The sequence below is a fragment of the Oncorhynchus mykiss genome, chromosome 1, assembly GCF_057628025.1.
Source record: "Oncorhynchus mykiss isolate SJ-2025 chromosome 1, ASM5762802v1, whole genome shotgun sequence".
In the NCBI taxonomy this organism is placed as follows: Eukaryota; Metazoa; Chordata; class Actinopteri; order Salmoniformes; family Salmonidae; genus Oncorhynchus; species Oncorhynchus mykiss.
In genome coordinates this window covers 77,486,738-77,775,095 of record NC_143022.1, presented here as the reverse complement: position 1 = coordinate 77,775,095, position 288,358 = coordinate 77,486,738, and the positions used below count along the sequence as shown (strand labels likewise).

The 288,358-nt window shown below is 41.7% G+C and overlaps 4 protein-coding genes and 2 long non-coding RNA genes across 16 annotated transcripts; 5 read left to right on the top strand and 1 right to left on the bottom strand.

Annotated features, from left to right (window-relative positions):
* Positions 1-6,108: 6,108 nt before the first annotated feature.
* LOC110529277 (receptor-type tyrosine-protein phosphatase epsilon) lies at positions 6,109-58,743 on the top strand. 3 transcript variants are annotated; one of them, XM_021611396.3, is made up of 21 exons: positions 6,109-6,587; positions 31,727-32,021; positions 40,090-40,161; positions 40,345-40,438; positions 40,917-40,981; positions 41,619-41,755; positions 43,539-43,629; positions 44,126-44,202; positions 44,330-44,366; positions 44,541-44,638; positions 45,175-45,294; positions 45,432-45,595; positions 46,229-46,364; positions 46,457-46,606; positions 46,729-46,822; positions 47,049-47,125; positions 47,225-47,359; positions 54,684-54,809; positions 55,040-55,191; positions 56,256-56,391; positions 56,597-58,743. In XM_021611396.3, exons 3-21 carry the CDS (start codon positions 40,095-40,097, stop codon positions 56,669-56,671), a joined length of 2,031 nt encoding a protein of 676 aa, XP_021467071.3. In that variant the 5' UTR covers positions 6,109-6,587; positions 31,727-32,021; positions 40,090-40,094; the 3' UTR covers positions 56,672-58,743. The 3 variants fall into 3 exon arrangements, with proteins under 3 accessions (XP_021467071.3, XP_021467079.3, XP_021467087.2); XM_021611404.3 differs by lacking the exon at positions 31,727-32,021 and having other exon boundaries at positions 6,340-6,587; XM_021611412.3 differs by lacking the exons at positions 6,109-6,587; positions 31,727-32,021; positions 40,090-40,161; positions 40,345-40,438 and adding an exon at positions 40,696-40,800.
* A 1,657-nt stretch (positions 58,744-60,400) lies between these two features.
* Positions 60,401-61,644, top strand: gnrh3 (gonadotropin-releasing hormone 3). Its single transcript, NM_001124280.2, is given in 4 exon segments — positions 60,401-60,428; positions 60,618-60,760; positions 61,037-61,117; positions 61,419-61,644. Coding segments are annotated over 3 exon segments (249 nt in total). The 5' UTR covers positions 60,401-60,428; positions 60,618-60,622; the 3' UTR covers positions 61,449-61,644.
* A 99,446-nt stretch (positions 61,645-161,090) lies between these two features.
* On the top strand, positions 161,091-189,763 carry mgmt (O-6-methylguanine-DNA methyltransferase). 2 transcript variants are annotated; one of them, XM_021611387.3, is made up of 6 exons: positions 161,091-161,204; positions 162,802-162,941; positions 170,518-170,684; positions 175,793-175,932; positions 178,255-178,402; positions 188,759-189,763. In XM_021611387.3, exons 1-5 carry the CDS (start codon positions 161,196-161,198, stop codon positions 178,381-178,383), a joined length of 585 nt encoding a protein of 194 aa, XP_021467062.1. In that variant the 5' UTR covers positions 161,091-161,195; the 3' UTR covers positions 178,384-178,402; positions 188,759-189,763. The 2 variants fall into 2 exon arrangements, with proteins under 2 accessions (XP_021467062.1, XP_021467054.1); XM_021611379.3 differs by lacking the exon at positions 188,759-189,763 and having other exon boundaries at positions 161,092-161,204; positions 178,255-180,445.
* A 6,239-nt stretch (positions 189,764-196,002) lies between these two features.
* ebf3a (EBF transcription factor 3a) lies at positions 196,003-269,359 on the bottom strand. 8 transcript variants are annotated; one of them, XM_021611351.3, is made up of 16 exons: positions 268,478-269,359; positions 268,065-268,221; positions 267,726-267,789; positions 267,397-267,452; positions 265,677-265,750; positions 263,943-264,011; positions 225,792-225,873; positions 223,782-223,899; positions 219,012-219,142; positions 218,683-218,809; positions 205,156-205,244; positions 200,243-200,308; positions 199,961-200,132; positions 199,657-199,842; positions 199,245-199,412; positions 196,003-197,749 (listed from the first exon to the last, which is right to left on the bottom strand). In XM_021611351.3, exons 1-16 carry the CDS (start codon positions 268,606-268,608, stop codon positions 197,718-197,720), a joined length of 1,722 nt encoding a protein of 573 aa, XP_021467026.1. In that variant the 5' UTR covers positions 268,609-269,359; the 3' UTR covers positions 196,003-197,717. The 8 variants fall into 8 exon arrangements, with proteins under 8 accessions (XP_021467026.1, XP_021467046.1, XP_021467022.1 ...); XM_021611371.3 differs by having other exon boundaries at positions 199,323-199,412; XM_021611347.3 differs by having other exon boundaries at positions 219,012-219,145; positions 268,478-269,357.
* On the top strand, positions 247,045-249,471 carry LOC149985649 (uncharacterized). The gene is made up of 2 exons (XR_016497195.1): positions 247,045-247,511; positions 248,508-249,471. It is a non-coding gene; the product is annotated as an uncharacterized LOC149985649 (long non-coding RNA).
* Positions 269,176-280,226, top strand: LOC149985648 (uncharacterized). The gene is made up of 2 exons (XR_016497199.1): positions 269,176-269,360; positions 279,676-280,226. It is a non-coding gene; the product is annotated as an uncharacterized LOC149985648 (long non-coding RNA).
* The last annotated feature ends 8,132 nt before the right edge of the window (positions 280,227-288,358 follow it).

Here is a 288,358-nt window from a genome sequence, read left to right as displayed (position 1 = left end):
AACTGTCCATGAATGGCTACAAAAATACATTTCTGATGGCAAAATTGTGAAGAAGTGGAATAATAAAATAAGTGTGGGGAATAACAGGAATGTTCTTGCTGACAAGCACGCTAATTACCATATATTTTAGCCCATTGTTAAGAATAAAATTGTTCCTCTGATCAGACTAAATAAAGTAAATAAATATTAAAATCTCCTGATGACAAGATGACAATCTGCATCTCACCCTAACCAAATAATTGTTCTATTTATTGTCACCCCTCTAGAAACGTATACTTTTGGGTTAGAAAAAATTATGTTCATTGTTACAAATCAGGTCACCCTACCAAACTTCCCTGCTAATACATACAGTAGGTCTCTGTCTGCTGCCTTTTTTGTTGTCTCAGCCTAAATACCAATCACCAAACGAGGGGACAAATGTACACGTTTTTAAAATGCATTTAACCTTCCTTGAACTAGACAAGTCAGTTAAGAGCAAATTCTTATTTACCTCGGCCAAACCCGGACAACTGTGCGCCGCTCAATGGGACTCCCAATTACAGCCGGATGTAATGCAGCCTGGATTCAAACCAGGTACTACACCTCTTGCACTAGTGTCTTAGACCACTGCGCCACTCGGGAGCCCCTAAATGCATGTGTGAATTAAATCGACTTTAGTACATGCTGTCAAAAGGCTGCATTCTGCAATAGGGACGGGAGTAACAGCAACCTAATTTTGTTGACAACGTTGTACATAAAACTACGGAAGTCCAGAGAGGTCATATGAATAAACAATTATTCCCTTGTTATGTCGCGATCACAATTGAATTATCTCATGATCACGACAAAACAAAGTTATTTTGTCTAGTTGTTTAACAAGATTACCTAGCTAGCTAGTTCGCTTATAAGACTAGCCAAGTTAGCTATGTTTGCTTGCATGTGATTGACTGTGGTCTTGGGGGTGCCTGGGAGACAGCCTGGGAGACAGTGCTGCATGTCAGGCATGTTCACTGCTTAAATGCCCCATGAGGGCTTAGTTCCCCCATGAGCTCTTAGCTCAAGGTAAGGGACATTTAGCTTGCTAACATTCTAACGTACAATATAAACGGATAATGAGCTCCAAACACAAATGAAAGCATGATGTTAGCATGAAATGTACCATCGCTAAGTGTGGCAAGCAATAAAAACGTATGCACTGATCGACCGTGGCCTCTGCTGCCTCAGCCATACTGTCAATCTATCATCAATACGCCCACTCCTATTTATAGTTTATCTCGTGATCTCGACAAAATAACTTTTGTTATGTCTTGATCACGAGAAAATTATCTTGTGATCTTGACAAAACAACTTTTGTTATGTTGTGATCATGAGAAATAATTTGATCTCGACATAACGAGGGAATGTTTCACGGCCAATGCGGGAGAGTTGGCAGCTCTGCTACTTAGCCTACCTGATGCAACATGTTTACAGAATGGGGATAGTAGGCCTACAGAGTACCACAGTATAAGTCATAATATCCATAAAACTGAAAGGTCAAACAGGGAAATGGTTCCAAAAACATTTCTCCAATAAGGGATTTTAGAAACAATTAAAATAAAGGTTGTGTTTCGTGTAGGCTTACCCTGGAGTGATGTTTTGATAACCTTGTAAATCTCTCTTGGATATCCTTGATATCAATTAGCATTTTCGATTCTAAGAGTAAATGGAGCTGAATATATTGATAAAAGTAACCTTATCCGAGAGGGATTTACATGGTTATCAGAACGTCACGCCAGGGTAAGTCTACACGAAACACAGCCCTTATTTTAAGTGTTTCTAAAATATCCTATGGGATAAAGGAATGGTGGAAAAATGATTGGAACCATTTCCCTGTTTGACCACAAGGTGTTATGGGTATTATGACACCCGCAATGTAGGGCCTATGTCAAGTTAGGCCAATTTATTTTGCTCCTTTTTTTCTTGCTTTCTCCTTGGTCTTGAGCACATAATGCAGTTGCCAATGATAGCTCCCTAAACCTTAGTTCAATAAATTCGGCACCTATTGGAAATACTCTTACATCCTGTTCTACCAACCTATCCTTTGGTCCTGAGACACAGAGAGATTGGGAGAATCTCAATTGTATACTCCTCACATCCTCTCTCCTCACCACCTTCTCAAAACCAATTTAATGAGTAAACTAGTCCCTCCCCTCTGACCTTCTCCCCCAATGGGTCTTGAGAAGGAGAAGAGGAGAGGGGATGTATGCAATTGAGATTCTCCCACAGTAGGCCTATTGTGTGTGTGTGAGTCAAATCAAATATAATTGTATTGGTCACTTAGGCTTACACATACTGTATTTTGCTGATGCTATCACAGGTAGCTCCAATAGTGCAGTATTACCTAACAATACACAGACATAAATAAATATCAGTACGAGCAAGGTCCAAGTCCGGAATAAAATGAGAAAAAGAATACAAATACAGTGCCTTGTGAAAGTATTCGGCCCCCTTGAACTTTGCGACCTTTTGCCACATTTCAGGCTTCAAACATAAAGATATAAAACTGTATTTTTTTGTGAAGAATCAACAACAAGTGGGACACAATCATGAAGTGGAACGACATTTATTGGATATTTAAAAAAAATTTAACAAATCAAAAACTGAAAAATTGGCCGTGCAAAATTATTCAGCCCCCTTAAGTTAATACTTTGTAGCGCCACCTTTTGCTGCGATTACAGCTGTAAGTCGCTTGGGGTATGTCTCTATCAGTTTTGCACATCGAGAGACTGACATTTTTTCCCATTCCTCCTTGCAAAACAGCTAGAGCTCAGTGAGGTTGGATGGAGAGCATTTGTGAACAGCAGTTTTCAGTTCTTTCCACAGATTCTCGATTGGATTCAGGTCTGGACTTTGACTTGGCCATTCTAACACCTGGATATGTTTATTATTGAACCATTCCATTGTAGATTTTGCTTTATGTTTTGGATCATTGTCTTGTTGGAAGACAAATCTCCGTCCCTGTCTCAGGTCTTTTGCAGAATGGTCCTGTATTTGGCTCCATCCATCTTCCCATCAATTTTAACCATCTTCCCTGTCCCTGCTGAAGAAAAGCAGGCCCAAACCATGATGCTGCCACCACCATGTTTGACAGTGGGGATGGTGATGGGCTGTGTTGCTTTTACGCCAAACATAACGTTTTGCATTGTTGCCAAAAAGTTCAATTTTGGTTTCATCTAACCAGAGCACCTTCTTCCACATGTTTGGTGTGTCTCCCAGGTGGCTTGTGGCAAACTTTAAACAACACTTTTTATGGATATCTTTAAGAAATGGCTTTCTTCTCGCCACTCTTCCATAAAGGCCAGATTTGTGCAATATACAACTGATTGTTGTCCTATGGACATAGTCTCCCACCTCAGCTGTATATCTCTGCAGTTCATCCAGAGTGATCATGGGCCTCTTGGCTGCATCTCTGATCAGTCTTCTCCTTGTATGAGCTGAAAGTTTAGAGGGACGGCCAGGTCTTGGTAGATTTGCAGTGGTCTGATACTCCTTCCATTTCAATATTATCGCTTGCACAGTGCTCCTTGGGATGTTTAAAGCTTGGGAAATCTTTTTGTATCCAAATACGGCTTTAAACTTCTTCACAACAGTATCTCGGACCTGCCTGGTGTGTTCCTTGTTCTTCATGATGCTCTCTGCGCTTTTAACGGACCTCTGAGACTATCACAGTGCAGGTGCATTTATACGGAGACTTGATTACACACAGGTGGATTGTATTTATCATCATTAGTCATTTAGGTCAACATTGGATCATTCAGAGATCCTCACTGAACTTCTGGAGAGAGTTTGCTGCACTGAAAGTAAAGGGGCTGAATAATTTTGCACGCCCAATTTTTCAGTTTTTGATTTGTTAAAAAAGTTTGAAATATCCAATAAATGTCGTTCCACTTCATGATTGTGTCCCACTTGTTGTTGATTCTTCACAAAAAAATACAGTTTTATATCTTTATGTTTGAAGCCTGAAATGTGGCAAAAGGTCACAAAGTTCAAGGGGGCCGAATACTTTCGCAAGGCACTGTATATATATATACAGTACCAGTCAAAGGTTTGGACACACATACTCATTCAAGGGTTTTTCTTTATTTATATACAGTATATATATTCGGGACTCGGACGTTGCTCATTCTAATATTTATTTTTAAAAATGTGTATTGTTAGGTATTAATGCACTTTTGGAGCTAGAAAAATTATAATTTCACTGAACCTGTGATAGCATAGGCAAAATACACTACATGACCAAAAGTATGTGGACACCTGCTCGTCTAACATCTCATTCCAAAATCATGGGAATGAATATTGAGTTGGTTCCCCTTTTGCTGCTATAACAGCCTCCACTTTACTGGGAAGGATTTCCACTAGATGTTGGAACATTGCTGCGGGGGACCAACTGCTGCTTGCTTCCATTCAGCCTCAAGCATCAGTGAGGTCGGGCACTAATGTTGGGCCATTAGGCTTGGCTCGCAGTAGGCATTCCAATTCACCCCAAAGGGGTTCGATGGGGTTGAGGTCAGGGCTTTGTGAAGGCCATTCAAGTTCTTCCACACCAATCTTGACAAACCATTTCTATATGGACCTCGCTTTGTTTACGGGGGCATTGTCATGCTGAAACTGGAGAAGGACTTACCCAAAATGTTTCCACAAAGTTGGAAGCACAGAATCTAGAATGTCATTGTATGCTGAAGCGTTAAGATTTCCCTTCACTGGAACTTAAGGGCCCACAGTAGCCCAAACCATGAAAAACAGTCCCAGACCAGTATTACTCCTCCACCAAACTTTACAGTTGGCATTATGTATTCGGGCAGGTAGCGTTCTCCTGTCATCCGCCAAACCCAGATTTGTCTGTTGGACTGCCAGATGGGGGAGCGTGACTCATCAGTCCAGAGAACGTGTTTCCACTGCTCCAGAGTCCGATGCATGCTTTACACCACTCCAGCCGACGCTTGGCATTGCGCATGAGGATCTTAGGCTTGTGTGCGGCTGCGGAAACCCATTTCATGAAGCTCCTGACTAACAGCTCTTGTGCTGACTTTGCTGTTTGGAACTTGGGAGTGTTGCAACTGAGGACAGACAATTTTACTCTCTACATGCTTCAGCACTCGACGTTCCCCTTCTGTGAGCTTGTGTGGCCTACCACTTTGCAGCTGAGCTGTTGTTGCTCCTAGACATTTCCACTTCACAATAACAGCACTTACAGTTGCCCCCGGCAGCTCTAGCAGGGCAGAAATTTGACAAACTGACTTGCTGGAAAGGTGGCATTCTATGACAGTGCCATTTTGAAAGTCATTGAGCTCTTCAGTAAGGCCATTCTACTGCCAATGTTTGTCTATGGAGATTGCATGGTTATTTGCTCGATTTTATACACCTGTCAGCAATGGGTGTGGCTGAAATAGCTAAATCCACTCATTTGAAGGGGTGACCACATACTCTTGTATATATTTTTCTTATTTTATTTAACCTGGACAACCCTGGGCCAATTGGGACTCCAAATCACAGCCGGTTGGGATACAGCCTGGAATCGAACCAGGGTCTGGTTCTGAGATGCAGTGTCTTAGACCGATGTGCCTTAGACCGATGCGCCACTCGGGAGCCCCATATATAGTGTATGTGTAAGCCTATGTGACCAATAAAATGTGATTTGACCCACGCACACTGTAGGCCTACTGTGGCAGAATCACAATTGCATTCTCCTCGCATCCTCTCTCCTCACTGCTCAAACTCCATTGTAGGAGAAGATCAGAAGGGAGGGACTGGCTTCCTCATCCAATCGGTTTTGAGAAGGAGGCTTTTGGATGATGGTGTGTACACCATATGGACAGCATATGAATAGAAAGTGTGTGTGTGTGTGTGTACGTGTGTTTTATAGTTGCTCTCGATTTAAGTAGGCCTAATCCTACCAGCAGATGGCTCTGTTGATACTGTAGTATAGGTTTTGTATGAGAACTGGATGACAACATTAATTATCCTTGAATAAACTTGATTTAGGCTAATAATTAAGTGTGTAGCCTTAATTACTTATTAATATACAACATTTTAGATAGGCCTTTACATAAAACAAAAACGACACATTTAGGCTACCAAAATAATAATATCATTTTAATTTTCTTCACTTTCGGCTAGTGTGCCTTGTGCCTGCTTATAATATTTTTATTACACTTATGCCGGTACTCGTGCGATATCACTTCAATGCGTAAGGCAAGGTGGTTACAGCAAAAATACTTAATCATAGAGAAATTATTATCATAGAACGTCCAAGATCCTATCAACATCAGGAATGTGGATGATGCGAATGCTCTGCTGCGGTGCTCACTTACAGATTAATGTATGCACCCCGGGGAGGGACTAGTTCGCTCGTATTTCTAATGCAGGGACTGTCATAAGGCTTCTCTATCCGCCGAATAGCAAGAGAAATCCTCTCCTAAGAGGTTTACGTCATGGAAGATAGGCTACATTTCCATATGCACTTCTCATAAATACCAGTGAATTAAAACATTAACGGAGCTTTTTTTTCCTCAAACACGAAACCATATCATTCCTCAAGACGCCGCGAGATCACATTTCTGACATCTACGGTAAGAATGCCTCTTCTTTGATGATGCCTCTGTTATTCATATGCCAGCCTGAGCCTCGTTAGCATAAAACCAATTGAAATCGTATTATTGAGATATTACTCTAATGTAGGCTAACCATAGCCCACCCAATCATGTTTGACAATTAAATCCGCGTCAACGAGCTCTGTAAATAGGCCTACCGCATTAAGGCTAACGTTATATGGCAGATGTCAAAACATTTATTATCAGATTGTCCATGTAGCCTAGGTATATTGTGTGCTGTCTTCGAATGCAACATGAATCAATCGATATTTTGCATACCGCTGTTCCTTACATTGGCATGAGACAGAGGTTACCCCATGTAGGCAACGCCTACACACAGCCATACAGTAGCAGCCTACGCTACAGTAAATGTGGGTTAGTGGAGCAAGCCCGCGCCTCTTGCTCCCACCAATAAAATTCACAAATGCATTCATTGATAACGTTTGATAACTGTGAATCTAACAAATTTTAGATGGCACATTTCTGAGCCTTCAGTATTCACCAGCAGTAGACTTTCACAAACAGGGCCGGCTCCAGGCAGAAGCGGTCTCTTTGGGCCCCGAAACTCAGTTGGGGTCTCAATTTACAGTTTAGAGTTAGAATAGGAGAGTACACAAAGTTCAAGTTCAGAATTTGGTTGTGCATCAGAAGTTGTACTCTTGTTTTGTCAGCTACTGACAGTCGCTCAATTAGCCATGTCAGCTACCCATTATTAGATTGGTTAGTTAGTCAAGTCAATTATCTACACATCTAGTAAACATGCCCCAATACGGACCGGGCACACAGGGCACATGCCCAGGAGCCCTGACATCCGTGGGGTCCCCATTTTGATTTTGTGAGTTATCTCACTCAGACATCATTAATATGGCATAAGTCGTGGCAAAATGTGTAGAATTGCAGGAAATTTGCTTTAAAACTGCAAAAATGTCTCTCCACCCGATGGCAAAATATGTACAATTGCAGGAAATTAACTTTAAATTGTACATTTTTCTCTCCGCCGTCAAGAGGGGGACCACAAAAATATTTGCCCGCTTGGTGGGAGGGCCTCTCAAACAAATATTGCTTAGGGCCCCCAAAAGGCTAGAGCCAGCCCTGCTCACACCTTCAGTGAAGGTTTAGTACACCTGGTCTAGACAGAGTTGTGAAGGGGTGAGGAGCAGAGAACACATTCATGTATATTTACAGTGCCTTGCGAAAGTATTCGGCCCCCTTGAACTTTGCGACCTTTTGCCACATTTCAGGCTTCAAACATAAAGATATAAAACTGTATTTTTTTGTGAAGAATCAACAACAAGTGGGACACAATCATGAAGTGGAACGACATTTATTGGATATTTCAAACTTTTTTAACAAATCAAAAACTGAAAAATTGGGCGTGCAAAATTATTCAGCCCCTTTACTTTCAGTGCAGCAAACTCTCTCCTGAAGTTCAGTGAGGATCTCTGAATGATCCAATGTTGACCTAAATGACTAATGATGATAAATACAATCCACCTGTGTGTAATCAAGTCTCCGTATAAATGCACCTGCACTGTGATAGTCTCAGAGGTCCGTTAAAAGCGCAGAGAGCATCATGAAGAACAAGGAACACACCAGGCAGGTCCGAGATACTGTTGTGAAGAAGTTTAAAGCCGGATTTGGATACAAAAAGATTTCTCAAGCTTTAAACATCCCAAGGAGCACTGTGCAAGCGATAATATTGAAATGGAAGGAGTATCAGACCACTGCAAATCTACCAAGACCTGGCCGTCCCTCTAAACTTTCAGCTCATACAAGGAGAAGACTGATCAGAGATGCAGCCAAGAGGCCCATGATCACTCTGGATGAACTGCAGAGATCTACAGCTGAGGTGGGAGACTCTGTCCATAGGACAACAATCAGTTGTATATTGCACAAATCTGGCCTTTATGGAAGAGTGGCAAGAAGAAAGCCATTTCTTAAAGATATCCATAAAAAGTGTCGTTTAAAGTTTGCCACAAGCCACCTGGGAGACACACCAAACATGTGGAAGAAGGTGCTCTGGTCAGATGAAACCAAAATTGAACTTTTTGGCAACAATGCAAAACGTTATGTTTGGCGTAAAAGCAACACAGCTCATCACCCTGAACACACCATCCCCACTGTCAAACATGGTGGTGGCAGCATCATGGTTTGGGCCTGCTTTTCTTCAGCAGGGACAGGGAAGATGGTTAAAATTGATGGGAAGATGGATGGAGCCAAATACAGGACCATTCTGGAAGAAAACCTGATGGAGTCTGCAAAAGACCTGAGACTGGGACGGAGATTTGTTTTCCAACAAGACAATGATCCAAAACATAAAGCAAAATCTACAATGGAATGGTTCAAAAATAAACATATCCAGGTGTTAGAATGGCCAAGTCAAAGTCCAGACCTGAATCCAATCGAGAATCTGTGGAAAGAACTGAAAACTGCTGTTCACAAATGCTCTCCATCCAACCTCACTGAGCTCGAGCTGTTTTGCAAGGAGGAATGGGAAAAAATGTCAGTCTCTCGATGTGCAAAACTGATAGAGACATACCACAAGCGACTTACAGCTGTAATCGCAGCAAAAGGTGGCGCTACAAAGTATTAACTTAAGGGGGCTGAATAATTTTGCACACCCAATTTTTCAGTTTTTGATTTGTTAAAAAAGTTTGAAATATCCAATAAATGTCGTTCCACTTCATGATTGTGTCCCACTTGTTGTTGATTCTTCACAAAAAAATACAGTTTTATATCTTTATGTTTGAAGCCTGAAATGTGGCAAAAGGTCGCAAAGTTCAAGTGGGCCGAATACTTTCGCAAGGCACTGTATTAGTAGGCTACCCAATACCGCAGGTTGCCTAATGTCTAGCTGTGCGTCAAAAATTGTGCTTGATACTGTAATTGTTAGGGGTGCAGTAGATATGTTATTTGTCAAATAAGTATTATACAAATGATTTCTCTTCATTTTTATTGTCAGTTAAGAACAAATTCTTATTTAGAATGATGGCCTACACCGGCCAAACCCGGACAACGCTGGCTGGGACAATTGTTTGCCGCCCTATGGGACTCTCAATCACGCCGAATGTAATACAGCCAGGATTCGAACCAGGGTGTCTGTAGTGACACCTCTAGCACTGAGATGCAGTGCCTTTGACCACTGCGACACTCGAGAGCCCCGAGTACATAAGGACATGGAATTGTGTAAATACTTCAGCAATAACTTGTGCTCAACTCTGCATATGTTTATGTGCTCATCAGTGAGGTAATGTTGACTTTTCCATCTTGTGCATAACAGGAGCCTGTATTTAGCCTATCAGACAGCTTTCGGGGGGATTGTTTGATTGAATGAGTGAGTGAGTGGATTTGTTTGCATACCTTTCTAAAATCCGATCCTCTCAACAAAGGCACATAATTGAAAGGATATACCATATGCAATGAGTAATTGCTCTGTGTAATGTAAGGAAAACTCTATTAGCCTGTAAATAGACTATGCTAACAGTAAATAGACTATGCGGCCCCATTTGGCAGTAATTGGTCCATTATTTGACGTAGGCCTAGCATTCAAATGAATCAATGTTCTCATGCATGAATTATAGATGTTGTTCAATCACAGTATCAGTGTAATGTCCTTCAGCACTATCCCTGATCAAATGACCCAATAAAGCTAGATCATTTTAGACTGATATACAGACGCTTTATCCAGAAGTCTATGACTAATTTATTGGCTGTGACATTCTTTCTCAACCTGGAGATATGTGGGATGGGATTAGATACAATGTGTTGCTCAAATGTAGATTATTCATTTCATGATTACTTTTTTTCCCCATGTCAAGAATTCACAGTCCGGGGGTTGGTAATCACTTCAATAGCAGTGTCTTGCAGGTTTGTCTTTTGCTCAATTGCAATCCAGTTAGGCTGCGTTTAGACAGGCATCCCAAATCGGATAGTTTGTTTTTGCTAATTGATCTTTTGACAAAAATATCCTGGGGTTGCTTACCAAGACAACATTGAATGTTCCTGAGTGGCCGAGTTACAGTTTAGACTTAAATCGTCTTGAAAATCCATGGCAAGACTTAAAAATGTCTGCCTAGTAAAGATCAACAACAAACGTAACAGAGTTTGAAGAATAAAACAAATAATAATCTGAAAATATTGTACAATCCAGGTGTGCAAATTTCTTAGACTTACCCCGAAACACTCACAGCTGTAATAGCTGCCAAAGGTGATTCTAACATGTATTTACTCACGGCTGTGAATACTTACAGTTGAAGTCGGGAAGTTTACATACACTCAGGTTAGAAGCATTAAGCATTATTTTTCAACAACTCCACAAATTCCTTGTTAACAAACTATAGTTTTGGCAAGTCGGTTAGGACATCTACTTTGTGCATGACACAAGTAATTGTTTACAGACAGATTATTTCACTTATAATTCACTGTATCACAATTCTAGTGGGTCTGAAGTTTACATACACTAAATTGACTGTGCCTTTAAACAGCTTGGAAAATTCCAGAAAATTATGTCATGGCTTTAGAAGCTTCTGATAGGCTAATTGACATCATTTGAGTCAATTGGAGGTGTACCTGTGGATGTATTTCAAGGCCTACCTTCAAACTCGGTGCCTCTTTGCTTGACATCATGGTAAAATCCAAAGAAATCAGCCAAGACCTCAGAAAAAACATTGTAGACCTCCACAAGTCTGGTTCATCCTTGGGCGCAATTTCCAAATGTCTGAAGGTACCACGTTCATCATACAAACAATAGTACGCAAGGATAAACACCATGGGACCATGCAGCCATCATACCACTCAGGAAGGAGGCACATTCTGTTTCCTAGAGATTAACGTACTTTGGGGTGAAAAGTGCAAATTAATCCCAGATCAACAGCAAAGGACCCTGTGAAGATGCTGGAGGAAATAGGTACAAAAGTATCTATATTCCCAGTAAAACGAGTCCTATATCAATATAACCTGAAAGGACGCTCAGCAAGGAAGAAGCCACTGCTCCAAAACTGTCATAAAAAAGTCAGCCTACGGTTTGTAACTGCACATGGGGACAAAAGATCATACTTTTTGGAGAAATGTCTTCTGGTCTGATGAAACAAAAATAGAACTGTTTGGCCATAATGACGATCGTTATGTTTAGAGGATAAAGGGGGAGGCTTGCAAGCCGCAGAACACCATCTCAACCAACAGTGAAGCACGGGGATGGCAGCATCATGTTGTGTTTTTTTTTTTGCTGTAGGAGGGACTGGTGCACTTCACAATATAGATGGCGTCATGAGGACGGAAAATTATGTGGTTATATTGAAGCAACATCTCAAGACATCAGTCAGGAAGTTAAAGCTTGGTTGCAAATGGGTCTTCCAAATGGACAATGACCCCAAGCATACTTCCAAAGTTGTGGCAAAATGGCTTAAGGACAACAAAGTCAAGGTATTGGAGTGGCCATCACAAAGCCCTGACCTCAATCCTATAGAAAATGTGTCGGCAGAACTGATAAAGTGTGTGGGAGCAAGGAGGCCTACAAACCTGATTCAGTTACACCAGCTCTGTCAGGAGGAATGGGCCAAAATTCACCAAACTTATTGTGGGAAGCTTGTGGAAGGCTACCCAAAATATTTGACCCAAGTGAAACACTTTAAAGGCAATGCTACCAAATACTAATTGAGTGTATGTAAACTTCTGAACCACTGGAAATGTGATGAAAGAAATAAAAGCTGAAATAAATCACTCTGCTATTATTCTGACATTTCACATTCTTAAAATAAAGTGATGATCCTAACTGACCTAAGACAGGGAATTTTTACTAGGATTAAATGTCAGCAATTGTGAAAAACTGAGTTTAAATGTATTTGGCTACGGTGTATATAAACTTCCGACTTCAACTGTATGTAAATTGTATATTTCTGGGGGTGGGGTGCTTTGGATAACTACTGGCTGTATGCGACCGAGTGATGCGCGTTTGGACCAATACTGGCTGTATCCGAGGCTCAGCCAATCATTCACATATAAATCGAATGCTGCATGCGACTGAAGAGAGAAAAAACAATCAATTTGCTAGTTACAGCATCAGCACCCGTTCTGGAAAGTGGAGAGTGGAAAGGCAGTTTGCCAGTATAAACCTGTTTGGGTGCATTGAACCGCTAGCGGGACACCTACGACAACATCCGGTGAAATTGCAGAGCGTGAAATTCCAAATACAAAAATCGTAATATTAAACATTCATGAAAATACAAATAAATCATTTCAAAGCTTAACTTCTTGTTAATCCAACCACGTTGTCAGATTTCAAAAATTCTTTACAGCGAAAGCATACCATACGATTATCTGAGGACAGAGCCCCACATCAAAATACTTTTTCAACCAGCACAGGCGTCACAAAATCACGAATAGCGATTAAATAAATCCGTTAGCTAGCCAGAGAAATGTTGAGCAACATTAACCAACGTTACAACATCGGATGAGCTAATGCTAGTAACCTAATACTTTAATTCGCTATAGTTTTAACTGGTATAGGACTGCTTGCTGTTCCACAAGTTATAACGCGTTAGTTGCTTACTGGACCCTGGCAATCTGTGTGAAAAGTTAACTAGCTAATGAACTATCTGTGAACTAATGTTTTCCCTCTACAGTATGTGGTTAATTTTCAGAATGAAAGAATTAGGTGAAAATGGAGCGTGCTTTGTTAAACAAGTAGATTCAGAGATCAAGCGGAGCTGGAGCTGTTGACTTTGGGCTTTGGCTTAAGCTGGATGTCACTATAGAGTTGAAACACCACACACTTTCCCTCTTTCTCACCTTTTCAATACAGTGGATGAAAAGGTGTATACTCTCTGCCTGAAAGAGATAAATTATGCCAACAAAGGTTATAATTCTCTGCTGGCACATTGTAGAACAGATGTCCACAGGCAGAAAGTGTAGAATGTAATAATGTGCAGTGTAGCCCAAATATATACAGTGCCTTGCGAAAGTATTCGGCCCCCTTGAACTTTGCGACCTTTTGCCACATTTCAGGCTTCAAACATAAAGATATAAAACTGTATTTTTTTGTGAAGAATCAACAACAAGTGGGACACAATCATGAAGTGGAACGACATTTATTGGATATTTCAAACTTTTTGAACAAATCAAAAACTGAAAAATTGGGCGTGCAAAATTATTCAGCCCCTTTACTTTCAGTGCAGCAAACTCTCTCCAGAAGTTCAGTGAGGATCTCTGAATGATCCAATGTTGACCTAAATGACTAATGATGATAAATACAATCCACCTGTGTGTAATCAAGTCTCCGTATAAATGCACCTGCACTGTGATAGTCTCAGAGGTCCGTTAAAAGCGCAGAGAGCATCATGAAGAACAAGGAACACACCAGGCAGGTCCGAGATACTGTTGTGAAGAAGTTTAAAGCCGTATTTGGATACAAAAAGATTTCCCAAGCTTTAAACATCCCAATGAGCACTGTGCAAGCGATAATATTGAAATTGAAGGAGTATCAGACCACTGCAAATCTACCAAGACCTGGCCGTCCCTCTAAACTTTCAGCTCATACAAGGAGAAGACTGATCAGAGATGCAGCCAAGAGGCCCATGATCACTCTGGATGAACTGCAGAGATCTACAGCTGAGGTGGGAGACTCTGTCCATAGGACAACAATCAGTCGTATATTGCACAAATCTGGCCTTTATGGAAGAGTGGCAAGAAGAAAGCCATTTCTTAAAGATATCCATAAAAAGTGTCGTTTAAAGTTTGCCACAAGCCACCTGGGAGACACACCAAACATGTGGAAGAAGGTGCTCTGGTCAGATGAAACCAAAATTGAACTTTTTGGCAACAATGCAAAACGTTATGTTTGGCGTAAAAGCAACACAGCTCATCAACCTGAACACACCATCCCCACTGTCAAACATGGTGGTGGCAGCATCATGGTTTGGGCCTGCTTTTCTTCAGCAGGGACAGGGAAGATGGTTAAAATTGATGGGAAGATGGATGGAGCCAAATACAGGACCATTCTGGAAGAAAACCTCATGGAGTCTGCAAAAGACCTGAGACTGGGACGGAGATTTGTCTTCCAACAAGACAATGATCCAAAACATAAAGCAAAATCTACAATGGAATGGTTCAAAAATAAACATATCCAGGTGTTAGAATGGCCAAGTCAAAGTCCAGACCTGAATCCAATCGAGAATCTGTGGAAAGAACTGAAAACTGCTGTTCACAAATGCTCTCCATCCAACCTCACTGAGCTCGAGCTGTTTTGCAAGGAGGAATGGGAAAAAAATTCAGTCTCTCGATGTGCAAAACTGATAGAGACATACCCCAAGCGACTTACAGCTGTAATCGCAGCAAAAGGTGGCGCTACAAAGTATTAACTTAAGGGGGCTGAATAATTTTGCACGCCCAATTTTTCAGTTTTTGATTTGTCAAAAAAGTTTGAAATATCCAATAAATGTCGTTCCACTTCATGATTGTGTCCCACTTGTTGTTGATTCTTCACAAAAAAAATAGTTTTATATCTTTATGTTTGAAGCCTGAAATGTGGCAAAAGGTCGCAAAGTTCAAGGGGGCCGAATACTTTCGCAAGGCACTGTATATTTTTGTGTTCAACTTGACAGTAACTTGTGTTATTGAGGGGGGACTATTACATTTTTTTACACGGTGAACGTTATTTATTTTTTTGTAACACAACAAAATGTGCCGTAAATCAATATTAATAATGTCTGAAGGCACTGTATACACTTCCTCTTTTTGACTCAACTAACCAGTGACCACATTAAGGCTGAGCCATCAGTTACAACTATGCATGAGTATGTCAAATGTTTTAAAAGGGGGCTTCCTGTCTTCATCTCATTTTCTTTATCGGCACCAATTTGACAACACAGAATTTGTTAAATACATATGTAGTTGAATGAATCCCTTGTTGCTCTTATCGTGAGATACTCGTTGTTTACTACAGTTTGTTCATACACCGAAACACATACAGAACACGCCCATGGTTGCACAGAGTTGTTATATGAATTTCAAGATCCACTTCCATGCTCTGACATTCCTGAAAAAATTCAGATTGCAGTCTGTCTGAGAAATAATTCAATGGTTGCCAAAGATGTGCAATTATATTACTGCTATAAAATCTCTTCCTGCTACCTTTACAGTCCCATCAGGCATGAGGCTGGACAATAGAGCATTAGGGTTGGATGGATGACAAAGGTATGGTAGGGGAGGATGACAGGGAGAGATTAGATGAGAGGAAGTGGATATCGATAAATTGGCCATCTCTAAGTAGAATGAGTCCAGAGAGAGGTCAAACAAGCCATTTTCCATGCTAATCTGAAATGTGAATTGGCTGTAAACTCAATCAATCAATCTAATGTATTTATAAAGCCCTTTTTACATCAGCCGATGTCACAAAGTGGTATACTGTTTAACATTCCATGATATGTTGTCAGTGTTATCAGATTTACAGACAATAACACTAGGGAGGACACTGAGAACCATGTTGACATCACTGTGTTTGCAAATGGCAGAAAATAAACAGAGGCTACCTCATCCATCTGTCATTATTCATATTTTAGAGTATGCAGAAGGGTTTTGTGTTTCAGTCATTCAAATCTTTGCAAAGATTGAGTTGCATAGTATTGGCAGGAAGTGTTAAGATGGCTCGTGTCATGTCTTTGGCTATGCCGGATTAAGTGATATGACATGCTATTCTATAAAATCCTTTCTCTGTAAATAATATTACCTGATTGAGCTAATCGTGTCAAATGTAATTAACTAGAGAGTCGGGGCACCACTAAATAATATTTATAGAGCTGTTATCTTCCGAATAAACTCTTAAAGACCTAGTAATATATAGCAGTCAATATTAATCATCACCTTAATTCAGTCACATCTGAAAGTTGTAAATTCTTGGTATCTCCACGAACCCTGGCTAACAAGATGAATCAGCAATACAAAATGTATTTACTAAATAGCTAACTAATCACACAGAATTACATATACAAAGAATGAAAAACATCCCTAGCGGATGGAACAGATATGACAGCTGGTTACACAAAAGAAAAGGGGCTGGGTTTGAGTGAAAGAGCGGAAAGACTGAGGGACAAAGGGAGAAGCTGTGCTATTGTAAATACAGTATCTTATGCATTCTAAATTATTGCCCATTTGGAAAAGGAAAATGCAATAAATATTTACTCTGAGCTGCGCCTCGGTAGGTTGGTGGTAGATGGAAGGCCGTGTTGCCAAACCGAGTCCTTTGTCCTTTGAAGAATGTCTCTGGTGGTCAATTGGATACGTTGTAGTAACATCATTGTGTGGTAGACAGAATACTCTGTCTGTTCTTTCCTAGCCCGCGTTTGCAGCTGCTGTGGCTAACTCAACGGCTAGGAGGAATCACTTCTGTAGTGAATAAGAGTTCAAAGTTCATACCATTCACAACAAAAGCTCACACTGAGGTTGGCTTAGTTCTGTAGTTGACATGTTAGTCCTTTTAACGCAGAGGCTGCAGACCTCACGTACTTGGAACAGGAGGTTACATTTTCGTCAAAACTTTATATAGTGGAGCGAGAAGGGTGTGTCTGAAAAGTTTTATAACCCATGTCTCTTCACTGATTGAGCAGTGAAAACCCAAACCTTATGAAAACCCAAATCTCTCATTTGGAAGCTAAAATTACATTTCATATCCTCACCAATAATGTTATATTCAAACATTTAAATTGAACAATAATTCCATGTGACTCCGATAACTACAATGTGCAGACATTCCACTGTAGAGTTTATGTCATACTGTCATTGATGAGACTGTCTCAGAGAACAACCGAACTGACATCATATTCATTAAGTTCCACCGCATATGTTCAATTGGTCTGATTACCAGAATATAGTTCATTTCCCCACCCCCACCTTCTGATGTTCCCAGAATCTCTATGTTAACAAAGGGGTTTTCAAATGTAACCTCAGTAGGGTAGAGCGAGGAAAAAGGGGGGAGAGGTATTTATGACTGTCATAAACCTAACCCCAGGCCAACGTCATGACACTCGCTTATATCAAAATTGATTAATTCTCAAAGAAAATTGAACTTTTTTATTTTTAACTGCCCTGTATACCCAAAGGTGCTGATACAATCCACACTGTTTATTTTTCAACCCCTGGTAGTAAGCGATTTGGCAAATATTGCAGACCAATCATATTGAGTGACGCTTGCAAACCACCCTGGTATGTGTTCTACTAAAGCTGACATAGGGGGTGTATCTGAGCTTATTGCTACTTTAAATCTGGTTTTGAGCGGCTGGTAATTGCAATTGGGAGGATAAAGTTAAGAGGCTCTAGAATGTTATGCATTTGATTTAGTCTGCCTTGCGTCATTGAAATAAGATGCTCCTGTCAATAGGAGGCCTGTTGGCGTGAGAGAAAAGAAGAGGGAGAGAAACCTTGTATACACTTGTATGCATGTGCATAGGCTACATCTGTTTATGGGGGAGTGAAAACATGACACGTTGAAGTATCAACCTCAATGTGCATTTTACAATGCATTAGTCACCCTGGAGCAAACCAAGATGATGAGGTACGCCTGGCCTTGCACTGTCCCTGTAGTATAAGCCGTGGGAGGAGGTTGACTTGCCAAAGGATCACACAACAAAGTTTCCTTGTTGTCATAATGATGCATTGTGTGGGAATGGATTTGCCTATGTTCCTTATATGGCTTGTGGGACTGGGATGTGTTGGTGATACCAACCCTATATCCTCTGGTATAATAAATGGACCTTGCCATAGCATTACTGTAATAAACAGTTAGTAGCAGCATCACAGTGAGGGGCAAGGTCATCAACAGGATGACCACCGTCAAGTTGTGATTTCATGTGTGTTTTACATCAGATATCGTTCAACAACTTGATGTGTGCTGATCTGACTCAGTGGAGAGGATGTTCATTAATAGGGGATGCCAGTGGTTTCAGTGAGTAAATGACGGGGTGAGAGAAGAAAATGTTTATTCACTTTAATGAGCCCGTCTGCATCATAACACAAAGAGCTGTTTAGCAGTCATGAAACCCAACTGTGAGAAGCTAACTTGGAACATTAGAGACTGAAACTGTAAAGTGTGTTTTATGATTATGACACTAGTTACCATGCATTTCTGTTAAAGTTGGAACCCACATTGTAGGATGATTTGTTCAGTTGTTATGCTAATGATCATGTTTTCCGGTTCCTGGTCCCGCCTTGGCTGTGGCCTAGAAGTGTCATTTTTGGTCCGCTGAAACTCGAGGGTGGGATCTCTGGAGTCAGTGGTTGAGGTTTGCTCTTCCATCCACACTCTAACTCAATCACATTCATTCATGACATGATGTGCAATATCTGTGATGATAAATATGTATCCTGTTAGCATTTCAAATGCACACATCCACTTTGCAAAAACTCCACAAACTTCTCCACACATCCGTGTTCAGTATCTTTCTCGAAACGGCAGACCACAACTACAGATGTTAGTAGCTTATGTTATGATTAGGAATGTTAGACACCAGTCATTTACTGGAAAATACAGGTTCAGATTCTCCTCATACATGTACTGGGATGAGGAGAATCTGAACCTGTATTTTATAGTAAATTACTGTGTAACTTGTTTATTTGCATGTCACAAATTCTGCTTGGTAACTGCTATGCCATTTTTGCTGTCAATCTTCACTATCATTTAACAGGATGCAATTATATACACGCATCAATCAATATCACAGTTCTTATCTTGTCATTGAGGTTTGGACCATGAGTAAAATAGCAAATCAAATCAAATTGTATTTGTCACATGCGCTGAATACAACAGGTGTAGTAGACCTTACAGTGAAATGCTTACTTACAAGCCCTTAACCAACATTGCAGTTTTCAGAAAAATGGCTACAAAAAAAATTGAAAGAAAAGTTACAACTAATTAAAGAGCAGCAGTAAAATAACAATGGCGAGGAAATATACAGGGTAGAGATCGACTGATACTGATATTGATTATTGGACGGCCAAAAAAAGCCGATACTGATTAATTGGACGACTGTTTGAATATATATTTGTAATAATGACAATTACAACAATACTGAATGAACACTTTTATTTTAACTTAATATAATACATAAATAAAATAAATGTAGTCTAAACTAAATAATGAAACATGTTCAATTTGGTTTAAATAATGCAAAAACACAGTGTTGGAGAAGAAAGTAAAAGTTCAATATGTGCCAAGGAAAAAAGCTAACTTTTAAGTTCCTTGCTCAGAACATGAGAACATATGAAAGCTGGTGGTTTCTTTTAACATGAGTCTTCAATATTCCCAGTTTTAGGTTGTCATTATTATAGGAATTTATAAAGGAATTATGATGCGTTGACTATTTCTCTCTATACCATTTCTATTTCATAAACCTTTGACTATTGGATGTTCTTATAGGCACTTTAGTATTGACAGCCTAATCTCGGGAGTTGATAGGCTTGAAGTCATAAACAGAGCTGTGCTTCAAGCATTGCTAAGAGCTGCTGGCAAACACAGTAAAGTGCTGTTTCAATGAATGCTTACGAGCCTGCTGCTGCCTACCACCGCTCAGTCAGTCTGCTCTATCAAATATCAAATCATAGACTTAATTATAATATAAGAAACACACAGAAATACGAGCCTTTGGTCATTAATATGGTCAAATCCGGAAACTATCATTTCGAAAACGAAATGTTTATTCTTTCAGTGAAATACAGAACCGTCCCGTATTTTAACGAATGGGTGGCAACCCTAAGTCTAAATATTGCTGTTACATTGCACAACATTGTAATTACAGTGCCTTGCGAAAGTATTCGGCCCCCTTGAACTTTGCGACCTTTTGCCACATTTCAGGCTTCAAACATAAAGATATAAAACTGTATTTTTTTGTGAAGAATCAACAACAAGTGGGACACAATCATGAAGTGGAACGACATTTATTGGATATTTCAAACTTTTTTAACAAATCAAAAACTGAAAAATTGGGCGTGCAAAATTATTCAGCCCCCTTAAGTTAATACTTTGTAGCGCCACCTTTTGCTGCGATTACAGCTGTAAGTCGCTTGGGGTATGTCTCTATCAGTTTTGCACATCGAGAGACTGAATTTTTTTCCCATTCCTCCTTGCAAAACAGCTCGAGCTCAGTGAGGTTGGATGGAGAGCATTTGTGAACAGCAGTTTTCAGTTCTTTCCACAGATTCTCGATTGGATTCAGGTCTGGACTTTGACTTGGCCATTCTAACACCTGGATATGTTTATTTTTGAACCATTCCATTGTAGATTTTGCTTTATGTTTTGGATCATTGTCTTGTTGGAAGACAAATCTCCGTCCCAGTCTCAGGTCTTTTGCATTCTTCCAGAATGGTCCTGTATTTGGCTCCATCCATCTTCCCATCAATTTTAACCATCTTCCCTGTCCCTGCTGAAGAAAAGCAGGCCCAAACCATGATGCTGCCACCACCATGTTTGACAGTGGGGATGGTGTGTTCAGCTGTGTTGCTTTTACGCCAAACATAACGTTTTGCATTGTTGCCAAAAAGTTCAATTTTGGTTTCATCTGACCAGAGCACCTTCTTCCACATGTTTGGTGTGTCTCCCAGGTGGCTTGTGGCAAACTTTAAACAACACTTTTTATGGATATCTTTAAGAAATGGCTTTCTTCTTGCCACTCTTCCATAAAGGCCAGATTTGTGCAATATACGACTGATTGTTGTCCTATGGACAGAGTCTCCCACCTCAGCTGTAGATCTCTGCAGTTCATCCAGAGTGATCATGGGCCTCTTGGCTGCATCTCTGATCAGTCTTCTCCTTGTATGAGCTGAAAGTTTAGAGGGACGGCCAGGTCTTGGTAGATTTGCAGTGGTCTGATACTCCTGATACTCCTTGATACTCCTTCTTGGGATGTTTAAAGCTTGGGAAATATTTTTGTATCCAAATCCGACTTTAAACTTCTTCACAACAGTATCTCGGACCTGCCTGGTGTGTTCCTTGTTCTTCATGATGCTCTCTGCGCTTTTAACGGACCTCTGAGACTATCACAGTGCAGGTGCATTTATACGGAGACTTGATTACACACAGGTGGATTGTATTTATCATCATTAGTCATTTAGGTCAACATTGGATCATTCAAAGATCCTCACTGAACTTCTGGAGAGAGTTTGCTGCACTGAAAGTAAAGGGGCTGAATAATTTTGCACGCCCAATTTTTCAGTTTTTGATTTGTTAAAAAAGTTTGAAATATCCAATAAATGTCGTTCCACTTCATGATTGTGTCCCACTTGTTGTTGATTCTTCACAAAAAAATACAGTTTTATATCTTTATGTTTGAAGCCTGAAATGTGGCAAAAGGTCGCAAAGTTCAAGGGGGCCGAATACTTTCGCAAGGCACTGTATAATATACACTACTCAAACAAATAAAGGAAACACTTAAACAACACAATGTAACTCCAAGTCAAAAACACTGTGAAATCAAAATGTCCACTTAGGAAGCAACACTGATTGACAATAAATTGCACATGTTGTTGTGCAAATGGAATAGACAACAGGTGGAAATTATAGGCAATTAGCAAGACACCCCCAATAAAGGAGTGGTTCTGCAGGTGGTGACCACAGACCACTTCTCAGTTCCTATGCTTCCTGGCTGATGTTTTGGTCACTTTCACTCTAGTGGTAGCATGAGACGGAGTCTACAACCCACACAAGTGGCTCAGGTAGTGCAGCTCATCCAGGATGGCACATCAATGCGAGCTGTGGCAAGAAGGTTTGCTGTGTCTGTCAGCGTAGTTTCCAGAGCATGGAGGCGCTACCAGGAGACAGGCCAGTACATCAGGAGACGTGGAGGAGGCCGTAGGAGGGCAACAACCCAGTAGCAGGACCGCTACCTCCGCCTTTGTGCAAGGAGGAGCAGGAGGAGCACTGCCAGAGCCCTGCAAAATGACCTCCAGCAGGCCACAAATGTGCATGGGTCTGCTCAAACGGTCAGAAACAGACTCCATGAGGGTGGTATGAGGGACCGACGTCCACAGGTGGGGGTTGTGCTTACTACAGCCCAACACCGTGCAGGATGTTTGGCATTTGCCAGAGAACACCAAGATTGGCAAATTCGCCACTGGCGCCCTGTGCTCTTCACAGATGAAAGCAGGTTCACACTGAGCACATGTGACAGACGTGACAGAGTCTGGAGATGCCGTGAAGAACGTTCTGCTGCCTGCAACATCCTCCAATATGACCGGTTTGGCAGTGGGTCAGTCATGGTGTGGGGTGGCATTTCTTTGGGGGGCCGCACAGCCCTCCATGTGCTCACCAGAGGTAGCCTGACTGCCATTAGGTACCGAGATGAGATCCTCAGACGCGTTGTGAGACCATATGCTGGTGCGGTTGGCCCTGGGTTCCTCCTAATGCAAGACAATGCTAGACCTCATGTGGCTGGAGTGTGTCAGCAGTTCCTGCAAGAGAAAGGCATTGATGCTATGGACTGGCCCGCCCGTTCCCCAGACCTGAATCCAATTGAGCACATCTGGGACATCATGTGTCGCTCCATCCACCAACGCCACGTTGCACCACAGACTGTCCAGGAGTTGGCGGATGCTTTAGTCCAGGTCTGGGAGGAGATCCCTCAGGAGACCATCCGCCACCTCATCAGGAGCATGCCCAGGCATTGTAGGGAGGTCATAAAGGCACGTGGAGGCCACACACACTACTGAGCCTCATTTTGACTTGTTTTAAGGACGTTACGTCAAAGTTGGATCAGCCTGTAGTGTGGTTTTCCACGTTCATTTTGAGTGTGACTCCAAATCCAGACCTCCATGGGTTGACAAATTTAATTTCCATTGATAATTTTTGTGTGATTTTGTTGTCATTACATTCAACTAGGTAAAGAAAAAAGTATTTAATAAGAATATTTCATTCATTCAGATCTAGGATGTGTTATTTTAGTGTTCCCTTTATTTTTTTGAGCAGTGTAATATTAACCTAATTGACAGAGTGAAAAGAAGGAAGCCTGTACAGTATACAAATATTGCAAAACATGCATCCTGTTAGAAGCAAGGCCCTAAAGTAATACTGCAAAAAATGTGGCAAAGCAATTCACTTTTTGTCCTATATGCTGTGTCCAATGCAACACATTACTGAGTACCACTCTCCATATCAAGCATAGTGGTGGCTACATCATGGTATGCATATGCTTGTAAACGTTAAGGACATGGGGAGTTTTTCAGGATAAAAAAAAAACAAACGGAATTGAGCTAAGGACAGGCACAATCCTAGAGGAAGACCTGGTTCAGTCTGCTTTCCACCAGACACTTGGGATATTAATTCACCTTTCAGCAGGACAATACTGCCCTACCAAGCAAAACTGCAGTAACTGTTGGTCAAAAACTAATAACAAAGGAGTTGAAAACTCATTGACTCAAGACATTTCAGCTTTTCATTTTTAATCAATTTGTAAATATTTAGAAGAACAGAATTCCACTTTGACATTATGTGTTATTGTGTGTAGGCCAGTGACAAAAAAAAAATCTAAATTTAATCCATTTTAAATTCAGGCTGTAACAACAAAATGTTGAAAAAGTCAAGAGGTGTGAATACTTTCTGAAGGCACTGTGTATACACATGAATATTTGGTCTTTAATATCACTTGCACTTCTAGAGGCCTTAACAAACGCTTCCAAAGTTGCCGTGACTACAGGGCAAAACAGACTAAGGACATGGCAAAACGATGTGCACGCTTCAATGGGGCAGAAGGCCGTGTGTTGTGATTTTTGAATGGCAAGATCGGGCCAGATAGCTAGCAACAATGACAATAAGCTGCCATGTGAGGAATCGTAGATGGTTTGTTTCGGCTAGTTTTAATCTTGTTCATGATACCATGTCTTGTTTTCAGGTGTTTTGACTGATGTCATGTCTATGCTAATATAGCTAACATTCGCTATCTCAGGGGTCTTCAACGTTTTCCTGCCCAGGGACTCCCTCCCTTGCAAACCGGCGACCTAGGGACCCCCATCATACATTAGCAAAACATATTTTTTCACATGTCTTGTCATCAGGTGATTGATAATTTCAAGGAGTAATGAACATTTTAAAATGAATTGATTTGGTAGATAGTTTTTCATTATTTTGAACTCACCACATTATAATTGGAAGAGGAAGTGTAACTCTAACATAGCCTATTAGCTAGACTGTTAACCCCAAACACATTTTCACTTAGAGCAGCTGTTTAGCTGGTTAATCATAATCAGCCATGTGTTGGCAAAAATGTATGTTCAAGTCAAGAAAGCTCGCCAGCAGCTAGCCTCTTAGCTACGGGAGACATGTATAACGTTACACATATATCTGTAGAGATCTCTCGGAGCAAAGAGGTTAACCAACAATCAGTGGCACTTGCCGCACTCAATTATTTTAGAGGTGGCACGAAGTACGTGAAGATGGAGGGAGGGTGTTTGGAGATTTTTTAATTTTCAAACACCTGAAACAGCATTTTCCTGCAATCTAGAGCCACAATCATTATGCCTAATTCTATGTAAAAAAAATACATATTTATATTTTTCTGCATAGGTTATCTAAGCATACCTCTTTTCCTGTTCAATTGTGATTTTAATGAGGGTGTCATTCGGATTGTTATAAATCACACAGTATTAATCTGCAGGTAAAGTTAACCAACCAGCTAGCTAACAGTAGGCTTTAAATAGCAATGCAAATTAATTTCTGACAAAATGAAATACGATTTTTAACATTAGCTGGTGTTGGATACCAAGCAACTAACATTAGCTAGCTTGCTAACAGTAGGCTTTAACTAGCAATGCAAATAACATTGTAACAAAATTAGATACAAATAATATCTGTACACGAAGCTAATGTTAGCTGAATACTTGGATGAATTCTTCCCCAGCAGACTGGAACTCCTTTGATTAAGTAAAATGACCTCTGTCTGCTCAGCTTTTATTGTGTTTTTCCTTGCTTGTTATTGTTCATCTACAATTTAGTTTTTCACAGTCTTGTATGGAGTGTGTCAGTAATTCCTATATTTGTGACTTTCAGTGCTGTTGTACTTGTTTGGAAAACTCACTTATTTGTCATGGGGCAATCCTTTTTATGTAATTATGTTGCCATTACAAAACCTCAACTCACAGAAAGTAAAATCACACCCATCTTTTTCTGTGGGGGGTCCAGGGAGATTATGTATGCTTTGGCTATCCAGAGTATTTCATTAATTGTTGGAAACATCCTTTGTCATGGTATAGAAACAGACATGCACAATAGACACAATGTGGTAATGTGTATATTTAAATCCTTAGAACATAAACTAGGACCTCATTGTGATTTTTAGTAATGTTGCTTTATTTCAGACATGTATGTTGTAGTCTCAGCAGTAAACTGGTCAGATTAAGATATGGACTTAATCCACACTGCTTCAATTAGAAAATGTATACTTCAGCACAAAAAATGATTAGTAGATGTATTAGTTTATATATTTTTGTTCTGCGATTAGTCAGTGTACAAAGATTCATTCAGAAACATTCAGCCAGGGTCAATCCACTTAAAACCATTTTAAGAATCTAAAGTATGTTTTTATACACTGAAGAATGTAAACAGCTGTCTTATGTTGTGTAGCTAAATATAGTGAAATCGGAAAGTATTCAGACCCCTTGACTTTTTCCACATTTTGTTACGTTACAGCATTATTCTAAAATGGATTAAATACATTCAAATCTTCAGCAATCTACACACAATACCCCATAATGACAAAGCAAAAACACATTTTCAAAAATGTTTGCACATTTTTCAAAATAAAAACTGAAATACCTTATTTACATAAGTATTCAGACCCTTTGCTATGAGACTCGAAATTGAGCTCAGGTGCATCCTGTTTCCATTGATCATCCTTGAGATGTTTTTACAACTTGATTGGAGTCTACCTGTGGTAAATTCAATTGATTGGACATGAGTTGGAAAGGCACACACCTGTCTATATAAGGTTCCACATTTGACAGTGCATGTCAGAAAAAAAAAGCAAGCCATGAGGTCGAAGGAATTGTCCGTAGAACTGTTAGACAGGATTCTGCCAAGGCACAGATCTGGGGAAGGGTACTAAAAAAATGTCTGCAACATTGAAGGTCCCCAAGAACATTGTGGCCTCCATCATTCTTAAATATAAATTTGGAACCACCAAGACTCTTCCTAGAGCTTGGGAGATGACCAAGAACCTGATGGTCAGTCTGACAGTGCTCTAGAGTTCTTCTGTGGAGACAGGATAACCTTCCAGAAGGACAACCATCTCTGCAGCACTCCATCAATCAGTCCTTTATGGTAGAGTGGCCAGACGGAAGCCACTCCTCAGTAAAAGGCTTATGAAAGCCCACTTAGAGTTTGCCAACATGCACCTAAAGACTCTCAGACCATGAGAAACAAGATTCTCTGGTCTGATGAAACCAAGCGTCACATCTGGAGGAAACCTGGCACTATCCCTACGTTGAAGCATGGTGGTGGCATGCTATGGGGGTGGTTTTCAGTGGCAGGGACTGGGACACTAGTCAGGATCAAGGCAGAGATGAACGGAGAAAAGTACAGAGATCCTTGTACAATTGATTAGCTGTTCAGCAGTCTTATAGCTTGGGGGTAGAAACTGTTACGAAGCCTTTTGGACCTAGACTTGGCGCTCCGGTACCACTTGTTGTGCAGTAGCAGAAAGAACCGTCTATGACTAGGGTGGCTGGAGTCTTTGTCAATTTTTAAGGCCTTCCTCTGACACCGCCTACTATAGAGGTCCTGGATGGCAGGAAGCTTGGCCCCAAAGATGTACTGGGCTGTATGCACTACCCTCTTTAGCGCCTTGCGGTCAGATGCCGAGAGCAGTTGCCAAACCAGTGGTGCCCTCGATGGTGCAACTGTAGAACGTTTTGAGGATCTGAGGACCCATGCCAAATCTTTTCAGTCTCCTGAGGGGGAATAGGCATTGTCATGCCCTCTTCATGACTGTCTTGGTGTGTTTGGACCATGATAATTTGTTGGTGATGTGGACATCAAGGAACTTGAAGCTCTCAACCTGCTCCACTACAGCCCCGTCGATGAGAATGGGGGCATGCTCGGCCCTCCGTTTACTGTAGTCCGCGATGATCTCCTTTGTCTTGATCACTTTGAGGGAGAGGTTGTTGTCCTGGTACCACACTGCCAGGTCTCTGACCTCACTATAAGCGGTCTCATCATTGTCGGTGATCAGGCCTACCACTGTTGTGTCGTCGGCAAACTTAGTGATGGTGTTGTAGTCGTGCTTGGCCATGCAGTCTTGGGTTCAACCGGGAGTACAGGAGGGGACTAAGCACGCACCCCTGAGGTGCCCCTGTGTTGAGGATCAGCGTGGCAGATGAGTTGTTGTCTACCCTCACTATCTGGAGGTGGCCCGTCAGGAAGTCCAGGATCCAGTTGCAGAGGGTCCCAGGGTCCTTAGCTTAGTGATAAGCTTTGTGGGCAATATGGTGTTGAATGATGAGCTGTAGTCAATAAACACCATTCTGAACACCAGTGGTTAAGAACACGGAAGCCCTTTTATGTTGGAGGCATTTAAAATAAGTTAATGAAGATGGAGGGTATCAGTTAATGTGCAATTACTGATACAAAAATGATACAAAGTTGCAGTTTCATTTGAACAACTGTAAAAAGGGCCCAGGAAGCTTTAAAGAGAAGTCACTACAACCCTCTACTTAACCTTCAACTCTCAGCACAGCATCAACTTCTGAGTCAGCAGCAACTACCCATGGTTTGGATAGGGCTCCCGAGTGGCACAGCGGTCTTAGGCACTGTATCTCAGTGATTGAGACGTCACTACAGACACCGTTGTTCGAATCCAGGCTGTATCACAACCGGGCGTGATTTGGAGTCCCATGGGTTGGCGCACAATTGCTGCAGTGTTGTCCGTGTTTGGCCGATGTAGGGCGACATTGTAAATAAGAATTTGTTCTTAACTGACTTGCCTAGTTAAATAAAGGTTAAATATAAAAATAAAAAAACAAGCAGAAAGCAGATGAATGCCTGGCTTGAGCCGTCTATGCCACATGCTCCCTTCTCATGCTTACAGTCAACGTTCACTGGAAAAGATTATTGAACATTCTAAGTCCTGCATACTCCCCTCCAACCAGGCATGCTTTGTCAACCAACTTGTTGCAGTCAGAACATGTCAGTGCAAGAAAAGGTCACTATTGACAAGGCCGAATGTGTTGCTGTGATAGATGCTCCAATGTATGTGGGGAAGGTATTATCGATGACATTTTCTGCACTCCCCAGCCAGTGTTTTACAAAAGCATTGGCACAAAAATCAACAAACACATAAGCAAATTCATTGCAGATGAGCTGATAAGTATGTTTTGCCGTAGTTACAGACAATGTGGTAAATATGAAAGCAGCTTGGAGACAAGTCGAAGAAGCCTTCCCTCACGTCACTCCAATTTGCTGTGCAACACATGGTCTCAATCTTCTCCTGGGAGACATCATGGGCCTGGAAACCATGCAGACCCTGTACAATAAAGCCTACAAGGTAGTGGAATATGTCAAAGGGAAATGGATGGCCTCAGCAATGTTTAGAGAAAAACAGTGTGAAAACCAGAAAAACACCTTTCTCAAACTGCCCTGCAAAACCAGATGGGGCTCCTCTGTAATAATGTGCACAAGCCTTTTAGTAGGGAAAGTGTTCCTGCAAGATATGGCCATCTCAGAGTCCATAGAAATGAATTCTACCATCAAGAAGACATTCCTTGAATATGTGTTTTGGGAGCACATTGACAACAACCTGACCATACTCACCCCAATTGCGTCTGCCATTAACCAGCTGGAGGGAGATGGGGCAGTCTTATCAGATGTTTAATGGCTCTTCACAGATCTGCGTGAGCAGATTGGTGCTGCACTGACAATGTCTTTGCTGGATGAAGCAGAAGAAGAGGCAGTTTTGGAAATGATTAACAAAAGGCAAGACTTCTGCACCAAGCTCATCCATGCAGCTGCTTTTTTGCTGAATACAAAAAGCCTCCAATCCTATCTGCGGAGCAGATAATGTCAGCATATGACATGACTTCAGCCATGGCACACCACCTTCAGCTGGATGAGGGAAAGGTTCTGGGGAGTTTGGCCATATTCAGGACGTAAGATGGCTTGTGGAAAGATGATGGGTTTTGGAATTCCGCTGAACACATCTCTGCGTCAAGCTGGTGGAATGTACTCTGCAGCTTTGAAGCCTTGTCCTCTATTGCCTCAATTATACTGCAGATGTAGTATAGACCAGATGTAGTATCTGCTGCATCAGAGCGCAATTGGTCACTCTTTGGGATTGCTCACACCAAGGGAATTTTAGTTTTTATAATGAATTAATGATGTGCTGGTTTTATTGTCACTGTATTTGTGTATTTATTGGTGTTCTATGTATTGTACGCATCTTTTCTTGGTGTCCAATAGGCTGACCAACGAAAGGGTCCAGCAAATGGTGGCATTTCGTTCCAATCTGAAACTGTTTGAGCCAATAACAGATGTCACAACACAAGATGAATGTGACTCAAAAGAATATACGTACACTTGAAAGGGACAAAAGATACACTTGAAAGTGACTCGGAAGGAAATAAGGATGACGGAGGCCAATCCCCCGAGTACTAATGTCTGGAAAGGAGAATGCAATAAAAAATTAAAGCCCTGAATATATTTGATTTAATTTAAGATTATTTTCAACAAGAAAAGCCACATTTCCATATATCAGAAATACCTGTACACTGTATTTCTAAAAGCTATTTTTATTTTACTATGTTAATATATCTTTGTTGCAAATGTTTTGTGGCTGCACTGGTGGCAGTAGTTACAATTCATGATGTTCTCTATGATCTACCTATTCATGGACAAGATGGACACAGATGTAAATAATGTGACCAAAATATGAATAAATATATTTTTTAAAGGATTCAAATATAAATTACAAAAGATTGCCATCAAGTCCATGTGAATTATCAAAGTTACTGAATATTCCGGTAGCTTTGGTAAACAACCGGGAGCTTTGCAACCCCAGTCCCACCCTTGTTCCTAGAGGCCCCATTCACCCATCATGGCTCTGTATGAGTGGGCTTCTCCAACTGGGATCACTGGTTCACCTTTGCTCTGACTCAGTGGCCGGTCACTAAACAATCTGGTTTTGTGTCTCCACCTGTGGGTAGAGGAACCCTGTGTTGGGAGAGAGGGAGTATGTGGGCACTCAGAGCCATGTTCTCTCCTTCATACATGGCTAGAGCCATAGAGTAACGTCACAGTCAAGGCTTTGCTTTTGGCACTCAGATTCCAAAATGCTACAATGTGTAGCAATACTTAGCTCTTTAGACCACATTGGAATGAAACACTGCCAATTCCAAATATGTATAGAATTGGATATGTTTTGTCTATGCCATGCCAATCACAGTATTGTAAAGGTGTTAGTCTTGGCTATTGTGTATATTTTTTGTGAGTATTTATTGTCTCTATTTTTGAGAGTTAACATAACGGATTGTATATTCCTCACACTTTTCCTCTGAATTTCTGTCCGTGGGTGGGATTAGATTGGTATGCTTAACAATTAATAGCTCTTGAAATTGACATGTATTGCTTTGCCATGCTGTGGGGGCTAGATTAAAGTGGTTTGTCACAGTCCAGACAAAGAAACAGAATAACACACACACAGAAACACACACAGAAACATACAAACACACGTGTGAACACTACACCACTTCTCGCTTTCTCTCGCTTTATACCACCCTCCCTTCTCTCTTACCCACAAAGTCTAGAATAGTACAATCTCTCTCTCTCTACGGTACAGTTCACTCAAGTAGACAGACTCCCACTCCTTCTGTACACAGGAAGTAGCTTCATTAGTTTGTTAATCCCTTAGACTTTTCCTCTGTCAGGCCCAAACAATGAACTGGAGAAAAATCCCTATGACTAACAAGTAAACAGAGTGGAGTCCAGGTCATGACTTTATTAATTTAATTTCCTGGTCTTTTGAAAGCTACTTTGAATGTACTATTTCTGGGGGTGTCACCATGGTGAGGAAGTTATAGAGCTTTCTTATAGAGCTTTCTATAGCAGCAACCATGGTATTAACTGGGATCTAACCGTTTTTTCTTGTCTTGTCTTTCTTCAGGTGGTATGCATTTATGTAGGTCACTGAACTCGAGCCTACTTTACTCTGTGGCATGACCTAAAACCCTGAAGTCCCCTGAAACCCAGCTACTGGACCTTAGCTTACAGGGATAGTGTGTCCTGATCACATCGACTACTCTCCCACCAGACCCTGTACCTCCCGAGACAATGTGAATGTGGACTGGGTTGTGGGTACTGAATCCCAAGGGGCCAGTCAGGAAGAGAACCAGACCTTCTGGCTGCTATGGACTATTGGATTAACTCCTACTGAATCCGGTCAGCTCTGCTTTTAAACTGTGAGTAACCCCTGAGTCGATTTCATTTCAACTCAGGCCATTTAGGACATCAATCTAAATTCATTATTTTAATGTAAAGGGACCCTTGTTTTCAATTAGGATTTCAATTCAATTCCTGAATTGACTTTGTTGACCCTGACCATGCTCCCGACATAATGATTAGTGATGTATAGGAGATTACCAAAATAAGATTGTCACAGCTTCAATATTAATGCATATTATGCTGTGATGACTTGTATGTAAGGATGCTTAGCGCATTTTGGCTGAAAACAAAGCCCATAACCGAGAGGCTCAATACAGTATCATGCTTCTGAACAGACAAATATTCAACCTTCCTTCATACCACAACAACAGAAATAGAACCGTTCTTACGACAATGGATTTCATCCAGTTATGATCTGGTGATCCAGATTTTTATCAGTAGCATGGCCTGCTACTTGCCAGTGAAGCCTCCCTTCGCTTTAGTACTGTTGCTGTTTGTCTAATAGGGAAGTTTCTCATTATAGCTGCTAATACATAGCTTCTGAAGCCTCTCATCTCTCCTCTCATCCTCCCCTCTTCTTTTTACTCGCTCCACTGACATGTATTTGTTCTCCAGGTCCAGTGTCTGCTCTAGCAGACAGCCATGCTTCTGTGGTTGCTCTCCACTGTCTTTGTTCTCTCTCTCCTTGTAAAAAAAAAACTAACATTTTGTGTGTCATCTATCTTTAATCCCTGAAGCAAAGATGCTGCTTTTAGGTTTTATTGATTCATGAAGAAACCTGAACTTCAATGGATGTGGGTTGGAATGTCACATAAAGATGAATGTTTTCTCTTTGTTTCCTAAGACAAAGGGTACACTAGTCTAGCCTGTCTGATGGAATCTCTTTGAAATTGGAGATAAGGAAAGATTTCAAGGGCAGTAAATGGATTGCTATATTTTGGGTGCCTTTTTTATGCTTGGATCAAATGTTGCAATCCCTGTATGCTTGTATCACCATGTCCATTGGTAAAGAACATACACAGAACATATTTATATGCCTGTGAGTACAGTATCCATTGTCCTCTGACATTGGAACCTGTAAAAATATGTTTTAATAATTTCAAAATCATGATGTTTTTAATCTAAGGTTCACTCATCACTATGTGCTCTTCAGCTGGGTTCATTTGGATTCATGTCAGGCCGTAAACCATATTATACCTATAGCCACTTCATGTCAGGGTGGATATTGTGGTCACAGTAATGTGCAATTCAGAATTCAATGCATCCTGTTTGTCAGATGAATGCGCCGTTCAGTTATCCATGCAATCCTGTGTGTGTGTGTGTGTGTGTGTGTGTGTGTGTGTGTGTGTGTGTGTGTGTGTGTGTGTGTGTGTGTGTGTGTGTGTGTGTGTGTGTGTGTGTGTGTGTGTGTGCAGATGTGCAATAGCTTTTCAGGGCTTCCTGGAGTAAAGTAATGATGAAAAGTAGGATTTTCCACTCAGGGTTATGGCTGGGATTAATATTTACCCACCTATAACCGTCAGTATTTCTGAAGGTCAAAATAGATTAGAGTGGATTCATCACATTTAAACAGTTACTTTCACATCATTTGAAGCACATACTGTACATTTGGCCACAGTACAAATTTACATAAACAATTTTTGCACAGCTTAGTGGTGAATCAAGTGAAATAAGCCAGTCATTGTCCGTCCAGAACGAATGAGATGAAATGTGACTAAAATAGGAACAAAAGTTCTGGGCGATTCCATGTCAGGAAGGCCCGAAAATATTTTTGGGTATCTCAGATTGTTCTGGAAATGATCACTTAGAAACATGAGAGGAAGCATGTTTGATATGCTTTTATATTTGTATCGCAAACCATTTTTGAGAAAATCATGATGAAAGTGGCCATTTTAAACCTATACACACGCCTCCTGTAAGACCCTATGATCTTTGAACCGTACATGATACAGACAACATCATTGTGTCATTATACTCCATATAGTGTGCGCTAAAATATGGAGTATGTCTGGATTCTGAAATACAATTTTTCACGTTAATTTATTCAACATCAAAACAATACACACTACAAGTACATCACATTTCCAGAGTGGATGCACTGCTAATTTTGCAGTTATGATACATTTTATGAGCACCACCAACACAGTGAATGGGAAAAATGTATTCAAAGGGTCTTTACACCCTCTGCTGGTGATTTGCTGAATGTGATTGGTTAATGACCTAATGTACATTTCTATGTAGAAAATGTTGAAAATAAGCCAAATCTAAAAAATATATATATTAAAGAATAAGGCACAAGAGGTAGTGCTAAGTAATGAATAGAGTCACAGGTAAATGGTGTTGTTTGCATCAGGCCAGTCAATCCATTTACCCTACTGTATTAATTATATATCACTGACTTGCATGCCTTGTTGCTTTTATAAAACTGTTTACCAACATATTAAAATAACAATGATTTGCATATTTTCAGTAGAACCGTTATTTGGATGAGTTAATTCATACAATTTCATTCTTCTACCCGAAGTAGTCGGGACAAAAATCTGGTTGTCAGTTTTTTTTGGTTATGTTGCAATGCAAATCGAATCAAATCAAATAAGTGTATTGGTCGCGTACACAGTTTAGCAGGTGTCATAGCGGTGCAGCGAACTGCTTATGTTACTAGCTCCTAACAATGCAGTCAAATGGTAAACAGCTCAAATGTAAACAGAAGTACAAAAAAGGAAGGCAATAAAGCAAGAAAGGCAGGACAAATCCAAAGAACAACCCAAATAACACTGTAGCAGTATCAAAAAATGCAATCTATTCATATATATACTGGGGAAATGTACACAAGATAAACTATGTACAGCAGTAGATATATTAGAGTGAGCTATGTCAATAATCCCTTATATAAATAATTATGCGGTGCTTAAACAGTGTAAATACAATACAATGTACTGTAGTAGAAATATCAGAATAAGTTATGTTCCTCAGATTTCCTCAGAATAAGTGTTTTTCTCAGATGTCCTTTATTAAAGTCCCCAGCTACAATAAATGCAGCCTCGGAATATGTGGTTTCAAGTTTGCAGATAGTCCAGTTCCGTGAGAGCCGTTGCGTGTCTGCTTGGGAGGGTATGCAGGCTGACTATTCAGGCTGACTAACGTTCTTGTCATTTTCAAGCTAGCCAACTTCAGCTAGCACAGTCATGTCAAACATTGCACCTAGAATGACAGTAAACTAGCCGTATTTACTTGGACATATCCATAATAATGACATTGATGCGTGATTTCGCCAGGCTCAGAAAAAGTTAAGTACAGGAGAGATTGCATTTAAAAAGTGAAACATTGTTTCTGAGGTCGAACAGGCAGACAGCAAGGCTTATTTTAACCCCCGTTTATACAAACCAAATGGTAGCCTAGAAGCAAAGGGAATTAAAGATGCACTATGCAGAAATCGCTCCACCATTTCCTGGCTGCTAAAATTGCTAAAATTTCAGTTTGTGACAAAACAAGCAAGTATAGTGTAGATAATCTTTGTACCATCTAAACTGATGTGAAATATATTTTCCATAACCAAAAATATAGTATTTTCAGCTGTTTGAAGCTGGTGTACAAAACCCAAAGTAAAAGAGGCAAAAACAAAACTTAAGAACGGGAAGTATAGAAATAGCGCACATCTATGTGAATTTGGTCATCATCCAAAAAGTGACATATTGCAGCTTTAATGTGCAAGTTGAGAGGTTATTCCAACAGCAACATGAACTAGATTATATTGTTATGGAGGTGCAGTGATAATTCAGATGGAACTGTTAGCAGGACTGTGTTGCAAATACTGCTTGGCTTGGAATGCTGCTCGTCCAATCAGCATCCAGGATCCAAATAATATCGAATAATATGTCAAATAAATGTATTTTGGAAAAGTTGTATTATTACATTTCCTTTAAAAACGGCTCATATATATTTTTGCGCATCATTTTATACACCTAAAAACTGAATAAAAGCATAAAACACAGCATTTGAATATTACATTTAAGTTTCTTAAAAAAGTACATGTTAAAGACAATAGAAACAACCATGAATAAAAGTACTTTTCTTTGTAAAAACCTCAAATCTATGAAAGCCATTTGAAATGTGTACAAACTATTTAACAAAAGTAAAGCATTTTTAAGACATGAAAACATGTTTAAAAAAAGTCACACTGTTAAAAAGCTGTCCTCTACAGGAGCGGGGGTGGGGTGGTGGTTATCAAACTCGCCTCCTCATGCTCTTCCGAATCAATTACCATCCTGTCCTTCAGGGCCCAGAGGAGATCTCTCCCCTAGGCGTAACGCCCTAGGTGCCGCAGCGCTGTCAGCAGCGCTGTGGGTGTTGTGGAGGACCCTTTGCTTGGGGTCGAGGCCCCCTTTCTTCTGTAGCTCCCCAGGGCTTCCGTGGCTACCATGGACACTGCCTGGGGGGTGGTCTCTACTCATTTCGCTACGAGCAGGTTGCGGGAGGACCACAGTGCTTCCTTCAGACACGTGAGGGTGGGCCAGAGCTTTGTGAAGGCCTTTTATGGAATAGGCCTTCGGCCCACCCCATACAGCATGAGCTGGGACGTTAGGTCCTCCCCTGCTGGCAGACACGGGGAGATCAGGGGGCCTGCTTTCTTCCACAACTCCCTGGCGGCTCTGCACTCCCAGAGCAAGTGCCTCACTGACTCCTCTTGGCCTCAGCCTGGTCGGGGGCACGCGGATATCCTCGCCATGCTCCTGGAGTGCATAACGGCCCTGACTGGGAGGATCTCGTTGGCGACCATATATTATATATATATGTATATGTGTTTTATACCTTTTCTACATAGAAATTAACATTATAGGTCATTAACCAATCACAAGCAGAGGGAGTAAGTACCCTTTGAATCTATTTTCCCATTCGCTGTCTTGGTGGTGCTCTATAACTCTTATCATAACTGCAAAATTAGCAGTGTAACCACTCTGGAAATGTAATGTCCTTGTAGAGTATATTGTTTAAAACTATGTCTATAAAATGTTTTATTTTGAATAAATTAATGTAACAAAATTGTATTTCAGAATCCAGACATACTCCATATTGTAGAGCACAGTATACAGAGTATAATGACGCAATGATGTTGTCTGTATCATGTACGGTTAACAGATCAGGAGGCATGTGTATAGGTTTAAAAAGGGCCTAAAATGGCCACTTTCATCATGATTTTCTCTGAATTGGTTTGTGATACAAATGTAAAAAGCATGTCAAGCATCATTCCTCCCAATGCAGTTTCTATATGAGAATTGTGTCATTGTAATTTCCTGTATTACTAAACATTGAGAGAGCAAACCACACACAAGTCAGAGTATATTATAAAGTCCATCTTTAATTATATATGAGCTTCACCATAGCCCTGTGACTCTCAGATCAAGTCAGTGTCTATAAATTAATTCTCTGAGAGTGCTCACAAAACAGTTCTTAGTATCATTTATAACCAAGACACACCCATCTCAACTCACATGACGAAACACAGATCTCAGGAACAGTTCACAAATAACAAATAACCTCTTACTTGAAAGAGGAGTATCCCATAGCCAGATAGCATTAGCTATAAATTATCGTTCAGTTTGGTCTCCTAAAATAAGTTATTGGTACAACATAGTACCAAACCATTACCTCATCCAATGGCATATATCAATTGTCAATTCTAGATACTCCCATCTCAAATACACCCACTCCTGGACAAGATCATAAAAGACAGTGAGCCTCTTAGGCCAGAGGGGACATACAACCTCAGAGGGGACATGCAATGGTTACAGACACATTCCCATAAGAAGACAAGCCTCCATTCTGTCCGCCTCCCCTTCTGATATTCTTCATAGCATCACATGGTTTAACAGATACATTGACATATGAAAACAATCCTGACCTCTCCCCTCTCTGGGCCCCAAGTGACTAAGCCCTAGCAGAGAAGGGATAACTGCAAACTGCCAACAGTATTATCCAAAATAAGACATCCTAATGACAAATATCTCACGTAAGCATTATTATGTAAATAAAACATCTGTTTCTGATTCTGCTACCACAATTGCCAGAACAATCTGAGATCACCCAAAACAATGTGGGTCTTCCTGGCGTGGAATCACCCTTCTTGTTCATGGGCTCTAATGGACATGAAGGAAAAAGCTCTCTAATCTGAAAGCTCCTGTACAATACGTATCCAGTTGGAATGGAATGCATACTTTTAACTGCACATCTCTGCTTCAATTAATAATACAACATCAATTAAAAGGTTACAAGTCTTCTGTAGGGAAGGATACATTTGTATGAGCATGCTATTTTTCTCAGGGTCCGCCATGCTCAGGTTTGCGTGTAAGAGTTGAGGTGAGACCGAGTTGGTCCTTTTTTGCATGCGCCTTTCATCCATTTTTCACATCCTGCGTCTTTCTTATAAATACCACTCATTTATTGAGTTACTTTATGATATTGAGTTTTGCAACTTTCCCCTTTTGTTTTTGATGCATTGTTGTGGATATATACATCTAATAATATTTAATGAATTACATTATGTAACATTACATTACCTGCATGGAGAAATCCTTGTTTAGGTAAATGCATTTTTGATTATGGTAATAACATATCATGCAATGCTTGAGAATTGCTACTGCAGCATGCTAAATACCATTGAGGCAGTCTCGTTGAGTTTGGGAGCTTTTATAATCAGCAATAATAATTACATTGTAGTTCTGGGTCCAACTCTTAACATACTTTTGATAGCACTGAGAAGGACTGCTGAGTTGAAGGATTTAAATGATGTAGCTTTGCCCTCCTTCTTTCCCAGTTATCCTGCCATAGCCCAAACCTGTTTCATTACAGGGCAGAATTCAATCAAACATGCACTCTGGCACACAAAGACTGCAGTGCGGGAAGGAAGCCTAAATGTGCCTAAACCGTGTGCTAGTGCCTAGGCTGTAGTGTTAGGCTGTATAGGAATGGCAGAATCATTGATGCCTTCATGGTTAATGTTGTGTGTAGCCCAGTATGGTGGAATGCCAACGCTGTGAGTGAATGTGTTTTTGCCCAGTGGAGTTCTGCAGGGAGCAGGTGTTGACACTGTCAGCTTGTTAACACTGGGGAGAGATTGGGCACCTTCAGCACAGAGTGGCACATATGCAGTATATGCCCCTTGGCTTTGAACATATGTGTGTGTGTGTGGGGAGGGGGGGGTGAGATTGAGAGAGACATATGTGTTTCCAAAAAGTCATGAATAAGGCCTTTCAGGATGATCCACTTCTAGTGAAGCTACTAGATTTGAAGTATGAATGATGATGTCTATGCCAAACAGCTTTTTCTAAGGCTAAGGAGACATGTAATATAAAGTGATGCTCTCAAGTCTGCGCATGGATAAAACACTGGGCAATAACTGTTCTCGTATATAATACATTGCATTATTATATATACATTTGCCCAGGAGTGAGGGAATTATAGACAGACTGCCAGCAAGAAAAAGCCTACAGAGAGGTAGAAATGCATAGTTTGTGATAGAGATGCAATGCAGGTAATAGTGATGAAATAGAGAATTGCTTCACGCTACATAGTGCTACTCAATGGGACCAGGAGTTTCCTCATTCCTCTTCCTTCAGATGGATCGTTCTGGAAATGTTCCACTGTTTCTCACTCCCCCTATCCAAGCACTTCTCATTGCTATTTCTCTGTGTGTGAGACTGCAGTGTGAGATTCACATCCCTTGAGCTTGTTTAGCTCTTCTCCAGTCTGTCTAGGACTACAAGGGATCTGATTTCTGCCGTCTATGAGATAGTGCTTCCTGTTACCATGATATGTGTATTTTAGGGTTGTGAGATCTGAGGTGATGCACCATACTGCTAAGTGCATATGGACAGGACAGGACAAGAAATGGATAGGATACAAGGAGTTACACAATCATACGGTCAGAGGGCCTGACATCATCCCCTTATTTTCGCAGACAGCACTGTCATCACCAGGCCAGGATTTGCTTGTATTGTGGACGCCCTCTAGCGGAATTAATGAAGCATCACAGCTTCTGCATTTTCTTACAGTGTTATGTATTCACTCATGTTCTGTTTATCTCCACAGTCACAATGGTGTTGTTTCTGATTGCAACTACAATAACCTTGAATAACTCCTCTCAAGTGAACCAGACTTCAGGTAACTAACTCCCGCACGAATAGTGAATTAAACAGAACGATCAGCATTAATTAACTTGATCATAACTTTAAACAACTGGTAGACCAATAGCTCAATTATCTATTAAAATGGTTACATGTGAATATTGGCAACACTTGTTGTATATGTAGTATACAAAATAATGTGTGTATCTTTGTTTCCCAGAAAACCCCACCTCCCAGGGTGCCCATGTCCTTCCCCCTACGCTGATCTCTCTTCTTCTCATCATCATCATTCTCCTGATTGTATACTTCCTAAGGTAACAAACAACACTGGATGGCTTCACCCCACCCCCACCGTGCTCTTATCAGCCCAGCCTACCCCCACTCTCTGTGTGTGTGTTAGTGTGTGTGGGTGTGTGTGTGTGTGTTAGTGTGTGTGTGTGTGTGTGTGTGTGTGTGTGTGTGTGTGTGTGTGTGTGTGTGTGTGTGTGTGTGTGTGTGTGTGTGTGTGTGTGTGTGTGTGCTCCAACAGCTGCTCTACCAGTTAAATAGACAACAAATGGCTAGCTGGGTCATATCAGACCATGCTCTCACCCATTCCCTCACTCTGTATCCTCACCACTGAGAGAGGAGTTAACAATCTGCTTCTCATGAGAAAGAACAGCTTTCAGTTCAGATGGTGGGTTTCTATTTCTACTGACTTGTTGAGCTGAAATATTCTTTTTCTGGGGTTATGGTCAGATAACGTTTTTGTTTCGTTTCCTTTTTCTGTTCTCTCTCTCACCCTCTGGTTAGGTTTAGAAACCACAGGAAGGCTCTTATCTCTCAGAAGACTCCAAATGGCTTCTTGGAAGATCAAGGTATGTCTCGACTTCATTATGATGCACATTGCCACGTACATCTTACGTATACAATATTGCATTTGAACCATTGAGTATGTGTTGTGGAATGTGATGCAAGTCTTAGGTTGTGTGTGTACAGTAGTCCTTTTTGAAATTCCATACGGATTGAATCTGTGCTCTAGATAAGTCATCACAATCCAAACAGAAAGTCAAGTCTATTCTGTAGAGATATCCTACTGTTGGCGTATGCTGGTATTGAGAGCTGTCAAGACATGAACCAGACAAGTCTAAATAATAATAAGATTCACAGTCTACATTGCCACAGTTGAAGGAAAATACCTTGTAATTAATGTAACTTTCACATGTAATGTACAATGTTGAGTAAGTGAAGTGTGAGTGAAGAATTGAAGGCCCAGACAGTTGTTGATATACATCTCTTGTATGAGGTCACCCTCCTTATGGTCACCTCGTAATGTTTTACATTTTAGTCATTTAGCAGATGCTCTTATACAGGGCGACTTGCAGTAGTCACCTGTGTGTAATGAGGTGATCTGGTTCTGTCTCTAAAAAGAGAGGCAGAACTTTATTTATTTCTTTCATAATTCTTGTACTGAATGTAAAAACATTGACGTTCCAATGTTTTTGTTTCACACAGGAGAGCAGACAGTGGTCCTCCTCCCACGATCGCCCTCTCCATCCAAGAGGTACTTCCCCATCCCCCTGGACTCGCTGGAGGACGAGTTCCGAATACGCTCGGCAGACGACTGCAAGCTTTTTAGAGAGGAGTTCAATGTGGGTTGCTTTTCAAACAACACATAGTGCTTACAGTAGTAATGTGATACCTTCATAGTGTGACACCTAATAATGTCAGGAGGAGTTCATACTTCTTTATGCTGTTACATACAGTGCCTTGCAAAAGTATTCGGCCCCCTTGAACTTTGCGACCTTTTGCCACATTTCAGGCTTCAAACATAAAGATATAAAACTGTATTTTTTTGTGAAGAATCAACAACAAGTGGGACACAATCATGAAGTGGAACGACATTTATTGGATATTTCAAACTTTTTTAACAAATCAAAAACTGAACAATTGGGCATGCAAAATTATTCAGCCCCCTTAAGTTAATACTTTGTAGCGCCACCTTTTGCTGCGATTACAGCTGTAAGTCGCTTGGGGTATGTCTCTATCAGTTTTGCACATCGAGAGACTGAATTTTTTTCCCATTCCTCCTTGCAAAACAGCTCGAGCTCAGTGAGGTTGGATGGAGAGCATTTGTGAACAGCAGTTTTCAGTTCTTTCCACAGATTCTCGATTGGATTCAGGTCTGGACTTTGACTTGGCCATTCTAACACCTGGATATGTTTATTTTTGAACCATTCCATTGTAGATTTTGCTTTATGTTTTGGATCATTGTCTTGTTGGAAGACAAATCTCCGTCCCAGTCTCAGGTCTTTTGCAGACTCCATCAGGTTTTCTTCCAGAATGGTCCTGTATTTGGCTCCATCCATCTTCCCATCAATTTTAACCATCTTCCCTGTCCCTGCTGAAGAAAAGCAGGCCCAAACCATGATGCTGCCACCACCATGTTTGACAGTGGGGATGGTGTGTTCAGCTGTGTTGCTTTTACGCCAAACATAACGTTTTGCATTGTTGCCAAAAAGTTCAATTTTGGTTTCATCTGACCAGAGCACCTTCTTCCACATGTTTGGTGTGTCTCCCAGGTGGCTTGTGGCAAACTTTAAACAACACTTTTTATGGATATCTTTAAGAAATGGCTTTCTTCTTGCCACTCTTCCATAAAGGCCAGATTTGTGCAATATACGACTGATTGTTGTCCTATGGACAGAGTCTCCCACCTCAGCTGTAGATCTCTGCAGTTCATCCAGAGTGATCATGGGCCTCTTGGCTGCATCTCTGATCAGTCTTCTCCTTGTATGAGCTGAAAGTTTAGAGGGATGGCCAGGTTTTGGTAGATTTGCAGTGGTCTGATACTCCTTCCATTTCAATATTATCGCTTGCACAGTGCTCCTTGGGATGTTTAAAGCTTGGGAAATCTTTTTGTATCCAAATCCGGCTTTAAACTTCTTCACAACAGTATCTCGGACCTGCCTGGTGTGTTCCTTGTTCTTCATGATGCTCTCTGCGCTTTTAACGGACCTCTGAGACTATCACAGTGCAGGTGCATTTATACGGAGACTTGATTACACACAGGTCAACATTAGGTCAACATTGGATCATTCAGAGATCCTCACTGAACTTCTGGAGAGTTTGCTGCACTGAAAGTAAAGGGGCTGAATCATTTTGCACGCCCAATTTTTCAGTTTTTGATTTGTTAAAAAAGTTTGAAATATCCAATAAATGTTGTTCCACTTCATGATTGTGTCCCACTTGTTGTTGATTCTTCACAAAAAAATACAGTTTTATATCTTTATGTTTGAAGCCTGAAATGTGGCTAAAGGTCGCAAAGTTCAAGGGGGCCGAATACTTTCGCAAGGCACTGTATAGTGCTGCATGTCTGAAGGCTTCATGACTGGCTTAGTTTGAACCCCTGTGTTTGTGTTTGTGTCTGTATAGTCACTGACCTGTGGCTACCACCATGGCTCCTTTGAGGAGGCTAGCAGGGAGATCAACAGGGACAAGAACAGATATCCAAACATCCTACCATGTGAGTGATGGAATTGTTATGGGAATACGTTTTGTAACCATTACACCCACTTAAAGGGCAATTGCGCTACTTTTCAACTTCCTATTCATTGTCTCAAAAACATACATGAACACGGCGCGTTTCTATGGTATTTCTGGTTTAAAAAGATGATAAGAAAGTTCCTAAAAAATGCTTGTCTGTGACATCACGTGGTAGGATTAAAAGTAAGAACAGGGATTTTTCAAAACCTGCAATGCATTTCTAGCCAGCGGGAGGGTATTTTCTTGCTGATGTCATAACTTCATACTTTTTTCTACAAAGCTTCGAAATGCGCCATTTTCAAATATGTAGACACTGTTATCGTGCTAGAGATAATGAAAATCACGTGGAAAATTGTGGAATTGGCCTTTAAGAGTAGCTTGAACTTTTTTGAGATAAAGCAGTTTGATAGCATAATGAAGATTTTAAATAGGCATTTTCCTAGTACAATTTTGTCTCTTTCTTACATTTTCAACAGATGACCATTCCAGAGTATTGTTAACGCAAATAGATGGGCATTCTTGTACGGACTACATAAATGCCTCATACATAGATGTGAGTTGTTGATATTTACTATGTATTTCGTTCTGTCCCATTACAGATAACTTAAATGCGTCCAGTATAACTTCCTTTCTCACTATGGTCTAATAAACTCAGCAAAACACATTTTCTTTTTAACCAGGGTTATAAAGAGAAGAACAAATTAATTGCAGCTCAAGGTGAATATAACTTTGTACAACCATTTTGTGCAAAATACTGTACTACTAGAGGATTACGGAATGGAAATCAATTGTATGCTTACATGAAATACGTTTTTCTAGCACCATAGGCCTATTGTATAACTAGTATGTCCACTTACATCTATGTAGTAAGTGTCACTCTCTTTTCCATAGGCCCAATGCACAACACAGTGGCTGACTTCTGGCGGATGATTTGGGAACAGAAGACTGCTACTATAGTGATGCTCACTAACCTGAAAGAGAGAAAAGAGGTGAGTTTCTCTTCTCTCACTTTGGCTGCTCCATTATCTGCTAATACAACCAGTAAAGAATCTTCAGATTTGCTCATGGGCTCTCATGTTAGATGTTCTTAAGGGGTCCTTTGCTAGGCTCTTTCTTGTCTTCTCACACCTCAAGGTCATGAGTATAATTGATTTGACCCTTTCCTAACTTTCCCAATCCATACAATGTGTCACCCCAAATGACTTGGCATCACATTTTATTGAACCTCAAGGGGCTGATCAATAAAGAACAAAACAGGGGGTTTAGCTCCACCAAACAGAGATGGGGGATCGATAACTAAATCATTGTTGATAAAGTTGTCCAAGGCTTGATTATAATTAGTCTGAGACTCTCATTAACAGTCTAGAAGATCAGAGTGATGAACTTATTGACTGACAGACAATCACCTATAAATAGAGTTACTAGTCAGTGATATGGATTCCCATAAAAGTCTCTGCCATTCATATTGGTGAACTATAGTTTGTATTTTTTTGCTTTGCTGAATGTCCATTTTTCCTCTCTTCAGGACAAGTGTTACCAGTACTGGCCAGACCAGGGCTGTTGGATGTATGGGAGTGTGAGGGTGGCAGTGGAGGACTTTACTGTACTGGTGGACTATACCATCCGCAAGTTCTGTGTACAATATGTAAGTATCATTGTATGTGCCTACATGACAACCCTGCACAGGATCCCTCACTTTGAAATACACGATGTGAGAAACCCTGTGACATTTACAGTATATTTTTCTAAACGATTGATGTGTTTTCCTGTTGTTGTAAACAGCAGGGGAATGATGGCCCAAGGGCCCCCCGCTTAGTCACCCAGCTCCACTTCACCAGCTGGCCAGACTTTGGGGTGCCCTTCTCCCCTATCGGCATGCTCAAGTTCCTCAAGAAGGTGAAGACAGTCAACCCGTCCTATGCAGGACCCATCGTAGTGCACTGCAGGTACTGAACCAGGGGAGGAGACAAGGGATTCTAACTGGGAAATCTCGTCTACATGCTGTACTCAATGAAGGCTATAGTAGTTCATTTAGTTCCTTATGACATGTATAACTTAACACAATCATAGTGTCAAATTGACCTATCGCGGTGTCTAAAAAAGTATGCCAACCCGCTTCCCTTTATTTTGTATTGGTATGGCTGGAATTTCAAAGCACATGTCGTGTAATATGAAACCACCACACCACTGAAGTCAGAGACGTGCAGGAACAACTGTTGAAACAGGTGTTGGTATTGGGGCTTTGCTTTCTGAATGGGCCTCATTGATTGGTCTCCAACACCCTAAGCTGGCATCCCTGACTGCTGTCTGTGTCACTGGTCCTTAAATCACTATGGATCTTGTTGGCTTGTAGACATGTAGCAATTTAGAATATTGCTGGTAGACGTAGCAATTTAGAATATCGCTTGTGGACATGTTTCAATGTAGCATTTTTATGCCATACCACAATCAACATTCCTGTGGAAAACTCAGCCACAGAAGTACAGTGCATTTGCTTTGAATTGAATGATCAAACTTTCCTCGGAGGTCTATGACAATGTAAGGGTCACTCTTCTCTCCTGTCCGTTGTCTTTCCCTAGTGCTGGGGTAGGTAGGACTGGGACGTTCATCGTCATAGACGGCATGATTGACATGATGCATGTAGAGAAGAGGCTGGATGTCTTTGGGTTTGTGACCAGAATACGGGAGCAGCGCTCTCAGCTCGTCCAGACCGATGTAAGTGTTCCCTGACAGTTCAATGTGTTAATGCAGCACAAACCAGCAAAGATGCCTCATTTACCCTATCTCTCTCTCTGTCTCCCGTTCAGATGCAGTACTCGTTCATCTACCACGCTCTGCTGGAGTATTATATGTATGGGGACACAGAGCTGGATGTGTCCTCTCTGGAAGGCCACCTGCAGAAACTCCACAACACCAGAACACCCCTTGACAAGCTGGGCCTAGAGGAAGAGTTCAGGGTAAGTCCCAGTCACACAATTTTCTCACCTTTTTTAAGTTGTCTCCCAGTTCTAGTCACATTTAAATGACGGAAGCCATCTCTCTCAAGTAGTCCTAATTTCACCCCATATCCTCTCCTCAGAAACTGACCAATGTACGCATAATGAAGGAGAACATGAGGACTGGAAACCTTCCTGCAAACATGAAGAAGAACCGTGTGCTTCAGATTATTCCATGTAAGGAATACCCTAACACTCTTACATTTTCAGTAATACGTCACAACCCTACCACCATCAAACTCTTAGTGTTGTATCAAATATTATACATTTTAGACCAAGTTACCTCTCTGAAGTAGTTTTACTTTTGAAATGAATTTGCTGTAGTTAAATGACACACATGACACAAGTAATTAAACTATTGTTGGAAATAAAGTAAGTTGTTAAGTTATTTGCTTGAACACAGATGACTTCAACCGGGTTATATTATCAATGAAAAGGGGCCAAGAGTTCACGGACTACATCAATGCATCATTTATTGATGTAAGTATTTACTGAGCACATTTTAACACCTAAGTCCTAACTTTCTCCAGAGCCCTTTATGTAAGTATATGATGCGCTAAACAGTATGTTATTTTCCAGGGATACAGACAGAAGGACTACTTCATCGCTACCCAGGGTCCCCAGTCTCACACGGTGGAGGATTTTTGGAGGATGGTGTGGGAGTACAGGTGTCACTCTATCGTCATGCTCACTGAACTCAAGGAGAGGGAACAGGTACAGACCCCACTGTGGCAAGAGTTAACTGCAACATAATCATTAAAAGCTGTGTTTTACTTTAGTAGCAGTCATCAAAATTGTTCATAGGTTGAAAATACAATTCTAATAAATGCAACAGTTGGACAATGGATGAAGATACTCCAAACTTTTGAATGTTTTTAAATCCATCAGATATTGACAGAAATATAGCACATAAAACATTGTACTAGCACAGACAAATAATTAATTGAGTTCAGCTATTTTGATGAATGTAAAAATGCTTTTCTAATGCACTCATATGTCACCGACCACCTTGATTCGGTCTTACAGTGGTTCCTCCTTTAAAAGTTGCGTCATACTGCAGCACACCTTTGCCAGCTGCTGCAGCATTCTGTGGCACATTATTTAATTGCCAGCCATTTTTTCGGGAAAATGCAAGTTAGTGCTAGTTTGACCACTAGAGGGCATTTTTGAGGAGCATTTTATAGTCTTCCATATTGGCATTACCGGAGATTTTTAATCCTTTTCGTAATAACATAGTATATGGGATTGATTTTAAGAAATTTGTCTTAATTAATTTGATTAATATTATGGTGTTTCTTTCCGATAATTTTTTTTTCAAAGAAAATATGGCGCTGTACAACGTGACGGTCAGGAGTAAGCTACAGCATAAGAGGATTGAAGGATTCTAAATTGTTTGCCTTCATTAGACAACTTTGTTCCAATATTTCTGTAAATCAGTGATATTTATTCCCATAGTAATTCATTATGGATCCATAACTAAATCCACATCTGCATTTTGAAATAATATTTCTATCATTATTTATTATTTAACGAAAGCATAAAGATGCTGATGAAGAAATACAGTACTGTGCAGTATATGCTTTTACATTTGGATAATAAAGCATTTTGAAGATATAAGCCACCTGTATTTGTTTATTAGGCTACTGTGCAGTCTGACAAGTAACCGTTGCCTACAATCCATACTGTAGTAAACATAGGAAAGTGCCTAATTCCTTAAATAAGGGAGAGCAGGCCATGTCTGTACTAGAGAATACGGGCACGCGGGAGACTGGGGTTCAATTCCCTGTCGGGGAGGAAGGAGTAGGCTGTCCTTGTAAATAATAATTTGTTCTTAACTGATTCCATATGTATTATTTCATAGTTGGAATGTCGTCACTATTATTCTACAATGTAGAAAATAGTAAAAATAAAGAAAAATAGTGGAATGAGTAGGTGTGTCCAAACTTTTGACTGGTACTTGTTTAATTAATTTGATTATTATTATGGTGTTTATATTCCAAGATAAACAAAAAACTCTCTAGGGTTCTGTTAGGATGGAAAGGAAAATATGGGGCTGTACAACGTGACGATCGGCAGTACTGAGATATTTAGCTAAAGAATCCCTGTGTCGTGCAGGCAGAGCACGCTGGAAACCAGGGTTCAATGCCCCGACTGGGAGGAAGGAGTAGGCTGTCCTTGTAAATAAGAATTTGTTCTTATTTGACTTGCCTAGTTAAATAAAGGTTACACTAAGAGCATATCATTTCTGCACCCACATTTTCTAATTCTAGTCTAACCAATACCCAAACAGAGATTAAGTGAAAATTAAAATCTCATTGATTTATCAAGACCAGTCCCCATGCTTGTCTCAGAGCAGCGCGAAATGGTGCTAAAATAGTTGTAGGCTTTTGCTTCAAATCCTACTGCTTCTAACTTCAATATGTTCTTTAAATAAATAAGACCTACACCACTTTTAACAGCACATTACTCAACACTAGTGAGACTTATTTCGCCTATGGTAGGCCTACAGTATATCTACAAACATTTTTTTCAATGACGTGACTCTCCGCCAATAATTACATTTAGAGGATTGGAGGACTCTTAATTAATATCTAAGAGGGGTTAGGATGTGGAATTGGAGACATGGTGGTCAAAGATATAGAATGATGGTCAAAATAAAGTATAACAAATAAAGTCAAAATAAAACATAATAAAAAGTAAGTTTGAATGACACTGAGGGGCAGTGTTTTTACAGCTAATGCCAGTTTGCCTGAGGCTGATGCTGTGCAGGTGTTTGTACACATGCATATACACTCTCATTCAAATACACACATACACGGACACACACATATGTAAATAGTGCCATACATGCACTCAAACATATACAGTTGGCCTTGCTGTTATGATTTTAGTTGTCCTTGATGTCCTTTTTTTGCATTGTTGTTTTCTGTTTTTACTGTAGTCTTTTTATTTTTTTCTCATGAGTTCATTTTCTTGCTTGTTGGTGCATTGGGGGGGTTCTTGGGGGTGGGGAATGGAATTAACTAACATTTTCATTTATTTTTTTTATTTTTTTCATTTTTACAAATGTTTTCTTGGGGTGACTGTGGGAGGCTTCTCGGGTGGTTGAGGGACAGCTATGGGGGACTGTGGGGGGGGGGGGGGGGGGGGGGGGTCTTGGAGGGCTCGCGTCCCTGTTTTTTTTGGCCTTGTGGGAGATCTGTCGAAGTGCCCTTGAGCAGGGCATTGACCCTGGAGGCTTCTGTGTGTCGCTCTGAATGGGAGTCTGTTGGATGACTGGTGTGGTGTAGTTGTTGTGCAGCTTCACTGCAAGTATATTGTATGTTTTGAATATTCAATAAAAACTTTTTTTTCAATAACAAGAAAAAAATGTATATAAAAAATATCAAAGGGGAATTATCCGTTAGATATTCTCAGATATTTATAAAGGCCAAAATATAGCCCTGCAAATATCCATAATGGCACTGTACAACGTGACTGTGTTTGAAAGACTATTTTCCAGTAGGCAAACCATTTGTTTACCTTTATTAGACAACATTGTTCCAATATTTCTGTAATTCAGTGATATTTATTCCCATAGTAATTCGTTATGGATCCATAACTAAATAAACATCAGCATTTTGAAAGAGTATTTTATCATTATTTTATTAACAAAAGCACAAAGATTCTGATGAAGAAATACTGTACTGTACAGTATAGGCTTTTACATTTGTCGATACAACAATGCAACAAATACATTGACCATCTCAGCAAGGTTTTACCTGTGGTCGTGGAGCTGGGTGGAAGTGCGACTAAAATGTAGTTTAAATAAACATCCACATTTGAATGTCTTTTTTCTCGTTATTTTATTAAACTACCACGCTACCACGAAAGCATAAAGATGTTGATGAAGAAATACTGTACTGCTGTTTTGAGTTAGAAATGTAACACTTTGGAGTACTTGAGGGATTTTCACTACAGTAGACGGGCTAAAAAAAGTATGCTGTCTTGCTAATAGGAAACATTTGCATGATGGGCTACACCTGCTACAGTACTACAAGTGTTTGAAAACCTGTTTTCAAAATGCCTCCAGTTGTCCATCACTACTGTAATTAGTGTTTATATCTTGTTTTCATTCTTTATTGTAACCACAATGGCACAAATAATTTGTATCTACCTTTCCAATTACTTTTAGAGTTTGGGATTTACAAATGCGCTCTTTTCATTATTAGTTACATTTTTTTAGTTTGAACAGACTTTTTTTCTTTAAATTATTGTTTTATGTAGAATGCTACATTTTTGATCAGTTGCAATTGTAAGTAGGCCTAATAAAAAAAATCCTACTTCCATTAGACTGGTAAGCCTCATAGCCTACCTTAGCCAGTTGTTATATTATATAGGTCTAGGCTCCAAATAAATAGATTCCAATTAAACCCTCTTGTTATTTGTAAAGTCAAATTAAAATGAAGATAATTGTTGAAATGGTTTTCTCCGTCTGTTGGTGTGCAACACTTGCGTAACAAGTTAGCTATATTTTCAGCACCAGCCGCTGTTCACCTCCTATTGATTGTGCTGCGGTTGTCGCTAGTTGTTTTTAAAATGTAACCTTTAACTAGGCAAGTCAGGTAAGAACAAATTCTTATTTACAATCCCAGCCTACCCCGGCCAAACCCGGATGACGCTGGGCCAATTGTGCACTGCCTTATGGCACCCCCAATCACAGTCGGATGTGATACAGCCTGTATTCGAACCAGGGACTGTAGTAATGCCTCTTGCACTGAGATGCAGTGCCTTAGACCGCTGCACTATATGGGTGCCATGACCAATATAAACTCAGCAAAAAAAGAAGTACATTTTTCAGTACCCTGTCTTTCAAAGATAATTTATAAAAATACAAATAACTTCACAGATCTTCATTGTAAAAGGTTTAAACACTGTTTCCCATGCTTGTTCAATGAACCAAAAAACAATTAATGAACATGCACCTGTGGAACAGTCGTTAAGACACTAACAGCTTACAGACGGTAGGCAATTAAGGTCACAGTTATGAAAACTTAGGACACTAAAGAGGCCTTTCTACTGACTCTGAAAAACACAAAAAGAAAGATGCCCAGGGTCCCTGCTCATCTGCGTGAACGTGCCTTAGACATGCTGCAAGGAGGCATGAGGACTGCAGATGTGGCCAGGGAAAATTTGCAATATCCGTACTGTGACATGCCTAAGACAGCCCTACAGGGAGACAGGATGGACAGTTGATCGTCCTCGCAGTGGCAGACCACGTGTAACAACACCTGCACAGGATCGGTACATCCGAACATCACACCTGCGGGACAGGTACAGGATGGCAACAACAACGGCCAACACCAGGAATGCACAATCCCTCCATCTGTGCTCAGACTGTCCACAATAGGGTGAGAGAGGCTGAACTGAGGGCTTGTAGGATAGTTGTAAGGCAGGTCCTCACCAGACATCACCGGCAACAATGTCGCCTATGGGCACAAACCCACCGTCGCCGGACCAGACTGGACTGGCAAAAAGTGCTCTTCACTGACGGGTCATGGTTTTGTCTCACCAGGGGTGATGGTCGGATTCGCGTTTATCGTTGAAGGAATGAGCGTTACACCAAGGCCTGTACTCTGGAGCGGGATCGATTTGGAAGTGGAAGGTCCCTCATGGTCTGCGGCAGTGTGTCACAGCATCATCGGACTGAGCTTGTTGTCATTGCAGGCCATCTCAACGCTGTGCGTTACAGGTACCCTTCCTGCAGGCTCATCCTGACCTGACCCTCCAGCATGACAATGCCACCAGCCATACTGCTCGTTCTGTGCGTGATTTCCTGCAAGACAGGAATGTCAGTGTTCTGCCATGGCCAGTGAAGAGCCAGGATCTCAATCACATTGAGCATGTCTGGGACCTGTTGGATCGGAGGGTGAAGGCTAGGGCCATTCCCCTCAGAAGTGTCCAGGAACTTGCAGGTGCCTTGGTGGAAGAGTGGGGTAACATCTCACAGCAAGAACTGGCAAATCTGGTGCAGTCCGTGAGGAGGAGATGCACTGCAGTACTTAATGCAGCTGGTGGCCACACCAGATACTGACTGTTACTTTTGATTTTGACCCCCCCCCCCCCCACCCTTTGTTCAGGGACACATTCTCCATCTCCTTAGCTATCATACTCGAATTACACTGATTTCAAAACTCAGTCTTCCAGAAAAGTGGAGAGGAACACTTATGCAGTTTTACTACGCAATACATATTTTTAAAGACCGCGTTAGCCAGGGTTACCTAGACATACTGACCAGCTCAAATAGACAGAAGCATGCTATATGGCAGACCAATCCAAACTCATCTCTCGGCATGTCCAGCCCACTTATTATCTCAGCCAATCATGGCTAGCGGGAAGGTTGCTGACTTTTTTTGTGTCTAAACCAACAAGGCTCTTCATTTAACTATTTTATTTGTATTTACAAGTTTGTTGTTAAGACACATTAAAGTTAATGTGTTCGAGAAGGCATTTCAGACAAAAAACATATTTGGATCACATATATACATTTTCTTAGTATATCAGGTATTATGTTTTGTACTTTGTGATAAAATAAAGAATTATATGTGCCTCATTTGCATATAGACTGAGTATACCAAACATTAGAAACACATTCCTAATATAGAGTTGCACCACCCCTTTTGCCCTCAGAACAGCTTCAATTCTTTAGGGCATGAACTCTACAAGGTGTCGAAAGCGTTCCACAGGGATGCTGATCCGTGTTGACTGCAATACTTCCCACAGTTGTGCCAAGTTGGCCGGATGTCCTTTGGGTGGTGAACCATTCTTGATACACATGGCAAACTGTTGAGTGCGAAAAACCCAGCAGTTTTGCAGTTCTTGACACACTTCTTGGCTCCCGAGTGGCGCAGAGGTCTAAGGCACTGTATCTATATCTATGCAAGAGGCGTCACTACAGACCCTGGTTCGATTCCAGGCTGTATCACAACCGGCCGCTATTGGCCCAGCTTTGTCCAGTTTAGGATTTGGCCATGGTAGGCTGTCATTGTAAATAATATTTTTTTAACTACACTGATTGAAGTGTATTTAACAAGTGACATCAACAAGTGATAATAGCATTATACCGGCAGTAGAGTTGCCACCAAATTACTGTGACATCAATAAGGGATTATAGCTTTCATTTGGATTAATCTATTCAGTCTATGTCATGGAAAGAGCAGGTATTCTTAATGTTTTGCACACTCAATGCATATTTCCACACTGAGGTTGGAATAATACTTTGAAATTATGAACATGATGATACTACCCTTTTAGTGTAAGAACTGTTTGAAAAGACCACCTGAAATTTCTGTCTGTTTTGGTGAGATGGAGTTTTGGCCTTCCTGGTGACATCACCAGGCGGTAAATTAGTTAATAGACCAATAAGAAAGAGAGTTCCAAACCTCTCTGCCAATAACAGTTGTGGGACTATAGCAATATTTTTTAGATTGAGTATTTATTGGGTCATTATGTTAGTATATTATGTATGTTTGTAAAAGTCTGTTATATGTGAAAACGTATTTGTATTATAAATTGTATTTTAATGTTTAAGGACTCTTGGAAGATTAGTCCAAATGGGGACTAAAATAGATCCAAATCAAAATCAAATCAAAAAACAGCTAGTTTCCAGTTTTCCCCTCCCCACTCAGACCAGTCCCAGACAGTCCCAACAAAATTCTTGCTTGAGAAATTGCTCTTTGTTAAGATGCTATTTTTGGTTCTTTTGACCATTTTAATTGAAAACAATCACACTAAGGCACTTAACCAGAAATGATTTGATATTGGGATAAAAAATGGCTGTGTTGCCTTCAGTTCGAATTAACACCAGCCCTGGTATAGAGGAACGGAGAGACTGTATAAATGTAGGTCCATTATCATTACCTTTTATTTTAAACCATTATCATTTCTACACAGTTTTGATGTGTTATTTGTCATTTAAATGTAGATTGAAGTCGTTTTTCCCACCCGTGGGCCATATGTTTGACACACCTGCCTTTCATCAATCTGTCACTTTCCCCAGGACAAGTGTTTCCAGTACTGGCCAGCAGAGGGCACTGTGACATTTGGAGACTACACTTTGGAGCTGAAGGGGGATGCACTATGTGACACTTTCACTCTGAAGGACATGGTGCTCACATATGGACCAGTGAGTTTCTTTCACATAAACAAGCTACCTGATGTGCATTTTAAATATATTATTTGTGATGTAAGTCATTTTTGTCCTTGTGGGTGACTGGGTTTGGTCCTCTAATCAATGGCTTTCTGCTATCTCAATTTGTGTCTTATCTTGAGCATGTCAAGTTCATGTTATGTTTATTTTTCATTATCAGGTATACTAATGTATGTAATGATGAAACACATGTTTCCAATCACCAGGAAAAGCAGTCACGGCACGTCAGGCACTTTCATTTCCACGGCTGGCCTGAGATCGGAATACCGGCAGAGGGAAAGGGAATGATCGACATCATTGCTTCAGTGCAGAGACAGCAACAACAGTCTGGAAACCACCCTATTATAGTACACTGCAGGTAAGGAACGGGTACTGTTAACACAAACCAAATCTGGGAGCCGCAAAACACTCCCATTACTCTTTCAACTGACCTTTTTTTCTGACATAAAATATTAGGATCATACCAAACACAAAATTACGTTTCAAAGAATATAGATTACTTTTTTTACATTTTTGGCACTCTGTAATATCGGTTTCAATACATTATACAGTACATTTAGCCTTTGTAGACTCTGTTTTATAGCCCAACTCTTTATAAAGACTTTGCTGTGAAAGCTATGATCAGAACGTACATAGCTCCAGGTGAAGTACTTCTAATGCAGCACGGCCCACTGGGATTGATCCAATCCACTGATTCACAGTCAATTAAAACCTCTCAAAGTGAAATCTCCTACGACTCCTGCTTTGATTAATCTGATAGAATGAGCTAACGACAGGAAATGGTGTCTTCACTCTCACTCATATTCATTCATCAGGGCCTGTCTAAAGAGGGGCTTTTTAAAGCTTTTTCTCCTCCGCTGGGAATGGGGGCTTGCCCATTACAACCCCCCTCTCTCCTTTACCTCTCTCGCCGGCATTGTAAGAACTGACTCAATCCAAAGAGGTTGAGAGAGCTACCAGACGCGTTAGTGTTATTAGTACTATTAATCAAAGGTCACCTTTTCTCCAGCAAATTATTTTCAATATAAATGGGAAAGACTGGGGTAAGCTGTAGGGTTCACAGTATAGCCCTATGACTAGGGGAATGGGAGACTAGGAATCTATAGATCCATCAACTCTACTGTTAGAGATCTCTCCTATCAACCACCAACTAGACAACTTACCTGTGTTGTTGAGCACTAAGGTAATCCAGCACTGTAAAGACATATGTTGTAAAATCGGCGCATTTCTTTGGCGCTCAATGAGGTGCAATCGGCATGATGGCGAGCTGGTAGACCCCTGACAGTGTACTGAATGTAGTATACTCCCTTGACTCACGTTCAGTTCTAAGCACATATTAACGGTCCTCTAATGGTAGTTACTGGGTTTTAGAGCAAGCGTAGCTGTAGATGCTGATGGTTCTGTCCTGGGTTTATTTCTCAGTGCTGGTGCGGGTCGGACCGGTACATTCATCGCCCTGAGTAACATTCTGGAGCGGGTGAAAGCAGAGGGCCTACTGGACGTGTTTCAGACTGTCAAGAGCTTACGCATGAAGAGACCACACATGGTTCAGACTGTGGTAGGTATTATATATTGTAGTATAAACGCATTGTTTTTCATGGTAGGATACCATTTAGTCATAGAGATTCAATGCATGAGAGAGAGGTGAAATACATTAAAATTATCTTCAAAAGATTGACAATGATGCTTTATTCAAATATTGGTTTTCCAACTGTAATGTAAGTGATTTATGGTCATGTTGTTCGTTATTTTTGTCGTTTCAGGAACAATATGACTTCTGCTACAGAGTGGTTCAAGATTTTGTTGACATTTTCTCAGACTATGCCAATTTTAAATGACAATATCTGCTATATACCCATGTGTATTTCCACGTAACATATGCAATTTTGTCAGAACCTTCTTTTCTAAGCTCTTTCAAGCTCTTTTTACACTTTGCACTTACCCACAATACTTAAACATATTGTACCATATTTTGTTATACAGGTAACTGCCAAAATAAGGAAATGAGGGATACAAAGTATATTGAAAGCAGGTGCATCCACACAGGTGTGGTTACTGAGTTAATTAAGCAATTCACATCCCATTTGTTTAGGGTCATGTATATTCATACATTATTTTGGCTACCATGGCTATGCCCACGATAGGATGACAATGCCCCCATCCACAGGGCATGAGTGGTCACTGAATGGTTTGATGAGCATAAAAACAATGTAAGCCATATGCTATGGCCGTCTCAGTCACCAGATCTCAACCCAATTGAACTTATGTGAGATTCTAGAGCGGCACCTGAGACAGCGTTTTCCACCACCATCAACAAAACACCAAATTATGGAATTTCTTGTGGAAGAATGGTGTCGTTCCAGACACTTGTAGAATCTATGCCAAGGTGCATTGAAGCTGTTCTGGCTCGTGGTGCCCAACACCCTATTAAGACACTTTATGTTGGTGCTTCCTTTATTTTGGCAGTTACCTGTATATGTTTGCTTATCTGTCTGTTTGTTAAAAAGAGCCCAAATGAAAATGGATTATTATCTCTATTTAGTCACGGACGTTTCAACTAGCTTTGTCTCCTCAGCATTTGTATGTCAATTGTTTTGAATTGAAAACGTAAGACCAAAACCGGTGTGAAGGGTTTAATTGAATAGGTTCTCGGACTCAAGACAATACTGAAAAGTATGTTATTATGTACATACTGTGTGTATTAATTAAGTTATGCATATAATCTTTTTCTATTTATATAATGTAGAATTTTATGTACATTTTGAGTTTTACTGATAGTCTATGTTGAAAAAATGACCATGAGATTGCCTTTCGTTGCCTGTGGTCTGTACTGTAGACATGGCACATACTGTAGAACTCCTGCCGTTGTAAAAATACACAACCTGTCATGAGAGTTTGTGACAAGTGACTTAACAAATTAACATTCAGTTTTTGGTGTGTATGTCGTCTGTTTCATCGTAACAGTCTACTGAGTATCCAATGGAAAACACTCCATTTGGGCAACTTGCCATCTGTTTCAAACAGCAATTTTGATCTGACCTCACTAACAAATGGCTGTTCATATGTACACGGTTGTAAGAACTTTTGTACAACTTTTTTTTTTTAACTATGTTGGACCTTCCATTTCAGCATTTGCATGTTTGAATGAAACAGTACCATACAAAGATTAGAACAAATTTCTGATCAAGTTCAAATTGTCCCCAAGTGACTTCAACTTCAATATACATAGCTAAGGCAGCAGATGGTTTAATGTTTCTCAAGACTAACCTAAAAAGGAAGAAGATTTCAATAAAATGAGTTGATTTTCATGATATCCTTATAGTGTATAGAACATGATTGGGATTAAAGCAAATGATTATAATGCTCATATACCCCCCAAAATGTGTATTGAATGTATAGAGTTCTCAATTAGAAAAGTGTCATTTAGAGCCAGGCAGCAATTTTCCGCTTGGTAAGTATTTATAGCCACAGTGCTCTCATACCACTAAATAACTGGGTTATTGATAATAGTAATTGATTCATGGAAGTTTCAGGAAGATATTTTATTGAATTTCATTGTGCTGTAATTTACTGTGAAATCTATATTTTAGCAATGATCATAAATAAATAGAATTTAAATTCAAATTACCTGGTTACCCAGTTATTAAGTGTTAAGGCACTCCACAGGGCTATCCTTTTCATGCCAAAGGTACATTTATGGATTCATAGCCTGTTAGGTAAAGATACAAGTGTAACAAGGATTATGTCTTCTTACAGAACATTTAGAATCAGTCTTGTGTACAGAGTATGAAATTGAGCCATAATGTAGCGCTCAAGCATCTTGTTCCTGTATATCTCGTCATAAGTCTGTATGAAGTTAAAATTTCATTTGTAAAATCTGTCCGCAATAAATGCATTGAAAATAAACAAATTTGCCATTAATTTCTGAATATTTGTAAAAGATACAAAACATGGGTATCAATGTCACTTTTTTGTTGACCAGCAGATATTGTTTCATTTACAAACATGAAATATTTTAGAATATGTACACTACCATTCAAGTTTAAGGTCACTTAGAAATGTCCTTGTTTTTGAAAGAAAAGCAACATTTTTGTCCATTAAAATAACATAAAATTGGATCAGAAATACAGTGTAGACATTGTTAATGTTGTAAATGACTATTGTAGCTGGAAACGGCAGATTTTTAATAGAATATCTACATAGGCGTAAAGAGGCCCATTATCAGCAACCATCATTCCTGTGTTCCAATGGTATGTTGTGTTAGATAATCCAAGTTTATAATTTTAAAAGGCTAGTTGATCATTAGAAAACCTTTTGCAAATATGTTAGCACAGCTGAAAACTGTTGTTCTGATTAAAGAAGCATTAAAACTGGCCTTCATTAGACTAGTTGAGTATCTGGATCATCAGTATTTGTGGGTTCGATTACAGGCTCAAAATTGCCAGAAACAAAGACTTTTCATCTGAAACTCATCAGTCTATTCTTGTTCTGAGAGATTAAGGCTATTCCATGCAAGAAATTGCCAAGAAACTGAAGATCCTGTACAACGCTGTGTTCTACTCTCTTCACAGAACAGCGCAAACTGGCTCTAACCAGAATAGAGTGGGAGGCCCCGGAGCACAACTGAGCAAGAGGACAAGTACATTAGAGTGTCTAGTGTCTCACAGTGTCTCACAAGTCCTCAACTGGCAGCTTCATTAAATAGTACCCACAAAACACCTATCTCAACGTCAACAGTGAAGAGGCGACTACGGGATGCTGGCCTTCTAGGCAGAGTTCCTCTGTCCAGTGTCTGTGTTCTTTTGCCCATCTTAATCTTTTATTTTTATTGGCCAATTCTGAGATATGGCTTTTTCTTTGCAACTCTGCCTAGATGGCCAGCATCCCGGAGTCGCCTCTTCACTGCTGACGTTGAGACTGGTGTTTCTGGCCATTTTGAGCCTGTAATCGATCCCACAAATGCTGATGCTCCAGATATTCAACTAGTCTAAAGAAGGCAAGTTGTATTGCTTCTTTCACTAGCACAACAGTTTTCAGCTGTGCTAACATAATTGCAAAAGGGTTTTCTAATGATCAATTAGCCTTTTAAAATTATAAACTTGGATTAGCTAACACAATGTGCCATTGGAACACAGGTGTGACAGTTGCTGATAATGGGCCTTTTAATGCCTATGTAGATATTCCATTTAAAAAATTGCCGTTTCCAGCTACAATAGTCATGTACACTATCATTAACAATGTCTACACTGTATTTCTGATCAATTTGATGTTATTTTAATGGACAAAAATGTTGCTTTTCTTTCAAAAACAAGGACAATTCTAAGTGACCTCAAACTGTTGAACAGTAGTGTTCACTGACTTCACCTCTTAACACATTATAAATATGTTTGTTTCCATCAAATGCAGTTTGAAGCTTATGCACTAAGCAGGTGCCATTAGTGACGTTTAGTGTCCATTAGGCACTTAGTGTGTCACACCTGTGGAGAAGGGATTCTAATCCTGATGACACAGACTGTTCCATGTCTAACGACCCCTATAAAAGGGACTCATGATATTCCCACCACAGTGTAGGAAGGAATACACAGAACGGAGAAAGTATGTGATTCATATAAGTATATTTCAAATTGTTAACTAATGTGCATTTGTGGGTAGTTCATATATACTGTACAATGTGCATATTCAATAGGTAATCATTGCAAGATGATCGCAAACTTCTGCTTGATGTAAAAATACATTATTTTTGACGATCACATTTAGCTGATATTTGACTAGCTTTCTTTCCAGCTCCCATGGATCTTAGCAACAGAACGGTCGTGCAGGTGGTGGTGTTGGCGTTGGTAGCGCAGGTCACGCTCTCTCAGCACTGGTCGTATGGCTGGCTACCTGGAGGGAAGAGAAGTGTTGGGGAGCTGGAGGCCACCATCAAGGCAAGTACTATTTACCTCTACCTGTAACTACTGTTACAGCTATGTCTACATGTGCATACTGTACATGTAATTGTCCTTTAAGGAAATCTACTGTGTCTTGAAAACCTGTGAACATTTAAATGTGGCATTTATCGGGATAGTTTGTGTGGAATATTAGTTCAAGAGGCCTTTTCAAGAGTATATTGGCAATGTATATTAATTAAACTCTGTAAGGGTGTTGCATAAATGGTATATGGGTAATAGCCTTACAAATTCCTCCTACATATTGCTATCCAGATGATGGACACAGGAGGTGTAGTGGTTCTTCCTGAGGAGACAAGTGCACATGTCTCGGAGAGACTGAGACCATATGATGTAGTAAGTAGTCATATTAATTTATTAGGTTAGATATTGTATTCATTGTATTCCTAATGGCCAATTATTTATGTTTCATCTGAAGATGCTACATTTTCTCCTGGTAAAATATGTTGTAAACAATATACCAAAGTATCTGAAATAAATGTTTAGATAAGAGTAATGGCTGACAAATGGAAATCTTCCCTGAATTTAGCGAAGTGATACCTATAAATGTAGGGAGACAATGTTGCTCATGTCTGACACATCAGTATAATATACAACATAAAGTAGACATCTGAAGTTAACGCTTTGATTTCCCTAGATATTGAAGAAATGGATGCCCCATAAATAAACAACTAGAGACCATTATTCACAAAAGAAGCGAGAAGACAACATCAAGCAGACATACAGCATCACTATCAACATCAATGATGGAGCATTCAACTACAGTTCTGTCCATTTCCAACAAACATCACATTTAGATTGATGTCATTTACTGAAAGTATAACACCTTAACCTTCTGTAAAATTGTAATAAAGAAGTGATTCAAAAGGAGAAGTATCTTTGTATGTCTATTGAACGTCCTTACAATACAGGAGCTTAAGTGTCCTATCCCAAATTTCAATTGATCAATTCAAGCTCTCTCCAAGATCGCATAGCAGTTCAGACGTCTTTTGTCCTCGTCGTGTCCTGTATATATATATATATATTTACAACTTTTTTTCACATACATTTTATTTTTATTTTCCATCAACTCATCTTCTAAACACTCTCCTGCAACCAGCCTCACCAATTTATATTTATAAAAAAGTATTATTTACCTCAGATCTGCAATCCTTCAGGAAGCTAGCCAGAAACTCCAGGAGGCTGGCCAGAAACTAGCCAGAAGCTAGCCAGGAGCTAGCCCAGAAGCTAATCAGAAGCTAACCACGGTTTGTGGTCATCGGCTGTCCTTTAGTTCGAAAATCTATCGAAAATCTATCGCCAGTTTTGTACGGCGCAGCGCGGCTCGGGAAACGGAACATACCGGACCATTTTTTTTCTCTCCATGTCCCTGGATTTCAACTGCTCTCTGGACGTTCATACCCGGATCTCACAGCTAGCTAGCTGCTATCCGTGTGACAGTCGGCTTTCGTCGATTCCGGAGCAAACATCGATTGTTCCGGTGCTAGCCAGCTCCGTCAATCACGCCTGAGTTCCATCATTCACTCCTGGGCTGCAGTCACCTATCCGGACCCGTTTCACTGCCTACGCGGAGCCCCACCGGGCCTTCACAACCGGACTGCCGACGTTATCTACCTGAAGGAGATCCGGCTGGCTCCTCTGTCGCGACGTTACCGGAACGCCCATCTGCGGCCCGCTAACCGTTAGCTGTCTTTCCGGCTGCTATCTGAATAGACAATCGGACAATTTATTTATTTGAATTATTATGTTTTCTTCTCGGGCCTCTATAACTATATCTATTGTTCTTATTTTTGTTGTTGTGTGATTTGGATTAATCCCCTCTACCACACGGAACCCCACTAATCTACTGACCGAACGCAAGAGGCTCCATCCTATGCTAGCTTGCTACCGGTTGGCTTGGCTAGCTGTCTAAATCGCCGTGACCCTAAACCAACCTCTCCACTCACTGGACCCTTTTGATCACTCGACTAAGCATGCCTCTCCTTAATGTCAATATGTCTTGTCCATTGCTGTTCTGGTTAGTGTTTATTGGCTTATTTCACTGTAGAGCCTCTAGTCCTGCTCACTATACCTTATCCAACCTATTAGTTCCACCACCCACATATGCAATGACATCTCCTGGTTTCAATGATGTTTCTAGAGACAATATCTCTCTCTTCATCACTCAATACCTAGGTTTACCTCCACTGTATTCACATCCTACCTTACCTTTGTCTGTACATTATACCTTGATGCTATTTTATCGCCCCCAGAAACCTCCATTTACTCTCTGTTCCAGACGTTCTAGACGACCAATTCTTATTGCTTTCAGTCACACCCTTATTCTACTCCTCCTATGTTCCTCTGGCGATGTAGAGGTGAATCCAGGCCCTGCAGTGCCTAGCTCCACTCCTATTCCCCAGGCGCTCTCTTTTGACGACTTCTGTAACCGTAATAGCCTTGGTTTCATGCATGTTAACATTAGAAGCCTCCTCCCTAAGTTTGTTCTTTTCACTGCTTTAGCACACTCTGCCAACCCGGATGTTCTAGCTGTGTCTGAATCCTGGCTTAGGAAGACCACCAAAAATTCAGACATTTTAATTCCAAACTACAACATTTTCAGACAAGATAGAACTGCCAAAGGGGGCGGTGTTGCAATTTACTGCAAAGATAGCCTGCAGAGTTCTGTCCTACTATCCAGGTCTGTACCCAAACAATTTGAACTTCTACTTTTAAAAATCCACCTTTCTAAAAACAAGTCTCTCACCGTTGCCGCCTGCTATAGACCACCCTCTGCCCCCAGCTGTGCTCTGGACACCATATGTGAACTGATTGCCCCCCATCTATCTTCAGAGCTCGTGCTGCTAGGCGACCTAAACTGGAACATGCTTAACACCCCAGCCATCCTACAATCTAAACTTGATGCCCTCAATCTCACACAAATTATCAATGAACCTACCAGGTACCTCCCCAAAGCCTTAAACACGGGCACCCTCATAGATATCATCCTAACCAACTTCCCCTCTAAATACACCTCTGCTGTCTTCAACCAAGATCTCAGCGATCACTGCCTCATTGCCTGCATCCGTAATGGGTCAGCGGTCAAACGACCTCCTCTCATCACTGTAAAACGCTCCCTGAAACACTTCAGCGAGCAGGCCTTTCTAATCGACCTGGCCGGGGTATCCTGGAAGGATATTGACCTCATCCCGTCAGTAGAGGATGCCTGGATATTTTTTAAAAATGCCTTCCTAACCATCTTAAATAAACATGCCCCATTCAAGAAATTTAGAACCAGGAACAGATATAGCCCTTGGTTCTCCCCAGACCTGACTGCCCTTAATCAACACAAAAACGTCCTATGGCGTTCTGCATTAGCATCGAACAGCCCCCGTGATATGCAGCTGTTCAGGGAAGCTAGAAACCATTATACACAGGCAGTTAGAAAAGCCAAGGCTAGCTTTTTCAAGCAGAAATTTGCTTCTTGCAACACTAACTCAAAAAAGTTCTGGGACACTGTAAAGTCCATGGAGAATAAGAACACCTCCTCCCAGCTGCCCACTGCACTGAAGATAGGAAACACTGTCACCACTGATAAATCCACCATAATTGAAAATTTCAATAAGCATTTTTCTACTGCTGGCCATGCTTTCCACCTGGCTACTCCTACCCCTGTCAACAGCACTGCACCCCCAACAGCAACTCGCCCAAGCCTTCCCCATTTCTCCTTCTCCCAAATCCATTCAGCTGATGTTCTGAAAGAGCTGCAAAATCTGGACCCCTACAAATCAGCCGGGCTAGACAATCTGGACCCTTTCTTTCTAAAATTATCTGCCGAAATTGTTGCCACCCCTATTACTAGCCTGTTCAACCTCTCTTTCGTGTCGTCTGAGATTCCCAAAGATTGGAAAGCAGCTGCGGTCATCCCCCTCTTCAAAGGGGGGGACACTCTTGACCCAAACTGCTACAGACCTATATCTATCCTACCATGCCTTTCTAAGGTCTTCGAAAGCCAAGTCAACAAACAGATTACCGACCATTTTGAATCTCACCATACCTTCTCTGCTATGCAATCTGGTTTCAGAGCTGGTCATGGGTGCACCTCAGCCACGCTCAAGGTCCTAAACGATATCTTAACCGCCATCGATAAGAAACATTACTGTGCAGCCGTATTCATTGATCTGGCCAAGGCTTTCGACTCTGTCAATCACCACATCCTCATCGGCAGACTCAACAGCCTTGGTTTCTCAAATGATTGCCTCGCCTGGTTCACCAACTACTTCTCTGATAGAGTTCAGTGTGTCAAATCTGAGGGTCTGTTGTCCGGACCTCTGGCAGTCTCTATGGGGGTGCCACAGGGTTCAATTCTTGGACCGACTCTCTTCTCTGTATACATCAATGAGGTCGCTCTTGCTGCTGGTGAGTCTCTGATCCACCTCTACGCAGACGACACCATTCTGTATACTTCCGGCCCTTCTTTGGACACTGTGTTAACAACCCTCCAGGCAAGCTTCAATGCCATACAACTCTCCTTCCGTGGCCTCCAACTGCTCTTAAATACAAGTAAAACTAAATGCATGCTCTTCAACCGATCACTACCTGCACCTACCCGCCTGTCCAACATCACTACTCTGGACGGCTCTGACTTAGAATACGTGGACAACTACAAATACTTAGGTGTCTGGTTAGACTGTAAACTCTCCTTCCAGACCCATATCAAACATCTCCAATCCAAAGTTAAATCTAGAATTGGCTTCCTATTTCGCAACAAAGCATCCTTCACTCATGCTGCCAAACATACCCTTGTAAAACTGACCATCCTACCAATCCTCGACTTTGGCGATGTAATTTACAAAATAGCCTCCAATACCCTACTCAACAAACTGGATGCAGTCTATCACAGTGCAATCCGTTTTGTCACCAAAGCCCCATACACTACCCACCATTGCGACCTGTACGCTCTCGTTGGCTGGCCCTCGCTTCATACTCGTCGCCAAACCCACTGGCTCCATGTCATCTACAAGACCCTACTAGGTAAAGTCCCCCCTTATCTCAGCTCGCTGGTCACCATAGCATCTCCCACCTGTAGCACACGCTCCAGCAGGTATATCTCTCTAGTCACCCCCAAAACCAATTCTTTCTTTGGCCGCCTCTCTTTCCAGTTCTCTGCTGCCAATGACTGGAACGAACTACAAAAATCTCTGAAACTGGAAACTCTTATCTCCCTCACTAGCTTTAAGCACCAACTGTCAGAGCAGCTCACAGATTACTGCACCTGTACATAGCCCACATATAATTTAGCCCTATCAACTACCTCTTTCCCAACTGTATTTAATTTATTTATTTATTTTGCTCCTTTGCACCCCATTATTTTTATTTCTACTTTGCACATTCTTCCATTGCAAAACTACCATTCCAGTGTTTTACTTGCTATATTGTATTTACCTTGCCACCAAGGCCTTTTTTTGCCTTTACCTCCCTTCTCACCTCATTTGCTCACATTGTATATAGACTTGTTTATACTTTATTATTGACTGTATGTTTGTTTTACTCCATGTGTAACTCTGTGTTGTTGTATCTGTCGAACTGCTTTGCTTTATCTTGGCCAGGTCGCAATTGTAAATGAGAACTTGTTCTCAACTTGCCTACCTGGTTAAATAAAGGTAAAATAAATAAAAATAAAAATAAAATTCGTGATCCATCCACATTTTTAGGTGGAGTTGACAGACCATTAATTGATTATTAACATACATTTGCTTTCTATGACCGACAAGCATGATCAACTTGTGATACAACGATCGTAGCATGACAACGGCTGGTAATTAAGTCAATTTATAAAACATCTATGGTGTCATTAGATTGAAACAGGGGTTTATGTCCCTTTTGTAATTAGATTATAGATCATTGCTTGTCAGTCATGCATCATTTCAAAAGGGAAAATCCACACTACCAGGACGTTTGTTTCACCTCAAATTTCTGTGAGAGTATGTCACTTGTTGAATAATTGAATTTGCATAGTTAAAAATAATTCTGAAATGTCATGAGGGTTGACATGTTTCTCATAGTTTTGCCAGGACCATAGGCATCACAAAAAGAAAATGTGTTAAAACTTTCATGTCGTTCAATAAATTGCTGTTAATTATAAAAATTGGAATTGCATATCAGGCAAGGAAAGGAATTAGCAGGGGCATATGTTTTAAAGAGAACTCATTTCTGGCAAAGCCCCACAGACAGGGTACCGTACTAATCGCGTAGTGTATTAGGGGCCCATGATTCATGAACTGTACTGACACGAGGGACACCCTACACTGTTAGTGTGTGGTTGTGATGCACACCAATGAACCCAGACCACTGGTACTTTTGGGAAAAGGTGAACCGTAAAAGCATGTAGAATTGGAAAGAAATAAAACCAATTTCCATTGCACTTTCAGAACAATGGTTATTCATTTGTGATCCCTCACATTGTTAGTTTAATATTCATGGTTCAATTTGCATAATGCAATACTTTTCTTTGATGGGGAAAGACTGTATTTTACTTTAAAAGCGTACTTTACTCATTTTTGTTGCTGAAGAACATGCTCCAACTATTGCAACTAAACACTTCTAAGATTTTGCTTGTTATAGTGAAGTTATACCTCGTTTGCCTGTGTGATTCTTGGGTTGTGTTTCTCCAGCTCATATATTTTTGTTTTTTTCATACTTTTTCACTCAAGTAACACAGAATTGGTTCATGAGGCAGGTTAGTGGTATATATATTTGGTTAACATATGTTTAGGTCTACCCACACATTCATTGTATATTGTTCCAGTTGTAACCACCACCTTCTTAAATCCCCCTTGCAATCTTCTGTTTGAAAATATAACTTTCTTTTCCAGTTTAATTGCACATCTTTTAACGCATTTTTATTTCATTTTTTTTAGCTGGTATCTATGTTTCCAAATTTGATTTAACCTCACTTTCTCCTTCCCAGACCCCCGGGTGGATATTCACTTTGTTTACCTCAAATTAAACTTCATATTGTTTACAACCTCTTAGTCCCTGAACATTTTATAGCATTTTGGATTTATTTATTTATTTATTTGTGGTAATGATTGGAGTGTTGGGATTCATTTCAATGTTGCCCTCATCTGCATGAAAATTATATAATTAACTTTTGATTAACCAGCTCGGCAGTTTGCTCCCCTATGCACACTGGTGAATGGTACCCACCGCATTCTAATGACTGTTTTCCAATTGAGTGGTGACCTTTTCATCAAAGACCTGCAACCGGAGTTAAACAACAGTGGCAAATAATCATAGTGGAGACAATGGTAGAGGCCGGCAGGCTAGGATGTCATCTTTAAATATAACAACAGAGATGAAAGCAACCTTATTGGGCTTTAGTGATGGTGGCGGAAAGCCAAGTGCTTGTTGGTTGGCCATTGTTCAAGCTTTGGAGGTCACATCCATTGGCGCATTGAGAGGGAAAGGACAGGAAGGTAGAATGGTGCATTGTTACTTGTCCTCGCTCGGAGGGAATACTATTATGAAGGGCAATACATTTTGATTCTTTGTGCCATTTATTAATCTTCAAAACAATACTTTTTTTTGATAATAGCTTCAGGGAGAAAAAAAAAAGAGTCTGAAAACCCGTCCATCCAAGGCTAAAGCATTTCATAGAAGTGTATCCGTCAATCAAGTACATCCAACAAACATCCATAATTTCATAATCAGTTTTGACGATTATCTACAGTATAACATATTGTCTCAATATGCTATTTTTCATACATTCATCATTTCGACCAGTTAAGATTGAGTGTATGATAAAGTTGTATTCCATAGTAGTTGACTTATTATAACGTCTCTTATTATTAACAGCTTGGTGAATATCCCATGAGGTAACTGTGAGACGGAAGTTTCATGTAGGTAGTGGGCTACAATGTTCCCGCAGGCTATAGAGAGAAGCAAAGTCAGTCTTCAGAAAGAGTTTAAATGCCAGAAAGGTCTTGATACTTCAGAGGGTACTTAAAAGGGATTTTAGCAACTCATAGTCAGGATGTCCATCAAGGAACTTGGGATGACAATGTTATGTGGTGGTCTGAGGACCTTTTGAAATCATTAGCCTATTTGATGAGACAGTCTATATTATTTGGCATTTCAACTACGACAGCGGTGCTGAAAAAATTAGAATAATGATTATGTTATTGTTATATTTTGGACTGTGAACAACGAAGCACCATTGCAATAATGTAGTTACTATGCCCCCCCCCCCTCAAAAAAAATAATTTGCTCAATGAATGAAAATGGTTTCATAATGTGCCACATATTTATGTTAACGTTTTGTCATATCCACATTTCCCCACATGGTGACACTCTTGAGCTGTCTGATTATGAATCTGGTCTATACCTCATCCAGCACTTCAATCATACAAGTTGAACATTCCTCAAAATCAAACAAAGAATTCAATCAAACGACTGTCACTTCAACTGATTGCAACATGCATGTTGTATATGTTGTTGAAAACACACTATACACACTATACACACTATATATACAAAAGTATGTGGACACCACATAAAATTAGTGGATTCAGCTATTTCAGCCACTCCCATGGCTGACAGGTTTATAAAATCGAGCACAAAGCTAAAAATTGGCAGTAGAATGGCCTTACAGAAGAGCTTAGTGACTTTAAACGTTGCAACGTCATAGGATACCACCTTTCCAATAAGCCATTTCGGCAAATTCCTGCCCTGCTAGAGCTGCCCCGGTCAACTGTAAGTGCTGTTATTGTGAAGTGAAAATGTCTGGGAGCAACAACTGCACCACTGTGAAGTGGTAGGCCACACAAGCTCACAGAACTGGACCGCGAGTGCTGAAGCGCATAAAAATTGTCTGTCCTCGGTAGCAACACTCACTACTGAGTTCCAAACTGCCTCTGAAAGCAACGTCAGCACAAACTATTCGTCGGGAGCTTCATGAAATGGGTTTCCATGGTCGAGTAGCCGCACACAAGCCTAAGATCCTGCGCAATGCCAAGCATCAGTTGGAGTGGTGTAAAGCTCTCCGCCATTAGACTCTGGAGCAGTGGAAATGCGTTCTCTGGAGTGATGAATCACACTTCACCATCTGTCATTCCGATAGACGATTCTGGGTTTTACGGATGCCAGGAGAACGCTACCTGCCCCAATGCATAATGCCAACTGTAAAGTTTGGTGGAGGAGGAATAATGGTCTGGGGGATGTTTTTCATGGTTCGGGCTAGGCCCCTTAGTTCTAGCAAAGTGAAATCTTAACGCTATTCTAGACGATTCTGTGCTTCCAACTTTGTGGCAACAGTTTGGGGAAGGACCTTTCCTGTTTCAGCATGACAATGCCCCCATGAACAAAGCGAGGTCCATACAGCAATGGTTTGTCAAGATCGGTATAGAAGAACTTGACTGGCCTGCACAGAGCCCTGACCTGAACCCCATCGAACATCTTTGGAATGAATTGGAACGCTGTCTGCGAGCCATTCCTAATCACCCAACATCAGTGCCCAACCTCGCTAATGCTCTTGTGGCTGAATGGAAACAAGTCCCCGTAGTAATGTTTCAACATCCAGTTTAAAGCCTCCCTGGAAGAGTGGAGGCTGTTAAGGCAGCAAAGGGGGGAGCAACTCCATGTTAATGCCCATGATTTTGGAATGAGATGTTCAACGAGTAGCTGTCCACGTACCTCTGGTCGTGTAGTGTATTTTTAATTGTTGAGGTAGGGTTGCACTCCGCTTGCAATCCGTTTGAGCGGCACAGGATGCTGTTTTCACAGAAGGATTTGCAAAGCTGAACAAAAGTACATAAAATACGTACTATAAATACACATGTTCATTTCTTAGTTACTGTAACGACAGGCATTTGCTACAAGAGGAATGTTCTACGGCATACGGCAGTTATTACACTAGACTAAGGCTCCTTTATACTTCTATGCTGCCAGGGAACCTTCCTGTTGAGAACCGAGTTCTATCCTTTGATCACAGAACAGTGTTAAAGCACTGGGAGAAGGAGTAGGTATGAAATATGAATGAATACAGCTGTGTTCTGATGGATATGTCTCAAAGTACCCCAGTAAGGCACTGCTAAAGGCAAGGAAATCTGTGTTTTGGAAATATTATCTTACCAGTGCGTTTCTTACAACCATCCTAATGTGTGGTAGTTTTTTAACGTATGTTAGCATTGTTTTGTTTGCACATACAGTGCATTCAAAAAGTATTAAGACCCCTTGACTTTTTCACATTTTGTTACATTACAGCCTTATTCTAAAATTGATCAAATATTTTTTGCCCTCATCAATCTACACACAATACCCCATAATGACAAGTGAAAACAGTTTTTAGAAATGTTTGCAAATGTATTACAAATAAAAAACAGAAGTACCTTTCTCAGACCTTTTGCTATGAGACTTGAAATTGAGCTCAGGTGCATCCTGTTTCCATTAATAATCCTTGAGATATTTCTTTGACTTGATTGGAGTCCACCTGTGGTAAATTCAATTGATTGGACATGATTTGGAAAGGCCCACACCTGTTTATATAAGGTCCCATAGCTGACAGTGCATGTCAGAAAGAAAAAAACAAGCCATGAGGCGCATGGTAACCTAGTGGTTAGAGCATTGGACTAGTAACCAGAAGGTTGCAAGTTCAACCCCCCAAGCTGACAAGGTACCAATCTGTCATTCTGCCCCGGAACAGGCAGTTTAACCCACTGTTCCTAGGCCGTCATTGAAAATAAGAATTTGTTCTTAACTGACTTGCCTAGTTAAATAAAGGTTCAAAAATAAATACAATTTTTAAAACATCTGGGGGAGGATACCAAAAAATGTCTGCAGCACTGAAGATTCCTCATTCTAAATGGAAGAAGTCTGGAACCACCAAGACTCTTCCTAGATCTGGCCACCCAGCCAAACTGAGCAATCAGTGGAGAAGGTTCTTGGTCAGGGAGCTGACCATGAAACCCAAAGGTCATACTGATAGAGCAGGAGAAACTTCCAGAAGGTCTACCATCTTTTACCTTTATTTAACTAGGCAAGTCAGCTGAGAGCAAGAGCATTTTTTACCTTGTCAGCTCAGGGATTCAATCAAGCAACCTTTCGGTTACTGACCCAACACTCTAACCACTAGGCTACCTGCCGCCCCTGTAACAACCAAATGTGGAAATAGTCAAGAGGTCTGAATACTTTCCAAAGAGTGTGGAAGGAATTGACCCAAAATGACTGTGAATAGTACAATTCATTTTTTAATTTTTCTTTTAGAATTTTTTTCTTTAATCTCTTTTAGACAAATGGAATATGAGTTTTAAGAACAAGCTGTAGTGCCAGAGTTCCTATATATGGTATGAGATCACTTAACAGCGGATGAGGTGTTTGAGGCGTTGTCACCACCGTGTGTAGCTTTTCATTTCCTAATGCCCATTAGAAGCTGTGACTCATTGGAGGGTATAAGTTAATAATGTACTGTAGAACTGATGATGTAATCTGAATTAAGGGGGATATCATCATCACATTAACTTTTTGGAATGAAACATTAGTATATGCTGGTGACCTCGTACTTTTGAGACATATCCTTCTCTTGTTGCCCACTCTTTCATCTTTTAAACTTGAAATGCCAGCCTTTGGACCAGAGATTAGATAATGTCCCTGTGCTGTTAGAGGGAAGCTCTGTGCCTGGCTTGATTACCCTTACTGACTGTGTGGCTGCCCCCATGCCAGGGCCAAACCCCGCTTAGATCCTTTCAGAGATAGGTCATAACAGTAACAGTACTTACGTGATAATTTGGGTACACCAATTCCCATGACCCACTACATCTAACACTGGGCCCATGCCATAAACCTTCCTCCCAAGACTCTTCCACCTACGCTGGCCTCTATGGCATGTCCCCTAAGTATGTTTTAGCCCGTCGCTACATAGCAATTAGCAGTATATTGCAAGCTGTGAGGGAAGACAGAATCCCTGTCCACGTTTCAACTCCAGATCACGAGTCTCCAACCCGACTTCAAGGCAAGCCATGCAATTAGCCACATAATGATAATGTGTTATAGTGGAACAAAGATGGGGGGAAACCGTGCTGGGGTGAGGGCGAGGGGGATGCTAATAGGGGAGGGGGATATGGAGACAAAATGAATGGGATTATCAAACATACAGTATGCAGTGATGAATTACATTCTGGCCTCTAATTATCCATTCCTTTTATGTGTGGACCAACAGTGTGTTTTTTGTATACTAGCCATCTGTGGCCATTGGTCTTCAGATAGCACACTGGGGTTCTGGCTTTTATTTCTTGTAAGAAAGTAGTTCTAGAGGTAGCTCATGCAGCTAGGCCGCTGAGAAGAAAAGGGGAGATCCACTGACACGTCTCTCAGTTGACCTTGCACAGCTAATGAAACTAATTTGAATATATTTTGTATTAGTGCAGAAATATGAGCGATGTGAACCATTTTTTTATGAATATTTGACCATTAGAGATGTTGTATGTTGATTCTATGTCCCAACATGTTTCAAACTACCCAAACTGTTACCACTATATCAGAGGTTTCAACTTCAGCTTGCCAATAGAAAGAAAAACAGACTGCCTTGCTCAGAACACTAAACACAGCTGTATTCGCTGTGCTCTGAAAACAGACCGTTCTTCCAGTCTAGCATTGGACTTTATGGATGATATTATTTCACTGGGTGTTGTGCAAAACGAGCCCATTCCCCGGAGTGGCTGCAACTTCACCTTGGTGGGTTAATGCTGTGATATTCTGTGTATTCTTCACTCACTTCATTTTACTCAGAGCAAAGCCCCTGGAGATGGCTTATCTTGGAGCTGGAACAGGTGCACTCTAATTTACTCCTATTGCTTGGGGAGCCCAGGGGCCCCTGTAAAGAAAAAAGTAGCGATGTAGCTAGTGCACTCCACTGTATGCCACAAACAGCCAGAGAAAGAGCATTTCATGGAAAACGAGCAAACTGCTGCTTTTAGAAAAGCGTTATCCTTAGAATGCGGAAGTTATTTCCAAAATGTTCTATCTAATCATTTTAGTGAGCTACATTCACACAACACAGTCTGATTGTGTCCTCGTCCACCCATTTTTAAACAAATGTCAACTCCCAGAACAATGTAGAGAAAGTTCAGAGGAAACCATACATGGAAATGTATATTTTGTATATATGTATATTTTACACTTTATCCTACATGAGCACATCACTCAAGACACATTGGTGTGATTTTGTTTCCCAGAAACCAAACTACTCCCAATATTTTGATTTGCTAAATTGTCTTGATGTGACATTAGGAAGGTGACTTACAGTAGTAGTGGAGCTTTCTGTCCTATAGGCTTGTATCACAGTGTTGATCCTATTAGGCAACAGACAGTCTGGGTTATGGCCTATATGCTTTTCAGAGGGGAGAAAAAGTTTGGGTCTCGTGATTATTCTCCAGTGCTTTCAGAATGAGCAAAGCTTTCAAGTTAGAATTGAGTTTCCAATTCCTTCTCTTTAAGGAACCATGGATTCTAAGAGTAGAGCTGGTTTGTTATTTGTTCGGTATATTATAGGTCTGAATTCAGTCAGTATTTTTGTTTTGTGTTGTTCTTCTCTGGGGAATTATGCAATCAAAGCAGACGCTTCAAGCAGTCTGGAAAAGTGCCCCTTGTGGGTAAGAGAAAAGCTTGTACACAGCAATTTTTTTTGTGTGTGTATGGGGGGGGGGGGGGGGGGTGGCAACAAAGCAAACATATATGTTATTGTTCCATGTACAATATATGCCTACCTGTATACTGCTTGTTTTTCAAAGAGACACGGTATGCCAACTCTCTACATTATGTGGAACAGTCCATAACTGTTTGAGTATAAAAGGAATACACATTCATCAAATAAAAAAACACAATTTGCTTTTTAATTATTTGTATTACAGTGCTTGTTTTCTCAAGGTTCTCACAGACGGTAAATGTAACCTCTTCAAGGATAGCTTGGTAACCTAGGATGTCAGTGTGAAAAAGTAGAGGACGTTAATTTTAAACAAGACACATTCATTCAGGACAGAGAGAATGTGTATGGTGTGTGCGTACGTACGTGTTTGTATGTGTGTGTATGTGAGAGATGAAAGATTATATGCACTTTTAATGAGTGTATGTACTCTAAGCTCTTGTTTTTAATTACCTTGCCATGACATAATTTGCTGGGAGTTTATATATGCCTGAAAGGTTTTCACTTTCGCTGTTGTCAACTCAACAGCATTTGAACCAATCAATACCTGTCTGTCCTGTGGCACACTCATAGTTGGCCATTAGGAGAGAGCTGCTTATAGTAAGCTCAGCCAATACCATTAGCCCTAGCCTGAGGGCAGTTCCATGCCTTAGTCAGGGTAGGCACCTGCCTCGTCACCCCCACCGCACCCCCTTATCCACCCCTCACCCCTCCACCACCATTAAGCAGCTCCCACTGGACATCATTTGGACACATCGGCCAAAGAGCACTTCTTTATTCCCTCTCTTTTCTTTGCCTGGCTCCACCAAAAATCAATACATCTCCCCTTTTTCTTAGTTTCACAATTTTGCCTCAATATGATTCACCTCTCAGCTGAATACAGGATCAGCTTATTTTATCTACTACTTCCTGTGAGTAATAGGTCCACAGCTCTCAGTTAAAGAAAAATAAATAGAGAAATTAATACAAAACAGATCCTATTATCATTATTTTATAAAGCTACTATGTAGTTCATTTTCTCCTTACTGGCACCTTGTGGACCGGTCTCTCGGAACATTTGATGTTACCATTGGAAATACACAAATGACTGCCATTGTAACAATACTAATTCAAATCATCATGAAAAAATAATAATCTCCAATGATAATTTTACCAACACTTTGTTCATGGCATATGAAATCCATCAACACTCAAATATATTCCCAGGGATTATTAGACTCTACTGTCCTGGGCACTCTCACTAGGGCCAGAATTCCATCCATATTACCCTGTTGACATGCATGGTAAACACTGCATATTTCGGCTCAATCGGATATGACCTTTAATTGGCGCATTGTCCACAATGTACGAACACATTAAATCTCAGCCTAGTTTTCTCTTTTCCTAACGATGTGACATACCAAACCCCATAAACAAGACAGGAGACCAGAACATCTACTTATTACATCCATTTTTTATTGCAGGGTGCCAATACACTTTTTCAGACCATAACACAAAAGAGTAGTGTATATATTCTCATTAAGGTAGCTACAGTCATTCACTTACTCAAGTCAACCTTCCTCATTTACAGCCCTAAGTCTTAGACACTCCTGTTTACAATAATAACTCTGAACAGTGATATAGCTGGCTGGTGGTTTCGCAGCGGTGGCGATCTCTTTGGTCGCCTCTATCGATCGGGGTCCTAATGAGCAGCAGTAGGGTTGTGGCTAATGGTGTTGTGTCTGGCACCCGTAGTAAACGCCCACACTGAGATGATCATTCCCAGGGGGCTGTGGGAAAGGTTGGGCTGAGCCAAACCCTCAGGGTGGTGGCGACACACTTCATGGGTCAAGGTAAAGGATCAAAATGAACAGTCAGGGCTTCCCTTGCTGTCTTGAGAGGGAAAAAATATCTAGTACTGTGTACGCAGTTGTCTATCTCAATCCTAAAGTCCATATTCCCAGGATATAACTACGCTATTTGGTTTCACAGTAATAAGAACAAAGCTTGGATTTGAGATGAATTCCCTCTATCACACAATTATGATGGTCACATTTTCTCCCTCTAAACAAGTCTAATCTTTTATTAAACCATAATTTTCATAGCATTGTGGTATTGTTTCGTGCACGCGAAAAACGACTTATCCACTGTTGCATTCCAGTCTTTGAAACTAGTACTGCACCAAAGTGAACGGGATTCCACTAAACTTTCTAACTGGTATTAAGAGACCCTGAAAGAGACCTGTCTTGACAGACTGCTAATGGCTTATATGACTTCAGAGATTGTCCTGGCACAAACACAGTCATCCCCTTCAGATAGCAGGGGAGTCTTTGTGCTTTTCGATACATGGACATTCTGTCTTTGTTGTGAGACAGCCAAAAAGTTCAGTACAATCGGTAATAAGTACACATTACACAACGGGTGGGTCTAATCCTGAGTGCTGATTGGTTAAAACCACATTCCAGCCTGTGTCGATTCCACAAGTTACCACCGGCTAAATCTATGATGTTAAAATGCCAAGAATAAAATATATTCTGTGTTTTTTCAATCAAACCTGTACTTTATAAGTAAAATAAGCGTTTATGTTTCTGGGCCCTGTCAAATAATTGTTATCATAATCAAAGTAAAGTTATTTTTTTGTATTACTCTTCCTATGAAGTGTACTCTACTCCACAGTAACAACAACCTTTCCACCAGTGCAAGTTTGATTGAATTCATCCCCATAGTGTATTAGTATGCCTCCATTGTAATGAAGTCAGCCTACCCCATGCCCTGATGGAGCCAGTCATGCCCCATTCGGAGTCACACTGCCATGTCCTAGCAAATGCTGAGCATGTAAAACAGATCTGTCAATTATTCAACATGAACAGGAGGATGTGTGGAGTGACATGGGGGATGGACTGTGCCTCGGGCAGATGGGGGTACCGCTTTGATGTGAGCGTGTGCAAGGTGTGCTGGGTAATCTGGTTGCCCCCTCAACAACTCTCTTGCTCACTCTTTATAATTTCTCCCCCCTCTCCCTCTATCACTCTCTCTCTCTCTCTCTCTCTCTCTCTCTCTCTCTCTCTCTCTCTCTCTCTCTCTCGCTCTCTCTCTCTCTCTCTTGCTCTCTCTCTCTCTCGCTCGCTCTCTCTCTCTCTCTCTCTCTCGCTCTCTCTCTCAATTCAATTCAATTCAGTTTGCTTTATTGGCATGACGTAACAATGTACATAGTATTGTCAAAGCTTACTTTGGATTTTTACAATATTAAAATAATAAGAATCAAAATTGTCAACGGGACCACAGTAATAACAATAACCAAGTGTCAAAATAACTATACATTGAACAATGAGCATAGAGGACATGTGCAGGTTGGTTGGTCTGTCAGACACTGTCCCACATCTTATGGCAGGCAGCAATGCAGTGTGCAGCCATCCTACAGCTCTCTGCGTCCTCCCCCAACAGGACGGATAGCCTACTCTCATCAGAGAGGTCTTTGAAACCGTGAATAAGGGTTTCAAATTTGGGGAAATGACACTCTCTAATTGTTTTATATTTTTTACATTTTGTCAGGGAATGCAGCTCTCTCTCAGGTGCTGCTGTTGTGCAGTGGTTTCACAGCCTTTCCTCTACAGGGAGCCAGGTTTTCCTGTGTCTATCCATCTCAATGGCAAGGCTGTGCTCACTGAGCCTGTACTTTGTCAAGGTTTTTCGAAGGTTTTGATCAGTAACCATGGTCAAATAGTTAGCCACGGTGTACTGTCGATTTAGGGCCGGATAGCACTGCATTTTGCTTTGTGTTTGTGTTTCCCAATATGCAATGTAGTTTTGTTTTGACTGTGTTGCAATTTGGTTTATTCTGATTTATTGGATGTTCTGGTCCTGAGGTGAACTCAGTCCCAGGACCAGCTGGATGAGGGGACTATTTTATTTTCTTAGCTCTTGACATTGCAGGACTTGGTGATGATATGAGAGGGGGTTACTGTATTTTAGGTGTTTCTAAAACTTAATTGCTCTTCTTTGAGTTTTTATTATTAGTGGATATTGGCCTAATTCTGTCCTGCATGCATTGTTTGTAGTTTTTCTCTGGAAATGTAGGAGAATCTTACAGAACTCTGCATTCAGGGTTTCAATGGGGTGTTTGTCCCATTTGGTGAAATCTTGTTTTGCAAGTGTACCCCACACCTCGCTGCCATGAAGTGCAATTGGTTCAATGACACATTTAATTAATTTTAGCCAAATTTTAATAGGTAATTCAATTTGAATTAGTTTTTTAATGGCATAGAATGCCCTGCATGCTTTCTCTCTCAGTTCATTGACTGCCTAATTAAGATGTCCAGTTTAGCTTATTTTTAAACCTAAGTAATTGTGGTGTGTGCAGTACTCTATATATTTTGTACCAATTGAGAACTTTGGTCTAATTCCCTGAGATCTGGATCTTCTCTGGAAAATCATTATTTTAGTCATTTTACTGCCAGGGCCCAGGTTTGGCAGTACTGCTCTCTGCTCTAGCAGATCCAGGCTCTTCTCTCTCTTTCTCGCTCTCGCTCTTTCTCTTTCTCTATCTCACTCTCTCTTTCTCTCTCTCAGTATCTATCTCTCTATCTCTCTCTCTCTCTCTCTCTCTCCCTCTCACACACACACACACTCTGACTCTCTCTATTTCAATTTCAATTGAAGGGCTTTATTTGCATGGGAAACATATGTTAACATTGTCAAAGCAAGTGAACTAGATAATTTAAAAAAGTGAACTAAACAATATAAATTCTCATTAAACATTACACTCACAAAAGTTCCAAAAGAATAAAGACATTACAAATGTCATATTATGTGCAAATAGTTAGAGTACAAAAGGGAAAATAAATAAACATAAATATGGGTTGTATTTACAATAGTGTTTGTTTTTCACTGGTTGCCCTTTTCTTGTGGTAACAAGTCACAAATCTTGCTGCAGTGATGGCACACTGTGGTATGTCACCCAATACATATGAGAGTTTATCAAAATTGGATTTGTTTTCGAATTCTGTGTGGATCTGTGTAATCTGAGGGAAATCTGTGTCTCTAATATGGTCATACATTTGGCAGAAGGTTAGGAAGTGCAGCTCAATTTCCACCTCATTTTGTGGGCAGTGTGCACATAGCCTGTCTTCTCCTGAGAGCCAGGTCTGCCTACGGTGGCCTTTCTCAATAGTGAGGCTATGCTCACTGAGTCTGTACATAGTCAAAGCTTTCCTTAAGTTTGGATCAGGCACAGCGGTCAGGTATTCTGCCAGTGTGGACTCTATGTTTAGGGCCAAATAGCCTTCTAGTGTGCTGAGGTTTTTTTGTTAATACTTTCTAATGTGTCAAGTAATTCTCTTCTGGTTTTCTCATGATTTGGTTGGATCTAACTGTGTTGCTGTCCTGGAGCTCTGTAGGGTGTGTTTGTGTTTGTGAACAGAACCCCAGGACCAGCTTGCTTAACAAACCATAGACTTGGTTCTGGCTTCAGAACCAACATAGACCTCGAAGTGCTGTAAAGCCCAAATGAGACCTATAGCCTCCTTTTCAATTACAGAATAGTTATGCTGATACTTATTACATTTCCGGGAGAAGAAACTGACTGGACACTCAACATTGTCATCATTCTCCTGGAGAAGCACAGCCCCAGCACCGATTTGACTGGCGTCTACCTGCAATTTGAAATGTTTCCCAAAATGTGGTGCTGCCAATACAGGTGCCAAACACAAAAGAGCCTTAACTGCATCAAATGCCTCTTGACACTGGGTGGACCAGATAAATTCAGCCTTGGACTTCAACAGATTGGTCAGGGGGGACACTACTACTGAAAAGTTTTTACAGAAAGCACGGTAGTACCCTGCCATTCCCAGGAAACACACCAGTTCTTTCTTTGTGGACGGCTGTGGGAACTGCTTCACAGCCTGGACCTTGGCTTCCACAGGACAGACCAAATCCTGACCAACAACCTTGCCTAGGTATGTGACTGTAGCTTTGGCAAACTCACCTTTTGCCAAATTAATAGTCAACCTGGCCCACACCAGTCTTTCGAACAGGACTTGCACTCTCCAAACATGCTCCTCCCAGGAGTCTGAGTAGATGACCAAGCCGAAAGGCATCACTGTATAAGAGAACAAACCAGATGGAGAAGGCAGCAATCTCACAAGCTCTTTTGGTAAGGGGTACTTGCCAATATCCCTTTAAAAGATCAAATTTGCTAACATACTTTGCTGACCCAACTTGTTCAATACAGTCCTCCATCCTAGGAAGAGGGTAAAGGTCTGCTTTAGTAACATTGTTAACTTTTCTATAACAATGCAAGGTCTGAAAGTGGAATCAGACTTTTTGACCAAAAGACAGGGTGAAGCCCAATTTGAACAACATGGCTCTGCAATACCATTGTCCAACATATACTGCACCTCTGTTTCCAGTTTCAATCTCTTCTCCTCAGATACACGATAAAATCTCTGTTTGATAGGCTTAGCATCTCCGATGTCTATATCATGCTCAATTAAGTGGGTTTGCGATGGAGTGTCAGAAAACAAAACAGGGTAATTTCTAATAAGAGCTACCAATTCATCACGTTTCTCAGTCTAAATGATCTACCAAAACCCCAAGGTTTTGCAAAGTCTAGGAGTTTTTCAACCGAACTTGTAAGACCTCATCCGAAACCCTAACGTCCTCCTCTTCTCCCCCCTCCACCAAATTAAAGCCACAAGATACAGTGACTGGAGCAGCAGTCAACGCTGACCTCACCGCTGGAGTGCCCTCAACCCCGCTCAGATCATGGGAGTGACAACATTTTAACAGGTTCACATGGCATCATTTAGAGGACTTCCTATGACCAGGGGTTTCAATAAGATAGTTCAAATCTGACACTTTACGCAACACATTGAAAGGACCACAATATTTTGCCTGAAAAGGTGAACTTACAAGAGGCAGAAGAGCAAGTACACGATCACCGGGACTAAACTCACGCAGCTCAGCCTGTCCGTCATATTTCAGTTTCATTTTCCGTTGAGAAGATTTTACTTTTTCTTTCGCCAGTTCACCAGCCCTATACAACTTCAACCTAAAACCATTTACACAGTCAATCAGGTTCTGAGGTGGTTCCTCAGGCAAACAACCATCCTGCAACACTGCTAAAGGCCCACGCACCTTATAACCAAACACTAAGTCATTTGGGCTAAACCCTGTGCTTTCTTGCACTACTTCACAAGCAGCTAGTAACAGCCAAGGTAACCCCTCCTCCCAATCTGCAGACAGTTCTGTACAGTATGCACGAAGCAAGGATTTTAAAGTTTGATGAAAACGTTCCAAAGCCGAGGACCTGCCATCAAGAGCATACAGGTCACAGTGGTGGGTAGTATATGGGGCTTGGTGACAAAACGATGGCACTGTGATAGACTGCATCCAATTTGCTGAGTAGAGTGTTGGAGGCTATTTTGTAAATGATATCGCCGAAGTTAAGGATCAGTAGGATAGTCAGTTTTACGAGGGTATGTTTGGCAGCATGAGTGAAGGAGGCTTTGTTCGCGAATTTGGATTGGAGATGCTTAATATGAGTCTGGAAGGAGAGTTTACAGTCTAACCAGACACCTAGGTATTTATAGTTGTCCACATATTCTAAGTCAGAACAGAAGGATTCTCTCAATGATGCAGCTGTAGAACATTTTGAGGATCTGAGAACCCATGCCACATCTTTTCAGTCTCCGGAGTGGGAATAGGCTTTGTCGTGTCCTCTTCACTACTGTCTTGTTGTGTTTGATGTGGACACCAAGGAACTTGAAACTCTCAAGCTGCTCCACTACAGCCTCATCAATGAGAATGGGGGCGTGCTCGGTCCTCCTTTTCCTGTAGTCCACAATCATCTCCTTTTTCTTGATCACATTGAGGGAGAGATTGTTGTCCTGGCACCACACGGCCCGTTCTCCTCTCTAGAGGCTGTCTCATCATCGTCGGTGATCAGGCCTACCACTGTTGTGTCATCGGCAAACTTAATGATGATGTTGGAGTCATGCCTGGCCATGCGGTCATGAGCGAACAGGGAGTACAGGAGGATCCAGTTGCAGAGGGAAGTGTTTAGACCCAGGGTCCTTAGCTTATTGATGAGCATTGAGGTCACTATGATGTTGAACGCTGAGCTGTAGTCAATGAATAGCATTCTCACATAGGTGTTCCTTTTGTCCAGGTGGGAAAAGGCAGTGTGGTGTGCTGTCTAGGGTTTCTGGGATTATCGTGTTGATGTGAGCCATGACCAGCCTTTCAAAGCACTTCATTGCTACAGACATGAGTGGTAAGAGTCAGTTCTCATTTAGGCTGGTTACTTTAGTGTTCTTGGGCACAGGGACTATGGTGGTCTGCTTGAAACATGTTGGTATCACAGACTCAGTCAGGGACAGGTTGAAAATGTCAGTGAAGACACTTGCCAGTTGATCAGTGCATGCTCGGAGTACACATCCTGGTAATCCGTCTGGCCCTGCGACCTTGTGAATGATGACCTGTTTAAAGGTCCGACTCTCATAAGCTACGGAGAGCGTGATCACACAGTCATCCAAAACAGGTGATGCTCTCATGCATGTTTCAGTGTTGCTTGCTTGCTTCTAAGCGAGCATAGAAGTAATTTGGCTCATATAACTGATTTAAGTATTTTTAGCCAGATCCTAATTGGTATGTAAACTTTTATGTTCCTTTTGATTGCATAGAAGGCCCTTCTTGCCTTTTCTCTCAGCTCATTTACAGCTTTATGGAAGTTACCTGTGGCACTTACGGTATGTTTACGCCGAGGTATGCATTGTTTTTTGTGTGCTCTAGGGCAGTGGTTCGCAAACTTTTATAGTCCCGTACACCTTCAAACATTCAATTTCCATCTGCGTACCCCCTTTCAAATTGTGTTTTTTTGCCATTATTGTAAGTCTGCCACACACACATTATAAGATATATTTATTAAACAGAAGAATGATTGTGAGTTTTTGTCACATCCCAGCTCGTGGGAAGTGACAAAGAGCTTTTTTAGGACCAGGACCCAAACAATAATGTAATAATAATCAATCATTTTGCTCTTTATTTAACCATCTTTAAATATAAAACCGTATTTGTTCATCGAAAATTGTGAATAACTCACCACAGGTTAATGAGATGGGTGTGCTTGAAAGGATGCACATAACTCTGCAATGTTGGGTTGGCCCTAAAAATTGTCAAAGACTTCAGCCATCCTAGTCATAGACTGTTCTCTATGCTACCGCACGGCAAGCGGTACCGGAGCTCCAAATCTAGGTCCAAGTGGCTTCTAAACAGCTTCTACCCCCAAGCCATATGACTCCTGAACAGCTAATCAAATGGCTACCCAGACTTTTGCAATGACCCCCCCTCCCCCCCCACGCTACTGATACTCTCTGTTGTTATCTATGCATAGCCACTTTAACAATTCTACCTACATGTACATAATTGCCTTAATTACCTCGACACCGGTGCCCCCGCACATTGACATGTTGACTCTGTACCGGTACCCCCTGTAAATAGCCCAGCTGTTTACTGCTGCTCTTTAATTATTTGTTATTCTTATCTCTTACTTTTTGTTTGTATTTTCTTAGAACTGCATTGTTGGTTAAGGGCCTGTAAGTAAGCATTTCACTTTAAGGTGAAATTGAACCTGTTGTATTCGGCGCATGTGACAAATACAATTTTATTTGATCTGATTTGATTTATTGGAGCGAGTCTCAGTCTTAAATCATTTTCCACACACAGTCTGTGCCTGTATTTAGTTGTCATGCTAGTGAGGGCCGAGAATTCACTCTCACGTAGGTTGCAAAGGGCATCAGTGTCTTAACAGCGCGATTTGCCAAGGCAGGATACTCTGAGCACAGCCCAATCCAGAAATCTGGTAGTGGCTTCTGATTCAATTCAATTTTCACAGAACAGCTTGTTGCAATTTTGGTGAGGCTCTCTTGTTCAGATATATCGGTAAGTGGACTGGAGACAGGGCATGAAAGGGATAACAAATCCAGTTGTTTGTGTCATCCATTTTGGGAAAGTACCTGCGTAATTGCGCACCTAACTCACTCAGGTGCTTCACTATATCATATTTGACATTGTCCATAAGCACACAAAACATCATACAATGATGGAAAGACCTGTGTGTTGTCCTTGTTAATGCAGACAGAGAAGAGCTCCAACTTCTTAATCATAGGCTCAATTTTGTCCCGCACATTGAAAAAACATCTCCCAGATAAGCTAGTCGTGTGAGAAACTCGTCATCATGCAAGCGGTCAGACAAGTGAAAATTATGGTCAGTTAAGAAAACTTTAAACTCATCTCTCAATTCAAAATAACATGTCAATACTTTGCCCCTTGATAACCAGCACACTTCTGTATGTTGTAAAAGCGTTACGTGGTCGCCGCCCATATCATTTTATATTGCAGAAAATAGACGAGAGTTCAGGGGCCTTGCTTTAACAAAGTTAACCATTCTCACTGTGGTGTCCAAAACGTCTTTCATGCTGTCAGGCATTCCCTTGACAGCAAGAGCCTCTCGGTGAATGCTGCAGTGTACCCAAGTGGAGTCGGGAGCAACTGCTTGCATGCGGGTTACCACTCCACTATGTCTCCCTGTCATGGCTTTTGCGCCATCAGCACAGATACAAACATGAGCAGTAGCTACATTTGGCTACAATTCGTTGATATATACGTTGAAGAGGGTGGTGCTTAAGCTGCTTCCCTGTCACATCCCACGGCCCTGTGGAAAGAAATGTGTGTTTTTTGCCAATTTTAACCGCACGCTTGTTGTTTGTGTGCATAAATTTTATAATGTATATTTTTCCCCCAACAACATTTTGATACATTTGTATAACAGACCCTCATGCCAAAATGAGTCGAAAGCTTTTTTAAAAACAACAAATCACGAGAAGAATTTGTCTTTGTTTTGGTTTGTTTGCTTGTCAATTAGGGTTTGCAGGGTGAATACGTGGTCTGTCGTACGGTAATTTGATGAAAAGCCAATTTTAAATTTCCTCAGTACATTGTTTTCACTGAGAAAATGTACGATTCTGCTGTTAATGTTAATGCACAGGTTGTTCCCAAGGTTGCTGCTGACGCATATCCCACGGTAGTTATTGGGGTCAAATTTGTCTCCACTTTTGTGGATTGGGTTGATCAGTCCTTGGTTCCAAATATTGGGGGACGATGCCAGAGCCAAGGATGATGTTAAAGATTTTAAGTACAGCCAACTGGAATTTGTGGTCTGTATATTTTACCGTTTTACTCTCTCTCTCATTCTCTCTTTCCCTCTCTCTCATCTACTTCCTCTCACTCCGGGCCCCTCTCCCTCATACATAATGTTCTTGCTAGGCTTATATCGAAAATTTGACAGAAAAATTGCCAGCAGAGAAGCAGAATTGTCAGAAGTTGACGTCTTATTAAGTACATTAACATTGATTTGGAAGGGAAGCTGGCAGTTTTACAATAACAGGCTTAATTACATTAAGTTCATAGCAGAGAAAAAGTTGATGGTTGACATTTAGCTCCCCCAGAGTGCTCCTTTCAATAACAATAGAAACCCAAATAAGACCTAATTAATATGCATAACGGTGCCCATGAACTTAATTGTCAAGTTGCTTTTATCAACCTGTCTAAGGATTGACAATTAAAACAGACCCCTTTAAAACTTTAATGAGAAGCAAGTAGGAGAGAGGGAGGATGGAGGACTAAAAAAACGCGAGCTTCATCCGTCATGAAAGACGCTACAAGACAACCACCCATTATTATTTCCTATCAGTAGTAAAACTATGCAAATCATATTATGCATTTTTAAATAGTGAGTCAATGAGTAATATTTAATTTATTACCTATACTCTTAGAATTAATATTTAATGCTGTTTTTAAGTTGATGAATTCATTAGATAGTAAAGCTTTATCAGCAAGTTTCTTATTTCGCTTCCATGTCCTTAACGTCTGCCCCACTTGCTGAAATCCAGTTGTCCATAATAAAGTTAAACTGGCTAACTTCTGAACTCTATAGCATAGAGAAGGAATATCTCCCACCAACACATACTGAAAGCTAGAAGAATGGTAAAATCTTACACCCTACGAAGAAGACAGAGGCACCATTTTGATTTAACTTCTTCCCACATTGACTCCAGCATGTCTATTTTCCAGTAGGGAGTTGGAAGTGCTGACTCACTCCCAGTGTGCTGGTTGTTGTGCTCCCTTACAGATGTGACCGTTAATAGGCTTGCATCCATAATCATTAGTGTGTCTCAGTGCACAGGTAACGGATGGGGCCCAGTGCGTCTGCCATTTTGTCTCGGTTCACTGTGCTCCCCTGCAGATGTGAGCGAGACACACACCTGCTCAGGGGCTCTCAAACGGACCGGCGCCATCCGTCACAGCTCACGCAATGCTTGCTCTGTCAGAACAAGGCTCTGGTTCCAGTCCAACAGCCCTCAGACTGTAGGTCAATGGCCGTCTCTGGTGGTAACCCTCCCACACCATGAATCAAATCCTATCCCTACACAGGCATGCAGTCTCACACACGCACACACGCACACACGCACTCACACACACACACAAACACACAAAACATACACACACAAACAGTCTTGAACAAATTCACTCCATTTCAAATCCCTATTTTCCCTAACCCCTAACCTAACTGTAACCCTTACCATAACCTTAACCCTAACCCTTAACCTAGCCCTAGCTCCTAACCCTAAACCTAAAACTAACCCTAGCTCCTAAACCTAATTCTAACCCTAACACTAATTCTAACCTTAACCCTAAACCCCATAGAAATAGCATCTGAAATTGTTTGTTTACTATTCTTTTGGGGACATCTGGTCCCCTCTCGTAACAAACACACACACACAAACATCTCCTTCCTCAACTAAGCTCTCAGGTGAAGCAGGGAAGACAGAATATAAACAAATTAATTCACAGAGTCAAGGATGTTCTCCTCCCTGCTTGAGTAACTCAAACTTTTCTTCAGGTCTTTCATGGACATGAATGACTTGCATTCACATTTGTTTACACACACATATGAATGCAGCATATCTCAAGCTCGCTGGCTCAGAACCCTAACCAAACCAAACTGGTGACAGCACAGGACTGGCCTGCCCCTCACATCCAGATATCTTGGTGAACCACGTAACATTTGGAAATAAGACGTGTTTGTCTAAATGTTTGTCTCCAGCTCTCACAGCCAACTATAAGAATGTCCAGAAAGACATAATATATTTTGCAGCCCATAGTTTACTGCCGCTCCAGGATCAACTTATCAGGTTGGAAAGTGTTGTTGAACAGCAACAAGGGGAGAAATACCCTAAGGCGTAGTCAAGGGAATTGCTGTCTGTGAAGTCACTGAAGCGCTATCAAAGGATGCTACTGTACAGTACATGCTTAGACCAACAAACAGAAATCAGTCAATGATGTGCCATGCTTTGTTAGAAATACATTCATATGAAAATCCTGATAAAGGCATCAATGTCCTTTGAAAGGTGTTTTGTATCACTGATTCAACAATAATATAGATCTAAGAGAGAGTTTATAGAGCCTGTGAATTAAGTCACAGGTAATCATCGTTAGCTTTAATAGACTGTAGCTCTCCATTTGACACAACAGTAGGTTGGGGGGGACAACAGGGTGGCATTGGGGCAGGTAGACAGCTTCAAGTTCCTTGGTGTCCAAATCACTAAAGGCTTAAAATGGTCCAAACACACACGCACAGTTGTGAAGAAGGCACAGCAGTGCCTCTTTAAAAAAAGATATATTATTTAACCTTTATTTAACCAGGTAGGCCAGTTGAGAACAAGTTCTCATTTACAACTGCGACCTGGCCAAGATAAAGCAAAGCAATGCGACAAAAATAACAACACAAAGTTACACATAAACAAACATACAGTCAATAACACAATAGAAAAAAAATAGAAAAATCTATGTACAGTGTGTGCAAATATAGAAGAGTAGGGAGGTAGGCAATAAATAGGCCATAGAGGTGAAAAAATGACAATTTAGCATTAATACTGGAGGGATAGAAGTGCAGATGATGATGTGCAAGTAGACATACTGGGGTGCAAAAGAGCAAGAGGGTAAGTAATAATATGGGGATAAGGTGTGCTATTAAATGATTGGCTGTGTACAGGTACAGGGATTGGTAAGCTGCTCTGACAGCTGATGCTTAAAGTTAGAGAGGGAGATATAACACTCCAGCTTCAGTGATTTTTTGCAATTCGTTCCAGTCAATGGCAGCAGAGAACTGGAAGGAAAGGCGGCCAAAGGAAGTGTTGGCTTTGGTTGTGACCAGTGAAATATACCTGCTGGAGCGCGTGCTACGGGTGGGTGTTGCTATGGTGACCAGTGAGCTGAGATAAGGACCCATTTCGCCCGCAGGCAATGAGGCAGTGATCGCTGAGATCCTGGTTGAAGACAGCAGAGGTGTATTTAGAGGGAAAGTTGGTCAGGATGATATCTAAGAGGGTGCCCATGGTTACAGATATAAGGTTATACCTGGTAGGTTCCTTGTTAATTTGTGTGAGATTGAGGGCAGCTATCTTAGATTGTAGGACGGCCGGGGTGTTAAAAATGTCCCAGTTTAGGTCACCAAACAGTACTCTGAAGATAGATGGGGGGACAATCAATTCACATATGGTGTCTAGGGCACAGCTGGGGGCTGTAGGGGGTGTATAACAAGTGGCAACTGTGAGAGACTTGTTTCTGGAAAGGTGGATTTTTTAAAGTAGAAGCTCGAATTGTTTGGGCACAGACATGGATAGTATGACAGAACTCTGCAGGCTATCTCTGCAGTAGATTGCAACTTCGCCCCCTTTGGCAGTTCTATCTTGTTGGAATATGTTATAGTTTGGGATGGAAATTTCAGGATTTATCGTTGCCTTCCTAAACCAGGATTCAGACAGGCTAGGACATCCGGGTTGGTGGAGTGTGCTAAAGCAGTGAATAAAGTTAGGGAGGAGGCTTCTAATGTTAACATGCATGAAACCAATGCTTTTACGGTTACAGAAGTCAACAACTGAGATCGCCTGGGGAATGGGAGTGATGCTGGGGGCTGCAGGGCCTTGGTTAACCTCTACATCACCAGAGTAACAGGGGAGGAGTAGGAGAGGAGTATGGCTAAAGGCTAAAAGAACTGGTTGTCTAGTGCGTTCAGAACAGAGAGTAAAAAGGAACAGAGCCTAGGCATTGAGTGATGATGAGAGAGGTTTTGTCTCTAGAGACACCATTTAAGCCAGGTGAGGTCACCGCATGTGTGGGGGGTGGGAAAAAAGGGCTAGCTAAGGCATATTGAGCAGGGTTTGAGGCTCTACAGTGAAATAAGACAAAAATCACTCTCCAAAACAGCAATAGATAAGGCATATTGACATTAGGGAGAGGCATGTGTAGCCGAGTGATCATAGGGTCCAGTGAGTAGCTAGGTGAGCTGCAGGCACGGCGATTCAGACACCTAGCAGGCCGAGACGAGCAGACTATTAGATGGGCCCCAGGGGGACGTCTCAATGGGAGAGCCTGTTGAAACCCCCTCGGACGGTTACGTCAGCAGACCAGTCGTGATGGATCGGCGGGGCTCTGTGTTGGCAGCAAAGGGTCCAGGCCAATTGGCAAAAGAGGTAATTGATGCCCAGAAATTGTCTGATGGATCTCTTCGGCTAGCCTGGAGATGGGCCTAGTTCGAGGCTAGCTCCAGGCTAACTGGTGCTTGCTTCGGGACAGAGACGTTAGCCATGAGTAACCACTCGGATAGCAGCCAGCTAGCTGTGATTATCCGGAGTAAAGGTTCAGAGCTTGCGGTAGGAATCCGGAGACGTGGTAGAGAAAAACAGTCTGATATACTCTGGGTTGATATTGCGCTGTGCAGACTGGCAGGAATTGACCGGGCTGAGGCTGGCAGATGTCTGGGTTAACTTCTTTGGGATAGCGGGCGGTATTTTGACGTCCGGATGAAAACTGTGCCCAAAGTAAACTGCCTGCTACTCAGGCACAGAAGCTAGAATATGCATATAAATGGTTTTGGATAGAAAACACTCTAAAGTTTCTAAAAGTGTTAAAATAATGTCTGTGAGTATAACAGAACTGAAATGGGAGGCGAAACCCTGAGGACCAACCATAAAAAAAATGAATTCAGCATACCACTGATTTCAATGGCTAGCACCTTTATAATAGGGTGAAATCGTCCCCGATTGCAGTTCCTAGGGCTTCCACTTGATGTCAACAGTCTTTAAAAATAGTGTCAGGCTGGTTTTTGGAATAATGAGGGAGAAGTTGTAGTTTTTCTAAGAGGCTCCCATTTTATTCCCTCCGCAAGGCAATCAAACAAGCTAAGCGTCAGTATAGAGACAAAGTAGAGTCGCAATTCAACGGCTCAGACACAAGAGGTATGTGGCAGGGTCTACAGTCAATCACGGATTATAAAAAGAAAACCAGCCCCGTCACGGACCAGGATGTCTTGCTCCCAGGCAGACTAAATAACTTTTTTGCCCGCTTTGAGGATGATACAGTGCCACTGACACAGCCCGCAACCAAAACATGCAGACTCTCCTTCACTGTAGCCGACGTGAGTAAAACATGTAAACATGTTAACCCTCGCAAGGCTGCAGGCCCAGACGGCATCCCCAGCCGCATCCTCAGAGCATGCGCAGACCAGCTGGCTGGTGTGTTTACGGAGATATTCAATCAATCCTTATCCCAGTCTGCTGTTCCCACATGCTTCAAGGGGGCCACCATTGTTCCTGTTCCCAAGAAAGCTAAGGTAACTGAGCTAAACGACTATCGTCCCGTAGCACTCACTTCCGTCATCATGAAGTGCTTTGAGAGACTAGTCAAGGACCACATCACCTCCACCCTACCTGACACCCTAGACCCACTCCAATTTGCTTACCGCCCAAATAGGTCCACAGACGATGCAATCTCAACCACACTGCACACTGCCCTAACCCATCTGGACAAGAGGAATACCTATGTGAGAATGCTGTTCATCGACTACAGCTCAGCATTTAACACCATAGTACCCTCCAAACTCACCATCAAGCTCGAGACCCTGGGTCTCGACCCCGCCCTGTGCAACTGGGTACTGGACTTCCTGACGGGCCGCCCCCAGGTGGTGAGGGTAGGTAACAACATCTCCACCCCACTGATCCTCAACACTGGGGCCCCACAAGGGTGTGTTCTGAGCCCTCTCCTGTACTCCCTGTTCACCCATGACTGCATGGCCATGCACGCCTCCAACTCAATCATCAAGTCTGTGGACGACACTACAGTGGTAGGCTTGATTACCAACAACGACGAGACGGCCTACAGGGAGGAGGTGAGGGCCCTCGGAGTGTGGTGTCAGGAAAATAACCTCACACTCAACGTCAACAAAACTAAGGAGATGATTGTGGACTTCAGGAAACAACAGAGGGAGCACCCCCCTATCCACATCGATGGGACAGTAGTAGAGAGGGTAGTAAGTTTTAAGTTCCTCGGCGTACACATCACAGACAAACTGAATGGTCCACCCACACAGACAGCATCGTGAAGAAGGCGCAGCAGCGAAGAAATTCGGCTTGTCAACAAAAGCACTCACAAACTTCTACAGATGCACAATCGAGAGCATCCTGTCGGGCTGTATCACCGCCTGGTACGGCAACTGATCCGCCCACAACCGTAAGGCTCTCCAGAGGGTAGTGAGGTCTGCACAACGCATCACCGGGGGCAAACTACCTTCCCTGTAGGACACCTACACCACCCGATGTCACAGGAAGGCCATAAAGATCATCAAGGACAACAACCACCCGAGCCACTGCCTGTTCACCCCGCTATCATCCAGAAGGCGAGGTCAGTACAGGTGCATCAAAGCAGGGACAGAGAGACTGAAAAACAGCTTCTATCTCAAGGCCATCAGACTGTTAAACACTAAGATTGAGTGGCTGCTGCCAACACACTGACTCAACTCCGGCCACTTTAATAATGGGAATTGATGGAAATTGATGTAAAATATATCACTAGCCACTTTAAACAATGCTACTTAATATAATGTTTACATACCCTACATTACTCATCTCATATGTATATGTATATACTGTACCCTATATCATCTACTGCATCTTTATGTAATACATGTATCATTAGCCACTTTAAACTATGCTACTTTGTTTACATACCCTACATTACTCATCTCATATGTATATACTGTACTCTATACCAACTACTGCATCTTGCCTATGCCGTTCTGTACCATCACTCATTCATATATCTTTATGTACATATTCTTTATCCCTTTACACTTGTGTGTATAAGGTAGTAGTTTTGGAATTGTTAGGTTAGATTACTCGTTGGTTATTACTGCATTGTCGGAACTAGAAGCACAAGCATTTCGCTACACTCACATTAACATCTGCTAACCATGTGTATGTGACATATAAATTTGATTTGATTTGAGTCCGTAGATGGAAATTGAGATTTAAAAAAATATATATATATACGAAATATATACAAAGAAAAACGATATATACACAGGATGGGACAAGACAAACAAAACAAACATCCGACTGCTACGCCATCTTGGATCTTCCCCTTTAGGAGGTTGAAACAGTTTGGCATGGGCCCTCAAATCCTGTAAAGGTTCTACAGCTGTACCATTGAGAGCATATTGACTGGCTGCATCACTGTTTGGTATGGCAATAGCACTGACCTCGATCACATGGCGCTACAGAGGGTTTTGCGGACAGCCCAGTACATTACTGGGGCTGAGCTCCCTGCCATCCAGGACCTCTATATCAGGCAGTGTGAAAAGAAGGCCCAGAAAATCGTCTAAGACCCCAACCACCCAAGCCATAGACTATTCTGTCTGCTGCCGCACGGCAAGGAATGCCGGTGCATCAAGTCTGACACCAACAGGCTCTTGAACAGCTTCTATCCCCAAACAATATAACTGATAAATAGCTAACAAAATAGGTACACGGACAGAGTTTATCTTGTGTATTTATTTACCTTTTATTTCAGTATTTTGCACTGTCTGTATGCACACTCACAGGGCCCTACACACTCACACACACATTCACTCAAATACACACACACACACACACTCCATCATCTGCCCACTCACACATAATATGAATATACATTTATACTAACTCTGCACACCGGCACACCCACTCACATATAAGCTGCTGCTACTCCGTTTGTCTATTATCCTGTTGCCTATTCCCCTTACCCCTATACATATCTACCTCCATCACTTCAGTATCCCTGCACATTGTAAATATGGTATTGAAACTGGCATTCTAAAATATTTCCTGTATATAGTATGCTTACTTACTTACTTACTTTATTGTGTATTTCATATTTCTTATTCTTATTTCTTGTGTGTTTTTTTTCTAGTGATACATTGTTACTGATTATTGCATTGTTGGGTTTTGAGTTTGCAAGAAAGGCATTTCACTGTACTTGTGCATGAGACGTTAAAACTTGAAACTTGAAACATCTCATCAACATCCAGGTCTCATTCAACACGCTCTGGAGACACCTGACGACATGTGAGGTTCTCGCCCAGGAAGAAAGACCGGACCAGGGGATCACCTTAAGAGGTAGCCTTGGGGTAATGACTGGGGCTGGGGCAGCCGGGGGAGAGAGGCTGTACAACTGTACCACCACGCTGACTGTGTTTGTCTGTGTGTCTCTGTGTCTGTGTGTCTGTCCAGTGATAATGAACAGGTCCCAGACGGGTGCCTTCAGGAACCCCCCAGGCTACTCACAGCCACCCTCTCCTCTGCTACGCAATCTGTCTAGGGATTTGACTGAAGTATGGAACGTAAAGAAGTGTATTGGAGACAGACGCAGAATTCTAAACAGGTAGCTACAGATGTAGGATCTTAATTTGAGACAGTTTGCTACAGCAGGATAACAACAGGAAATGTGAATTATTATGTGGATTATCATTCAAAGATATTTTTTGTAGGGGTTGATACATTTTTGAGTAAGGCAAATCAAGTCTGATGTTTTAAAGTGGAAATTATAAACTTTAGAAGCCTTTGAAAACCTTGAATATACTACAAGTTTGCAAGTCAGCAACAAAAGGGTGATCAACTTAAGATCCTACATCTGTATATCAATACTTTTCTAGTCTTTTAGATTAATTCTTGATTATACATTAATAATATACATGGATATATATATATTATACATGAATCCCTATCTTTAATTCAGTAAATGTGCTATTTGTAATGTTTCGATTTTAAACAACAGTTGGACAACAATAACCCTTCACAGACTGATAACATATCCAGCCTCACAGAGCCCTCTGGCTTAACAGTAACATGCTCTATTTATTATAGAATGTGAAAATCCAAGAAATCATAAGTAATGAGTCCATTTAGTGCCCAGCACCTGACTCTGGCCAGCGATCTGCAGGGGACATCACATGCAATTTTCCACAGACTTCAGGGCTCTGCTCCCAAACGTTATCAATGAGCTTGTCAGGTAAAGGCCTAACCTCCTTTTCTTCCCTCCACCTCTCCCCTGTATTCTCTAGTCCCTGTGCCTGTTCCCCTGGCCCCCGAAGAGGAACCAGCGGCATGATGTCACACACCTGTTTGGCTGGAGGCAGGGGCCTGGAGACTCTAGGAGCTATGGGGTGTCAAGTTGGCACCCCCGCTACGCCCTGTGGATGTGTCAAAATGGCAGATGATGGTCGGGGTGTGTGCAGCTGCTGGGGAACAAGAGTGCCAAGAGCGCACGTTTCCTGCGGTGAGTTTTAATTTGCTCTACCCACGCCTTCTGAAGAGCCCTTCCACACACACACACACATTACGCTGGCATACACCTTGCTGCCACCACTGAAGCTCTGGTGGGGCCCACCACCCAAGGACGCAGTAGTTCCATCTGAACACATACAGCAGAGGATAACTTACCAATCTAAGATGAATCCAACTCAAAACAAACTCGCTGGCCCAAATCCATGTTCTTGTTTGTAAGATACTTTTTGTGTCATTCAGTTGAAGCAAAAAAAGAAAAGACATCCCGAAACTTGCTCATAGAATTTGTGGCTGGCGTTGCTGTTATGCCAGTGGTGCATCTTCCCTGACTCCACTTATGCAGTTGTCGCTGGTAACTTAAATCCCCATTGATCAGACAGTGTCAGTGCATTTGTGTTGGTGTTTTTTTTTTCTAACTCCCACTTTGCGAACAAACCCATTTTCACACGGGACACACACAGATACCTGACAGTTACACCCAAACAAGCCGTGCTGTTTACTCGAGAACAAACACATAGATGCCAACCAGCAAATCTATTCTCAATACACACATCACCCTAGACGTAAAGAGATTCCATTTCTGCCTTACTGGGAGTGTTCCCTATTCGTATTTTTTTTAGACAGCTACCTTTGATGCTAGCATCTACTATACAGGACTAAAAAACTATAGTTTCCTGTGAGCTGACAGATAAAACAGAGCAAGACGCCATTACCCTGCAAAGCTGAATGATGAGGAGACCTGAACACGCAGAAGACAGAAGCCCAGTTGAATTACCGTGGTCTCTCATCCAAGGTGGGAGCTTTTTGACAGCTTTCCAGGCAACACAACACATTTCCATACTGACTCTGCTCTGAAGTGCCAAAGAAAAGCTTTGATGAAAACGTAACTGGGAAACTGGGAAATCTTTTTTTCTTCTTGCGTGGAACAACAAAGACCGAACGACAATGGAAAACCAAGCAGTGTCAAGCTGCAGCTTTCTGTTCTCTAATTACAGTGCCGATATGCACATACACTTGAATGTTTTCCTAGTGTTGCACTCGCACACATAGTATACGGTTTAGCAATGTCTGACATTTTTATGTATTAAAGTGTTTTTACACATCAGTTACATGAATAGAGAGCAACCTAACAACACATCTCTAGGCCTGTTTATACCTAGTGTTAACATGGGTCCTTTGTCCTGATATTGTCTACATTCGGATTCTGCCCACATTTCCAGATATGTGTCTACACATGGTATTAAAATGTGTCTGTTATCCGTCCACTGTGTCTGCATTGTAACCAGATTTCCTGGTCCCTTCCTTTATGCAAATTATTTCACACCTATTCTTTCAAAATAATATTTATTTATTCATTGTAAGATCAGTCAATGGTGCCAAATGTCAATGATTTAGAGGGGAGAATAAATATGTTTTAAATGGTTTCTCTGTCCAGATCTGTCTACACTTGTAAGATATCCAGACACAATGCGTGTCCGACTCCCTCCGGAGGTGGGCAGGATGATCCGATCACAATCAGATCACAATGTGTCTTTTGTTTGTCCACACCTGTCTAAAAATGTGGGCACAATCAGAATGCGGACAAGATCAGGACAAGGGACGCAAAGAAATCGTTGATTTCACTCCAATAGGAGACAGATATTAAACACTTAGTACATCAGCATCGTATAGTGTAGTTAGCACCTATATTCTGTCTGGTTTGGATATTAGACTTTTGGCAAGGACGTGGTGTACTGTCTTGTTGGCAGGGTGCTGTGCCGCAGTATGTTGCTGACTCTGGGTCTTAACGACAGGCTAAACGAAGCAGGCGTTACGGCCCCCTGGATAGGTCATTACCCGTCCGTGGCCAAGAGCTAAACTGGAGCAGGGCTCTTTAAAGAGGGGAGCAGGTGTGTTTCACCATAGGGGCTGGACCCGGCCCAAGACCAAACAGCCTTAACAGTCTTTATCTCCTTCATAATGAGGCAATGGTCTCCAGTCTCCACAAACCCACCCTAACTCAGCCCACATGGGCTAAGGAAGGAGGTGTGGACACCCCCAACCCGCTCTCTGGTTAAATGGTGACGGCATCAAATGATTTGCCTCCCATGCAACTAAATGACAATAGAATGCCATGAATACTATTATGCATGCTTACATAGAATGGCATGCACCAGTCAGTTAGAGTTGTTCACCATATGAGTCATTATTCAAGGAAGTTTTCAGAAAAAAATTATATGGAGCATAACATCTCAACACGTTATCAGGAGGTAAAATCCAATAAACCAAGATTTTATGTTAAATAGCATTTGGGCAGTGGGGAGAATTTTCCAGTTTACCGGTGTGTGTGTGTGTGTGAGAGAGAGAGAGAGAGAGAGAGTGTGTGTGTGTGTGTGTGTGTGTGTGTGTGTGTGTGTGTGTGTGTGTGTGTGTGTGTGTGAGAGAGAGTGTGTTATTGTCCCTCTCTTCTTTCACCTGTCTGAGTGTGCTCTCTGGTATGGTCTCTCAGCTCCCCACAGTCTTCTCAGCCCTGTCAACCAAGTTGAACTTGATCAACATCAAACGGCATAGCATTCAAAAGTATTAGTGTTCCCTGTTGATGGGCGCTCTTGCTATCACAAATCAGTCCCTGAGCTACTTCATAATTTATGTCTAATTCATCAGTGCTGTCTACTTGTACGCATGCAGGAACACACGTACTGTACACACAGCCACACGCACACACATCCACCAATGCAACACAAACAAGCACCCCTACAATCTTAGACTTTGTTTCCATTTAGTATGATCTCATTTTTAAAAAAATTGTCAATCTGTTTAATTTACAAAAATATAACATGACTTCTGAATGCCTGAGATCCGTTACAGTACAAAGAGAAATATATTGAGGTCAATTGGGCCTATACACAATAGATCTAGATTAATTCATAGATCCAGCAGCTTTTGTGTTTTCCAAGTTTCCTGTGGTGTGAGTCCTTGGGTGTGAGTCCTGGGGTAGCCCCATGGTGCCTTGACCCCTGGCCTAGTGTGGGCGATCCCACCAGATGTGGAGTGTGTGTTGGGACAGAGGAGAGGGGCCTCTCAGTCTCACACGGGGAGGCCCTGTCTCCCCATTCTGCCACAGAGAGCATGGCCAGAGGGCCTCTGTCAGCACCGTTATCAATCATACCTTCTCCCTCTCTCTTTCTCCCGCGTTCCCTCTCTCACTTTCTGTCCTTCTCTCTTTCTCACTCTCTTTCTTGCTTTCTCTCTGTTCCTATCTTGCTCTCTCTCTCTCTCTCGCTTTCATTCTCTCCATAATTCTCTCTATCCATCTCTTTCTCTGGCTCGCACACTCTTCCTTTTTTTCTTTAACTGTCATTATTGTACTAGTATGTGTTAAAGAGTGTCATAGTATGTGCTGATGAAGCATTCAATTATCAACCTCATTAGGAGATTTATAGAACATCTGAATAAAGTGCATCACCTGGTGAGGACTCTCTGTAACTGTGTGTGGAGGTCATGTGGGTTGAGGGATAGGTGCCAGTTGTCCCAGCCTACCAGTCTGGTGTGGTATGTTCTCTGACACATGGCTCTTTGAAGGCCTGGGGCCCCTTCTCACAACAACCCCTCACATCTGCAATCAGAGCAAATGGGTTACAGCCAGAGGAACAGACAACAACAAAATAAACAACATACCTGGGGTGGATCCCTTCCAATTCCGGCCTGCCAGTCTGGCTTTGGTGCATTTTTAAAACATCACTAGGTAATTGAAGCCGAACACTCCGACTGACACATTTGCATGGGGGTGTAGGCCGCAAAGCAGCTGGTACGTACCAGTACGACTCCGGCTCAACCAGTCCCTCTGACTTCATGTGTAGCACTTAATTGGTTCCCAAGGCAAGAATGAAATATTTAGCTCGCACGTCCTTTAAAATGCGATTGATTTTGATCTGACAGCTGTGCCTGTCCCAAGCGAGGGGGAGAGCGAGAGAAGGCAAGGAGCTGTCTGGGCTCATTGCCTGCCTATAGCACGACGTTGTCGCCCGCTCAATGGCACACAAACAACACCATGGCCGTAGCGTGTAAAGGATCATTCATAGATGCCAGAGGTTTTCAACTCAAACCTTTGTCTAATAGACTCTAAGGTGTAGACATGACCCATGCCCTTAGCTTAATACATAGTAAAGTATGCAATCAAGCCACGTTAATCCATGTATAAATTTATGCTTTCTCCAGATATTTGTTACCTTTTGTTACTGCCGTGAATGTGCGCACTGAGCCAGAGCATGCAGACAAGAAAGTAAGATGTTACGTGAACTGCAAATCACTTTAGCAGCACTTATCCAATGTGCACTTATCATGAATCCACTATGCTCACAGAACATACTATTTACAGTGAACCAGACGTCTAGTCAAATTGGATTAATCCAATGAATTGTATGTGAGAAGTGAGCTACGCAAAGCAAAGGCATGGCATGACATAATAGAAGTGCATTAAATAGGATCCCATGCACGGAATCCAAACCTGAAACCCTCCCCCCTGTCAAATGGACTGAGCTGCAAATGACTTCGAAACGGATATATCCTTAGTTTAACCGCAGCGATTTCCTCCACTTTATCCTACCTGTCAAGCTCCAAACATCACAGGCTAATTCTTTATTAAGTGAAAGGGCATTAGGGAGCAGATGATCCAATTTAAGTACATTGGGCAGAATAGAAGACTAATTAAAACCCATATTTTTACATTATTAATTTTGGAGCTTCACTTTTAATGAATGTGAAATGACAGGCCTTCCATTTTTACACACACACTGTTTGGGCTGTCCAACAAGGGAATAGAGGCCAGGGTAAAAAGATTTTCAAACTGCTTTCTGTTTTTGGAGTAATTGTTTATGTTCTACCATGAATTGAATTACGCCCTAAATGAAATTGAGAGGATCGCCAGAATGATGCATGCTTATATCAGAGTGGTATAAAGACCATGGGTAGAGTGGTATAAAGACCATGGGTAGAGTGGTATAAAGACCATGGGTAGAGTGGTATAAAGACCATGGGTAGAGTGGTATAAAGACCATGGGTAGAGTGGTATAAAGACCATTGTTAGAGTGGTATAAAGACCAGTGTTAGAGTGGTATAAAGACCATGGGTAGAGTGGTATAAAGACCATGGGTAGAGTGGTATAAAGACCATGGGTAGAGTGGTATAAAGACCATGGGTAGAGTGGTATAAAGACCATGGGTAGAGTGGTATAAAGACCAGTGTTAGAGTGGTATAAAGACCATGGGTAGAGTGGTATAAAGACCAGTGTTAGAGTGGTATAAAGACCATGGGTAGAGTGGTATAAAGACCATGGGTAGAGTGGTATAAAGACCAGTGTTAGAGTGGTATAAAGACCATGGGTAGAAGGGTATAAAGACCATGGGTAGAGTGGTATAAAGACCATTGTTAGAGTGGTATAAAGACCAGTGTTAGAGTGGTATAAAGACCATGGGTAGAGTGGTATAAAGACCATGGGTAGAGTGGTATAAAGACCATGGGTAGAGTGGTATAAAGACCATGGGTAGAGTGGTATAAAGACCATGGGTAGAGTGGTATAAAGACCATGGGTAGAGTGATATAAAGACCATGGGTAGAGTAGTATAAAGACCATGGGTAGAGTGGTATAAAGACCATGGGTAGAGTGGTATAAAGACCATGGGTAGAGTGGTATAAAGACCATGGGTAGAGTGGTATAAAGACCATGGGTAGAGTGGTATAAAGACCATGGGTAGAGTAGTATAAAGACCATGGGTAGAGTGGTATAAAGACCATTGTTAGAGTGGTATAAAGCCAATGGGTAGGCTACTGAGGTGATTGTGAGACAAAGTAATCAGGACATGTGTAGCCGCGAGTGCGACCTTGTCATCGGCACTCATTCTTCCTGTGTACCTGGAGAGGCACCTGCATAGTGTTTAATGATGTGCCCCATTTCCACTCACCTCCGTACAAACCCTCTGCTATTTTAGCAGCGTCATCCTTAATGGTCCATCCTGCCCTCTAATGTGACCATTAGGAACATGACCCCATTTTAATGTTCTGCTTCATTATCTGGCTGGTCGAGCATTGGAAAATCTGCATTGGATTTCAGCACGTTTTCTTCTAATTCCTGTAGAGCTTACTGTATGGTAAAGCTAATTAAAAGGGTGAAAGTAAGTAGTATTATGCTCACTGTAGGCATTCAAAGCCTTCAGTGTTAGTACTTATTGTTTAATGTCTAGACTGGAAACTGGAGGTAAAATTGTGAGCCGGAGTTGTTTTGAATGGGCGGCTGAAGCATTATTTCTGAATTGTATTGAACAGGAGGTGGGTGGATCTTGTAAACGCCCAATGTAGGAATAATTCTTCTTGTGCAACTATGGTCCCTAAGGTTCCCGCATCCTCGTTTCCACAAATAGGAACGAGTCAGAGCGTAGTACTGTACAGCGTACATTTGTAACGTGCGTAAAACAGTTTTAATGGTTTTTCTTCTTTAACATAAGCTGACCCCTGCATGGAAACAGATATTTTTTTCTCGAGTTTCAGGAAACTCTTGGAAGGCAAAAGCAACATCCTGAGTTGGTGAGGAGACAGGAGAGGTGCTGACACGTCGACAGGCAGGGGATCCTGGGAAAAGCCACAGACAGGAAGAGCCTGACTGACTTTGACCCCTGGGGTCAAGGCTGGGGGTTCGGCAAATGAAAGATGTTTCCAAGCCACACTCTAACTATCGTATAGTTTTACAGGAGAGAGGCTGGGAATATGGGAGATATTTTATTGCTTGTTTCTTTTGTTCTGCTCTGTGCATCATAAAACATGTTTTGCCACAGAGCTGTATTTAATAAAGCTGTGTATTGAATGTCCACTGGTGTATATTTGAGAAAATAGTATTAAGGTCAACTATACTTCTGTCCATTCACCAATGGGAATAAATACTGTAATACTTGATTATGCAAACTTTGATAAGAGACAAGAGACAAGAGACAATGTCAAAAGAAACGGCAAGGCACACTGTACCTTGCAATAACTACTTAGATAGACAAAAGCACATTGTGTTACCTTCTTGCTGTTTTGAATGGAGAAAGTGTCTCTACTTTTTCAGGGCTGTTGGATAATTCTCTATAGGCCTTTCACATTGAAACCAAATTGGGTGGGAACTTGTCCTTACCCCAGTCAGGCAGGGGAACCCATAAATCAAGGCGTCTATCGTCTGTCACCTCTCCGTCTCACCGCTTCTCAGCTGAGGTCCACCACGATCCAACCCAGAGTTTTTTGGGGTACAAACGTATCCATTAAAACCAGTGAGTGGCCGCCAGGCTGCTACAGCCCCAGCGATCGATGGGTGTGATGTTCTCTCCCTCTCGGCCGGTGTGTGTGCTTGCGTGTGTGTACGCCTCCCTCCATATGGGACGGGCACCTCATTTTAGCTGGTTTTAGCCTGGGGCCACTACAGTGATTTTACCCTGGCCTGACGTCATTAAAGATGCATGATGATGGATACCATGAAGTCAACCATTCCGAGGGGGTTGGAGGTGGGGGAAAACACTTTTTCCCTTCTTGTTGTTTTTAAGATCACACTAATAATATATCAAGACTGTTTAGATTTAGAAATGGCAATGGAATACATGTGAGTAATCTTCTAGTGAATAGCATAAGAGGTAAAAGTCAGTTCGTTTGTAACGGTGAGACATCATTTGGCCAGTTGGTGGGGCTGCAGTTACAGTCATTGCATGGGTTCTTTTCAGAATCAGTGGAAGCTTGGCTGTAGAAAACTGCCTGACAAGATATGGTGTAACCATGCAAATGTTGATATGAATATGAACGATTAAGAACAGTTATTTCAAAACAATGTTTTCAGTGTACAATCCGAATATGTTTTGAAATCACCAAAACAGGGCTTGTATATCTAACATCTAATGTCCTCCTTCCCTTGTTCTCCTCCTCCAACTTTTTAGTTGTGGGGTTATTCATGTATTCTGGGTTTTGTGGTCTAGTTTGTGGACTGTGTGTGCGCATTTGCCTGCGTCCGTGCATCTGGCATGTGTGCGGGGGTGCATGCGTGTGTGTTTGGGCTGAGTGTGTGGGGGCCTGTGAGGAATCAGTGTGTCTCTGAAGGGAAAGGCAGGGGGAACAATTTGACAGCTGTGCTCCTCGGGTTCAAAGGTCATGTCAGATCCTCGATGAGCCCAAGGTAAAATGTTTCACAGGAGCAGAACCAGTCTGTGAGTATCAGTTGTCTCAATAGCTAACAGGGTGGCAGTAATAGGACCTCAGTCATGTGTCAGCACCTAAAAGGTGAGTCTAAAACCATGAGGCAAACCATACCCCTCGAAAACAAGAAGAAAAGTGAAATAAATTAAATGGTAAACTACCAAACTAATGTGTCATATGCATTGCAAACTCTCTCTCTCTCTGCCCCCTTCTCTCTCTCACCCTCTCACACACTGTCTCTCACCCTCTTTCTCTCTCTTTCTCTCTCTCTCTATCTGCCCTCTCTCCCGTTTCTAGTGTCAGCCTGCCTTAATGTCTGTCCGTGTCCCTTATGGGGAATGGGATACAGACTGACTGGAAGGCCCTGCAATAAGCCTTTATCAGCCAAGGCCACACAGTACCAGGGGGCCCCGGTCTCCTCCAGCAGCCCCTGATGTGGAAGGGAGATGGACAGAGCTCCGTGGTCCTCTGGTAGGGCAGCCTATTGTGCCATTCAAATTAAGCAGGCATCAAAAGGGAGAGCGGAAGCTGTTGTGCCTGTATTGTCTTGTGTTATTTTAACCAGCTTAACTCAAGCCTCTTCATGGTCGAGTGTGCATGGTGTTGGATGCCGACGATGATAACTGGTGGATTGTGTGTTAAGACTGCTAAGCTGTCGGATTGGCTGAACTGGGTTGCTGGCTCAAGTAGCTGTTGTTGTGCCTGATTTTGGCTGTAGTTGAACCGTTTCAATAGGTTACCGTGGATTTTCCACTGGAAATCATTGACTTGGCTTTCCGTGTATACTGTCCCTTCATGTGACCTTAGGGACTTCTGTTTATTTCATGATGAAGACATGTTTTATTTCATATCTGGTGAACAAAACAAAACAGATTTTCCCAGTCATTTCAAAATAAGCCCATGGCATGGACGTCTATAATGTCCTTTTATTTTAAGACTGGTTAAACAATGAGTCAGAATGCTATGATGGATATCTACAAGGCCTGTTTTATTTGACGTGTTTCATTAAATACAGTCTGCTCTGTTGGCAAAATAGAAAAAAAATGAAAGCTGTCCCCACTAATACTGATACCAATAACATCTTAATACAATAAACATACACACAAAGATGAAATATGTTTCTTATTGTCTTGGTACAGAAAACGTGTTATCTCAGCTCAGGAAATAATCACTGTGTTAAACGAAACAGCTCTGTCACTGCAGAGTACTTGCGATAGCTCTCTCCATTTCCCTCTGAAAGCTGTCTATTTAATTTTACTCCTCAGTCCTCGGCGCTGTAGCTTTTAACTGCCTTCATATGTCAAGTCAGTGACACCTCCTCCATTCTCCTCTGCTTGTTTAAGTGTGGCCCCGCATTGTTTGCTTCCGTACTTGACGTGTTAATAGCTTAATAACCTAATCTGGCAAATAATGGCACCTCGTCACAAAGGCCGGGGCCAAATGTTTACAAGGGAAGCGGCAATGTATGATGACAGTAATCGAAATAAAAAGGAATTTACTGGCGTCGTCTCATTTGCAGTAAACGTTGACTTCTTCTGCAGACAACTGGTGTTCTGTGGACAGTCAGTCAGACACCCTCCTTCCCTCACGCAGCCTTCTCATTGCACTGACTTTCAAGTAGAACAGAGAGGAGAGAGAGAAAGGGAGAGCGCAAGAGGACGAAATGGAGAGAAAGAAAGAGCGAAAGAAAGACATTGACAGGAGACAGATAAGCATTGATAATGCTTGCAACTTTCAAAGCCATTTCCTCCTCTATTGTTCATGGAAAGAGAGGAGTAAGTAAGCAAGGGAAGTTGAGGTTCACACCGTTTTCAAAAAGTCTCACATCCTTTTTGACAGATGTGGTGTCAGCTTTGCTGTTTAATTAAAAGGAAATGGAGGTGATGATTGCGACACAGACGTGATCTGATATGATAATGTATTTACTATCATCAAGATGACTGTCATTAAGGATGTGTCAGGGACGTATTCATTGTGGGATTCGAGGTCCTGAGCTGTCAAGTGTGTGTTGCTGCGGCTGTCAGAAAAGAGAATGTTGTGAGGATGATTTGACTATGCCAGTCACAATTCATAATTTATTCCCGAAAAGGAGAATGAGCCACAAATAGAGTTTTGTTGTTTCTTTGACAAAAGCACAGAGCAGTTAAGCCAATGACGCTAACAAATAATGACTAGTTCATCTGAAGACCAGAGTACAATTCCAAAGAAGGCAAAACATTGTGTATTTTCCATAGTTTTGTTAGAAATATCTTTGTGACTATTACTAAGCCGCTGAAGTTAAAGGAGAGACTGAAACATTATGAACGAACAGTAATACAATATGAATATTTGAATACTGAAAATAACAAGTACATAACATTTTCAGCTCAAATGTTAGAGATTTTGAAGCAATCCCACTCTCCTTTTTGCTGTACCTTTCTGAAAATGAATCATTTGTAGTCATTTTAATTGCTTATGTGACAGCTAATCATCAAGGCATTAATTAATTAATTAATTATTCATTTGAACAGCCTCTGTGATAACATATCCAGACTTACTCTCTAGGGTCACAAGATACTGACTAAATCATAGTAGCCTCCTTCACTATCAAGGGCCAACCATAACATCCATTGGAAGCATTATCACAGCACTGAAAAGAAACAGACACACACGGGTACTCAAAACATGACTTCTAATTCCTATCCACATTAGTAAGAAAGTTCTGTCTGTTAAGATTACAATAACTGTATTATTCTCACGAGGGAACGTCTTGTCCATGGCACCTTTCAATATCAATCAAAGTATATTGTTGATTTACATTAAATCAAACCATTCAAACAACACCAACACCAAAAGACATTTGGAGAAGCCATGGAAAAGACAGTGCAGTGAGCAACATCTGCCCTCAGCTCCTCTGAGAAGTGGAGCATTAGCTGGAATGGTCTAGCTGCTGGTGGCTCATCTGGAGAGGGTGGTGAGCTGGGATTGGTGCGCTGGCTTTAGGGAAATCAGCCACTGTTCTCTCTCTGCCTCCCAAGCTTGGCCATTAACTCACTGCCAGCAGCTCAGCTCTGGGATGAGGAACAACAGATGCCAGCCACTGAAAGGCCTCCAGCGCTCCAGCTAACCAATCCCAACTGAGTCGGGACGAGCCTCTGTAGATTTTTGGACATCCAGCGAACAAATGTGGACATGAAAAGGGGAAGAGGAGGGCTGTTCTGGAGGTAAAGATTTGTTAACCCTCTTGAACTTGACAAGCGACGAGGCTGGAGCTCAGATTAGCCCCTCAAAGCCCAGCTTTCACAAAAGGTTAGTGTGTGTGTACGCATGCACGCATGCCTGTGTGTCTGACTGTGTCCAAGTAAGTTGGAAGTGTCGAAACAATTCAAGGACATGTAATTGCAGGTAAGCAATAGAGTTACCTTGTAGTTACACCTTTTGACAATCATCCAATATCCTAACATGGAAAAAGCAACACTGCCTATGCCTGAGGTAGAGGATTTATGGGGAGATTAAATACATAAGACGTACATAAATTCACATCATAACTTTTTCTATGCTGCCGCACCCTGCCCAACATTGGACCGCCACAACTTCTACTTTGTGTTAGATTTTTAGCCCCTGTTTTAGTCCCCTCATGTCCAGAGAGCTGAGGTGAATGGTGATGTACTTGGCTGATACATCAAAATGGGGACACATATGAGATGATGACTACGCCAAGCAACACAAAAAGATGAGGACGAGTGAACGGAGAAAGGGAAAGGGAGGAGGTAGGGGGGCAATGTGAAATGCACAAAGGCTGGGTAAACACAGCTAGGCCTGCATCTGGAATCAACTAAAAAGATGCTTAATAATGCAGAGCCGAGCAGGCGGGCCCTCTACAGCTGTTCTGTGCGCAGGACCATGAAAGACTCTCCTCCATCTGACAGCTGGCTCCATCTCCTCTATCGTCTCTTTCCATCTCTCTCTCTCTCTCTCTCTCTCTCTCTCTCTCTCTCTCTCTCTCTCTCTCTCTCTCTCTCTCTCTCTTTCCCGCTCTCTTTTAGTGGTCCAGAGTGGCAAGGAGAGCAGAATAAGGATTAGCCAATCCCTGCTATCCTCATCTGCTCCATCTGCCTGCTAGGCCGCGCATATAAGCAGGAGGAGGGATGAGGAGAAGAGGACAAGTAAAGGAAGGAAAGGGGACGGAGTTGGGTCGAGTGGTGTTACTCTGTTTAGTGTATGTGACCTCATGGAGAGAAAGTGATGATGTCTGACCAGCTGGTTCTTTAATCAGTCCGCGGTCGTCCGCACAACTCGAGAACATGTTAGTCTGTAAGGCCTGTACGCAGTTTTAGTGCTTGGCAGTTTGTTGTTTAATGATTCTTTGCTACACTGACAACTGGTTCATTGGTTTTTAAGGGATTTAGGCATTTACAGGAGGCATTTTTATTCAGTCTGTAAAGCTGAATTTCCACGATGTGGATTGAATGGTAGCATATCGTTAGCTTAGCGCAATTTCTGGAAGTCTCTAGGAACTACTAGCCGGCTCCTCTCAAAAACAGGGAAATATACCTTCTGACCTTCTACTACAAAGCTGGGTGGTTGGTCATTTATAGCTAGTAATCAATATTTTATAAATCCTTTTTTTTATTTATTTTTTTATTTTACCCCTTTTTCTCTCCAATTTCGTGGTATCCAATTGTTTTAGTAGCTACTATCTTGTCTCATCTTTACAAATCCCAGACAAGATAGTAGCTACTAAAACAATTGGATACCACGAAATTGGGGAGAAAAAGGGGTAAAATAAAATAAAAACATTTTAAAAAGGGATTTATAAAATATTGATTACTAGCTATAAATGACCAACCACCCAGCTTTGTAGTAGAAGGTCAGAAGGTATATTTCCCAAGCCACACTGCTTTAAGAAGCGCGCATCCAACCCGGAAGCCAGCTGCACCAATGTGTCGGAGGAAACACCGTGCACCTGGCACAGCGCGTATTGCGCCCGTCCTGCCACAGGAGTCGCTGGTGCGCGATGAGACAAGGATATCCCTACCGGCTAAGCCTGGACAACGCTAGGCCAATTGTGCGTCGCCCCACGGTCACGGCCGGTTGCGACAGAGCCTGGGCGCGAACCCAGTCTCTGGTGGCACAGCTGGCGCTGCAGTACAGCGCCCTTAACCACTGCGCCACCCGGGAGGCCCTTAAATCCATTAATTTTGACTGATAACTGGAAGAATCACGATTCTATCCACTTCCTCATTCTGTCCCGTTGTCGCCTATAGATGTATAGAGATCGCAATGTTGTATCTGTCCCATTATGGCGTCTGTAAGCAAACGGGCAACACCATTGAGACATATACAACATTCCAATCTATACTGAGTGTACAAAACATTAGGAACACCTGCTCTTTCGATGACAGAGACTGACCAGGTGATTGTTAAATCCACTTCAATCAGTGTAGATGAAGGGGAGGAGACAAGAAGGTAAGAAGGATTTTTAAGCCTTGAGACAGCTGAGACATAGATTGTGTATGTGTGCCATTCAGAGGTTGAATGGCCAAGACAATACATGTCAGTTCCTCTGAACGGGGTATGGTAGTAGGTGCCATGCACACCGGAGTGTGTCAAGAACTGTAATGCAGTTGGGTTTTTTATGCTCAACAGTTCCCTGTGTGTATAAAGAATGGTCCAGCACCCGAAGGACATCCAGTCAACTTGACACAACTACGGGAAGCATTGGAGTCAACATGGGCAAGCATCCCTTCGGAACGCTTTTGACACATTACAGAGTCCATTCCCCTATGAATTGAGGCTATTCTGAGGGCAAACTAAATATTAGGAAGGTGTTCCTGTCTCAATGGTGCTGCCCGTGCGCTCACAGACGCCATACTGGGACCGATCCCGCGTTGCAATCCCTATACATCTTTAGCCGACAACGGGATAGAATGAAGAAGTGGATAGAATCTTGTTTCTTATGATTATCAGTCAAATGAACACATTTATAAAATATTGATTACTGTATAGCTTTGTAAGACTACAAATGACCAACCACCCAGCTTTAGACTAGTTAGAAGGTCTATTTCCCTGCTTCAACTTCCTTCAAACTGCACATGGAGACATACAAATGTTATCCATGAGTTCATCTGATTCTGGCTAAGTAGGAAAAAAGGCTTAATATCCGAAATCCCGAAGTGCCCTTTTAACTTTCACATACGTAGCCATAAAAAATATATAAAAAATACATACAAAGGTAATTGTTTACCGTTTAAATTGCAGTTCATCATTTGATATACTCTGTGTATTCAGTTTTAATTTAAATATTCAACCTGAACAAAGCTGGCAACTTAATATCGTTTTTTTTTTTTTTAAATACTCCATTGTATTTTATCTGTGTATCAAAGAGAATCACTTGTCTTTTTGTAAACTGCCAACTTGCATTTGGCAGAGTTTAAAACACACACTCACTGAAAATAATCGCTGTTATCTGTTAAAGCTAGTAAAAGCCTCTAAAACATAGCCATTTGAAATAAAATAATATGCAGTCCACCATGTGTGACATTCTGCCAAATGCTTTAGATATGCTTTAGAAATAATCCCATTTATTTGACATAAAATGTGTTGGTTGTAAGCTCTTGATCAATCAAGCTACACAGAGGTATTTTGTACATGTATTTTAAAATGCCACTAAACACACATTAGTATTGGAACTTAAGTCAATGACGTGTTACTTTGGCTAACCCTTGTAAGATTTCCAATACAGGGGTGTGGAAAAAGTTCACTTCCTCCAAATTCCTTTCCTGACACAAGCCCAGGACCGTACCGAGCCCACAGCTATAGCTTCAGTACCTAGCTAGCTCCCTGTGTGCACACCTTCAATCACTCAGTGGATAGTTTCCCTCTCAAAGCTCCCTGAGTGAGCCAAGAAACTGAAGAACATTAAAACACTTCCTCATGGAAGCCAGGCTCCCACAGGGCAATAGCGAGCAGGAGCAAACCCACTCTCTCCTTGGCCATGTGCCGCCGAGGATACTGCACTGTACCAGGAGGAAAAGGCTCAGCTCGGACAGACAGCGGTGGTTAATATTTTAATAGCCTACGGCAGACACACTTCTCAATCCCAGTGTATCTTGTTGGTGGATGTAAAACACTACTCTTCTCACAGTTAAGATCCAGATTTTAGTTTTTAATTATTCTTTTTTTGAATTCCCCAACCAGCTCCCTCTGTTCTTTTCCATTTGTGCTGTACAGTTTTTCTGAGACTCGAGCCCTGGGAGCGTCTGACAGTGTCCTACTTAACTTTTCACTTTCTTTCCTGTGATTTTTCTTTTTCCAGTGTGAGGGACGATTACTGATCAATCCACAGCTTCTTTCCAAACAGCCACATGTATATTGATCAATGATCTCCTCTCTCCCTTTGTGCTGAAAGAGGAAACTTTTCAGAGCAGGTAAAACTGATCAAATCCCCTTATGACATTACTGCTCTGTACCGTGAGATGTTTCACAGGGAAAACATGTTTGCCTGCCAGTAAGAACTCTTTGGAGTTCAATGAAAGCCACTTGGTTTTTTTAGAGCTGAAGTGGTCTCTCAACGCAACTTTGCCACAACAACAACTTTGCCACTTTCAGTAATCAGCGTTTTAAACTCATAAAACCTCTGAAAAGTGCCTCCTGCATTTCTCTGGTGACTAATTCCTGTATTCATCTGGTGAGTAACAGTAACTTGACTGAAAACAGAGTGAGAAGGAGAAATGGAGAGAATGAAAGTGTGTGTACACACACACACATACACACACCTGGACATCACCACTGGCTCCATGGTAGAGAGTGGCTACCGGCCACTGTGGAACACTTTTATCTGGCTCCTCTTGGTTCTTGATTCTTGTAAGAAGCACTGTAACCGAGGCCTCATCCCTTGGGGGTGGTGTGTGTGTGTGTGTGTGTGTGTGTGTGTGTGTGTGTGTGTGTGTGTGTGTGTGTGTGTGTGTGTGTGTGTGTGTGTGTGTGTGTGTGTGTGTGTGTGTGTGTGTGTTTGTGTGTGTGTGTGTGTGTGTGTGTGTGTGTGCGCGTGTGCATGTGTGCATGTGTGTGCGTGTGCATGTGTGTGTGCATGTGTGCGTGTGTGTGTAGGTGCGTGTGCGCGTTCGTGTGTGCGTGCGTGTGTGCGTGTGTGTGCATGTGCGCGTTCGCGTGTGCGTGTACCTGGTCTAAACTAGCCTTCAGCACTGCCTGCAGGAAAAGAGCTGTGGTTAGAGCATCAGCTGCAATCAGGAATGAGAATGGGTGAGAGTCAGACAGACACTGCCCTGGGTTATTATGATGGAGTTAGACCACGCACTCAGGGGATCACTGCAAATATTTCTGTTACATTTATAACATTACCACAATTGGAAAAAGGGAGGGGGACACCCCAGGATAAAGTGAAAACAAGAATTCAAAACAAATCTGAAATGCGTAATTAGGCCTACAGATGTAGGGTCTTAATTTGTTCACTATTTTGTTGCTGAGAATTTTCCTGCACTGCTTGAAATGCAGATGAGCTTCGTGATTTACTTAAATTCACAGTAAACCCACACTAACACATGGTTATATTAACAGTATTTTACTTCTCATTTAGACTACTTTTGACCAGCTAATAGCCTAACCACAGATCAAGCAACATATTGGACTAAAGATAAAAATCCTGTTGTGGCAGGGTTATTTTTCTTTGACAATACAGGTCACATTAAGATCCTACATTTGTTTATCAATTTCCACATACTAGCAAATACATTGGATGGCGCTAACAATGCTACATAACAAAGTAACTATGGTAATGCACGCCTTCCGTTTGTTTTGAGAATGGGACAGTCAGGACCTTCCCCACTATGACAAATTGACAAAGTAACACACAGAACCTCAAGCAATTAGAGGGTCTAAATTGTGGTGAACAAGCTGTGGCCTCTGCTACACTCCTGACCCCCAAAGCCCTGGTGCCCCATGGGAAATAAGGCCTTATTAAAAATGGAAGAATATTGTCATCCCAACTGAGGCCATGGTATTGTAAATCAGTTCTTTCCAGAAATGTATCATTCAAACAGTTTTGCCTGATTCTAGTGTTCTACTTGTATCATCATGTCAAAAATGACTTAATTTGCTGACCAAGATTGAGGAATAACATTATGGATATTATCTAAATGAGATATTTTTTACGTTTGAAGTAGATATCTTCAGCTAAATCTGACTTAGTCAGTTAACCAAAAAAAAATGAAATAATTCATAAAGTTGCTCTTTAAGGGATTATCCTCCTCATTAAGCAAAGACAGGCAAAAAAATATAAAATGTACTTTACTGCTCAATTTGATCCCTCCTTTCACAAAAGTCCTGGGAATATTGGTTGCACACTTTTCGAGAATAACTGAAATCCCTTGGCATAGATGCTCTTTCTTTGTGCTGTGTTGCATCACTGAGAAAAAACATTCTGTCTTTGATTGTTTTCCCCATAGAACCCCAGAGTTTAAAAAGTATTTTATAATGTTTTTTTAACTTCAAAATGAAATGCAGGTCAGTGTCCTATATACTGTAGGTATGCTGTAAGTTTTGGATTTGTTCTCTTCCCTATGGCATTTCAGATGTGTTATACAGCACTTTACAAGCTAAATTCTGATTTGAGATCTGCGCTTGGAACTTCAATTTTTGTATAAATAGTAGACTGTATAAAAGCACATACTGCCCATCCATAAATATGTGCCAGATGATTAAGCTGTTTGAATATGATTGTCTTAAACAGAGAGATATGTGCTGGGGAGGAATATTTGGAACGTCTAATTTCCTCCCTGAGTGTTAAGATGAAGAAACCTCTCCTCCTTGAGCATGCATGTGTGGTTGTGTTTGGTAAAGGGGCCATGCCCTGTGGACAGATAAAGGAGTGATAGGACACCAGGGGATAGGCCAAGGACACGTGGCAGCCCGCCCCTGGTCATTGGTGACAAGAGCAGGGGGACAATAAACACACAGCGGGCTGACTCCACACTTTGATTTAGCGCCTTGTGTAATGTTGCAGAGGGGGGCTACAGAGAAGGGCTACAGAGGAGGGCTACAGAGGCCCACTGGAGATGGGATCAGCAGATCTCACTTGTCTGCTCCTCATCATAAAGAGGCCGGTGCAAGGGGAGTCCTCATTTCTCACCTCCCATCTGATCAACACAGGTCTGAGAGAGAGAGAGAGAGAGAGAGAGAGAGAGAAAGAGAGAGAGAGAGAGAACGAGATAAATAAATTACACTCTTGTACATTAAATATAGAAAGTGGTGCCATATCTACCAAAGAAACTATTTTTAATCTAATTGATATTCGTATATTCCATCATTGTCTTGATGAAATTGAAAAGGCAGACACAATAGCAGTAGATTGTCTGACTAAGAAGACATAAACATAAAATGTATATTGTCAAACAAACTCATGGTACAGTGTATTCAATTTAATATGTATCTTCAAAATATCACATCAGTAAATATTCTAATGTATGCCTAACAGGAACAGGTAAATAGCATTTTATTTTTTCTCAGCCATGCTGTTCCCCTTGCTGTGGGCCGATGGCTGATCACTCCAGCAGACACTTTCAAGTCGACTTAATGTAGCCTACACTGCCTCTTAGGGTATTTCATGCTCTTATGGAAAACAGCCCTTTGAAATCCCTGAGCAGCCTAATCTTAATCTCATTTGTGAATATGAGCGAAGCTCCGACAGGACCAGGGACTAGTAGAAACATCCTCCTCCTCCTAAAGCACCGTTTCATTTGTCAGGAGACTTTTTCGGTTGACACCAGGAGGAGTGATGTAATTGATTTTAATCACACACCTGAGATGACGAGAATGGGGGGGGCCCTAATGATTATTCAGAGCCCGTCAAAGATCATGTCTCTCTTTTTGGGGCCTCTGTTTTCCTGTATTGGCGTCTAAAAGGATGATTCTTGCATTGTTAGTTTGGAAAGATCTGAGATGAAAAAGGTGGCCTTGAACTTGATGTTCCATTGTTATTTCATCACTGGAATCAGACTGTTTCACACAAGAAAAACAAGTATTATGACTTAACCTCCTAATACTGATTAGCAAAATATTGATTTTCACTTTTCAAATGGTGCTTCAGGGCTCTTGACAAAAATTACTTTTCCGCAGTTGATTGTCTACTCAATGTTTAACGGACACACACTGTGAAAATGTTCCATCAGCAATGCTCGACTTTGTACCGATTAAAGGGATACTTCGGGATTTTGGCAATGAAGCTCTTTATCTACTTCCACTGAGTCAAATGAACTTGTGGACACATTTTTGTCTCCGCGTGCAGTTTGAAGGAAATTGCTAACTAACGTTAACGCAATTGCTAACTAGCAGTAGCGCAATGACTAGAAGTCTATAGTATCTGCTAGCATGCTAGTAGATACCATAGACTTCCAGTCGTTACACTAACGCTAGTTATCATTGGCTAATGAAACTACCTCTAACTTCCTTCATACTGGTATCCATGAGTTCATCTGCCAAAATCCTGAAGTATCCCTTTAAAGACAGATTTTTCCCTCTTGCCTCTTCAGGAAGTCTGAGTATTCTCCCTCCCCTCAGAGTACCAGGGTAATTTGTTATGAAAATCTAGACCAAAATCAAGGGGAAAAGCAGGACCACGTTGTTGCAAGCCATTAGCTGGGAAACTGTTTGGTGAACATTATAATGCAAAAACCCAGAAAGAGAGGGAAAAACTGCCTGGGGAGAGAGATTTAAATATGTAATAAACTAATATTTCATTTATTTGGCTCACATGGGAACCTGACCATTTAGCAGCAGCATTCTCAGATCACATCTACACTGTAATGAGTAATACTAGAAAATATGAATGTCTTTTGGATCTTAAACTGCAATCAGTTACACAAGAAAATACAGCCATAAAAGCAACTAATGTTGCTACTTATCTATCAGTATGTAATTGGTCCTAATATTTGTAAAATATGGATCTTGGAAAGTGAGTTTTGGAACAACGATACCCATTTAGTTGTTTATGTCTATCACTGAAAAGATATTAAGAAATATATATATTGTCTTTGTTATTCTGTTTTCAAGGATTTGTAGGTGTCCTCAACGTTTCACTCAGATTGCCAAAGTATGTATTTCATTTCCGGATTTCCCCCATCATTAATGCTCTATGTAGAATACAATGGCATTCATTCTTGATGAGATTGCTGTCACTTTTCATTTCTGTTAGTCCGGGCAAATTGATAGACAGCCAGCATTGTAATAAATATAACATGCGCTGCATATATTTTTTACAGAACAAGAATGAAAAGGTCCCTTTACTAATTCCTTTTCAAATGTTTACATTGAGAGCTTTCTCAACGGGCACATCTTTTTCAAAGTTTGGGCCACAACAGACATATATTTCCATCTCATTAATGAGCAAATTAGGGAAAGCTTTTTCATTAAAAAAAATAAGTAAATAACCATAATCTCCATACTAAAGGACCAGTCTTTGGTTGGTAAATCTCTCAGGAATGTGTGTGTGTGTGTGTGTGTGTGTGTGTGTGTGTGTGTGTGTGTGTGTGTGTGTGTGTGTGTGTGTGTGTGTGTGTGTGTGTGTGTGTGTGTGTGTGCGTGCATGTGTGTGGTGTGTGTGTGTGTGTGTGTGTGTGTGTGTGTGTGTGTGTGTGTGTGTGTGTGTGTGTGTGTGTGTGTGTGTGTGGGTTTGAAACTGACACACTTTCCCATCCCCATATACAGTATAGGATAATTACTGATGACCCTCAGGACTGAAGTCCGAAATCCTTCCACACAGATATGATCAAATGTCAGGTTGACATAACATGATAGATTGAGCACTAGCATTGCCTAATCACATATTAGAGTTTTAGATCAGTTATATTGGCTATGTTGTCAGCATCATGTTTATTGTATACTGTATTGCAGAGGAATCATACAGTAAGACAGTTGAGTAACACCTTGAAAACTCTTTTAGCACCAATTTATATGGTGAATTTACCAACAACTTTTGTTGTGTATCAGAAGATTATCCTTGGTACATTATATTAGATTATGTTGAGTTGGTCCATATATCAGATGGAAAAAGAAACATTTGGATATGCTCAAAAGAAACCCTCTCTCAAAAGAAGCGCATCATCAAAGAAGTCTGGGAAATCTGAAATTCTTTTTCATGTCTGGATATCCAGTGAAGCGATGAGCTATATGTCCTTATAGCAGCTGCCTCAGCATGCTAACAAATTACCTGGATCCACGTTAACGATTTGGTAATGCTGGCATCATCGAGATATAATGATTGGACTATACTGGGCTATACTGTAGATTGTGTTAGCAGGTCTCGGGTTAACTGTTTTGTGCACTGTAGAAGGCGAAACATTGTACTCTAACCAGTTTTGCCAAATACTGTAAATATGTGGGTCACTCACTACAATCTGATTGGTTTATATTAGTATGATGATCTGTGGATTAGCAGATTCAGATTCCCATCCATTAGATCTTCAGCTAGTGTCCATGGAGTCAGATTCGGATACTTATCTGCTGGGATCATTAAGGAATTAATGACAGACCTTAGCGGCTGCCACACAGTGCAGTAACATGACAGTTGGCATAATTGAATGATATTGACAAGTAATGAGTGTGACAAAAAACCATGACAAGCCAATCTCCTCTTACAACAAATGTCATTCATATGTTAGCCACATTACATTAGTACTGTATGTCTGTTTCCCGGCTTCATAATGAAATCCCAAAATGTCCGCTCACCTTTAAAAACAAAATTAACGATGGGAGACATTGACAGGAGAGAGTGAGGAATGGGAAAAAATTTAGAGATATTTCTTTTTCTTGTGGGATTGTTTTAATGAGCTAAAATCCGCTCGTCTTGCCATTTCCCCTACTTTAATTGATAATTATGATGTTACACAGTAGAAGTGCTTCACCTCCCAGTCATTACGCTATAGACAGGGAGTTCTTGTAGCTTCAAAGGCAGGATGCTGTGATTTAAGGTGAATTCAGCGATCCTTTGGCCCACAGGTGAAACCCCTGCAAACAGGGCATGCTTACTGCTAATTAGCCCTCAGGCCAAATCAGGATATCTCTGTTTGAGCTGACCACTGTGATGGTCCTGCTTATGGCCATATTGTTTATCTACTGACTGCCCTATTAGAAATTCAGCTGTACACCCGTAAGGCAACCCCATCATGAATATTTTAAAAAGACTGACACCGAAAAAGCACGAAAGGGGCCATGAACTGTATGTCATGGACGGGATATCAATAATCTCTTGATCTTCTCTGTTTTAGCGTGATGCCTTCTTTCTTACCTCTGCAATGTAGGGAGACTGAGGTTGGGGTGATGGTGGGGCTAAAGTAATAAGGGGTGGTGTAGTCTTACTCTTGTGAATTTCCAAATGATGTCCCAGGTGGGAATAATACAGTAACTGACTCATACCAGGACTGACTCACACTCTAAGGTTGACTTCAGTCTGAAGGACCAGCATGTCTACGCTACTGCTGGTGGGCTGGTCGAAATTCACACCAAAAAATATTTGAATAAAAAATGAAAGATATTGTGAAATCCGAAGAGAGTGGCCAGTAGATATGGGTGGGATGGGCTGAGGGAAGCTAAGCGTTGGGATGTGGAATTGGAGATAAGTGGGAGTGGATTTGATGGGCACTGTAGGGCAACGTTGTTACGGCTAATGCCTGTTTGCCTGAGGGTGATGTTGCGAAGGTGTTTGTACACATGCATATACACACACTCTCATTCAAACGCACACACGTGCACATACATGGACACATACACATGTAAATAGTGTCATACGTGCACTCAAACATATTCAGTTGGCTTTGCTGTTATGATTTTTATTTTCCTTGAAGTCTTTTGTTTTTTGCAATGTTGGTTTCTTATTCTTTTTTTCTCTTTTGTTCATTTAAAAAAATATGTAAATAATGATTTCACCTTTATTTAATCAGGTAGGCCAGTTGAGAAGTTCTCATTTACAACTGCGACCTGGCCAAGATAAAGCAAAGCAGTGCTCTCACGACTCCTACCGAAGGTGGCTCCTCTCCCTGTTCGGGCGGCGCACGGGGTCATCGTCACCTGTCTACTATCTGCCACCGATCCCTTTTCCCTTTTCTGTTGGTTTTGTCTTATTGGTTACACCTGTTTCTTGTTTAGGTTTTAGTTGGGCTTTTTAATCCGGTAATGCCTGCCTGCTCTTTATGCGGGCTTATTTTCCTCTTTTCATGTTTGTGGTTGTACGTTTTTTCTTGTTTTTTCTCCGGGCTGGTTGGGTCCTGGTTTTGATCTTGTTATTGAGCCTGGTGTTTTGGCGTGACCATTGCCCTGCACCGGAATAAAACATTGTCCTTTACCCTCTGCTTCCTGCGCCTGACTCCGCACCCACTACGCATAGAAGTGAGTTACAGAAGCCCACACCTTTCATGGAGTCAGGCAGGAGCGTGTCCTCCATCATACGGCCATCCTCCATTGGATTGGGTCGGCGATAGACCAAATGATGGAGAGAATGGACCGATGGGAGAGGAGTGGTCTCCCCACCTCGCCTCCAGCTCCTCCGACGGCACTCCTCCGGCGACCCACTCCTCCAGCGCACTGTGTCTCGTGCCCCCCGAGGGAGTACGATGGAGCGGCGGCTGGGTGCTAGGGATTTTTGCTTCAGCTCGAGCTGTACCTGGCTACAGTGAGTCCGACTCCCTCGTGCGAAGAGATTGTGAGTGTCCTCGTCTCCTGCCTGACGGGCCGAGCCCTGGAGTGGGCCAACGCAGTTTGGAATGGCCCAGACTCGGCTAGGGACCACTACCCAGAGTTCATGATGTGAATGGCTGTTCCACCTTAGACGGGAGACAAGGAGCGGGCAGGAATTCACACTGGACCTCCGGACCTTGGCCGCTGGGGCTGGGTGGAATGACACGGCCCTGATGGACCACTACCGGTGCAGCCTCCGGGAGGACGTCCACAGGGAGCTAGCTTGTTGGGACGTCACTCTCTCCCTCGATGAACTCATAAACATGTCGTTCCGGCTGGACAATCTGCTAGCTGCCCGCGGGCGTTCAGAAAGGGTCCTGTCAGTTAAACCTCCTGGCCTTCCCACTCCCATACCTATGGAGGTAGGGGGGCTGCATCGAGGGGTACCGGAGGAGGAGGCTCCTCCTGCACCAGCTGTGGTCGGAGAGGACACACTTCCGACTGGTGCTGGAGAAGCTCGTCTGGGAGTCGAGAGGGCAGGCAGAACACTTCTCCGTCACCCCAGGTGAGTCAGCGCCAAACTCACCCAGCGCTCCCTGATGGTCACATGTTTGTATTAATTTATTTTTCTGAGTTTTCTCCCTCTCTCCAGCATAAGGTGCTAGTCAATTCATGTGCAGCTGGGAACTTTATGGATCGCGGACTCGCCCGTAAGCTGGGGATTCCGCTGGTGCCGATGGATTCCTCCCTTCCCCGTGCACTCCTTAAATAGCCGACCATTAGGGTCAGGGCTGACCAGGGAGGCCACGGTTCCACTGGACAAGTAACGCAGGGGGATCATAGGGAGCGGATTAGTCTCTTCCTTATCGATTCATCTGCGTTTCCAGTTCACGTCCCGAGTGTGGAGGGCGTTTATGGAGCGTCTCGGGGTCTCAGTCAGCCTGACCTCGGTTTATCACCCCGAGCGTAATGGGCAGGTGGAGAGAGTGAACCAGGAGGTGGGTAGGTTTCTGCGGTCGTATTGCCAGGACAGGCCAGGAGAATGGGCGAGGTACGTCCCATGGGCGGAGATGGAGCAGAACTCACTACGCCGCACCCACTACGCATAGAAGTGCGTTACAAGTGCGACAAAAACAACAACACAGAATTAAACATAAACAAACATTCAGTCAATAACACGATAGACAAATCGATGTACAGTGTGTGCAAATATAGAAGAGTAGGGAGGTAAGGCAATAAATAGGCCATGGAGGCAAAATAATTACAATTTAGCATTAACACTGGAGTGATAAATGTGCAGATGATGATGTGCAAGTAGAAAAACTGATGTGCAAAAGAGCAAGAGGATAAGTAACAATATGGAGATGAGGTAGTTGGGTGTGCTATTTACAGATTGGCTGTGTACAGGTACAGTGATCGGTAAGCTGCTCTGACAGCTGATGCTTATTTGTTCCAGTCATTGGCAGCATAGAACTGGAATAAAAGGCGGCCAAAGGGAGTGTTGGCTTTGGGGGTGACCAGTGAAATATACCTGCTGGAGAGCTTGCTGCGGGTGGGTGTTGCTATGGTGACCAGTGAGCTGAGATAAGGCGGGGCCTAGCATAGACTTGTAGATGACCTGGAGCCAGTGGGTTTGGCAACGAATATTTAGTGAGGCCAACCAACGAGAGCATACAGGTCGCAGTGGTGGGTAGTATATGGGGCTTTGGTGACAAAACGGATGGCACTGTGATAGACTACATCCAATTAGCTGAGTAGAGTGTTGGAGGCTATTTTGTAAATGACATCGCCGAAGTCAAGGATCTGCAGGATAGTCAGTTTTAGGGGCGGAGGTGGGGTATGTGTGGCTGCATGAATGAAGGAGGCTTTGTTGCAAAATAGGTAACCGATTCTAGATTTAATTTTGAATTGGAGATGCTTAATGTGAGTCTGGAAGGAGAGTTTACAGTCTAACCAGACACCTAGGTATTTGTAGTTGTCCACATATTTTAAGTCAGAACCATCCAGAGTAGTGATACTAGTCAGGCGGGAGGGTGCGGGCAGCAATCGGTTGAAGAGCATGCATTTAGTTTTACTTGCATTTAAAAGCAGTTGGGGGCCTCGGAAGGAGTATTGTATATCATTGAAGCTCGTTAGCAGGTTTGTTAGCACAGTGTCCAAAGAAGGGCTAGATGTCTACAGAATGGTGGCATCTGCGTAGAGGTAGATCAGAGAATCACCAGCAGCAAGAGGGACATCATTGATATATACAGAGAAAAGAGTCAGTCCAAGAATTTAACCCTGTGGCACCCCCATAGAAACTTCCAGAGGTCTGGACAACAGGCCCTCCGATTTGACACACTGAACTCTATCTGAGAAGTAGTTGGTGAATCAGGCAAGGCAGTCATTTGAGAAGCCAAGGTTATTGAGTCTGCCGATAAGAATGTGTTGATTGACAGAGACGAAAGTCTTGGGCAGGTCAATGAAGACATTATTGTATTTTATTGATGCTGGTTATGATATTGTTTATGACCTTGAGCGTGACTGAGGTGCACCCATGACCAGCTTGGAAACCAGATTGCATAGTGGAGAAGGTACGGTGGGATTCGAAATGGTCGGTGTTCTGTTGATTAACTTGGCTTTCGAAGATTTAAGAAAGGCAGGGCAGGATGGATGTAGGTCTAAAACAGTTTGGGTCTAGAGTGTCTCCCCATTTGAAGAGAAGGATTATCGCGGGAGCTTTTCAATCTTTCGATGCTAATGCAGAACGCAACAGGATGCTTTTGTGCTGGTCAAGGGCAGTCAAGTCTGGGGTGACCAAGGGCTATATCTGTTCTTGGTTATACATTTTTTGAATGGGGCATGATTATTTAAAATAGAGAGGAAAACACTTTTGAAGAGCAACCAGGCATCCTCTACTGGCGGGATGAGGTCAGTATCCTTCCAGGATACCCGGGCCAGGTCGATTAGAAAGGCCTGCACGATGAAGTGTTTTAGGGAGCGTTTGACAGTGATGTGTGGTGAATGTTAAATGTCAGGAATTGTGAAAAACCGAGTTTAAATGTATTTGGCTACGGTGTATGTAAACTTCCGACTTCAACTGTATTTGTAGTTGTCCACATATTCTAGGTGTTTTAGGGAGCGTTTGACAGTGATGAGGGGTGGTCGTTTGACCACGGATCCATTTCGCCCGCAGGCAATGAGATCGCTGAGATCCTGGTTGAAGACAGCAGAGGTGTATTTAGAGGGAAAGTTGGTCAGGATGATATCTAAGAGGGTGCCCATGGTTACAGATATAAGGTTATACCTGGTAGGTTCCTTGTTAATTTGTGTGAGATTGAGGGCACCTATCTTAGATTGTAGGACTGCCGGGGTGTTAAACAAATCCCAGTTTAGGTCACCAAACAGTACGAACTCTGAAGATAGATGGGGGGGCAATCAATTCACATATGGTGTCCAGGGCACAGCTGGGGCTGAAAAGGGTCTATAACAACTGTTTCTGGAAAGGTAGATTTTTAAAAGTAGAAGCTCGAATTGTTTGGGCAAAGACCTGGATAGTATGACAGAACTCTGCAGGCTATCTCTGGAGTAGACTGCAACTCTGCCCCCTTTGTCAGTTCTTGTCGTAAAATTGAAATTTCTGGATTTTTGGTGGCCTTCCTAAGCCAGGATTCAGACACGGCAGAGAGATCTGGGTTGGTGGAGTGTGCTATAGCAGTGAATAAAACAAACTTAGGGAGGAGGCTTCAAATGTTAACCAATGCTTTTACGGTTACAGAAGTCAACAAATGAGAGTCCCTGGGGAATGGGAGTGGAGCTAGGCGCTGCAGGGCATGGGTTAACCTCTACATCCCCAGAGGAACAGAGGAGGAGTAGGACAAGGGTACGGCTGAAGGCTATAAGAACTGGTCGTCTTGTGCGTTTGGAACAGAGAGTAAAAGGAGCAGAGTTATGGGCGAGGAAGAATAGATTTAAGGCATAATATACAGACAAGGTTATGGTAGAATGTGAATACAGTGGAGGTAAACCTAGGCATTGAGTGACAATGAGAGAGGTTTTGTCTCTAGAGGCACCATTTAAGCCAGGTGAGGTCACCACATGTGTGGGGGATGGAACAAAATGGCTAGCTAAGGCATATTGATAGGGCTGGAGGCTCTACAGTGAAATAGACAATAATCACCAACCAAAACAGCATTGGACAAGGCCTATTGACATTAGGGAGAGGCATGCAAAGCCAAGTGATCATAGGGTCCATTGAGTAGCTTGGCGAGCTGGAGACATGGCAATTCAGACTGCTAGCGGGCCGGGCATAGCAGGCTAACAGAAGTGCCTTCTGGGGACATCGTGACGGAAGAGCCTTTTGGGACCCCCTCGAACGATTACGTTGGCAGACCAGTCGTGATGGATCGGCGGGGCTGCGTGTCGGCAGTAAAATGGTCCAGGCCAATTGGCAAAACCGGTATTGTAGCCCAAGAATTGGCTGATGGACATCTTCAGCTAACTGGGAGATGGGCCTTGCTCGAGGCTAGCTCCAGGCTAACTGTTGCTTGCTTCGGGACAGAGACGTTAGCCAGGAGTAGCCACTCGGATAGCAGCTAGCTAGCTGTGTGTGTAAAGATGTGTAAAGACTCAGAGCTTGTGGTAGGAATCTGGAGATGTGGAGATGTGGTAGAGAAAAAGCAGTCCGATATGCTCTGGGTTGATATCGCACCTTGCAGTCTGGCAGGAATTGACCGGGCTGAGGCTGGCTTATGTCCGAGTTAACGGTGATGACCGCTAGCAGTGGCTAACTGACCACTAGCAAGTAGCTAGTTAGCTGGCTAGCTACTGTAGCTTCTGATGGGGGTTCCAGTTCTAAAGTGTGAAAAAAATAGCAGATCCGTACCACATTGGGTGGAATTATTTTATTATTATTTTTCTTATGATTTTTTTTATTGAGGGAGACTGTGGGGGGGGTCTCAGATCGTTGAGGGGCAGCTCTTGGGGAACTGTGGGGGGGGGGGGGGGGGGGCTCTTGAAGGGCTGGTAGCCTGGCGGTTGGGAGCTTGGGCCGGTGGCTGATAGTTAGTCGGTTCGGTTTACCATTTTTGACCTTGTGGGATATCTGTCGACGTGCTCTTGAGCAGGGCGTTAACCCTGGTTGCTTCTGTGGGTCGCTCTGGATGGGAGTCTGTTAGAAGACTGAATGTAAAGCAAATGTTGAGCGGCTTCACTGCAGTGGCCATTGAAGGTGAGTATTTGCTCAGTGAAATCGGTTACGACGCCGAACTGGAGTCTGGTCAAGACCCTCGTGAGGACGACGAGCACACAGATGAGCTTCCCTGAGATGGTTTCTGACAGTTTGTGAAGAAATTATTCAGTTGTGCAATCCCACAGTTTCATCAGCTGTCCTGGTAGCTGGTCTCATTCATTAATTTCTCTGGCTCCAGCTCTGGTCAACATTCCTGCAGTCAGCATGCCAATTGCACGCTCCCTCAAAACATCTGTGGCATTGGGTTGTGTGACAAAACTTCACATTTTAAAGCGCCTTTTTTGTCCCCAGCACAAGGTGCACATGTGTAATGATCATGCTGTTTAATCAGCTTCTTGATATGCCACACCTGTCAGTTGGATGTATTATCCTGGCAAACGAGAAATGCTCACTAACAGAGATGTAAACAAATTTGTGCACAAAATATTTGTGAAATAAGCTTTTTGTGCATTTGGAAAATGTCTGGGATCTTTTATTTCAGCTCATGAAACATGGGACCAACACTTTACATGTTGCATTTCTATTTTTGTTCAGTGTATAATGATCCTTCTCCTGATCACTGGGAACAGCCGGCCTCCATCCCAAGATGGGCCAGCCCAGTTTTCTGATAACCTGAGCTGAGGTCACAAAAACTCACATTCACATTCATTGCACGTTAATATGAGCATTTTATGGTGTGGATAAAATGCTAAGGCCAAATTCTTCTCCTAGTCTGCCCCTGTCTCACTACACTGTAGTGCTGTATGGAGCTCATCCACTCAGGTCAGGAAAGGATGAATATACTTTTAGCATGTTTTCAATATTGAATAAATCAATTGCGAGGTAAATGCATAGTTCCAGTACCAGTAATTGTGTGATAAATGTGTGACATATAGTACATGTGTGGTGCTATATGCTAATGAACATTTTAATACTTAAACCCTTATCACCTTAAATCAACTCTTCATATCTAAGAATGCAGCATACGATGTCATATACAGTAGTTATGCCAATGAAGATGACAAGTGTGTGTTTTAACCTTATCACCTATCCTTTACATTCCTGTTAAAGATCTCTTCCAGTAGGCTGTGAAGCTCAAGGGAATAATCCAGAGGAATTCTGAAATGATGTGAAATGTGACGCCTTAGGCCATGTCACTATACCAGAGGGAGGTTTATATTAAATTAGAAAAATATATATAAAATAAACAAGAATGTTATTTTGTCTTTTCCTTTTTTGACTGTTTATTCAACCCATTCATATTTAGTATAGCTTATTTTTCAGTCATCATCATTCTGTTCAAATTTCATTTAGGGTCGACCTCTACATTTTGCTCCCGGTATCGAGGAATATAATTGGGTATTTGAATGAAATATTTCCACACAAAAAAAAACAGGTTAATAGACGCAACTTCCAACAACTGGTCTCAAGATTGTCATTAACGCTCCTTATGAAGTCAACGTGTCGACTTATAACACCTTGATCAAAACTTACTGCATGTGTTTCTGCTTGTTGTTGAGGAGGAGGATCTGACGGACAGCCAGTGTACGCCCCTCACCCTCCACTCACTTACCCATATCACTCCAGGCAAATTGTTTTTCCTCTGAACCCCCTCAATAGCTACTAAGGACCCACCTGCTCATCCAAAACCATCAACACATACCACAGAGGCTTGCCTTGTTGCCTTGGGTTTCAAAGGGACATTCTCCAAGTTGATTCTTTTCATTTAATTTGTGTAAAGAGGATAGAATCCCCTTCCCCCTCACACATGGACACACACATATGCACACAGGCAAATGCACGCACGCACGCACGCACGCAAACACACACACACACACACACACACACACACACACACACACACACACACACACACACACACACACACACCAGCCTGCCCTTTATCTGGTCGTGAAAGTGTGGGGACTGAAACAGAGGATTATCGATTTGCACTCCAACAGTGGGCCAACCTAAAAAGCCCCAATGAATTGTCACTCATTATTGAAATTATCAGGCTCTAATTAAACTGGCAACCCTAAGCCCCCTGGGCTGTGCTCATCTCCAACTGAATTTCAGCTCTTCACACGGTAATAGGAAGGCAGCTTTAGCCGCTACAGGATGCTAATGAGCCCTGGAAGCTGTCTCTCCCTCTTAGGGTTTTACAGGAGCAACCACAGTTGCTTGTGAACCACAGCTCGGCCTATAGAGTATAGTATGAGAAGCCTGAGTGGTAGGGATGGTGTTGTGCTTCGCTGTTCTTTGTGGGCAACACTTAACATATACAGAACGTTGAAAGATGTATTTTTTTTCCTTTTGAAAGTATTTCTTTTTCTTGATGTACGTACTTTGGCTCTAGGTTTTTCATCCTCTCTTTCTGATGCTTTCACTCTGGCTGTTCTCTTTGTCTCTCGCTCTTTTTCTCTCTCTCTCTCTCTCTCTCGGTCTCTCCCCCCCACCCCCACCCCTTTTTCTCCCTTTCTCAATTTTTCCCTTTCTCCCTTTCGCTACTGTCTTGAAGTTGTTGACTTACACAGCTCTCTGCACTTCTCCTCTATGAAAATCAGCAGACACGGTACCAGTGAGAGTCTGACTGACTTTATCACATGGTACACAGCTTGTTAATAACTTCCTCTGACAATTCCTCCTCGTCTTTGCTGATGACCAGAGGGACAGCCATGATTGTCATGTTTGTAGGGGAAGAAAGACTCTAAACAATGATGTCACGTCAGCCCCTCTATTAAAAGACTTCATATTTTGAGCGGCATAATTAATACTCTTGGGCACACCGCTTCCAAGTTGGCACTCCAGGCAAAGGGCTGCCACTCACCTGATAATTATTTTTGGAAACGAAGCCCAAATTACAGTGATTGACAAATGCAACAAAGCAGAGACTGCCTCGAGCGCTCATGGAGAAAGAAATGAGAAAATAGTTAACTAGATAATGTACTGGCAGAGTAGTGTTAAAGTTTGAGGTGGCTGGATTTACGTGTCCTTTTATGACTCTATATTTAACTGTGGCTCGGTCAGACAAATTATCCACTGCTATCTTCTAATGGACAAGCAACTAAACCTAAGTGGCTCCAGTAGCTGCACTTAACACTCCTTACTGTCAGTCAAGAATGGCACTTAAAGACGTCCTCCAGCAATTTTGGAACTTTTACTGTTGAAAAGCGATATCCCAAGTATTAATACAGCAAAGAACACACACTAAAGGGTAAAAAAATATGTTTATAGCAAAATAGCTTTTTTTAGACACAACTGCAAACTTCATGTAGTAGGACATTTAAGGAGTTGGTCTGATGGGAATAGGAGATTGAGGAGCAATAGAGAACAAAAGAGGAACCCAAACCCCTTGTGTGATGTTGTCATGACTTACCTGGACCACCTATTGAAATGTGCTTTTTGCTAAATAAATTAGGTGTTAAATTATGTGAAAGGAGCCTGGAGTGCCACTTTAAACATAACTTTGTCCCTATACTGCAAATGCGAAAAATAAGAAAACATTTTAGGGGGGGGGGGGGGGGGGGGGTCATAGACTCCTTATGGACTATGCCCTGTGACTTTCAATATGCTCATAGACAGTCAATAAGCCAACTGTCAGTGTTTGTTATTGTGTGGTGCTTTAGAAGTCCCTCATCGCTGTAAACAAAACTAAAGAATTCAAGAACATGTCTTTCCCCGTAGCTCCCCATAGTACAGTGTCAGCCTCACTGGTTGTTCCTGCTAGCTGGTGAGTCTAGCTCATGTTACAAGTGTTGAATTTCATGTTGCATAATTACACAAAATCGAGTAGTTCCATGCCAAATATTGCTGTGCATTAATTTTGTTGTTGTGAGTGCTCTTTTTAATGCTGCACACTTCCTTCCCTTCCTGTATTCCCCCTAATAAACATCTCCTGCCCTCCTTACCTATTCCCTGTCTACTGTACCCTTGTGGAAGAGGTAGAATTCTGTAATTCATCCCATGAAAATCAACCCTATATGTTAAAACACAGTATGAGTTGATATTGTCACTGACCGTGCACTATAATGGTCTACCACGATTATGTCATGATATGTATGCATTTCAGTCATTTATTAACTTGTTCCTACTTTACATGCTAGCTACTGTACATTTTATTGTACATGTCGTCATTGGGCTGGCATTGAGCCCTTTTGTTGTTAATTTGCACTTTGCAGAGGAACTGGCGTATAAGGTCAGGACAGCATTTGTTTTATGGACGTTTTCCCTGTTATTATCAGATATGTTGTGTTTTAAATAAGATATTTTGACTATATTTTACTGCTCGCAGTTTGAAAGTGTACTTCACCTACTGTGCTGTACGTAATGCCTGGCTGTCATTGTCACGCCCTGACCTTAGAGATCCTTTTTATGTCTCTATTTTGGTTTGGTCAGGGCGTGAGTTGGGGTGGGTATTCTATGTTTTGTTTTTCTATGATTTTCTATTTCTGTGTTTTGGCCGGGTATGGTTCTCAATCAGGGACAGCTGTCTATCGTTGTCTCTGATTGGGAACCATACTTCCCACCTGTGTTTGTGGAAAGTTAACTTTGTTTGATGGCACATAGCCTTAAGCGTCACGGTTTGGTATTGTTTATTGTTTTATTGGCGACATCTACTATTAAAAGTATATACGCTCCACCACACTGCACCTTGGTCGAGTTCTTCCTTCAACAGCCGTGACAGTCATTGAGAAAGTTGGCTAGCCTAGACCTATAGGCTACTGTACATTTACATGTAATACTGTACATTGCATTTGCATTGTTATGTGAAAGAACATTATTGTTATTGGCCCTGTCTGATGTAGCCGTGTGGAAGAGAGGAGTTGGCGTATACAGCAGAGCATTTGTTTATGGATGTTGTTCCTGTCATTATCAGAGAATAAAAGATCTACACCAACCATGGTTATAGGTAAGCCGATCAAAACACAATGCATAGGCAATCTACACCTGTCACACTCGGTGCCGTGACCCGGATGCGCGGTTGGGCTCAGCTCGATGGCTGGGGTTGCTGTGTAGCGAGTTTAAAGGGGGTGCTTGAAATAGAGTTAAGAACATACCGTAAGTTCACATGTCGCGGTTGGACACTTCTAATTGCTGCAATGTGAGGCGGCTCAACCCGTTGGAATGTTGTCAAGGTGGGCGGTCATGTGTGTTGCGTGAGCAAAGGATCACTGGTTCTAGCCTAGTACGAGGCAGGTGACTGTGGAGTAAGCTAAGCTATTAGCAGCACACTGACCTCAGTGATATGCCTCTCCGCTTTAACACCTCTCCTCCCGTGTAAATCAGACACTCCGCCATTCCACACAGAAGAGAGAGGGATGAATTACAGTATGTCAAGTTATTTGTTTTGTACCAAAATGAAATATTTATCAGGAGTGAACACCTACCAGGAACAGACGATAGGCCAAGGTGCTTCATCTTCCGAGCCTCATATTTGTCTTCCACCTCTGCAAAGGCCAAGCCATGTCCTGAGGGTTTTCAGTGATTCAAGGAAGTCCACTAGCTTTGAATCCAGATTTCAAAGCCTGCGTTGAACTGGAGGACAGTGTTGGAACTGGAGAGAAGTACACACTGCAGCCAATTATTATGGTGATCTTCTAGACTTTTGCATATGTCCAAAGGGGTTAGAATACATATCTTCATGCTTCCTTATTTCTCCTGTTTCCATATTCATTCTGAAATGTTTCAATAAAACACTATCAGGAGTTGGGTCTTTGTGGTTAAGAAGTTTTCCACATGACTGTTTTGTTTTGAGTGAGATGTCAAGTTACCATAAAGTCACCAGTTGTAATTCGTTTTTTTTACAAAGCACCCTGAGCATACATCACATATTATAATTTAAGAGAAAAATATTCATTTTTGATGGAAAGATTGATGGAAATTGTGGGAGGAAAACATGGCAGAGGAAACATTAGATCCTGTATGTAAAGGTATATTTTAGAACATTTCACAGAGTCAAATGCCGACCGGAAAACCATAACATAGTTATATTTCTACAGGGAAGCTTGCAGTAGGAAATGCATTCCATAGTAAGCGGCAGTTTGGTGGTAAACGTGAAAGTATTATTACTTTATTCCTAGTGGACTGCTAAACATTTACATTATTGGTTAGTAGAGATGCCTTGGACCTCTGCTCTGCGTCCTTTGGTACATCGTTAACCGTGTATCAACAACAGCTTCCATTCCTCTTCACTGGGAAAACCATTACCATATTTGAATGCTAAACACATTAGCAGAACGAGAGGGAAAGCAAAAACAATAGAATCATTGTACCTCTGTCCAAACCCACTACAACACTGACCCCTCTGACTTCAAAGTAATAATGATTGAGACAGCCATACAGACTTCCCTGCCAGTAGGCCTACCTGGAAAAGTCCTTTCGGAGCGAGCTCTCGTTTGATCATGTGCGCAGGCGACGTATGTCACGCTGGGTTATTCCCACAGTTAATATTCTTTCATGGCCTGCCATGCGGGCTGAACCTGATTATTTTGGCACCTGGGCAAACAGCTATGGATTTCAGGTGCTGCATACTGTATCACAGACCCTGGTCACCAGGGTGATCCTATTCGCTGAAAAGTCAGGCTTCTGGCAAAAGACTCAGCACCTTGGAGTAATGAACCAAGGCTTTCTCTGTGAGCATAGGCAGACCAGGTTACATTAGAAATGCATGAAGGGCAATAGGTGGTTATCCTAGGTCTGCTCAAACCCATTTATATTCCATCAAGTGATATCAAAGAAGGAAAACATTTGTTGAAGGAGGAGAAGGAGAGGTTTGAGGAGAGATGTGGTGGGATTTCAGTTCATTTCCATAACATGCAAAAAATGGATTTGTCAAAATGTTGATGTTTGTTGCATAAAAAAATGCAATGGACTCCAAGTAAAATGATCACCACAAAGCACCACCAGGCTTGGAAAGTGTACGTTTCTCTTCAGAACTAAAAAATGATCCCATGAATGTATTACTTTCCTGTCTCAACGCACGAGTCCAGTTGGCAGATGAGAGAAAGAGGGGGTGGGCCAACTAGTGCTGGCCAAAATGAAGACCTGGTTCTGGGCAACTTTCCTGCTGTCCACCCCCTCTCTCAAAGTATTGGTGCTTACTTAATCATGATTAATCGCTGCCTGGATAATCAGATACAACATCAAAAGGTTGGAGATGACAGTCCAAGGACGCTAGGGAGGAAACAAGGTATAGTACGCATTCATTAGCTGTGGCATGGCAGTCATACATTAGCCCATAACCCTTTATTGTCCTAATTAGGCTGGAGTGGAGACACTAGCATTAGCACTTCCAATATTATGCACATACAATCAGAGGGATATTAGTTGACCTGAACCTTCAAACAATAAACACACTCCAGTCTGAAAAATCCATGCAGCCTTCTGTATTCGATCATATTCAGGATATGTTGGGTCCTGTTTTCATCAAGTGAGACGAAGTGGTAATCCTGCTAGTTTCTCCATACGGTATGATGTGTTTGTTATTTTTGTTGCTCAAAGTCGGTATCTTATATGGGCAGCCTTTTTGATTGACTACACCTACGTTGTTTGGGAAACACAAGACTCTTCCTTTCTTTCTCTCTGAAATGTTTACTCATCTCACCACACTGTGAGAGGTAAGAGTGACTGTATATTTCCTTTTCTCCTCCCTGCTTGTAAATCTCTGCGGATGAAGCCTGGCTTTCTGTGCGCCATTTTCCAGCTACAGTAGCATTGGTGCTGGCTGCTGGATCCTGTTCAAACCCATTATTTCTGAGAGCCAAATTCCCATGGTCCCAGGAACAGGCGTGCCAGCTCTGCCTTCTTGGCTCTCTTCCCTGGTATTGTTTCCTTTGTTACATCCAAAGCTGCATTTCAGACCGTTAATGTTTGCACTGGGAGGTCCAAAATTCCCAACGTTCATCCCCAGAAAAGGTAACTCGAAGTTCAGAACGCAATCACCTTTTGATGTTGCGTTGCTTTTTTTCTCACACAACCTCATGGTGTATTTCTGTAGTAAGGCAAAAGCTATTGCTAGAGTTATATATTGTATGTTGCTTATATCATAACCATTCATAGGTACAGTTTAGTTGTGCACGTGGTTTGTAAACCAGTACCTAGAAACATCAAATTATTGTTTGATTTCATCGATGTACAATACTATCTTTATAACATTCATACAATCATTTTTTAGGTACCCTTTTGGCCTGTAATCTGCTCTGGCACACAAGCCACTACAGCCACTACAGCTACATCCCCACTCATTTAATTCTGAAAATCCTAAGATTACTCCAGGGTGATCACATAAGACCTCAGACTGCCATCAAGAAATAACGTCTGAGCGTTCCTCCCCATTCAAATATGATGGCATTTCCCCGTCATTAATCCACATTATCTCCAATCATACCACCCTTACCACCATAACTCCCTTTCTCTGATGTCAACTCATGTAACCATGGTGGCGGCTCACACAGGGGACTTAATGTAAGGTTTGCTGGCTCTGCACAGCGTGGGGGGGTCGTCTCCGACTGATGTTGCTGTTCCACTCTGAGCCAGAGCACTTGTTTCCCAGAGCAGAGACAGGGAGACGCGGTGGTGTCAGGTAATTCTCAGAGGAAGATCCACACACTCCTGCAGAGAGCGCAGGGGGAGCCTGTATCACATCTCAGGAGTTGTAATAGCAGCTTTGAAGACGCCAGTCCATTAATCCCATCATGTGATCTGGTGTCTAATAGACCTGCATGTAATTCACAGCATTGTGGGGGTGTTTGCTGTCAGTCACACCAGGAGAGGCGGTGTACAGTGTACATGTTCTGTAGAATAAATAGAATGTGAGCAGTTGGGTGGCACAACTCTTTCACAAACACACACACAGAAACGCATGCACACACACCTCGAATAGAATGATCACGGATGACTGCCTGTGTGCGCATACAGTATAGCCACAACCCAGGCAAAGGATTGCTTTGTACAGCATGCTTAAGAGACATCCAGACACAGAAAAAAATACATTTACATACATTTATACAAATAAAGGCAAGCTGTGGGATTTTTTTTTGTCTCTCCTTCATACCCAGAAAACAACAAATCATAGCAAAAGGAATGTGTAGCACAACATGGAGTCCCTCAGTATTGAGTGAATGAATCCCTCTGTAAATGGGTGTGATCATTCACAGGAAAGCTGGTCTGTCAAAAGTTGAATGACAGATGCATCTTCTGTCATGAGATTATCTAAAGTAGAACTGTACACATTAAAGGGCTGGCGTTAACTTTAACACATGTAAAACCATTACCGCTATTGCTGACAGTAGGACATAATCCTGCTTTAAATTCAGATATTGACACACAATCAAAAGCTAAACTCTGATAGCAGCTAGGTTGTTTCTCTCTAGGGGGCTGAAAGACAGACAAATGAAATAGCTCCAGATTGATTGAAGAGAAATACGCACCGTAATAACATTGTAAGTGTGTGTATGTGTGTGTGTATATGTGTGTGTGAGTGTGTGTGTGTGTGTGTGTGTGTGTGTGTGTGTGTGTGTGTGTGTGTGTGTGTGTGTGTGTGTGTGTGTGTGTGTGTGTGTGTGTGTGTGTGTGTGTGTGTGTTTGTGTGTGTTCTTTCTCATGTAAGAGGTGATTAAACTTACTCTCTTGCAAAGACAATCAATTAATTCTTAAGGTGGAACCAATTAATAGTGTTTCACTTCAGAACCTAGTGCTGGCTTTAGCCATTCATTTTAATAACCATGCCTGCATTTCTAATTATGAACCATGCAAATGGATTTTTAAACCATGCCAAATTAAATCTAAGTTCATTAGATATAAACTGTTGAAAGATTGAAGGGCAATATTATAATTTCTTTGAAATGTTTGAACGTTCATGTCCCATTTTTAATGAGGACGTTGAAATGTAGGCGGGGTGAAAGGAATTGCGGATGAATAATCTTACCAATATGAAATATTAAGTCACTGTTTTACTCTGTGTTTCTTCTCAGGCTCGTATGTAAGGGTGGATACTAGAAGATGTTCCTTTTGTGAGGCTGCAGTTTTGAATAATACACTGAAGTGGATGAAGGGAAAGCTCAATTGTCTAGAGGCAACGGTGGCTCTGAATTACTTGTGAATATATTCATTATTCCTTAAAAAAAGGCATTGTTGACAGACGTCAGTTTCATCATTAGTGGATAAGTATGGCAGACAGTAAATAAGTTAACTTTGTTTCCTCTGATTTTGTTTTCTAAGGAAAAGGGTTGAGGTTAGGAAACTTCAGCTTTCAATTTTTAACCATGTTTGTTTGCTAGATAAATCCAAGCTTTCGCTGTGCTTTCTAATCACAGTTATCACAGTGTAAGTATTCTAGACTGTCATGACATGAGACATGATGTTGCTTTGCCCTTGAGATGAGAAGTCTGGTAATAAATGTTGCAGTGTGTTACAGTGAAGGTTATTGCTCGCAGTGCATCCTCTGCTTTTTACAGCTAATAGAAAGAACATATGTTTGACACGGCACCACCCCCTCCAAGCTATCCTCCCTCTCTCTCACGCCACAGAACACATACAATTAATGGTGAATGTTCTAAAGATTTTTTTTTTTAAATAGTCTGAAGGTTTAAACATGAAGACGAGAAACTTTAGTCACGGCTATGGTGGAAATGATTCACCTTGGCAACACCAGCAGACAATCAAGTGGCTGGATCTGAGTTCAACACTTAGCAAGTCTCCTCTATTAACTTCGGTGCCATCTTTCTCGTGCTCCTCTGTCATAGCGGGACTCAGAGACAGATCTGGGTCTACAACAACAACCTCTAAGGCCTCTGCGTTGTGTAAACCGCAGACCAGATTATTATTTACTCTGCATGATGTTCTGCCTCCTCGGCTGGTGAAGTAGAATGCCAGAACAACCTTTGGATTTTGGCCAGTAACCTTGGAGAGAGAGGTGGGGATTGAAAACTGGAGTATGAATCCAGGTCAGTCATTACGCCTTCAATTCTGAAACAATGAGACAAAATTAATCTGACTGCACTGAAGCAAATGTTCTGTTTTGAACGGAGTAATGACGGCAGGGAGCAAAAATGAATTTACAGGATTTAATCTTTATTACTGGAGGCAAGAAACGGATAATAACCAATTCAATAAACAGGTGGATTAATGACAAGAGGAAAAATCCTCCTTTAGATTTCAGATCCTTTGACTAATTTGATAATTGCTTAGTTTTACATTATAGCCTAGGGAGGTTTTTCCTTTACCTGTTGGAAAAATGAAAGTGTTGAACATAGCATCTTTCAGCCTGATGTGACACCCAAAACCCTAGAGTGATTGTGTCTCTTACCCTGCAGGAGAGACAGAGAAGACGATTTGTTGAGGGGCCCTAGGGATTGAGTTTCCTTTGAAAACAGGTAGTACCACAGCGTGCCTGGAGGGAATATTTGTAGGTACTCAGGAAATGCACAAAAACAAAACATTTCCCTCCAACAAAACAAATGATACAGCACAGCATTACATTATGCAAGTGATTTAATCTGTGCCACACTCTGTCAGATTTCACTTGATATATTAACCATATCTACAGACCTACTATTTTTTTTTCAGCATTTCCTGGTATGTTCGTGATTGTTTTGTTATGACTTTTCGTATCACCCATTCAACATGAGCTACAGAAGCTATATGTTGCTCTTGTTGTCAAGACTGGCCAATTGAGTCACTTGTGCCTCAGTGAGATGGGTCAGCAAGCACAATTTCCTCATTTTTGACAAATCACTCCAAAATATATTAGCAGAGAGGCCAGCTGTCAATCCAGTCGCCCAGTGGTCATTACAGGGCTTTTGGAGGTGCTGAAAAATGATGTAATCAGCCTGTCCTTCTCTCCTTCCCCGGCTCCATCCATCCTCTCTGTGGTCCCTCTCCCCTTGGCCTCGCTCTGGATCAAGTCCCCATGCAGCCTCCTGACCCCGTTAGAGTAGCATGATGGGCGGTCCTGTCACTACAAATGGCTGCCCAGGTCCGGTCTGCGGATCACCCCTCACTGTGAGTAAACCTCCGCGTTATTTCTGTTTTATAGGTTACGCTCGGATAACTGCTCTGGATGGATGTGGCCAACTTAGTCATTGTCACTCAGAGCGGGGGAGCGGACGTGTTTACTGGCTGGCAATGGGGTTGGCACTATGAGAAGTTATGTGCTGTAGTTTCTCTCAGTGTGATAAAGAAAACCACATTTCTTATACCATGTTTAAAATGAAAAGAAGTGAAGGGGAGGGCTGCTATGTCTTTAAACATGCTGACATATACCGGGCAGTATGCTACCAAAGACGATGTTCAAAGAAGTTATTTACATTTCATGGAAGAGGTGTATTTTCACTTCTGGAGAGCTCTGTGCCTTTGATGGAACGGAGGACAGACGTGGGTTTGTTATTGAAGTAAAGAATAATAAGGCCACTGCTAGTTGGCGGTCTCTGCCTGTACAAAGACCTTGAGATATGAATCCAATGCACTATGTATGGCCCTTAGAACAAGCAGGCATCCAGGAACGCACGTGGCTTTTGATCCTGCTCCCCCTCTCCGGTCTTTCATCTGACCCATCCTCCCAAAGTATTGTCACTGAGACCTGGGCAGAGGATGGGGCAGGAGTGTACCTCTGTAATCCTCAAGGACTCCAGTGTCTCCTCGTTTTCATGCCCAATTTCAATTAATGGGTTGTTAATGTCATTATTTGGCCAGTAAACATAGCTGCTTTCCCCATGCTCTATATACTGTAGGTCTAGAATTACAGGCTACCCTAAAACTGCTCATGTCTGGCCAAAAACATAAAATAAGAGGTAATTTCACTTTACTTGTGTTTCAATATTTCACTTGATTTAAAATATATGAACTTGGACTGGACAAAGATGTGATGTTAAGTATTGGTCAAAAACCATTTTTCTTTCATAAACCTATGTGTTTTGTTAGAAGCTTCACCTCGAAGTCTCCAGTATGTGTGAACATGCCAACAAATTACACCCTGTGAACAACTCATCAGAGCTATGAAGAGGAGGGCTTTAGGAAAGATAATATGTTTGGTTTGGAGCTGTTCTGCTGAGCATGTACATTTTTCTCCCACATACAATTCCCTGGTCCGCCCCTCCACAGCAGTATATCCCCCAACACTGAAACAGCCCACTTTAATTCACTGGATTCAGCATTTAGAATATATTGACTTCATCCCCCTGACCTAAGGGTAGCATTTATAGTTGGAACTGTACATTTATATATACAGTAAATAACATATCTGAACGTTTAAGTGTTCTTAAAGCACGAGCCATGGTGAGTAGTTTAGATACATGGTTGGGGAGTAGTGACCTTTGGTTAGTTACAGCGTGAGACCTAGCCTGGACGCCTCCATCGCTCCATTGAGAGGTGAAACAAAGCATAAACTTTGTGAAATTGAACAACAATCATAAATGTCTCTAAGATGAATAGCAGGGGCAGGAAGGAAACACGTCATGCAAAAGTTTTGATACATTTGATAAAAATGTTGCCCTCAACATGTCGACAACAAAGTACTCACGTGATAACAATGTATCGAGCAAGTCAGAAAGTGTAGCCCCAGGTTAATGAAACAGGGTGCCTGAAGATGATCCTAGACATGTGTGTGGTACAAGCCCACTATTCCTATCTAGTGTGGGAGGTTAGGTTCTGGATTACTAATCACGGGAGAGCTGAGAGGTGGGAGAGGAAATCTGCTTCATTCATCACAACCGTCCTCTAGTGAGGAAACATGGCAAATGGCCAAATGAATGCACTTCATAAAGCCCCACTGACTCCTTTGATATGTATCTCAATGAGTTTCTGTACTAGGGAAAGATATCTGCCGATATTACTGTCAGAGGACTGCTAAACTCAGCTTCCCCCCACCCAAGCCCAAGCGTTATGGACGACTTAGTGCATGAGATACAAGAAGAACAGTACAGTGGGACGTACAATACGGCAGGGAGGTGGTGTGGGCCTGCCTGCCCTGAGACGTACAGTACCTGTCCAAGGAGAAGGCAGTGACAACAAGAAAGAACTCTCTCCATTACTCTCCACTCTAGTGCTTTCTTGCATGCTCCTTCGCCTTTTTTGATAACACGAGTGTTGGTATTATGGTGGAAGTCAGCACAGAAGAGTGGTTTTCATAACCGCAGGTGACAAGCCATATCACCCCATCTTAAAGCACAAAGAAATTTGTTTAAATATTTTACTGAAATATTTCAACATTCAGAACAGTGTTGACACATGCTATAACACTACTATGACAATGTCATTACAATGGGAATTGTCAATATTGTCACCAGTAGTACCTTAATCTGTGAGAAATAGAGTCAAGGTTTTTGGCTTGTGTAATTACACCTCTCAAGATGGCATATTTACAGCGACTGCCCTTGAGGTCATGCCTCCATCCTGGTAAACGTAGGGAGGTGTGAAAGAACCAATTACAGCTCAACAGGGCAACCTTTTAACAACCATTACCACATCCTATCCACACATTATCATTATAGGGCCGTGATTCCTAAGAATTACAACATTAGGGTGAGACGCATTCAACTCATGTGAGCATGTGTCTGACGATAAAGCCAGCATATCCCTGAGAATCCGCACAATGAAAAAAGACAAGTGAAAGAATAGAAAGCGAGGGGAAAAGATGGGGGGTGCAACAATAGACCATACAGTACATTAGCTGAGGATGTCAAGCACTCCAGTCGTTCCCAATGAAAAGCACAACAAATAAGACGTTGCCCTGTTTGTATTCATTATCAGTCAGCACACGCCCCAGCTCCTGCATTAAACATTAGACAGCCTGTGATGTCTGCTTAACAGTTTAATTCCCTCCCCGCCGCTCAGCCTGTCATAATAAACCCGGCGAAGCACACAAAGTCAAATAAGAGTGTGAGGGGGCCGCCTTTGTGTGTGAGGGGGCTGTGTCTGTGTGTGTGTGTATATGTGTGTGTGTGTATATGTGTGTGTGTGTGTGTGTGTGTGTGTGTGTGTGTGTGTGTGTGTGTGTGTGTGTGTGTGTGTGTGTGTGTGTGTGTGTGTGTGTGTGTGTGTGTGTGTGTGTGTGTGTGTGTGTAAGAGAGAAAGAGAAGAGTCATTAAGCCACTCTCCTCAGTAGCCTCTTCTTTCATTACTGCAGCAGGGATCTTTACGTAGAGTAAGACCCGGAGTGACACCCGATGTTTGTCTATACCCCATCCTGTATGTGCGTGTGGGTGGGTGCGTGCGTGTGAGTGTGTGCCTGCGTGAATGCTTTTTTTGTGTGAGCTCGCTATCTCCCTGGTACAGGGAGAGGTTGGCGCACACGCCACATGGCGATAGCAGGTCCTTGAGAAGGGGACCAGCCTCTTAGGTTGGCAGGCTGGCACCAAAAAGCCCAATCCTGTCAAGAAGGAGGAGATCAAATAGGCATAAATTCTCCATTCCAGAGAGATGATTAGATACATTATATAAATCCACTGTAATTCTGTGTGCTCAAGAAATATGCCAGTGGTATTGGTAAAGGTACAACCTTCCACACAGTGACCCTGATAAAAGGATGACTATCTGGGCCATAATCAGAGAGGGATGGCAATATGACGTCTTTCACTTCTGACATCAAAATTGTTAGGATATATTTAGACTTCATTGTCTGTTGGTCCCAGAAATGTGAGAAACGTACAGAAAATGCACTGCGTCAAAAAAAATCCACAACCAAAACAATGACATGGTATAGACATAACATTGGTCATCCATACTCATTAAGAAGAAAAAAGAACAGCCTACAGACATAATATTAGACATCCAAACTCATGAAGAAGAAAAAAGGACAGCCTACAGACATAACATTAGACATCCAAACTCACGAAGAAGAAAAAAGGACAGCCTACATACTTTTACCCCTCCCTTCCCTGTCTTGTACATCCCCAACATAAATACTCTGAATGTATTACACATCCCCTTTACAGTATGTTACTGTATGTTACAGTATTGTCTTCATCAAAGTTTTCATTTATTTAGTTGTTGTCGTTTTCGTTCGTGACTGAGAAGATTAAAAAAGAGGCAGCTGTCAAAGCGATAACGTCTCCTAGAGAAATAAACCAAATCGTTGACCTAAATGTATTTCTTTATAGATATCAATATCTGACTTGAAATATATATATATATATATATATATATATATACAGTACCAGTCAAACGTTTGAACACACCTACTCATTCAAGGGGTTTTCTTTATTTTTACTATTTTCTACATTGTAGACATCAAAACTATGAAATAACACATGAAATCATGTAATAACCAAACAAGTGTTAAACAAATACAAATATATGTTATATTTGAGATTGATCAAAGTAGCCTCCCTTTGCCTTGATGACAGCTTTGCACACTCTTGGGATTCTCTCAACCAGCTTCATGAGGTAGTCACCTGGAATGTATTTCAATTAACAGGTGTGCCTTGTTAAAAGATAATTTGTGGAATTTCTTTCCTTTTTAATGCGTTTGAGCCAATCAGTTGTGTTGTGACAAGGTAAGGGTGGTATACATAAGACAATCCTATTTGGTAAAATATCAAGTCCATATTATGGCAAGAACAGCTCGAATAAGCAAAGAGAAATGACAGTCCATCATTACTTTAAGACATGGAGGTCAGTCAAAACGGAACATTTCAAGAACTTTTAACATTTCTTCAAGTGCAGTCGCAAAAACCCTCAAGCGCTAGAATGAAACTGGCTCTCATGAGGACCGCCACAGGAAAGGAAGACCCATAGTTACCTCTGCTGCAGAGGATAAGTTCATTAGAGTTAACTGCACCTCAGATTGCAGCCCAAATAAATGCTTCACAGAGTTCAGGTAATAAACACATCTCAACATCAACTGTTCAGAGGAGACTGCGTGAATCAGGCCTTCATGGTCGAATCACTGCAAAGAAACCACTACTAAAGGACACCAATAAGAAGAAGAGACTTTCTTGGGACAATAAATATGAGCAATGGACATTAGACTGGTGGAAATCTGTCCTTTGGTCTGATGAGTTCAAATTTGACATTTTTGGTTGCAACCGCCGTGTCTTTGTGAGATGCAGAGTAGGTGAACGGATGATCTCCGCATGCGTGGTTCTCACCGTGAAGCATGGAGGAGGTGTGATGTTGTGGGGGTGCTTTGCTGGTGACACTCTCAGTGATTTATTTAGAATTCAAGGCACACTTAACCAGCATGGCTACCACAGCATTCTGCAGCAATGTGCCATGTTATCTGGTTTGCGCTTAGTGGGACTATCATTTATATTTCAACGGGACAGTGACCCAACACACCTCCAGGCTGTGTAAGGGCTATTTTACCAAGAAGGAGAGTGATAGAGTGCTGCATCAAATGACATGGCCTCCACAATCACCTGACCTCAACCCAATTGAGATGGTTTGGGATGAGTTGGACAGCAGAGTGAAGGAAAAGCAGCCAACAAGTGCTCAGCATATGTGGGAACTCCTTCAAGACTGTTGAAAATGCATTCCAGGTGAAGCTGGTTGAGAGAATGCCAAGAGTGTGCAAAGCTGTCATCAAGGCAAAGGATGGCTACTTTGAAGAATCTCAAATATTAAATACATTTTGATATGTTTAACACTTTTTAATTTTTATTCCATAGGTTTGAGGTCTTCACTATTATTCTACAATGTAGGAAATATTACATTTAAGAAAAACCCATGAATGAGTAGGTGTGTCCAAACTTTTGATATACAGTATGTATACAGTATGTACTCACTTTCACTTGCAGGAAAACACATACCACTCGGCACTGTAAGAAAGCATTGCATTTACAGATATTCTTTCACAACATGCAAAAGGAGAGAAGAGTTCACATTTGCAATAATATAGATTATTAATCATGTACATGCACCATGAAGAAAGACTCACATTAGTAATTTGATGTGCCTTTTCTGGGGGAAAATATGTATTTCTATTGAACAAGGATAAAAATGGGGCCCAAAGAGAACTGCTATAGTGATACAATGTGTGTCTTTTAAAAGGCATGTTTAGCCAGCAGAATGTTAACTAAGGTAAGCAGTGTTGTTTTAGCCCCAGCAGTAACCACACCAATTATCTGTAAACTTATTTTTTCGACTTCCATGCATACTTAATGCATCCCCTGTTCCCCCCTCGCCATCTGCCCCCTCCCCTCCTTCTTCTCCTCCTCCTCCTCCTCCCCCTCTCCAACATTCTGGAATTTTACGAGATAGGACAAAAATGGGCACTTCCCTTATTACCATCTCACAGTGGAAATCAAATATGCAAGGAAAGTAGTGTATCTACTAATTAGTGCTGAATTCATAATTACTGTGCTCATTGATGGAGATACATTTGAATACGTTCATTTCCTTTGGGAGAGGGGCAGGCTGTCCTGGATAGTCTGGGAGAAAAAAATACCCTAGCCCCCCCTTTTCTTTTGGAAATTAGGGATCCGTGGCACATGGCGATACTATCAGACTAAGATCCGAAATGCCCACAATTTTCTTCAGATATAATTAATCAAGTGAAGCTTGTAACCTAATGAATGTGTTTGATATGACACTCCTATTCAAATATGGGCTTTATCGCGATGTGCTCCGGAATTGCTTAGAGCGATGCATAGGCATTGACATTGCTTGGAAATGTTCTTCAACAGTTTCTCTTTGCATGTAAACAATATCCATGCTTGTCAAAGCATGAAAGCAAAACTGACAGTGAAACACATTTTAATTCCTCTAGATTAATAACAATTAAACCAGAGAACGGTGGCGAGCTGACAGTGCTGTGTTGTTGCCATGGAGGTGAACTCATTGACTGTATCCTTCATTCTGCCATTTAAAAAAAAAACTTGTTCCTAGTGATTATACATTCACAAAAATATACATTGTCCGCAGCCATGATTTGCCAGACAGATAGATAAATAACAATCAGATGGATCGAGTCCAATACAGTAGCCAGACAAACAGATAAATAGACAGATGGGTGAACGAGCGAACGGACAGACAAACGGACACACCGCCAGATCTTTACGTCCTTACCCTGACCGCAGGTCGTCAGACCACTGAAGTCACATGGCACACGAAACGCTCTAATGAACAGAGAGGACTCTGGGAAGTCTGGTGTATAATGAGGCACCATGCCGGACGGGCTTCCAGTGCAGTGGGGGACTCTGGCCATATGCAGGCCCAGCATCGCATGTAGGAATTTACATAGTGTAGGTCAATGGAGCATATGCACACTCCAAACTGACTAATGACGTCCTGTAGCTCCTCTCTCTGGATGAGTATGTTAACCTAATGAGATGAATGTATAGGAAGTTACTAGTGTAATATATTTACTATTACATTAGGCAGATCTCTAACTACATCTTTGGAGTACAGAAAGAGAGTGAAGCTGCTGTAGCATTGAGGTGGAGCAGCGGGGGGCTAAAGCCAAAATGTGGGGCAGTTAGGGTTGAAAGATTCCTGGAAGTTTCAATAAATTCCCTGGTTTTCCAGAAATCATGGTTGGAGGATTCCGGAATTCCTGCTAATTCCGGGAACTCTCCAACCGGGATTTCAGGGAAACCAGGGAATTTATTGAACAGTCCAGGAATTGTGCAACCCTAAGTATAGTTGCCATCCTTGTCCCACACATTGAACATTGACACCCACAAACAACAGATGCTACAGTACCCACACCAGTCTGAAAGTCTGCCACCAGCAGCCCACAGCATGCATGCATGTGTGTGCGTCCGTTCGTGTGTGTGTGTACGTGCGTGCATTCGTACGTGTGTGTACATGCATGTGTGGTGGGGGTTGTATTGGAGGGGAGAATGGTGTTAAAAGTAGGGGCGGCATGGGGGGTGGCTCTTATTTGGCTGGGTGAGAGAAGAAATGCCCCCAGGTCTCCTGATGGAAGAGACAGGTATTAGCTCTGAGACCTCCACAGTCCCAGCTTGCCATTAGTTTCCTCTCCAGCTGCACCAGGATCCGGACTATGAATCTGCCACGGCTGGTCATTCATCAGTGTCACAGTCCGCACCAGCACACACACACATTCCAATAAAAACACAGTGAAATAGTGAGTGAGTGAGTGAGTGAGTGAGTGAGTGAGTGAGTGAGTGAGTGAGTGAGAAAAGGAGAGAGAAAAATAAGTGTGAAAAAAATACATTGTCATAGAGGCTTTACTTTAACGAGTGGTCTATGGCCACTATATAACTAGATGGCAGTTATCGGTCATTGAGAGACTGTGGGGTCGGTGCATAGATGCAGGTGTTTGTGGCCGGTGATTTTAATGTAGGAAAATCCGTTCTACTTCATTTCTAAAAACATGTTACCTGTGCAACTAGAGATGAAAAAACAGACAAAGCATCAATACAGGACCAAGATCGAATCCTACTACACTGGTTCTGATGCTCGTAGGATGTGGTAGGGCTCGCATACTATAACGGATAACAAAAAGGAATCCCAGCTGCAAACTGCCCAGTGAAGCGAGCCTAGCAGAGGAGCTAAATACCTTAAATGCTTGCTTCGAGGCAAGCAACACTGAACCATGCATGAGAGCACCAGTTGTTTCGGATGAGTGTGAGTAAGATCTTTAAGCAGGTTAACATTCACAAGGCCACAGGGCCAGACGGATTACCAGAACGCAAACTCAGAGCATGCACTGACCATCTGGCAAGTGGTTTCACTGACATTTTCAACCTCTCCCTGACCCAGTCTGTAATACCTACATATTTCAAGCAGACCGCCATAGTCCCTGTGCCCAAGAACGACAAGGTGACCTGTCTAAATCTCTATCGCCCGGTAGCACTCACATCTGTAGCAATGAAATGCTTTGAAAGGCTGGTCATGGCTCACATCAAAACCATCATCCTAGACACCCTGGACCCACTCCAACTTGCATACCGCTCCAACAGATCCACAGATGACACAATCTCAATTGCACTCCACACTGCCCTTTCCCACCTGTACAAAAGGAACACCTACATTTGTGAGAATGCTGTTCATTGACCAGAGCTAAGAGTTCAACACCATAGTGCCCTCCAAGGTACACCATAGTGCCCTCCAAGGTCGTCACTAAGTTAAGGACCCTGGGACTAAACACCTTCCTCTGCAACTGGATCCTGGACTTCCTGACAGAACGCCCCCAGGTGGTGATTGTAGGCAACAACCCATCCGCCCCGCTGACCCTCAACATGGGGGCTCTTTAGGGGTGCGTGCATAGTTCCCTGCTATACTCACTGTTCACCCATGACTGCGTGGCCATGCACGACTCCAACACCATTATTAAGATTGCTGACAACACCACGGTGGTAGGCCTGACCACCGACGATGAAGGAGGTCAGGTGCCAGGAGAACAACCTCTCCCTCAATGTCAGAAAGACAAAGGAGCTGATTGTAGACTACATGAAAGAGAGGGCCAAGCATACCCCCATTCACATCGATGGTGCTGTAGTGGAGTGGGTCAAGAACTTCAAGTTTCTAGGTGTCCACATCACTAAATAACTATTGTCCAAACACACCAACAAAATTGTGAAGAGGGATCGGCAATGCGTGGTACGGCAACTGCTTGGCATCTGACCCTAAAGCGCTAAAGACAGTAGTACATTCCTGGGGCCGAGCTCCCTGCCATCGAGGACCTATATCCCAGGCGGTGTCAGAAGTAAGGCCCTAAACATTGACAAAGACTCCAGCACCCAAGTCATAGACTGTTCTCTCTGCTACCGCAACTGCTGAACAGTTAATCAAATGGCTACCCAGACTATTTGCATTGACCCCCTTTTTTTTCTTGCACTGACTCTCTTGCACTGGCTCTATGCACACTCACTGGACTCACACATACTACACTGACACTTCAACACAAACACACACACACGTGGTGGTCGTGCCATTTAAGATGAGGGAGGACGATTCTTTATTACACCAAATTGGATGACTGTCAATCATATTCCATTCACCCAGCTCAATGTAACATTGACACTGTTGGTTTAAGACTACTACATGATACTCAAATTTTCCATATACCCATCATGAGATTGCTACAACCTAGCCTATGAATGAAAGTTTACAATGTAGGGGCACAGGTCGAGAGAAATGTGAGTAATCAAGGTTGACAGACATTGACACATTCAATACCGCCTTGCACACTTTTGCCTGCATCTAGCTGATCTAGTGTGTAATCATTAGTCCAACAGTTGCAAAGGAAAGTTTCTATTGGACAAATTCATGTATGTTTATCCCAATTTCATTCTGTTTGCTTCCCTTTAAGAAACTTTTTTCAACAGAATCGGTGGAATGAAAACACCCCTGATTACACACAAACACAGTACACTTTCATACCAGCCACATACAAACAGCATGATCCCTTTGATCGTTGTATAATTCCTTCTCTCATCTACACGCTCTCCTCCTCTCACCTTTTCCCTTCCCTTGTGGACTTCAGTGCACAACACATCAGCTGTCTGTGTCCAAGCCAAAAAAACTTTCCAAGCCAAACCTATCATAACCGCTAAATTCAGCCTACATCGTTGTCACCATATTAGCTAACATCATAGTCAACATAACTTCTAGAACGAACACATTAGTAAACCTGCTACAATCATGCAGTACAGTGTACAGTCAGCAAGCAGTTTAGCAGTTAAACCAGCGGGCCCCGGAGGCAACAATTTAATAAAACCAAAAGCCTACGTTGACTTGAAAGAAATCCAGTGTTGGATAGCCATAGCCAGCTAGCTTACATAGCATCCCTCTCTGTTTGAGCCGGGTGTTTGAGTAGACTAAACTAGCTAGCTGCATTTGCTAGCTAAGTAAGTGAAAGTGCTACCCTACAGATTGCTGTTGAGGGTACTGTAGACCTTCACTGCAAAACAGTGGATTTAAATAAATGATTTGTTGATGTGAATATATTTACTATTGTTTTATATCAAATGGATAACTTTAATGTTTCACTATTTTTATTTTTATGAAATTCACTGAGGAGGATGGTCCTCCTCTTCCTCCTCCGAGGAGCCGCCACTGACATGCACACACACACACACACACACACACACACACACACACACACACACACACACACACACACACACACACACACACACACACACACACACACACACAGCTACCATGTTTATTGTGTATCCTGATTGCTTAGTCACTTTTTTTTATTTTTTATTTTTATTTCACCATTTAACCAGGTAGGCTAGTTGAGAACAAGTTCTCATTTACAACTGCGACCTGGCCAAGATAAAGCAAAGCAGTGTGAACAGACCACAGAGTTACACATGGAGTAAACAATTAACAAGTCAATAACACAGTAGAAAAAAGAGAGTCTATATACATTGTGTGCAAAAGGCATGAGGAGGTAGGCGAATAATTAAAATTTTGCAGATTAACACTGGAGTGATACATGATCAGATGGCCATGTACAAGTAGAGATACTGGTGTGCAAAAGAGCAGAAAAGTAAATAAATATAAACAGTATGGGGATGAGGTAGGTGAACTTGGGTGGGCTACTTACCGGTAGACTATGTACAGCTGCAGCGATCGGTTAGCTGCTCAGATAGCAGATGTTTGAAGTTGGTGAGGGAGATAAAAGTCTCCAACTTCAGCGATTTTTGCAATTCGTTCCAGTCACAGGCAGCAGAGAACTGGAACGAAAGGTGGCCAAATGAGGTGTTGGCTTTAGGGATGAACAGTGAGATACACCTTTTACCCCTACCTACATGTACATAAACACAGCAGAAAAAGAAACGTCCCTTTTTCAGGACCCTGTCTTTCCAAATAACTTCACAGATCTTCATTGTAAATGGTTTAAACACTGTTTCCCATGCATCAATGAACCATAAACAATTAATGAACATGCACCTGTGGAATGGTCGTTAAGACACTAACAGCTTACAGACGGTAGGCAATTAAGGTCACAGTTATGAAAACTTATGACAATAAAGAGGCATTTCTACTGACTCTGAAGAACACCAAAAGAAAGATTCCCAGGGTCCTTGCTCATCTGTGTGAATGTGTCTTGGGCATGCTGCAAGGAGGCATGAGGACTGCAGATGTGACCAGAGCAATAAATTGCAATGTTTGTACTGTGAGACGCCTACAGGGAGACAGGACGGACAGATGATCGTCCTGACAGTGGCAGACTACGTGTAACAACACCTGCACAGGATCGGTACATCTGACATCACACCTGCGGGACAGGTACAGGATGGCAACAACAACTGCCCGAGTTACGCCAGGAACGCACAATCACTCCATCAGTGATCAGACTGTGCGCAATAGGCTGAGAGAGGCTGGACTGAGGGCTTGTAGGCCTGTTGTAAGGCAGGTCCTCACCAGACATCACCGGCAACAACGTCGCCTATGGGCACAAACCCACCGTCGCTGGACCAGACAGGACTGGCAAAAAGTGGTCTTCACTGATGAGTCGCGGTTCTGTCTCACTGGGGCTGATGGTCTGATTCACGTTTATCGTCGAAAGAATGAGCATTACACCGAGGCCTGTACTCTGGAGCGGGATAGATCTGGAGGTGGAAGATCCGTCATGGTCTGGGGCGGTGTGTCACAGCATCATCAGACTGAGCTTGTTGTCATTGCAGGCAATCTCAACGCTGTGCGTTACAGGGAAGACATCCTCCTCCCTCATATGGTACCCTTCCTGCAGGCTCATCCTGACATAACCCTCCAGCATGACAATGCCACCAGCCATACTGCTCGTGCGTGATTTCCTGCAAGGCAGGAATGTCAGTGTTCTGCAATGGCCAGCGAAGAGCCCGGATCTCAATCCCATTGAGCACATCTGGGACCTGTTTGGTTGTAGGGTGAGGGCTAGGGCCATTCCCCCAGAAATGTCCGGGAACTTGCAGGTGCCTTGGTGGAAGAGTGGGGTAACATCTCACAGCAAGAACTGGCCAATCTGGTGCAATCCATGAGGAGGAGATGCACTGCAGTACTTAATGCATCTGGTGGCCACACCAGATACTGACTATTACTTTTGATTTTGACCCCACCTTTGTTCAGGGACACATTATTAAATTTCTGTTAGTCACATATCTGTGGAACTTGTTCAGTTTATGTCAGTTGTTGAATCTTGTTATGTTCATACAAATATTTACACATGTTAAGTTTGCTGAAAATAAATGCAGTTGACAGTGAGAGGACGTTTATTTTTTGCTGAGTTTATTATACAACTGCACATTGAAACGGGACCGTTACTCCTTGTAGTGCATACGGGGTGGCAAGTAGTCTAGTGGTTAGAGCATTGGGCCTGTAACCGAAAGGTTGCTAGATCAAATCCCTAAACTGAAAAGGTAAAAATCTGTCATTCTGTCCCTGAACAAGGCAGTTAAACCCACTGTTTCTAGGCTGTCAATGTAAATAAGAATTTGTTTATAACTGACTTGCCTAGTTAAATAGCATTTTTATTGTGTTACTGTTTATTTTTTATATTTAGCTAATTTTACTAACTTTTTAGCTCAGCATTGTGGGGAAAGGGCTCGTAAGTAAGCATTTCATGGTAAAGTCTACACCTGTTGTATTTTGCGCACATGACAAATACAAGTTCATTTTATTTGTGCGTTCATACATGTGTACGTATTTGTGAGCACATTTGTACGCACATGTGGACATTTTCGTGAGTGTATCCACATGGTATGTGAGAGATGAGGTGATGAAACGTGGTATAAATTATACCAGGTTCCTGCATACTGCCATTCGTTTCGCGCTGTTGAGCGCTGCTCCTGGTCCCACAGAGTGATGGGGAACTTCCTGTTAAACAGGAAGCCTTTAAATGTTGGCTGGAGAATTACGGAATTGCCTGTGGAAACATATTGGAGGAGGTCAGACAGAAAGGTCAGTCCCTAAGACTTTACATGTCAAGGTCCTCTTGAGTCAGGCCCTTTGAGTCCTCCTTAGGCTATTTGAATTTACATGTGCTTCTTGATATTTAGCATTTCCAAATGATGCAGCCTTTTAGCTACCATATTCATCCATAATATGAAATAAATGTAAGTATTTGGAGAACCAATAATGTTGCTATGGATCAGTGTTGAAACAAGTACGAGCTACTCCAGTAAAACAATTATATTGTCTCATTCTGCTGTGGAACCCGAAATGGACAATGCCTAGCGATTCAGTTGCTGGGTTGATAGGAACAGGACATGGGCACGGCGGTGATAGTCCGGTTAGGCAACAGTGACACGTCGTCACCATCCATCTTCAGCCTGAAACATTTTAGGATGACTGACAGAGCGTGGAGCTTGCTTACACTCTTCCCAGAGGAAACAGTCCAGACTGGTGGCATCTTGACATGCACTAAACAGTGAGCAGTCCAGAGGTCCTAAGGGCCATTGTTTTTCCAGCCACAGACTTAAGGTTATGTCCTATGAAAATGCATAAATAGGAATACAAGAGACATTTTTTATTGAAGGACTGCTGTTGAAGTTGATGATAGGATTTATTGGATGTTCAAATCAATTATATTTTAAAAACTTTGTTATGCCATTGTTTGCAGATTATTTCTGGATCCTACGCCTGTCTGTTATTCCTGTTACTAAGAGTACAAACCTGGTTAAATAAGTCAAATGAATGAATACTTAGAGTGTATACTTTACTTCATATCAAATGTAATATGTTACCATGAAGAAAATGGGTGAAACAATTTACTTTGCTCCTCCATTCTTCATAGATTTGCGATCTCTTTCACATTTTATAGCAAATCTACAGAATATGAATGTATACAAATGTATTACGTCTATTTTCTATTGTCTTAAGTTTTACTAAAATCATGTATCTTGGTCAGACACCCCCAAAAAATAATACTGGGGATAGAAAGAGAATTGAGCAGTGGTTGTAGTAATAAATCACTGGATCGCTGGTGACATTCATACAACACAGATACAGTGTTAACTCAATGAGTCGGACAGCCCTAGCCTGTTCCTCCATCCTGACCTTGCCTCCCTGTCGTAATCAATCATGTTGGCACGGTACACACGTTCCTTATTTATTATTACTCTAGACCCACATGTACTGTAAACAATGAGTAGAATACATTGGAAAGAGTGAGAGGCTTAGGGTGGGCTATTATAAGGAGGAGGTGAGGGTCCAGTGGAATAACCGCAGGGCATATGTGTCCGGCTGGCTGGTTAAAGAGTGCTTAGTAGCTTGGTGAGCTGAGCACCCACCATGGCATTATGGGCTATAAGATGGAATAATGAGCTATAGATGCTCCTCCTTGTGTCAAAGGTCACATCTCTGTATTGTCACTAGGAAGTTTACTAGCATTGCAGGTGTGATGCTCTGCATGTATTTGCTTCAATGTATTGCGTGATTATATGACATCTTACTGCACTTACTCCTACAGAAAGGAGATTTCGTGAGAGGGTGTTTGGTAAAGGAGTGGAATTTATTGGAATTTGTTTCTGAAAATGGATTTAAGCACGGGGGTGTGTATAACTATGTATTTTTTGTCCTCCTGGAACAGAAGGTTGACCAGAGTGACTTGTTTACAATGTAGGGCTGACAGCACATACACATAAATACCATAATAATGCACCAATGGTAAATTGCCACAGTGTAACCCCTGATATTGCCTGTCGTAAAGCCAAAACTAAGACTGCCATAACGATCTATGAAAAGCAGCCAACCTGCACACACACAGATCCATATGGAGCCTATGCAGGGGGCCTGGTCTGGCAACAAAGGGGGCCCCACGTAAGGCAGAATTCCCCTCAACTCTCCATGAAGGATGGCTCGCTACGAGGAGCGGCCAAGGGGGAGACAGCTTAAAACACATACCATATGGAGTTAGGGAGAGACTCATTTATCAGCCCCTCGGACCCCTCCATCCCCCCATATCACTCCCCCAGAAGGAACTCACCTCCTCACCGGTCGGTGCAGATGACAGGTTGCCGAGGCCCTGGTTCAACGGCCGCCCATCTCACTGCTCTCTTTGTAAATTACATGAGAGAGGAGTGGATGTAAGAAATAGAGCTACTGTATGATGATTTAATTAGATCAAAAAGTAGAAGTATGACATAAAATGAAAAAATGTTATGTTTCCATATGTGTTTTTAACAATTACCATTTTATGAATCTCTCCTACTTCTTTTGACTTGATGGTTTAACTATTTCTGTTTTATTTGAACCTCGTAAAAGGCTATCTAAAATACCTCTCTTTTGCCCTTCTCTTAACCTTCCTGTCCCAGCTCTTCCTCACAGTAGGATATCATCTGGCCCGTGAAAGGCACATTGTTAAGCTCACTCTACAGCGGAGGTTAGAGCACATAAGACATGTGCAGTCGCCACACTCAGCGCAAGGTTGGAAGTTATAGCATTCAACACAAGGCTGTAAATTACATCTAGTGAACACACAAACACACTCTTCACTCAACTGCACTCCAGCAATTTAAAGCACCATTTGGAGAGCATGGCATATCCCTTTTTTCTTTTTTTTTACTTCAGTCTCAAGCAGTGGGGAAGTAGCCCCATGGTGAACGACCATGGCATATACGGGGGAGATCACGGACAGACAGCTGGGCTTTGAACTTGTTACCCCGACGTTGCTGGGGTCAACAGCTCGGTGGCCGCAAAGGTCGACCTGCTGTAAGAGGCGGTCTTCAAGTGAACTGCTGGACTGTTTTCACAAAGTCCCTATGGCACGATTACCTACTAGGGGCTGGAGGTGAAGTATTGAGGAGGTATCTGGTGCAGTGGGATTTAGGAATAACTTAGATTATATGCATAGATATAGCCAAGGTACACATACTGTAAAGAGCCCAATGAATGGTGCATGTAAACTTGGATTTAAAACATATTGTACATGAAGATTGTTATCATAACAATCTTTTTTACTTAATATTTGTTTTACTTAATATTTTATGATTTCCACATGCACCTTCAGGATATAACTCTGATTTGAAGTTGAGACACAGTTGTAAATGGTTTGTAAATGTCTTAGGAGATATTTCATTCCAAATCAAACATTTCATCTGTCTGTTTGAAGAACAAGCATCCTTGTTGCTCCTCATTACAACCAATATTTACACGCTCAAATCCCACGTCTAGTCAAGGCAAGGAGCTCACTAAGATATATGGGTCACTTTATTCATAGCACGTCAATTACAAAATCATGCATTGAGGGAAGGAATAAATTAATAATAAACCCCCTATGTGAACTTCTAATATTTTGCTTGGCGAAGGGAAACGAATTACCCTTTTCAGAACTGATGATATATTGCTAGCGTTGGATCCTTAGAGGTTTCACCGTGCTCACATTCATTACTTTCAAGTGCTGAGGTGTATCTGCAATTAGAAGCACCTTGCAGTGGATTCCTGACACTCCTGCAGACTTGAAACACCAGATCATAGAATTATCACAACATTATACTGCAGGAGTGAGGACGCTGAAGGTCTCCACCCCCTTATACGATGGGGAGGGCTTAATTCAGCCATGTGCCCATAAGTGAGGGGAGCCGGTAAGCAAATGAGGACCTTTCATTAAATCAAAGGTGATTTTTGTTCTGCTAATGGGCGCCCCAAAATCTGATGCAGCAGCGAGACATGTGATCAGTCTCGGCGGAGCCTACTGTACCTCTGCAGAGCGGTCAGGACTATTCTTATTACTGTATGCATAATGTAATGAGTGTGCTTGTTTAATTTAATCACACTGAGTGCATTCTGTATTAATGTGTCATTTACCGACCTAGTCGTATCACCATGTGGTCTGATAAAGGGAAATAAATAATACAATTACTAAATCGGATGTGCATATGAATGATGTTAGTAGTTTAAGAATGGCAGTCCCATAGACCTATGCTGTTACTGGAAGAAATGTTTTACTGTGGCATGTTCTCTTATACTGACATTAGTCCCACTGGTTCCTTTAAATGTACTCCTAAAAGAAAACTGCAGTTGTAGTATTGTCCTCATGTTCCATGTCGATTGGTCAGGATGGGACAAAATGGATGTCACGTTGATGCTTCTAAGAGAGGCAAAGTAGCTTCGGCCAAAGAACACACTGAGCCATTATGTTAAAGTAAACGACAGCACTTCCTAATGTCGTTTGGCAGTGGTAGCACTGGGCAATTAGGCTCTCTCTTAATGTGACGCTGGGAACATTTCTCCTCAAGGTTAGCGCCTCATTTCCCCACGATGGGTCTGCCGGGCAGCAGCTGATGCATTCTGGGAGCTGGGGGGCGCAAGTTAAGACAGGTGTCTGCCACCTTGGAAACCTCCCCACGCAGCTGGCACCAGCTGGTACCCCTGATGCCCTATCCGGACGGTCTGCTCTCTCCTCTCTGCCGAAGGGGGGGGGGGGGGGGGGGGGGGGGGGGGGCATGTCAAGGGCAGCCCCGGTACAAGCTCACTCACAGGGCACCCATGCCATGACATGACCTGGCCACTAGGGGACCATGCAGGCCAACAGTGATGGGGAGGAGTAATGTGGTGCAGCAGAAGCATGCCCGTTTGGAGACCTACTCTAGCATCCCTAATGGACCGGCAATGATGAGACCCAGCAGTGCCAGAGGGTCAAAGGCAGCTTCAGCGGAGGACACTACACAGCACACACTGGGATACAGACTATGCATTGTGTGAAGATGGTCTCTTTGGATGTAGAAGATATTTTGCCACTATTAGGGGTGAATGGAAGATTAATTAAAAGTGAACCATTATCAAAGCATGGTATACCTGTACAATACTAGCTTAATGTAAAGAGAACGCTCTATTCCAAAATGAATGCAATATAATTAACATAAGCATTGGGAATGTGAACAGAGTGTTTTCAGTCTGGTGAAATCACCTGACATTATAACCACATTACCTATCAGGCACTGCACCATAGTGCTTCCCATTTCAGAATGTGGTAATTTTCTTAATACGTCTTTAATGGGGAAAGGGGTACAATTATTTAAAAGGGTTTCTATGCTGACCATTATCTGAAATCAACCGTAATGATTGCAAAGTTTTATGTTAATGACCATTATCACAGTGACTACCCTATCTGCCAAATTACCATGCATTTCTTACTTGTGACTATGTGACTTAATTTTTAGCCATGTGGTTGTGATGTTATCTAGATTTCTATGTTATCACTGTTCAAACCTAGAATACTGTTGGTCTTTTGAAGTTGTTAGCACCATACAGTGTACAATCATTAGCCTCATAATGGATAATATCCATGCAGAGATTTCATAGTCTACATATTAAACAAAGTGTTCACCCTCAGCACAAAGGTAATTGTGAATCTACAATAATAATTTGTTATAACACACGCTGACTCGCTGTGTCGGATGCCACATGGATCCTTTGAGGTGCAGACTGTTGATTACTGTAAATGAGAGCTGTTTCAGGGTGGATTGTGGGTAATTATATGCAGTGCACCCTGGGGACCGGTGGTGGGACTCAGGGGACAGTGACTCCACACGAGAGAGCGACTACGAAGAGAGCAACACATGCTAGGCTATCGACTCAGAGCAGTACAGTGCATGTGCAACTATTCAACAGGGCTATCTTTTAATTGTAACATCAATGATATGTCACAGAATCCCTATAACACATTCACAAGAAAAGTGTGCATATTTGTATGTGATTGAACAGCATTATGTCTGAATGAACCTAAGATGCTTAAAGAAAACAGATGCAGCTGTATTTTTCTTCCAAACTATTACTATGGCTGCTAATCAAAGAAACACATCATCAAAGTTAGATATAAAATCAAAATGAGAATCCAAACTGACACCTGAATAGGCTTCAGAACAATATTCATGACAATAAGTAAACAAGGAATTGGGGTGATAGCACAATCAGGCCGACATTGTAATCGCAGGGATACAATTAAAATTGGTCACAGCAACTGCAACACAAATTCATGGAGAACATGAACAGGGCTGTCAAGAGTTCAATATTACTGGCAAGGATAATAAAGACAATAAAAATAGCATTGTATAGGCCTAAATATATGTTTTTAGAATTGTCTTTATTACACACACATACTGTACATTGGGAATTCAATTCAAATTAGAATGCACTGTGTGGTAAAGTTTCAAACCACGCTGGGAGCCCAGCAATCTCGTTCTCTTCACTTGAGCTCATTTCGCCACTAATGACTTTGCCCCCTGATGCAAGCCAAGGGATCGGCAAAGGTCCTTGAAACAAAAAAGGGAAATATAGCAATTACTGGGACTTTCATCGGCAAGAAAAGAGATTAAAAACCCTCGTGGTTGTATAAGCACCAGAGTTGCAAACCATGACTTTTTCCATAATACGCATATATTCAAACTGCAGTTCTGTTTTCAATGCATGAAATGTATTATTTCCACAACCTTAATGCATTCTCCTTAACATGATAATGGCATCAGATGTGTTATGTATTACTAATCACGATTATAGCCTTTGGTGGTAGCAATGCATGTTGATTTCAAAATGCTGTGCATGTACGGAAAGAAAAGCTATTGCTTTTTAACACGGGCCTAAGGGACTGAAATTGTCCCCTAGTCTCTATATACCCATTGACACAAAGGGTCTCTTAACAATTTCAAATTATTACTTTATTTTCTCTAATATAATCCACCCCCTTTATTAAATCTTTCACCTTCTGGGACTTTAGCGATATAATCATATTACAGTGCTAAGATGTTTACATTTGAGAGACAGGCAGCTTTACTTGTTATGAACATGTAGCCTATACCCTAAGGACTGTTAAAATACGTGTGCATGCTATTTGGTCTAAATGAGACTCGGGTCACCCATTACCTCAGGGCATCAGGCTAAGGCTGACTGAGCTGAAAATGGCCCCTGATATCCATAGATGAGATCTATTATACATTAAACATGCTTGTAAATATTCACTAGTCAACCCATTTGAATGGAAAATATTGTTTTGCTCAGAGGTCGGTGGGAATGTCGTCTCTAGAGGAAGTCCCATTAGAATAGGACCAACAATGACAATAGGAGACACCTATAGGGGACTGGAGAGAACATTAAGAGTTGTTTAACATGTTTGACTGAAGGACAGCAATGATACCAGAGAGATACATGATGGGTACTTATCATACTGGACTAATCTGGTTTAGACACCACAACCATTGGAAAATTATGGTTATAAATTGAAGTGAATTGGAACTGCATTGCTGCAACATATTATACTGTCACATGTGGTTAACAAAATAAAATGATGCATTGGATCCTCAGAGTAGCCAATCCTACAAAAATGTATAACATTTGTTGGATTAGTGGTTTGTCTCTGTGACAGGCCTGCATGGCCTAAAATTATTGTATCATGTTGAAGTCCAACTATGGTGTTACTGATTGTTTTTGTTTCTAGCCTCATATACAATTTTAAGAGCCAGGAACAATGTGCTCTGACAGATATATTCTTTATAAGAGAGTCGTGGTCTCTCTAATTTGACACAGTTGTCAGATATAAAGCTCCTTAGAGAGTGTGGCCATGCTCTGGGTAAGAATGGGGATTAAATTAACACCCCCACATCTTGTGACCCCAATAGTGCAGAATAAAACATACACCATGACTGAATCAAAGACTACTTCATGCTTCAGACCTCATTTTATGGACTTGGTCTTCTAAAAAGATGGGGTTTTGTTTTGTTTTCCACATGTTGTAATAGATTTTTTTATTTAACTAGGCAAGTCAGTTAAGAACAAATTCTTATTGAATGATACTAAATTGAATGATACAAAACAATATTGTATAACATAACCGACTTATTACATGGCATTGTTGAATACTTCTGACATATTTGGATATGTCATCTTCAGACACCTTTGAAGCTTTACTGCAAAAAACACCATGAAACAGTTGATATAACCTTTCATTATGTACCCCTCATAATGTTGTAAAATCAACACACATCTTTCATATAGGTACTGTAATTTGGTGGTAAAGGACACCCACTGCCACAAACTTTACATAATGTAGCAGTACTATTTAAAGGGACATTTCTAAAATCTTCATAATCTCCAGCCCAAACGCAACATCAACATATGTGAACATTGTGTTTCTATGTTTTATAGCAAAAAAGATAGGAAGATAAGTGTTTCCATTGATATCATCGATGTGCATCGTGTGATTTTAACTAATTATGAGTAGGTATTGCCTAATAATGGTCTACTAAGTGGTCGATGATGTCATTGGAAACACATCTTCCTATATATTTTTTACTACAAAACATAGAAAAGCACCATTTTCACATATGTTGATGTTGACGGTGGTGCTGGAGATGAGGAATATGAAGTTGAACATTTTGGAAAAGATCCTTTTAATTTCATATCAAATGGACTGACACAGAAAATCTTATCAATTCGACAGTAAAATAGATCATATCACATTCTAATGAAAGCATAACATTCTCTTAAAATGTCTGTCCCCCTGTGCAGCCAGTCAGTCTTCTGCAGATGACGTGATGAATATGCATCAAAGTCGAGCTCATGATTTATGTAATAGCAGTCACTTGGACAATGATTAGCTGCTCTGTCAAGCGTGTAATACGAGAGGTACAACCCCTGGTTTATCAGTCATTTATCTGAAGAGTGTCCTGATATTATCACTGGATCCTAATGTCATCATTATGCCGCGCAGCATGTGCGGGCCAGTGTATCACAGTGCCGGCGACAGAGCCTGTCAGGAGTTCAAGCCTCTTCATTTGCAAAGTGCTCAGACATTGTTAACACTGTCAACAGTAAAATAGGAAAATCCACAACATTCCAGAAAAAGGGGGATAGCAGTACAGAGGCACTGAATGAGTGTACACCAGTGGGTATGAATAATTGTGTGTGTGGGGGGGTTGGGTGTAATGCAGTTGTCAAGTTTATTTGGTAGAAGGATGTAAACAATAAATGAGAAATAAGCATACAACTAACAAAAAAATATATGTCTCTCATGCAGTACTTCAACTATAATGGGTTTAATACAAATTCACACGTACTGTACATTACGAACAATACAGAGCCCAGGAACTCCAATGTGAGGCCCGGGAAGCATTTCTTCCTGATGAAAATTTCCTCACATACCTGTGAAAGAATGATGGTGTTCATATCTCCCAGGACTGTCCTCTACTCCTCAAGCATGCTGGGTATTATAAACGGCAGCTCCTCCCACGTCAATATCAGGAGAAGTCTGCGAACAAAGGAAAAGGGCGAGACAGAGACAGACAGTATAGGACAGAGCCATGACAATCATACGTACAGGAGTGGATGGAAGAAATTGCTCATAAACAATCTCTGTGTTCATGAAGAAGGTCCTGTTTTTCTCACAAACATCTGGTACCATAGGCTACACTAAAAGGAAGCTGTACTTTAAGTCCATCAACACCTCACACAAACAAATATAGTGAGGGAAACTGAACAGGAAAAGGAGCTCTTTGAGTTTCAAACAAAAGAGATCAGCCTTGCTGCCAACACAGACAGGGCACCACACCTTTACACTGATGCTGCTCACAATCAAAGGAACAGCCGTCACCAGTGGAACTGTGTTTTTAAAGGATATCTTAAAAAGATTAAATTGTGTGCCACTAATGGAAAACAATTGGGACTGGAAGCTTTACTGTACAGGCCATTCTCTCACTCACTCACACACACACACACACACACGCACGCACGCACACGCGCACACACACACACATTATTCATTTGACCTCAGAGTTTTTCCTGTTTTGTTAAATATTTCCAGTCATTTGATTTGAATGAATACCGCTGCGGTGACGCTTAAACCAATACATAATGTATGTGACTTGGATGTTTCAATACAGCCAATACAATGGGGGAGGGCAAAAGCAGGAGTAAATATAACAGATAAAAAACTAAACTTCTTAAAGCTCATTTTAGTTACTACAACATCTTTGTTTGCTAAAATTGGAAAACTCCAATGTAAACGGTTGTAAGAGCAAGGTAGGCCTATATTTTTGTTGGCACATTATCATTAAACCAGAAGTCATGGTATCATGGCCCAGCATTTCCAGCAGAGGGGGCTGCTTACTGCAATCATATGGTGATTAATTGAGCTTGATTCTCACCATGCTGTGAACATAAGCTGTCCTACATGAAGTTATGTGAATAAAGGTCGCAATGCCTCTAATAATCCCTAACTCACTTACTTATAGCCTACATCAGAATCACATGCAGAATTAAGAAAAGTGTAATTTATATTATCACTCATGCAAGCTCATATCAAACCAGGTTATGTTCATTTTTATTAGGTCTAATTGTGCATGTTCCTCTAATTAGCTAACGAGAGACAAAAAGCAGGTTTAGAGCAGCAAAATGCAAATGACTTAGAAATTGCACAAAAAAGTAAATGGCAAGGCTGAGAATCATCTTTCATTGAAATGTCAGAGATAAATGGCTCAAATGTCACATCAATTAAAACGGGGGACAGTTAGTAGTTCATTAGAGAGAGCCATATTGCACCGTCGGGTAGCGCTGCCAACCCTTGCTATCTGGGGCAGACTGGCAGAGGGTCCAGATGGCACGGAAATCCTCAAAGATTTGAAAATGTTCTCTGCAGGGGTGGCGTTTTCTCCCCGCTCCCACCCTTACCACTGAGTGGGGTGTGGGCCTTGCCTGGCTTGCCACCCACAGAAGCTCAATTGGAAACTTGCATGGAAATATAGTTCAGAGAAAGTGTAGAGAGTAGGCTACCTAGCTGCTGCAAGCTCATGAAGATACATGAGTTATGAGTGGATCAAAGAAGCACCAGGAAAGTTGTGGGTGTCACAAATATTTTCATTTAAGTATTCTAGTGGGTGAGATTTGTTTAACTATATTTTTTTCCTACCTGCTTTTAAAAGTTTGATTAGGAATACAGCCTTCACAAGGATGACACATTGTATATTAACTGAATACTATAGTGCATGTGTGATTTTAGTAGTATAGCTGTATTATTTGCTGTGGGGCATTGGGGGAAGCATGTCTGTCCAAATACGGAGTAAAGATAAAGTAGATGCAGCCGTTTGCCTCTTTTGATTGGCTGCCTCCTACACGTTGTGGGAGAAACCAGGAAGAGAAACAACTACACATTGTTACATGGAGCAGGCAAGTATTTGGAAGCATTTGGGCATTATATAAAGTTGTAGGCTACGTTCTTGTTTGTTATTTTCCTGACAATATATTAGGCTACTGTCAATATTACTACACGTACACATGCCTTTTTTGTTGTTAGAAGATATCAACGTGTGCTGCGCGCCTCATTTCCTCGCTAATATCAGCATCGTCCTTGTGACTCCCCTATGTAGTTGAGATTTGAAATGGTTAGGGTCATGTTCAGGGTAGGGACAGTATGCGCGCGAATTCCAGAGTAGTTAGCGCATTATTTAGTCTCGCGAGGCCATCCAAATCTCGTCTCGCTGACCACTGACACAGTGTTAGACTAGTTGTATGGATTTGTCTGTTCATTATGTGTACAAATAGGCTAAATAAACATAGTATACTGTAAGCTATACTTAAATGCAACACAGTTATTTGCACCAAATATATAAAATGTATATTAGGCCTAATCAGCACATCAAACAGCTGAACTCTATATTCCTCCTTATCATTTTACATTTTTGGTTACGATACCCTTAGTTTGTTTAGGATTAAAATATTGTACGTGTGTCATATGTGTAAAGTACCCTAGTGTCAAAGCTGTTTCATTGCTTGGTTTGCTATTGTGGGCGCTGCTCTGCAACATTGCAGCTTGATTGTCTTAGTTCATAGCCCCCCCCTCCCCTCCCCCAACCTGGGAGTTGCTGGAATAGTTAGGGAGGAGTTTACGTGCTCTCCTTTTTCCTGGAAGCTATTATGTGGTTACTGTAGATAGAGAGGAAGGGAATTGAGCTATAGGTCCAGTTAAACAGATCTAAATCACTTAAATTATTATGACAGCAACAAATTATTGTATCATGGTTATGTTTTTGTCTGTACCTCCTGTTTACTTTAACAAGTGCATGATGATAATGGGGAAATGTAAACCCATTGTTATTTCTAGACTTTATAACTGATGTGCAGGCCTGTATAGAAAATAGAGATTTCTTGAAATCAATGTGACCTTTATGTATTATAACCCCCATACCTCAAAAAGTCGCAATATAACATAGTCAATCATCTCTCCTTCCCTCAAAGTAAAAATAAAAAATAAAGTGCTGTCTGGTTATTGCCAAAATCCATCTCAGTCGTCAGAAAAGCTGCACGTTTTCACTGTTGTTAAGGGCTGGAAACCGGAATCCCCTTGGAGTTGCACCCTAAGGAACAAATTTAATGCTAGGAAAACATCCCGGCCATCAACCAAAAATGATGGATTGAAAATAATGTTGAGCTATCTAGGGAATCCCTCACCAGACAAGGGAACATACTGCATTGTTTTTCTCATTTATATGATATATAGAAAAGAAATGCGGGGAAAAAACGAGCGATTTATTGGTTAGATGGGCAGATAGTTTTTTTTTCTCCATAAAACAAAGAAATACAGGATTTTAATGTAAGGATCATGTCACATCATGACATTGTTTCAAGGGTAGGTGTACAAATCATTAACATTTGACTCGTACGTGGCTTGCTTGCTTTACAACAATTCCTTCAATATAGAATGTGTAAAAAATTCTGAAATTTAGCCACCTACATGAATACAACATTGCATATGTTTCCCTACCAGGGCAATAACATGAAGAGTCCGAGTCAGTGCAGACAGAGGACCATCTCGTTGCAAAGTCCCCTGGGAAAGATCCAAGTCAGCGGATGTGAAAATGGTGTGCACACCATCCAGATCCTAATGGATGTTCCACCTGCAGAAAGGTACTGTACTGTATAGCCACCAACATTCTAAACAAAGGTGTGCAATTTACAGGCAGACAGCATCCACCCGTGTGATCGAGTGCTCCCAATTCCTCATTGGAAGCAGGGGCATTTTTGTTGATCCCCTAAGAAATATCCCAAAGAAAGTTGGGCAAAATCTAGGAGACACTAGAAATATGAGGGGCACTAGAATACAGTTGCGCTTGAAATTTGATTTCTGATGGCACATTATTCCTGCAGTATATTTGAGATCTTCTGAAATCTAACTGTTTATTACCAACAGGGGTGCCTATTAGAGTGGAAGACTAGGGCCAGCTAAGGGCATAGGGAACATGGCCTTTTCTGTATACCGGTATGTATTTTGCTTCCTAGTTAGAACTGATATTTATCAGTTCTAGAAAACCCCTTTTACACTCCTCAAACAGGTACAGTGGGATTTCAGAGCAATCATTGCTCAATAATATTGACTATTTGCAATCTTGAATGATTGGAACTGATTAAAATCTCCATAAATAAGTATGTAGTCTTTCATTTTCAACAAATTCAAATTTTCAGGTCCATGCCCTACATTTCAAATTGGTTTTGATTAGATGGAAATTAAATATGTAATAATATCTGTATCACAGATTCAAATTTGATCAACTTGATTGGTTTGGGAAATGAAAGCTTTTTCACATTCACCAAAAAGGAAGTCACCCTTTTAGTAATGTATGGAAAACTGTAATTTATGGAAACATATTAATGCCCTTGTATATTTTAAGTCAATATGTCTGCTACCTAGCTGTCTCCCATCCCTTAAAATTCATCAAGCAGTAAAAACATTATACTTGTTAATCAGCAGAAGTGTAGAAATTAATAATATGGAATGTGATTATCGAATATGTCCTGTAACCATGCACAAGCACCTTTTCTGCCCCTCGTTCTGGATGTGGTTTAATTTGTGTGTTCAGGTTCAGTGAGAATATGCAAATGAATTTAATGATTTGCATCAGTAGATGCTGCGTTTAATATAATTTGCTATGTCGGTCATCAGAGTAGTTTCTATTAGGCTGCGATGTATCTTCCCAAATGTAAGAACAAGTAAGGATTTAATCTGGATAATGTTTGAATGCTATCGCGATCAGTTAAATACTGGCATTGATAAATTATTTGAGTATGTCAGAAACAACTTAATTGTAAAGTAACCTATACAATTAGCATCAAAATGGCAAAACAAAGCAAAAAGAATCCAATTGCCTAAGCCAGTCTTCCTCAAGATTTATAATTCTCCAAAAAGTGTGTAATTTTTTGGTTTTGGTCCAGGAGTGTTTTGCACTAGAAGAGTTGGCAACCAAAGATGTGTGCTTGGTTGAAGCCTAGGGTTAGCATTGTTCAGTGCAAAACAACAGCAGTGGTAACAAAGCATTTGCCATATTGAAAAAGTGTGATTGATAAATGACATTATAGTCACACAAATGCACTTGAAGCATTGCTTACACACCATGACCGTCAGCTTTTCTAATAGAAACGTCTCAAGCCCCTTTTGCTTCCTAACTGATATGGCTAGGCAACATTTGCTGAAATAAACCTCCACCAGTCTAACGACAGCCCTGAAGGCAACGTCAGATGAACAAATTCATTATATCTCAACAACCCCTGTTGGGGACTAAGCCACCCAACACACTGTTAACCAGCATTCCCTTTTTAACATGGCCATAACATTGTTCACTGAAAAATGATACACATTTTGTTTACAGGAGATTACTATTATCTGAAATATGATGCTTCTCACCCCAAAACAGAGACATGTTATACAGAGGAAAAACACAGACTACTTTTTTTGTTAGGGTGAAAAATGGAAAAAGGCTGGACTTTTGGCCCCAAGACATTTTGTGGGCATATTATTTTACAATGCTTTGATCAATTTTTCTGTCAACCTTACTGAGATGTGGGAGAGCTGGAAAAAGCAATTTAGCTTGTGAGGTCCTCAATAGAAATGTAGTGCAGATGCCTGTGTGTGACATGTTGCATTAGTTCTTGAGTAGTCTTTATTGCCTGATAATGTTGCAAGGCGATACTGATATCAATCATTCTTTAACAGCTACCAGTATGCTGCAATTTTGTAACAAAAATAATGCATACAATAATTGATTTAATTCAAAGGTAAAGTATTAAAGTGATATATATTCCTGCTTTAACAAAAAAAAAACATACAGTTGGACAAACAGAAAATGTGGTGCTCTAATAGAAACTGTTAGAAATACTGTCGGCCGGCACGCGTATGGTTCCATAGATATTCTCATTAATACTACACGGATAAACAATGAACACTCTGTCTCATTTGCATATAGATATAAACAATATATTTGTGCATCTGAATTCCCATCACACATGGATCATGTGATGCGCCGGAAATCCTAAGTGGCTCAAACCAAAATTGTCATTATACTTCCCTATGCCATAAATCCAGCTTTTTTCCTCTCTCACAAAGCTGTATAAATCTGTGTCTGATTTTTCAACAGTGCACATTGTTTTTAGTTAATTGTTTTCATCTGTTTGTTTTGCCTCTGATAGCAGGGAAATCTACCATATGCTCTTCCAAAAGACAAATGATTAGCAAATGAAATTCTGGACAGCTGTCTGACTGAAAGCATTTGGTTGATAGCATTCTGCTACCATAATTAGCTTAAGCTTTGGGTTAATTAACTTTCTACCTGGATATGCATAATAATAGCAGCACCCTGCACAAAACCAAGGAGCTTGTGGTATATCAGCAGGAAAGGCTGTCTTCATTTTATATTTCAACAGCATATTTCAATTTCAAGAGGCGATTTAACTCGGGAATATCATCAAAAATTGTAGATTTTCTTTTCCGAGCCAGATAATTCTGAAACAATAGGGGTGTATTATGTGGCAGAAATGCCATTTCTGAATGTAATTAAAATGGATGAAAGCAATCACTGATTTTTAAATGCTTTTGTTCAGCATCAGGCCTGCTTGTAAAAGAAACACCCATTGAGAGGAGAAAGAGACAAGAAACCCTTACAGTACACGAGTAATTAGTATTTTGTACGAATGTGCTCACCATACTTGTTATAGTAAAGCATAAGAGAGATTGACTGTGTTACACACAAGAGGAATGGATATTGTCAGTGTTTTAGTCTAGTCTATTTAGCCCCAGCTAGTATAACCTTACACTCTCCATTGTCATAGACCACATGAGGCCGAGTGTTTGATTTGTAACTGTTCTCCCTCAAAATGTTCACTGTCAAACTGTCTAAGCATGCCTGCTATATTCTGTCTAATACCCCAGCTGTCACAGCAGTTTTAACACACTACTAATACTACTAACACTAGTTCTCAGACTCTGTCCTCGGGACCTCAAGGAGTGCATGTTTTGGTTTTTGTCCTAACACTACACAGCTGATTTAAAATGATCAACTAATCATCAAGGTTTTGAATCAGCTGTGTAGTGTTAGGGCAAAAAACAAAACTTCCACCCCTTGGGGTCCCGAGGACCGAGTTTGGGAAACGCTGGTTAAACTATGTCATCATTTTGCATTTAGATTTTATAATGGCCTTAGGTACTGTAGATGTATTTTGTTTTTCTGGCCTAGTGCTCAGCTGCAGGTTCATTAAGGTGCAGTTCCCCGTGGCCCTTGGACCCATCTGTGCTCTGTGCCTATAGCTCTGTCTCCTGGGACCCTTTCCCCAATCAGGCTGCCTGTGTCATTTCCTGTGGAAACCAACACCTGTGTTGACACACTACCTGTAAACAACCCAACACAGCCATTCATTTGTGAATGTAGATTCACCCAGAGCTGAATCCTAACTTGAGATTTGTGTGAAAATGGGAGCACAGATCTCAAGTTAGGCCGGTTTGGATTCATGTTGGATTTATTTCAACCAGGGAAGCTATATTTTTTTTAAGCCGTTCTAGATCAGAATGTTCTATCATTATCTGAAAACTTTTGATGGTAGCATGATGCCATGTGGCTTGTTTTTGAGACTGAACGTATTCTACATTTGTGCTATTCAACACTGTACAGTGTATGGTGTACTGAGGCAGGAAGATGGTTGTGTTCTGACATCTTGAAGAGAAGTATGAGTCAATTATGGCCAAGTGTTGTTCTTGCTTATCTTCCTGCGGCACCAAACAAGGATTTAGTCAAGGATTTAGGGGTGAGGGGGGCGGTGGTGGGGATCATGGTAAGCGGTTCACAACAAAACACTCAAAACTCCTGGGAACGGGCACTGATTTAAAAATAAATTACAGAAGACGAAGCGCTAACACTCAAGGGCCCTCAGCAGGGCTGGCATACACAGGTGAAGATTACCCTCCTCACTAATCAGAGGAACAAGGCAGTCATTTGCTCCGAACACAGACAGCAATTAGGACTTGGTGACACTGGATTCCCATAATGCCTTTGTGCTTGACATGGTCAAATTTCGACAGAGGCTATCCATGCAGGGTCACTGTCCCTCTCTCTCAGCCCAGGATAGACAGTTGTGGCTCCAGAGGTCCTCATTCCAGGGGATCCTTAATACATTTACTCCCTCACTGCCTTGTTACTGTACCACTCTGGTAATTAGAATCTCCTTGGAAGACACTGGAGACTAGAGGCTGAAAACACTATTTAAAACTGCTCACTAGTCCCATGTAGATACATATTGCTGAGTGGGTTGTATATGGATGATAGAGTAAGAAATAAGCCACTGGTAATGTGTGTCTACTTAGAGTCCATGGTTACTAAGCCGTGTGCTACAGCCAGCTTGAAGTACCTCACTGTCTCTGTGGCTATTGTAGCTAGATACTGTAGTGGGCTACCAGCGGAATTTCAACTGCTTGAGTGAGCTTCATTGAGCAAGTGGCATACAATTGTAACACACCCTTTGCCTTGAAGCCTTCCTTTTTTAGATAGTCATTTCAGGCTGTTTTCACGCTCTCTCGAGTTCTAACATCTCAGTGTTAAGTATCTGCTACTGTAAGGCTAAGGAAAATATGGACCGGTCTTGCCCTTTTCTGTTTCATCCTCTGACCCGCCATGTTAGCCATGATTGGTGAAGGAGAACTCTGGTAAGTGGTGCCAAACGTGGCTGCCAATCGAGACAGGATAAGCAAGATCACACTTCACAGGATGGAGGCATGAAAGCTGAAGGTTTTTCCTCCTAAAATACTCTGACAACAATGTCGACAATTAGATGAAAGCAATTCCTTTTAATGACAGTAGATACTCCCACCAAAGTATGTCCCTGATACATGCTGTGCAGTAGATTGCATAAGTCATACTGTAGAAGACCTATAAGTTTTGACAAAACATGGCAACAATATTTTTGATGCGGTATCGCTTCCCTGATTTATTTTTTTCTGTTCATCCTAGGGTAAATTAAATAGCCATCCTAATAACTATATACATGCTCAATTCATTATTTGCATTTGCTCAAATAAAATAGGTAGAGTGCTAAACGACTCTCACACTGCACAGCAATGATTTATGGTAATTGCAAATCGATTGTGACAGGAGCACAATATTAGAAATTCTTTCAACTCACAATCCACTATCAAGGGAAATATGTTGTCCTCTGACGCAAACCCTTGCCTGTGGAAACGAATAACCGAAGGAAAAAACAGGTCACAGGATGTTAAAAATATTCCGTTCTAAACTATGGAAAAGTAACATTAAAATTGTGCGATTTTAAAAGGGCCTTCAGGAATTGAACACTTCATTTGTGGGTTGGTTGGTATACAAAAGCTGTATGCGATTTGGCTTTCTTTTTGTTTATCTCAAGACACGAGTATTTCTCCTGGGAGAGTGTTATTGTAATTGGAAGAACATTGAAGACATTGATTGGATATCTCTGATCTCACATTTCAAGGTCATGGTTTCTAATCTTCCTCCCATAAAGTTAAAAAAAAAAATGTATTTGCTTTTTCTGTTGAAAGAGATGCTCTCGTACTTAATCTGAGTTTACAAATTGCATATGACGATAAAGAGTACAAACGCCCAGCCTCTCCCAATATGTCTTCAGCTAAACTAACTTTGTAACAATTACACAATAACATGTATGTTTGCTGACTGTATTATATTGACTTGTACTAAATGTAAAATTCAATGTAGGATCACTCATACACCCTCATTGTGAGGGTCTATAGCAGAGGCCTGTGGGATAACAGCCATAGTGACAGGTCTAAAGTGTGAGTGGAGGTTAAAGGTCCTATGCCTTAAGCAAAGGTGCTCTAGCCTCTGTCCAGTAGATTGTAAGGCCTGCGGGTCCAACAGGAACATTTCCACAAACAATATCCCTGAGCTGTCAGTGTGCAGTGGCTGGAACATCCTCACTGAGAGAAAGAGAGGGATGGGGATGGGGGGGGGGGTCTGGAGAGGGAATAGAGAAATTCAGAGAAGGGAGAAATGAGGAGAGAAGGGGGGAGCGGCGTTTGGGGAGGGGGAGAAGGGGGTGAGGGAGAGACAATGAAAAGTAGGGGCTGGCTGGGCGCTCACCCATGCCGAAAGAGATTGCTATGAGCCAGAGCCATTGTTTGACTGGGTCTCGGCTTGGACCAGGGCTAGGTGTCTGAGTTGTCAGCACTTGACTATAAACTCAACTGTGGTTTGGTGTATTTTGATATGAGTATTTACACCTTTTACAGTGTTCACACCTACTGTAAAATAGCACCCCTGAGAGTTTCATTACAACCACAAACACCTAGGCTTTGCTGCTTTCTGAAAACTGAACTGCACCATAACACACTAGCTAGTAAACCTCAGCCAAGGATGTTGAATTCATGTTTTTTTTTTTTTTTTTTTGCACAAATTGTTTCCTGCAGCAGTGTTAAAAAGTACACCATGTTGACTTACGTATTGTGGGTTCGAAAAAATGTGCTCTTTGTGTTTAACAAACTAAATGTGTATTATTAATACTATACAGGATAAACCAATCTTCCAAAAAGGCACTTAAATGGTGTCATTATTTATTTACACGTCCATACACCAGTTAATGGAATTGGCGGTGTTGAGCTGCAACACAGCTTGGGGTCTACTTTACCGAAATGCACATGTTCAGAAATGGCTATCCCAGTAGGGTCTTTACATGTCCAATATGGGTCAGTCCACTTGCGGACCTAGAGGCTGGTCAGCATCACAGAGCAACCTCATCTTCGTTAAGTGATGCTAGCTCAACCATAGGCAAAGTGCTTTCCCAGGTGCAAGTCCAAGTTTTGTTTGTTGCTTGTAGGCACCCCTTTATATTGATATGCTGCCTTTGTTTACTGGGACTAAACTAAACTAGTTTTAGAGCCTTGCTGCCATAAGAATAATTGTAAATCCTGTTATTTTTGACAACTGACATGCAATAACACTTTTGCATGAAATACTTAGCTTTTGATGTCATGCCAAACTATTCAGCTGTTTCATTCACATCAACAACCTCTGTCCGTTTGCATACAATGAAACACTTTTGTCATTACTCTATCATTCATGCCCTTTCATTCAGGACTTTTATTACACACATGACATGCTATGATACTGTCTAACCGAGAATGGTCTCTTATTAATCTACTTCTTATTAATCTACTTCTACTTCATATCTCTCACAGGAGTGGTGACACCTCCCTAAGCTGTGTGGTCACTGTTAGCAATGGCCAAGAGGAAATGGGCCCAGAGTTGCAGCACTGCGTGGAATGGCTTCGGGCCTACTTCAGCGAGCCGTGGACCGTGGGGAGGCTCCCACTCCCAGTCTTTCATCACCCCACCCTGCATGGAGGTCTGTCGCCATGGATAAATACTTTTTCAGAGCCATGACTGGAATCAGGCTTTCACTCTTAATTGTCAGTTACCTCACTTACACTCTCTGGCTCACTGTGTTATAATGAAGTATTTTATGGCAGAGAGAGAGAACAGAACCCGGAGCTGTAACTTGGTTCAGTAATCTGTGGCAGCCCTTACCATGCGTGTTAGTCTTGGCCGCTGTTCCCATGATTCTTGGCACATTCTTGAAAACTGATCAAATTCCACTCTTGACATGTTCAGACAGGAAGCTTTTTTTTAATGAGAACATGTGAATGTTAGTAAAGTTTCAATGAGGGCATTGTTGGCTTGACCAGTCACCCACAGCAGGGGACAAGAGAGCCTTCACAATGGACAGTTAGTGTGCTTTCAAGAAATAGCTGTGATTTTGTAGTTTATAGGCAGCAGTACATAGGTAGGCAATTATTAGAGCATTTTCTGCAAGAATAAATGAGTATCATAATGCCATAAGACACCATAAATAATTTCGAAGAAAATGACAAATCAGTCAGTTTAGACTTTTAAGTCTGAATGCTTATTGTATTGAAGCTGATCATTTTCCGAAGTGGTTTAATTTAGGAGGAAATAAAGCGCACCTACACCCAAAAAATATGACAGCACTCAAATCCACTCCATTGCATGTACTCAACAACCGTGCTACTCTTCCCCTGCTATTAGGTTTTAGTTGCAGTCTAATTTCATGCAGATCCACACAGTGCTTGAGTGATGGCATTTTCAATGAGTAGGTACTCCATTGAGACTCTGTATACTGCAACGAGTCCCACGCTCCCGCAAAGGCAATGCAGAAATACATCAGGAGCAATTACGATATCAACTTCCAGCGTGATTCCCTCCACCACCAAGTGCTTGTGTACCCGCCCCGGGCTCTTTCAAATCGCATCTCATCTGAAGTCTTTGGGGTTTTAATTAAATTTCTGGATAGATGGAATTCTTCATTAGTACCTGATCTGAATAAATGATTGTGCTCTGTTAACCCCCCCACCCCCACCCACCCACACACACACACACACACACACACATCTCTGTTGTTTTGAGGTTGGGTAAATAGATGGTAGCCTAGGAGTGAATTGCTCTCAGTGGTCCAATAGCTGTAACGGTTGTCAGTGAAGACATGTTAAATGCAGGCAGCATGAGTATTTGTCTATTGAGGGAAGAAAATGCACTTTCTATATTTTTGATGATCATCAGAATTTTTACATTTTCTTCTGGTTATGAGCAGGGTACGAATGTGTTTACAGTTTGAATGAATTGCTAGTTATACTAACCTGTTGTTAAGTGCCCTCAGGAGATTCATGAAATGCATAGAGTAATTAGAACGACTCATGTCCAACATAAAGGCTTTGTTTTTTTGGGGGTGAGAAAAGCTGAATGTCACATTACTTACAGCTTCTCACAAGAATCATTGCCTCTACTTTTTCAATGTTGTCACGTTCTTTCGCTCTGTTCATATAAAATGGAACCACTTTTAATATTAAGCTTCTTTGCGTAAAGTAACAACCCGGTTGAGGTGACATGATGTGAAACTTGTTTTCCTTCACTCGCTGTCATGCACCACATCACACACAAACTTTGGTTGGTCGAGAAGAGATGGAGAAAGTGAGTGTGTGTCTCCTCAAACACAGACACCACAGGTTCTCAGAATGATGCATATTCTTTCATTAATTATACATCCATATGTAAAAGACGAGAGGATCTTAGTCTGGGTAAGCGGCACGGGGAACGTGTGGGGAGGGGGGAAGGGCGCTCTTCAAAGCCCATATGACTGGGTTCCTGCAGGAGTCTGAACCTCCCTCTGTGCACAGCGCAGTGCGAGATGAGACTCTCCAGGACCCGCCCCTGTGATGTGGAGAGGAATTAGGGAAATGAACGTTTTCAGAATATCGAATAATCAGAGAATCATGAACACCCCATCAGCCTTCAAAAGTATGGATCCCCTAAGACTCAGGAGACACTTTGACTAGGAGCCAAATTCTCTCCTCCCTGCCATTAGACACAAAGGATAATGAGGGAGCCGCATTTCCACTATTATACTTTATGCTCACAACTACAGAGGGTTGGGTAGCAACTGGAAAATGATCTCTCCAAATCTCATTGTTAGTTAGCTAGGCTCATGTAGTGTCTGCAAATGTTCCACACAGTCACCTACACAACATTATGAACGGCTAATAAACTACTGGATTTATTATTTTATGTACAGTATTACATTTAAAAAGAACAATAACGTCAATAGATTTAAAATCATATAATCCAGTCCTACCCATCGATTTTAGTCCCAGCCAATCTGGCCTCTCCAATGTCCCTGTCACCTGCGCTTATGGTAGGTAATGACCTGTGACATCATTATGGGATGTCTGTAAAGGTGTAAGTGGTGCCCCTCAACTTTTATTTAAACAATTGACATCGGTGTGACCCTATCTAAACAGGGTCTTGACCCCAGACACACCATATTAAGCCCTTTATGAAGTATGGGGCTAAGGGACCGCTCTCAAATCATTGCTGGTCACCTGAGGTGACCCTCGTGAAACTCTCTCCAACACTGTTGAGGCCAGAGTTGTTTAACCTCTAGATGTGTAGGTTTATGTCTGTGGAACCAGTATAAACCTTTTTCTTGTTTGACCAAGAAACTGGGGGTGTACTCACTTAAGACATATAGTGCAAGTTAACATAGACTCGGTCATGATGTAGAGTCTGTCAATTTGACATTGACTAGTTGTTTGTCGATAAACACTGATTTGTATCTGTATCTGTATCTGATTTGTATCTGTAGTCAGGAAGTGGTGCTGTTTAGCCACCAGAGTCACAGCGGTATCAATATGTAACACACACGCCATGCACGCGAATCCATAATTTACAAGCAAGAATAATCTATTTAAAAATTGAGGATAAAGCTTCCTCTCTCCTCTTTACATGAAGTCTGCCTTCGTCAGAACCCATCAGCTCGTTGACAGCGTGATTATTACCTGAAAAATTATTAAACAGTACCTACGGGCCTCGTTGAAGACAAAGAACTCACATGGGTACGCATCAATCAAATATATCCCCTTCAGGTGTTATACTTATTCCCCCCAGTTTAGGCAAATTGCCTTGTTGGCGTGGCTTTGTGTAGCGGAGAGTGACTATAAGGTGAGAGCCTAGGGAGTGAAGGATGTTCGCTCTGTAGAAGAGATACTGGGGGGTTACATGTTTTCACACAATGCCAATTTAGAGGGATTTCACCTACTGTAGATCACTTGTCATGTGCTCTCTTAGACCAGAATGAGATGGCATGGTAGATGGCTAATTGACTGTGTAGGATGCATGAATTAAAGGACCAACAAGCTTAAGCTGTTCCCTATTTCACTTTACAAAGGTACGGTTCAATTGTACACAGATAGTCAATGTTCAGAGTAAAAATAGATCCGTTTTGAATATATTGCATTTCTACTGTAAGTAATCAGAGTAGTCTGGTAGTACAGCTGAAGATAATGCTACCGCTCAAGTGTTAATGAAATCAAAGCTGTTAATGTGGCTTCTTAAACTGCAAATCATTTCTGAATTCCACTATTTAAGAGAGCCTGATATAATGAATCTACTCTCAATAGAAAGCAATTAAAAGGACACATTAGTCTTATTAACCTCAAAGTCATCCCACTGCCACAAATGGTGTGCAACATTCAAATTATTTTTATTCAAAAAATTAGAACAGATTTGGTGTCTATTTGGCCTCTCTTAATCCTTTTAAATGAAAGAGCGACCTTATAATTGTAGCTGTGACCTTATCTAATATAACCTAGATTGTCCTTCTTCAGAAATAATTTCCTTCATGTAAAACTCTTTCTCTTTTGTAGCTGTTATTGGAAGAAAGATTTGGAAAGCTCTTTCTTAGTTGTCTATTAAAGATGCACTATTCAGAAATCGCTCTGCCATTTCTTGGTTGCTAAAATCTATTAGTTTGCCTAATTCAGTTTATTTTACAAAACAAGCAAGAATTAGTGTAGAGAATCATTGTACCATCTAAAGCTCTGTGAAGCATTTTTAACTATACCCAAAAATAAAGTAATTTTAGCTGTTTGAAGCTGGTGTACAAAACTGAAAGTAAAAGACGCAAAAACAAAACTTAAGCACAGGAAGCATAGAAATTGAGCATATGGAACAGATCTACCGCTTACACTTGTTTTCAATGAGTGACAGATCTATAAATCACATTTCTGTTTGAATTTGATCAGGTCACCCAAAAAGTTACATAAAATCACATTTTATTTGTCACGTGTGGAATACAACATGCGTAGACCTTACAGTGAAATGCTTACTACAAGCCCTTAACCAACAATGCTAGTTTTAAGAAAAATAAGTGTTATGAAAGTATTTACAAAAATTAACTGAAGTAAAAAAGAAAGAAATAAAGTAGAAAAATAACAAACAATTAAAGAGCAACAATAAAATAACAGTAGTGAGGCTATATACAGGGGATATCAGAACAGAGTCAGTGTGCGGGGCCGGGCCACAGGTTAGTCGAGGGAATTAAGGTAATATGTACATGTAGGTAGAGTTAAAGTGACTATGCATAGATAATAAACAGAGAGTACCAGCAGCGTAGAAGGGAGGGGCAATGCAAATAGTCTGGGTAGCCATTTGATTAGCTGTTCAGTAGTCTCATCTCTTGTGGATAGAAGCTGTTAAGAAGTCTTTTGGACATAGACTTGGCGCTCCGGTACCGCTTGCCGTGCGGTAGCAGAGAGAACAGTCTATGACTAGGGTGGCTGGAGTCTTTTTGACATATTTTAGGGCCTTCCTCAGACACCGCCTGGTATAGATGTCCAGGATGTACTACCATATTCCAGTTTTAACTAATTTACTGCCTGGTGATGTCACCAAAACAGGCTGAAATTTCAGGCGGTCTTTTCAAACAGCTAAAAGGGCATTATCATAATTTTCACAATTTCACTATATTATTCCAACATCATAGTGTGAAATATTATGTATATAAAATACAGGAAAATCACTTTTTACTGCACTGTGACTAATTATGCGTCAGTCTCTACCTTTACACTCCCTCTATTTTACTCTTTCTCTTTTATCTTGCAGATTCCTTTACCAGCCGGGTTCTGCAGACTCTTGTGCGGGACGTGAAGGTGGGAGAGACGGTGTCGTATAAGCGGCTGGCTGAGATGGCAGGAAACCCCAGGGCCGTGAGAGCTGTGGGAGGGGCCATGAGGAGGAACCCGGTCAGTAGGGCTCTCTTTGATTGACACGTACACTCCTCTGAGATTAGCCATAAGTAGTCAGGACACCACAGTTGGCTTTAGTTTTACCAAAGGTATACCTCTTTTAGTAGTGGGTATCAAGTACATGGGTACTAAGTACAAGTACATACCTGTTACAGCTTCAGTAAGGCACAGACAGCTTTAGCATCCAGCCGTGATCGGGAGTCCCATGGGGCGGCTCACAATTGGCCCAGTGTTGTTTGGCCGGTGTAGGCCGTCATTGTAAATAAGAATTTGTTATTTTTGTTCTTAACTGACTTGCCTAGTTAAATAAAGGTTGCATTTTTTTTAGATGATGATTTATTCAAAATAAGAATTTAACTCAATCATGAATTTTATTATGAGTATCTGCATTATTGTAAAGGCTATGTTCAAATGAATGGCTCTTGTAGGAAACCAGTCATATCCTCTATCTTTTTTACTGGTGATTTTATTCAGTCTGTACAAAATGAAAAGCTAGAGGGAAAACGCTGTGTCTGCTTTTGATCAGAACCTTTGATCAAAGCCCGTTTAGCTCTGCCCATGTAGTGCTGTGGGCTAGTCGACTAAACTAAACTCCACGATTTGCAATGGAGTTGGGCAGAGACTAGTGTAGGCCGACTGGAGCTCCGACTTCACATAAGATGACTTTTTAAAATCAAAAACTACTGATTTCAGCACCCCAAAAATAGCCGCAATATCACAGAACAATGTCATTCATTTTATGTGACATCAGAGCTCCAGTCGGCTCACACTCGTCGCCAGTCAACTCCATCGTAAATCGTGGAGGTGAGTTTAATCGGCTAGCTGTGGGCATGTGTTGGAGGCACTGCACAGCAGTAGTAGTAATAGTAGTTTTGTGAAGACACACACATTGTGTTTTTACAAAGTAACCAATGTATGTTTTAAAGTCTAAATGTATGGAAAAATAAGTACAATATTATGTGTTATGTTACACTGTAATATGCACTAAAAGTACCCTTACTCACGATTACATTCTAGAGTACTACCTTCCAGTTAAACAATAAAGAGTCTAGCCTTTTGGCTCATGATCTAGAATCAGATCCTCTCAATGTCAATTACTTGTCAGTACTGCTGATACACTTGGGCTTCAGCTGTGAAAAGCTCTGGAAAGTATTGATTTTTGCCTCTCTGTGGCACCTCTTTACCAGGATTTGAGTATTGATAAGCTTTAGTGTTCTTTCCCTGAGTGAAGAGGCTGATCCAAAGGCCTTGAGAGTACCCTACCTAGACTGCTCTTCAAACCCGGGGAACCCAGTATCGATCCACATAGCGTTGAAGCTTCCCTCTGTCAGTAAGGTTAATCTGGGGTCTGAAAGTTTTATTGCTGTTGACATGAGAGTGGTTTTAATGATCGATTTAAAACACACAGGATTTCCTACAGTAAGAGAAGGGCTGAAGGTACAGCCATCAAACTGTGACAACCAACCCTGAACTAGTGAAATCTAGTTAAATTACAGGGCTATGCCAGCTAATATGTAATTACTAATAACATGTTTTTAATATTTGATCATGACAGCAAAATCCAGGTAATATGCAGGCAATATACAGGCGGCAAAAGAGCAACTCGATGTAAGCTAGGCTAACGTTTGAAAATGCAAACAACTGTTATGAAGTGCCCGCCCTATTGCCACTATTCTTTTTGGGATTCCACAATGAATGAACTTGTGTACTCTCACTTGTTTTATCCTTCACCAGTCATTTAGTTTACAAAGAACTCCAGACCCCCTGGCAGTCATCTGCAACAAGAGTAAACGCACCATCGACTTCCTCTTTTTAATGATCACAGGGTTATCAGATCTTAATGTTGACACCCTCTCCATTGAATATTCATCCTGCTGGTGTTTTTGCCCATTAATTTTTGATTGCTGCTTTGCTTTATACTATTAAAGAGTCAAAAATCATTTATAACCAAAGACTGAGAGTTCACGTTCAATGTGGATCCGTTCAGGATCAAACAAAGACACTTTTGACGTGGCTTTTTTACATGATCAAATGAAGGGAAAATGTTGTAGAATCATGTTTTCATATATAGCAAATCAGGGATGCCTCAGTGGTTCTGTGTTATCAAAGCATCAACAATTATGCTACATTCACAGTGTCTGTCTGTGTCAACATGAGAATGCGGTCCCTGAATTGTCACGTCACTTGACTAAACGTTGTTATGACATGGACGTATTATCTTCATAACTAGTGGTGTGAAACATAAGGAGAGGCTTGTTCAACCAATTGTACCCCCAATATTGCAAAAATATGCTATTTTTATTCATCTCTTCACCTCAGGTGCCTCTTCTCATCCCCTGCCACCGCGTCATCTCCAGCGGTGGTCAGAGTGGGATGTACATGGGCGGCAAAGGTAACCATCTCAAACAATGGCTGCTCACCCACGAGAAGGTCAAAGAGGAAGACTGAAGCACAATGATGTGATATAGTAAGACCAGTGTGGGATTATATTTTACAAAGCAGTGTTGACGTGTTATCCAGACAACTTCTATAACCATTCTGAAACCACTGTACTTCCTGAAGCAGTTAAGAGCTTTCTTTGTGTTATATGAGTGAACACCAACTATTATTTTTGATAACTCCTTTATCCTGCTTTGTGAAATACAACAGTAAGCAAGATGCGATGTCAACAATGAACCACAGCTGAGGAAACCTGTACATAGTTGCGTGACATGTGCACATGGGGCGGCTTCACAGTTGAAATGTGTGTCAGCTGTGCCTTATTTTGAAAATGCTGTCTATAACCCAAGGGAGAGCTTTCATGTTTTGATTTTATATCTGCTTCTGTTCTGCTTTGTCCGACTGTCCAGTCTGTGTTCTAATTGAATTCATGTGAAAGAATAAAGTGGAGGTTTAAGGGAGTGGCGGTGTTAGGGGGGTTAGTGTAGAGGCCTCAGTCTACCCCCCCCCCCCTAGTTGACCCTCAGTTTCAGAACGGCAGTAACAACGCTCTCTGCATTCCGGCAGCACAGTGAAATAGATTCTAACTATACTGCAGTGGGACAAGACAGGACAATCACATCCATAAAGAACAACTATGTGTATGCCAATACTACTGGTCTTATGTTCTACTAATCATACTGTATAGTTAATGTTGGTCTGAAATTAGAAGGCACTAAAATAACTTTAACATTGAACATTAAGAATTACAAACATATGTTCCCATGGGTGCCAGTTTGGGTTGCCAGTTATTGTTGGAATGGTTTCTCTAAATAATTATTTCCCCAAAAATATGTCACTTGAATCGTTTTCCTCCCTATGCTAAATCACTCTTTGTACCTTTCATTGGTTATTGTATTTCCTGCCAAGTGAATGCTTTGTTCAACATCCAGGAAAAAGGCTTGAAATTGTTTGTGAGTCATTAGTTTTTCTTCATTTAAGATTCACCTTCAACGACAGTGTTGAAATTTATTTTTATTTTTCATAAATACATTTAAAGTTTAAAAAGCTTCATCTTGAATAACCAGTCACTTAATTATTTTAAATGTTGTAGTTATACCGGAACAAACTGGAGATATAGTTTGCAATAGATGTTATTGTGTTCAGTTAGCCATCTCAAATATGGCTGAAATTTGAAGCACCATTCAGAGAATAATTTTAGAGCTTCTTTCTTGTAAAAATGATGATTTCCATTAGAGGGCAGTGTAGAACGGGAAACAGGCATACAAACGCAGCTTTCAATTCTTCAGTTGAACAATGGGATCAATTTCCAATTTGATGCCATTGAGATAAATTAAATATTTTTCCTGACAGCGAGGTATATGAAAGCAGCCTTGTAAAGAGTGCATGGACATTTTTCTGTGAGGATTAGATTGACTGTCATTTTAATCTATGCATTATATCATTTCTGCTATTCTATTTTTGCAAAGATGAATCAATGTCTACTGAACTGTAGTACATTTTGAAGCATCTTTGAATGCGTCTCTGCTGTACTGTTGGACTCACTTACAGCACTGTGCCATCAGAGCACAATTCCAGCCTCGATGTTGAAGCAGGCAGGCAGAAGGCTGTACACTGTCAGATGAAGAATGCATTTCAGTGTGTGGTTTCACACAGGACTAATGATGCCTGTGGTGGCTACAGGCTACAGTCAGCCCGTAACCAAGGCTGCTGTGACAGAGCCACCAGGGGATCATATTTAAAAGGAGCACACTCTGAAGTGCACTGTAAGCGCCCTCTTTGCTTGTGGCTAAGTCAAGTCTATGTAATAGGCTACACCACACAACAGAGGGAGTAAAAGGTAAACGATACGTTCTATGTATTTAGTCAGAGAGACAGGCTGACAGATTAGCAGATGTGTGAGTAGTTTGGCCGATACAGTTCAGGGATCAGAGAGAAATGCGTTATGCACTTTGATAACTTATTAGTATCATGCATGTGCAAGTACTCTGTTTCAGTATCATCCTGGCCATGTGATTCAATGGAATTATAATGGAATTATGGACACCATTAAAAGCGGTTGAGACTACTATTTTATTATCCGCTCTGTTAATCTCTGTGAAACCTCGAATTTTGTCCTAATATTTGCTTCTGTGTGTGTGCGTGTGTCTGTGTGTCAGTGTGTGTGTGCAGGCATGTGTGTGGGGGTAAAGTGGATGATATTGAGTCTGACTTCATAAATCACCCAGACACTGATAAACTCCCCATACACCCACACACCGCTAATGGGCAACCCTTAAGGAGTGTGGGTGTCTCGTGCAGCGTTTGATTCAACATTTATTAACGCCCTCACACACACACGCGTGCACACACACACACACACACACACTCAAAAGAGCTTCTGGAGGCCCGAGGAAAGGGTCGGTGGCATTCACATCGTTATTACAAGGATGTGACCAAGTCAGGCTGAATTAATCATTGCTGATACTGTTAAGATGTATTTTGGCTTCTGTAACAATATTTCACACCATTCCATTTCATAAGTTATATGCTGTCTCTAATGTAACTCCCTACTTCCCATCTCATATCCTGCCATCCCTCCTCATAACACAGTAATTGTCTGCCCCCACATCAAATACAGACACTCTGTGCTCCAACCTCACACAGTCGACCATAGTTACTCCCTATACTAATCCATCACATACCAGTGTAGTCACAACTCACATCGGCAATTTCTATAAAAGTCCTTCTCTGCTTACCTATCATGCAATATGTACATCAGTCCAGCAGCCTCATTTTACACGGTAGGCTTACACATACCGTTTGGTTGTGTATTCTAGTGCCTCAACATGTTAGTAGAACTAGAACACAGCGCCCAGCCAGAGGCAGTATAATGCCTTTGAGATTCCAGAGTATTACACATGCAGATAAGCATTGACCAACAGACCGATATTATACTGGGCTCCACTGCCCTATCATGTTCCCTCCCCCTCTGTCATGATGCCTCTCCGAGGCCCTGACACCAAGGCACCATGCAGCCAGACCAGCTTCCACAGCTGCTGCTCCAGCAGTCTAATACACTGCGGATGTAGATAGGCAGGGGCAAGGCCATGCAGATGTGGTCTGAGTTTGGCAGTGGACACGTTGTATCATCTGCAATGTCACACATAATGTTAACCCTTGTGGAAAAACCACATGATTTCACATGTGAAAATGTCCATGTTTTGCTTCACATGTGAAATCATGTGATGATATTTCATGAGATTTCACAGGCCCTCTGCAAACCAAAATAAGTTGTTAAGAAGTCATGCAGTTGCAGTGTTTTCAACATGTTGTGCATGTTAATTCACACAGTTTTTATTATTCAACATGTCCTTATCTGGGATTTGAACTCAGAACCTCGTGGTTCATAGTATCCCGATCTTCCTGCTACGCCACCATGTCTGCGTCAATAACTGATTTCACCTGTATTCCTACACTTTGGACTTTAAAGTAAACCTCAGCTTTGTTAAAAAATACACTCAAGAAAAACGGTTATATTTATCATAGTGATTCAGGAGTAACATTAAAACAAAACAATATGCCCCACCAACATTAGACAACTAATACAGAAAACCCTCAAATTGCTGAAATAAGTCAATTAAAGCAATGATGAGAGAATAGTCAGATTAGCTGATAACTAAAATTGCAGTGCAGATGGCACTCTGTTGCTAAGGGCTGATATGTATTATAGGTATTGAATCTGTAGGGGACTTCAGTGAGTGCTACATACTTTGTGGCGCAGTAGAAAGATCAGCATACTCTAAATCCAGAGGTTGTGAGTTCAAGTCCCAGGTCGGATCATATTGAAAAGTCAGCACTAAGGGATCATGTTGAATAAAGACATTGACACTAATTTATCTTAACAGTGTACCACTTACCTTAAAACACCCATACCATTTAATTACTTCCCTTACAAAAGTTTCATGAGAACAACTGACCTCACATGTGTCTCTTGTTTGTGAAAACAGCTATTTCACATGTGAAAATGTGATCATATTATGTGAAATAGCTGTTTTCACATGTTGAGCTGAAATGTTAATGTGAAAACAAAAGAGACACGTGAGGTCAGTTGTTCTCATGTGAAACCATATGTTCATATGTATAAAATGTTGAGCTCACCACATTTTCACATGTGAGTAGGATAAAATATTTTTACCTCTCATGTGAATTGCAGATTTACATGTGAAAATCTCATTTGCATTTTCACATGTGTAAACCTAACTCACGTGGAATTGCAGTTTCACATGTGAAAACACTCAAATGTTGTCACGTGTAATATATGGACACCTGCTCGTCAAACATCTCATTCCAAAATCATGGGCATTAATATGGAGTTGGTCCCCCCTTTGCTGCTATAACTGCCTCCCCTCTTCTGAGAAGGCTTTTCACTAGATGTCGGAACATTGCTGTGGGGACATGCTTCCTTTCAGCCACAAGAGCATTTAGTGAGGTTGGGCGATAATGCCTGTCTCGCAGTCGGTGTTACAATTAGGGCTGTGGCGGTCACGAAATTTTGTCAGCCGGTGATTGTGAAGCAGATAACTGTCAGTCTCACAGTATTTTACCTTTAATTAACATAAACACATTTAGCATGTCCTGGCTTCCACAGCCTACAAGCCACTGATGCAGACCTTTGTAACATCTACATTTTAAAAAGTCTAATATATCCATGTAATATAGCCTACACATTCACAATAAATCCATGATTTATTTTAGACAGGTCTAAAGAAGCATGATTTGAAGAAAATGTAGTCTATTACAGAAGATATATGTTAGGTCCTGATGTGGCTATGTCAAATGGCTGTGGGCTACACTAGTTCATTTAGCAGACAAGATTTGCTTAGCATTCCGTGGCATTATTAATTTAATTTTAATTTAATTTATTTATTTAAATTTTATTTAACCAGGAAGGGCTCATTGAGATTTAAAATCTCTTTGTCAAGAGCGTCTTGGCCAAGATAGACATCACCAAGTCATTACAAAAATTACAGACAAACAACATGAAAAACTACAAGTAATCTAGTAAAAACCATAGGATTCATAAGAGTATAACAAAATCAAAAACAGCAAATTAAAAACATTGACAGGTCAGGGAATCAGTCTCAAGATCATTCATCAGTGATTTAAAAATACCAATCGGGACAAGTTGTTCCAGTTTAAATGTCACGTCCTGATCTTAGTTCCTTTTTTTATGTCTCTATTTTGGTTTGGTCGGGGCTTGAGTTGGGGTGGGCATTCTATGTTTTGTTCTATGTTTTTTATTTCTGTGTTTGGCCTGGTATGGTTCCCAATCAGAGGCAGCTGTCTATCGTTGTCTCTGATTGAGAACCATACTTAGGTAGCCTGTTCCCACCTATGTTTGTGGGTAGTTGTTTCCTGTTTTGTGTTGTTTCACCTGATAGGACTGTTTCGTTTCTTACATTCTCGTTGTTATTTTTGTTTCGTGTTCTGTTATATTAAAATATTAACATGGACACTTACCACGCTGCGTGTTGGTCCGATCTTGACTACTCTTCCTCAGACGAAGAGGAGAATCGTTACATTAAAAGTATTTTGTAAGGCGTTTCAAGACGATGGCGCAGAGTACATAAAAGCCCTTTTACCAAATTCAGTTCGGACATTTGGAACAGTTAGCAGGATAAAGTCCAGCGAACGAAGAGAGTACCCACCACATTTCTGAACAATAAAAATGCCCAAGTAAAAAGGTAGTAAACCCAAAATGGCTTTGTAAATAAAAGTATAGAATGAAGAATTTATAGAATGAAGAATACAATTGAACAAAGCTGAATAGAATATAAACATTTTCTCCAAACGATTTGAGGGAGTGCGCACATGTGGCTATTCTGTGTTGAGCGGTTAACAAAGAAATAGGTACTTCTATATTTTTAATTTATAGTTATTAATGTGACTTTAGTTGTTCTACAAACTTTGGACTATATGTTTTGATTTTAAATACATTGTAAGGCTGCATGATGAGACTCTGATGATGATTTTTTTAAAGTTTCTTAAAAGGCATGAGCTCTGCTTTGTTTTTTTTGCGCAGGCTGTATACATTCCAATAGTCTCTCATTCACAATTTGACAAGCTCTTGATAATTGCTCGGATTTCACAGCAGCATCCCATTTGTGTCCATAATGCACCCTAAAAAAAAGTATGCCTTTTGTGGCCCGAAGCGCCTCTCACTCACATGGCTCTCCATCAAATGATCGGGTCTTTCTCACAGGCTACAAGTGAAGACAGACACATCAGGGACACAAATGCACGCGTCCTTATCCAATTTCAAGGTGCATATCGAAGATATTGGAAGAACTGTCCACATTTACTTTTTGTCAGCCAACAAGTTGAGTTGGCCTAACGAACAGCAAAAGCACTAGACTATGTAAATCTATTATCACCATAGTACAAAAACTACCTATTTTATTCTCTGCAGTAAATAAATATTCCAAACATAGTCTGGGACAGTTGTGGGATGCAATAGATCCCAAATGAATACAGCCACTAGCATCAAAAAACACAATGTGATTGACAACAGATCTGAACGTTTAGCTTAAAATGTTGATAAACTATTAGGCTATTTCTTCACATTATAAGCGCAGCAATTCACACACGGCAGAAGGCTATAATCGCAAATGTTGCATTAGCGGGAAAACACCATTATCAAAAGTGACCACAAATGCTATTACTCATGCAATGCTTTTATTATAAAGGTGCATTTTATTGTGAAAATGATCTTCCCCAAACTTGAACCTCGCATGCTGCTTATGTATTCCAGTTAGGCTCTACACCCGTTATAAAGTGGATTAATGCCCTTCATTTTAAGAAGTTATTTGGCCACTTTAGTTGTGATACAAACCTTATCAAAACCTATAGGCCTATGGGCTAGACTACATGAGGTGTGCCACTATGATTCGAAAAAGTTGAAGAAAAAAAAGCAGTTTCTTAAGCTGGACATTATTCACAAGTGATAGGCTAATATTGTCACCCATCAGACTATTCTTGATTTAATCTTGTCTTTACATATACTAAATCATATATGTGTGACATTTGTTTTGATTTAGAATGGACCATTATCATGCATCTGTCTCGATACAGGGGCAGTGGAAAAAACATGTCATCTATGCACTTAAACAGCGAATGGAGGACACTTTTACTGTCATGCCAGCCAGGTATGCTACACTCCTGTTGTAAAGATAAACAATGTACTTAATATTATGAAAGTTAAGAAAGTAGGCCTAGTCTATAGAAAGCTGATGGGATCCTCCTTTTAGTAGAGACCATCACTCTGTTTTCTTGCGCAATTGCATAGCCTATAGAAATGTTGCGCAACATGAGCTCATGGGAACTCATGAAATGTTTGATTCGATTTTCGATTACATTTGCATTGATGTCAGAGTGATTAGCGGGACAGTAGAGTGCTGAGTACCAGGCAGTTAGCAAGTTTGGTAGGCTACTAATGACCATCAGCAGCATCAGAGCTTGGAGAAGCCTAGTTATGTGACTAAACGGTCACGTGGACTTTGACTTCCTTCATGACTCGTGACCACCAGTGTGGCTGTAATACTTAACAGACCTAGTTACAATTCATCCCAAAGGTGTTCGATGGGGTTGAGGTCAGGGCTCTGTGCAGGCCAGTCAAGTTCTTCCACACTGATCTCGGCCATGGAAATCCATTTCATGAAGCTCCCAACAAACAGTTCTTGGACCTCGGTAGTGAGTGTTACAATTTTTACTCGCTACGTGCTTCAGCACTCGGTTGTTCCGTTCTGTGAGCTTGCGTGGCCTACTACTTCGCGGCTGAACCGTTGTTGCTGCTAGATGTTTCCACTTCACAATAACAGCACTTACAGTTGACCGGGGCAGCTCTAGCAGGTCAGAAATTTTACGAACTGAGTTGTTGAAAAGGTGGCATCCAATGACGGTGCCACGTTGAAAATCACTGACTTCTTCAAATAAGGCTATTCTATTGCCAATGTATGTCTATGGAGATTACTTGGCTGTGTGCTGTCAGCAACGGGTGTGGCTGAAATAGCCAAATCCACTAATTTGAAGGGGTGTCCACAAACTTTTGTATATATAGTGTATCACATGTTGAAATTTTGCATCTTCATGTTGTCACATTTATTTCTTCACAGGAGATCATGTTTTCACATGGGCTCAAATGTTTTCACGTGTAGTTTCATGTTATCATTAACTTCACATAAGATCACAAGATTTTTTCCATAAGGGAATCTCCAAAAGGTAGCATATAGTCCAGAACACTCAGACTTGTGTTTGTATGGGAGTGTCCGTGTGAACTTGTGAACGTGTGTGGTGCTGTATGCACTGCAGGGAGAGACATGGGCTGAGTGTGACTGAGTGTGTGTATTCCTTCACGTATTATTAACCTATGACTACAGCCTAGTTTTTAGAGAGTGGGAACCAGAGTGTCTCAGAAAGTGCAGGTCTAGCCTTGTTCTGTTGACGAAGGGGCGGCACTTCAGAGGCTCCAGGACCCCCTGGCACCAGTCTCCCCAGTCCCCCAGACAGACTGGGAGCATCTGGGCTCCGTCAGCACCTCTGGCCCCCGCAGACTGCGATCTATATGACGAGTCTGGGACAGGAGTGGACTGGATCAGGGAGAGGGAAAATAAGAGCCTTGGTGCCAAATACTGTCTGCAGCCTTGTGAGAAATACACTTTACCTATTAGAAGTTCTGTATGACTCGAGAAGATGCACTGTAGATATTGACCAATGTCTAGTGTCTTGTTTTTCTGTAATTCTATCAGTTTAATTATATTTTAAATTGAAGTGGGGGTATCTATGGCATCTGGATGTAATATACAAGTCTGTCTGAATGTAGTAGTAGTCAATAACATTAGTGTATACAGTATTTATACTGTGTTGTAAAGTGTGTTACAAATTGGATTCCATGTTCATACAAATACTCATGCAGGTCTACTGTATGTGTCAAGCTCTGGACTCATCCAGAGATAATTGTTGATCAGTTATATGTGTTTGATTGGTAGAGCTGGAGTTTCCTCTTACAGGAAAGCTTTCTCTGACTAGTCATGATTAATTATTATCCATTGATAATAAATACACCTGGCCCAATCAAACATGACAACATGTAACAACTCAGTATCTTTAAAATGTTTGAGATATTTAAAATAATATAGATGTGATTATTTTATTATGATTGATGATTTATAATTAAGTCAACCTGCCATGGCACTACAAAAGCCTGTGGGTTGGAATTGAATCTGACACATACACAGTTCTGCGTGTTAGGTAATTTGTTGACGAAGGGCCAAATTCATTTATGGAACAGCAGTATTGGCAGGCCTGGACACTCTGCTAAAAAGCAACGATAATCACAGAGGTTTGGCGCGGTGTTGACGTTTATTGTCATGAATCTTGCCCTGGAGGCAGTACTGAGGAATTTCTCCTTAGATAGGCCAGCTGCGAAGGGAAAATTGGCTATAGTGTAAAAATGTATGGATTTTTTGTTGTTGCTGCTTTTTTCAGGTTAGGTTTAAAATCAGATTTTACGACGTGCTAGCTGGTGACCACGAAAGCCTCCAGAACAAGATGCATGATGAAAAACGCTAACCTGCGTGTGACAAGGACTCTTCAGGAAAGGCCCTTACACGCAGGCTTTTGTTGGCCATCGCTCTGTTAGGTGGAGACGTCTTCATAAGGCCATTAAGGATAGTATTTTCTGTAGCGTGTAGACAATTTATGAGACATGTTCTTTTAGAGGATGTAAATTATGTTTTTATAGTGCCCTAGTTTTTTTTGAGTGAATTGGGGGGAATTACATGCTGGGTGCTGAGAAAGGTTTTAAGGCTGAACAGTAAGATACAGGTAAGGGTCCAGGCACATACTCTGGGGAGTTCAGGGATATGGGGTAAGAGTATTTGAACAATTTTGTGTCAGTTGATCGAGGACCTTGTCTCAAGCTTCCTAATCACTGTTCAGGTTTCTTTAAAACACACAGTTAATGATCCTCATTGACAGTCAAACTGGTGCTGTCACCCCCCCTAGGACACACAGCTCTCAGACCCTGCCTGTTTGTCACAGTATCTCCCACTCAGTGTCGACTGTAAGACCATGGCTGGTAGACAGTTAGTGGTTTGTACAGCGGTTCTGACTGAAAATGTCACGCTTCCTGTTGCTTTGCAGCTGCCACCTCTGCTACTTCCATTACTTTCTATAATATGCAGATGTTGTAACAACATTCCCAGACAAGGGGACTACAATAACTGTGTGATTCATGCAATGTTTCAGAGGCCTGTCAATTTCTGAAGTGGCACAATTAAAGGGAGAAATACAGTACCAGGTTTTTCACAGGCGCTGAAATGTGATTTTTTTTCTTTCTTTCTAGGAGTACTGTTTCATAAGGATTCAGAAATCCACCCAATTTTTACAGCCCTTTTCCTGAGTTGAGCTGTTCTGTGAGTCTTTGTGCGGCAAACCTGTCGCGACCCTCAGCGGATATGGAAATGGGGTAAGGTTTTATGGGCCAAAAGGAATGGACATAGTCAAGCTCAGGGGGCATGAATATTGGATGTTATTTCTGGTCTCTTTTTATGTAATCCATTGCCAATACATTATTAATAGATGATATCATATCCAGAACTAGTGGACAAAGCACTACTGAGGGGTACTATGAAGGGAGTTCTATGTGTCAGAGTATGGCATAAAAATGCAGTTGAAGTGATATTATTTTATCACTGTCGTCTCTCACTTTCTGACCTGGGTTTCTGTACTATGACTGTTCTTGGTTGAGTGTGCTTTATGGAAGAAAAATATAGTAAATCCTGCATATGTGGGTCTGAAATACACTAGATCATTAATATAGTATCGAATGATTTTTTTTACCATTAGGATACTTTGCTATTCCACAGTGAATAAAGTAGATATATTTCTGCTGACCTATCTTTATCTATTTTTTCAAGCAGACCGGATTGCAGATAGATAGACCAGTGGTCACCCATGTGAACACATGATTTTATGTAAAGTTAATGTGATAAAATGACAACATGTGAAGCAACGTGTAAAAACAACATGGGGATGCAACATTTCATTTCTCAGAATATTGTATGATGGTACACTGGAGGTTTGTGTCTAGTTGTGGTGAAAATACGATAAATCTACAACCAGTTACTGTGTTTTAACACCTAAATTAAGGTGTTAATGTTAAAGGACAGTATGCTGATGTATGTTGATTAGTCGCGACTTAACCTCACTTAGGATTTTAACTCACAATCTTTTGGTTGTTAGCTACCTGAAGTTCCTCCTGCGCCACCATGTCTGTACATTTATTGCCAAGAATACGTTTCTGCACTTTGCCGAAAGCTACAGTAAAAATAAAGTAAATATATACAACAACTTCAAGGTATTATTTTTATAAGATGACAGTATTTAAATTTTACCTTTATTTAACTAGGCAAGTCAGTTAAGAACAAATTCTTATTTTCAATGACAGCCTAGAACAGTGTGTTAACTGCCTGTTCAGGTGCAGAACGACAGATTTGTACCTTGTCAGCTCAGGGGTTTGAACTTGCAGCCTTACGGCTACTAGTCCAACGCTCTAACCACTAGGCTACCCTGCCGCCCCAAGTATGCTGCTGTATTCTGATTTCAATGCTGTACAATCTTCTAAAATGTTGCACTGTGACCACACTTGGGACTCAGCCTTACCTGGGATTTGAACTCACAACCTCTTATCAACCTGAAATTTCCTGCTACAGTATCAGATTGTAAAACAGATATGGCCACAGAGTTATTGGCAAGAATGCATTTCTGCACTATGCTGAAAGCTGCCCAGAATCAAGTAAATACTTGTCCAATTATCACCACCAGCGTAACATCAACGTAAAACTAACAGTGCTCAAGGACACTTGATGAGCAGTGGTATTAAAACTTTTTCAGCAGGGACCTGTCACATCTACTCTCCCTCTCCAGCGCTCGATGTCACCGGTCTACTAACCACCGGTCCTGGCAACCCATCATTACACATACCTGGCAAACTTCACCGAGAGCTCCAAGGTTGCCACGGTCATTTCCCTGCTGACCGGATGGGCATTGGAGTGGGCTACAACCACCTGGGAGAGAAGAGAAGAGAAGAGGAGCTGGGTTTGTATGAGAGGTTCCTGGCATTGTTCAGGACGGTCTTCGATCATCCTCCAGAGGGTAGAAAGGGAGGTGAGCTACTCTTCCAGGATGGCCAAACTGCTGCTCAGTGCTCCCTCATCTTTCACACTGTGTCAGCCTGAGGTGGGTGGATTGAGCCGGCGCTCTGCACTCTATTCCACAGTGGTGTGCGCGAGGAGGTCCAGATGGAGTTGGCGTGTTGGGATGACAACGTATCCTTGAACGCTCTCATCTCGACCGTCAATCTGGATAACTTTCCCCGGGAGCGCCAGTGTCCACCTCACCACTTGCCTCCCTCCTTTAGCTGTCCTGAGGCAGAGCCTGAACCCATGGATGTAGGGGCCACACACCTCTCCGCGACAGAGCAGTGTCGCCAGAGACCGCTGGGGCTCTGTCTCTATTGTGGCCAGGAGGAGCACCAGCTTCAGCGGGGTCCGGTGCGCCCTAACCCAGGGTCCACTAGAGCAGAGGGGTGGCCCCGTGACCTTACATCTCCCAGGGTAGACGTTATCATCGTTTTCCGCCAAACCCTTTCTGGTTCCTATTTCACTGGCTGGCTGTCCCTCAAGTGTTGTCACTACAGCTCTAGTGGACTCTGGTGCCGTTGGGAGCTTAATCGACCAGGCCCTCGCCTCCTCCCTTAACTTAACCTCATACCCCGCTCTTCTCTCCTTTTCCTGTCCATGCCCTAGATACGCGACCATTGGCATCTGGCACAATTACGCTTATCACCGCACCACTCACCCTCACTGTGGGACCCATACACCAGGAAACCTCCCCTTCATCACCACCTCACCTTATCATCACACAAGGTAATCCTCCAACTTCTGTGGCTCCAGCGTCACAACCCCACCATATCATGGTCGAGCATGAAAAATAGAGTACCAGTCCCCACACACCAACACAGTCGTGAAAAAGGTACGACAATGCCTTAGGAGGCTGAAAATATTTGGCTGCACCATTGAGAGCATCTTGACTGACTGCATCAATGGTTAGAATACGTGGACAACTACAAATACCTAGGTGTCTGGTTAGACTGTAAACTCTCCTTCCAGACTCACATCAAACATCTCCAATCCAAAGTTAAATCTAGAATTGGCTTCCTATTTCGCAACAAAGCATCCTTCACTCATGCTGCCAAACATACCCTTGTAAAACTGACCATCCTACCATACCTCGACTTCGGCGATGTCATTTACAAAATATCCTCCAATACCCTACTCAACAAATTGGATGCCGTCTATCACAGTGCCATCCCTTTTGTCACCAAAGCCCCATATACTACCCACCATTGCGACCTGTGTGCTCTCGTTGGCTGGCCCTCGCCAAACCCACTGGCTCCAGGTCATCTACAAGACCCTGCTAGGTAAAGTTCCCCCTTATCTCAGCTCGCTGGTCACCATAGCATCACCCACCTGTAGCACGCGCTCCAGCAGGTATATCTCTGGTCACCCCCAAAACAAATTCTTTCCAGATTCTCCTTCCAGATCTCTGCTGCCAATGACTGGAACAAACTACACAAATCTCTGAAACTGGAAACACTTATCTCCCTCACTAGCTTTAAGCACCAGCTGTCAGAGCAGCTCACAGATTACTGCACCTGTACATAGCCCATCTATAATTTAGCCCAAATGACTACCTCTTTCCCTACTGTATTTATTTAATTTTTCATTTTTTTATTTTGCTCCTTTGCACCCATTATTTTTATTTCTACTTTGCACATTCTTCCATTGCAAATCTACCATTCCAGTGTTTTACTTGCTATATTGTATTTACTTTGCCACCATGGCCTTTTTTTTGCCTTTACCTCCCTTATCTCACCTCATTTGCTCACATCGTATATAGACTTGTTTCTACTGTATTATTGACTGTATGTTTGTTTTACTCCATGTGTAACTCTGTGTCGTTGTATGTGTCGAACTGCTTTGCTTTATCTTGGCCAGGTCGCAATTGTAAATGAGAACTTGTTCTCAACTTGCCTACCTGTTTATATAAAGGTGAAATAAATGAATAAATCTGACCACAAGACGCTACAGAGGGTAGTGCGTATGGCCCAGTACATCACTGGAGCCGAGCTCCCTGCCATCCAAGACCTCTATACCAGGCGGTGTAAAATAACAATTGTCTAAAGACACCAGCCACCCAAGTCATAGACTGTTCTCTCTGCTGTTGATTGGCAAGCAGTACCGATATACCAAGTCTGAAACCAACAGGACCTTTAACAGCTTCTACCTCCAAGCCATAAGACTGCTAAATAGTTAACCAAATAACTACCCAGACTATCTGCATTGACCCTTTTTGCTCATTACATACACTGCTGCTGTTTATTATCTATCATGTTGCCTAGTCACTTTACCCCAACCTAAATGTACATATCTACCTAAATGACCTATCACCCCTGCACATCGACTCGACACTGCTACCCTGTGTATATAGCCATGGGACCGTTACTCATTGTGTGTTTATTCCTCATGTTATTATTTTTCAATCATTTTTCTATTTTTCTCTCTGCGTTTTTGGGAAGAGCATGTAAGTAAGCATTTCACTGTTAGTCTACACCTGTTGTTTATAAAGCATGTGACAAATACAATGTAATTGATTGATTGATAGAATAATACTGTGAACTTGTGAAAATGATGATAATGCCCTTTTAGTGTAATAGCTGTATGAAAAGACCGCCTGAAATTTCAGCCTGTATGATGGAGTTTTTTGGCCTGCCTGGTGACATCACCAGGTGGTAAATGAATGAATAGACCAATACGTTTTCCCCGCCCAACTCCAACCAATTCTTGCTTGAGAAATGAATCTTTGCTAAGAAGCGGTTTTTGTTTATTTTTGGCCATATTAATTGAAAACAATCACAGTAAGAAAAAAACAGCTGCATTAGACCTTTTAATGTTACTTCTGAATCACTATGATAAATACTAGTTTTTCTTGAGTGTTTTTTTTACAAAACTGAGATTTACTTTGAAGTCAAAGTGTAGGAATACAGGTGAAATCAGTCATTTACATATACATGGTGGTGTAGCAGGAAGAATGATGTAATTCTGTGAACCAAGAGGTTGTGAGTTCAAATCCCAGGTTGAATAATAATTACTGTATAAATGAACATCTTGATATTGTACACATGAGGCTACAAAGCCATTACATCAGTACCCCTGAAAGTGAACACATAAGCACCTGAATATGTGTAAGGTAATATTCTCTTTTAAGGTCAGTTTGTATTGTTTTTCCTCATGGGAAACTGTGGATTGATAAAGACCGAACAAAACCCCTTTTCTGAATGCTTGTCCTCTATGGCCTCAATGAAGGTTTCATTCCTTTATATCGTCCAGCCCAATTCCCAGCATGCACAACCATTGTGACTCTTTCAACTGGATCTCTCCATTGACTGGCTCATTGTCCAGGCAGGCTTTTGTGTGGCACTATCACTGGAGTGCAATCTTTCACCTGAACACTATAGGAAAATTGCAGTGATATGGCCAGGTATAACATCTGAGGCAACCACATCTGAGAGGAATAAAGCAATGGTAGAGACAAAATATCTAGAACAACAGGTGCTGTGTCAGTAGTAGCAAATTAAATAGTCAGTTCATAAACATTGAATAGATATATTCAATGTTACCTTCTTATTTGTGTAATGAAGAGGTGGTATTTTAAAATATAACAATATGTGAGCTGTTAAGATTTCTCTCCTTTGACAGATAACCACTACTGAGGAAAGTCTTGATAAGAGTAGCAACATACTGTATGGATGTGGTGAGCCTTGGCCTCCTTTGATTGCATGACCTCTTGACCCCAGCCTGTGTTGGAGAGTGTGGGTGTCTGACAGGCCCTGGTTATAGGGCGTTATTGACTCAGGATTTATAAATATTGAATGCACACATTAAGAGCATGGTGGAGGGCGGCCAGGCCATTAGAGTTCTCCAATAAAGAGGCTCTCACTGTGATTGAGTGTTGTGGCTATGGACTGGCTTTTGGTACAGAGAGAGCCTGGTTTGATTTCCAAGCATTAGTATATTCCTGCCTGGCATTACTGGGCATGCACCAAAATGTTTGTTATCCTACTATTAAAGGACTCAGATGCACATTAAATCATTGTTCATTGATAGACATAGATAAGGGATGGGCAACTGGCAGCCTGCGACCCCCCTTTTGTAGGCCAGTCGGGGTCTCAACTTACTGTTGAGAGTTAGAATAATAGAATACATAGAATACAAGTGCAATTTCAACCCATGAGCCACTGCGGCCCCTACGATGATTTCCGTTTTTTTGAGGCCCCACCCCCATCAAAGTTGCCCATCCCAGACATACTGTAAATATAACACTTAATGTATGCTAGGACAAGAAATGATAACAACTGTTTATATGGAATAGATGGATGGAGTTCTTCCTTTTAACTAGGTTTTCACATTTTTGAAGAGAGAAAAGGCCAGAAACAAATAATACTACATCAGGAAGCAGATATATGACTATTGTTATCAGACACGTCAGATTAACAAGGGAATCTTTTGACGCACACAGCGATCGCAGTGGAAATAGCAGTATCATTCTCTGGTGTATCTGACCTCACACTATCAGCATCACCTGCATTATCTTATGTGCCATGACATCTATGCATTCCGCTGGCATAATAAACTGGGATTTGCTGATTCCTGCTCAACTTGCATTCACTTAAACGTGATTATAGGGTGAGATGGTCATGGACACTGTTGCCTTGATGAGAAATTGACATTTTGTGACCTGGTCTCCAGGACCACTCAGAAATCCAGATAAGATGTTTAGTTGTTTTACAGGAGAGGTGCTATTCTTCCCCGTCGCTTCTCTATCTCTGTTTGACCCACTTGATGAGTATAGATTTCACAGGGCCCCCTTTCAGAGTTCAAACTATGAGTTTCAAAACAATACCAACCCCTTATAGACAAAGGATAACCTTGCTCTTTCAATGTATTGATTCTTTATTAACTAGGCGGCCTAATGCAATGAAATGAGGGATTTTAATGGAGCCTCTTTAGGGTGCTTTGAATAAAAAGCTCACGCCATTTATGAAAGGCTACAATGCATTTAACAGGCTATTTTAAAGCATGGCAGTAGAGAGCCATGCCGATATAAAGATCAAAAGGAATGTGCCTCAAAGTCAAATTGCTGTGTCAATAGAGTAAAACAGAACCCCACAGAGATTTGTTGTTGACTATTTAGGGAAGATTAGAAATCCGTTTTAAGTTTCTTTTAAAACGTATTTCTAATCTTCCCCAAAAATTGTCAAAAGAAATCTGTGTGCAGTTCTGTTCTATTAACCTGTTTCTGAATCTAAAGGCTAGAAACTACCATGGAGAGAGTGGACATCCCTGGTTCTTACAGGGGCAATCCAAGGTTTCATGTACGAAAGTGTTCTCTGTATTTTATCATTGTCTTTTGCTGTTGTATTTCAGGTAAAGGAAACAACTGAAGAAATCCACAGGCAGTAGCAAGTTTTTTTGTTGTTTTTTTTTACTGAAAATTTTAATAAAACATGACTTGTTCATTTCTGTTTCCATTCCAAATTTTGACATTTTGAATTTTTGTTCCCTGTAAACACATTTAAGCTATGTGGCAGAGTCATAAGTGGTGAGTAAAAGTGACTTGTATACATTCTACAAAACAGAAAGAAAATACTACCACAAATGGAGTCCCTTCCTCCAAGGTTGTCCCTCATGCACATTGTTTCTATTGTATCTTAACAACTATCATATGGGTCACAAACTATTTATTTGACAATACAACCAACAAAGTTTTCTCCAAAAATGGTCTGTATAGATAATTTAAAATCAATATAAAAATAAACAATGAAGTTTGACTTCCCTTTTAAAAAATGGACAGAGAGTCTTGACAGAGTAACAAAACTCTGAAGATACATGTGAAATATATGGACATCGCATTTTATCAAATACAAAAAAAAACATGAAGGCAACAGTTCTTGGCTGAAATTCTGTGCTGCATCACTATTAAGGGCATGACAATTAATACATACATAATGAAAAGCAATATACAAAATATCAGAGATAAATACAATATTTATAGTTGATATGTTACAAAATTTCCCTCAAGTGAGCGCAAGTGTGTATTGGAACGGAAATATGACAATGAACTACTTTCCATTTTAGATGGAGTTAATTTTGCTTTAAATGTTGTTGATCTAAAATAACATGGGAAAAAAAGACAGATGCATAAATATTTAGCACAATTTTGGCAATCTCACAATATTCTACAAGTTTATAACCACATATAAAACACATAAGGGGATTTGGAGCTAGAAGGAAGAGGATGGCCCTCTTCAACAAGAAACAGACTTCACAGTAGCCTAGGAATGCATTAATATACAGTGCTAGCAAAAAAGTCAAAATAAACGTGGCAAAACACACTTGCTTAAAAGGAAGCTCTAGCCAGGCGTTCTATGTACGCCAGTGTACTTATTGAATCCAAGATCATTTTCACTTTCGAAGATGAATTTCTAGCTACAATAAATTACTCATTTAATTTAAGATGTATGAATGAAACATGACACAATCTTACCCACCCACCCAGCCCCACCCATTTACTTGCATTTGCTGTATTTTATGATTGATTTCTACATTATATATCTCATATATTTTCCAGTTGAAAATCTTAAACCTTCTTGGCCCCACTGTATTTTCTCACACATAAAAATACAAAAAAGTCACATTATAAAGACACACAATTGTGAATCTATTGAAAGAGAGTTAAAACAAAAAAAAACATTTTCTGAGGCAAACAAGTTCATAGGTAAATGTACATCAGTGTTTACATTAAAACCAAATGATGAGTCCACAGACTTTCTTCCAGTATATGGTTCACTGGACAAAGCCCAAGTTCAACCCGATAGGTATGCAAAACGTTCACTCCATCGTCCTTTGTCTTCTTCCAGGTTGATCAAATGGAGAGAAAAAAATGAGGGAAAAAAGCTACAATTGTTGAGTTCCTAATGAAATGTTTAGTCCAAATGTCCAAATTTTAACTCTTGAAATAGTCTTTTAAAAGAAAATCATGTTTTGAATCTTCATTAAAAACAGAATAAGATGTTGACTATATCCTCAGTATTTTAGATTACGCCAGTGTCTTTGCTGTGTGATAAAGGGGTGTCCTGTATCGTGGTGAGAAGATTGGTGCTTGAGAAGATGAAAGTGCATTTACATTGGAGGTACAACCAGACCGGACATAGCTGGAAAAGAGAGAGAGAGAAATTGTATTCAGCAAATTCACCCTTTCCAATGTATTCAATTGGATAAGCAAAACATTTAGCTATTTACATTTTGGAACTTTAAAACAGATGTTAAGTTATGATGTTGTATGTGAGACTGTGTGTATGTGTGCATGTGCGTCTGTGTGATGCGTGCGTGTGTATGTGTGGTGTGTCTGTGCATGTCTGAGTGCAAACCTCTCTAACAGGATCGTTTTAAAAGCCTCCCTCTTGCTCTGACATTTCAGGCCCCAGCAGGCCAGCGTGGCTACGTGTGATATTCCTCCTGGTGTTGAGGTAATGGCAAACAGTGACTCCTAGGAGAGACGGCCCTGCCGACCATGGAACAACAACATGCCACTACCCACAATGCTGTGCTTTTCGTCACTTAAGGACTCAACTGACTCCCCTCAGGCTGATCTCACTCCCCTCAGACTCAGCTGACTCCCCTCAGGCTGATCAGACTCAGCTGACTCCCCTCAGACTCAACTGACCCATCAAATTCAGCTGACTCCCCTCAAATTCAGCTGACTCCCCAAAGACTCAGCTGACTCCTTCAGACTCAGCTGACTCCCCTCAGACTCAGCTGACTCCCCTGACTGATCTGACTCCCCTCAGACTGATCTGACTCCCCTCAGACTCAGCTGACTCCCCTCAGACTCATCTGACTCCCCTCAGACTCAGCTGACTCCCCTCAGACTGATCTGACTCCCCTCAGACTCAACCATTCTCCATACTGAAGATGGAGCCACTGCATTTCACTCTTATTTCCACAGTCACTACACTACTCCAATTTCAAAATCATTATCCACAAGCTTAGACAGAGATCAAAGGTAGTTTCCATTCTTTTACCCAGACCATCTGCTAGGATATCATTAGCAACTCTAGCTTATACAGAGAGTTAATATACTCAGTATTTCACACATTTTGAACAATTAGGTGGCTAGTAAAGTGCCAGGATGAAAAATCATTGAGTATTTGTAGTGTCATGGTTGGAATGCTTTTAAGTTTGCCAGCACAGATGATGGCAAGGCATTGCTCATTAATTTCTGCACAACATGTATTAATAAGTATGATCGTGTAGCAAGATGAACTTTAATTTCCCACTTCATTAAGCTCAATGTTATTAATCTTGGGGCGCACACTACGGCTAAGCTTGTTTTCAAAGCAATCATGTTGGTCATGACACACACAAAACCTAATAAACATAATTACTAAAACAAGTCTGGGAAGGTGTTGTCCTTAGACCTTGGAATATATAATTTGCTATACTGGATGGGTTGTGTGTGTGGTGTGTTTGCATGTCTGCTTATGTTGGTGTGTTTGTGTGTGTGTGTGTGTGTGTGTGTGTGTACATGTGTGTGTGTCTACATGTGTGTGCCCTCATGCTTGCTTGTGTATTTGAATGTAACCTCAAAGGTGTAAATAATAAATTGCAGACTGTTAAAATGCATATTTGTAATGATTAGTCCCTCACCAAACCGGACAGAGGCATGAGCCGCGGTATCTGCCCAGTAGTCCGAAGGGAAGGGATGAGGGGGTGAGGGGGGCTCACCTTGCAGTCCGTTGCCATTTGCGCTGGTGCAGGAAGGGGGTGGGGAGGCCTGGGGTCGGACCACAGGGGCGAAGGCGCTCTTTTGTTTAACTGCACACAAGATATGGGGGGGCAGGGTTTGGGGTGGGGGGGTAAGAACATGCTGTCGGACTAAACTGGGCTGTATTCAGTGAGGTGAAACGTTCAGAACATTGCCTATAGAAATGTAAAGAATAGAGTCTAACATGATTCTGATTCGCTACCTGACAGACAAGTCTAACACAATACATTTCCATCTGAACATTGTGTAACTTTGCTCCCTCCTGAACAGGTCTGAGATGGCAGCTCTACTCACTTCCATATGGAGAGTTGGCAGAGGATCCGTTGAGGAACCCAGGGGAGCTGGAAACTCCCAGGTTGGACATGCCAGAGTTCCCGTAGCCATTCATACTGTTACTGACAGAGTTGTAGCTGGACTGCTGTGGGGTGCTGCTGGTGATATACCCTCGTGGAGACACACTGCTGGTGTTCCGGCTGTAGCCTACCAACAAAGAAGAAGAGGAGGATGGGGTGGTTCAAGGATTAATTTATTATTTAATTCATGACTTACTTAGCTGACTGTGAATGATTCTTGACCACTAAGCATAAGTTCCACTTACCCTGGTCGTTTCCCTGGGACTCAGACACGTTGACTGCTAGCTGGCTGCTGAAGGAGTTGACTCCCATCATGCCGTGGGAAGCTGTGTTGGCGAGAGAGGGGATCTGGTTGTGGTTACGGGGAACGCTGTACAGGGCCTCCGCTATGTCCGCTGCCCTCTTCAGAATGATCTCCTGTGAAACATGGAGGGAGAAGTTAAGAGTTATTGAGCTGCTCTCCCTCAGTCATCCATTATGGTAGCTTCGTTTGTCTGTAAGACGTGTGTGTCTGTCAGTCTGCATACCTGGTTATTGTGGGGCATCCCATACAAGGCTTCAACAAGGTCAGCTGCTCTCTTCAGCAATACCTCCTGATTTAAAAAATAGGAAAGACAGACATTATTGAAATGTTGATGGCAGACTATGTTCAATGACACTGTTCAACAAACACCATGACATGGGATGTAACAATTAGAGTCTTTTTTATTTTTTTACACATATATGTACAATAAGAGGTATTTGTTAGGTGGTTAAATAAAAGTGACCCTGTATTGAGAGGCACCAACACTGCATTAGGCCACCAACTCTTCCTAGAACCACTGGGAACAATGAATAATGTCCCATCTCTTAATTAAACCAGCGTAGGCCTTAAAAACAACACCTCACCCTCTAATTCAGGGCTTGCGTTTGCACAAGAGTTCAGCACTGGAGTCTCCTTTCTTCAGAACAATAAAGTGAATTAGCTTGGGTTAATCTAGTTCTGCCGTAATGACATTAAGACATTTTTCAATTAACCTCTTTGACTGGCTGTTGTAAAGGACTTCACAAATGACTTCCCATCCAGCGAGAGTCTGGGTGCTTGTGCCTCGGGGACATGGATGCATGAGATGTGTTCTTATCCATGTCTGCATGCTTGTCCCTGCTTCACCAATAAGGATTAGCCATGTTGCTTTGGTGCTTAACACTGAGAAGGAGTTGGCCCTGGATCCTGTTCCCTGCTCTACTTCAGAATAGAGCGTGTTAGTGTGCTTTTATCTGCTCTTTGAATTGAGCACTTAATGAAATCATTCATGGAGCACAGCACTGCTTTGTTTAGTGTGATGCTCCAAGCAATATGTTAGGAAAAGCATCTCCTCCACTTAGGAGCATTTATTCTCACAAAGACACGCTTGAGCTATTGCTGTGGTGTTTTATTTGAATGCTTCTTTACTGTCACCTGCTGTATTGCAGCAGTATGTTGACTTTCCGTCAGAACCCCGGTTAAAAGCGATGCAAATCTGTCACTAGAAACATCTCAGATGGCGCTTGTTTTCTTCCCACATTGCGTGTTTTCCTTCGCGGGCCTCAGTAATTTGTGTGAAGTGTTCCATCACTTGGCAATAGCAATCTGGGATTAAGACGGCAGCTGCCGTAAATGAATGTAAACACAGCCATCGCGCCTTCAAACAGCGGCCTCCAAGACTTGGCCTGCGTTTCTAAGGCAGCGCGTATGGAGCGTGTATGGAGTGTGTATGGGCCTCCTTTCATCCCGAAGAGCCATATCTTCCTAAAATCCTTGATTTATCAAGATGAAACGCTGTAGAAGCCACTTCTAGCATGTGCCATGCTCTTATAGAAACATAGAGCTTAATCCACCAAGTTACCGGATGGGTGGCTCTCTTTAAAATGAGCATTTACCTCTGAAATTGGTGTGTATGCGCAACGTTGCATGCATCTAGTTTGCATACAAATAAAGAATTATGGTTGTCATGAAGCAGGTTCACTAAATGAGAGGACCAGCTGTCTTGCTGTGTTCTCATCAGGCAGAACAGATTCCTCTCTTGCTCGATGAGTGAGACAAAGTGTTTTTTCTTTCCTTTTTCCTGCAGTTAATAATTACCAATAATCTATTCTATCATATTTGAAGATCTTCTACATGCCTCTCAATTTCAAACAACAATTAAAGCAATTAAGACTGTCACGTTCGCAAGCCATGTTTCATTCTCTGAAAACCTCCTCTCCATCCTTGTCCATATGGTACTTTGCAGCAGCAACATAAGGACAGCTTGGAAAAAAAGAGAGAAAACGATATTGCCTCTCATCCTTAATCTGTCGTTTACCGCGTGGCGTCTTAACTAACCAAGCTCACTCGCAGGGCTATGCTTAAGTGGTAGCCTAGTCATATCCGAGGATGATGGGAAGTGTGATACCCAATCAACCAAGGAGTTTGTTTTGTTTCCGACGAGACACTTTCACGCGTATCGGCTCACGCTGTGAATACGATTAGCACCGAATGGCGTTCTGAGGGCATTTCCATGTAAATCTGGATACTGCTTCAGCATAAAATGTAATTGGCTTTCTTGTCATGGAGACAGACATATCAGAACCCCATGTTAAATTGAAAACAATTAAAGCCGTAGATGATCTCTTGTTTTGTGACAAAGGCATGACAGCTTTTCTGGTATTCCTTGTTCTACACGTTTTACACATGCTCAACAACTGATCACAGGTCAGCCAAGATCTAGACACCATTAAAACCATCAAATGAACTGTTGTTACCTGACAAAGGCTTGAGAAATGTTGAGGTATTGCATGTTTTACACGGTAGCCTAAAACCCTTCTAAATGTGATTCTCCACATGGTAGATTAGCTAGGATTGTGTATTTATGTTATCACAGTTAATAAAAGCGGGCCCAGGTTATGTAGCTTGGAGTGGTAATGCCATTATAAAACTGTAAGGCAATTACTGTGTTAGCTCTAGCCTGAGGTAATGAATACATTCAGAAGGATAGGGCCATTAGATGTAGGTACTTCAAAGAGCACAAGAATAGACATTCATTTAAATACATGGATAATTGCTTGACATGAACACATTTGTAATATTTATTTTCTCGGAAAAGAATAGGTTTGTGTTCATTTTGGGGGAAAAAGAGAGAAGCGAATGCAATCAATGTAATAATAAAACAATATTGAGTTTCTGCTTTTAATTTTGTAATGAATCTAATTTGTTACAGAAGAAAGGAGAAATTGAGTGTGTTACAATGTGATATCTAGTCTATTTGTCCATTACTGCCACAGGGCACAAAATGGTATTATAAATTGTATTTTTTTTATGGGAGGAATCTCAAATTGTTTTATAACAAGATCTTAAAAAGGAGGGTGAATTCCTAAGTCTCTGTTCACTTAACGCCATGCCCACAAACAAATCTCCTTTCGCATCACTTGACTGTTCACACTTGTTACTTTCATATTCACTCTGGACTCTGCATTGGATTTTTATATCGCTGCTTGTCCCTTAGGGTCAGTCTGTCATCTGCAATGTTGTCTTAAAATTACAAGGTAAACTTCAATCAGAGCACACTTCCCCCCTTTTCTCAGTGTAGCAACAATATTAGCGTGCATCCCTTGCAATCCATGAGCACGCCCATATTGGCTTTCTGTCTCCTCACAATTACCACGTGTCTTACTGGTCCTGGGGAAAAGGCTGGTGGAAATCAATAGCGCCGTAATATTATCAACTGGAGGGTGAAGTCATTGAGGGAGGGGGGGCCGGTGTCGATTTGCCTTTCAGCTAATGCATACTTCACCTCCTCCAGCTTTATCTCCTTTTTATAGAGTCTCTTCGCTTCACCTGCAGCCCATAATGTCTCTTCTCTTCACGCAGTATCTCTTCTCGTTCACAATGTACATGCTAGCTAGCCTGAGGCTCTTATATTGAGAATTTGCTGTTGAACCCGAGAGGCGACCCTCCGATGGCAAGCTTAACAATGATGAATCACTCTGTAGGATCATTTACTTGGCCCCCTGAACCCCATATTTGGGTCCATTAGAGAGCAAATCAAATATGTATATTGTTTATTAGAAGTGCAGGGTTTCATTTCACTCTGAGCTTGGGCCATGTGAGGGCTGGGGGGAGACCCTGCTATGTTAGGTAAGTAAGCACACTGAGGAAACTCATCTCAGATTCTGAGTGAAAGATTGTTTTATCGCCAAAAGGCATTTTGTTCTCCAAGAAGAAAAAATGGATGCTGTAAAACAAGTATGCATCACTGTATTCCTTGTCATATTCAAATTGTAGATTTGACTTTTTTTGTAGATGTACTGACTAAATTGAGTATGCAGACAGATAGATACCCAGGGCAGGGAGACTTGGAGAGAAACTCACAGCCATAAAAACTAAGTGAACCTTTCCTTTGGGTTACAAAATGTTCTGTTGAAATTAGAGTAACATTTCATGTCCAGGTGTTGTTTTTCCACGGGGACTAAAGTCTAATTGAAACACTTCATATTGTGCACCAGAGACTGCTGGCTGCGATGTCGTATATCTTCCCATTGACTTAGCCCAGTGTCCATACTACACCACACAGCCTGGTCTTTATTAAATTGTCCGTTGGACGTTAATGATATTGCAGTGTTGCATGCTGGGCTTTAATAGATAAGGTCTTAAAAGGCCTTATGGTCATATTAAAACTCTGAGGTGGTCACCACTTTACTACATGCCAAGGGAGTCTGTGCAAACTAATCAGTCATAATATTACACTTGACGCAACTGGAATGCCAGTTATACCCAATGGGAATTAGCAGGGTCGCAATCAGATGAGCCCAGTAATAGATTTTATCAGAGTCAATCGAAATACTAAGGAATCAAAGAGTGGCTGAAATATGTAGTTTCGTTTTCATGTTGAAATATGCCAAAAAAGTGTCACAAGCATTTGGAAATAAATAGTCTTTCAATACCTTTACTGAGTTCTAAGGAAAGCAGTGAGACCTAACGCATTATAATGTGTCCCTGGCCTTATTAGCCACACTAAAATGGGGGGGGGGGGGGGGGGTTACGAGCGTAGTCATGTAAACAACAGATTAAACCAAATGGAGCTGTGTAGAATGAAAGGAAAACATGAGTGGGGTAATGATGGCCCAGACGACCAGTAGATTATCATCTCCACAGACTACTGGAGAGGAAAGATGTCTGATTGAGCTATTTTACCACACGCATGCCTCCCTCTCTCGCTTCTCACTAAACCAATACAATCCCAAATCAATGCTAGATGGAGGCACCAGAGTGTTTGTATATTGTATTTCTATTTGGTTAAAAGGTTTGAACTTCTTTTGATGTTGTTTTGTTTCTTGGTCTTTGAGGATGTTGTTGGGTTAGCAGCTTTGGTGTGTGTATGGTGTGGTTTGTTGTGTCTGTGGTGTTGTTTTGTCTGTTTTTGTGAAGATGAGATGTAACACTGACCTTTGGTAACCTCTCAGGGTCACCCGGGTGCCTGGGGATGACCTTCTGCAGCCTCTGGAATCCATAGTCGATGGTTGGCTCATTGAGGGCTAAAAAAATAAAAAATAAATATCCAATGGTTAGACAATGTGTAGTGAAGTAAATAACTACTCTATAAACCAATGTCTGCAATGCACAGCAACTAGTAGGAATACTCTGTCACAAGTGTCACAAATCCCCTGGTTCCAGGTACATTTTAATTGAGCAAAATAGCCATGATGACATGATGCAGTACATCAGTCTAGAGCAGGTCGCATATTTCTCACAGGGCGCTCTTCTTTTTATCTTCCAGGGAATATTGAGTGCAAATGACATAGTGGGGTGTGTTAATCAAACCAAGCTTTAATAATCTGTGAAAGGCCTGTCCACAAATTGATCTAGCGTGAGTTGCTGTCACTCCAACGCTGCACCTACTGTACCACCCCGCTGCTCTACTGAAATACTACAGCAGATCACACAGAGCGATCAATCTCACCCACCCCTCAAATAGTAATCTGGAGCAGCGAGCCGTATTGGGCTATGAATCAGAGGCACAAAGTAAATGAATCATAAGCCAGACTTTGGTAAGACTAAGGCGTTTTATGTCTGACAGTCATAATGGGTAATTTAAGGCTTCCTTACAGCGCTCACTGATTCTAAACAATCATGTACACCCGTAGGCCAGGGGGGAGGAAGGAGAGAGGAGGGAGAGAGGGAAGGGGGAGGAGGGGGAACGGGGGAAGGAACGACTTAATAGAGAACATCACTTCTCAATGTAGATATAATTTTCAGCAGAGTAACTCAGACGAGTGCGGCGGTGCGTCATAAATCAATGGCTTTCTGTGGAGACTAATAAGAGCTGCCTGCCTCTATTCATTGTTCAGCCTGTAATTTGGCCCATCACTCATTACTCAGCATGTAATTTCAGCATTAACGGAATAAGGCTCGCAGAACCTGCTGAACACGAGAGGACATAAACGCAAACGCCAAACGTACAGCCAGAGCCACTGACATACAGACCAGGGAGCCACAGACACGCACACACAACCTACCAAATCGTTGCTAGACAGGTACAGGGCTGTTGACCACATAAAGTGAGCTTCCAACAACCAAACACACCACACACCGCCCGTCACAACATACACTCCTGGAAATCTGATTTGACATCTCATCATGCATCCCGGAACGACAAAGGTCCGCTTTAGAGCGTGAGGGAACGCCATTTTCTCCATGATAAAGGATTGATCCGTGGTATTGATCTCACATGACAAGGCCCTAGCTGGGATTTTGCCCTCTTTCTTTTGTTATTTCTGAACACACCGCAAGGCGCATGCATGTGTGTGTGTGTGTGTGTGTGTGTGTGTGTGTGTGTGTGTGTGTGTGTGTGTGTGTGTGTGTGTGTGTGTGTGTGTGTGTGTGTGTGTGTGTGTGTGTGTGTGTGTGTGTGCGCGTGTGCGTGTGTGTGTGTGTGTGTTGTAGCCCTGCCAGACCCCGCTGCCCAGTGTGATGTAAATTGTGTATCTGTAAAAAACACTCCATAATCAGGCCATCAATCATCCCCGGCTGTCAGTAGGCTCTCACTGGGTGATGCATCATGCTCTCCTGTCCTCTGCCTCAGCTGGGGCCTACACTGCACAACGCACTACACTCAACACTGCAGCCGGGCATGCTGGGTACAGATACAGTAGCTAGCTACACCACAAAACCAGGGTAATAAAGGAGAAGTATGCATATTTTGGAAGTATTTACAATTACAGTAATCCTGAAGTATGTCGTTTGAAAAACCTTTTTGAGCATCTTGATATGTCAAACACATTTAAACATAGTTGACGTTTAATTCTCTATCATTTCTGTTTGAAAACACTAAATTACTTGAACTACTATGGCGTCTAGGAGGAAAGGGGGTCTAGAACATGAGCATCACATACCACAGATAGTAAACAAGATGTCTCTTATCTCTTGCACTTTAAGATATGGATTAAAGCATGTCTCAAGGTTCTGTGATTGGGGTGCAACTCTGGGCCATGAGCAGTGCATGTCGACGTGTCGAAATCTCATCTATCATGGAGATGATCTTTGTAACAACCCCGCGTAATGAAATTGGTGACACAGACCTCCATCTGCTATCGATTTCATGCAAATGACGTTGACAGCTGATGGAGACTTGCATTAGCGCTAAACGGTGCTGTCAGTTGATGAGTTGACAGTTCTGTAGTCGACCATGTACACACAGAGACAAAAACTGTCAATAATCCTATAAGGACTGATGACGACATATACTGAGCACTTGTATTATTTCTGTACATTAAATATATGATTACATTGTATTATAGTATGTATCATATTTGAGTTGAATAAATTCCATCTAATTTAGGTTGATTTCTTAACAATCAAACTTGAGTTCCGTTTTACGATACATACACCACTATACTCTCTCAAACACCCCCAACTTACCTACCTCCCAACACCTTCTTCTAACCCTTTAGTATATTGTAGCTCTGTACTCTAGGATGCCCTTGGACCGCCAGCATGCATGCTAGCATGAGCTTCATCTCCATCATTCTACCAGCCCAGTGCAGTGTTATGAGAGGTAAGCTAAGGAGGAGAGGAGAGCTGGAGTAGACTAGGGAGGGGAGCTGGCCCCCCTGCGAGGGTTCTCAGCCACGGTGAGGAAACATGAAACCCTCCACACACATCCCATAAATCCTGCTCTGGGTGGAAGTCTGGCTGGAGAGTGTGTGGTGGTGTGTGTGGGGGGGGGCTGGCACGTTCCAGTCACGACCGCTTCCCGGCCCGCGGCCAATCAATACCACTTTCCTGTTTTAGAGGCGGGTAATTATGAGGTGGAGAGATTGTCTGACCTCTCACCCCTGCTGCATTACTCGGCTGATATTAAGATAAATTGCCTGATTTTGGGTAAACATATGCTGCAATTCAAACTGTCAGCACTGGTTTGCTCAGGGATAATTTGTATTGATCTCCTGGCTTCTTCCCCATTTTGCCTACTGACCTCACGGATAATTAGAGAGAAAGAGACACAGCGAGGTAAGGCAAGGGCTGCATTTCAATACTTTGCCAGTTATAAAGAGCGAGAATAAAGAAAGAGTGTGGAAAAAAAGTGAATGAAATAGACCAATAAAAATGTTCTCGTCTTCTGAACCTGCAATTCAGCTTGAAACACCTTGTTTAGCTCAACTTAGCATTTTCCTCATCACTTATGAGAAGCTATAATTGTTTTGTGTTCATAATAGAATGTTTAGCACTTAACAATAAAGTCATGCCAATCATTATAGCGTTTTATTTGATGTATAGTTTACAGCTGAAGAAGCAAAATTACTGTCACTTTTGAATAGGATGCACATGATTAAAAAATGGAAATGCCCAGCAGAGTTCATTCTTTGGATGCAAAAGCTGAGTGGAAACTTTATGAATGTTTCAGTAATTTCCTCACTCTAGTGAGTGAATGGTCATGTTTCAGAATTGTAAAAAATTGAATGCATGAGTTGGTGTGCAGCTGTGACCATATCAAATCTAATTTCAAGCACTACACACACACACACACACACACACACACACACACACACACACACACACAATCTATGGCAGGATTTCAATGGAATTCCTCTCCCTGGCATGTGTACTTCCCGATCGTATTTTGATCTAATGCCCTTAATCTACTCTGTCATCCGTTCATGCTCCTAACACATTCACTCCAGAAGGCTCCGAGCCCAGTGTCTTTGCTTAAAATGCAGAATGGATGGCCAAACATGCATCTGAGCACGGTCTACTGCTCCTTCTCCATGTACTCTAGAAATAGGACATGAGTAACCGCTCTAGAGGAGCAATGTAACATGGCCGCCGTTGGCAGATGAAAATGCTTATATGGCAATACGCCTGCATGCTCTCAGTATGTGGCAGTGTACTGAAGTCATGTACTGTATTGGCTTGCAGTAACAGTCAGTAACAGGGGAAAATGTTTGAGCTAAGCAGTACATTTAAGGGAAATGGTTCCTTGTTAAGTCTGTGGTCTTGGAATGGAAGTTTGCAAAGAGCACTAGCATTCTTGCCAGCCATTATTGGTTATTACGACAACTCTATCTTTCCTGGAGATAAATACTAGCCTTGTTGCCATTTGCCAGCTATTACTAATTATCCTTAACTGCTTGGAGCCTATCTCCACTCGTCCTACACGTCTTTATTTTCTTTCCCTCTACCACAGATTATACTGAGGTGTAGAGGGAGTTGGAAGGGGAGCAGATAAACAGAACGAGGCGAACTAAGTTTTAGTGAGTTTGTAACTTGTGATAGTGTCCACCTGAAGCCTCATGGGCACCTGAGATCATCTTAAAGCTGCAACACAGATATGGGTCACAGATAGTATCACAATCACAACAGGAAATTACATAATTTTACTGAGATGAATAGGATCAAACAGGGATGAAAAAGGCCAATATCACTCTGTGTTATTGAAGGTAAATAGGTGGAGACTTAAACAGGTGATACAGCTGCAGGGATAACATGAGGCATTTAGAGGTCTCGCTGTTCAGTAATATACTGTAGATTTCCACTGTGGAGAGAGATCTAAAAGAAGCATACAGTCAGAACCCAACTTCAAACCAAACCAACCAATCTTAACTCACGGCAAACCCAAGCAAACCAAACCAGTGCATTTAACACTGACCATTATGCTCTCCATCCAAGCCAAGCTAACTGGGAGTTATTCCATCTCCAGGAGTCTCAGGTTGAGCAGGAAATTAACATTTCAAAGATCTGCCAGTAAGATGAATCAATAGAGAGAAATCAATGTTCATTGAAATTTCATGAACTTTGAGCTGATACATACAGCGAGATAAAGCGACAGTTACAATTCCACCAGATATTGCTTCTGCAACAGATCAAATGTAATTAACACAGGTTAAATGGAAGGGATGTACTGTATCAGTTCACAATTCCATACTCTCAAAATTCCCTTAATCTCTGTATTGGAAATTAGTGGAGACACCTGTTCGCTCCCCTGCGATGACATCTAAAGTGAGTGGTACCCGCCTCAAAGGACATAGAGGGGGACTTTCACACATTCCCGTCCAACAGAAATCAAATGGCCTCCCTTCACAGCTGATTGCAGCCGCAAATTAATATTGTAAAATGAAGATCAATACATGGACGGGGCCAAATCGATGATGGCTAAATTACCGCTGCGTTTTCCCCCTCATTCAAGATGAGTTGTGTTATCCTCTCAAAGTCAATACGGTGCAGCATCTCTCATTCATTTCTCAATAAACTTGAGATGAATTTCAATCAAAGGCAGTGGTGGAGGTGGGTGTGTGGGGATGGGGAATAGGGGGATGGGGATGGAGTTCTTTTAAAGCCCGTTGGGTGTGGAACATAGTGAAAATGGGGCACAGAGGGGAGGGAGGAGAGAAACCTCATCTATCTTGCTGCACAGGACTAATACTGTGCCTTAGTGAGGAATATCAAAATGGAGAACAGTTACCAAACAGACATCATCTAAGATTAAGATCACTTTATTCGTCAATTGTACACAAGGTCCAACTGGTATTTGACTTCTGCTTTTATTCCAACCCCCTCTACATATACAGGCTGGAGCAGAGGGTGGTCACACTGGGCACCCGTGGAGTAGTTGTTCTGTGAAGTAAAGAGCCTTGCTCAAGGGCACGCAATAGCATCTAGGATTTGATACCAGCTCACTTCCCACCAGTTTTCTCCCGTCAGACCCAGGATTGGAACTAGTAACCCTCCAGTTGCTGGCTCGCCTCTCTGATCGCTAGTCTACCTGCCACCCCTGTATCTAACAATGCAGTACAATTTATAGAGGTGCCAATTAAATCCAAATCAATGAATAGGCCTATCATCCTTACAGAGAAACACCCCTGTACTGATACTATCCTTTAAACTGTAAAGCCACTCCTTGCAGTACATTCTACAGAGGGATGCAATGCGGTAAAACACACGCTCATCTGCCGCCACTTATTTCGATACATTTTCCAGCGCAGGATTTCCCAGGACTGTTAATGATTCCACTGTGTGAAATAATGTCACAGTGTGCTCCTCAAAGTCTACCTGACAAACTGCTTGAAAACGAAGGAGTGGGAAAGCGTGTGTCAAGTCAGCCCTCTAATTGGACGAAAGGACCTTCCTCTCCTGAAACATTGCACATGTTCACAAAGGCTCTCTGGCTGAGACTGTGTAACTAGGTGACGAGTGTCTCAGTCACTCATGAGGAGCTACAGCTAAATACCAGGCTTGTAAATGAGACAGACAGGGGAACTGAGTAACAGTGATGGCAACATCAGCTATCTATACATTGCTCATATTACTACACTACACTCTTAGGTTAAAATAGATGCCATTGGAAGCCCCTCTTATACAGATCTGTTTACATTGTTTACATACCTCTGTGAATGCCTTTGATTACAGTGAATCTTACAGTGTGTCTAGGCCACACCCCATCCCTGACTAGCTGCTACCAAACCCTGCCCTGCAGGGGAGGAAACCGTGAGGAGGCTCTGTATCTGATCTGCTCCAAATCCGGGACTTCAAAGAGAGTCTGGGCTGAAGGGCGGAGGGGAGCTGTAAGGTTAGACCCGATACACAGACTGAACAGCACAAGGCCCGGACTGATGTGCTTTGATAAAGGAGTCCATGTTTACTGAACTGCAGTTTTTTTGTCAAAAGCCAACCATTTCTGCTTGGAGTGCGGCAAAGGGCTTCATTTTAGATTTGAAGACTATATCACTTTGGATCTCTGTTCAACTGAGTGAGGATAAAGAGGTCAGTCAAGGTACACATCAATATTCATTGCATTACATGTAAAATGCATAGCATCTTGATCTGCATTGCTTGCTGTTTGGGGTTTTAGGCTGGGTTTCTGTACAGCACTTTGTGACATTGGCTGATGTAAAAAGGGCTTTATAAATACATTTGATTGATTGATTGATTGATTGACAAGCATTACAGTAAACATCAACACTCAACATAAATGTTCATAATTGTGAGCTTTGCAGTGTAGGATAGCATTACTTTTAACAATATACAGTGCCTTCAGAAAGTACTCACACCCCTTGACTTTTTCCACATATTGTTGTGTTACAGCCTGGATTTAACATGGATTACATTTTTTTTGGTCAGTGGCCTACACACAACACCCCATAATGTAAAAGTGGAATAATGTTTTTAGAAATGTTTACAAATTAATAAAACATGATAAGCTGAAAGGTCTTGAGTCAATAAGTATTCAACCCTATTTTTATGGCAAGCCTAAATAAGTTCAGGAGTAAAACTTGTTTAACAAGTAACATAATAAGTTTCATGGACTCACTCTGTGCTCAATAATAGTGTTTAACATAATTTTTTTATGACTACCTCATCTTTGTACCCCACACATACAATTACCTGTAAGGTAAACGCAGATTCAACCACAAAGACCATATCCCTTTGAGCATAGTGAAGTTATTAATTACACTTTGGATGGTGTGTCAATACACCCAGTCACTACAACGATACAGGCGTCCTTCCTAACTCAGTTGCCGAAATGGAAGGAAACTCAGGGACTTCACCATGAGCCAATGGTGACTTTTAAACAGTTACAGAGTTTAATGGCTGTGATAGGAGAAAACTGAGGATGGAGCAACAACACTGTGGTTACTCCACAAAACCTAATTGACAGAGTGAAAAAGAAAGAAGCCTTTACAGAATAACAATATTCCAAAACATGCACTAAAGTAATACTGCAAATAATGTGGCAAAGCAATTAACTATTTGTCCTGAATACAAAGTGTTATGTTTGGGACAAATCCAATACAACACATTACTGAGTACCATTCTCCATATTTCCAAGCATAGTGGTGGCTGCATCATGTTATGGATATGCTTGAAATCATTAAGGACTGGGGAGTTTTTCAGGATAAAAAAATAAACGGAATGGAGCTAAGCACAGGCAAAATTCTAGAGGAAAACCTGGTTCAGTCGGCTTTCCACCAGACACTGGGAGATTAATTCACCTTTCAGCAGGACAATAACCTAAAGCACAAGGCCCTACACTGGAGTTGGTCACCAAGAAAACAATGAATGTTCCTGAGTGGCTGAGTTACAGATCTACTTGGAAATCTATGGCAAGACCTGAAAATAGTTGTCTAGCAATGATCAACCAATCAACCAATTTGACAGAGCTTGAAGAATTTTGAAAAGAATAACGGGCAAATATTGTACAATCCAGACGTGGAAAGCTCTTAGAGACGTACCCAGAAAGACTCAGCCGTAATTGCTGCCAAAGGTGCTTCTGCAAAGTATTGACTCCGGAGTGTGAATACTTATGTAAATTAGATATTTCTGTATTTCATTTTCAATAAATTCACATTGTCATGATGGGGTATTACAGTGGCAAGAACAAGTATTTGAACCCTTTTCAATTACCTGGATTTATGCATTCATTTGACATAACATTTGATTTGACCTTCATCTAAGTCACAACAATAAACAAACACAGTGTGCATAAACTAATAACACACAAATGTTCTTTTTTTATATTGAACACACACTTTTTCCAACCTACATTGTGAATGTTTAAATTATGTGAACCCCTAGGCTGATGACTTCTCCAAAAGCTAATTGGAGTCAGGAGTCAACTAACCTGGAGTCGAATCAATGAGACGAGATTGGAGATTTTGGTTAGAGCTGCCCTGCCCCATAAAAAACACTCACAAAATTTGAGTTTGCTATTCACAAGACGCATTGCCTAATGCGAACCATGTCTCGAACAAAAGAGATCTCAGAAAGACCTAAGATTAAGAATTGTTACCATGCATAAAGCTGGAAAGGGTTACAAAAGTATCTCTAAAAGTCAGTCCACGTTAAGACAAATTGTCTATAAATGTAGAAATTTCAGCACTGTTGCTACTCTCCCTAGGAGTGGCCATCCTGCAAAGATGACTGCAAGAGCACAGCACAGAATGCTCAATGAGGTTAAGAAGAAACCTGTGTCAGCTAAAGATGCTAACATCTCTGTCGACGAGTCTACAATACATAAAACACTCAACAAGAATGGTGTTCATGGGAGGACATCATGGAAGAAGCCACTGCTGCCCAAAAAAACATTGCTGCACTGGAGTTCTCTAAAAAAGCACCTGGATGTTCCATAGCGCTACTGGCAAAATATTCTGTGGACAGATTAAACTACAGCTGAGTTGTTTGGAAGGAACATACAACACTATGTGTGGAGAAAAAAAGGCACAGCACAGCACACCAACATCAAAACCTCTGCCCAACTGTAAAGTATGGTGGAGGGAGCGTCTTGGTTTGGAGCTGCTTTGTTGCCTCCGGGCCTGGACAGCGTGCTATCATCGACGGAAAAATTAATTCCCAAGTTTATCAAGACATTTTGCAGGAGAATGTAAGGCTATCTGTCCACCAATTGAAGCTCAACAGAAGTTAGGTGATGCAACAGGACAACAACCCAAAAGACAGAAGTAAATCAACAACAGAATGGCCCAGCCAGTCCTGACCTCAACATGATTGAGATGCTGTGGCATGACCTCAAGAGAGCGGTTCACACCAGACATCCCAAGAATACTGTGGAACTGAAAATGTTTTGTATAGAGGAATGGTCCAAAATTCCTCCTGACCGTTGTGCAGGTTTGATCCGCAACTACAGAAAACGTTTGGTTGAGGTTATTGCTGCCAAAGGAGGGTCAACTTGTTATTAAATCCAAGGGTTCACATACTTTCCCCACCCTGCACTGTGAATGTTTACACGGTGTGTTCAATAAAGACATGAAAACGTATAATTGTTTGTGTGTTATTAGTGTAAGCAGACTGTGTTTGTCTATTGTTGTGACCTCGACGAAGATCAGATTCTTCCCACTGTATGTGTAGTTGGTGAGAATTATATATGTTTTTATTAATTTTGTCTTCAGGCTGTAACACAACAAAATGTGGAAAAAGTCAAGGGGTATGAATACTTTCTGAAGGTACATACAGTATTAACGACCTTATTTTCCATCCCCTACCAGACTGACATGTCTTGATCTCCAACAGTATTCAGTGAATCACCCATGACCCCTTTGTCCTTATGTTGATGAATGACTGCCGTATAGCCATTTTGTCAGATTCTGGTGCAGTGGAGTCGATACTGTCACCTTGACAAGAAAACTTTGTGATTCATCAGCCTTCAAGGCTGTCTAGCCTCAACTCATACCTGGCAAGAGATGCTCACTGTATGGGGCATCATCAGCATCATCCAAAACCCTTCACCCAGACCCAGTGTGTTACATAGCAGCCCTCTGTGAGATCAGATAAATGGCACTCGTTACAGTCAGCCTTATAGGGAGAAGAAAAAAAAACACTTGACTTTTGCTAATAACACAGAAACCAAACTGCTCACCAAAGGTCTGAAAACGAAGCAATCTGTCATTTCCCAGCTTGGGAAATTAGCAAATAATGTTCCTTTCCCGCTGACAAATGTATGACAGCTACCCTTCATCTATCATTCTCTCCTAACGTTATGATGCATGTCCTGGATCCCCAATAGAGGATACAGGCGACGTTTACTGACCCTCAATTTACCCATGACAAATGGGGTCCCGGTTAATGTGCTATTTCTGGGGCGAGCTAGGGGTTCATTTGAACACAATTCCCGGGTATAGGGATGTCACTGATTAGGATAAATAGTAGCTGAGTGTGTTAGCAGCAGTGCCAGCACTTCATATTACTAAGGGTCTCCATAGGGAGTGGTCCTGGGAGGGTAGCTCTTATAGAAATCAAGTCTAGCTTGAAACCAAAAGCTCTCATGCAATTAGGGTTTCAAAGTCAATGTTTTTACTGATAGTTTACTCTTTTGCACTGGCGTCAGCCTATAGTAACTTTATGGTAAAAGGAAATCACATACGTTTTACCCAATTGAAGTCACATGCGGCCCTTTGTAAAAGCCCTTTAAGAGCAAACACAGATCCTCTATGCAGTAGTTAATAAAGTGTGAAGTATTGACTAGAGGACAGCTGGACCTGTCCCTTTTTGATTTGCTAACCTTGCTAACTTAGTTTGATCCTCCAGTCCCCCTGACCAATTGATAACCAATACATGGATCAGATACAGGACAAGCCACAACAACCCACTGGGAACAGATGTCACTTCAACGTCTAGTTTTGATTTACATTTGGTTGAGTTGTCAACTAATGTGAATTCAAAGTGAAATCAACAGAAACTGTCACCATGTCATTGGATTTAGGTTAAAGGTTGGGTGGAAAGAAAATACGAAATGCTATTATGTTGATGACTTTTTGCAAATCCAATCAGTTTTCCACGTTGGTTCAACCTCATCACATAGATTTTTGGGGGTTGAAATTATGTGGAAACAACATTGATTAAACCAATTTCTGGGATACACTATGTCCTTTCCCTAAAGTAGAACAATTCGGTAAACATTGATACAGTAAGCATGTGTGGATTATGAAGCAATTGTTGTATTACTGATAATAGGCCTGTGGCCACAGTGAAATATACATTGCTAACTACAATAAATAATAAATAAAGCATTCTCTCAAGTTTTGCAGCATTATGTGTCTCTGTAGCTGGTGTTCCCATGATTGAACATACTCAACGCATACAGGATTATTGATGTACATTACAGGGTGCTCACATCCTCTGACTGAATTGTTAGTTTTGGAGGTGGTCCAGAATACTAATCCAACAAGACACCACTCTCTGCCGTTAGAATTGACTGCAATGTACTCTATGTTGACTCTTGGTAATTTGTGATAATTTATTACATTGAGCGAGTTAAATCTCCACAATTAGGGCCTGTCGGGCGAGAAGAGTCAACATGAAAAGGTCTAAAAGCGATTCTCTCAACGACATGACGCAAAGTCACGCTTGAAGGGTAGCTTTGATAAACGGACCTTTGATTTCCACACGTTGCCTGGCCACTGAAATGACAAGAGAATGGCCTCTTTTTGTTGCCAGTCCACGTTGTACTTAACTGTCCGAGAGGTAATGTCCCCCTATCAACTCGCAATTACTGTACATCTGGAGTCCATGTTAATTCTGTCGTTAAGTTCCCGGAGCTCGTTAACAGTTTCATGTCGACCCTGGTACAATCAGGGTGATCCAATCTGGGAATAGCAGTAGGCTGAGGAGCTAGACTTGTCTTATTGGTGGCTCTCCCTTTTAATTCACCACACTAATCAATTGTACTTCCATTGCCTCCCAGGTTAATTGTATCTTTCGACTAACTGGAACAGAGCAGGAACCAGAGAAGGAAAAAGGAACGAAATCAACATAGATCCAGAAGGGGACAGGTTCCCCCAGTAAAACCTGATGGTAATCATCCCAATCCGCTTAGCCCGTGTGACTAATGGGGTCTGTTCTTAAGAGACCTGGCACATTTACCGGGGTGCTATAGAAGCCAATAATGTATCTTAACTTATACACCTTCCCAGGCTTCACACATATGCACATACGCTCACACACTCAGCACACTGCACTCTTGTTTCATTATCCCAGTGCCTTGTTGGCCTCTGCTCTGCTTCTGCTAGGGAGGTTAAACGCAGGAGTGCTAGGCCAGACTGCACGGTTGGAGGGGAAGGGAACGGGTGGCTTGGGGAGGGGGGGGCTTGATGAGAAACAGCTGCCCAGGATGGAAGGGGTCTGGGGGGGGTTTAAGGGGGTCCACCCCCCCTCTTCACCCACACTCCTCCACTTTTTTGAGGGAGAGTGCTTTGACGCGCCTCGTCTCATTCTAGCCATCGGTGTTAGAACAGACGGAGGCTTCCGGGTCAGACAGCCCCTGACCCTCATGACCTCTGCCTCCTCACCAATGATGACAGATAAGACCACCACATCCCTCTGTTAGCCAAGATAATCCGCCTATACTTATGGTGTGACACTCTCACACAAGACTCATACACACACACGCTCACGAATATCCTTAACTGCATCCTTCTATTTCTCTCTAGTTCAGTCACTACTTTCATTATAATTACAATATATTGAAAAAATCTACAAATTAGTAGATGCATATCTGACAAGTGAGGAGAGAAATATAATTGGCAGAGTGAATTATCCTGACAGATTGAATTTAACAGAGCTTGGCAGCGCTGACTTCTAATGGCAGTTCAGGGAGAGATCAAGTTGCACTCATAGAAGTCCTTCCACCAAACACCTTTAGCTAGCGGTGCAGTTCTCACACATTGAACATTCCAGACCCAGAAAGCAGGGGCCTGGTTAGTCCATCATTACTGCCTTGACACGGGGACCCTGTTCCTATACTGTGAAAATGCATCCTGACTTCCAGCCTAACCATAGATGCAAAATGACTGGATGTGGTAAAAGTTATGTGTTTCAGCGAACCCTTGTTTTCTTTATCCAAATGTATCAGATCAGTGACTACTTTAAGGAATTTGAACAGAGTTTGTGTTTCATCCAGAGAGGATGCATAGTCAGGGCACTAAACCCAGGGAGGAGAGACTGAAAGAAGCATTAAGCATCCTGACTCACCGGTGTAGACAAATCTTCCAGGAGCCCCTTTGCAGAACTGCTTGGACTTGTAGGACAGCGTGACCTCCACCACACCAGGGATGTGCCTGGGAGGGGTCTGGACGCGGATGGCGTGGGGGGTGATGAGCTGGATGACAGGGCACAGGAACCATTGAGTCTGACCATACCTACTAAGGTCTCGTACAAACATACAAAAGAATGGCTATTGTTACTAGTTTTTATAGTAAAGGCTTCAGTTTCTAGTAGGATATGTTTAGTAAAAACAGTAAGATACTTAAAACCTAGGCTGAAATTCAATGAAATCAATGGTGTGACAAAAAATACTGTACCTCACTCCAGACAAGCATGGTCCCGAAGACGACCTGCAGGCCGTCAAAGAAGTTGTCCCCAATGATGATGACAGTGGCCCCTCCTGTGGTCCATCCCTCACTGGGGCTGATGGCCTTGATGCAAGGGGTGGCTGCTTAACACAGAGGAAAGAAGAGCCTATTCAGTACCTACACTTTGAAATAGCCTGATGTCTTTATCCCAGTAGAAAGACATATCATGGAAATAAGCCTGGAGAGAGAAAGAATGATGGATTTGTCCTTTTAGGCACGAGAATAAAAATCATTCATCAGCATGTTGGAGTGATGTAAGCAGACCCTTCAAACGGTCCGCTTCACAAAGGCTAAGCGCTGGGCTCGTGAGGGGAAATGATTTGGTGTAGCAAATTATGTGTCAGTGCAAATGTAGCTATCAAAATTGATTAGGCGTAGCCCTGCACGTACAGTAGAATTTGAAAGTTAAACACATCTCATATGAGTCCAGAATAAAGCTGTAGAATGTAAATGACAAGCCAAAGCAATGTTGTTGGTTTCATGTCATTCCACTGTCTTTGTTCCCTCCGTTCTAGCGTGTTGTTTAGAATGCAGTTTCACAACATGAATAAATTCATGAATTATTCAAGCTCAGTTTTGCCTTTTGTGATCGATTCAATCCATTTCACATTGTTTATTACAATGCTTTTCATCTGCCATGACTTTTGCCACATAGCTTTGCCGTTCATCAGAGGGCTGTGAGTTATTATAATCTAATCAAACTCTTCCTGTCATCTGATGCATTACCTTAATATGGTGCTCACCCTGACACCACGTTTACATCAGGCATAGCATGAAAGCTAACCATAAAACAGCAATATTACATGCAATCTTTTTACATCTATATTTTGTGAATACAATGTGAACTGCACACTTTTAACGTGTTCTACTATTTATATGAGCACATTGCTGAACTCCTATTATCACACCAGTTCAGTAAGTAAATCCCCATCTGCCTTTGTTATATGGATCACTACAGACAAGACATCTCCCTTTGTTTGCTTTGCTGTTGGGGCTGTGCAGGTTATGTTTGCTTTCTCCCCATGAAGCGCACATGCACACACGCATAAGCGCACAAGCGTGCACACACACACACACATATGCGCACAAGCGCGCACACACACACACACACACACACACACACAAACACTGCGGGAAATCGGACTTTAACAGGCGCTGTTGACTTCATGCTAATCACCCCTTACAGAATTTCATCTCTGAGGTCTGGACGAGTGACATTTGCTTTGCTTAATTGCTAAGCAGAGCATCTGAAAGAAGACCATCTCTCTGTGGGATCGCCGTGTCCCCTCAAAGGAGGTGACCTTCATCAGTGCTGCCGATTACGGCAAATAATTCCCCCTTCAAAATGACTGTACACAAATTGACTTTGGACCCGGGAGAGAGGGAGAGAGCGAGAGAATGAGAGAGAGACAGAAAGAGATGGAGAGAGAGAGAGAGAGAGAGAGAGAGAGAGAGAGAGAGAGAGAGAGAGAGAGAGAGAGAGAGGGGATTGTTGATGGTGGTTGTTGGGGGGCAGCTGCAGCCAGAAACCTACACACATACACACATACACACACACACACACACACACACACACACCACCTCGGAAATCCCAACGCCCCCCTCCCACACACAGAAAGGACCCATGGAGAGGGAGCGACCGGGGCCCTAAGCCGTCCACCCTTCTGCCTGAAAATTTGCATATGTCTCAATGCACAGACAGAGAGGGGAGCATGTGCTGAATGGGAACCGTGGCCAAGTGGATTACACAGGCAGCGCAGGCGATCTGATGATAGACACTCACAATTCCCCGCAGCAGATGATAGACATTGCAGGGAGGGAATGAGGATGGCTAAAACAAGGCCTGTCTGTGCATTACTAAACTTTGTACTTTTAAAGCTGCAATATGTAACTTTTTGGGTGACCTGACCACATTCACATAGAAATGTGTGTTATAGATCTGTCATTGTCATTGAAAGCAAGTCTAAGAAGCGGTAGATCTGTTCTATGTGCACTCGATACTTTCGATACTTCCCGTTCTTAAGTCAAATTTTTGCTTATTTTACTTTCGGTTTATTACACCATTTTCAAACAGCTAAAAATATAATATTTTTGGTTATGGAAAATATATTTCACAGCAGTGTAGATGGTACAATGATTCTCTACACTATACTTGCTTGTTTTGTCACATAAACTGAAATTAGGCAAACTATTAGAACTTTAGCAATCAGGAAATGGCGGTGCGATTTCTACATAATGCATCTTTAAGTAGTTTAAAACAATATTGGTTTATCTGTGCGCATTCTCTTAAATAATGTTACTGTTGTCAAATGGCTCTAAGTGCAGATTCAACATACATTTTGGTTCCTTTACTTCCTAATGGTTCAAGTTAGCATTAAAGTACAGAAAACTGATCTTAGATCTGAGCTAAAAGCCAACTTCCGTCTGAAGCTCTAGTAGGCCTACTGAGGCACTCAAACAGGTCTGATGTGTCCGTCGATGTTGCGTCCTTTGTTCTGCCTGCTGAAATGTGTTGTAATTGTGCTGTGGGATGTCCAGATGGTCGGATGATAGTGCAGCTGATGGGATTATACCTTTTAACTCTCCCTGGGCCATCTGTTACCCCTCTCTCTCTATCTCCCCCCCTACTCTTCTCTCTCTCTCTCTCTCTCTCTCTATCTCTCTTTTTCACACTCACTCTCTCCCTCGCAATCTTTCAGATGGAGCAGACTGGATTCACTTGTCTTTATTGCATAAACCATAACAGCATTACAGCCACTTACAGCATGCAAATGACTGGGGCGTTGCAGGCTCTATGTTGAGTCTTCCATATTCTCCAAGTCTCTATGGTGGAACGTGGCTAAGGAACAGGTGGAGTGAGTGTGTATGAGGGGGTGTGTGTGAGTCTGCAAGTGTGTATGTATTATTGAAGGATTTTTTTATATTCATGTTTGACTGTCCAAACATGCACGGTTCAGTCGTGTCAGTAAAATAAATTCCCATTCAGCACCAATAGGGGGCAGCACCTGTTGAGCAGCCTGACACTGTCACCCCAGCGTTGAGACAATAAACTGAGAGTATGCCTTGCTTTCTCAGACACAGACAGACAGTCAAGCCATGTCTGAGGCTCTCACCCAGTGAACACTTATTGAAGAATGTGTTGCTAATTTAAAGGGTGCTGTCTGTCTGCCTGCCTGGTGTCAGAACTCTATGGAAGACATGGATGCGGTTACGTTTTACGACCGAGTATCCTGTTCTCATGTGTCACGTGTATGAGTGTCGGGGGTGGGGGAGGCAAACAAGCAACATTTTAGCTAAAGAGCTACGGTACATTGCTAATACACACAAAGTGTTTGTTTTTTTACACTCAAGTATATTATGTTCGGATGAAAAATAGATTGAGATATATTGGAAAGTTACATTTTCTGTATTATAGTTAAGTGCCATTTTCTCAAACTCCATAAATTAAAGTTATCTGGTGATTTGGGCACTCAAAAGATACTAAGACAGATTGTGTTATTGAAAGAAGAAGGCTATGCGAGGCAAGCCTACTGCTCTTGCGCTTTGAAGAATGAGTAGGAGAGGAAAGGGGTGGGCAGGGGAAATCTGTGTGGAACCCTCATAACACACTCACACACACACACACACACACACACTATCCCGTGGGATGGGGGGGAACATGGAGGAGAGGGCTCAACCTCTTTAATTGCTCTCCTCATTAAGACGCAGGTTGCTAGGCGATCCACACCTACCGTGTCATAAACGTGAGACACAGACACCAACACAACAGAACGTCACTGAGCATAATGACTTCGATGCTTGAGGCAGGACTTTAATTATTTGATTTTGTCCTCTAGTAGAGGAGTCATTAATAAAGACTAAAACAAATAGATTAGCTTATCCCCCACTAGGACTGGACTACATAAGATATATTAATTGTCTTGTCAGTTTTTTTTAGAACTGTTGTTGTGTTAAACGTTACATTTGCTTTTGGTGATAGGACCATTAATGGTTATTAAAGTGGAGGGAAGGCCGTTTCAGGCAGTGGTGTGTGTGTATATAGACTGTTTGCCTAGCCATAATTGCCTCTTGAAATCTGAAGATAAGCAATTTGCACAATTGGTCTGCTCTGTTTTTTCCATAATCTCTGAGCTGTGTGTGCTCTCATCTGCGAGAGGAGGCCAGGAGGGGTCACAAGGTTATGTTCAGTGCATTTTACTTTTTGGATTTCCCATGGTTTGGAGGTCCTGCTTGCCTCTCTTTTGGCCGAGCAGGCAATCAGTCTATCATATGGAATCAGTTGGAAGAAAAACAGTAAGTTCCTTTTTTCTCCTAGTCCCCCCCCCCCCCCTCCTCCCTCCACCTGCCCTCTTCTTCATCCCCTCATTTCTCCACTCAGCTGAAACTGCAGTGCCCAGCAACAGGAAATCGACCTCACTGTGACTTTGCCAATTTTACCCAGTTTCGCATAGGTTAAAAACTTGTATGTGCAATTTAACACTTGGACAAGATTGGAAATAGTATATGGTTTTATAATCATTCAAATGACCAGAATTACTAGCATTCTTAGAATGATTATTGTATACAATTTCCAATCCACTTCAAATAGTATGCATGAGGGAGGCAAATAGTGACTTACAGCACAGACTTAGAAGGGTGTATGAACAGAGGGCAAATGGAAGGAATGACAAAGAACAGGATGTAAAATGTGCCTACCATTCTCCAGATAAGGAGGCGTACCTTCTGAAGGGTCGAGTCTGCGAGCCCTTCGCCCATGCTTGGAGTTGTTGTGGACAAACATGTTGTCTGAGACAGCCAAGACATGGCCATCCACATTGACGGTCGTCGAGACAACAACCTGCAACAAGAGTGAAGGTAGAGCGTGTCATTTAGCAATCTGTATGAAAGCGGCACAATCACGTACAAAACATCAGTGTAATCACACTTGGCTATTTTCAGATTTCCACATGAACATTTAGCACTCTCTGTAATCACTTTTGTTGACTCCACTCTGACGATTGTTGTCTTGACTTCATCGATTCACAGAACACATTGATCGACTCATCTATCTAGTTCCGTATGGTGGACAAACTAGACGAACTCACAAACAACAAGAACGAACCTCTTCTTTGTTCAACAAACATTTCCCCTGGATCAAAGTCTAACTCAGGCTGAGATTCAATCCGATTGTGGGTTGAAGGCATTGCGGCTCTTAAAGCCTCAATATATCATAGCGCTTGTTTTTGTTGTTCTGCTTTCTCTTGACCACATCTCCAAACAGTGGACTAGGCCATGAATGGAGAAAGTGTTTCCGAGCAGGAAATAGAGAGCCCCTCTCAGGTTCTCTTTGCCGGTGAGTGACCTCGGTGTAGCTGTGGAATTTGGGGGGTGCTTTTTTGGTTCGTTTTGGGGGGAAAGAGGGGGAGTTGGGAAAGAGGTAGGGGGGCAGAGTAGGGAGGTGAAAGAGCTCCATTCTTGCTCACAGGTTCAGAGCTGGGCCAAGCTGCACATGATGGATGTGGCCCTCTCTGGCCTCAAGCTGGTTTCGGGAGGGGGGGGGGTAATAAGAGTGAAAGGCAGAATACACAACCTTGGCTTGAGAAACACCTACAGTGGAGCATCTGGTAAATCTATCTGGGAAAAACGGCATTCTGGCCACCAGAACGGAGACCAGAAAAGATAGCCAAAAGATTGTAAGCCTTGGCCTACAATACCCCTCTCCCATCCCAAAATACTCCAACAATAATTGCCAGTTGATTCCCTATAAATACAGTAAATCTAGATTTGTTTAAAGATACAAATGGGGTAAAAGTTTTATACAACACTAACTCATACACCTCCTGGAACATATGCCTTGGGGAGATGGTTTTTAAAGATAGCTCAGTAGCTGTCATAGCTGGGGCAGTATGTCCCAGTCTCTTGTGAATCTAGGAGTAATGCAATGGTAGAGTGAACACCTGAGCTGTTTGTGAAGACATTGACTCTGTTAGGTCCAGTTACCCCCCTGAGGGAAAAGGAGAACAGGGAGGTCTAGTGGTGACATCAGAAACAGCCTGTCTGTTTCATGTCTGGGGGTTGCTGGAGGAAGCTAGGTTGGTGTGTCTGTCATGGCCCATGATTGGCAGTGACTGATGGCCCCTGGAGTTTGTGGCAAGGCAGATAGGATACCTCCACTTTATTCAGGCCTGACCTCCTTCCTGAGGTATATGGGTCTGTGGTTGGTGGATATGTCGATCACCAACTTCAATGGCACTCCTCCACATTTAATAGAGCATGTATTTTAGCTTTAGTAGTCTCTTAGACATGGGAGTATTCCAGACCTCCAGATAGACGTTTCATTGCTCATACTGGCCGCAGTGTAATGGAAAACACCTCTCAGATGGTTCTCGTTGGCTGCACAGTGAATAATCGTGGTATCGTGACAACCCTAGTGTGTGTGTGTGTGTGTGTGTGTGTGTGTGTGCATGTGTGTGTGTGGGCTAACCCTGAGTTAACAGTGTTGTTACATGTGGTGGGATCATCCTCCCTTCTGTGCTGTGGTTCAGAAAGCTGTCAGGACCACAATTGATAGCACCTCTGAAATCCCATATCCTTATTTGTGTCAGATGGTGTTCTCCAATAAATATTCCTTACATGTGTTCAGCTGCACACTGACACCCTCTGCAAGGGTGTGTGAGTGTAAACCTGTGTGCATGAAACCCGTGAGTGTGTGTGTGTGCGCGTGTGTCATTTTGTGTAAATTTCAGTTACCTGGAACCTGCGCATGTCTCTTGGATTCCCTGCATTCTTCAGACAGTTCTGATTGCACTTCAGGAAGAACTTCAGGAAAAATCTGAAAAAGACCACAAAATAAAAATACAATTTAAGTACACAGTACTAGAATGGAACGGAATAGAATTAAACAGAATAGAACGGAACAGAAGTATTGCTAGTCTTGCATGGGGGACAGTCCAATCAGTCAGTCAGTACAGTCAATCAGTCAGTGTAGTCAGTCAGTCAGTACAGTCAGTCAGTCACTACAGTCAGTCAGTTAGTCAGTCAGTCAGTGTAGTCAGTACAGTCAGTCAGTCAGTGTAGTCAGTCAGTCAGCCAGTCAGTACGTCAGTCAGTGTAGTCAGTCAGTCAGTCAGTCAGTCAGTGGAGTCAGTCAGTCAGTCAGTCAGTCAGTAGTCAGTCAGTCAGTCAATATAGTCAGTCAGTCAGTATAGTCAGTACAGTTAGTCAGTCAGTCAGTCAGTCAGTCAGTCAGTTAGTCAGTACAGTACAGTACATTCAACACCATAGACAGAAAAGGAGGAAAGAAAAAGGAAGATTTAGAGGAAGTGAGCAGGAGAGATGTAACGACAAATGACAAGCGGAGGTAGAAAGGTGTGATTTTGTGTTTTACAAAATAGTAAAACACATAATAATACTTGAAGCATAGAGCCAGTCAAGAATTCATACGGAATGAAAATCCAAAAAAGTCAACACAAGTCCATGCCATTCAACCTGTTAACTACAAATCTATTACACCAGTATCAAACCCAGATATTACTCATTTGTTTAAAATAATGTTGATATCTTCTGTTGCTTCTAATATCCCTTAGCAGCAACCCTTTGTCATACCATCATCTCACCTGAGTTCACAGCCTGCTCCTACTCCCATCTGCTACTAGAATACAGGAAGTCACTTGATATTCCACCCACCTATTTAATCCCAGAACACCCCCTGTGCAATTAAAGTTGTGCTGTTCAATAGGGAGGCAAATGAGGCCCACCTGTGACCAGGTCTTGTTTGATGAGCATCAGGGATAAAGGACCTAACAAGGTGAGAGCGTGCCACAAAACTTATAGTCCTGTCAGACAATTAGGCGGCCACTCCTGGGACCTTCGCTTCACGCCACACACACAAGCACACACACACATGCACACATGCACACATGGGTGGGTGAGGCAATTATGCCACAAATTACAACCTGGCTAATTGTCTCCGAACAAATGTCATGTGTGAGAGAGAGAGATCTAGGGTTGTTTAGTCTTTGAGTCTCTGTCTCTCTCTCTCTCTTTCTCTGTCTGTCTCTCTCTCGCTCTCGCTCTCTCTCTCGCTGCGCTTCAGCTGCCAAGTGTTTGCCTGTGAACGTCAAATGAACGTCAGGTCCCTGTGATTTTATTGAAAAAGCCTCCTATCGTGAGCTCTCCTTTTAAACATAACCTTTCCGTGTTCCAGTAGATAACATGACAAAGGAGACAGGTGGAGGACGCTTAACGGTCCCTGACTTGGTTTACTGTCTCCTACTACAAATGTCTTCCCTATTACCACTGCAAGTGATGACAACAACATGTTCTAAACCTGACAGTGGGATCAATGCTTATGTCAGCAGAATGTACTGCAACACACCTTAATTGACTTCCTTATCATGTACAGTATATACATAATCATACAGATTCCTGCTACTGGGCTCCCACCAAGTTTGATGTTAACAGTAATGCTAATATGTCACCACCATTTATTGGTTTTATGTACAATTTCATGGTTTCCATTGAAATGCAAAATTGGCACTTTTGCCAGTTATTTCATTATCATGTATTGAATGCTTCGTGTAAAGCTTGCTGCTTAAGAGGGCCCTTTCTCAACACTTAGCCTCCTCCTTCTCACTCCACAGTGGGATCTGGGCCAATGCAATAAATCAGTGGCTTGAAACGACCCCCTAACCCTGGTCACATTAATACATGCACTGGTCATTTAGAAGCGTTCTCCAATAGACTCCAATAACCCTCAGCACCACTGCCAGCCCAAAAGAACATGAGAGGTGAGAAAATATTTTCACTCGCCATCCAAGGCGCTTTGGCCCCGACATCAATAAAAAAAAAATGTTTTAAGCCACGCCAAAATGCTGATTGCCTGTTGGTGTGCGGCGAGACCATAAAAAACCTGACTTGTCGTTAGTGCATTTTGCCTGATTGTGTTCAGTGTGTTTTTGGTTGCATCTGTTGGCCAATCATCAAAATGACCATTATCTACTCTAATTCCCTGACCCTGTTTTTATTTCCCCAAAGAGTCGTAATATAGAGCAGTAGACATCTGCGGAAAGCAGACCTGAAATACGACTTTTATTTGTCTGTCGCCTCTCATATAGATTGGGTTAGACTAGTGAGTGTGTGTGTGGGTAAGCACCTGTGTGTGTGTGTGTGTGTGTGTGTGTGTGTGTGTGTGTGTGTGTGTGTGTGTGTGTGTGTGTGTGTGTGTGTGCGTGTGCGTGCGTGTGTGTGTGTGTGTCCAAGATTGATGTGCTTTAAATGTTTAGCACCTTTGTGCGAAAAAAATAAATATATAAATATACATTTTCTTGCCAAAACGTAGACATTATTGAAGCCACATGTTATTTTTAACATGGGGCTTTCCTGTACTTTCTTCTGTTGTGTTGTCGTACAATTACAAACTGTAAAACTGCAGTAAAACAAAAAGTAAGCAATAAACAGAAAAGGACAACTTGGGAATAGATGTCAGCCGTACTATCGTGAACTACGTCTTTTATGTTTACTGTTATGAAGACGATTAACCACAATTTCCCAGCTAACAGATCAGCTTCATTTTAACAGTAGTCCATGTTAGTGGCAACAGTAAAGCATCATTACATTAGAGTTGGTTAACATTCTACATGAGCACACTGTAAATTGGTCCTTGGTGAAAAGGCAAGCAATTAAGATCAGCCTCTCTCTTTTACTTCTTAAATATCTACAGAACTTTGTGCTGGTGTTTTGGCACGCTCAGAGACCAAAACGAGGTTGTTTAATTGTTTTTTAATGGGAAATCAAGGCGACGACGCCATTAGATGTTGGCAACGGAGGGCAAAGGGGGGATCGAGAGAAAGAATGAACTGCAATTAGGTTTGATTAAAGCTATCCTTCTCAATAATCAGAGCTAGAGACAGGACAGGAGGACCCTGGTGGCCGTGGAGATGGAGGAAGGTGTAGAGTGATATTAAGGCCAATGAAGGGGATATTAACGTGGCTAATTAAAGCAACTCCTCCAAAGCCGGGAGACGAGCGAGGCTCTCAGCGGACCGCCATGGAGGAAATCATCGGCCCAGCCAGCTATCAGTTGGAGGAGGGAGAGAGAGAGAAAAGGGCTGTAGTTCATCAGAGAGACGGTGAGAGAGAAAAGGACTGTAGTTCATCAGAGAGAGGGTGAGAGAGAAAAGAGAGAAAGTGGTGGAGGGAGAGGGAGAGGGAGAGAAAGGGGCTGTAGTTCATCAGAGAGAGGGTGAGAGAGAAAAGAGCTGTAGTTCATCAGAGAGAGGGTGAGAGAGAAAAGGGCTGTAGTTCATCAGAGAGAGGGTGAGAGAGAAAAGGACTGTAGTTCATCAGAGAGAGGGTGAGAGAGAAAAGAGAGAAAGTGGTGGAGGGAGAGGGAGAGGGAGAGAAAGGGGCTGTAGTTCATCAGAGAGAGGGTGAGAGAGAAAAGAGCTGTAGTTCATCAGAGAGAGGGTGAGAGAGAAAAGGGCTGTAGTTCATCAGAGAGAGGGTGAGAGAGAAAAGGACTGTAGTTCATCAGAGAGAGGGTGAGAGAGAAAAGAGAGAAAGTGGTGGAGGGAGAGGGAGAGGGAGAGAAAGGGGCTGTAGTTCATCAGAGAGAGGGTGAGAGAGAAAAGAGAGAGAGTGGTGCAGGGAGAGGGAGAGAAAAGGGCTGTAGTTCATCAGGGAGAGGGTGAGAGAGAAAAGAGAGAGAGTGGTGGAGGGAGAGGGAGGGAGAGAAAAGGGCTGTAGTTCATCAGGGAGAGGGTGAGAGAGAAAAGAGAAAGAGTGGAGAAGGGAGAGGGAGAGAAAAGGGCTGTAGTTCATCAGAGAGAGGGTGAGAGAGAAAAGAGAGGCAGTGGTGGTTGGAGAGGGAGAGAAAAGAGTAGGAGAGAGGAAGGGAGGAGAAAACTATGAAGTGGGAAGAAAGTCTAAAGAGATAGACTGGAGAGAAATGCTCATTTTGACACAACCCTCTCCCTTTCGGAATTCTACCAGAATAACCACGACCTGACATCAGCTTTAATCTTCCAACACCCCGAGTTACAAGCCCACAAATCAACGTTAAAACAATCCCCTTCTAACAGAGACTAAGGCAATTAATAGTATTCTTCTGTAGCCTGTACCTCCATGCTCGCCATTCTGCCGAGGCTAGCTACTAATCATGCCATAATGGCTTCTCTCCCTCTGGTCAAAGAGGAAATAGATTGTCTCTTTAGTAATGCAGCGGGCTCGGCGGTTTCCACTCCGTGTGCTTCACATGCCTGGTAATTGAAGAGAAAAGGGCAGACTTTGTTACTTTGACTGATTTATCTCTACTGTGATCATTTTAGGATGACACTCAAAGGGAGACCTAATTCGGCCTAATTCTCGCTCGACCCTCTCCCACCATCACGCTTCCTGATTTAAGGAGCTAAGCTAATTGGGAGGGGGGAGATGTCACCCACTCCTTGACACCTCTGCCTTTGATTCAGGGAAAAATGGGAAGTATTGACTCCATTGTATTATTATTTCAGCACTTTTACAACATTAACAAGGTATCATACAGCATTTATTTCATAGTGTTTGATACGCCACCCATTTCAGAAGTTCACCACTGACAGATAGACTGAAACATCCATGAGTGTCTGGCATTGACAGTCCGTAGATCCTGATTGGCACCCCAGCAATAATGACTACCAAAGGAGTGTCCACAGCCGGCAGCAATGACAGTGAAGTCATCGTTGCAGGGCGGTGCGTATCGACCACCACCCAGCCACAGCCAATCAGACCCCAGTATGAGCCTAGCGATGGGCCTCAGTGAGGATGGAGGAGACCTGGAACCAGCGTCTCACAATGCCCCACAACGATCTGCTGACAGCAGATCTCCTCACTGAGATGGTAGTACACAGGTCAATAACGTATTGGCTTTCCAAAACGCCAGGGTCTTAATGTCAAGCCTTCTGCATCCCTTCCAGCTCCAGTATGTAAGGCACTCTACTATGAAGTGTACTCACTCAAGCCCCTGTTCTGACAGGCCGGGCTCCATTACACTGGCTTGTTATTATACAAATATTCCTGTATAAAAAGGGAGAAAGTTTGTTGGTCTACCTGTGGGTTGTTCTGTACTGACACATCTTAATTTACCATGCCGATGAGAGAGACTCAAATTCCAGAGTGATTTTGAGTAATCTGTACATTGCTGTCGTACGCTGATTGCTTGCTGTCTTCTCTCATCAGCTACAGCTGTTTTTCCTCCCCTTCCCCACATTAACAATATTTGCCCTACCCCTGTACAACAATAAGTGCCCAGGGACCAGCCCCACATATCCTATCACTTCTTTATCATGGAACAAGTTCCTTACGATCTAATGTTATTGGGTTGGCGAAAATGAACCCTTTCCACTCTCTGGGCTGTTGCTCTGAGACTGCTATTGTTGAAACATTTCACTATCATTGTTTTCCTGTTCAACATATACAATTCCCTATAACTGGGTGAGGTGGGCTGTTGAGACACACAAACAATAAAACCACCCCATTCATCCCTTTATCATCTATACCCTTTCCTCCACCCCTGTTCTCTAATGGCCAGAGTGGCATTGACAATATTTTACTTGAGGATCCCCAGATCTGTCAATCCCTCTTCATTTAGTTCATGGCTGCAGGACTCATTACAGAAGAGAACTCTTTCTCTTTCTCTCGCTCTCCCTCTTCTTTCCTACCTCCCCGTCTATCCCTCTCTGAACTCTGTCAGTTTCTTGTTCGAGCAAAGAGAAATGCTTGTCTCACAAATGGTTCATATCAAACACACCCCTAACCATCTTCAGCTGATTCCCTTCAGGTTCCAGTCCGGGTCTACTGTAGCAAGTTAGATAGAGATTCAGTGGCCCTGCGAACTATCCATCACTGGCTATTCTTTAGGTCTAACTCAGCACATACTACATGATTAGCCCAAAGCTCTCTGCCGTCACCACACAACAAGCTATTGAAACGGTATAGTGGGGCTGCTACTCTTTGTTTTACAGTGAATCTGCGAAATCTGTATAAATTGATTTTTTTAAAGTACAAATAATCATTTCTGTCAAGTGTGGCTTTACTTTCAAAATGAATCAACAGCTAGTTTCAGTGATAAAACCAGTACTATTTCTACACTTACTGGAATTTCGATACATTCCAGTTCTATTGATCTATATGTATAACTGTTATGAATAGATTATTGTTACTTACACCTTATCCACAATACAGGTGAGGAGGGTGCTGACATTATAAAATATCATCAACAATAGAGTTTATATTTATCCTAAATGTGTAAACTGCTAGCCAGCTGGTCTAGCAGCGTGAAAAGGGGTATTTCTAGGGGGAATATTGTGCTTTGATTACTGCTTAGCATTCTGGGCTTGGGGCCTGAGGAAATACCAGTCAACACCTCTCTGCACTGGTGAGATGGAAGATAAGCAGATGCTGGAGTGAATAGCAGTATTTAGGGTGTTGGACGTACTGTTGGGGTGCCTGGAAGGGCCTGGAAGGCTCCCCCTGCCCTCTCCTCCACAGGCACCTTGGAGTGATCAGGCTGCAGAAAGACGCAGTAGAACCCAGAAGCTGTACAGAGGAGCCAAGCGTGGGCAGCTTTGACCGTTCACTGACAACGGAGCTGCATAGTGACTGTGGAGTTGTGTATTTGTGTGTGTGTGTGTGTGTGTGTGTGTGTGTGTGTGTGTGTGTGTGTGTGTGTGTGTGTGTGTGTGTGTGTGTGTGTGTGTGTGTGTGTGTGTGTGTGTGTGTGTGTGTGTGTGTGCGTGTGTGTGTGTGTGTGTGTGTGCCTTTGAGTCTTCGTGCACGCATTGCCTTTGTTCTGTGCGTATGCATATTTGTGTGTGTATACTTCTACATGGTATTATTACTAATGTATAATACATGTATCTAAAGTGACTGTCAGGACTGGTCAGTCATCATAAAGCATGAGGCAGACACTCTGCTACTGCTGCCACATTAAGTCTGTCTCAAAACACAGCCACAGTGGACTGTCATGTAGGCAAGGCACAGAGAGAGAGAGAGAGAGAGAGAGAGAGAGAGAGAGAGAGAGAGAGAGAGGGAGAGAGAGGTGGAGGAAGAGAGAGAGAGAGAGAGAGAGAGAGAGAAAGAGAGAGAGAGGTGGAGGAAGAGAGAGATGGAGGAAGAGAGAGAGTGATAGAGAGATGGAGGAAGAGAGAGAGTGATAGAGAGATGGAGGAAGATAGAGAGTGATAGAGAGAGAGAGAGAGAGACAGAGAGAGAGAGGTGGAGGAAGAGAGAGAGAGAGAGAGATGGAGGAAGAGAGAGAGAGAGAGAGAGAGAGAGAGAGAGAGAGAGAGAGAGGGAGGGAGAGGGAGGTGGAGGAAGAGAGAGAGTGATAGAGAGAGAGAGAGAGAGAGATGGAGGAAGAGAGAGGGATAGAGGGAGAGAGAGGTGGAGGAAGAGAGGGAGCAGGTTGGTGTGCTTAAAGCTAACAGGTAACCTTTCTGTGCTCCGAGGAAAAAAGCAGGGGGGAAAGAAAATGTCAAATTAAGACGGGCCAGGCTGAGAGACGTAGCTGCCATATTTGTGTGCAAGCCTAGTGCTGTTGGCAGCAGAGATGACTGCTTTCTGATTCATCTGGGGCCGTATGGCAAAGCTTTGTCAGTCTGTGCGAGGTATAAATAATTCAGGGTGAGAGATGGCAATTACAGGGCCCTGCACAACCAAAATGAATATTTTATAAGGACTAAAACCGCCCTGGAATGAATCACACACATGGAGTCACACACACACACAGTTAGTACATAGGAACACTTCACACAGCTGTTGTACTGTTGACAATATGACTATAAACCCAGAAAATAATCAAGGGAAAATATTTGCTCCTACTTACATGTGTGATTTATAATATTCTTTGGTTGAATCTGGAATCCTTAATGGTGAAACAGCCACGTCCGTTTGCGATATTACAACAACAAAGCAGTCACTGAAAACAACCAACACAGTTTTTCCCCCTCGGACATCATGGCACGCGCGATAGAAAAGCACAATATGTACTGCAACTTTGTCACCATGCAGCTCATCATCTCAACAACAAAAGCAATATCAACGGTGGTGGGGCGGCCAGTGGCGCTGTTTCCCCCTCCTGCGGATTACATAATTAAGGGTGTTTCAGGTCATGCTTGAAATATGCTCGTTTTCTACCATTCTGCACAATAGAAGCATCTTTAGAACAACATTAAAAGTACTATAGGCATTTGTGATGGTCCTCTTTTCACATCTCCCAGTGTACATTTCATAGTATAAAATCTGGATATTGAGGAGTCAACTATGGGAAATATTGACTCTTGAATAAGAAATAAAATAATTAGCCTCTATCCTAATTCACATAGTCAATGGCTCCTGACACACAAAGCATTTACTTTGAACCAAAGTCTTTACCTTTGAACATGTATTATGGTCTTTGTGTCCAAGAGAAAGAAGCTAATGCTAATGGAACAAGATTAAACCCCACAAGCCGCCCGAAGCATTTACCTCTAAAGGTTTTTTTTGCCTGTCGGGTTTCCTGCAAAACCCTGTCTTTATAATTCTGAGACAAATAATAACATTGTTCAGGGGTCCTGAGGAGTGCAGTGAGCTGCTTGAATGGCCATTGTATGGAGCAAGCTAATGATACCTTAACCTTTGTGAGAGAGAGGCCAGCTAGCTCTGCGACGTCAGCGCTACACAAGTGCTTCTCTGTCAGGATGTTTAGGAGAGTATTTTGTCCGTGGTGGGAAAATAGTATAGAGGATAAACAAACCTTTTTCATGTATTTATTTTTTACATCCATCTGTCCTCAGTGCATGGTGAGAGGGATAATCATAAAATGTGGATTCCTTTCATGGATGTTTCTGCATGATTCATTTAGCTCCCATTTGGAGTATGATTTCTTGGCGGAGTTTATGTCGTTGTAAGATTCTGATTCCTTCAGTCCAAAGGGGGGGGTGAGAAGTCTCTGAGGGGGGAGAGATGCCTCCCAGAGCAGTAGGCTTGCTGAGCCCAGCATGAACAAGACGCATCGTGTGTGTTGGGGAAAGTGACAGCGAGGCAAATGCTAAGAGAAAGCTGCTTCCTACTGAACCGCACACGGTTAGCGATCACTAGCTGTTGTGAAGGCAGCTGACAAACTCCTAGCGTTCCATGTCTAACCCGTTTGTGTGAGTTTCAAAAGAGTGTGATTTGCAAATAACATGAAGCTGGGCATAGAGTGGGCATGTAAGTGTGCAGAAGCCCCCCTCCCACCTTCTCCACAGAGGGAAACCCTGACTTGTCAGCTCAGTTCTTTGTCAGGAACACTGACAGATAAACAGATCACGTTTTGCCTCTCACTCTTCCTGGCTTGTGTACTAGTCTGCTTCCCTATACAGGTTGACTTGCTTAAGGGGAGGAATCGGTTGAAAGACACCCTGCTGCTTCTAGGGGCAATGACTGAAAACATCTCAGGGCGCTTCAGACAGCCGAGACAACCAACAATGGGGGTTGATGTGGAACTGAAACACTGTTCTGGCCTCCATCTAGAAGCACCAATACAGGCCTTATTTCTCATGCAAATTACTACTAATGAGCTTCCTGAAACCTGACTAATTATATCGAAGTGATTTCTTTAATTAGTTTGGAATAATGTATCATATAAACATCATAGTTAACAGATTAAGCCATATAGAAATGTCAATTTGTCACACTTTAGAAGAGACGTTGAGAGGGTTTGAGTTAATATTGCTTACACTGAGTGTCCGGGCAAGTATTGACTAAACAACTAAATATGTATTTAGAAGCTGTTTAGTAGCATTTAGAGAGAGAGAGTCATGCATGACTAGAAATGATGTCAAGTCCAAATGCCTATTTGAGAAATAACAGACGCCTTTAGAAGCGATAAGAAATTACACTTATCTGTCACATGGCACTTCTAGCTATGTCAAGACATTCCAGAAGCCCCTAAAGAGCTGAAATGTCCAACAAATATCTAATGTACCAGCAGTCCCTGGAAAACTCACAGCAGCTACGCACCAGTCTGTTGAGATCCTCAATCTGCCTTGAGATGGATTAAACATTCAATTTGTTACTTGCTAGACCACCACAAGGTTCACCACTTACCATGCAAATGGAAAATGCCAGTAATCTATTAGGATGCTTGATCTGACTCTGTGTTATGTTGTATTTGTATTATATTTACTTCAGGGAAATTACGATTCAAGTCATATTTATCTTCATGAGGAAATGTGCGTCTAAATGGAAATCACCTTTAGAACGCGGGTGGATGTACTGTAGTGCCATACTAATGTGCTCCCTGAACCGTGAGATTTAGTCACCCTGTATGGATGCACAATGGGCTGCCTCTACACATCAAACATGCTTTCCCACTGTTAAGCCCATACTCTGAGCCCCCGATGCTGTTTGATAATTATTACGCCTACATTACAGTACAAGTCTCTGCCTGCGGAGCTGACACACACACACACACACACACACACCTCCTTATATAGCAGACAGCGTCCCAGTGAGCTGGTTGCACTTCAGTGGCCACTCGAGGAAATAAAACAAGGAGGAAATTGGGAGGTTTTGGGTAAATATGGCTGTTTTACACCAGGAACCCATTCTTTTTTCAAACATAATGCTTCTCCCGCTTTGAGCATTTCAACTAAAGCTGTAAATAATGGACAAAGGAAGAAACTTTGAGATAGTGGTATATTATTTAAATCAAGGTTACATGGTAGGTTGCATTACTTATAATCCCCATGTTTTAATTCTACAAACCATTTTAAATGTGCCAATAAACCCAGATGAAACCAGGTAAGATTATTTATTTATACAGCACACTTCAATTATGCTATTAGATGAATTTATAGTGATACAGCCGTTGACTAATCCCAAGATTCAATTAATCTCTCTCAGTGCCATTTACATCCAGATGTTTAGAGTTTGGGGTAATCAATAAAGAGGGAATAAAGATTGGCATTCACAATAATCCCCTTGACAAGCTCCAGCCCAATGTTTGTCAAGCAAATTAAACACACTTAGACTTTTCACCTGCTCCTACAACGACACCACATATGGCCGTGAAGTTAAAAATAAGAAACTGTGCATACATTACCATACATAATGCACTACTCCCTCCATTTAATATGCAAATTTTGTAAAATATTACTGAATACCTTCTGTTCGGAATGAATAAATTTGAATTGCAATTAGAATAATCTTGTATAATTAATGAAAACTGTCAATTTTGGTTCCGAAGTAATTTGATTAGCATGTTGACAGGACACTTATCAAATTCAGTAAACTGTTAGATTAGGAAGATGAAAAAGGAAAAAATAAAAGAGTCTAAGAATATTTTTTCAACATCTCTGACATTTTCCCTTGGCATTGTAAACAAAGACACTTGCTGGCAAACTTCCTGAATAGAGGGGTGAGAGAGAGAGGGAAGAGAAAAGGAGAGAGAGACGACAGAGATAGAGGGGTGAGAGAGGGAGGGAAGAGAAAGGGAGAGAGAGAGGACAGAGATAGAGAGCCTCTTGAGATTCTCTGTGAATTCCAGTCGACAGATGAAAAGAAGTGTATCGTCCAAGCTCTTGAGTGAGCCACTCAACTCTGCTCTGTGCACTTCAACTAAGCCAGAGTTTAAGGACCTTATTTCTCAAAGCGTTTGTAGCTTTAAGATCACATGGCCATAATGATCTAACAACGATCTAGCTGTAGCTCTTTCAACTGATCAGGTTCAAGAAACCACTGTTGTTTGTGTCAGTGTTGAAAATATATTTAGAATTAATCTATTTCATTGTTGCATTGTATGAAAAAGTACCATCTGTACAATCTACAGATGAACAGAGCCTGTGACCTCCTTTTCCCCTCTCTTTCTCTGCTCATTAGCTACCCTGAACCTTCCCTTCTCCCCTTCTCAGTTTTGAAACCCCCAAACGAGACCTAAATTGCTTGTGATACAGGTTAGCTTGGGGGGGGGGCAAACATCTGTCGCACTAGGTACCCACACTCATCCCCGGGTATCTCCTGCAAGGAACTTTTGGATGTTTAATTCAAAAACGCTATCATCCATGTAAACCTCCTGATTTCATAATGACAAACTCTTGGTACTTTAATTAATGTAATAATGCCTTTCAGAAGCCATAAATGAAAGGGGCTCTGGAGTGGTGCATTAATTAGCTTAACGCCGATGCTACCACTGTCAGGCTGCTGGTGGCTGTCAGACTCAGGGCATCGAGGAGGATGGACACAGCTGAGAGGGGTCAAAGGTCACGCCAATCATGCTCGTCCCCACATGTAACGAGTCCTAATTTGTCTCTGGTATACACGTTCTAGGGTCATCCTGCGGTCATGTAGAGATTCTATGTGATTCTCTACTTGCTAGATTGTACGAGGCAGGTGGTTGATCGGTAGGCAATTTGTTTCACTATTGTTTTCATGTTGAAACTCTTATCTGATTTTGGCAGTTTCCTGTCAAATGTGCTTTACCCACCCAACCCAAATCACTCTACCAGTTAGATAGATTATATTCCCAAATCACTGCATCTCTTCCAGAAGATGTTTTCCTTTCCATGTTGAGTAAACATGAACTAGGGGAGGCTTGTGTCTGTGTCTGTCCATTTATTACCATCAAATCAGCTGACTGAAGTTTCTCAGTATCTGTGGAAGCAATTATCTGTTTTGAGAGAATGCGTAATATGGGACTTTGTAATGGTATCATTTGGAGTCAAGGCACAGATGCGCCGTGCGGAGCCATACTGTAATTAGAGAGAAACGCTGTACAGGTTTTCCACTAATTAGCAAATTATGCTGAAAATAGCATCAAGCTAATTAACAGTTATTATGGCATTTTTGAAAGTATGACTTTAATTAGCAAAGTCCTGACGCAGGCAATTTCCAACTCGTCTCCAAGAAGATGGGGGATAAAAGAATAGAAAATACCGGGCATGATCAAGAAGATACCCAGATTATTATGATGCTGTCAAAACTGAAAGAGAAAAAGAAACTGAGGGAGACAGGGAGTGAGGGGTGCACGGGGCAACGGGGGGGATGGAGCAAAGCTTTTGTGTGCTGTGCGTCTGAATCTTCATCCAAATGAGGGGACATGTGTGCTGTGCCACGTTGCCAAGAGGAGCCCTGAGCGGGGTGCCCAGTGTCAGGTGGCAGCAGTTCGCCCCACTGCGACCAGGCAGAGAGGAGGCTGAGCTCAGCTGGTGCCCACAACCACTCACTTATTCTAGTCCGCTGCACATTAAAGTAGTCTGTGAGTGGAGCCAAGCAGCGGCAGCCAACCTGACAACACTGTGCCTCCTTGAACAAGTCCACCCCCTGCCAGCCTGCCTGCCTCTCTGCCTGCCTGTGCTCACTGAGAATATGCCCTATAGGGGATAGCAGACCAAGCTGAAGAGTTCAGCTCCTTAGTGATTGACAGAATTATATGGGGGGGGAGACTAGGATATGCTATGGGGGTTGGGGGTTGTGGAAAGGAGAGTAGTGATCGTCAATACCCCCACACATCATCGTGGCAATACCATGTAGGTGTTTGTGTGTATTTGAAAATAGGTGTGTGTTCAAGGAACCAACATGGGATCTTTGGGGTGCATCACCTGAGGATGTGGAGAGAGAGGAGAGGAGAGGAGAGGAGAAGAGAAGAGAAGAGAGGAGAGGAGAGGAGAGGAGAAGAGGAGAGGAGAGGAGAGGAGAGGAGAGGAGAGGAGAGGAGAGGAGAGGAGAGGAGAGGAGAGGAGAGGAGAGGAGAGGAGAGGAGAGGAGAGGAGAGGAGAGGAGAGGAGAGGAGAAATAGACTTGGGGTGTTTGAAGGCCTGATGTGTTGTGGGAGAGAGAACAGAAGTGTGCCTCGCCCCAGGCAGCCTACAGCTCAGGCCCATTAGCTGGGCTGACCTTGCCTGCGCCTTTGTCTTTGTGCTCTCCTCCCGCTGCTTCCCCCTTCTCAAGCATTCTCTTTTTGTTGTCTCTGAGCCAGACTGGGAAGGAGGCCATGGCTTTCGGCTCTCTCCACTTCTCCACCACCAACCCCACTCCCCCCTCTAGCCTGCAGCTCGCACCCCAGAGGGGATGTCCAGTGACAGTGACACCCCCAGCCAGTTTCCACCTCTGGCCCTTACTGGAACTTGGCCGGACAGTACAGCAGCCATTAGGCCTCCAGAGAAAGGCCCCAGAGAGGGGGCCCACATCACGGCGCTGCCGGCCCACATACGTGCAGCGTCCCTGGGCAGCCTGCCTCTTTATTGCCAGCCTCTCATTTGGGAGGATGGAGCCTGGCTGCCAAGTTTTGACTCTACCACATATGGCCTCCTCCATCAATCGGACTAATCAAGCATCAAGGGGAGGCAGGGCCTGCTTAATTGCCAGCCAGATATAGCTGCTCTCACTTGACACGCCACCTGAAATATATACAGGTCTGAAATAGATACAGGTCTGAAATAGATACAGATCGGAAATAGATATAGGTCTGAAATAGATACAGATCTGAAATAGATACAGATCTGAAATAGATACCCGTCTGAAATAGATACAAATCTGAAATAGATACAGGTCTGAAAGAGATACAGGTCTGAAAGAGATACAGGTCTGAAATAGATACAGGTATGAAATAGATACAGGTCTGAAATAGATACAGGTCTGAAATAGATACAAATCTGAACTAGATACAGGTCGGAAATAGATACAGGTCTGAATTAGATACAGGTATGAAATAGATACAGGTATGAAAGAGATACAGGTCTGAAAGAGATACAGGTCTGAAAGAGATACAGGTATGAAAGAGATACAGGTCTGATAGAGATACAGGTCTGAAAGATACAGAGATCTGAAATAGACACAGGTCTGAAATAGATACAGGTCTGAAAGAGATACAGGTCTGAAAGAGATACAGGTCTGAAAGAGATACAGGTCTGAAAGAGATACAGGTCTGATAGAGATACAGGTCTGAAAGAGACAGAGATCTGAAATAGACACAGGTCTGAAATAGATACAGGTCTGAAAGAGATACAGGTCTGAAAGAGATACAGGTCTGAAAAAGATACAGGTCTGAAATAGATACAGGTCTGAAAGAGATACAGGTCTGAAAGAGATACAGGTCTGAAAAAGATACAGGTCTGAAATAGATACAGGTCTGAAAGAGATACAGGTCTGAAAGAGATACAGGTCTGAAAGAGATACAGGTCTGAGGAGCGCTGACAGAAGATACATGAATATGGCCACTCCTCTGACATTGATATCAAAATACACTGTTATACAACCACCGCTACTGTGTAACTCTTATCTGTACTATTGCTGCCGTTGCTATACTACTAAACAACTACAGAGAATCATAATTACTGGCAATCACTTTTAATGTTGCCATCCACTCATTTGCATGATATTACTTCACTCTGCTACATACAGTCAGAAGTTATGTATAGGCAAGGACAAGCCCAAATTCTCTGTGCATACTATAGTGTTCATATGGAGTCTATCAGGGGCTGTCTGCTGCCTGGATAGCACTTCCTGATCCCCTGCACCCCACTGGGGCAGCAGCTAAGGAATAACTTAACACACAGGATGAGGACTGGAGATCAACCCCAGTTATCCATTCATCTCTGGTTTCTGCTGTCACTCTCTCTTCCGTTTGTAAACACCTGAGACGTTGTGGTCTGAATGGGCTGGTGTCCAGTGTGTTTTTCAGCGGCCGACTCACATTCACTTCAAACACAACAACTGACAGATGTCTGTCTGCCTTCTCTGTGTTCTTAAATACTAAGGCTACGTGATAGCATCTGTGCTGAATGTCAAAGTGGGGATATTCACCCCCCATTTGACCACAAATGCACTCAACATAGAGAGAGATAAGACAGAAAGAAAAAGAGACAGAATGTTAATTCAATTTCCCTTTACTCATTTCTTCTCCTACAGATACATCTCAGATCTCCTGGTGAGCTCCAACTCTGCGTGCATCAAACCTGCCACAGTAGGAGTCCATAATTAACCAGTCATGTTTCAAAGACCTAACAACAACAACAAAAAGAGGACAATGTCAACAGGATTGGGATTCTCATTCATGATTTAAAGTTTTTCGTCGAGGGAGGTCTGTTCCAGTAGGAGACTGTTAGTTCTGCCCTGAAACAATAATCTGTTTCATTACCTTAAGGATGGGGAACTAAGGCTGGGTTAAGGATGGGGAACTAAGGCTGGGTTAAGGATGGGGAACTAAGGCTGGGTTAAGGATGGAGAACTAAGGCTGGGTTAAGGATGGGGAACTAAGGCTGGGTTAAGGATGGAGAACTAAGGCTGGGTTAAGGATGGGGAACTAAGGCTGGGTTAAGGATGGGGAACTAAGGCTGGGTTAAGGATGGAGAACTAAGGCTGGGTTAAGGATGGGGAACTAAGGCTGGGTTAAGGATGGGGAACTAAGGCTGGGTTAAGGATGGGGAACTAAGGCTGGGTTAAGGATGGGGAACTAAGGCTGGGTTAAGGATGGGGAACTAAGGCTGGGTTAAGGATGGGGAACTAAGGCTGGGTTAAGGATGGAGAACTAAGGCTGGGTTAAGGATGGAGAACTAAGGCTGGGTTAAGGATGGAGAACTAAGGCTGGGTTAAAGATGGAGAACTAAGGCTGGGTTAAGGATTGGGAACTAAGGCTGGGTTAAGGATGGGGAACTAAGGCTGGGTTAAGGATGGGGAACTAAGGCTGGGTTAAGGATGGAGAACTAAGGCTGGGTTAAGGATGGAGAACTAAGGCTGGGTTAAGGATGGAGAACTAAGGCTGGGTTAAAGATGGAGAACTAAGGCTGGGTTAAGGATTGGGAACTAAGCCTGGGTTAAGGATGGGGAACTAAGGCTGGGTTAAGGATGGGGAACTAAGGCTGGGTTAAGGATGGAGAACTAAGGCTGGGTTAAGGATGGGGAACTAAGGCTGGGTTAAGGATGGGGAACTAAGGCTGGGTTAAGGATGGGGAACTAAGGCTGGGTTAACTAAAAAAGCCTTTAGGCCAAGTCCAATGGCTTCATCTTAAAGGCATAGGGAGAGGAGACAGTTTAAAATGGTGGCGTTTTCAGAGTGTACCGTAATTCCAGTGTGGTGTAATGTTTATTTAACTGTCTCTGTCCCTGCCTGCTTTCGCTGTTTACATGTTTAATTGATAAGTGCGCTGCCGGTTTCTTCTGCCCATCTGCCAAGTCGTTCCCTTCCTCTTATCCTACTCATTCCTCAAACTGACAGCTCTCTCCCTCTCTCTCTCTCTCTCTCTGAGACACTGCTCTCACTCCTCTCTATCCCTCTTCGTCTCCTCCTCATCTTGCTCATACTACAATGTACAGCACAGTAGGTACATATGACAAGCATTTTTTTGTTTGAGCCCAGAGTTTAATGCCCAAATATATATCTGTAGAATCTACATATACACGTATCTTAGTTGATACTATGGCGATGCTATGCTATTGCCTTAAATGGGGGCTCGTAGAGAAACTGTGTTCCCAGCCCAGCTATTCCCCCACGTCTAAATCACCGGCTGTCAGACGCAACATGTGTGTCATTGTATTCCCATCACCCCATCGTCTTTCATTGTAACCGCCATCACCTCTGAAGAGCTGCCTCTTATCAGTAGAGTGTCAGAAAGCCCCCCCACCCCCCAGCCCCCCTCCTCTCTCCCTGTTAAATGCTTTTCTATTAAGAGCAGTGTTGTGTTCCTCTGATAGTGGCTGGCCCTGCACTTCATCATTCATAAATCCCTATGGGCATCAATGGACCTGCCTCTCCAGCGCAACCAAAGGCTCTGTCATTCACCGCCACTGAAAACATCCTAAACGAGAATGTTAATCTGAGGAGGCATTCATTCAAAGGAACTAGGAAGTGGTCTATTGGGCGAAAGCACTCTCCTCCAGAACGGTCCACTGGAAGGCAGTAGCCAAGACACCTGCAGATGGTTTGGTTATAAGGTTTTAGGGGCTTATAGATTTCAGGGTTTCTGCCCTACAGCAAGCTGAACAAATACAATAAGCTGCTGTGTATCAGGAAATCTCCAGCTATCTCAGGAGGATTGTCAAATTGGGTTTTCATTTTCCACAAGCAGCATATGTAAGATGGTGGAAGTGAAACACATTTCCTCCTCTGTTTTTCCTTGTAAACATCCTCTCATATGTTGCATACTGTTGGAAGGTGTCAGAATAATTCCCCTGAGGTATACAAGCACCTTGTCTGTACTCCATGCCTTGTAGGGTACATAGGATAAACAGAGAAAAAACAAACCTCTCTTCCATGTGATGGTTACTGTGGAAGCTAAACTGTCAGTAGCCGAAAAAGTCCAAAACGGAGTTCCCTCCCCAGAGTGGTGAGATCCCGCTGTGGGCCTCGGTGTGATCAGCAGCATCCTCACCACGTCTCCTCTTTATTCAGTAAATAGGTCTGGGCATGTCCTCAGTAAACAAAGCACTGACTGACAGTTGAGGGAGAGAGGGAAGTGGGAGTCAGCCTCGTTCCCAATTAGAGTCGCCTCAGGCCAAACTTTAAAGAGGAGATCAATCCAACACATCGCTAAACTGATCCTGTCACAGTGCTGGGGATATTTAAACCGCCGTGAAGAGTGAGGCAGGGCAGTTCCCAGTACAGTTTGGCAGCGCTGGCTAATGACTGGCGCTAGGCTATCTCACCAGGATACACACCCCACAGCGAGGCTGCAGTGATTGACGGCTGAAACCAGACCTCAGCTGCTGCTCCCTGCACACTAGGGGCCAGATGGAGAAATAGTACTCAGTGTGTTTTAGTATGCAGCTCCTTCTCTGGCGGAAATGCACTAATTGTCTTTCTCTTGCTCACCTGTGAGGCTGTTTTCAATCACGGATGCAAGAGTACATTTTAAATTAGCCCAGGATGTGTTTTTCTTCTTTAACCGAAACTTCTGAAGCTAGCAGACTGACTAAAACATGCGGGTGAATCTCATCCCTGTCCACTTGAGGTAAAAAGTTAGCTCTTACTAATGCTGAGCCAAAAGGATTAAGAAGTAACTATAATGGCATTGTCAATTTATGACATCCTGCAACTCCAGCAGATATCTTTGTCTACAAGTGAGTAACATACTCTTCCAAACACGCAGAGGTAAAGAGTCATGATAAACTACTACAAAAACAGAGGAACTGAACATTTAAATGAGCGTGTGATGCATTATGTATATCAAAGAGGTTCCTGTGTAGGAATTAATTATGAGCATAAAAGACCAAACTGGATTTGTTGCTAAAATGCCATTATCTAATGCAAAGCCAATTCCTTTTCCATGCTCTGGAAGACAACGAAAATCTGTAAAAGGTTTGGTTTTGCTTGTCTGTGTCTCTTATTGAGAGTCTTTCACTTTCAACTTTATTTGGGGATTATTGTCAATCCCCGGTACAAATCATATCATGGAATCATGTAGCTGGGACATTGGATGTGTTCTGCTAATGCTCAAGGAAGATCCCCTGAGGGAACCATTGAGTGGAGAGAGAGAGCGAGAGAGCACGAAAGAGAGAGATAGTGAGGGAGTGGGAGAGAGATACGGGCGGAGAGAGGGAGCGAGACAGAGTGGAGGAGGGGTGGAAGAGAGACAGAGAGGGAGGGTGGCAGCAGTCAAGCTGCACTTCATCCTGACAGATCTCCTTTACACACTAAGTTCCTTGTTAAAGAAGAGAAAATGGCACTCAATCTGGAGAAATCCTTTTCTCCTGCTGCAGGCCTGTCAGCTAGTGGATGAGTTGATACAAGCAGAGCTCTGTCTCTCCCAGCTCTGCCTGGCACACAGCTACACTGCTGAACACAAACCTCTCTATCTTCAATTAACACACCGTACTTGACACATACTGTAAAATGAATCATACCATGGCATGCTGATTTCACTATCTGTCACTTACAATGTGCATTTATCTGGTCGTTGAACATTTAATATGATATCAGTTGAATTTGATCATGGCATCTCCATCACTGATATGACGCAAATGGTAAACACACTGTGACACAACCGTTTCATGTTCTGTTGTTGTTGTTGTTATTGTTGTTGTGTATGAACAATTCCAATGATGGAGGGCATGGCTTCCTTCTGTCTAACAGCAAGCAAGGGTTAAACTTGACACCTTATTAGCAATGCTGTTGATATACTCTATATGTATATCCTGTAGTACAACACATTAATCAATGAAATGTGCAATCCTACAAAGTGCATTAAGTTAGATTTGAAAGGCGAGAAGAAAAGCCATTTTTATTTGAAGTCTGAAGTGTTAGCTGTTCAGTCTGCATGTTCTCATCTCCCAAGATTACCATTTGCACGGTGTGTGTCAAGACTACTTTTCAGAAATCTCAGTAACAATTCAGATTCAATCGATAAGGAGTGACAGTTTATTTTAAAGGCTTAAGACAGGCCAAGAAAGGAACGACTCAAGCATCAAGTGGAGAGGAATGAATTTGTTTTGTATTTGATTTTTCCATTAAATTTATCACCACTTTAACCAACCCCTTCCCTCTCTCTGTCTCTCTCTCGCTCTTGCTCTCGCTCTTGCTCTCGCTCTTGCTCTCGCTCTTGCTCTCGCTCTCTCTCTCGCTCTCTCTCCCACTCTCTCTCTCACTCTCTCGATCACTCTCTCTCTCTCTCTCTCTCTCTGTCGCTTGAATCAACAACAAGGCTGTAAACTAGCTGTCGATTTCTCCTCGCTGCTTTCCATGTCATCACTTTCATCCATTTTGGATCGTTTCACACCCTATACCCACAGTGCTTTTAGTGCTCATATGTGACCTCATGAAACAATGGGGTAAAGGTGTCAAGAGACAAAGTCCTGGTGCCCTTTAAAACACTTCCTCATATTTGGAGATTGTTGCGAAACATCCTCTTACGAAATCATTCAATATGTTTAGTTCAAAATCAGATGGTTAAACCATTACCACATTGTCAGGGGAAACCACCAGAGGTTCCCAGCAGTTGTGCACTTAACACACTACTAGAGAACTACACTGAGACTACCGACCTATCTCTCTTATTACAACAGATCTCAGAATCCTCCCCTTCTTAAATCCTGGGGTCACTGAGGCAGCCAGTCAGCAGGACAGACCAGTCAGAGAGCCAGTGGCATGAACGGGACAGAAACCAGCTGATGAAATTCATCCATACTTCTCACTTATGATGACATGATTGATTTTCCTTCAGAGTGCTCAAATGTAGGATTGTCTTCCAGCCCTGTGTCCTCCATCCCACCTCAATCTGTCCAGTCGTCCGCCCTGCTACCGTCTAATGGATAAAGCCTCTGTCTGTCTCAGACACGGAGGAGAGAGTTGATGTGTGGAAGAACAACTGCAGCGAATGAAGGGTGAAATTTGAAAGAGCAATTTTTCTTCTGTCAATCTGCCGTCAAGAGAGCAACTTGACCACCAATCAGTGGAGTCGATTCAGGGTTCATAGTTCTTGAGGGAGTTTGGAGAGACAGCGCCATATCATGGCATTAAACAGCCAAAAGGGGTGTTTGAAGCGGGTGAGATAATAGTTTTTTTTTTCTTATGATTTTTAGGCAATGACATACCTTCTCTGCCTTACTGAATAAATAAATTCACACACTAATGCATAACATATCATCGTCTATAATTAATGATTCTGAATATGGAAAGTGCTATCATCTAGGTGCTTCAAAATACAACCAATTAAACTTGACTTAATTATTAAAGGTAGAAAGTGAGGGAATGAAACATGCTTTAAAAACTCCTGCTTCCAGTCAATTATGATAAAACTTTAATGAGCCTGGATAGAGAGCCATAAAAACTGATAGCCCCTCTGTCATGAATTATATATCCACATCGATTTTTTTGTTTCTTTGCCATACGAATCGCAGGTAATCGTATGTTACCACATGTAAAGTGCACTTCCCTAGCGAGGATAAATATTAACTATCAAATATATATGAGGTGTATGTGCATTTACGACCGGGCTCCCGTGGAAAATGAAGCAGAAGATATGTGGAGGCGAGGCCCTTGGGAAATGGAATAGAGGGTACCATATCAGACAGAGAGAGACCATTAGCAGCAGCACCCGCTTGATATGTTGCCTAGTTAGCGTCACATATAGAGGAATAAATATGTATTTTATTATTTGTGGTTGCCATCATGTCTCTCCTAATAGACAGGCGACGTGGAGTTTAAACCACATTATCCTCCAGGAGACCATCGCAATTACTCATGAGAGAAAGGGCTGATGTGTGTACAAGGCAGGTCACTGCTGTCTAAATGAACACAAGCAATGTGAAATGGAGGAAGGAATAGTGGGGGAGGATGGGACGTAGTTGCGGGGGGGGGATTGTTGATGGAGAAACCCCTGAGTTGTGTGTTATGGATGTACACTGTGCTGTGTGCTGATTCTGTAGATGAACAACCACATAGGCACTTTTTTACATCTCCTTTCATGATCCTCTTTCCGATTCAGTCAACACCCTTTCTCTTCTATCTATCTGCTTCTTCTCTGTCTGCTTCTTTTATAGGATGACAACAATGCCCACCGATCCTGTTTAGTGGACCTCCCGCTGAAAGCTTGTGTGTCCCGCTGTCGCTGTCAAAGTCGCTGTCTCGTTGGACACTTGCTGGAGGTGAAAGGGGCACCAACCTGACCACTGTGACGCCTGGTAAACCCCCCCCCCCCCCCCGACACAAGTGGCTCACCTCTGGGTGAATTGATAAACTGCTGCTCCACTTCATTAGGCCGACAGAGCAGGCTTAACGAACAACACAGAGTGACTGTCACTCTGAATACATTACTCACGCCTGGGCATGAAGGACCACCGCAGCATTCCTCGCTGTTTCTGCCTCCTAGCCTACCTTATCACACGTCCAACCACTACACCACAGTAAAACTACACCTAAAACTCGTTCTCTTTGTATCAACGTCTAGAGGATGGAGAGACAGAGTGGTCTTGGGTGTTATTGAATATAAATATATCATGACAAGTGTAAAGAAAATCCACCATTTGGCCTATTCACAAAGGCAGGGTTGTAATGCAGCGCTAGGTGAGCGCTGTCCTTGACGTACACACTGGAGGTGGAGGTGTCAGGGGAGAGCTCACTGGAGCGAGAGGAGATTTTTATTGTTGCCCAGCCCTTCCGCTTAAGTGCACATGACTGGGAGGAAGCGGGGACCTGCAGATCTGACCCCTGCCCATGTATATTTAATAGGCCATCGGTTGGCCAAGGTAGCGCTCTGATCAGGATTCAGGAAGGAGCTTTGAACCCCGCTGTGTATACCTGAGCGTAGAGCCTCAAGCTGCTCTCCCCAGCTGTGTCAATCCCACAGCACTGTTAATACAGGCTTACAGACAAACCAACGGGCTACTACACTACTACCGTCTAATGACTACGGAAAAAAACACAACAATAACAGATGGTCCAAGGTGAACTGTCTATGACCATGCAATGAGTGAAACAAGAAAAATAAAATGATACATACTGTAACCCTTGCTTTGTGAAGTAAAATCACACCCACCTAATTGTACCCTAGGTTTTCTGTATGAATTACAAAAAAGCCATCTCACGGTCACTGGACTGTGCACAGCTACAAAAATTGTAGGAATAAAAACAAGGTGTCAAACAGAAGAGTATCTCTTGTCCTCTAACAAGGTGCGCTTAGAGTCAAAGTGTGTGTGGGCAGCTTCGGGGATGGTTAATTTAACAGGCAATTAGTTTGCAGAGGTGCTATTGACAGGCTGGACTGATGTTTGTTCAACAGCTCTGGGTGAGTTCCACGCTACTCTGCTACGTGACAAAGCACCGCTGACAGGAACGGAGCTCCTGATCTCTGTGGAAGAGCGCTCTGTTAGGGGGTGAATGTGTGACAGCCTTGTGGAGAGAGGAAAGGGAGAGAAAGAGATATGGAAGACAAAGGGATCTATAAGGCCGTCGTTATCAGACAATGTTGTTACCCCCAGTTTTGTATGCCTTCATTTGAATAGTTTGAGGAAGATGTCGCTGTTTGATTGTGGGAAGAGGTGTGTAATCTTATGAGACACACACATTTCACGTACACATATATGAACAGATATACAGACTAGTTTGACTACTCGGAAATGCACACATACTCCGATAACACCTAACTATATTATTACTGTATCAACAAGTAATCCTTCCTTTGTGGAAGCCATTGCCAAAACCAACCCAATCCATATCATTATTTTCAAGTGTCTTCACGGAGTTAATGGAGTACTGAGGCGGTAAACGTTTACCCTCTCCCTGTCAGCAGAGCACTGGTCCGTGTTGCAGCCCAGACGACTGAACATGCCCCCCCCCCCCCCCACACACACACACACACACTGTGGACACACTGTATGAAAGGTGGCATGCAGGTAGATGGACAGGCATTGTCTCAACCTGCCAGCCATGGTCCTAGCCTTAACATTGGCCATTCAGATTCAGATCCAGAAATTCAGATTCAGTGTTGATTAGTCACATGTACAGGGTTGCAGGAGTGATTGCAGGGTACAGTGAAATAAATAATTAAAATTATATAGTTTCATTTTTTTTTATATATATATATATATATATTTTAAATCAATGGAGTCATTACAAAGTCGAATAGGATGTGTTTGCTACCAAAGCAACAAAGATACAAAAATTATTATTCACGTAGCCAACTTTGGATTGTACTGCATCTATCAGAGTTTCCATGGGGCTTTAGGAAATAAGCACTAATCTATGACTGGCAATGTGGAAGCATATTCTCCGGTATAGCAGCATATGCTAAATATCTCTTCAGCCACACAGATGCCTAGCTGTAAAATAGCTCCTCTGTCTGGGTATCTGTACCACCCAGATGGGTCCCAAGCTGTGCCAAACCGCTCCTCGTCAACAGCTATGAACTATAGTGTCACATGGCCAACGGAGAGAGATACTGGGTCCTTTTCTGTATCGCCTTCGCACAATGGAGCCTCGCTGCCCCATGCATTATCTGAACCTAGTCTGCCTCATCTGCTCCCAGTGTTGAGACTTCCATTCAGCCAAGGGAATACTGAACAAGATTTTTCTCTGGTTTAGTTTGAAAAGCTCTAATCTGAGAGAGCTGATTTGGACGTGCATGTGGGTGTGACTGAGTGAGGCAGACTTCATAGGACAAATGGTCATGATTCATTGAGTTATTGGTTTCCACCCTGTTTTAATCGCTCCGGGCCCGAGCCAAAAAAATCGTGGAGGTTTCCCGAAAAAACTATTTTCCACCACCGTTCAGCAGATTGGAATTTGTGTGTGAGTGCCTCTCGTCATTCGAGGTGTCCTTCACAGCTTCAGGGGCCCTAATTCAAACCACATGGAGGGCAGCGTCCGGTTACGGACCTCTGCAGGGGGGCCACGCTCCCATTGGCTGAAGCAGGATGGGAAATGGTGTGTCTCGATAGAGGAGACAACAAACAGATCTAAGCAGGAGTCACAACATGGCCTGCACACACACTCATTCACATGAAGATAAATATACATACATATGTACACATTCAAATATATTATGCACATACACACACACACACACAAACTGCTACACAAGTTTACACTATGGGCCTGCAATGGCTGATTACTTGACATGATGGAAGAGGAAGTGTTAGTCTCTTTAATATTGCTCCTATTCTTCATTGACAAGCATATATATATTTTTTGCTTTTCCCTACTGACTTCAGAGTGCTGAACTCCATTTATGAATGATCTGACATATTTTTTGCCATTTTTATGACAGGAGTACTCAGAGGAAATTTCAAGGCACCTTTCTCCTGACAAGTAGAAATATCAATATTTGAATAAATTGCAGATTTGGATCTCTTCACATGGATGCACTCAAGCAAGTGTGTGTGTGTGTGTGTGTGTGTGTGTGTGTGTGTGTGTGTGTGTGTGTGTGTGTGTGTGTGTGTGTGTGTGTGTGTGTGTGTGTGCGCGTGCGTGCGTGTGTGCGTGCGTGTGTGAGTGCGAATGTGGAAAGGGGCTCTTTTCATTCTGTTTCCACGGTCTTATCCCCCTGAGCCCGCAGGCAAAAATCTGTATGCAGCATTTCATTAGTGGAAAGCTCCACTGAGTGACATGAGAAGCACACCTCAGTGTCGACCTGATGAAGTTTACTTCCCTCAAACGACAAAAAAACCACTTTGTAAACAGGAAGAGAGGGTGATGGCAGAGCAACAATAAAACATCAGGAATGTTGTTTCACAAAGTGACAGGCCAATCTGTACACAAATAAACTATCTTTGAAAAAAATGCAGCTTTAGAGACATTGGGGGACTACGTTATGTTTGGTAGAACTGACACGAGAAAAATAATAGCCAATTGTTATGTATGACAAGAAGAAAACACTTTGGTTAGGAAAAAGCATTTTCATTGGATGATTATACAGTTGTTCTACATACTCTTTATTTGTATGAGAGGTCAACGTTCAACAACCACTGTACTCAGTCTTTCTGACTCCTTCTGTTCCTGGTGTTTTGCATCTTAACTGAGAAAGTCCTGCCAATCTGTCTTACGCTGATTAGCTGCAGTAGCTGCCATCCTATCTGTGTTTCTGCTGCTGATGATAGATCACTAGGGAACCTACCATTCAACAAAACACACACACACACAAACACACACACACACACATATATTTCAACCCCGTTTTAGAGGAGCCTGAGAAAAGGCTAAACCATATGAGGTTGCTCAGGTACCAAAGAGGTTGCGACCTCTTAACCCCAACACTGACCTTCCTGAACTGCATGTCATACTTTCACCTTTCCCAACAGAAAACAAAAACAAATCTTGTCATGCACCTCTGTGACTGAAAAAAATAGCCTTTTTTGCAAGGCTGTTCTTTGACTATTGTAGACCACATGACCTGAGACTTTCCTGATAGTGTCTATTTGGCACTTGCACAAGAGAGGTGAAGCCATGTGGGTTGTCCATTTCACTCCACATAATCTCCTCTACCCCTATCTCTCTCTCTCTCTCTCTCTCTCTCTCTCTCTCTCTCTCTCTCTCTCTGCTCATTCCTCGTTGTTTGCACAACTTAATAGGCGAGCCTGGGTAGATTCCTATTATGGAATCTCTGGGAAAGGGTTGTTATCCTGGATCTCCATCTGGAGGAGCCACTCACTCTGTCCCCCTCCTTCAATCTCACTGTGTGTTCTGGTGAAGCTACACTACTGCTATGTCTTTCACTCTCCACCGGTTACAATGAGATTGTATTGTCAGGCCAGGTTGACCCTATTCGAATCGACAAGCCATTTCAATACCAAAACACAACAGTGGCATTTGAATAAAACCTTCTCGGTAGCAGACGTGGCACAACAGGTCTCAGAGTGGTGCGGAGGGAAAACAATACAGAGACCAGTAGTTTTTCCTGATCTGGTAACCTAACCAGGTCAAACTTTGTAGCTAATACAGTATTACGTGATTCATCTGTTGTAAAAAAAAAAAAGTTATAACATGGGCTGTGATGGGACCAGAGTTTTTGTAATCATGGTCACATCCTTTGAAAAAAAATATTGGAAAAACTTGTGAACTTGGGTAGGATGGAAAAACCTGTCAAACTGCAGCAAACTTGTACTTGTTCTTATGAATTATATTTGAATAAAGAAGGATTAGGGGGTTTCCTATACACAGACACAGAGAAGGCAACATGATTGGACAATAAAACTCACTGGGCTGAGCTTGCTTTATCCAGGTTTACATTGTGTTGTCCTTCCCTATGCAACTGTAGGCCTAATAAAACATTTCCTCACAGTCTGTCAGCTATTGTGTTTATTGATTAATTCCAGTTAATCATTTGGGATTGAAAAAGTCTAGGTTGCCTAGTCAGCCCAAGTTTGAATATAAACCAAATTCTCACAAACAAATGGGCTATAATGACACAATGTTACCACTTTGTTTACCCTGGCTAGAGGGACAGGGCGCAGAGTAGGCTAGACTATGCAGCTGCTGTTGATAGTAGCCTACAGTTGATCAGAATGAAAAATATGTCTCATTTCCATGCAATACAGCATGTCAGATCTCTAATGTTTAGATGTATAGGCTGCTACATTTATGGAAGAGTTTTTGCTTGTGTCTTTTGGGAGTGATGTGTTATCCCGCTTGCTAAATAAATACTGGAGGAAAGTGGAGAGCGGGGTGCCCGGCCTGCATGATCTGTGATTTCCGTTAATCTGATTGGTCAAGACATGCAAAGAGCCTGCAGCAGCACTCCGATGTGAAGGACAGAGAAAGTGTGTGTGAGTTGACAAATCATGAGGCAAATTGGTCTAAAAAACAGCACTTTGCCCCTCTTTTTAATGCATTGTCTCAATATATTTTATTTTGTGTCGATATATGCTATTAAACTAAATTAAAAGTGGTTGAAAAGTGCTGTGGCTAATGCCGTCTCGCCACACGTTTTCCGGCAGCCCCGTTCGGTAGTCTGAAACAATAGGGAGGTCTCAAGAACACTTGTTCTTATATTGAAACGGTTTAGATCTTACAAGTATCCTCTGAAAATGGTCAGGTTTCCTCTATCTGTCAAGGGTCTATCAGTTCACGTATGAAGCTGCCAAAAGCAGAGGATATGGTCATTTAGACTGATAAAGATTACACTCAGGTCAGCCAGTCAGTAATCCCCACAATGATTTGTGAAGACAAAGCCCACAGGTCAATAGCATATACCTCATCCCATCAGAGTGATCTGCACGTGCATAAGGGTCGAACATAATACGATGTGACTTAAACCATACAATGAGCAGAGAAAATAAATATGCTAAGAGCACGACGGTGGACTGGCAAGGCCTCTCGGACTATGTCATCACTCTCTCCTGTCTGTGCAACGCTCCCCATCCAAAGGAAGGGCCAGTGATTATGAGGGCTCAGCTTCCCTCTAAGAAAGCAAACCGGAGCTGCAGTCCAAACAAGGCCAGCCGTGAGGGAGCAGAGCAATGCCAGGCAGCTCAAGTTTAGCGTCGCCTCCAACCTGGCTGGCCCGGTCCCTGCATTAACCCTCAGTCAGCCTCTCCAGGACAAACAAACAACCAGTACATACACAGGGACAACCAGGCGAGAGACGGTGCCACAATCACTGAGGAGGGAACTCTGTTGAATTTGCTTTATCACACAATGTAATGAGTTCCAGACTGGCTGGACCAGGGCTGGTAAAATGTGCCGTGCTGTCCTGTTGGTCCGGCCTGAGTTTAGAACCAAACAGATGGGGAGGTATCCCAAAAATGTGCGCTCCCTCCAGGGACATGTGGTTTTCCCCATCATTATAAAACTGTAAACTCCTGGATGTCAGAGATTGGGGATAATATATTTCAGATGTCCATGGGCCTGCGCCGGGACTCGGACCGGCTGGATGGGAACAGTTATTTTACAGAGGGTCGGGGGGGAGGACTAAGACATGATCAGGAGCTACTAAGGCTGCTCTATACTCAACACTGGGCTCTAATAGTGAGGGTGTGGGAGGGAGAGAGCATGTCTGTGTATGAGGGTGGGATAACGAGAGGCCAATTCATATCAAGCCACAGGAAGTCTTGTCATTGTATAACATGTAGAAATCAATCTGAAGTGCACATGGCTGAACCCACATTTAAAGTCTAAAGCCTTCCATTTAAATTTCAGACAGATTTGACATGACAGTTATACTTCCCCACTGCAATAGAGATGTATGCTAATTCAGAAACAGGGCAGGACTTCTTCAATACATGACTCATAATAGAAATGTTGTCCCATTAAACAATTGTTATTGGTTTGTTTCACATGACTAGAGTGGATCGTCGTTTCACATGACAGGAATGGATCGTCGTTTCACATGACTGGAGTGGAACATTGTTTCTGTTGTAGCACTTGATGGTGTACACTAACCATGTTGTCATGGTTTCAAACCAAGAATACATTTTCCTTTCCTCACATATTTATATTGCTCTGGCCCCTGCATGGTAAAGGCACAATGCTGTTTTTTCTTCCACCGCATCGAATGTGGTGCTGAACAAGCATAGGAGTGTTTTTTATTGTAAATCAATAGTGATTGATTGGCAGCTTGGGTGTTGAATATGGATCAATATTACACCGGGCTGTAGAGGAGATCTGATTTCAATTGGCAAGAGGAGCCAGCAGCAGGTTTCCATCAAGCGGTAATTCAAGACATGGGGACATAAGACAGATGGATTGATATAGACTAGCCAGGACCTTTCTTGCCACTGAACCAGCACAAGGAAATTTCTGTCATATATCATTAACGCAGTTGGGGCCGGCTGTAAAGGGGGAGGGGGAGGAGGTCAAAAGGACCACACCACTCCACAGGGGAAAGGAGGCTCATTGTAGAATACAATAATATCGTTTAAGAAAATCTAATATTACCCTTTACAGTAATATAAGAATTATGAGAATCTGACTACGCCACCAAAATAGATGTTGAAGTGGATTGTTTTAAATGCAACAAGATGGTTTTCATTTACAAAGACAAACGTTTTACAACAAATTTTTGAACGCATATTGAAATATTTTCATAGCTGTTAATAATTCCTGATTTCAAACAATAGTAACTAGGTCCTTAAACAGAATACAAATGTTCCCAGACTGAATGGAAGATGTGTATATGTAAAAAAGGGGGGGTCATCCTTACAGTTATCATATCTACGTGATTTGTGGACAGAGGGCAAAAAAGAAAAAGGAGCTATACTTAGAAATAACTTGTCACTTTTAATAAATGACACTGGTTCAGGACTTTCTCTGGGGCTTTCCCTCGGATCTATCCCAGGCACCCCTGGGGGCCATCGGAGCGACCAGAAGACCCGCTCGTTTCCTCGAGGTAACTGATGACCCCATCCCACAATTCCCCATCTTTGTCATGTGACCCCACGCCATGGGAGCAGGACCATGTCCAATGCAATCCTCCTCCGACTGCATCCCATCCTAATCTCAGCCATGTCACACTACAAATTGCTACATTCAGAAAATGGAAATAGATTGAGGTGGAGATGGAGGGAGGGATCGAGAGAGAGAGAGAGAGATGGATGGGAGGGGTGGGTGGAGTGAGTGTGCATCGACAACCGGTCCCATAAGAAAAGTAGTGGAGGAAAGAACGACTCGGGAGATCCCGGCGAGGAATCACATCACGGCAAACATATTGATCTGATTTACAAAACCTCCAGCCTAATGCGAAACAAATGGCGTGGGCGTGAACTGGTACTTAACCATAAAACCCCAGCATTACTCCATCTCTGATGGAATACCACATATATCCCTCACCAGGGCCTAATGTGCTGTTTTACGGCCAGATACGACTGAGGTTGACCCAACAGTTAGTTTGACAATTAGGGGGAACCTAATAAGGATTTAATGGGAGTGAGAACATGCCAAAAGAAAGAAAGGAAATATTTTTTCAAATGGATAAAAGCATGTAAAAACAGTACGACGGGTGACCTAAATTTGATTCATAGGAGCCGAGGATGTTTGAAAAAGCATTTGTACCATTAACGCATTAAGAAACCAAACAAAGACTAAACAGCTACAGAGTCTAATTATAAAGGACGGCTGTTAAACATTGGAGCTAGAGCGACATTTTATTTAGGTTTGATTTCATTTTCAAGTACAATTTTCATTGTGTACTGTATTACACTTAGAAATTACATTTCTACAGCATCACAATATATAGTCATTTCCAAATATTATGCTTGATTGTAATCGTCTTTTAGAGCAACTTAATGTACAGTGTTACCATGGTACTCCACAGAGTTATTGGATGTAATAGGAGACAGTGAAACCGAAGCTGGAAAATATAAACTATCAAAATTATTACAAAGAAATATCACTTGTTTTATAAATCAAAAATATGTGTGTGTGTGCACAGGGGTGCAAATGTACACATGCATGTGTGTGTGTGTGTGTGAGTGAGGTCCAGTGTTGCTCTTTGCCCATGCCTTCATCCCATCGCCCCAGACCAGGCCTTTTTCTGTCAATGCAGTGAACCAAGGGAGTAAAATGGGGGAAAAGAGGGGGAGAAAAGGAGAGGGGGAGAGGGGTTGTCTCCATGGACAGATGGACTGCTCTTTCTCAACACATGTGGAACCATGTTTCGTCTTTCAGTGCAGTCAAGCTGGAGCCGAATCCCTCACTTTGTTGGTCCAGACTTATTTCTTGTACAGCACACCCCTCTCTCTCTCTCTTTAATAAACACACACATCTCCTGCTCTCTCTGCACACATGTTAAAGTCATCACCCCGGCTCAGCACTAGTAAAACACAACACCCCCATCTTCTGTGCTGTTGTCAAGTCTTGCCATTAGCTGATGCCCATGGGGAATCCTACACAAGTGAGGTGGGTCTCCCCCGTGTACACCAGGCACCATGTTACCTTCAGACGCCACTCATGTGAACCCAAACATGAGAGCGTCATTTGGAAAATATAATTTATACTGTGCGTCTTTGTACATGTCTTGACATTTACAAACTGTGATAAAACCGACATGAGGGAGGAGGGAATAAAAAACAGAACAGAATAATTTGAGGTCATGTTTTGCTTAGTGAACAGTATTACCCAATCCTGGATGTTGGAACAGTGGGAAGGAGTTTCTGGCTCCAAGGCTGCAAAGAGGGTCTGGGTTTCATTTTTCGGCAAGTGCAAGCCAACAGAGAGCTGCCAAGTACAGGTTTCACTCTCAACACTTCCTGCTATTCCTAATCTGGCTCAAAAGGAGACACTTTCACTCAAACATCACTCCAGTCCAGGGTGCAGTGGCCAGTTTCCTCTCTCCTTTCTCACAGGGTGTCAAAAAACTCACGTCTGTCAAATAGGTTACACTGAAAACAGACATAAATAAAACACGGAGATGGAAATATTGTTGAGGCATGAACATGAAAAGTTTGAGTGAGTGAGTGAGTGAGTGAGTGAGTGAGTGTGTGTGTGTGTGTGTGTGTGTGTGTGTGTGTGTGTGTGTGTGTGTGTGTGTGTGTGTGTGTGTGTGTGTGTGTGTGTGTGTGTGTGTGTGTGTTTTTCCCCAAAGGCAGCTACTTTAATTGACTGCATGTTCACCATCCCCGAACCAAGTCCAAATCCTCTACTGAATGATACAAAGAGTCCATGAGAAACACCTCCAGTATTGAACACAACAACACAACCTGTGCATTGCTCTGCACCTCTGCATTGCATAATTATCACTTGTGGATGGATGGTGAATTAACACTACATACAGTTTATAGTGCAATGGAAGATGCAGTGGAAACATGTAATTTACTTTAGGTGGTTCATCAATCAATCATAAACAGACCTCTCTTTACAGGTTATCAAAACACTGCCTCTTATGAGAACACCCCCCATTTTTTCATGTGTAATTAAAATGGTCTCTGAAATCCTCTTTGACAGTCCAGGGCTTAGCCAAAAATGTAAATGACATTAAAGGAGACAATGAATTTAATTTTGCTTAATGTCCCCTTTCGCTGATTCTCATTTACATAGCATTTCCAACGCAAAAAGCTGACCTTATAAATACTGGCATTTGTTCAGCTTGGGAGTTAATCACGGTTTTGCAAAACCCAGATGGGAACACACCACCACACCAATTTTCGTATTTGTTGGTAGAGAGAAGAGAAACCACATATGAGATGGTCCGACCCGGGAGTCTTTTGTTGCTGACAAACAACTCAACAACAAGTGCACTGCACTCTGGGATATGACCTCGTAGGTGTTCCACAAATAAACAATAACGCACAGTAATTTAGAAAATACAGCGCACTAATGAGCGACATAGTGCAAAATTTGCATTAGGCCAAAAAAGTAATTGCATTAACATGTGAACAGGTGTGGAGGCCTTTATAAATGAGCTAAATGAATAAAACCCTTCCACAGCACAACCATGTGTGCTGATGACTGAAAAAATAAAAAATAATAAGTCAATGTCATGAATTATTCAGTGGCTGAGCGGCCTCCAGAGGTCAGCGCTCTTTGACCTTTGTGACAGGAAGTGAAAGGGAGTGCGGTTGAAGCTGGAATAAGCGGAGCTGACATGATTTGGTCTGGTCCACAGTCCTCCTTTCTGGATGGGAGCGTAAATTGACACGGATGTTAAGCTGTGTGAACATACATTCAATTCAAAATTCATGTATGGGCAGCCAGAGCTCTGAAAACACACTCCCTCCTCTGCTATCCTCACCTAATCTGCTGCATCTCCTCTGCGATATACACAACCTTTGAACTTTGACAGAGAGAATGAGTCATTTTCTCTCTTTTTTTCCAACAGCATGTTCCTCTTTCTCATTACAAAATCCATGCGTAAGCCTGGACCATGTATATAATCTTTCACACAGGAGAAGACAAAGTCAATATGCAGGAGAGTGAAGACCGATAGCAGTGCAGGAGAGTCATCACAAATTGAGTTATGTTTGGCACACACAGCTCTACACATACTTTAAATGGGGAAACCAGCTAATCAGATATTGGGCACCTCATCACTATAACTCTCGATACTCAAATTACTGCCTGGATGAGCCCACGCCCTCACTCACTTTAAGGCGCCACTAGCTTATAGATGTGACATCCGTTGCACCACTGACTTCCTAACGGGAAGATATGATTATAACCAACTGCGAAGTACTGTAGTCATAGCAATAGTGATACAATTATTGACCAAATTCAGTAGGCGTCTTTTTGTTTCTGCAAGGGCCAACATAGTTTCCAACATTCTCATTTCCTGATTAGAAGAGGAAAAATGATGCATGCAAAGACACACAGAACACAATAGACTTTAAATGTACAGTCAATGCAGAAAACAACCAGCCTTTACCCAGCAGTTTATAGTTTCCCTTAACACACACAATAGTTACTTTCTTTCCCTATAAAACAAATATGAATAATGTAATGACATCAAAAGTCATATGAAATATTGAAAGATACAATATGCAGAATTCGCTCTGCCATTTCCTGGTTGCAAAAAATCCAAAAGTTTGCCTAATTTCAGTTTATGTGACAAAACAAGCAAGTATAGTGTAGAGAATCATTGTACCATCTACACTGCTGTGAAATATATTTTCCATAACCAAAAATATTATATTTTTAGCTGTTTGAAAATGGTGTACAAAACCGAAAACAAAAAAGTGGAAAGCATTGAAATAGCGCACATAGAACCGATCTACTGCTCCTTAGACTTGCTTTCAATGAAAATGACAGATCTATATCACACATTTCTATGTGAATTTGGTCAGGTCGCCCAAAAAGTTACATATTGCAGCTTTAAAGATCCACCAGCATTGATACTCTGTGACAGCTGTTAGGCTTAAATCTAACAAACTTTTTTAAAGAATTCTTTCCTTTCAAAAAAATTACTGAAAATCTGCATCGAACTGGGAGAGAAAATGGGGTAAACAGATGTCTGGCTTGACCACAGGAAAATAGGACACATTTGGAATGATAAGTTTCCCAAACTCAGTCGGATATGCCAGATCCATGGGAACGCCAGTTAATATCTTGCTACATGCCAGCTAGCTGTGTGCGCTTTCCCCTCTTACCATCTGGGAAAATGTAACAGCGAGGCAACACCGTCCATGATTCACTCCAAATCTGTTTCTTAACAGTTGGGCAATGCTACTGTTTCTCTAGGAAATGTGGCAGAGCTGAACTAGATGTTTTATACTGTAATGTAGGCAGATACCTAAGACATTACTGATTTAAAATCAGACCTCTCTCCTGTTTTTCACATCCTAAACTCTCAGGTCTCTTCAATTGAAAGTAATCACTTTTAGCCAGAAGCAACTGCAGCACAGGTGCTACTCACAATTTGCATGAGAAACTGAGAGATGTAGCAAGAGAGTTTAACACAATGAGGCGTCATAAAATCTCACTTATATGTTCACTGAAAATTACTATATCGGGATGGTAAACTGGGTGACATGTGCATGCACTACAGTACACTTCAGTGATTTTGTGTAAACCCTAAAACTCCAGAACACCCCCCCCTTTAGTCAGTGTGAAGTCAATGGGAAGTAGTGTGGGTCCGGGAGGGTGAACTGATCTGCTCATAGTTATGGAATGGAGACAATGGGAGGGTCTAATGAGGAACATATGCTTTTGTGATTCAACAGACTGGCTCATTGTGTGAGGAAAAGGATACTCTACTCCCATTCACTCCTGTCACAATGAAAATCTGAGCCTTTTTTCTGAGCCGGTTGAGTTTACAATATCCATCCGCTTCTCCTTTTTTCCTCTTTGACGGTAATTCTCCATGCTTTCATTTTGGCTATTGTACTTATGTTACATGTTTTAGTGCACAGAATTAAGAATAATAGAGTGTGAAACTCAACGCAATGAAAGTGGCGAGCAGGGTTGGGAAGGGTTTCTTTCTAAATGTAATCTGTTACAGGTACTAGTTACTTGTCCAAAATGTTAATGAGTAACATAACTTTTGGATTAGCCAAACTCAGTAACGTAATCTGATTACTTTCAGTTACTTTTGGATTACATTCTCCTTAAAAGGCATTAGAAGAAGACAAAAAGGATCCATCAGACACATTTGGTGTGTCATCATAGTGGTCTCTGACTTGTGGTCAGACTCAATCAGGTAGAACAAACTTAAACTTGTACCTTGCTTGTTTCAATGCTAAATTGAATGTCGTTAAAAAAACAAAAAGTTGTTTTAATGTATTTTGTTCTGCAAACATCCTTTCTGAATTTAAAATGAATCCTAAAAGTAATCATCTAGTTTTTCAAAAGTACCTGTAATCTGATTACAATATTTTTTTGATGTAACGTAACTGATTACAGTTACATTTTTTTTGTAATCAGACTACATGTAACTGGTTTCATCTAATCAGTTACTCCCCAACCCTGGCGACAAGGCAGTACTACAAAGCAAACTTTAAAGAAGTGGAAATAAGTGAGATGTTTATCTGTCATACTTTAGGTTTTTGCGTGAACATTTCATCCAATAAATACTAATAGATTGGACAATCAGCTTCATAAAGGACATGATGAGAGCCCTTTATATATTTATTTGAATTATAAATGTTGCCTTGAGCTGCTCAATATAAATCACATACATAATGGCCGGAACGTAATGTTACATCCAGTCCTACATAATAGAGGAACACCAGCTCTCCTAGTAGAGAGAGAGAGAGGTGTCTAGAGAAGCAGTAGCTGTGGTAATCCAGCCAGGCAGGCATCCTGGGCAGCTCCTACTTCCTGATACATGAGAAGCTTCTGGAGTGGCGGCAACAACTGCTCAGCCCTATTTGATTACTAATAAGAGAGTTGTCCCCTCTGTCAGATACCAGGCATTCTCCGCTAAACAAACAGTGATTCCGGCTAGTCAAACATTAGCATTGCTGTCTCTCCGTACTCCATGGTGAGAGTTACATGGGCTCAATACTGAGGACAGTCCCTCCTACAGACACGGGGGCACGCACATACGCACACATAGTCCTTTTTCAACCGTGAGATAGAGGAGTCTGAATAACAGAAATACTTGATGGAAGGAATGTAAGTAGCCAATATGCCGTTTATGTTCACTGAATATGTTATCTGAATATCCAAAAACTGTAATATATTTTTACATACTGTAAACCTAAAGGTTACGATAAAAATCACTGCCACAAAGTCTTATTATATCACAACAGAGCCCTAACCACCTTTACTCACAACCGTAGCACTGGATAATGACTACTTAAATAGACAACAAAATTGATGAGATACAAAAATCATGATAAACCCCTCGCTAATTAGAAGAATACCCCGCGTGATGCACCTGTGATTGACCGCCCCTCTCCAGGTGGTGACCGCCCCTCTGAGCGCAAAGGAAAGACCTCCCTCACCTGCTCACAGAGCAATCAGCCACAGTTCCCGTAGAGTTGACCAGAAGGTTGGAGTCAACCCACCTGGGCACCAAAACACTGGGGAGTGCTCACTAACTTCCCAACAGAGCTGAATCTAACACAGATCACAATCACAGCAGTATGAAGGAGACATGGAGCAGGGCCTACCTGTCGATGATCACAGGGTCTGACGGAGTCTCGTTCCTGTTGCCACAGCTCTTCTTATCACAACACCGGCTAGGGGAAGAAAGAGTGTGTTTGAGATCACCACAGTGGCTGTTACTGTTTATAAGACCATAGAGTAAATATTAGATCCTTCTAAATGTGTGCTGCCTTCTAAGGCAACACGTCATTGTGTTAAATTCAAACACAAAAAATAATAGAGAAATAGAGTACACTAAATCTATCCTGTCATGGATTCTGATGGATAATTAAAATGGCAAAAAACACATTTTGTGGTACAGCGTTTGCCTTAGCGCTGGAAAAGAGGGGAAGGAAAGTAGAAGGGGGATTGGGCCAGGAGGCAGGGGAGTCACTTTTCACAGCTTCAGCTTTTGTTTACCTCTAATTGCCAAGCTGCTATTTCTGGGGGAGATGCAAGATGCCACCCTCAACCAATATTTCTGCGGGGCATTTATCAATTATGGACTCAAAAGCACTAATCTATCCTCCACCACATGTTTCCACCATCTTTTCTCTAAACCTATAGTATACCTCCAGTTCTTTGATTGGAGATTTAATTAAACCTGAAATCAAACACAAATATACTGCTGCTTCCCATTTGAAATGAAAATGTACACTTGTATAATGGCCACAGGTCTAAATGAGATTGATTAAAGCCATATGGCAAGGGAAGAAAGATAATGCATTTTAAAAGCTACTGTGAGTCCATTCTATCATTCAAATTACATGATGTGTATTTTCCACAACATGTAGACAGGGATAGGTTGAGTGTATTTTACTCTAATACTGCATATTAGTGCAACAATGTACTTAATGTTTTACCAGAGCAAAAAAGATCAGAAGAATACTCTCATGGAGCAGGCCTATAGGCTACTTATAACCTCATGGCCTCTTTAATGATGATAGCCTTCAGTAAGTCTTATTACATTTTACAGACACACTTATGCAGAGCGAATTTCAGGAGCAATTAGGGTTAAGTGCCTTGCTCAAGGGCACATCCACAGATGTTTCACCTAGTCGTCTCTGGGATACGAACCAGCGACCTTTAGGTTATTGCTATAGGCTACCTGCCTCCCACTACAGAATACACTTTCTCTTTGACACTGACAGTAAGATTATATCTAGAGCGCACCAAATTCCACGCCTCGCAAATAAGTGATAGATGCATGTATAAAATGTTGTATGAGTGACGAGTTTAAAAAAAAATGTTTTAAGGCTAATCATTCTCAGTTCTCGGTCGGTGCACTTGCTCTCAAAAACTTTAACAATGCGCCGGTGCAACAAAAGAAAGGTTAACCGAGAGTATCCGAATTCAGTAACAGCTCACAGAGCTCACGCTGAGCTCAACAATAACAACAAAATACGTTTTTCCTTTTAGTATCAATGACCGTTGAATAGCAGAGGAACATGACACATGAGACCTTGAGATTTGCGTGGTTAAATGACGCTTAATAAGCACGCTGGTCACTGATGATATGTGGGATCAACCAAGACTTGACTCCATGTTTTGAGGCGCAGACTCGCTGGCATCAGACTAATAGATTCACTAAGAGGCCCTGTAGGCTACAACTAGCCGGGTACCAGTCTGTTTGTATTCCACTCCTTGTAGGCCTATTCCGTGTCATATGCCAATACAATAAACAAGTATGGGGAGAAAATGTATAACTGTATACTTCTTCAACAGCTTTGAGTTCGTGGAGGGAAAAAAGCAACACTTACCTGCACATAATTTCGTGTGTAAGAAGACATCTGCACATTTCAGGGTTTTTGTCTTGACCCTCATATATAATCGCCTTTGGAAAAAATAAAGACACAAATGTGTAGTCTACATTAAATATCTGAATACATGAGCCACTGTATATAATCAACTTTATAGTAGCCTAAATATAAAGGGCATTATGTTTAATAAAACCGAATAATCAAAAACAATTGAGTCCAAAAAACAAATAGGCTATATTGTTATTGGTGGAAAAAAACAACAAGTGTAATGTTGCAAAAGCACGAAAATGATAACATGTTACAATGTCTGTCAAATGATAATAGCAGATAATAATATGTATTATTATTGTAAGTATTAGTATTATTATATATTTTTGTAATAACACATTGCCTATGTGAATAAGCTTTATATGGGAAGTTTCAATGAAGTGTCATCAATATGGTTATAATCTGTGGATATTTGGGGGAAAGTGTTAATGGGCAATCTGTTGTTTATTTTGAGCTGCTAACAATGATCTTTCCGTGGATAAAAAGCGGTGTCTGGCAGTACGGTTGAGTAATTTTTAAGCATTGGCTGAAACAGATGGTGTGCAGCTATCAGTTGTGCCGCTCTCGCTCCCTCGGTTCCTCCCTCCCTCTATTTTGAAGAGAGGCACTTTGCTCCCCTTTAGTGAACTAGGCTACCTGGCATATTATACGGCACTGTAACTTGCCATATTTTCAGTATAGCACTTACTTATTAAATTAAGACATTTTGAATTAAAAGTGGGGCCTCTATGATTAGGAGGAAAAAATACACAATTACACTCTGAAATGTTGACGTCATATTCTTACTGGGATTGAACCCCACTTTACTTTTTTGATGGCTCTGTTTTTATTTGTTGAGCACTGTGCGATTATCTATATTGATTTGATTTATGTCGCTATTTGCAGCTGCAGAAACATAGAAATCCATAAACTGCTTGTTCTGCGTCATTGATTCGGATCATTCGCAGAGGAATTTTCCCTCTGAGTGGTGGAAGCTTTAACGGCTCTATTCAGATGATCTGCTGTAACCCTCGGTAAATTAGTAGTAATAACAACCACCATGGTTGAAAAATATCAGATAAGGCCTCTTACAGATGTGTAGTTACCTTAATGTAAGGGGATTAGGGGTGTAATTTCGAGAATTCTTATAAGAATGGAAATGCTTTAACTACAGGAGCTATTTCAGAATCTCCTTCCAAACATTAGGCCTAGTTATGTTTAGCCTAATATGGGTCAAGCCTAGCAACATGCCTAAAAGTCACAGATTAGAATAAGGGACTCAACAAGTAAACATGACTTGGGCCTACTTGTAACTCCAAAACAATAAAATAGCCTACTTTATTACACAATAGCCTATGATATCTCATGTGTAAACAAAAAACGTTTATGTATTATCCTATTGATACACTTTATCCGTATCGGCAGAAAGCACCAGCATTACAAACCATCAATTTATATTGTATAGGCACACAATTGCAGACTAAGCTTATGGTAACTTAGTGCTTGATTAATTCTTACTTAAGAGTTGCGCAAAAACATGCTATATGTCTACACGCTGTCTATAATGCAATTTCAGTCAATGCATATAGGCCTAGCCTATAGTATGCATGCGTGAAGAATCCAGGTGAAGTTTAGAAGCAATGTCTCTAGCGTAAGCAAGCTGTATGAATATATGAGTAACAGTAGCTTATACCTGCTTCGTCATGGAATCGATTAACCGTATGAAAATATCCTGTTCTGTTCTGACGCCTGGGGGAACAAATATGCCAAGTTAAAACAGAGGTAGGGCTGTAAAGGCTATGAGATGTACATTTGATGACCCCAAAAAATATTTGTTTGTTTTTAACCGAGATCATTTCTAAAACTATAATAATACATAATTCATAATACATAATTTTACCTGTAAATATAAATAATTATTTAGCAAATAAATTGATTGTAAATTATTATTATCCTTATTATTATTTATAGCCTTTATCTTTTGGGTTATACTGAATTGATGAAAATAATTGTTTCACTCACCATTGCTGTACAACAACTGTACTTTGTAAATGATCCCATTGTTCGTTTTTTCACCGTTTGGTTCCTGAAAACAATCAACAATGAGATGATGGTGAGTTGAAAATAAAATATCTATCTATATATCTAACTGTCTGATATTTCATCATTTAAAATGTATAATTTGTCAAAAATAAGATTTAGCTCTGACAACCACTCTCCTGTCATCGACGAATGGGGTTAAAAACGTCGATATTGCACGTGACCTGCCTTACTGACCCACACACATCTCTAAATACATCAAGTTAATTTCAAAGTACAGATTATGAAATTCAATAAATTATATTCTCATGCAGCGCTTACTTTATCTTTCTCCACAAAGTCCACATAAGCTGTCCTTTCAATCTCAACGGGTTGACCCTGTCTGTCGTACAGTGCCAGGACGAAATGGAAAAAATTGGATTTTCTGAGGTTGGAAGGCGGCTGCTTTTCATAGTGTGCCCGCGCCAAGCCAACACCGCTGCGGGGAGAAAACAAGAGACCATATCGGTTAAGTATCAGACACGGGGGATAGATGGTGGAGCTGATGAAAACAGTGAAGACGTGGAAGCACGTTAGAGTACGAGAGATTTCTTGATTTGTTACAATAGGGGTAATATGATGTAATGAAAGAGAGGAGAGTCGAATGGGGTGCATTGGGAGACCGTAATTGATACAGGGTATTGAGGGTCGATATGAAAAATGCGTGAGAAAATCAGATGATTTGGCATGCGTACCTTTGGGCGGCTGTGTTCGCGTCAACCACCCCAGCTGTGTGCATCCATGAGCGGACTGAATTCAGCCCACCCAGCGGTTCCTCCTTCATCGTTGTCCCACCCCGTGATATAGTTTCCTGAATCCCGAACATTTAGAACAATTTACGTGCAATGAGCCTCCTGTGAAATTGGGTAAATAAACGTCCAAAAGTGTTATCCTTGAGGGTTTACGGGATGTCGTAAGTGCGGTATCAGCCTTGCAAGGTGAAAAAAACCCGGTCCTCAGGTCTCGCCTCCCTCTTCAGTCCGTCCTGGGTTGCAGCGATGTGAACAATTCTCAAAGTACTCTACTTAGTTGGTGTGGTATCCACAGACCGGAAAAGTGACTTGTTCAACAGACTATGATTTTTTTAGGCTATTGTTCCTTCTTTTTGTTATGCTTATTGACAAAAAAAAAAATCGATGGTTGTTGTTTGTGTGTGGATGATGCTCTCAAAGTAGCGACATCCTTGAAGCACCACATCAAAACCTTCAGGACACTGTTGAATAAACCACTCCTGAAATGGAAAGGTGCTGCTTCACCAAAAGACAAACACACGCAGTAGCTGATCACCGTGGAGGTGTTCCCGGTACGCAGGAGAGGTGGATAAGGGGCCTTTCGCGTCGTGCAGGATGGATGGGAACATGCAAAACTAAGCCCTCTTTCCCCGAGGACTGAAATCTTTCCCGGGAGCCAAAACTCTAAACCCACGGGAGAGGCTCTGTCAGAATATGACGCTCATGGGGCGTAGCTTTTACCATATATGGAGCTCTGACTGTTCCTGTCATGCTTTGGCGCTATACTATACGAGTATAGCCTAGAAGCAACCTGAGAACACTCGCTCTACTTTCCTCTTGCAATGTGGTGAGTTGATTTTTTTTCAATGATATGAATCCAACGAGGTGTGACCGTCACACAACATCCATTCACTATATTAAAAAGCTATTCCTGTAATGGTCATTTGTCTATTGTGAACGCTTGCTTAAATTATGGTACATTATATTTTTCAGAAGATTTGTAATTAAGCATTTTCATGTTTTAATTAGGTTATTTAATTGGGAGTATTATGACACATACGATTGACATGGCCGGCAGAGAATTCACTAATGTGTGCTAAGCTAACGAAAATATTTAATAGGCCCATATGTTAGGCCTACATAAATCATGTTTTAGATTAAAATATTGAAATTCGTGTCATATCTTTGTTTAATCTCAAATGTAGCCTATATTTAATCGAAAACGACATCGACTAAGAATCTCGAATAAGGCCGAGTAGGTAAACTGACTGTGTTTTAATTAATCTACTGCGACGCAGATATTAAAAGTTTTTATCAAACAAAATGATAAGAATAATGAAAGTGGATAATGAGTTTGGGAAATTACCACCACTCATTTAGGGTATGTTCCAAATTATATTATGAATCAGGAAAACATATCAGGAAAACAAACAGTGCAATTTCATTCCATTTATATTCCCTGACCTCTAATGTAAACAAGATCCGGATCGCCTTGTATTAAACATTATCGGGGACAATAAGGTATCGTGTCATATTTTCATCTCGTGACAGTAGGAGTCATAAGTAGTATAATGTTTTGATGAATTGGAGGAGAGCCAATGTCCGAGCCATAGCTTCAGAAAACCCTTCACCTTATTGAGGGTGAATATGTGAAGGAGGGGGAGGGAATGGGGGGAGGAGAGAGGAAGAGATGTATCCTCAGCAATCTATCTGGTGTTGAGGGTTAATAGCTGCTGCCAAAGATAAGTGAATAATAAGCTGTTGCTTTCACCTCTTTCAAGATCTATTGCCTTATTGCCTCTCCGCATAATAAGATATATATCCTTATACATGCGTTAAAATTAAATGTTTTAAAATGTATGGACAGTACATATTTTGATCAGACAAGCAAGTAAATGCCCATTTACCAGTTCATTTTTAATTTTTTACTGTCATTCTTCTATGAACACAAATATAAAACAGGCTGGGGAGCAGAACGGAGCAAATTTGTCTGTTCATTTGAGATTGCCAACCTATCTTTCTTTACAGAACTTTGGCCTAGCCATACTGGTTTTTTTTGTAACATGGCTTCAGTCGTTTATTAGAACTTAACCCCTAATTACACGCACCAATTCGATTGAAATCTGATTATCAAATTAGGAGACGTTGAGACAAATCCTCTTAGATCTGATACTGTTGACTTGAGAGGGAAAATGGATCTCCACACCCGTCACGTAGGTAACGATGCTGTCCTGAAAGGAGGCTTTAAACCGTATTTGACAACAAATGCAGCTGCCCCGCTATTTCAGAAGATATTAGAGGAAAATGAATGCAAATCTGTGTTCAGAAGCCATCTGGACGTGGCGAGAGGCAGTCAGCTGCTCCACACACAGGCGAGGAGCCTGAATCCGTCTCGGCTCATTCTCCGGGATCATCTGCATGGTGGGCATACAGCGTGGAAAATGCGCTCGCCATCATTAGGAGAATATTACAATCACACGTTCCAAATAAAATTATGTTGTTTGTTGATCTCCCATTTGATAACACTACACGTTTACGGATGAAGAATCTGATATCTATTATTGATCTATTATTTATATCAATCAATTGGTCTTAATCAACTTGCCACATAGGCCACAACTATTTCTGCATCGAAAAAAGTTAATTGTAGCATATATGGGCCAGCCACATTGAACGTAAGTGAAAACAAGATTCCTGGAAGTGCATCAGTTGTTTGCTCCCAAGCATATTCATCATGGCCTATATTTTTGATCATATTGCAATTCTCATTAAAAAATATATATTATTAGATTACCAAAAAGCTAACATGGTGATGAGGCTGGATGTCTTCAGATCATTGGCGCGTGGCTCTTTTGTGCCTTGTGACTAAGACCTCCCGTCTCGAAGGAACGAGTCTCCACAGTTGATGGTGACGTCTTCTTTTTTGTACGAATATACGGGGCCAGGCCCTCATGATCTCCGTAAATTTGCATGTAAATGGCGACATCAGCCGATGCGCATGCCACAGGCCAGAGGGCCTCCCAGATGTCAAGGCAAAGTCAATCAGACGCCCGCTGCCCAGCTGTCCTGAAGACTATGGACGAAAACGAAAACTATTATAATCACATTCACTGATTAGCCATCATGTTTTAACTTGATTGATTCACGGATAAGCCACTTTTGTGAACTTTCAGCGTTTTTATTATAAAAAATGAATGTAGGCCTAATGCACATTTACAAAAGCCATGCACAATTCACTATTTTGTGATCAAAAAGCCTAGTGTCAAATATAGTAAACAACCCAGGTATGAATTTGATTCGAAAGATAAATATAGTCTATGCATGATACGCATTTATTTTACTACAAATGTGTGTCTTTATCAACTGGTTTCTGAATGTGAAATAGAAAATTCATTTCAGAGTTGCAAGGAGTTCACACATCGGCCTGTTCTTTATTGCTGTATTGGCTAAATAGGTCATACGAATCAAACTCCTTACAGAAATGTCACTTGTAACATCATTATTTGCCTTAGATTGTGTAGACTTCATGTAGCCTCTGTTTAAAAGTCAATCTGATATGACACAAATGAGTAACATAGGCAGATATAATAAAAACACAAGTACAATATTATGAAAGACAAGAAAAAATGTACTCATAAAAAATACACTGAATGGCATAACGAAAAACGCATTGGGTCTACATCTAGGCATACATTTCAGACATTTGAAAACCACATTCTGAGCCGTTTCCCCAAATGTTTTAAATACTTAGTTTAGCATAAAAACAACAAGTATTGGCTATGCAGCATTTTACAGAGAAATTAGAGGAACATAGACTGAGTGTACAACAAATTAGGAACATCTTCCTAATATTGAGTTGCACCCAATGTTGCCCTCAGAACAGCCTCAATTCGTCAGGGCATGGACTCTACAAGGTTCCACATGGATGCTGGCCCATGTTGACTCCAATGCTTCGCACAGTTTTCGCAAGTTTGCTGGATGTCCTTTGGGTGCTGGACTATTGTTGATACACACGGGAAACTGTTGAGCGTGAAAAACCCAGCAGCGTTGCAGTTCTTGACACACTCAAATCAGTGCGCCTGACACCTCTGAATCAAATCAAATCAAATCCTAATACCATACCCCTTTTAAAGGCACTTCAATATTGTTGTCTTGCTCATTGGCCCTCTGCATGGCACACACAATCAATGTCTCAATTGTCTGATGGCTTAAAAAACGTATTTAATCTGTTTCCTCTGCTTCATATACACCGAATGAAGTGGATTTAACAAGTGACCTCAATAAATGATCATAGCTTTCACCTGGATTCACTTGGTCAGTCATTGTCATGTTCCTAATGTTTTGTACACTCAGTGTATCTGAAGTCACATGTGGAGACGCAAAAGGAGTTGATAGACAGCGCCCCTCGTTGGTTAAAATAGAGACATTCTGTCGATTGAGGGCATCTGTTCTCCTCAGTGATGAAATTAATCGAATATTATTTTTTTCACGCCAACAGAATGAGAAGAGTTTGAACCAATGCAATTGTATGCAAAAGAAGATGGATTCGATTACAGGCCTAATAGTCTTTCCTTGAGTAGCCTACAAACTATTGCCAGTACCTGTTTCCTACTGAAAATGGAGGCATCTATAAGGGGAGTTTATTTCAACACACCAAAATATTTGACAATTTTATTTTACAACGTGAAAACATGGGCTTTATGAGCGTAAAATGTGCACTGCAAGTTTGATTTAATCTAAAATCTGAGCAATTTATTGAGACGATTTAAGTGTAAAATGTATTATTTTTATTATTATTATATAGCATTTTACAGTGATACCACGAGTTCACATTTTCGTCACCAACTTGAGTGAGAGTTGTCTTGTTAATTGTATGCAATGGTGAGTTCTGTCAAGGGCATTGGCCGCGCACACAATTTGCATTTCCATTCTGCTGGAAATGATGAGAGTTGCTGCGCGGTTAGAGCCTCGCGGCGCAGACTGCGGGCAATTCACATTTTAAAACGGCAAGATAAATTAAATAAGAAACCGAGACCACTTCAGGGCTATTAACATCTAAAATATCCCCTGGAAATTGAGGCCAAAAAAAACAGCATGACCATTCCACATTTACACCGTTCTAAAATCCATTGTAAAATTCCCATCACTAGAAGTATATGCCTAGACCCTACATCTGAAAGTGTCACACAACAAAGTTGTCCTTTCAGTTATTTCGATTTCTTTATAAAGAGTAATGAATATGATATAGGTACCAGCCTACTTCAAATCAGTTTTTAATCATCTGCAATAAACAATGAAAAACTCAGACTTAACCATTTTACATGGCAATTGTAACTGCCATTGCCAATCGAGAACATGGAAATAAATGCATGCCAGCAAATAATTGACAGTCCTCACGCCAAAGATATGCTGCCATGTTCCCTCTGAATCTAGAGATCTTTGTTTCGCTCATTGAGCCACTTGATTGACTAGTTGTTCGACGGTGATATTGCCCCACCTACAGGAGTCTGCGAAATTGTCAAGGATTTTAGGAAGGAATTGAGAGTTTTCAGGGAAGATTCTTACGGCACTCTATGAACGCTCATAATAGGAGTCTATTCGGGTACTCTGTTTATCACCAGACCAGGGCCTCCTTTCCTAGTTGCGATGTATCTTAAACATTACGATGATTGTACTAGTTGCATCGTTATTTACGAGACAACTTTTTAAGTGTTTCCCAAACGTTCGCTATGTGCGTTGTTAGACCATGTACCAATACTGATAGGATCTAAAGAAAAGCAACGCTGCTCTCGGATCAGCCTCTACTCAAATTTACCTTAATAACATCATAATTATTTCACAACACTGACGATGGATCAGCTCCTAGAGAGATATTACCACATATGGCTGGAAATATTCAGGCGGCTTATTATAACGCTTACCCAATGAATGCACTAAATCACCGATTTGGCACATCATTGAGCACGTTAGGCTACACATCATTAAGTATATTGAGACAAATTACAGACAGTAGCCTACAAGAAGCAAAATAGAACTCCATTGATTGAACATGAGATTGAAATTGGCCAATATGATTGAAATTGGCCAATAGCCTAGGCCTGCTGTTTATATTTTAATGCAGCCATCTCGGTTTTTATTTTTACAAGTCGCTTGTTTGTTTTGATTGCAAAGACATCTGCAACTATGTATATTTGTAGTCAACTTTGTTCTGAAGTTATCAGCAGTCACATTGAGATGGATAAACCATTTGTTTCTGTGTATAAAGTGACGCGGGAGGGTAAAAAGTGTCTAACAACGCCCATGGCTGTTCTACAAGTGGTATGAGGCAGGCGTTAGGAGCATTTTCAAGACCAACGTTAAATTCAAAGGTTTTGGGGAACAGCTCAGAGATTTAAAGATGCTGCTATGAAGGTTTTAACGATTAATTTTGCCTTAAGATGCTTTTGGGAAACCATACCCTATAGACTAGACTTAAGATAGTAGTTTAAAGTAAATCTCGGACACTCAAATTAGTATATGTCACATAAAATAGGTTACTTAACCCATTTAACCTAACTCCTAACCTTAATCTTAACCCCTAGCCTAGCTAACGTTAGCCACTTAGATAACGTTCGCATTAGCCACCTAGCTAAGGCTAGCCGCAACACATTGGAATTCATAACATATCATGTTTTGCAAATTTGTAACATATTTTGTACGAATTGCAATTCGTAACATATCATACGAAATGGATGATGGAATCCACAAATTAATACATACCATACAAAGCGTAACAAATACTAATTTACATTCACTATGTTACCTCTACCCCTGAGTCCAGGATGCTATTCCATGCTTGTTTGGGAAACACTCTTAAAAAGTTACCACATAAATAAAGATATAACTGGTACAATCATCAAAATGCTTAAGTTAAATTGCAATTGGGAAACGAGACCCTGGATCACTCATTAATGTTCAAATGTTTTTAAGAGCAACGTTACTAACTAAGGCTCTGGGAAACAGATCGGATACTAAAGATACATCTTAAAATTGTTCGAGTGATGATCTTAACGATACGATGGCTGTGAGAAACAAGGCCCAGGGTCATGTTGATACTGATAAGAAGAAAGAAAAGCAGCGCTGCTCTCAGATCAGCTTCCTCCATTCAAATCTCACTTTAACATTATAAATACTCCACAATACTGACAATGAATCAGCTCCTAGAGAGATATTACCACCTATGGCTGCAAATGGGCTATTGACTCGGCTTATTATACTTACCCAATGATAATGCACTAACTCACAGATGGGGAACATCATTGTGTGTGTGTGTGTGTGGGGGGGGGGGGGGGGGGGGGGGTTCCAGGCGAGGGGAATCCTCCCCCGTAAAAAAAAATACAATTTCAATTTCAACAGCTAAGTACATCAATCTGGTGCACTTTATGAAGAAATATGAGAGATTAGATCTACTAAGAATTTTGTAAAATTAAAAGATTCATTGATTCATGTGGGCGAACTATCCCTTTAAAACAAGGCTTGATGAAAATCATGGGCGGGGGGGGGGGGGGGTATTCTTCTCAAGTGCAGGGGGTTTGAAAATGTTCATGCTATGACTATTCGTTTCTCCAAGTCACAAGAAAAATATAAAGGTGGTTGAGTCTGACTAGTGGCAGATACTTGTCATCTTACAATACATAGGCAATATCTTTTCTGTTTATGAGCTATTGAGAGTTCCCTTGCCATTTCTGCCTAGCAGCTTGTGCCCACTACTAAAATGAGAAAATAATTGAGTTAATATGCATTTCAATATAGCCTATTCTCCTTTTTTTATACTTACAATCAACATGTCCTTGACATACATAGCCTACCTAGTGAATGCCGACAAAAATGCATAGCCTCTCGTAAGTAGTCATATTAGATTTCAAATAAGTAGTTACGCCAGCAAAATTGGGTTGAAGAGGAATAATAAAAGTATGAGGAATAACAGTACTGTTCTTGCTGACAAGCACACTGATTTTCCTATAGCCTAATATGATAGCCCATCATAAGGAATAGGAACTGTTCCACTGACTTACATCAGCTAATGTGAAAGACATAAATTAAACAGAATATCTCCTGAAGACAACATGGCATAACCTAAATCTACCAGGACTACAGCCAACCCAAATTAAGTCTATTTATTTTTTCCCACTTCCCCCACTAGGATAAAACATTTGGGTTCACAATTTCTTTCTCCATGTGCCATCTTAAACCACATTTGTGCTTGTCCAGTTACCAGATTGTTACCTATTAAGGTAACATGGCTGAACACGTTTGTTTGTTCGCTAGTAGCCTAGTTTTAAAATGGCCCTGGACATGGTTTATTTATCAAATGTTTCCCGCAAATTCGCGATAGAAAGAAACATCATAACTCGGTCAAATGTATCATATCTTTTGAACAGTTTGGGCTAGAGACACACAGTTTTCAGTAAAGTAATGCTGAAACCACGACAGTCACAAAGTGGTGGTCGGTTTTTCTCTATGGCATACCGCCTAGCATGTAAGTGATATGCTGTGATGGGACGTTATATAATATATCTTATCATATTATCATATCATATACAGCCTGCAATTTCAAAATTCGACCATCAAAAGGTTCAAGGCTGAACCAAAACAATTCTGGACTGTAGCCCCGGAAGACCAGGCCTAATTAAGCCACTGGTAGCCTAGTCATAAAATAGAACTCAATTCAATTAACATGAAATTGATTTCAATATGTATGCATGTATCTTTTAATGCAGTCATCTCAGTTTTCATTTGAAGCATAATTTTTCCTTCACTTGTTTGTAACAATTGCAAATACTTTGGCAACTTTGTATTTGTAGTCAACTTCTTTCTGAAGTTTTTAGCAGTCACAGTCAGACAGATAGCCTAAACATCTTGATTCTATGTTTAGTGATATCTTCTGTGAATAAAGTGACGCGGAGGGGCAAAAAAGAGGCTAATGACACACTTTGTCTGTTCTACGAGTGGTCTGGATCACTCATAGATGTGCAAAGCTTTTTAAGATCCAGTTACTAAGGAAGGCTCTGGGAAACATTTTGGCTACTAAAGATTCATAGTAAGAAGGTTCTAATGATGATCTTAAAACCCTTTGCTGCAGTCAATGACCATATGCGCCCTCTTTGGCATCATGTGGGGAATATTATTAATATCTTCCATAATTTCATAATTAATAAAGATTTTTTAAATTTTTTTATGTTTCTATGTCAAGGCAATTTCAGTCTTCTGTGATGTATATAAAGTGTAATATTGGGATGCAAACTCAAAATTGAATATATTCCAACTCTATATCTGAAATGGTATAGGTGTCTTCTTTTTTTAAGCCCTTAACAATGTGTGTGAGGTGTATACTTTTGTTTATCATCAGTCTAAGTGTAATTTCGACCTCATAGTGTGGAAATATCACCAAAAACAAAACAGGAAAATCACGTTTTTAACTGCACTGGCCCTTTATCGCTATGAAGGCTCTGGGAAAAGAGGCTACGATTACCATGTGACATACACAGGCCCAGTGGCGACCCATCATTCAGGGCAGCTGTTTTAAGCCCCAGCTGTTTAGCCAAATATATATATATATACAGTACCAGTCAAAGGTTTGTACACATCATCCATTTCCAGCAGATCTAAAAAGTATGATGGAACAGAATGGGGAGAGGGGTGCAGGTTAAAGTTTTACGAATTTTCCCTCTAATAAGATGGGAACGTTTCAACATTTGTTGTTTTTTGAATGATCTTCAAAGCGCAGAATGCACGAAAACAAAAACACAATCGTAAAACTTAACAAAAGGCATAAAGTAAAAGTAGATTAATCTAAAAATACTGTGCATACAGTACCAGTCAAAATTTTGGATACACCTACTCATTCCAGGGATTCATTATCTTTACTGTTTTCTACATTGTTGAAAAAATAGTGAAGACTTCAATACTATGAAATAACACATGGAATCATGTAGTAACCAAAAAAGTGTTAAACAAATCAAAATGTATGTCATATTTGAGATTCTTCAAAGTAGCCACCCTTTGCCTTGATGACAACGTTGCACACTCTTGGCATTCTCTCAACCAGCTTCATGGGGTAGTCACCTGGATTGCATTTCAATTATCAGGTGTGCCTTGTTAAATGTTAATTTGTGGAATTTCTTTCTTCTTAATGCGTTTGAGCCAATCAATTGTGTTATGACAAGGTAGGGGTGGTATACAGAAGATAGCCCTATTTGGTAAAAGACCACGTCCATATTATGTCAAGAACAGGTCAAATAAGCAAAGAGAAACGACAGTCCATCATTACTTTAAGACATTGTCTTCAAGTGTTGTCGCAAAAACCATCAAGCGCTATGATGAAACTGGCTCTTATGTGGACCGCCGGGTGCTCCCAGTGGCACAGTGGTCTAAGGCACTGCATCTCAGTGTTAGATGTGTCACGACAGACCCTGATTCGATTTCAGGCTGTATCACAACTGGCCGTGATTGGGAGTCTCATAGGGTGGCGCACAATTGGCCCAGTGTCATCCGGATTAGTGTTTGGCAAGGGTAGGCCATCATTGTAAATAAGAATTTGTTCTTAACTAACTTGCCTGGTTATATAAACATTTAAAAAAGGAAAGTAAGACCCAGAGTTACCTCTACTGCAGAGGATAAGTTCCTTAGAGTTACCAGCCTCAGAAATTGCAGCCCAAATAAATGCCTCACAGAGTTCAAGTAACACACACATCTCAACATCAACTGTTCAGAGAAGACTGCTTAATCAGGCCTTCATGGTCAAATTGCTGCAAAGAAACCCTTACTAAAGGACACCAAAAATAAGAATAGACTTTCTTGCGCCAAGAAACACAACAAATGGACATTAGACCGGTGGAAATCTGTCCTTTGGTCTGATGAGTACAAATTTGAGATTTTGGGTTCCAACCGCTGTGTCTTTGTGAGTCTCAGAGTAGGTAAACGGATGATCTCCGCATGTGTGGTTCCCACCATAAAGCTTGGAGGAGGAGGTGTGATAGTGTGGGGGTGCTTTGCTGGTGACACTCTCAGTTATTTATTTAGAATTCAAGGCACACTTAACCAGCATGGTACCAAGCATTCTGCAGTGATACACCATCCCATCTGGTTTGTGCTTAGTGGGACTACCATTTGTTTTTCAACAGGACAGTGACCCAAAACACACCTCCAGGATGTGTAAGGGCTATTTGACCAAGAAGGAGAGTGATGGAGTGCTGCATCAGATGACCTGGCCTCCACAAGTGCTCAGCATATATGGGAACTCCTTCAAGACAGTTGGAAAAGCATTCCAGGTTAAGCTGGTTGAGAGAATGACAAGAGTGTGCAAAGCTGTCATCAAGGCAAGGGTACTTTGAAGAATCTGATGATACTTTGAAGAATCTCAAATATAAAACATTTTTTTATTTGTTTAACACTTATTTGTTACTACATTATTCCATATGTGGTATTTCATAGTTTTGATGTCTTCACTATTATTCTACAATGTAGAAAATAGTGAAAAAAAATTAAGGAAAACCCTGGAATGAGTAGGTATGTCCAAACTTTCGACTGGTACTGTATATATTTGTTATTTTTTGTTGCCTGTTTTGCATGGTACTTTTGCATTAATACGTGTCTCACATACCAGTTTGCAAACAATGTAAAAAAGATTGTATTGAGTTAATAAATAATAAATAATAATAAAGCTGCATACAAACATGGTCTCTTTTTTTCTTTGTTGAGTAAGTCTATCTGAGCTGAAGGGGCACCAGCGGAAAATACAGAGCATAGGGGTTGGTAACCTTCTCTAGTTGTGCTGTGATTGGCTCAGTGTTCTGTTACTCATGGGGACACTATATTACTGCAACATCTAGAGGGAAAGCTAGAAAGTTCAAACCCCCTTGGGTGCTTTACATTAGAAGTGCCCATCCAAGAAAGATCAAGGTCATTGACCACAGATAAAATGACATCAAATCAATTTATATCTACAGCTTTGATTGGACTGATCATATCAACATCATACTTTCAAAATCTTAGCTAGCAATCTACACAAGCAGTCATCATAAATCAAGTTCACAATCTACTGGCAAATCCTTTTCAATCCTTGTTATATGAAGATAAATGATAGATAAAAAGTACAGTATCTGTGCTTATCGGCCATTGGACATAAACATTACACGACAAGTTGGAAATTGCAAATTCAATAATGAATGGTTTGGAAGGAATTAGTGGCTAACTGCAAGCGTTGAAAAGCAATCACTATTTTGCTTCCCCTGCCTGCTATTCGGTGGAGAGGGTGGTCCAAGGGCTTAAGGGTCTCTTTTCCAAGCTTAAAAGGATAAACATTCTATGGGCCAGAAAAGGTTGAATACATTGGCCATGCTGTCAATCCAGCATAACTTCAGACACGTTCGAAACAATTGGAAACTCGGAACTGGGTAATCTCCGATGTCAGTGAGTTCAAGGCAACTGGGAACTCCGAAAAAAATTAGCTCCGACTAGGACAATATGTTTTGAAAGATCATCCAACTCAGAATTCCAAGTTGGGAATTAGGGCCTCTTTCTAGAGCCCCGACCTGAAGATCATTGACGTCATGATTCAATGTTGTTTTTTCAGAGTTCCCAGTTGCCTTGAAAGCACCATAAATCTAGAGAATGCTAGTCTTTGATGATAAAGTTTCATGACAAAATTTGCCCACAAGAGGGACCGCCAGGCTACTTTCCTGTTCAAGGGAGCACAGCACAAAGTTGAGTTAAAAAATGTATCGTATGCTGCTGCATAAATTATTTAATAGGCCAGTGAGTTATGTATTCTGTAGCTAAGAAAGTAATGCTAAGTGTATGTTGTGTAGTAAGCTGTTAGTAGTCCATGTACCTCACTCTAATAATTAAGTCCCTTTCCCCCTCATAACTTAGCCTACTATTCTGACTTTGTGGTGCACATGTAGCCTGTAGCCTGTTTTATAGACATGTCATCATCAAATTCTGTAAGAGCTTTCATTTTCTGCTTTTATGCCCCCTTAATTTATCCTATGGTTCTGACTTGGTGTACATGGAGAATACTGTAAGAATGGCCCATGTTCTGAGTTCTAGCGCTGTACATTTAAAAAATGCTGAACAAATAGTTATATTGACTACGTCTGTCTTAGCTCGCACATTAATGTCTTAATCAAAATTACGGATTGCCTCTTATCCGCTCATCATTCCCTTATGCCATAGTTTGTACATCTTAATTGTCAGTAGAAACCACATTTGTCACTCGTTTCAGAAAACTAGGCATACTGTATGTCACATGTAACTACTTCACAGGAGAGCCATTTGAACGTAAACATTTTTTTTTTTAATCAAAATGCATTTTTTTGGCAGAAATGCCTTCTGAAACATGTGAATTTCATGTGACTTAATAACAAACTTGCATGCCATTTGTAAATACAAATAAAATGGTTAAATTACGGGCCTAGTTGGTTTAGCCACGGAAAATGATTGGCTGAGACAATGGTGGGCCGGACATGCCGAGAGACGAGTTCCGATCGGTCTGCCATGTAGCACGCTTCTGCCTATAACATGAGCTTTCTAATGCGGCTTCTTTGAAAGATATCACATAGTAGAACTGCAAAAGTGTTGATCTCCACTTTCTGGAGGACCGAGTTCTGAAATCAGTGGAATTTGAGTATGATAGCTGAGGAGATGGAGAAATTTTCTGGTGTTTGATTGCAAATATGCAGAGCGAGTCGGAAAGAGAACACACAGAAGGCTGTTGTTGTATAAAACACCAGTCTCCAGATTACATCTTCAAACTATGGGCAACCATGGCATCTGTGACAAAGGGGGAAAAGCATCCATCCACGGGTAAGATAGTCCAGCTAGCTACATTTTCAGATATTGCACGTTTCTAATTTTGTCAGGAAGTCACGTTCATTTCAATTTAAAGCTAGCTAGCTGACGTTACCTGGCTGGCTCGCTAGCTAACATTACGTGTATGATCTGTGTAGTAATATTAATAGCAAGCTAGCTAACATTGAACCTGGTTGGTTAGTTACCTGCAGATTCATGCAGGGTAGTAATGTTATGAGTTTGTTTAGCTAGCTAACTACATGTCTAAACAAGAGACTCCACTATGCAAGTAACTATTTCAATGGAATGTTCAAGATGTCACTGCGACAACTGTTGATAGACGTAGCTGGTAAATTCGCTCTGGCTATCTACTCCGATTTCATCTGAGTGTGCCAGAGCACAGAATAACTGACAAATTTAAGAATGCTCAACACACGTTGAATATGGCTGGTGTCAGTAAAAGTTGGCAAAAAAAGCAGAATTAAATTGTTGCCAGCAGCACAGTCAGAGTCACCAACGCTCAGGATAACATAAAAACAGCCTAACCAGCTCTGCTAGGGTGAGTAAAACGGTCAGAGTGAGCTGTTCTCTCATTTGTGTCTGGAAATAGCTAGCAAGCTAGCCAATGTTAGCCAGTTAGCTTGGGTGCTTGACTGCTGTTGATAGGTTAGAATTATTGAATCAACCATACTCCTCGGCCAGATTGTCCAGTGTGCGCTCTGAATGCTCCATGAGGGAAACACTCTGAATTTACGAACAAACAATCTGACAATGCTCTGACTTTACGAATGCCCAGAGTGCACTCTGGGACTCCAGATTGAATTTACGTTGTGACCCGTAGTATAAACCAGCCTTTAGTCTTGAAATCTTTAGTTGTTTAGTACATAGCCTCACATGTGAATCCTTAAAGAGATGGGTGGGACTAAGGCTTAAGAGGGTGTGAACGATGCTGAATGGGTGTAGACAAAGAACAGCTCTCCAGTAGGTTTACCAAAACATTCAAGGGACATTTTCTCAAAAGTGAGGTTACAAGTTTATCAATTTTCAAAGCAGAATTACTTTCCCATTGTTTCTCAACAAGACGGTCGGTCACATATGTGATTGGAACAGTAGCAACAGAACGTATGATGCAACAAACAAGTCTAAACAGCATTGTTGTCTGAAAAGCTTCTAATGGGAAATAAAGGTCTTCACAATTTTATCCTCAATTTCACCTTCTATAGCAAACTTCATCATTCAAGCATCACACGGAACATATCCATAGCCAAACTCATTCCATAAACCATTTTAAAGAACAGGTTGCGCTGACAAAACACAAAACGTAAGTTAGCGACCTAACATTTAGAGTTGTTTACAATGTATCACATCTTGGTGAGCATAAGGGAGAAATGTAACATTGTTTAGAAAAGAGATGCGTGTCAGTTAAGGTAACAACAGTTCAATTCTTTATTATGTCAGCCGTCTTTGTTTATGTTTGACAAGCGAAATTCCCTAATCCCAGAATACCATTAATTAAAAAGGCATATAAACAAAGTCAAATTCAAAGATGGCTGCGCCCATTGCCCGAAAAATATGAACTTAGTTTGGCTACTTTTCAGCATTTTATAAATCATCTATAAACTTGTTACAGTGTATACAAGAACCGGAGCATATGACTTGACAAGTCGTTTACAGTTTTTGACAAATCACAAAGCAAAGAAAATGTTATCACCCCACAGATCATTACCCCAAATACAAGCCTACTGCCTAGCCTAACCATAGCGTGAACGCTAAACAGGGTTGCCAGATTTAGACAAAACCATTTTAGGGGGGTTTGAAGCTTAACTGGGCGATAATGCCACTAACATACTTAGGTAGCCCTTTTTCCCACTGAAAGGGGGTTAGTTTCATTTGTGGGTGATTTCAAGTCCATGGGGGGTAGAATGGGGGAAGGTATTGTGGGGGGGATATGATGCAGGAAATATTACTATGATGGGGATTTATCAATAAATGGGGGGCAAACACAGGAGTAGTTTACGAGTTTAAAAAAATGTAATTCCTGTGAAGGGGGGTCTGAGCTGGCAATCCTGAGTAACGAAAGTCAAGTGAACCATCCCTTCACATCGTTTTGTTATGATATCTTTGGTCTGACAGACATTTACGTGACAACCAGAATGCATTGTATGATGTCAATAAACAGGCACCACACATAGCTGGCATTTAGCTTAGCATTAGCTCATCATAATCAATACAACATTCCAAAAAGTATTTTACACGCATCATATGTCTCAATTACAATCTATACAAGAATGAGAATGCATGATTTGTCACCTGTACTTCAAAATGTGAATAAAACAGTAAATACATTATGCTCCATACATACATACAGTAGAAATGACACAATATACAGAAACTATAATAATAACATAATAAGGTATTTACTTTGTTAAGGTCACGCCCTGACCTTAGAGAGCCATTTTATTTCTCTATTTGGTTAGGTCAAGGTGTGATGTGGGGTGGGGTGGGCATTCTATGCTTTGTTTTATATCTTTGTTTTATTTTATTTCTATGTTTTGGCCGGGTATGGTTCTCAATCAGGGACAGCTGTCTATTGTTGTCTCTGATTGGGAATCGTACTTAGGTAGCCCTTTTTCCCTCCTTTCAGTGGGAAAAAGTATACCTAAGTATGTTAGTGGCATTATCGCCCAGTTAAGCTTCACGGTCGTTTCTTTGTTTTGTTGTTTTGTTGGTGACATTCATTCAAATAAAATAAATATGTACACTCACCACGCTGCACTTTGGTCCACTTCTTACGACGCCCGTGACAAAGGCACACATGTCCAAAGTTATTATTAGTATGGAAAACAACAATGAAGGCAAAGCAGGTGCCAGCCGAAAAATGTGCCAGAGGAAAAAAGTTTGTGCAAGTTCTGTTCTGACTGGAGATGCGCAAATGTCTGCATACTTGATCTGGGGAAACACTGGGAAAGTGCTTAGACTCTCGTCGAAGAGAGAAGTTTGACCGACTCAGTAAAGCAGTAAAGCCTCAAACATAAATTGTGACTGACTGGCTCGATTCGGACTTATGTAGCAAAATTTTAAATTGTGTTTTTTACATTGGATAAAAGTAGAGACTCAGAGCTAGAAAATAGCATATCACACATTACATTTGAAGACCTGAATAAAAGCCTATTTTGTATTGGATCATCCATGCTCAGTACCTATTGTCCAACCTCTTCCTTTCCCTTGCTATTGGAAGTGGTTCAAATTGTATAATGCTTCTCTTTGTTCTACAGAGTCAAGTCACATGAATAGCCGTCCTGAGCACACACACAAAAAAACACACTGACTAACTGATCATCTTAAAAAAGTAATGCCCTGGTGCTCACTTGGTCTACTTTCGACGGCAACAGTAGTAGAAGAGGGATATGGGAAGAGGAGGAATAGCATTCAGGAGAGCATGCTCTACACTGCCCTACTAAGCAAAAGAGCAGTAACTTCACATTTAGTGAACAATTAGTTAATTATATTTTTGATTTTTGATACATGCTTTATCATGTGGACAAATATCCTGCCTCCATTGTGGAGAAAATGGGAGGTCATGTTTGCAGTGACTGCAAAAAGTTACAGTGAAACCAAGGAATAAAGCAGTAACTGCCATTCCTCACGTCAGTTACTGCCTTTTACCTTGGTTTCACTAAGCTTTGGGCTGCAATGTCTATGGTTTACCTTAGTATTATTTATGTTTAGGGTTACGGTTGCAATTAGGGTTACAATTAAGGTTAGGGTTAGGGATTACGGTTAGGGTTAGGAGTTAGGGTAAATTATAGTTTAGAGTTTACGTATAGTTTTAGGGTTAGGGAATTGGGGTTAAGGTTAGGTTTAGGGTTAAGGCTAAGGTTATGGTTAGGTTAAGTTTAGGGTTAGGGTTAGATTTAGGGTTAGGGATTAGGGAAAATAGGATTTGGGATGGGAATCAATTCTTTGGTCCCCACAAGGATAGCAATACAAGTGTGTGTGTGTGTAAGTGAGTGAATGTTGGACATGTTCGCTCAATCAGAGTCACAGTTGTGACAGTGTTATGATAGTTCTGGGGTACAGGTTGGGTGGGCCAATAATGTCCATTCCCAGTATTGTATCCAGACTTCCTTAGGCTTGTTACAACTAACCCGGACCCTTGTAGCCATTAGCTAGCTTCAATTTTAGCTACATATTACAACTTTAGCATTGCTAACTTACATCAAATACACTGTATTTACACAGACTGGTTATAAACCTGATATAAGTTTGGTGAATCTAACTGCAAAGCAGGTGATGCCGTCACAAAAACAAAATTGATCAAAAAAACAACTTTCTCACCTTAAAATCGGATTTTGTCAATAAAATCTGCAGTCTATCACAAGGTCTTGCTTCTTCGCATGAGGGTTGAGGACTAAACTGAGCATGTGTACAGTCGTGGCCAAAAGGTTTGAGAATTACACAAACACGAATTTTCACAAAGTCTGCTGCCTCAGTTTGTATGATGGCAATTTGCATATACTCCAGAATGTTATGAAGAGTGATCAGATTAATTGCAATTAATTGCCAAGTCCCACTTTGCTATGCAAATGAACTGAATCCCCCCCAAAAAATGTCCACTGCATTTCAGCCCTGCCACAAAAGGACCAGCTGACATCATGTCAGTGATTCTCTCGTTAACACAGGTGCGAGTGTTGACGAGGAAAAGGCTGGAGATCACTCTGTCAAGCTGATTGAGTTTGAATAACAGACTGGAAGCTTCAAAAGGAGGGTGGTGCTTGGAATCATTGTTCTTCCTCTGTCAGCCATGGTTACCTGCAAGGAAACACATGCTGTCATCATTGCTTTGCACAAAAGGCTTTACACAAAAAGGCTTTACAGGCAAGGATATTGCTGCCAGTAAGATTGCACCTAAATCAAACATTTATCGGATCATCAAGAACTTCAAGGAGAGCGGTTCAATTGTTGTGAAGAAGGCTTCAAGGTGCCCAAGAAAGTCCAGCAAGCACCAGGACCATCTCCTAAAGTTGATTCAGCTGCGGGATCGGGGCACCACCAGTACAGAGTTTGCTCAAGAATGGCAGCAGGCAGGTGTGAGTGCATCTGCATGCACAGTAAGGCGAAGACTTTTGGAGGATGGCCTGGTGTCAAGAAGGGCAGCAAAGAAGCCACTTCTCTCCAGGAAAAACATCAGGGACAGACTGATATTCTGCAAAAGGTACAGGGATTGGACTGCTGAGGACTGGGGTAAAGTCATTTTCTCTGATGAATCCCCTTTCCGATTGTTTGGGGCATCCGGAAAAAAGCTTGTCCGAGGGGGAGACGAGGTGAGCGCTATCGTGCCAACAGTAAAGCATCCTGAGACCATTCATGTGAGTGGGCTCATTCATAATATTGCCTAAGAGCACAGCCATGAATAAAGAATGGTACCAACACATTCTCCGAGAGCAACTTCTCCCAACCATCCAGGAACAGTTTGGCGACGAACAATGCCTTTTCCAGCATGATGGAGCACCTTGCCATATGGCAAAAGTGATAACTAAGTGGCTCAGGGAAAAAACATCGATATTTTGGGTCCATGGCCAGGATACCTCCCAGACCTTAATCCCATTGAGAACTTGTGGTCAATCCTCAAGAGGAGGGTGAACAAACAAAAACCCACAAATTCTGACAAACTCCAAGCATTGATTATAAAAGAATGGGCTGCCATCAGTCAGGATGTGACCCATAAGTTAATTGACAGCATGCCAGGGCGGATTGCAGAGGTCTTGAAAAAGAAGGGTCAACACTGCAAATGTTGACTCTTTGCATCAACTTCATGCAATTGTCAATAAAAGCCTTTGACACTTATGAAATGCTTGTAATTATACTTCAGTATTCCATGGTAACATCTGACAAAAGTATCTAAAGACATTGAAGCAGCAAATTTTGTGGAAATTAATATTTTTGACATTCTGTCATGTACTGTCATGTTGTGTCTTGTTTCTGTCCTTTCCCTTCACCCTGTCTCCCTCTGCT

Excerpts from the sequence above, each read along its gene's own strand:
- LOC110529277 (XM_021611396.3), top strand. The coding sequence starts at position 40,095 with ATGGTGTTGTTTCTGATTGCAACTACAATAACCTTGAATAACTCCTCT. Across the intron at positions 40,439-40,916 it reads CTGATTGTATACTTCCTAAG|GTTTAGAAACCACAGGAAGG; the intron begins GTAACAAACAAC and ends CCCTCTGGTTAG. Across the intron at positions 55,192-56,255 it reads CCTATTATAGTACACTGCAG|TGCTGGTGCGGGTCGGACCG; the intron begins GTAAGGAACGGG and ends TTTATTTCTCAG.
- mgmt (XM_021611387.3), top strand. Across the intron at positions 162,942-170,517 it reads GATGTTCCACCTGCAGAAAG|GAGTGGTGACACCTCCCTAA; the intron begins GTACTGTACTGT and ends TATCTCTCACAG. Across the intron at positions 170,685-175,792 it reads TCACCCCACCCTGCATGGAG|ATTCCTTTACCAGCCGGGTT; the intron begins GTCTGTCGCCAT and ends TTTATCTTGCAG.
- ebf3a (XM_021611341.3), bottom strand. The coding sequence starts at position 268,608 with ATGTTCGGGATTCAGGAAACTATATCACGGGGTGGGACAACGATGAAG. Across the intron at positions 265,751-267,396 it reads TCGATTCCATGACGAAGCAG|GCGATTATATATGAGGGTCA; the intron begins GTATAAGCTACT and ends TTTTTTCCAAAG. Across the intron at positions 205,245-218,682 it reads TGGAAGATTTGTCTACACCG|CCCTCAATGAGCCAACCATC; the intron begins GTGAGTCAGGAT and ends TTATTTTTTTAG.